Source organism: Doryrhamphus excisus, chromosome 23 (assembly GCF_030265055.1).
Source record: "Doryrhamphus excisus isolate RoL2022-K1 chromosome 23, RoL_Dexc_1.0, whole genome shotgun sequence".
NCBI lineage: Eukaryota > Metazoa > Chordata > Actinopteri > Syngnathiformes > Syngnathidae > Doryrhamphus > Doryrhamphus excisus.
Window position 1 is genome coordinate 11,731,164 of NC_080488.1, and position 229,843 is coordinate 11,961,006.

At 42.9% G+C, this 229,843-nt stretch overlaps 10 protein-coding genes across 20 annotated transcripts; 3 read left to right on the top strand and 7 right to left on the bottom strand.

Moving 5' to 3' along the window:
• Window positions 1-4,499: 4,499 nt before the first annotated feature.
• On the top strand, window positions 4,500-15,427 carry LOC131110488 (progesterone receptor-like). The gene is made up of 9 exons (XM_058063662.1): window positions 4,500-5,659; window positions 6,674-6,810; window positions 8,946-9,062; window positions 9,391-9,534; window positions 9,651-9,857; window positions 11,145-11,289; window positions 11,736-11,866; window positions 11,958-12,109; window positions 14,532-15,427. The coding sequence occupies exons 1-9, from the start codon at window positions 4,755-4,757 to the stop codon at window positions 14,694-14,696; spliced, it is 2,103 nt and encodes a 700-aa protein (XP_057919645.1). The 5' UTR covers window positions 4,500-4,754; the 3' UTR covers window positions 14,697-15,427.
• Window positions 15,428-60,486: 45,059 nt separating this feature from the next.
• efnb1 (ephrin-B1) lies at window positions 60,487-124,098 on the bottom strand. Its single transcript, XM_058063106.1, has 5 exons — window positions 123,252-124,098; window positions 97,097-97,374; window positions 73,458-73,550; window positions 67,798-67,905; window positions 60,487-63,760 (listed from the first exon to the last, which is right to left on the bottom strand). The coding sequence occupies exons 1-5, from the start codon at window positions 123,365-123,367 to the stop codon at window positions 63,366-63,368; spliced, it is 990 nt and encodes a 329-aa protein (XP_057919089.1). The 5' UTR covers window positions 123,368-124,098; the 3' UTR covers window positions 60,487-63,365.
• Window positions 124,099-142,939: 18,841 nt separating this feature from the next.
• stag2b (STAG2 cohesin complex component b) lies at window positions 142,940-163,911 on the bottom strand. Of its 4 annotated transcripts, none has more exons than XM_058063437.1 (34): window positions 163,810-163,911; window positions 161,844-161,970; window positions 161,672-161,753; window positions 160,014-160,157; window positions 159,805-159,901; window positions 159,338-159,414; window positions 159,012-159,216; window positions 158,387-158,538; window positions 157,355-157,428; window positions 157,153-157,276; window positions 156,751-156,849; window positions 156,545-156,624; window positions 156,274-156,381; window positions 155,828-155,939; window positions 155,618-155,735; window positions 155,418-155,521; window positions 154,650-154,742; window positions 154,474-154,563; window positions 154,102-154,305; window positions 152,992-153,062; window positions 152,785-152,872; window positions 151,665-151,745; window positions 151,503-151,595; window positions 151,210-151,384; window positions 149,530-149,669; window positions 149,288-149,389; window positions 149,030-149,178; window positions 148,639-148,767; window positions 148,337-148,563; window positions 147,616-147,835; window positions 146,851-146,958; window positions 146,649-146,775; window positions 145,789-145,866; window positions 142,940-144,526 (listed from the first exon to the last, which is right to left on the bottom strand). In XM_058063437.1, the coding sequence occupies exons 2-34, from the start codon at window positions 161,882-161,884 to the stop codon at window positions 144,503-144,505; spliced, it is 3,816 nt and encodes a 1,271-aa protein (XP_057919420.1). In that variant the 5' UTR covers window positions 161,885-161,970; window positions 163,810-163,911; the 3' UTR covers window positions 142,940-144,502. The 4 variants fall into 4 exon arrangements, with proteins under 4 accessions (XP_057919420.1, XP_057919419.1, XP_057919422.1 ...); XM_058063436.1 differs by having other exon boundaries at window positions 163,677-163,824; XM_058063439.1 differs by lacking the exon at window positions 163,810-163,911 and adding an exon at window positions 163,314-163,613.
• A 294-nt stretch (window positions 163,912-164,205) lies between these two features.
• xiap (X-linked inhibitor of apoptosis) lies at window positions 164,206-168,628 on the bottom strand. The gene is made up of 7 exons (XM_058063441.1): window positions 168,513-168,628; window positions 166,879-167,149; window positions 165,949-166,507; window positions 165,765-165,864; window positions 165,608-165,686; window positions 165,078-165,117; window positions 164,206-164,840 (listed from the first exon to the last, which is right to left on the bottom strand). Exons 2-7 carry the CDS (start codon window positions 167,116-167,118, stop codon window positions 164,647-164,649), a joined length of 1,212 nt encoding a protein of 403 aa, XP_057919424.1. The 5' UTR covers window positions 167,119-167,149; window positions 168,513-168,628; the 3' UTR covers window positions 164,206-164,646.
• A 608-nt stretch (window positions 168,629-169,236) lies between these two features.
• On the bottom strand, window positions 169,237-171,439 carry psmd10 (proteasome 26S subunit, non-ATPase 10). The gene is made up of 5 exons (XM_058063118.1): window positions 171,210-171,439; window positions 171,011-171,109; window positions 170,450-170,596; window positions 169,967-170,133; window positions 169,237-169,667 (listed from the first exon to the last, which is right to left on the bottom strand). The coding sequence occupies exons 1-5, from the start codon at window positions 171,321-171,323 to the stop codon at window positions 169,514-169,516; spliced, it is 681 nt and encodes a 226-aa protein (XP_057919101.1). The 5' UTR covers window positions 171,324-171,439; the 3' UTR covers window positions 169,237-169,513.
• Window positions 171,440-171,646: 207 nt separating this feature from the next.
• nxt2 (nuclear transport factor 2-like export factor 2) lies at window positions 171,647-173,332 on the top strand. The gene is made up of 4 exons (XM_058063121.1): window positions 171,647-171,813; window positions 171,941-172,027; window positions 172,457-172,601; window positions 172,742-173,332. The coding sequence occupies exons 1-4, from the start codon at window positions 171,799-171,801 to the stop codon at window positions 172,924-172,926; spliced, it is 432 nt and encodes a 143-aa protein (XP_057919104.1). The 5' UTR covers window positions 171,647-171,798; the 3' UTR covers window positions 172,927-173,332.
• acsl4a (acyl-CoA synthetase long chain family member 4a) lies at window positions 172,984-181,334 on the bottom strand. Of its 3 annotated transcripts, none has more exons than XM_058063116.1 (15): window positions 181,201-181,334; window positions 179,128-179,645; window positions 178,875-179,052; window positions 178,676-178,785; window positions 177,899-178,037; window positions 177,390-177,540; window positions 177,127-177,250; window positions 176,985-177,056; window positions 176,763-176,902; window positions 176,472-176,644; window positions 175,841-175,915; window positions 175,572-175,760; window positions 175,371-175,485; window positions 174,091-174,248; window positions 172,984-174,000 (listed from the first exon to the last, which is right to left on the bottom strand). In XM_058063116.1, the coding sequence occupies exons 2-15, from the start codon at window positions 179,479-179,481 to the stop codon at window positions 173,843-173,845; spliced, it is 2,136 nt and encodes a 711-aa protein (XP_057919099.1). In that variant the 5' UTR covers window positions 179,482-179,645; window positions 181,201-181,334; the 3' UTR covers window positions 172,984-173,842. The 3 variants fall into 3 exon arrangements, with proteins under 3 accessions (XP_057919099.1, XP_057919100.1, XP_057919098.1); XM_058063117.1 differs by lacking the exon at window positions 181,201-181,334 and adding an exon at window positions 180,534-180,871; XM_058063115.1 differs by lacking the exon at window positions 181,201-181,334 and adding an exon at window positions 180,359-180,472.
• Window positions 181,335-181,673: 339 nt separating this feature from the next.
• LOC131110227 (centrosome and spindle pole associated protein 1-like) lies at window positions 181,674-193,307 on the bottom strand. 3 transcript variants are annotated; one of them, XM_058063108.1, is made up of 27 exons: window positions 193,216-193,307; window positions 192,589-192,707; window positions 191,440-191,512; window positions 191,223-191,326; window positions 190,627-190,790; window positions 190,037-190,137; window positions 189,853-189,949; window positions 189,411-189,468; window positions 189,026-189,303; window positions 188,791-188,909; window positions 188,579-188,714; window positions 188,238-188,349; window positions 186,655-186,802; window positions 186,424-186,549; window positions 186,039-186,151; window positions 185,685-185,834; window positions 185,469-185,606; window positions 185,234-185,338; window positions 184,934-185,000; window positions 184,219-184,345; window positions 183,516-183,652; window positions 183,296-183,424; window positions 183,148-183,191; window positions 182,979-183,039; window positions 182,459-182,568; window positions 182,217-182,352; window positions 181,674-182,127 (listed from the first exon to the last, which is right to left on the bottom strand). In XM_058063108.1, exons 2-27 carry the CDS (start codon window positions 192,694-192,696, stop codon window positions 181,949-181,951), a joined length of 3,120 nt encoding a protein of 1,039 aa, XP_057919091.1. In that variant the 5' UTR covers window positions 192,697-192,707; window positions 193,216-193,307; the 3' UTR covers window positions 181,674-181,948. The 3 variants fall into 3 exon arrangements, with proteins under 3 accessions (XP_057919091.1, XP_057919090.1, XP_057919093.1); XM_058063107.1 differs by having other exon boundaries at window positions 186,376-186,549; XM_058063110.1 differs by lacking the exons at window positions 192,589-192,707; window positions 193,216-193,307 and adding an exon at window positions 191,751-191,912 and having other exon boundaries at window positions 186,376-186,549.
• Window positions 193,308-193,999: 692 nt separating this feature from the next.
• On the bottom strand, window positions 194,000-221,809 carry snx25 (sorting nexin 25). 4 transcript variants are annotated; one of them, XM_058063113.1, is made up of 27 exons: window positions 221,655-221,809; window positions 220,108-220,232; window positions 211,831-211,959; window positions 211,155-211,298; window positions 209,369-209,466; window positions 205,515-206,209; window positions 204,014-204,101; window positions 201,599-201,815; window positions 201,004-201,176; window positions 200,582-200,768; window positions 200,144-200,214; window positions 199,547-199,737; window positions 199,316-199,447; window positions 199,080-199,229; window positions 198,865-198,990; window positions 198,588-198,752; window positions 198,328-198,459; window positions 197,920-198,060; window positions 197,680-197,793; window positions 196,902-196,979; window positions 196,721-196,804; window positions 196,530-196,647; window positions 196,027-196,093; window positions 195,766-195,947; window positions 195,584-195,684; window positions 194,960-195,029; window positions 194,000-194,876 (listed from the first exon to the last, which is right to left on the bottom strand). In XM_058063113.1, exons 6-26 carry the CDS (start codon window positions 205,863-205,865, stop codon window positions 194,964-194,966), a joined length of 2,934 nt encoding a protein of 977 aa, XP_057919096.1. In that variant the 5' UTR covers window positions 205,866-206,209; window positions 209,369-209,466; window positions 211,155-211,298; window positions 211,831-211,959; window positions 220,108-220,232; window positions 221,655-221,809; the 3' UTR covers window positions 194,000-194,876; window positions 194,960-194,963. The 4 variants fall into 4 exon arrangements, with proteins under 4 accessions (XP_057919096.1, XP_057919097.1, XP_057919094.1 ...); XM_058063114.1 differs by lacking the exons at window positions 211,831-211,959; window positions 220,108-220,232; window positions 221,655-221,809 and having other exon boundaries at window positions 211,155-211,308; XM_058063111.1 differs by lacking the exons at window positions 209,369-209,466; window positions 211,155-211,298; window positions 211,831-211,959; window positions 220,108-220,232; window positions 221,655-221,809 and adding an exon at window positions 206,452-206,613.
• fgf20b (fibroblast growth factor 20b) lies at window positions 221,654-224,627 on the top strand. Its single transcript, XM_058063120.1, has 3 exons — window positions 221,654-222,244; window positions 222,344-222,447; window positions 223,526-224,627. The coding sequence occupies exons 1-3, from the start codon at window positions 221,959-221,961 to the stop codon at window positions 223,769-223,771; spliced, it is 636 nt and encodes a 211-aa protein (XP_057919103.1). The 5' UTR covers window positions 221,654-221,958; the 3' UTR covers window positions 223,772-224,627.
• Window positions 224,628-229,843: the final 5,216 nt, after the last annotated feature.

Consider the following 229,843-nt stretch of genomic DNA (forward strand, 5'->3'; position numbering starts at 1 on the left):
AAGGCTAAAAATAAGCAATAAAAATGTCATCCAATACTTCTCTACAAGAGAGGAGAAATATGATCTCAGGGAAGAAGTACATTTGAAACACTTCTATGCTAGGACTACTTTATGCTAGCCATAGCATTTCAGTATGTGGAATCAAACTATGGAATGGATTGAGTAAGGAAGTCTAACAATGCACAACGATGAGACAATTCAAGAAACAATACAAACATACTACTTCGGTACGTGACAAAAAAAAAAAATAATAATTTTAATAAAAAATTAAAATAAAAAATAAACTTTAAAGTATATGAGGAAAGCAGGAAGTGAACAAATGATGCATGTTCAAATGAAATCATTACCGTTACCATTGTTTATCTGTACTGATCTGTACTGTACTGACTAAACTTGGAGCGCTGGCATAAAAGCATGTTCACTCCCTGCCTCTAAGGCCCCACCCCTAAAAGTCCACAGCACCCACCCGTAAGGAATGGCATCACCCTGTTGCAGCTGAATGCAGAAGGCCTCACCTGAGCCAAGATCAGCCTAATTGCTGATGTGTTGCACCCGTTGCCGTCACACCAAGTCATCGCAGTCCTGCTGCAGGATAAACACACAAACTCTCATTCTGAGAGAAAGTCATAGAAGAGATGGAGATTTAAGTGTCGCTAAAACCATCACAACGGCTTTCCACCTCAGGGCCAGGCAAGCAGACCACCAGATCCCTGTCTTGGGTATCTTTCCCACACCTCCCTGTTGAGGAAGCTTGGTTGCAGACGGAGGGATTACGTGTCAGAGTTCTGGTGGAACTGGATGAGGTGGCCAGGGACCGGATGGACTTCTTTACTGAGACTGCTGCCAGTCCTGGATCAGCGAAAGAAAATGGAAGCTGTAAGTGGACCGAGCTTCTGATTGTGATTTGCTGGCTTTTGCATGATAGATAGATAGATAGATAGACTCCCTTTATTGTCATTGCACAAAAACACAGTAGTGAAATTGCCAACAAAATGTCGTTGCCTGGCTCCCATATAATAACAGACACAAAAGAAGATAAATAATAATAAATAATAATAATAATAATAATGTGGAGAATAAATAGATAGAATAGACACCAAATGTGAACAACATAATGTAAAGTGCATAATGTAAGGATATGTGTAAGCGTACAGTTTTCCCAAAATCTATTGATAAAATGAACAATTGAGACGAGAACGTAGTAAGTGTGAAAACGTTTGCCCAACGAATTCGCTCGGACTAAAATGTGTTTTCAGATAATGTGCAAGTATGTGCATGTGCGAGTAGGAAAACAAGGAATTTTATCGCAAAGTTAATTGCTTGTTACTGTTGTCATTGATGCAGAACAATAGAGGATTATCTGTGACTGCGGTGTCACCGAAATGGAGCCAATGAAATATTTAGCAAAGGTTAACCTTAAGTGACACCAAATAAAATCACAACCATGTGATCATGACACACAGTACACAATGAGACCGCTCTTCTTCCTGTGCTTCCGCTGCCAAAATGTGTAGTCATCCTCATTCCAACTTTTGCATTGGCTGATAATTTAAACGTGAAAATGCTGATTTGATTAATGAGGCCTGAGAGTGTGTCTTGTCTACACGCTAACTGCAGCACCGACCCATTGAGGCCAGCAGGTGTTCCTCCACAGGGGATCCATTTTTCAGTCCTCTTTTCAGGCAGGTGGGATTAAGTTTTCCTCTAGGTTTGTTTTTAGTTCCGTTATCCGTGAATTGTTTTTCCAACAATAGTTTTCCAGTCGATCGGATTTCCAAGAGGTCGGCACTCGAGCAGACAGCTTGCATTAGATCAACTCGTGTCAAGTCCAAGTGAAAGCGAAAAAACTAAAGGCCTGCCTGCAGTTCAAATATCACACCAGTGTACTTTGTGTGTACTTTGTGTGTGTGTGTGTGTGTTACACTAAATAAATGCATTTGATTTTCTACAGACTTCTCAATCCATAAGACCACACAAAACAGACGCAGCATGGCCCCAAACGCTTAAAAGACTAATGTGTAAATGTAACCACTTCCTAAATGTAACGTATTAAACATGTCTGAAACAAATCAACCAAACCAAACCCTTTTTTTAAAAAGCTTTTTCTGTGGCTTTTGTGGAGTCCCTAATTTCCTGGAGAAGGTCACTTTTGGAAGTTTAGCTCACTATGATGTTTATGTTTGTCTGTTTTAGTGAAATGTGTGCAATATATTCTCATATGTTCGCCGTCTCGAGTTTTCAAGTGAAGGTTAGTCAGGGTGAGGGTTCAAACGTAAAAATAAAAATGATGAATAGTAAAAATGTTCCCTGAGTTGTCCAAAGGCTGAAACCGACATTGGGCTTTTTATGATGAAACTAAATCTTCTCGCCGTTCCTCCAACACCTCGCCCAAAAACTGGTTGTAGCTACTTTATGATTGTATGAGACTTTAATAGACTTTAATATTTTATAGGGTACATGCGTGTATCTTTTAGTTGCTAACACGCTACATTAGAGCAGTGACATTTATTACAAAGCTTTGTTCCGGTCTGTCTTGCTTTCATGTAATTTGGTAACATCTGACAAATATGGACGTGTATGGACTTCTCCAACATGTATGGGTACCATCCATCGCGGGTATGCTGGAGCCTATCCCACATGTAAACAAACAACATTCATACCTATGGAATATTTGGAGTCGCCAATTAACCTAGCATGTTTTTGGAATGTGGGAGGAAACCGGAGTACCGTGTGGCCTAAAGTGGTACCAAATATTCATTCATTCATTTTCTGCTGCTTATCCTCACGAGGGTCGCGGGGGTGCTGGTGCCGATCCCAGCTGACTTCGGGCGAGATGCAGGTTACACCGCACAGAGCACATATAGATAAACAACCATGCACAATCATGTTTATCCACCTCTGCTGGGGCCCTCCAGCCGCATCCGCTGCCTTCTGAAGCGTAGATGCAGCCGACTCCCTCTTCTGTGCCCCAGAGAGGAGATCTAATATCAGTGTGTGTGTTCTGGATTGTTCGATCAAATCGGACCACCCATCATTACAATAGATGGCCGCACATTTTCGATTCTGCAAATTTGAGAATTTTTGCTAAAAAAATCTTATTTTTTCTTCCCACTGAAACCACATTCATTCATTCATTTTTACCACTTATCCTCACTTCATGCTCTGTCTCCGTTCTACTCATTGCGCTGTGGGGCGTTCAGGTGCCCATTTTATTCATGTACCCCACTTTGCCAGGACTGTACAGTGCTTTACCAGGACAGCTTCCACTCAGGGAAGGCCTGGCCCTGATCCACCATAGAAGCGTTCGGTACTCAGACCATAAAGACGACCACCATATCCACCAAACAAACATGACATGAACGTGCACGTCGCCATGGCAACGCCCGTATTGAGCTGACACTTGGTCCCGTATTGCCATGAGCATCAACACCAGTCTATTCCCCGTAGTAGTAGTTTCCCTTCGTGGTGTGTTTATTTACCTGTTACATGTTGTGCTGTCATTTTGATGTTGCCACCATGACTGTAGTGTTCCGTCTAGTGACCCCCCCCCACCCCCCCTCGTTCAGTTCACGTTTCAAGTTCAGTATTAGCCTGTCATGTCAAAAGTACAACAGTACCCCTTTACTGTATGTCTCCATGGTTGAGATTTCACACGGTGTTCAGGGGTCCTTGAAAGCACCATTGTTGTGTGCTTTGAATGGATTCAACCTGATACGTCTGTTCATGGATTTTATTAATAATATACAAGAAATAGACATTTTATGGTCAGATTTTCACCATTTGATTGTGGTCCCAGAAGGTAACTGCTATGAAAAGTGGGGACCTACTGTCAGATATGCTGCTTTTTTTGTGTTAAGCCAGGGGTGTCCAAAATGCGTCATGGGGTATTTATGGTAATGGTAATGGTAATGGTTTTATTTCATTTGAACATGCATCAGATTACAATTGAGTGCATCCCATAATCAGTTCCCAGTTCCACATGTCCGAAAGAAGTAGGACGAAGCAAAGTTTATTAAATCCTACCCCTCCATCTGGTACTTTTACAATCAGTAACGGTTACACTTGTTCACTTCCTGCTTTCCTATAGTTTAAGTTTTATTGCTTGTATTGTTTCTTCAATTTGCTCATCGTTGTGCGTTGTTTGAGGGTCTTTAATGAGATATATGTGTAATGTTACACTATTTTGGAGAAAAAAAATAACTTTTTGACATCCCTGCTTTAAACCAAGTGTGACTAAATGTAATCTAAAAAGTGCAATTCTTAAAATGCTACATGATTTAGGGTGAAATTTCAGATTTATCATAATTTACCATCCAGTTTCGCAGTATGTTTTTCGAGGTATGTTTTGTCCAAAGTACTTTTATCATAAATACGTGTTTCCTGCTTTGCCAGATGATGTGCAGCTCAGTTTGTTTGAAAGCGTCCGCTGCTGTTCGCAGGACTGTGCTTTCTCTGTTTGGCTTTTCTCTCGCGAGATCTGCGGGCATTTGTGGCTGCCAAATAACGGAATTGTTGTATAATTTCACCTTCTTGTTGAGACTTAACGCGTGCAAAGTTGAGCTTTTGATGTGACTTGTGTTCACATGTCGTGTGAAGCCGTGTCGCGCACAAGAGTTTGTTGGATTGAAAGAAGAGGAAGAGACGGAAAAAAGGAAAAAGTTGTCCAACCCGCGGATTAGATCTGCAGGACGTCCCTTCTTCCCCACAGACAGCTACGTCGACGGCTGGTCTGGACTTCCTTCCCCCTGACTGATATGACCACAAAGTCCTTAGGAGGCGTCTATTTCTTCACTTCTACAAGGAACACCTCGCCTGCGCGCAACATGGATTTCCGCTCCAGTTTGCCCAATTTAGAAGACAACTCCAGAAGAAGAAACGAGCCGGATCGCTTCGACACCTGTGCGTGTCCCAGCACAGCCGAGCTCAGCGAGGCAGTGTCCGTGTCTCTGGGCTTGGACGCGCTGTCCTCCCCGCTGCACAACCACCACGGCGCCGGTGCTGCCGCTTTTGCAGACTGCGAGCCCGCCGTGGGTCAGAGTTCCCGGGAAGTGGTGGCGGAGTTCGGCGCGGTCGGGAACATGGACCCGCAGGGCAACAACGACAACAGAGAGGACGAGTTCGGAGACGTGTGCCACGGCATGCAGCAGGTGAGCTGCATGGACCTGCTGAGGTCCGGCGAGGCTGACGGCGCTCAGACTGTGACGCGCGGTTCGGTCATATCCACGTTTGTCTGCAAGGAGTCCAACTTGTTTGCAAACTCGGAACCGCCCTCCCAAATGGACCAACTCTTACCACTCAAACAATATTCTCCTTACTCTGTCAGCCCCAACTTGTACCGAGACGTCCCGGGCGTATTGTGCGTAAATGAGTGCGCGTACGGCGGCCGAGCCGAGCCGGGGAGGACCGCATCGGATGGGCATCATTTGCAGTGTAAATATTGCAACTGTGGACAAGCAGGTGTTGCGTGTAGGCAGGAATGCCGCTGTGTCTGGCACAACAAGGGCGAGCAGAGCAAAGGAGGCGTGCGAGCGGCAGCGATGGTTCCGGGCTTCGGCCAAGTGGAAACTTACCAAAGTGAACACACGAACGGGCAGCCCGCTTACCCATCCATCAAGACCGAACCGCCGGCCTGGATGGACTGCACGGATAGGGGGTTCAGGTAAACAAACAACACTTTGCACGACTTGTGGGCTCTTTTTGCTGGGAGAATGCAATCCCAATCCCAATCCCAGCTTCTCTCCTGTTCATTCATCCTAATCAGACACATTTGTGAACAATGACTGCATCGGCCTGTTAAGATTCACGGTTCCATTGTTCCATTGTGTCCTTTTGAACTTCGTTTTATGCACTCATTGCTCTGTCATTGGTGGATTAGTAATATTAATGTGTTATGGGCTGCGCAGTGCCACATGGTAGACAGACAGACACACCATGACTTGTTTGGGCAGTGTCCAAACTGAGGCCTGGATACCATTAGCAGCCCACGGCTTGTATTTTCATTGGCCAAGAGCACATTTAGAAATAAAATTCTACAAAAATGGGGAAAATATAGTGCAAAGGTTATTGGATTTCAGGAGTTCAATTCCGACTAAGAGACATATTATAGTGTCAATAAATACATTATTTAACAATTTCAGTGTAGCGAATCTACACAATGTAAGAATTCCACTCTTTCAAATGAACTACTGATGTAATTTCATTTTAAAAAAATCTATAAATAAACATCCAAGCTGATTTACAGCCCTCGGTGGAAACCGTTTGGATACCCTTGGCATATAGCGTAGTGCAGCTGCATATCGGTATTACACAATTTGTGTCACAACACCATGTGTAGCTCCCAGCCTTGGCCCTGTTGTGTGCCTGCATGCAGCTCCACTTTGCAGTGCTCTTTGTACAAAACAGGTTAATATATCAGTGTCCCTGTAAACAGGAGATACAGCACCTGGTGCTCATCCTGCGGTCCGAGTGTTTTTAAAAAGGCTGCTGTGTAACACAACTTGTTGCCATACATGCAAACATAATAGAGGGGGGTCGTAATCAGATTAGAAGGCGTTAGTGGCTAGAATGTCACAACAAGCTGACTAATCTTTGTTAAGGTCAAGCATGTTCGCATAGATCCACTGTTAAAACTGTTTGTGTGTGTGTGTGTGTGTGTGTGTGTGTGTGTGTTCAGGCCCGAGGACCTGTTCCCTGGTGTGTACCTATCAGACAGGCGGGTATGTCAGGTGTGTGGGGATGATGCCTCAGGCTGTCACTATGGAGCAGTCACCTGTGGCAGCTGCAAAGTATTCTTCAAGAGAGCCGCCGCTGGTGGGTGTGACACACGCACACGCACACACACACACACACACACACACATTTCCTCGTGCACTTGTTTCATTTCTTACACCCACTAATTTGTCTGAGCAACCAGGGCAAAACGACCTGACTTTGCAAGTTGGAGCTACTTGTTATCAGCAAACATCCACGTAGTCATGCTTGGATGTGAGGTGTGGGCTTTGCATGTGGGCGATACTATTATTTTTGGTATCGATTATCGATTTGATACCCAGTAAATACAAGGCGAGTATTGCTGATACCAACACCAATACTTTTTACGTGGACGTTTTTCAAGCTCGTTGAATGATTTTGTGATGTTTGCCTTTTTAATTTTGTTTATTTATGATTATAATCAGAATAAAACACAAGGCAAAAATTTTTGGCAAATTTTACATATGTATGTTATTTATTTTAGTATAAAATAATTTTCCTTTTTTACATACAATTTGAGGAAAATGCCCTGCTGTGTTGTAAGGACTTATTCGCAGTATAACAATATATATTAGTCAAGAAATTTAAAAAAAAATGGAGATTAATTGTTCATAATCTGTAATTAATCGATGTTTAAGAGCCCTCTCTTTGAGGTATTTTGATTTAAATTCAGGACTTTATTGTGGCAGATCAAAAGATGAATGAATCACAGAAAAAGCGGCTTCATAAAGTGATGTATTGTTTTTAACAAACACGAACAGATGCGGTCCTGTATTTCAGACTCGGCCTTTAGTTTCAAACCCCGGAAGGGAAAATTGCTGTGTTCTTTTGTCCATCTTCAAATAATTAAAACAAAATTATGATAAGCATTGAACTTGCCCTTGCACTCCCAACTGAATCAGGGTTCACGGGCGTCATTGGGCATCACATTTTCTCAGACAAATTCAAGAAGTGACCGACTGTATGTATCACTTCAAGGTGTTGTCTTCGTCCTTTGTACCCATTCCAATGACGAGCTGACCTTGTGTAACTGACTTATTAACCTTTACAGTTTAGTGGAAAATTGGCTTATTTGTCATCAAAAGTCCTGCTCTTATGGAACTGCCTAACAATCTAAAATAATAACATTTATCACCAACAATAATCAGTCCACAGTTGGGTGAACCCTCCACCAAAATGTTTTGGCCGTCATACATCATCACAGTTTGCAACACCTCTGATAATCCCTCATCTTTCAGTTAATCGCTATCCACTTTGCAAGAAAAATCGAAAATTTAGTTTGGTAAAGAGCTTCGCTGTGGCTCACTTGCTAACGTCTTTGCTTAAGTTAACTGTGGGTGCAGACATGACTGGGTGCCTTGCATTGAAGTGGTACGCTAAACTCCTTCCAAAGAAGGCATATCACTCTACCTTTTATCAGTGGTGATGTTGGGGCGTTGCTCAAATGTCAATTTCCCAACTTTCCATTTTGCTCCTCCATTTTCACGTCTCTTCCCTACTCGCCGCTCCTCACCTTGCCCTGCCAACCACACTGCGAGCCTCTCAGGTGATGCTAAACAAGCCCAAACACAATGACAGCCAATCAGTGTTCACTTCAGGGTGTGGCTCCACCCCCAACAACTTGCATACAGAAGCTGTAAAGTCACAGAAAAAACTAAAAAAACTATTAACGTGATTGAAAAAGTAAGACTCAAAATATGACTGTACTTAATTTATAGCAATTAATGCTTTACTTCGACACCCCAAATATGAATACTGAGGTACCTTGCTTTTAATAATTGGCTCCAAAAGGTAAAAAAATAAACAAAACATGAAAATTTTTCCCATAGGAAAAAATTTAAACCAAATTCATTTGTTCTACACACTCAAAAATATGAAGAAAATTACATTTTATACAGAATAAATATAGTTCTACTTGCAGAAAAAGCAAAATAATCATAAATGACCGCTTATTTCTATCGTTTATCCTCACAAGGGCCGCGGGGGGGGCAATCACAGGGCACATATAGACAAACAACCATTCACACTCACATTCATACCTATGGACAATTTGCATACAGGCATACCCACGCATGCACAGGGAGAACATGCAAACTCCACACATGGATAATATTGATATTTTGATCAATCCCCCCCCCCTCCTCTAGAGGGCATTGTCGCTGTAGAGTGGCTACTTATCCGCTTCCTTTTTTCAGGTAAACAGAACCACCTGTGTGCCAGCCGCAATGACTGCACCATCGATAAGCTGAGGCGTAAAAACTGTGCTTCGTGTCGCTTGAAGCGCTGCTTCATGTCAGGAATGAGCCTCAAAGGTGAGTACCTTGTGAAGCGAGGGGGCGTGTGCAGTGCATTTGAAAAGCGGGGTTGTTTACCTTACGTGCATCAGAGCATGCTAATAAAATGTTCTAGATTGAGTAGAGTGGAACAAAGTTGTTGGGGTTTCCTTGTTGCCTGCAGCCAGGGATGAAGAACCTCCCCACATGGTTCTGATAAAGAGCAGGGCCGTGTGTCTAAAAGGTTTTAAACGTACTCCCATTGTCGTATTAATTGCAGTCAGAGGTTGACATTGAAAGCGTTTTATCGCCTTTTATCTGGATGCTTCTTCTCCGATGTGCCTCATCTATCTGTGGTGGTTTGTAGGCCGCAGGCTGAAGGGATCCGGCCAGACGAGGAGCGGGGAAGAGGAACAACCTCCCGCTGCCTTGAGGCCTGGAGAAATAGGAGAGAGGCCAGGGAGGAGAGACGCCATCTTAAAGCATGGGAGTACAGTTGCCAGGGCTCGAGGTGACCAGTGCCAAAAATGGCGCATCCAAACTAATAAGCGTACTTTCCTTGTCTAGTTCTCTTTTCTGCACTCGTTCTGTGACCCACTGCCATTTGTACCATTTTTGTTCCATCAGCATCCCAGGCTCTGGTGCTAAGCATCCCCCCCACTCTACGCTCCTGCCTATCCCTGCTCAGCGTGCTCCAGGCCATCGAGCCCGCCGTCGTCAACGCGGGGCACGACCCGGCGCTCCCGGATAGCTCGGCCTCCCTGCTAACCAGCCTCAACGAGCTTGGGGAGAGACAACTTGTAACGGTGGTGCGCTGGGCCAAAGCCATGCCAGGTAATTTACTGCCAGGCAGAAGAAGTATAAATCTATCAGGAAGAAAGTATGCACGTATATCATGGAACAATTGGCGAGGCCTGAACGCAAGCAGACAAGATCCACATAACTCATGGAAACCCTCACTGCTGCAAATGTTAGCCACTAGAGGGCGATATTTTCATATTTAAGACTTGCTGAGCGTATTCAAGTATATCCCTTATTGTTCAAAAGCCTTTGTTGTTTTAATGAACTTTTTCAATCCTATTTACGTAGGAAATGTAAATAGTAGGACAGATACACAGATGTAGTATACTGTGAAGACCAACTTATTAACAATTTATTCTTATTTTATCAAGCTTATTGCATTTTTTCCCATGCATACTGTTAAACATTTTAATCTCCTTTCATTCACATTGCATAAACTACATTTGAGTAAGTTTTACTCCTTTATTGTCTTTACACAGGAAGTGAACCTAATTTAAATAAGGTGTGAACCGTTACTAGCATTAGAGCCCTGCAGACATGCAATAACACCCCTATAGTTACCTAATAGTTACCTTTATGTTTATAATATTCATTGTTTACACCACATTGCAAGACCAGAGCTAACCAGTTAACCTCGCATTTATTTCTTATGAACTTGAGGAGCCAAAAATGTACCACTTCCACACGGAATGGGAGGATTTTTTTTCAACTCTTAAGGTGATGTAATGTCTCAATGTTTTGTGTAATTATCACATATATATATTTTTTTATTTAATATTTTAAGTAATATATCTCTGGGTTTTGTACATATTACTTATGTAAAACTGGCAAGGCTGGTCTCTGTGACATTATTCCACCTGAAGGGCTTCAAACTGATACAAACACATCTACAGACGTGCTCTACAGCCTCTTTGGAAGAATTTAGGAGTAGGCAAAGACACCCACCGTGTGGGCAGAAAGAACCAAAGAAAGGTGACCTAAGGAAGAGGAGGGATTACCCTACTTTCAGTACCCATAAGGTCTTTAATGGGGTCATTCTCAACTGTCTCCAGGAGGCTGTGGGACCAGCAAGCAATATTCAGGAAAGGTCACTTATGCACAGACGGCATAGCAATACTAGGAATCATCTGTTGAATGGAACACATGACTGTACATCATTGTCTTAGCACCTGCATGATCTTGAATTTGCAGATAAATTAGCAATAAATGAAACCCCATCTTTTTTTAACCTATTTATACAGTGATGCAGATACTATAAATAAATAAATGCATGTATTGGAATTGTATTGAAACCCTCCTGTAAGCTTCATGTCTTCACAGGCTTCCGTGACCTCCACGTGGATGACCAGATGACAGTGATTCAGCTGTCATGGATGGGGGTGATGGTGTTTGCTCTGGGCTGGAGGTCCTACACCCTCACCAACAGCTCCATGCTCTACTTCGCGCCAGACCTGGTTTTCAATGAGTAAGTCACCCCTGAATACTCCAGTATACTCATCCTGGGAGAGTACACACAAATACAAGCATATATTTTTCTTCTGTTTCACAATAATTCTTTGCATATTGTATACGTTCACGGCCTCAGTCTCCTTCATATTTCCATAACCGGCAAGCGTATGCCACGGGCAGCCTTCACTTGGCATCCTTGGCAAGAACGCATTGAGTGGTGCTGGTGGTCCTTCTCTATTGGGCCGTCTCTGACCTGCATAGTAATGGATACGCCTGCCCCCCTTCCTGACCTCCATTTTTCTCAGCCTGGCCGTCGCTCTCTTTTTTTTCCATTATCCATCTTGTTCATCTTTCCCACCTCAACCACTGCATTTTTCTTCTTGTTTCCGCCGCTCTTAAGTGTCCTCTTTTTGCTTCATGTATCTTCCTCGTGATGCTGCATTTCATTGTCTCCCCATGCAGCCAGCGTATGCAGGTATCCAGCATGTATGAACACTGCGTGCGGATGAAGGTGCTGTCCCAACGTTTCTGCATGCTGAAGGTCACCCAAGAGGAGTTCCTGTGCATGAAGGCGCTGGTCCTCTTCAGCATCTGTGAGTCCATGTCAGCTCCGCCACTGAAATGTGTTTTCTTTTAAAGAATTGATGCAATGGGAGTTATTGTATGATGGCTTTGTGGTCTCAGTGCCAGTGGAGGGCCTGAAGAACCAGCGTTGTTTTGACGATCTACGGACCTCCTACATCAAGGAGTTAGACCGCTTGGCCAGCCACCGCGGGGAGACCACCCGGACACAGAGGCTGTTTCAGCTCACGCAACTGCTGGACTACCTCCAACTAGTAATACACACACACACACACACACACCATAGTGTGACTTTGAACTGGTGCATAAATGTCACTGGCGTTAGTGTCACTTAAATGCTTTAGTGGGAAATTGTTTAGATCAAAGTGCATCCAAGTTTTGACATCCACCAGCAGCGACTTATCCCGAACTTTACGTCATCCCAGTTCCCTCTTCGCTCAGTTACAGTCAGATTGGGATTTCTCCGGATATTCCGAGGTTCATATCCCACCAAAAACCCAACAAAAGTGTATTCCCGGCACATTTACAGTTCAATAAATTCACACAAATGAATGTCAACCTTAATGTCAGGCTAGCAGGAGGGTAATGAGGATAGCGAGTCAGAAATAGATGTTTACATGGGAGTGTATGCATTGTGATGGTATGCAATGCAATGCAATGCAATGCCGGTCATATTAAAAGTGTTATTAGGTATATTAATCAAAATAGTAATACAGTAATCCCTCATTCATCGCAATTAAATGGTAGCAGATATCACCGTGATGAGTGACCTTATTTATAAATGGAATATATCCATAGTTGGGGTATAGAAAACGTGTATATACGACCTTCTAAATATGGGTTTTAACACTTTTAGAGCCCTCTAGATATGAAATAACACCCCTATAACTCTATATATGTTAAAAATACATTTCACATTTAACATGGGGTTGGAATACAGGTTGGTTTTATTATAAGGGTTCAAATGAAGTGACATAAATAGTACTTTGATTGCAAAACTGATTCCGTCGGAAGACAATTACATGGCTTTACAGCTACTGTATGTGTACAGTGGCTAAAATGTGCATTTTATGTTTCAAATGTAGGATTTCCGGTTTTAGCAACATAAAAGATGAATGTTGTTAGTTTATTCAACAAGTTGTCAACCTCAAATGTGTGGTTTCAGATTGAGATCAGATAACAGTGTGACTAATAATCCAAGCCTACCCAATTTTGAAGAAAACCGCACTAACAAATAAAAAAGATGATCCTTTTGAGCTTTTTTTTTGTCCGATAATTACACTTGTGGTCATGGAAGGATAAACATCTAGATATGATTTTATTTCGTGATGTCTTTATGGACAATTGTGAAACCACAAACTATGCTTCCGGCTTCTACAGTATGAAAAGTTTTGGTGTCTTTCCTGTTTGTTTTTAGGCAACCACTAGAGGGCGCAGGTGGACAATAATATACTGCATCTTACTTAGGGACCAGGAAATGATGGAGGAATTGTTGAAGTGGTTATTATGTCATTTGTACATAAAATGCTACTAATACTAATAGTAATAGTAGTATTTTGCCTCATTTTGGAGTATAAAAATATAAGCCAATAAGATATTTTCTTTATTTATTAAAAAAAAAATAGAAAAACATCAACCTTTTAAAAATACAGTAAAAATACTTTTGTAATTGTGATCATTTTTATGTGTAATAATTTGAGACAAAGATTTTTTTTCTCATATAAAAAAAATTATTTTCATACATTTTTGGTACCAAACAGTGGCTACAGTAAAACATTTCATCGGATGTATAATATATAAAAGCTGAGACTATGAATAAAACACAAGAACATTGTAGTATTGAAGTAAGTCACAGTGCACACGTTCCTCCTGCCTTTCATCATGAGTTCAACCCTGAAGGCTCCACGATGTCAGTGTCTGCACATCTCGTCTAGTGAGTCTTATTAGCCGGCTTGTACACACTAGGATTGTGTGGCTGTGCCCCGAAGGCTCTTAAGCCTCGTTGATGAATACTTTACAGTTCAGAAAGTCACCCTAACCTGAATTTCCTCTAATCTGCATCACAATACCGTGCTGTGTCCTGATTTCTTCGTTGTGTTTTTTTTTGTCACACTTAAATGTTTCAGATGTTTGTATTAGTCAGTGACGACACAACTGAACAGAAATGCTGTAGCATGGCATTAAAAAGGCGATTGATGCTGGAAAACCCTCTAATGTGACTGAATGGCAACAATTCTGCAAAGATGCACCCATTGCAAGTTATATCAAACACTTGATTGCAGTTGTTGCTGCTAAGGGTGGCCCAACCGGTTATTAATCACCTTTTCACACAGGGCCGTGTCCGTTTGCTGGGGTTTTTTTCCTCATTTTATGTTCAGTTATGTTGTCATTGACTAATATTTGAATTAGTTTCATGATCTGGAACATTTAAGTGTGACAAAGATGTAAAAAAAAAAATAATAAATCAGGAATGGGGCATAATAATTACCTAAATGCTATGTACACCATGGGATAAGGGTTGCTAAGTTGGCAGCACTGATTATTCTAAGGTGCAAATGAGGTGTGGTAAGAAGCGACAGTCCCATTATAATGTGTTTTTTAGCATGGGCGAACAGGACAGCGAAATGTATAAGCAACACCGAGAGGAATCTCTGACTGTTGCCTTTACGTTCGCAGGTTGTGCGGAAGTTACATCAATTCACCTACGATCTGTTCATCGAAGCTCAGTCCCTGCAGACTCGCGTCAACTTCCCGGAGATGATCTCGGAGATTGTCAGCGTCCATGTGCCCAAAATCCTCTCAGGAATGGTCAAGCCCATCCTGTTCCATAATTCGGCTTAGAGAGAGCAGCCTTTATGTCACTTGAGCTCCCACATTCACTCCTTTTGAGCACTTGTGGTAAAAATATCAAGAGTGACGAGCCCGTCCTCGGGATGATGGATAGGCACAGAGGTACGCATCTGGATACAAACGGAGAACTGAGCTCATTCTTCCTGTCTAATGTAATCTAATCGCATCTACTATGTTCTTCACGGTGCCTGTTCTGTGTCATGCGCATCCAATGTTTCTGAGGCCTACCATAGCACCACAACCTAACTCATCTGTGTGCACAGCTTTGATTTTTTTTGTTTTTTTGCTTATCTTCCCCCCACAGTGAATGTAACTGTATGCACCTGAAGCCAAAGACATTTTAACACGCGTCTGAAATCGTCAACTCAAAGCAAATGTTGACAAGATTATTGCACTTTTCATGTTCCGGCCATTTATATTTGTACGATTTTAACGTTGACAAAAAAAAAATAAGATCCCACATTGACTTTGTAGTTGATTAACACTACCTGTAACTATTTGACTTTATATCGGCCTTGTTTTTTTTAATGTCATTTCGTGTTTTTTCCACTGTTGTGACTTTTCTACAAGTGAGCTTTCTTAAAGTGTTCTTTGCAGGTGCTTGTGTCGTGAATCATGTATTCATTGTACCTTCTGATGGTCTGAAAGGTCTGTGTTGAACCATAAAGGACCGGCCAAGAACCTGCTCTTTTGTGGCAACATGTAATAAAACTGGAGCATGAGAGCATGGATTTGTTTGGAAGACACAATGCAAGAAATGTCACAGCACAATGGAAATGGTTTGTTATGAATATTTATCATAGCATATTGTAAGACTTCTTTTGTTTTAATCACCTTTTTAGCAGCTCTCATTTTCAAATGGTAAAGTGGTTAGCGCGCAGGCCTCACAGCTAGGAGACCCGAGTTCAATTCCACCCTCGGCCATCTCTTTGTCGAATTTGTTTCTCCGCTTCCTCCCACATTCCAGAAACATGCTAGGTTAATTGGCGACTCCAAGTTGTCCATAGGTATGAATGTGAGTGTGAATGGTTGTTTGTCTATACGTATGTGCCCTGTGATTGGCTGGCAACCAGTCCAGGGTGTACCCCGCCTCTCGCCCGAAGACAGCTGGGATAGGCTCCAGCACCCCCGCGGCCCTCTTGAGGATAAGAGGTAGAAAATGAATGAATGATATAGAAGTGAAATACCAATAACGATCAAATAGATTAACTGTGATTAACCTGGTGCCGTCCAAAGGGGAAAAGACAATTTTAAGGTGCCCTGACTGCCAGATACCCCAACAAAAATTCATGGGTCCCATAATTCCTAGTTGCACCCCTGCTATTGGCTATATGATATGAAAAATTGAACCATAAAATCACCTTCATTTACACAGAAATACGTATATTTAGACAGAACATGTATCACTTGTGAAACTTACAGAGGATGAGACTCCGCCTTAAAGAGTTTGGATGTGAGAGTACGTCATGTGATGGAGCTCTAGCAGGACTTCCAGGAGCACAAAGCAAACCTGCTGACTTCCATGGCTGAGAGAGGCTGGTTCATCTTGTCTAATTTATCTGGTTATTTGCTTCGACTGAAAAAAACTCACCGATCGATCACAGCATCCCTAATTTTTACAAGTTTATGTTCTTGCTTCACTGATAAGATTTCACACCAGTCTTTGAATGCACCAGAGTATAGATTTTATACTTTAAATGTGATTAATATGAGCATGTGCAAAATTTGGAATGACAGCTCTACAGCTGAATCCTATCTAATAATTACAATAGTCAGATTTATTGGAAATGTTGATCCCAAATCGGAGGAGAACCTCCACATCCACTAGCCTGTAGGGTGTATGTTCATGCTATATAATATAACTAGTATGTGGAAAATAAAAGTGTACTATAAGATCCTGACTGAGTGGTTAGGTTGTAGGCCACGCAGTCAGGAGATCGGGAATACTTGGGTTCGATTCTCCCTCGGGCATCTCTGTGTGGAGTTTGCATGTTTTCCCCGTGCGTGTGTGGGTGTAGTCCGGTTTCCTCCCACATTCCAAAAATCGGCCACTCCAAATTGTCTACTAAAAGCCCTGAATTGTTGAAACGCAACCGTTTATTCAAATTACAAGACATTTTAGTGACTTTTGTGTAAACATTTTACAAAAAGCCCTGAATCTTAACCCCACCCAGCACATTTTGGGATATATTGTGACCTCTGACCTCACAGACACTCCATACAGTAGTAAGCCTTCCCAGAAGAGTGTTATCCCAATTACTTAGTTTCTTTCATTTTCAGTTCATGCATTGCACAGCATACAAAGAATGGCTCATGTGGGACTCATCCATGTCTTGTATGTACCGCCATCTAGTGGCGGGCTGCTGAAACTGCAGCAGTTCCAGTAAATGCTTTGGAAGGCTTTGGACATCTGTTGAATCCATTTCCATTTCCTTGAGCCGGAATAGACTGATTCCCTTAATGTTTGGAGGAGGCTGCCATGACATCCTCAGCAATTATTAATAATACTATTAAAAGTCAGGATTCATTTGCTTCAGAAGTATAATGAATGACCGTTGTTTTATAATACACATATGTATTTTGTTTTGTTTTAGGTTGCCCATGAGTTTCCGTAGCCACATTGTCAATTTCAGCATTTTAAAAACAATTTTCTCTCATCAAGTATTAGTCACAAGACCTTTGCTTATTTGTGAATATATTCCTCGCTACTCACGCCCCTGCGGCTTTCTCCAAAATGGAATAGTGTCTCCTCGGTTTGCAATAATCAAAAATGTATGTGTTGATGTCGACATTTGAACTCAGTTTAGATCCCATCTCATTTTGCTGTTTTTTCCGAGTCTGCTCTGCATCAATATTACATGCGTACTCGAGCAGAAGAGGGATTTTTCCTGTTGGCCAACATCAACCGCAGAGAACACAAACACAATGGCCGCAAACAAAAGTTAAAACGACTTCCTTATGTTGGAAAATCGACAAAAGGAAAGAGAGTTTACTGAGGGGGGGGGGGGAATGCAGCGTAATTAGGAATGAACTGCAAAAATCAGTGAACAAATATTAATCTCATAAGAACGTGCAGATTATGCAGATTAAGGTTAGATGAGCTTGTTGTAAAATAAACTCAAATCTGCCTTTTGAACTTAAAATCTGATAATTCACATATTGAACTACTCACAAAGTGTATTGGCCCATCTCAGGCAACTTTACTTCATTCATGTGTACTTTTTCCAAGCCGACATGATTCCAAAGTAACAGGAGTGAGTTTGTCACATAGAATTAGTAAATATATGAAACATTTAACAAAGCATTTAACAACGACAATAAGAACTACAATCGTAGGAGCTAATGCTACCTCCATCAGCAAACAATGATGATACTTACAATGCATGGTTGTGTCTTCCAGCACGTGGCTTGTGTTCCAGTCCTCAGGTAAAAAAAAAACGAGACTCCTGTTCCGTCTTCATAGCGAAATTGACGCTTGAAATTGACTAGCTAGGCGTTGTGTTTGTCCGCTAACATAAAATATAGTTTTTTGTGTTAGCTGCTACAATTAGCTTGGTTAATATACAGACCAGTTTTGTAAATGGAACAATTATGGTGTTTTTTAAGTATTTTTTTCGGTCTTTATCGTCATAATAGGTGCCTACCTTGACGCGCAATGTTAGCTGGTTCATGCTAACTTGTTTTCTGGTGTTAGAACACACAGAAAAGGGAAAGAAATATGTGTTCATGTTCAACATAAGGATTACAAGGAACAATATAAAAAGTTTTCTTAAAGAAAGTAACAAAAATACATAAAAAATATTTTTTTAATTGTAAGAATGGGCAACAAATAGGCAAGAAATGCTATTTTTCCAGTGATCAATGTAGTTGAAAATGCGCACGACACTTTGCTTAATCCAAAAAAATTATTTAACAGTTGTTTTATTGTCCATTCATACATTTTATTTCCTGGGGCACCGCTTGGGCGGAATGACCCGGACAACAATTAGACGGTAAGATGACACCATTGAATGGCTTGTTTCTGCGGCCCGTCTAATGGAAGGTGATTCCTACCCAAGTAGCAGTCCATTAACAACCAATTAAGTTCCTATTAATATTTTACCAGACAGGGCCTCTCATCCTGATGTGTTTTAAGGAGCTTTTTCCCAGGAGTGCTTGAACATGAGCAGCTTTTAGCGCAGCATAAAGAGGCCTGTGTAATGGGCCGGAGGAGGAGGAGTGGCAACCCGATAGCGCTGAGAGGACGGGAGACAGGCTCCTGCAGCTGGCCCGGCCTGGCTGCTCCCAGCCAAGCCGAGCAGCGTTAGGAAATCCTTGACTTTTACAGCTCGGTCACAGGATCAGACATGAATAATGGCCTGATGTCACCAGTTGAACATAAATATGTTTTGATATTTAAACATGTGACTAATGGCTTTCATCTCGTTTACATACAGCAGACCAGCGCTTGTGCCTGTGGGATTTTCCAAAGTAACGATCCGAAGCATAATATCCACTTTTCTGGTGATGTGCGTCGGACCCGCTGTGTGCTTTAGGCTTTAGGCTTGTGTGGCAGGATGTTCCGGCCCAGTGTGGGGAAACTCCCTGCCTTGAGAGAAAAAGTGAAAAGGAGAGCGAGGGAGGCCATTATGTGCCTGCAGCCTCAGGCTACTCCCAACGGATAAGGCATTTGTCTTCGCTTGAAAGTATGATTTATTTTTCCACCAGTCAGATGGGTTATGTTTGTCACCGCACACTGAAAGGACTTTTGGAAATAGCAGCAGAAAGGGAGAGCCAGGAATGTCGACTGGTTTTGCAATGCGGCGTTTGTGTCAGGAAGTTCTATGGCTTCCTTGTTGAAGTCCTCTCCTAGTCTTCATTAAGTCCAGTTAATCATACATTGCTTGAACCTTGCTTGTAATTTATCAGCATCTGTGCGCCGATGATTAAGGGGATGGGGGGAATGCGGGAAGGAAGGGGGGGTGCAGGGTTGTGGTTGTATCAGGTTCCTTCCACTGGGTGTAGATGTAGTCTTAGATTTTTCTCCGGGCTGCTGATTAAGTGTGCGTGTGCATGTGTGTGCATGTGTGTGTGCATGTGTGTGTGTATGTGTGTGTGTGTGTGTGTGCATGTGTGTGTGTGTGTGTGTGCAGGGAGCGCACCGAGGAGGAGAGGAACTTCAGCTTTAATTTCCCCCAGCTCCAGATATTACACCCCCGCGCTCCCTCTTTTTATTGGACCCGAGACCAAAAACACCAAAGTGTTTATGATGCATTAAAAGACGCTTGGCAAGTGGAGAGCGGAATTGTAAATCTATACATTTGGCTCTCTCAGAGAAGCCGTGCGTCTTTTTCTGAGCATTTTGTGTGTTTTACCAAGAGTGATGATTGTACGCTTGCTCGAAATCACATTCATCACAGCGACGTGGAATAAGGAGGCAGGGCGTCGGGAGAGAAACAATCGCAGGGCAGTGCATGGGAACGTGGAGGCCTGCTGGGTTTTGGGTGAGAGCACAGAAGGAATGAATTATTCTGCATTTCCTCTAATGACCATTTGAACAACAGGACGTGTTACATTCTATTAACTTTGTTTGGGCTGTCCGTGAAGTGTTAATGGCGTACGAGGCTGCGCTCTAATGGACAATGCATGCTCTGTGCTTCATCTTACTGTCAAGAAACAGCCTTCATACCTGGAGACACATTAGTAGGATCTAATTAGTGTCAATATTTCTCTCCAGTATTTCCCCCCCAACCCGGCAGCAATGAGCCATATGTTTTTCCACAGACTCCACGCTATTTCTACCTCGCCTTGGTGTTTACGCTGTCATGCCTGGGCACTCAATTCGCCTCCTCCGTCGCTTCCCTTCCTCCTCCTTTGTCCGTGTGCTTTTTTAGTGTCGCACCGTCTTCCCGTGCTGCAGCCATCTTGTGCTTCATTATTTGTGTACACAGCGTCCGTGCCCTCCGCCCCTCGTCGCTCCCGTGTCCCAGCCAAACGCAATGTGACAGCGCCGCCACGGCGCTCATTTGAAGCCATCACAGGACAGATTTCCCCTTCCAAGGCTCCGGCGTGCCGCCTGATAGATGGCACCCCTGCTTTTTTGTCGCAGGCTTTGGAGCGACTTGTTGTTTTCTGTCTGGAGTACGTGCAGCTGCCTGGGCCTTTTTCTCCTGCCTCATTCATCTATGTTTGCCTCAATGTGTGTGTGTGTGTGGGGGGGGGGGGGGGGGGGGGTGCTTGCTAACCTGGAAGGGTAATGCTTCCTCTGTCAGTAATGCTCCCTAAAATAATGAATTATGATATTACTGGGCTTTGCTTCCATTCCCTCAGCCTGTTTTTGACATTTAAGGCACCCTTCACACGTTCTGCTTTTTGGACTGCTGCTTCGGTTTGTAAGTGCATGGTGTGTGTGATGCCTTTCATTCCTGTGGTTTGCTTCATTGCAGCGCAACGTCTTTACTTTGACAAACTAACTTCAATGACAGGACACGCTTTCTTATGCCGTGGAACACCCATCCGAGCTGGAACACAATCCGGTGCCGTACACCGCTTGACCTTGAAATGACGGCACAGTATCCCCAGAAGTACTCTTGGAATTACATTTAACGTAGCAGTCATACAAGTGTAAAAAGAAGCCAGCCTCTCAATCTCGGGAACAACTGCATGGAAGGCAGGTCGCCTCGTATTAAAAGTTTATGGACGTTCTAACATGCTTAGGGTCAAAATAAGTTAAGCCATATGAAAGTAAAAGCGAACAGCAAAAAATGTAAAGGGACTTCCTGAGGACAAGCTAATATTCCTAAAATTCTCATTTATTTATTATGTTTAGCTTGTTTCTAATAATATTAAAATTGAAAAAACATACCCTTTTCTTTCATTTTTCAATGCCATGCCACTAAAGTTATTATTATTATTATTATTATTATTACATTATCTTTCCTCATAATATTATGAGTTATAATACAACATTTTGTATCTTAACATTTTGATGGTATTCTTGTAAAATGACAGCTGTTTCTAACATTTCTATTAATTTTTTTAAATTCAACTATTAACTACACTTCATCTTGTAATTTTTATCTCAGAATGATGACTTTATTCCCATAATATTTGGACTCTATTGTCATATTTTCACTTTTTTCTCACTTTGACATTTTCTTGTAAAATTACTACAGATTTTTCCATAGTTTTTTAAAAATTATATTACTTTTTTTTTTCGAATGTGTTAAAATAAAAGTGTCTGTGGCCCGTAAATCGCCACAGGGTCACACTTTGGACACCCTTGATGTACAGCATACATGAATCATTGCACGCTAGAAAGGCCACAATTTTTACTTGTTTTTATGCTTCACTGATTATGTTTTTTTGTCAAGCATTGAGATTTCCCACCCTGTTTGGCTGTCCTTGAACATAGTTGATGTATAGGAGATGCGAATATTTGGCTTCAACAGTCAATGTGTAATATATTATCATAAGATGTTGGGTCATGTATTATTTTTAGCCTGCTAGCGTGTAGCGCTAGCTTGACAACCAAGCTCAAGTCTACATCACATACGTTCATTAATGGTGACTACCTATACGTTTCATACTTTAAATGAGTTTAATGTGTGTGAAGCATATTTGGGGTTTAACCTGGATTGGGTTATGAGTGAACAATGGCAATAGAAGAGAGAAGAGGTTCAATGTAATTTTCTAATTACAACAGTCAGTACTGTTATTGGACACGTTGGAGTAGAACATCAATGCCAAGCCAGCAGGAGGGTTTGGACCAGTAACATTGTTACTGAGATCTATTGTAGTGTTAATATTATTATAAACAAATCCATATTGTACTGAGCATCAGGGAGTCTGTGTTCTTTTTTTTTGCCACCAAAAAAGGTACATTCTTTAGATTCCTGTGTCCCATTTAACTTGTCTCCCTGTGTCCTTTCCTTGTCTTAAATTTTGCAATTGAGGTTGCTGCCTCAGGCACGGATATGTGTCATGCTCGGAAGGTCAAAAGAAATGCACACACTTATAGATTTCAAATATTTCTATCAGCCCTCAGAGGATGGGATTGTTTTGCGGGAAAGCATGTCATGGGTCAAATGATTGAATTATTAATGCAAGAGCGCTGCAATAACAAGCAGGCTCGTCTATTGTGATTCTAACATGATATTCTCTCAGCCCAACTGAATTCTACCATGTTACAATCCAAATCCAATAATGCAGACTGTGCAAAAATATCATCCCACACACACACACACACACACACCCTCTATTGTTTCGCCAGTGGAAGCAACTTCAGTCAGTTTCCCTCTCAGTGGAGAGGATTATTGAGTCTGCAGAATGATATCGACTGCTGTGCATCGTTTCCAAGGACAAAGCAATACATTTTCATCAGAACAGTTAGCGTCGTAGAGTAATTCATAATCATGGGACCCTTTCACAAACACACTGCGCCGTGCAAGATGTGTGTGTCTTTCCACACAGGCTGTGTTTGTGCGCAATCTGGCATTGGTCTCAAAGCTCCAATCTTGGTTCTTTTTCCCGGTGCCAGATATGGATTTTGTTTCTGGGCATACTTGGAAATCAACCAAGCTAGTCTAATTCACATTCATGACTCACATTATGGAAATGTAAGCAGACAATACAGCACGGCCACATTTGCATTTGTAAAGAAGAACTACACTGCGAGAGGTGCAAGCATTTTAACCTTCGTTAACACTCTGGAGATGAAACTGAAAGTAATACGTATAAGTTGCATCTTGATGTTTTTAAAAGAAGTTCACTGCTCTCATCTGTTCCCACAGGCCCTTTCTCACAGAGCTGCTATGGAAATGCGTGTTATTGCAAAAACCCCGGTGATGGATTCTTGACCTCGGCTCAGGAGGATTTCTTGGTCTGTTTTGAGAATGGCGGTAGAGCAACATCAGGGAGAGAGACGTAAGGTCACCGCTTCAGCATTTATTATGTGGCGCTGCCAGAAAACACAACTCTTTTAGCCCTCCTAAACATAGCGCGCCGGACACTCGGGCTGACAACTTCACTTAGGAGACGCAACTCAAACAGATTTGTTCATGCAGCTGCTGAAAACGCTTCCATTTGTAGCCGTCGTCCAAGGCGGTGCTTCCCAAACTTTTCACCATCCCCGACACCTTCAGACGTTTGACCCGAGGCCATGTACCCGCGACTCCTGCACACTCTGTCAGCACATAATAAAACATATTACTCTGAATTATAGGTCATGAAATAAATAAATTCATGTATTGATAAATGGTATACTATATGGTAAATGTGCCCTCTCGCCCAAAGACAGCTGGGATAGGCTCCAGCATACCCGTGACCCTAGTGAGGATAGACGAGTGTGTAAAAATGTAGCTTCTTTAAAAATATTCTCCGCCATGAGAAACAGTGATGTTTAACGAAGGTATAATCTCTATGGCTTTTCTGGCAATAATCATTGCTTGAAAAATGGCTTATTTTTCTTTTTTTATATATCGTATGAAAATGCACGACAGTCATCCCTCATTTAGCGCAGTTAATAGGTTCCAGCTCCGACTGAAATAGGAATTCTTATTCATAAATCAAATATTTTTGTAGTTAGAGCGTATAAAAATGTGTTTACGGCCTTCTAAATACAACATTAGAGCCCCGTAGACATGAAATAACACCCCTATAGTAGCCATCCTTCATTTAGCGCAGTTAATAGGTTCCAGCTCCGACTGAAGTAGGATGTCTTATTCATAAATCAAACATTTTTGTAGCTAGAGCATATAAAACATGTTTACGACCTTCTGAATACAACATTAGAGCCCCGTAGATATGAAATAACACCCCTATAGTTTACTTTACACTCATATTACCCGATATAGATGACATAATCAGAGAAAATAAGACATAATTTTGACTCATGTTAGCATTGGGAGAGTTCCTTTGTCATTATGTTTTACTTTGTGTTTCTGTACAGTACTTCCTGCAGTGGCTGTTGGCTCATCAATGTAACATTACTGTAGTAACCTTGAATTATATTTCAGTTCATTTGGCCATTTTATAAAACCACAAAACGGTGATGAGGGCGAGCGATGACTGGAATTAGTCACAATGCTGGTGCTGTTTACAAAATGAGATGTTCAAGCACACTGCGTAACACACTGTAACACAGTAAGACACCTCCCTTCCAGGTCCACTTTCAAATGGATGTTTATGTCGAGAATAAAGAAAGGAAGAGAAATTGAGGGTTTATATTCTAAACAGGAGCATTTGTCAAGCCGGCTTGCATCATCTTGTAATGTTTACAGTCCTCTCTTCCTCTCAAAGCCCTCAGATGTCCTTTGAGGCCTAAATGAGACTGAAGAAAAGTATTTTGTTGCAACGTGCCCCCCCCCGCCCCCCACCATCTTCCCAACTTTATGGAGAAATAGAAAACAAAAGACGACATATGTAATTACAGCGTGACTGAAGAGTAAACATGCCTCGTGCGGATGGGGCTATGCTTTCGGCAGCGAGCTAATTGCAATGTTCCCCTTCTACTGCAACGCCTGGGTTATTTGATAGCTGGCAGGCTGAGAAATGAACATGCATGAGTCCTTCCATGCACGCTGACGCACTCGTGCTGCGTGCACGCTGCTCTCTTTCACTCCCTCTTTAAAAAGGATGTTGCTCTTTATTGCTTTTAGAGATGGAGCATTTATGAGTGATATTGCCGCCACTCTCCCAAGCACATGACATCACTCGTATACTTCAGTTCTCTGCACTTTGTTTGAGATGCATAAAAAAGACACGGAAGCAAATTACTGTGACTACACAAACCAAATAGCGTTGCACATTGCCACTACTCCTACCAGGAGTAGAATAGCATTTGCCTCCTTCAGCCTTCAATGTGCTGGCAGTTAAAACGCCAAGCACACAGCCATGAATGGCATCCCGACCTTGGTCTATACATGCACATCATTCCACACATTACTCCCCTTGCCTCCCCTTTTGATGTGACAGAACGAGACACTTTTTTTTTACCGCTCACACACACACAGCGATGTGCGAGTATGGAAACTGCACATTTGTGTGTAAGTGTTTGCTCTTCAAAAAGGCAACAGTGAGGGCTTGCTACATAGGAAGCATCAAACCTGCAGCTCTGTTCATTGTAGCCGGCAGAGAGCAAATGCTGAGGCAGACAAAACACCCCAGCGTACCTTTGAACTGGAATCACGTGGGAGCGTGCTTTTTCACAAGTGCTGCAGAACTGAAAACAATGTTTTGGTGAGTCCCTCGATATGTTTTCGCTGCCATGGGCCAACTAACGGAGCGTCTGTTCGGGCTCTGCCCTGACGGTGTGATGTTACAAGCCCACAGTACATAATCCAACATACGACCAGTTATTAAAATATGACCATAGCAGCTCCCGAGGGCTGTATAACTCTCACATACACTGTCACATACACTCTGCTACGCATTCCTGTGGCACACATGCAAGCAGACGCTGCCTCTTTAAAGCACACACCCAGACAATTATTTTTTACCCGAGACAGATCGAGGTAAAAAAAAAAAAGGATAAAAACCGTGTCGATGACTGACGAGGCCAACATTTTGAAAACGGAGTACGTCATTTTGATTCATGAATGGCGGAACATAGGACTGCTGCTGTGGAAGCTCAAGATATTGGCTTTAAAGTCATTCTACAGTGAAGTGTACATTTAGACCATACCCACACAAATACGGATATTTTAGAAATGCATGTTTTTCCGTGGGTTTTAGCCTCTCGTCCACACACAAATGTAGATTCTGTTCTTTAAAAATTGAGTGTGACGTTATCTTGTTATTTAACACAACATGAAGTTGTTGACCGAGGTGTGTTGTTTTTGTTTCGTGCAAGAGTAATGTAAAAAATAATTTCTGATTTTTCCCTCTGTGTAAGCAAGCGATGATTCTAAAGATAATGTCATTGCATATGTCCAGATATTGATGAATGCACACCCAAGTTATTTATGGGTGCCTTTTCTAGATTAGTAGCCAGTGAATGTGTTTTTATGTGGACAGACGTTTTTTTCCCTCGTGTGGATGGACCTATTTTTAGCACCCGAGTGGGGGAAACTTCGGTTTTTGAAAAGATTGGTTTGTGTGGACATGACCTGTGTGTGACCACTGGAGACATATTACTCCTGTTGCGGCCTCCCATAACTCAAATGGCCAAGTCATATACAAATAGTCATATACAAATAGTCATATAAAAATAGTCATATACAAAAAGTCATATACAAATAGTCATATACAAAAAGTCATATACAAATAGTCCTCAGGTTGTCATGAAGTTAAGTTTTAGTGTAAGTTGGAACTTCTGCTTAAATTATACCTTAATTAGTCCTAGGTCACTCACTCTGTACATAGATAACAAGTCATTATTTTTATGAGTGGTTGTTTTTCTATACCTTTTCAAAATATTGCCCTAGGCTAGTCTGGAAGGATAAGCTCCTCTTCTCCTCCTAGATTTCCTTAACATTGCATAGAATCCATGATCCCTCCAGCATTTATTAGCAATCAATAATCTTCATCCTTAATGATGGTTCACAGTCGAGCGTTATGTGTTTTAATAATCCCGAACACTCAATCAACGTCTTTTTTACGTTTTGTTTTGATGATTTTGATGATGATGAAGAGATGATGATACAACTCTCAACTAATGCATTTCCCTTCAGAGCACATTTTAGCCATAAAAACGGCCACAAGGTGGCAGAAGTGCAGTTGATAACCTGACAGGAAGTTTTAACATTATTTTTTAAGAAAACTACAATGACAAAACATAATTTAACTGAGTCACAAAACAATGTTGATACATTTTGCATACTTTGCATGCATGACCAAATATGATGCTTTTAACTGTTGATTTTTTTCCATGACTTAAAACCAAAACAAATTGATTGTGATTGTAGTAGATTCTGATCAGAATGTAGGAAATTTCTGTTTTGATGTAGCGATCATGTTTTGATCTGACAAAACTTAAGTAACTTTCATCGAATATCTGGAAGGTGTTGAATTAGTACCGGTTGCGCGACGAGTGAGGCTTTTGTCTAATTTTTTACTCATAATTTGTATTGATTTTCAGTGTATTTATATAGTAGATTCAAACATAAGACTATCTGATACTGCAATCCTTTATCCAAAGGCATTTTACAAGACAAAATGACTACATTTAATCAGGCACAGATGATAAGCGCTCTCTCCAGAATGAGAACAGAAGGAAGCAAGAAAGATGCACTAAATCAGATCGATACCACACACGCAATTACAGTTTATGTACTGAGAATCTGAGAAAAGAAATGATCATAACCTGCAGGGTAGTTTGTGCAAAGCAGAGTGTGACGGGATTGATTTGCAAACCGGGTCCAAATAAAAAGAGGCAACCGAGAGCAAGTCCCGTGGTAATAATACATATGCCAGCATCAGATGCATGTATATAGAGCACCGGCACAACACCATTGTTGGCTCATAATTCACACAACCTGCTTCTTTCAACGATGTTGGATGAGTTCCTCAGAAGGAGAGAGGTTCTGCTCATCTCCATTAGGTGTGTACTTGCACAACACACACATTTTGCACATTCAGGCCGCCTATGGCACAGTTTTTGTCTTGGTGCAGTCCCCAGGGCGCAGACTAGGACAGGAGATTTATGTTCTCCGCTGTCCAGACACGGTTCCCCCAGCTAGTTCTCCACTCATTAGTTGCTCTTACACGGTCATACGTGTTACTCTAACAAGCTGTGCTGAGACGTCCTACAAAAGCCTGATGGATTTCAACATCGGAGGGGGGGACGTAGAGGAGACGTCACAATGCATCAAGGCTGGCAGAAACAACCTGGGAAAGAATATGAGTTCATTCGAGCATTCATCATGCTTAGCGATACATTTATTACGGCTGGCTTTAAAGATGCATTAAATGTGCTAATGTGTGCGTAGCGGAGACATCGTTATCAATGCTGCATTGGCAACGGAAGCGAGTCGACATATTTGCTGATCTCTATAGTTACCTGTTATGAAATGGGCGTCGTTGTGTTTTTTTGTGTCGCTTACAGTGACTTGAGCAAACAGCAAAGGCCAAATGAACAAACAGACAAGCTGTTTGTGTACGGCTCTGCTAACACGCTTTATCAGTTTTGCTCCTAAACCGCTTGCTAATGCATCCGCGGTGTGTTTTGCAACGCGTGCCTGAGTGATTACGGCCGGTGTACGTGCCTCGTGCACATTTGTGTGTCTTTATCTGCGTTGTTAGCAGCGTGGCTGTAGATGACAGCTTGATGTAAGATGCACACGCGTCATTGAAATGCACTGTGATGGAAAAAAGGAGCTTTGCGTTGACAAAGTAGCATTTCATGTGGAAGCACAGGCAGTAAATAGTAAGATGGCTGCCATTGCACCTCGTTTCATCTCAGGCTGCACCTTGGGATTTATTCAAAAATCCTCTCTACTACTTAGGGATACATTGTAATGATTTTAGTAATGAAGATGTATTGCGCAATCACAGACTAGACAACGAGCGGCTGCTGTAGCATATAAGAAAAATGACTTGAGATAACTATAGATAATGGCGTCCCACTGGCCTTGTTTACTCAGTTTATGGCAAAAGAATCACAATTTAAGGTTCACATGGGCAAAGGCTGCATAGACAGTGGACCGATTTATCACATGGTTTTACACCATTTCCTGGTGGTCCTGGAACGTAGTTCCTTCAAAAAATAACTAGAATCTGTTCCAGGTCAAACTGCCCCCCCCCCCCCCCCCCAAAAAAAAAAACATGATTAACTTGACAAGAAATGATATAATTGTCATACAAATGAAAGAATGATTACAGACTGCATAATTCAACTTGATGGTTTTGACTGATTTTTCAAGGCACACAGATTATTATGTTCTATGGATATATAATCAAGGTGCACACCAAAAGAAAGATTAGAGTCTCATCTTTCATCAGAAAACAAAAGATTGTTTCTACCTTTTCCCGTTCTTTAGTAATCAGCAGCGGAACATGGGTAGTTTTCGGCAAAATATCAGCTCCCAACAAAAAAGGGAGAAAAACATCTTTCACTTTGACACAAATTTCGCCATGTAAATTTAACTTAAATAAATAAACAACTACACCACAACATAGAAATGTTGATTTACATGAAAATAACATTTTTAAACAAACATAATTATGAACTATTTACAATTTTCACATTTAGTTCTGTGTGGAAACACTTTGTTTTTTTTGCATGCAGGGAGGTATTATAAATAAGTCGATCGCTATTTGTGGGATATGTAAAGGTCAAGTAAAATACCACGGCAACACAACAAATATCTCCACCCATCACCAAGTGCCGTGGGATTTCACCCAACGCTGACCAACGTGAACCAACGGTTAATTCACCCTGAAGAGATGTTGGTTGCACTTTATTTCCAGATTAATATTGTATGTTGAAAAAGGAAAGCAGAAGTTGGTTGCACTTTCTGTACTTTCATTGACTATTTATTGAATATTGAAAATGAGAGCAGAAAATGTTAACCTCCTGTTAATTCAACCTGAAGGTTGCAATTTATTCAAATAAAATGTGATACATTTGCCATTAATGGCTGTTTGTTTGGTTGTTGGTCCATAATTAATTCATACCTAATTCCCTTCCAAACCCGCTTCGGGTTGTATCATCCTCATCAGCAACCATGAATTATGACACCAATAGAATCATTATTAAAACCGATTGTTACACTCCTACACATTATCATTGGGAACATTCTTTGTTTTTGTTTTATTTTCAGGACTTCTAGAACACAGTTTGACGTTCTTTTTAAGTTTTATCATCAACAGGAATGCTCAACTCCAATTCTGTTCTTTGCAAACAAACACTCTTGGTAACATATGCTAGTCAGCACATAGAGAAGTGGAGGCGGAAGATGACTAGAGTCACCTTATAAAATTGTAAAAAGACGTTAAGCAATGTCAAAATGACAAGATCGAAGCACAAACACATATTCCTGTAAAGTTGTCTCCATAGCCATATTGTACTGAGCAGCCTTGACAGCAATGTCAGTTAATGAAGTTAAGCTAAGTCTTGAAACTCTAAAGGTTTAGTGGCATTTTTTTTCTTTTAGAGAGATTTTTGGTTGAATTCCAACTTGTGCGACCTCCGGGGCATTCAACTTTCACCATAGAAGTTAAAGCGGCTGCATTATTTACAAGCCAACGTGGAAGATAAGCTTACAGTGAAGAACAAGATGGATGTCCCCAGATGATCCACGCAGGCCGTATTTCAAACACAGCTGTCAAGAAATGGCAAATAAAATGCCTGCAGTCAAAGTTTACAGAGCACTAAAGTGTAACTTAATAAAAGGCAGCGAAAATGGCTGCATTGATGCTGCAACATCTCCATTCCACAATGATGGAAGATGCCATTAACAATGTTATTAATGAGCCGATGTGGTTCCTGTAATCAAATGTTGGTGTTCATCAGAGTCCTCACCAACAGCGGGGAATAAAAACGGTGACTGCACAGGTACATCCAGCCGCATGCATTACCCCCAGGCCTTTTGCCGGGTAATCATACTGCAATTTCTTCCGTTCTAGGTCATTCACCCTCGCGGATCTGGCAACAGCATGGAGTTGGATGATTCTCGGAAAGTGGCGTTTTATCATCCCAGCAAGTGCAGCCTTTATAGGACAGGTCAATTCATCCAGTCAAAAGTTGTTTGAGTTGGCAGGCTGTTGAGGTTTTTAAAAAACATATTTGGGCAACGGGGAGAAGGGCTCGCTTTACCGTGACCGTTAGCGGCATCCAAAGTAAACCTTTTCATTTCAAATGATACAGAACCGGTGAGGCACAGAGAGCGAGGGAGGGAGAGCGCTCGGTGCCATTGTGAATTAATCAGCCTTTTGGAGGAGGAACAGGAAACAGCACTCCTCAAATTGTACAAACCCCAGCCCCAGCGTGATGAAGGCGAGGCCTGGCTGTGATATGGCCGCCGTCCACGTCTCATACGGAGCCAAGGCAAATTTAGAGCTGATCGAATTGGCCAGGTCTGTTAGAGGTTAATCTCTCCCGCAGCCAAATTGTTTCTCAGATACCTCCACGAGTGCACCGCACACACGAGAGACGCTGCAGGGCATCACAAAATGTTGCTGTTTTAGGATAGTCACAACAAAGTGCTGGCTTCTTTGGCTTTTTGTCCAGATACATTCTGACTGCTGAGTCGCTGTCGGACTCCTGGACTTTCCCTCTGATCCGGGAACTCCGTGGGGAGGGGGCGCATCCAAGCTGCTCCGGCTGGGCCTTACCGGGTCGGCTCGGCTGTCCAGCTCCTTCATGGAGACGGTGCTGGGTTTAATTATTCCCAGCTGTGCTCCATCCCTCCCGAGCTGGGCTCCGTGTCCCGGTGTCCTCTGCCAGCATGCCGCATTCACACGCCAGTCAAGGTGAGACACACACACACACACACACACACACACATGACACACAGTATATGCAGGACAAATGAATATAGGCAGATACAATAACATGAACAGCTGTAGAAAAACTTAATTCAATCATCCTTCAGCATCCATTAACATTAATGTGCTTGTAATGCACAGTTGTGTCTGTCAAAGAGCTGCTAATCTAATCGACACTGGGAGGTTGGCTGCTGGATTTCAGGGAGTTTTGGTGTCTTATTGTCATCGTTTGCATTTAAAAGCAAGGAAACATTTCCAGAAAATAAAGAAAATTCCTTATCATAATTATCGTATATTTTTACATTTTTAAAAACAAGCAAAGCTTTCAATGAGATTTCAGTCCATTAACTTTACAGGAACCAGAGGTCGACAAAAAAGAAGGTAATTTCTCAGGGAAAACAGGAATGTTGGCCAGTATGCCTGAGCTGTTGTTGCAGTCGAAGTACATACATAGGCATTCTCCTAGGAAATGAATGTATATTGTACATATAATATATACCGGTACATTTCATGAATATGATTATGCAAGGCATACTGGCCTGGGTTTCCCCCGAGAACTACGGTACCTCCCACATGCCAAATACCTGCATGTTAGGTTAATTACCCTGAACGGTAGACCACTGCACGATACAGTAGCCCCTCACAAATACTGTTCAAGCGCGATGCCGCATCTGTCGAGATGCCTCTGAGGATGAAAGTGGCAAGTCCATCATTACTAACAATCTCAATATTAAAGTGCTATCAATAAAAATGAAAAAGACAGTGGAAACACCCAAAAAAATGAACCAATTTTTCCCATATTGAATAATGTAAATCCAATCCATCACTTCCAGACACACAAAAATATAAACACAAAACATCCATCTCCTGACTGTGTGGCCCACATGCTAACCATTTCTCCACCGTCCTCACTGTTGAACATTTTGAACAAGTCAAAATACTAATACTAATGGCTACTACTTGATGTGTACATGTCAACACACATGTCAAATATGTAGATGGCAGTATAGGAGATCAATTTTCGGTTCACACTAAAACGCAGCAATCTAGTGACTTTTTCTGGCGTCGTTGGAGAATTTTCTGGTATTTGAGGACTTAACAGTGAAAGCACACATAGTTTTGCTGTCTCTGTTCTCACTGAGCAGTGAGAACTATATCTCTCTAGCTCTCTACCTACGTACCTACCCATCCATCCATCTATCCATATATCTTTCTTTCTAGCTACTGTATCTATCTGGCTAGCTCCCTAGCTAGCAAGTTTGATCAAATGTAGAAACACTAGCGTCCGAGTCTAGAGTCATGACAACGCCACAGTCTGTTACAAACTTAACGTATAGTTAATGTATACTTGCTCGCTTGAACTTCATTAAGCAGCAGGTACAATCGTCATTACACACACTGGTAGGGCTCAATTTCCGTTATGTGTCTCACTTAAACCAGTCCCCTTGCACCTGTGTTAAAGGTTCCTACATTTCATTACAGGCCCTTTGGAACAAAAGTTTATACTTTGCTGCAATTTCTTTCTTGAATTCAAGAAGTTTCTCAACTTTTTTAATATAAGAAAAAGTACAGATTAGCCTAACACTAAGAAATACACAGTGCGCTTGAACGCCTCATCAGTACACTGTGCTTGTAGGAGGAAGGACAGAAAGCAATATGAGTTGTTCCATGAAAAAATAAACCATAATAATAAAAATGAATTTAAGGATTCCCCGGAGAGAATCCGTCTATAGTGTCCCAACACTAAAAGACGGCATATTTTTATCAATCCTCCAAATAACGTTGTTTCCAAAAGCAAGGTTCTGCTGTATGTTCATAGAAAGAAGTCATTCCAACGCCCCACGAAAGCATTGAAAGGTGCGGCTAATGAAGTAGCTAGCGGGTGCATTACAACATGAATAGCTTCATTGTCTCTTTGAAGGCAAAGTCGCATACACTCGCATAAAACAGATGTGATATCCAACATTTGCCCCATGCGGTGCCGAGAATGAAACAAATGCTTATGAAAGGTGTTCCCGCGTGAGGCGGAGCACGACCGCTGGGCAAGCAGGATTGATTGAACCCCAGTCTGAGCAGGCCTGACTTGGTCCATCTGTGCGAGTGTCCTTGGCCTGGCTTCCAGATTTGTGCTGGAGGGGCGTGTGGCGTTATCACACAGAGAGGCTGTTAGGGTCATTATAACCCTCTGCTTCAATATTTCCACTTTTTTAGTGCTGGAATCCCCGAGTCGGTTTCTCGGTCTGTCTGTCCTACCGTCCTGCCGGGTCCGGCCGGGTCCGGCCGGGTCCACACCAAGCACAGCTGTGAGCAGCAGCGTGTAATAAAAGTCTAATGCGAGCAGCTGCTGGGGGTTTAAACTGTAATGAGATGGTGTGTGAGATTACCACACTTCACTAGTCGCTGAGAGAAAGCTTGGCACCCCAACAATGGCGTCCCCCCTGCCCCGATGGTACAATTACTCTTTAGATATGGCTAATAGAATACCCGCACAACGCCAGCCAGCAAAAAGCGTAATGAGCGTTGGTTGCGCTTCGTCTTCTGTCTCCCTCAAATCCACAGCTGCATGAAGCGTTCACCCTAAGGAGCCGCCGCTAACGTCGAGGGCTTGATGCAGGAAACAGACATTTCAGAAATCAAAGTCCCGCCTCGTCAGAGGATTCCCACAGAGGAGGGGAATGGCTTTTCTTTTCTTTTTTTTCAGAGCTTGATGGCCTAAAACACTATTTGCCTGCTCCCATCAAGCCAACAAATAATTCAGGCCTGAAGTCATGAATAGTTGAAAGCTCTGTGTCAACTTCATTAGTCACCAAAGGGGGAGCTTGTGGTACAGGAAATATGCATACCCACATGGTGCCCATCCACTCAATAGGGGCGTCACAAAGGAGAGGGGGGCTCCAATGAAGTTGCTTTAGGCCCGCTGTGGAGCTTTTGTTAACTGCTATTTTATCATGCAAAATCTTCCCATCTTTGTTCTGTCTCATTGTTTTGCTAATTTTCCCTTATCAACTCTTACTGTGATCCTCTCATTTATTTCATGCTTTCTTTGACTTTCCTTTCTTTCCCCTCCCAGCTTATTACTGGAGAAGCTGTAGCCCAAGCTTGATGGGATGGATGTAGGAACATTAAAAGTCCTTGTTATGATTCTGGCGCCTCCTCAAAGGTTCCTTATAATGAAAGTTCAGGGTGTCTCGGTGTGAACCGTCTGTACCTGTCATAGCTGTGCCGCGATAATGGGCCCAAAGGTGCCACTGCCTCATCGGGGTGGAGGAGGAGCTCCTCTGAATGCATATAGGACTTCATTACCTCATGCAGAAGGCTGGAGTGGAGATTCACAGCCCTGTGGAGCTGGATATTGTAAATGTGACCCCGGGGAGCGGAGCAGTGGAATTTCAATACGCCGCCCGGTCAGTATTATTCCACACCTGAATGCAGAGCCTTCCAGACAATTAGTGGAGAATTATAGAAGGCGAGGTGTTGGGTAATTTAAGGAGTCCGTCTCGCCTCAACCCGAGCATCGGGCTTGCTTGACAGTGGGGGTATTTTGCATTCTCACAGCAGGGGACGGGGCCCGCGATGGCGCCTGTAGGCAGACGACTCCCAGAGTACTTAAACGGGTGCAAACTCAATTTGTGCATATATTTAAAGGATGTCCACTGAGACAGCTCTGCCTATTACATCTCAAAACGTTATTATGTCAAACTTAATGTCGGCCTGTGTCACCGCAGCTGCGGCAGTCCATCAGGCGCTGCAGGTGAGGTTTCCGCCGCTGTCACACACTAAACCTTTTATCAAGCCGGCCGGGGAAGACATTCTGAATGCAAAGGACGATGAAAGTCATTAAAGAAATTCTGGCGTCTGGAGCTGTGGCTCTGCAGCTTTATCAGCGCATCAGCCTCCTCCACCACCGCTTTCATTGCATCGCTTCATCTTGTTAGGATCATCAGGAGCTGATAGAGTCACGATGGAGGTAACTGTCATGCAGCTACACCGCAACCCTTGATTAAAGTGCCCCATTAGGTGACACGCTGTTGTTGTTTGGCCATGAATCAAGCTCGCCTTCTTCAGCGAATTCCCTTGATTATGGGTCGGCGTGAAAGTAATCAAAAGTTCGGCAGAATTTATGACAAGCAGACAATTGGTTGAAGACATCAATAACGAGAATAGGAGCGAGCAGACCTCCACCAAGGTTGAACTGCGGACCGCTTATTCTCATCTAGATTTTGCAATCGACAGCGTGCGCTCAGACAAGAACGAGGCAGTTGATGACAGTGAATGCCATAAAAGCTGGCTTTTTGTTGTGTTTTTTTCTTCCATGTCGGAATTTTTTTTTTTTCAGGTTCCGAGTTATTATAGAGGCAATTGTGACTGCACTGCAAGTATTTTACACGGGGATGTCCTTGTGCAGCTAATTCTTAGAATGCTAACATGCACTCCATGACCCGCTTCACTTTGTTCTGCGTCGAACGCATGGACGAATAAATGCGGTATATCTACAGATGCTGTGATGCGTCACTTTTGTGGAATTTCTGTGTGAGAGGTCGTTGTGAAGCCGCACACAAATGACAGACAGTGAACTCCTGGTGTAACGCAAAATCTTGTGATGTGTAAACATAAGTCAACATAAAGGCAAACCCGACACAAATCATAATGTGTGGTATAGTACAGATGATGTAAGATGTTGGGATGGGAAGACGTCAAAAACAGATGTCAAAAACAGAAACCAGATTTGTCTAAGGGTGTGCTCACACTACGCTAGGGTTTGGCTTGGGCTTGATTCCGCTATACTGCGCTAACACTGAGCGTATGTGCTGTATGTACGCTGCTGTATTATTGCAGTTTTCCTGACTTTGTGGTTTAATAATAATTTTTAAAAAGTATTAATTTCTATTATGGTGACCAAGCAGATCTCTCCTTAACTCTTTAGCTTGTTAGCATCTTTCGTGAGAATTTGAGAACTTGATGTATTGCAACATTGACTTTGATTACAAATGTTGATCCAAAATTGGAAATGAAGGTCTTTTCCGCTAAACAAAATAAATAATCCAATCACAGTCGCAATGTTAGACATTTTGGAGGAGCAGGGATGTTTGGAAATGAAATTGTGAGCTGGCGTACTGTGCGCTGGCACCTCAACGGCGCAGCATAATCCAGGCTTAACGGTTATCTATGACTTGGCTATGTTGCGTGCATACATGTGCGTGTCCATGGTAAACGTGGCGGGCCCTGGCCAACCTCGTGCTGGAGTTGGGACATGCATGCAAATCAGAGCACTCACAATGCTACGTATATGTCTGTGTCTTAGTTAGCAGGCTATTTCCTGGTTCACAGGATAAGAAATAAGATGGTAAAATTAAACAGATGTGGTTTTACCATTTGCATTCTGTGGTGGGGAAAACTGTTTTTTTGTGACTCAAAAGGCAACAAAAGAACTGAATGCCCCAGATGTTTTTATCCAGTTTAACAACATCATTTAATCCTCAATTGGACTATTCAGGTAGCCTCAAAAGTGTTTGATTGTGCAGTGACAAATTAACTGACTTTTTCATCGGGGAAACCACGTCCCAACACAGATACCACCCATCTACCACATGCAATGCGTCCTTTCATCCCTTCCTAAAAGATTCAATATTACAGCCTCTGACAAAGAACAAAACACGACACAGCTCCAGAATTTCCAGGCGTAGCCAAGGCGTTAAAGGGGTCAAATTTGAGGGCCTTAGGATCTCATCTCTGCTATTTGCAGGCAATGTGGTCTTGATGTCTTCATCAGGCTCTGACCTTCCAAGATTACTGGGGCAGACTGCAGCTGAATGAGACTCGGCATCTTCGAATCTGAGGAAAAGTGGGGATTGCACCTCATGGGTTTGGAATGAGGTCTTGCCCCAGGTGGAGTAGTTCAAGTATCTGGGGGTCTTGTTCACCAATGAGATTGGCAGACAGAACAGCAACGCATGTGCAGAAATGCAGTCGCTGTATTGGACCGTCGTGGTGAAGAGAAGCTGAGCTGGAAGGCAAAGATCTTGATTTACTTGTCGGACTGCAGTATGATTGCAGATGACGTGGCCTCAGCATTTAGTCTGGATGTCACCTGGATACCTCCCTGGTGGGGAGGGATTATGTCCCACAGTGGAGCCGGAAGAGGTGGCTGTAGATTGGGAAGTCTGGACCTGGATAAGCGGAAGACAATAGATGGATGGATGGACATTTTGTAATGGTAATGGTAATGGTAATGGTAATGGTTTAATTTCATTTGAACATGCATCAGATTCCAATTGAGTGCATCCCATAATCAGTTCCCAGTTCCACATGTCTAAAAGGAGTAGGAAGAAGCAAAGCTTATTAAATCCTACCCCTCCATCTGGTACTTTTATAATCACTAACTGTTACATTTGTTCACTTCCTGCTTTCCTAATATAGTTTATTTTTATTTTTATTTTTATTTTTATTTTTATTTTTATTTTTATTTTTATTTTTATTTTTATTTTTATTTTTATTTTTATTTTTATTTTTATTTTTTATTTTTATTTTTATTTTTATTTTTATTTTTATTTTTATTTTTATTTTTATTTTTATTTTTGTATTTATTTATTTATTTATTTTTCAACTGCTTGTATTGTTTCTTGAATTCTCTCATCATTGTGCATTGTTTGATGGTCATATTCAATCCATTCCATAGTTTGATTCCACATACTGAAATGCTATGGCTTCTGTAACCCAAAAGAGAAACCATTCTTGGACTTGGGTGTGTCTCTACCTTAAGAAATTAATAATTTGGGTCCTATACCATCCCCTCAGCGTGAGCTAATGAAGCCCGCTCAGAGGAGGCAAATTGTCTTCCAAGACAAACCTGACCAGTCCAGTCGCCATCGAGTCCAATGACCTGGATGAATGAGACTCTTCACAGGCACAGTATAATTGGTTCTTGCTCGGCATACTGTATATGCCACCTCTGCAAGTTATTTTTAATAGGTCTGTGTGTAACTTTTGTGCAGTTCTTCCTAGTAAAAACCAAACCTAACCAGACCGGAAATTAATTGGCTCCTAATGAGTAAGTGCCAAGGCTCTTTAAAATCTGTGTGTAGTTTGTAATCCTGCTAATTTACAAACACATGTCCAAACCTCCCACTACCTCACTTTAAAGAGGTAAAAAAAAAAATCTAACAAATGACTCTGTTAATGCATAAGTCAGTTCACCCAAATTCCGCTTGTCATCTGCTGCAGCTCGCAGTGGAATGTTTATTCCCACATGAGATCTCGGTCCAATCCAAGTCTCTCACTCCGAAACGTGTGCTCCAGCTGTTCCTACTCTATGGAGTTGTGAGGTTATAATGAGCATGGAAGCAGCTGCTTCCTCCTACAGTAGAGGCCCCAGCCTCTCTAATCCTGATCATTAAGAAAGGGAAGGGTGTCGAGGAGAACCAGAACACACAGACTTGCAGGCCTCAGCACCCCACGACACGCCGCGGACACTCGGGTTACCAGACCGTTTAATGCAAACGTATATGGGCTTCTATTGATCTGTTTGAAGTGTTAAAAAGTATTAATAAATTCAAGACAGCTGGACTTTAAGGCTCCAAAGAAGTGAAGCCATCGCAAGCCAAACATTTGTCTGAGTTGATGTACAACATCAACAGTGTGACTGCGCCCAGCTGCGATAAAAACACAGTAGCCTGATATTTCTCTTTTCGCACACCCTTAACATCACCGAGCATAAACTCAATCTTAGCTAGAAAATATCACATGATGAAATATTTATGTTCTGACCTTTCTGCGGTAATGATTTCATGATTTAATTTTATCCGCTTTACCGTTAAAGCGCCGCAAGAATACAAAACAGAAGCAAGCGACAGGCACAATGAGACCAAAGATGATCTATAGAGACAATGGTATCCGTATTCTGCTTGTAAATAAATATCAACACCAGTCAGGAAGATTATTCATTGGCCTGGCGGTGTCTTTTCCATCACTATCTCTCAGTGAGCCCTCAGACTTTGGCAAAGATGTCGCTCTGTGCCTTTCAATTTCACCTTAATAGCCGACTTGAGTGAGTGAAGTTCCAAAAAAAGAAGACAGATATCAATGAAAGAGTTGTAAATCACACGCACGTCACCTTTTAGGCAAAATATAGCACGCCATAAAGATGAAATGTACTTATATCAAATTCATAGAGTTACATTTATAACAACAGGCCCACTCAACCTTGTCACTGGCAAGCGGACTCTAAAGAGACGACCGTGTGTCTTTGTTGCACTTTTATGTAAATGAGTGGTATGTTAATTTGAAGCATGACCTCGCTGTTTGCCAGGGAAAATCACTTTCTTCTTTTGATCTGCATATTAATGCTTAAAGAACAGATAGAAGTTAGGACATGGGAGGTTTAATAAAATCAGCAGGTAAAAGGCAGCTGCATAATTAATCCTGCAAAGAGGAAGTCTTGCACAGACAATGGTCGCGCCTCCAATTCATAATTGCTCCCGTTATTGATATTCTCAGTGCACCTCCTGAAAGAGTGATTAATCTTGCACTGATGGGAAAAGAAAAGAAATGGCGAGACGTGCTGAACTGCCTCCTTTACCTCACTGAACTGAGAATTATCTCAAGCCGAACCATAAAAACCGTGTTGATAAATAGACAAACCTGCAAAATGACTAACCAAACTCATTTTTCAACATGGAAGCCAAATGTGCTTGCACTTGAGGGGACCGGCGGTGGCGGCATGGGTGATAGTCTGTCATTGCGTTTGCTCTACCTAACCTCTCTTGACACCTGGAGTCGGGGACCCCCCTCTAAATGTGTAATATTCAATCTTCCTGACAGCTCCGCTAATGACCAGGAGGAACCAAAACAGAGGTAATAGGTGAGCCTCAAAATTGCGTTCAAATTATTCCTGATAATGATTCCCTTCCATGTACCCCCCCAAAAAGTGCGGTGCGTGTGAGTGGCAGCGTGTTTACGTCAGGAGAATGTCCAATGGCAGAGCTAATTATCAGCACTATTAAAGCTAAGTATAGCCAGCTGCATCCCAGACACGTTCTAATGAAGGACAGCACACAGCAGGCTGGACTCTTTCATGTGTCATGAGTGCTTGGTCAACCTCCACGCAACCACCGCGCCGCAATGCCACTCCACTTGTAGTCCGAACATCCCACAGCTGGAACGCGACTACTCCACACTGGGAGTAGTCGCGCTGGGAAACAATCCACCGTGTCCCTAACCTTTTCCAGCCTCGTCCTGTCCTGTCTATGGGAATATTGGAATTGAAGAGGATGGGAGCACTTTAGGAGGAATACGTCGTTGCATTTATGTGCTACTTTTTGCTTTAGTTGATGCCTCAAAGCACAAGCTTCCACGGTCAATCAGGGCTCAGTGAACACAACTTAATGTACGGTTTTACCATAAGTTGGTACTAGCATGACAACAGGTAAACAGTGTAGATTATTTAGACGTGGCTTGGAGGAACAGGACGACCAGGCTAAAGGCTATACCGTGACTACAATTCAATTTAATCAAGTGATCACTTTCATAGCAAATGTTGATCTGAAATCAGAGGAGAACAAGCTAGCAGTAGGGTTTGCAGTATCTATCTGTCTGTCTGTCTGTCTGTATATATATATATATATATATATATATATATATATATATATATATATATATATATATATATATACATATATATATTTTATAGCAAATGTTGATCTGAAATCAGAGGAGAATCTATATATATATATATATATATATATATATATAATTTTTTTGTAATTTTTTTATAGCAAATGTTGATCTGAAATCAGAGGAGAACTTCAACGTCAAGCTAGCAGCAGTAGGGTTTGCAGTATCTATCTGTCTGTCTGTCTGTATATATATATATATATATATATAGTTTTTTGTAATTTTTTTATGGCAAATGTTGATCTGAAATCAGAGGAGAACTTCAACGTCAAGCTTGCAGCAGTAGGGTTTGCAGTATCTATCTGTCTGTCTGTCTGTATATATATATATATATATATATATATATATATATATATATATATATATATATATATATACACACATATATATTTTATAGCAAATGTTGATCTGAAATCAGAGGAGAATCTATATATATATATATATATATATATATATATATATATATATAATTTTTTTGTAATTTTTTTATAGCAAATGTTGATCTGAAATCAGAGGAGAACTTCAACGTCAAGCTTGCAGCAGTAGGGTTTGCAGTATCTATCTGTCTGTCTGTCTGTATATATATATATATATATATATATATATATATATATACACACATATATATTTTATAGCAAATGTTGATCTGAAATCAGAGGAGAATCTATATATATATATATATATATATATATATATATATATATATATATATATATATATATATATATATACATGTGTGTGTATAAATACAGTGCATATGGTTCTACTGCCATAATGAGTCATCCATTTCTGCGGTAGATGATCAAATATAGCTCCTTGCATGAACATATGGCAAAACCTCATCCATATTGATATATTAGCCAACTTATCTAACCACATTGTTTTTTGTTTTGTTTATAACATTTCAACAAATACTGCAGTTTGTTAGCTGTTATCTCACTGGTCACTTGTAATGCTGCAAGTTGTTGCCTTGTTATTTGCAAACGGCTGCGGTTCACACAAGAGTTGGCTTGTTTGTGTTATCAGAATGGATTTCTGCCGCGCATATTGCTTCATTCGTCATTTCTAACCTCAAACATTTCCCACATGGAGTCAATATGGCGTGTCTGTCGAGCGCTCCGTCGACAGCACATACTTTAGTACACAGCTGCAGAAAGACGCCATGCTTTCCGAACATTTATTTCCAAATACTGAATAATGTGACTGGTTTGATAAAGGCCGCGCTCCTTAATGAATTACACATCAATGTGTTCCGACTCTCTGGTGAACCTTGTTGTACAGCAACACATCATACATCTGCGTCCATTTATCCTTCAATGCATTTGTACATTTCTAATCAGCACCGCTTAAATACGTCACTGACGCCACGCAGCCACTTGTTTCTTTTCTCAAATGGAAGCCTTTTGTAAGTGCTCCTAACTTTCCGGCCCTGGTGAATTATAAATGATATGAAATATTTAAAAAGCAGCACAAAGCCACCGCAAGCGGCCCCCGTAATCAGGGGGAAGATGAGGTGGTCTGTACTTAACCAACGCGACCCAAAGCTGTGTACTGCATAGCTGCTTGACCTTTTCGTAGCACATTCATTTTCCAAACATATGTTGGCCATTTCGGTGAAAGCCAGACCCGACGGGAGGGGTCGGTCCTGCATGTGAGCGGGATCTGAAGTGACTGTGAAACACTGGGATGGCGGTTTGGAGGGGAAAAGTTAGCAAACCCATTGACATGTTTGTGTGATCCGATGCAGATTTGTCTTTGACCTTTTGATGGAGCGAGAAACCCGAGGCCTCGGGGCTTTGAATCTGAAATTATTTCCAAATCTAGTCGAGCACACACACACACACAAGGACAAAATGATGCCTCTTTAATCCCCAACACGCATTCGGTGCACCTCTTGTGATAGTAAAATTCAAGGTGACTTGGCCTGATGTTAGGCCACCTCCATGCTGGAAAACAACTATTCTTCTCACTACTGTGAGGAACCTACTCAAGCAGAGCAGCAGTTATTTCCCACTCTCGTTTGTGCTTCCGATCCTTCCGTGTTTGCTTTCAAGTCACTCCCAGTTAGGACTTTCTCCGATGTGTGCGTGCAAATGTGTGTCAGCAGTACCACCGAAAGGCTAATTTCCCCCACCACGCACTGCAGTGTGCTACCAGTGTTCTCTTCGATATTGATGTGCTGCAGATTAGACAGTAGAGTGAACCAGCAATGTGTGCCATAAATATTCTATTGTCACTTTAATGCCTCTGTCAATGGCTTTGGCTGGCGTAATTCAGCCCGCTGGTGTTTCTGTCCCCTCCAGCTTCCACCAGCGAGTGGTGTGTGCACACACTTCATGCACACACATGCACACACACAGAGACTGAAATAGAGAAAATGAGGGAAGTGGAGTGAGATAGTGGACATCACACACACTCACATTCTGCCTCGGGGTTTTTTTTTTCCCTTTTTTTTCCGTCACAGATGATCAGGCCCAGTTTTGGCTCCAGCGCAGCTCTGGCCAACCCCTGGTCCTGGAGCCAAACTGTTAAAAGACATTAAGTCAGCAGAGAGACGCACCGCTGCTTCCTCTCACTGCTAACCACAGGACACTAGAATGTGTGTGTGTGTGTGTGTGTGTGTGTGTGTGTGCACTGTACTGTGCAGATGTCTTTGACCATTATTGTATTGTTTATTTTAGCAATACCATAATGACTATATATAATTATTCTCAGTGTCAGAGGAAAATTACACTCCACTTTTTACTGCCATGCATGCAGCGGTTAGAAAGTGAAACCTCTGAGGTTGCTGCTGGACTTCTGATAACAGTTTTTCCCATCATGGAAATTCAAGTCATGTGCTGCAATGTCGCCATCATAAAATCATTATTGAAATTTGAAGTAACAGCAAAACAGTCATAGAAATGTAAAAAAATGAAATGTTCAAACAATAAAAAATGTTATTAATATTACACAAGTAAAGTGAAACATTGTTTTTTGTTCGCAATTTGTTCCAAAAAGCCTGACAAAAATGAAAATGTATGAAACTATTATACATTATTTTACATTAACATCACTTTTACCATGAGTTGGTTGGCAAGGATGCTACACAGGAAAAAGTATGTTATGTGTTTGGATGTATGACAACCATACGAGAACCAAATAGGCAGATACGACAAAAAGTAGAGCGTACAAAAAACGGTATTTCACTGAAAATGTGGAATAGGAACGTGTAGATTAGAGCTTAGAAGGTGTAACATTTAAACATAGCTTTTTAACATTCTTAACTATTACATACGACTACTTTATTTCTGTTTCTGTGGAAGCTTTATTCCTCTTTGGCATGACTGATACCCTTCTATGGTATAACAAGAAAGAAAAAGCAAAACACATTTGTGGAGTTAATTCTTTTGATCAGTGCTTCTCCACGGGTGTCACCCTTGGACCCCCAGTTTCCCATAATCATTAAGTCCTGACCCACTTTTAATGTATATTTTACTTTTGAAGTCAAACTAAGTATAAAAACACATAATTCATCATACACTACGACTCATATGAAATAATGTGTCAAGTGAAGGTAATTATGAAAAATTCTACACACACAGATGGAGGAATATATTTCTCCATTTAAAAAACAGCTGTATGTTTTAATATCATTTCCACTCACTTTTATGTCCAGAAACACCAGCTGCAAACCACTGCTTGAACTCCGGGAGTACAACCTCATGATTGATGTGCAAATGTTGACATTTTTTTTCTGGACAATTTTCATTGAATTCTAAATGAGAACAACCTCAGAGGGATTCAACTTCAGACATTCCTCCGTACGGCCTCCGTATGATGAAAATCCACGAGTAATTGATACATCCATACAAATGGCCACTTTTGCACCCAAACTCTCCTGTTAGCTCGATGTTGACATTCTCCTCAGATTTCAGACCAACTTTTGCAATAACAGTGACTGTTAGATCAGATTCACGCCTTCTCCTTTCAATATGCCTCACACTTATTAAACACATTTCAAGTATAAAGTATATGTAGAAGTACTCAACACTAATGAATGATAATGTAGGACGACTTGCACTCGATGTTGGATCAGTGAAGGATCAGTGAAAAAAGCGTCAGATCTCAATGCTTAGTGAAACATAAAGACATAAATACGTCTTTTTAAGCATTGGTGTATGTATTTTGTACATTTTACCAATACTATCACATATTTATAAAGTGTTACCAAACTAAGGTGAGATTTGTTTTATGTGGGAAAAATAACTATTTTCAGAAAAAATAAAAAAAAATAAAGAAATGATTTTTTGCGGAGCTGTGAATGTTCAATCATAAATGACCAGCGGCCCACTGTATATGTATACATAGTTAGTATGTACTGCATGTATACTGTACATTATTGATGCAGTGTGCAAAGTGTACTGTTATACAAAAAATATATGTCAATGATGTCAAAACCTCAAATTATTATTTATATTATACTATTATTAATGTGTTATGTCCCAACTGAATAAAGAAAAAAATCAAGCTGTTAAAGAGAAATTAAAATAATAACTTTTCCAAAAAAAATCTATCATTATAAATCTTGAATATTCATGATAAAATAAGGATATGTTGTCCTTACTTTCTTACATTTATATACCTTTAACATTTGTTTTGCTGGTTGGCTGGTTGGAGTCACATGGTTGTAATCGTGTGTCCATTTTGACTGATTTAAGTGACCAACTGTGGATCCTTTCCCGATATAAAGCGCTCCAACGGGAAGCCTTCTTGGTAGCATTTGTACTACAGTACATGTATGGAAGCGATGGAAGCCTGGTGAGACATGCACGTGTACCCTAATGAGTCCTTGCATGTTCTGCAGCATGCACAGCCGTCTCCTTGATGAGGTCAGTGGTAGAATATTTGGAACAGCCTTCCGGTCTCTCTGGGCGCACCACATGCCTGTCGCAGCTCACTGAGCAGACTGTGAAGGCTTATGTAAATGACGAGCCGCTCAGATGTGAAATCAGCCCTGTATTAAATTGTTTTGTTCCACCTGTCAGAGCTGATTAGTCCAAAGGCTCTCCATAAGCTGCACAGGTATTGTGTTGATTGTATTCACATAGGAGTACTTGAAAAAAAAAAAAACACAGATCATCTCAGCAAAGAGCATATGTGTAGGTAGCAGGGTGCAATTGCTTTGTGAAGTGTGATCACTATAGTCATAGTTATCCCTTGACAGATTAGTGTGGACCTTTTTGAGGATGCCGGGCAGCCCTCCACAGATGCAAGCTGATTGCAATCCACCCACATCGCTATCCAGGAACACTCCACCCGTCTCTTCAAACGAAGATGTTCTCACTCTATTACAAAGAACCAATCACAGGTTTCAGTTTGCATCGTTCCTTTACCCTCTTTTCTTGGAAAAACACACACACGCAGGTGGCAGCCTCTTCAGATGGAATAGGGAGGAAATTAGAGTGTGTGTGTGTGTGTGTGGGGGGGGGGGTGTAATGGCAAGTTTGTGCAGAGAGAAAGCGATATGGAGTGAAGGAAGGAGAGTGGAGCGGCGGGAACGCCAACATAAAGCAGTCTTTGAAAAGGCCGGACAAAAAGAAAAGGTCTCAGCCAAATACCTGAAAGAATGTTGAGAGGAAAGAGGAGCACGGCCATGGCGAGATAAGGCAGTTAGCCGCACACCGAGGCAGCTCCTGTGTCATCGGATCAAGTTTCCTAACCTCGTGTGTGTGTGTGTGTGCGTGTGTGTGTGTGTGTGTGCAGCTACGTCCATTTGAGCGCCAAGTCAATACTGACCCCGCTGACATTCCAGAGTGCTCTGTCTGCGTTCATGGTCCAGTGAGGTCGCTGACAAAGCCATGATGGCCGATGGCTATGTGTATGTGTGTGTGTGTGTGTGTGTGTGGCGCCTCCGGGGCGAGCCCAGGTTGCTGTCGCTCGATTAAGAGATGGAAGTTCAGAATCAGACGGATAAGTCTTAATATTTCTGTTCAACCCCAGAGACGTCTGGAGCCCATGTGCTGCCTTTTTTTTCTCCACGCTCTTCTTCTGGGCTTCAAAGCATCCGGAGAGGAGCGCCTGCTTTGAAAGTGATTTCAAGTGTGGGCTTTATCTATGTGTGGGAAATCACCCCGCAGCTATTTTGTAAGCTTAGCCACCTTTGAATAGATTAACACAGCCTCGGGATGAAGGGATCCGCAGCGCCAAGGTAGCAGCGAGCTGCATCCCAGCTTCCCCCGTGTTGCCTTGGAAGCCACAGCAAATCTGTCAGGATATGAGAAGAGGATGATAGAAGTGGAAGAAACGTAAGAAGTTATTAGTTGCCAATGAGGTCTGATAGCAATTAGTCTCACGCCGGCACACAGAGCGACTCCTGTCTAATGATGTCATTGACCTTGTCACCTCCCGGAGGTCAAAGTGTCCGTGTTAAACCATGCGTAATGGTTCCGTGTTTAGACTACACAGGCCTGTCCGGCTAAATGGTGATGGATCGCTTCTTTTTGCTGCCTCCAGTGTGTGTTGCATCAAATGATACGGCCCACAACATGATACGCTGTTGATTCAATCAATACTCCAAGGAAATGAATGGTGGGCTCCATTTCAATCCAATAACACAGTGGCTTTAGGTGTGTGCGCGTGCCGGCACATGTATGAGCGGGCGTGCGTGTACCCTTGAGGAGCTTTGCAACGGAACACCAAATCCGGGCGCAAGGACATTGTGTTTGTTTGCAATATGCTTTTGAAATTAGGCCGTAAACGCACGCCTCTCAGGGGGAAGCCGTGATCATCAGAAAGTAGAAATCTCATCAGCGATGACAGGCTCAATGATCCCGGTCATTTACTGCCTCTGGTTTTTAAATCACGGGACTGAAGGAGAGATGGAAAATGACAGAGGGCTCAGCAGGGTCCTGCAAACTACTCCAGCTTTTTCTATTTTCCCTGACTTGTTTATGAGATTGATTTGATCAAGAATGGGCCAGCTGCTACGGAGGCAGAAAAACTCATGGCGGACGCCGGTGGAAAAAGATGAAGTAGGGCAAATAGGGATGTGCTGGATATGAAAGAATATCCATTCCTCAAACCGCCGTGTCGGGGATAGTTAGCGGGACAGGTGCAGCTCCGAGGCGGCCCGTGCACATGGACGAGTCCTGCCACACCGTCCGTCACACTGCAGCCACACCAGCATACAGCAGTGCAGCTCGGGACCAGGGTTGGGTATCACTTACACATTATCCCGTACCCATGCCAAATCAGTACTTTTGAAATGGAGCCCGAACCGGTACTTGGGGAGACTGTTTGCAACTGGTTCCCCAGCTGCCTGGAGGGCACCGACATTTCAGTGATATCCCGCCCTCTTCCTGTTTTTGTTACGTAAAGCGCTACGACATGTCGGTGAATACCAGCAATGACCAGTATCCAGTTGAATTTGTACTTGTAAAAAGTATAGACATTTTTTGTACAGTGTGGTACCTTAACTGTGATTGGCTGGCGAGTTTTTCCCCACTCTATGGTGGAATCTTGATTTTACAGTTGAAAAAAAAAAACAGAAAAAAACGACATACTAACCCCTTACGTTTTTTGTCAAAATTCACCAAATTCAAACATTGGCATTTTATGCTGTTTTTGGGTGTTTCTGGGGCCCCTGTTGAGTGTGTGTGAGGTTCCCCCTGTTTTTTGACCAGAAAAGTGCATTAGAAGCAAGTTGAAAAAAACGGAAAAAAACGACATACTAACCCCTTACGTTTTTTGTCAAAATTCACCAAATTTAAACACTTGCATTTTATGCCGTTTTTGGGTTCTTCTGGGGCCCCTGATAGGTGTGTGTGAGGTTCCCCCCTGTTTTTTGACCAGAAAAGTGCATTAGAAGCAAGTTGAAAAAAACTGAAAAAAAACGACATACTAACCCCTTACGTTTTTTGTCAAAATTCACCAAATTCAAACATTGGCATTTTATGCTGTTTTTGGGTGCTTCTGGGGCCCCTGTTGAGTGTGTGTGAGGTTCCCCCTGTTTTTTGACCAGAAAAGTGCATTAGAAGCAAGTTGAAAAAAATGAAAAAAACGACATACTAACCCCTTACGATTTTTGTCAAAATTCACCAAATTCAAACACTGGCATTTTATGCCGTTTTTGGGTTCTTCTGGGGCCCCTGATAGGTGTGTGTGAGGTTCCCCCTGGTTTTTTGACCAGAAAAGTGCATTAGAAGCAAGTTGAAAAAAACAGAAAAAAACGACATACTAAACCCTTACGATTTTTGTCAAAATTCACCAAATTCAAACACTGGCATTTTATGCCATTTTGGGTGCTTCTGGGGCCCCTGTTGAGTGCATGTGAGTTTACCCTGTGTTTTTGACCAGAAAAGTGCATTAGAAGCAAGTTGAAAAAATCAGAAAAAAACGACATACTAACCCCTTACGTTTTTTGTCAAAATTCACCAAATTCAAACACTGGCATTTTATGCCGTTTTTCTGTGCTTCTGGGGCCCTCGTTGAGTGTGTGAGAGGTTTCCCCCTGTTTTCTGACCAGAAAAGTACATTAGAAGCAAGTTGAAAAAAAATGAAAAAAACGACATACTAACCCCTTACGTTTTTTGTCAAAATTCACCAAATTTAAACACTTGCATTTTATGCCGTTTTTGGGTACTTCTGGGGCCCCTGATAGGTGTGTGTGAGGTTCCCCCTGGTTTTTTGACCAGAAAAGTGCATTAGAAGCAAGTTGAAAAAAACTGAGAAAAAAACGACCTACTAACCCCTTACGTTTTTTGTCAAAATTCACCAAATTCTAACACTGGCATTTTATGCCGTTTTTGGGTGCTTCTGGGGCTCCTGTTGAGTGTGTGTGAGGTTCCCCCTGTGTTTTGACCAGAAAAGTGCATTAGAAGCAAGTTGAAAAAAACAGAAAAAAACGACATACTAACACCTTACGTTTTTTGTCAAAATTCACCAAATTCAAACACTGGCATTTTATGCCGTTTTTGGGTGTTTCTGGGGCTCCTGTTGAGTGTGTGTGAGGTTCCCCCTGTTTTTTGACCATAAAAGTGCATTAGAAGCAAGTTGAAAAAAACAGAAAAAAACGACATACTAACCCTTACGATTTTTGTCAAAATTCACCAAATTCAAACACTTGCATTTTATGCCGTTTTTGGGTTCTTCTAGGGCCCCTGATAGGTGTGTGTGAGGTTCCCCCTGTTTTTTTGACCAGAAAAGTGCATTAGAAGCAAGTTGAAAAAAACTGAAAAAAAAACGACATACTAACCCCTTACGTTTTTTTGTCAAAATTCACCAAATTCTAACACTGGCATTTTATGCCGTTTTTGGGTGCTTCTGGGGCTCCTGTTGAGTGTGTGTGAGGTTCCCCCTGTTTTTGACCAGAAAAGTGCATTAGAAGCAAGTTGAAAAAAAATGAAAAAAAACGACATACTAACCCCTTACGTTTTTTGTCAAAATTCACCAAATTGAAACACTTGCATTTTATGCCGTTTTTGGGTACTTCTGGGGCCCCTGATAGGTGTGTGTGAGGTTCCCCCTGGTTTTTTGACCAGAAAAGTACATTAGAAGCAAGTTGAAAAAAAATGAAAAAAACGACATACTAACCCCTTACGTTTTTTGTCAAAATTCACCAAATTCAAACACTGGCATTTTATGCCATTTTTGGGTGCTTCTGGGGCCCCCGTTGAGTGTGTGTGAGGTTTCCCCCTGTTTTCTGACCAGAAAAGTACATTAGAAGCAAGTTGAAAAAAAACAGAAAAAACTACATACTACGTATGTACTACTACATACATATTCTGAGGTTTGTTGTCGGGGGTGTCATCCAAGATGAATAAATGTAGGAGTCGTCCATCCACATCTTTATTAATGTCACAAGATTATTCGAAATACAAGTTTGTTATGGGCAATATAATGTGTACAAGAACTGAGGCAAACATTTTTATCAAAATCAGAATCGTATGAAAACCGGGGCGTTCAAAAACCACAAGATCCTACTGTATTAACGTAGCGCCATAGCTAATATCCACATTTTTTTGCTTACGGTCCGATCCGGTACCAATCCTTTTTTGTTTTTATATCTTAAGCTTTGTTACAAATGAGTGTAATCGAATATGGTTATGAAAAAGGCTCTTCACAGCATCAAAAATCATGAAACCAATATATTGCTGAATTGAATGAAACAGCCATGACCAACAATATTGTTTGTTTTGTAACAAACGTCCCTAATCAAATAAAAGATCCAATAAAAGTGCATTCAATAAAAGTGGAAAAAAATTACTTGCAAAAATACTTTTCGGTTCGGACTAATCATTTGACATGGTTATAGTTCAATTTCTGAAGGGATTTAAAACATGACTTTTTTAACGCAATTGTTGAATATAAATAGCGACTGTCCATCGAATCAATCACAGAGCAGCACTTGGCACAGTGAGGGGGAACTACCGCTGTAGCTAGGAGCTATATGGGAAACTAACTTCATCATGGTACACCACAGACATGTTTGTATCTTCTTGGTCTTGCAGGTGGCGGGCGTGGAGTGGAAACCAGCGTTGAGGATCAATACCGCACCTATACCACGTTGGAGTGTGTGGTTCACTTACCAACGTTATACGGTCCCAAGCCGATATTATCCGATCTTCAAAATATAGTGGATCGGCAGCTAATTGTGAAGATCAACTCAGGACATCCCTAATTATGATACTTTCCTTCCTTCCATCTCACCCCAGCAGTGACCCACAGCAGCCCCCGGTCTAATGACCTCCACAGTTTGACACTCGTTAAAGGTGTTCAATTAACCAGACAGCCCCGAGTCACTTTCATTATATGACTTGTATAGATCTATTTCAGTGGCTTGAAACAGACATGACGAGGGGGGGTGGGGGGGGGGGGGTACCTTCAACGCTTGAAGTTCTACATAAGAACGGAGGAGGTTTAGAACCTAAGAGAAGAACAGCCTTGGAGAGTAATTAGTTTTGTTTGTTATTTGTTTTGTTGAACTGGATTGTGCTGGTGTTTTATAGAAACAAACTCAAATGGTGGAAAAAAAAAAAAAAAAAAACGAGTGAAATTGCTGAACGGAGCTCGGAAAATGAGATCTCATGAGAGAAAAGATGAAAAACAGAGCCATCTGCGCCGAGGGTTGGCTCTCTAAAGACAATCTGCTCCCTTTTCAATCCTTTGTATCGCTCCTTTACAGTAAATTATCACTCTTTTTTCTGACATGGTTCATTCTATCTCACAAATGTTTTTCCCATCCGTGCCATTGCGACGTATCTGGTTTGAGCTAAAAAGCCCAATCCCGTGGCGTCTGGACGGGTCAGCCTGTGAAGGTCAAGTCCGATTCATACAGCGACAAGGCAGATTGGCATGGAAATGGAATCCGCTGTCTCGGTGCCAAACGTCCAGACTGACTGGCTGCCCTCATCCCCTCCAAGTTCACCCTCTCATCACGCCGTCCACTCGTCCTCCTGCTCTGCAGCCACGTCAGCCTCCTCGCTAGCTCAACTATGCTAAATTCCCTCAAATGGGCCTGCTTAATAATTACACTGCAGAACAATGTCGAGATGAACACGGATCCAGCTGTCAGTGCATCTAGGAACCATCTGGGGTTTTTTTTGCCGTTGCTTGGTTTGCATATGGCAGATTTAGCCGGCAGACATTTTTATTTCATAACGAAACAAGAGAGGCACTAATTGAGCTTATGGAGGCAGAAACGACCGCCACTGGAGTGTTCGCCCAAATGTTTATCACATGTCATCTTTACCAGAGAAGTTAAGTGAGATGGTGTGAGCGTGGCCTACAATCATGTGTGTGTGTGTGTGTGTGTGTGTGTGTGTTCAGATGTTGTATGTTACGAGCACGCGCGTTTGATATGAATGAGTGCAGTGAGGTGTGAGATGAATATGTGCCTGCTGAAATGGAAAAAGTCCTTGTACTTCTTGTGTGCTTCTTCTGAGTTTGTGTGTGTGTGTGTGTGATTATTGGACTGAAATGAGTCCCTGCCCTTCATGAATATTCAGTCGCCCCCCCCCCCTCCCTCCACCCGCTCCCCACCGCCGTGTTCGACTTATGTCAGCTTCTTGCGTGTGTGAAAACGAGTCGCCCTGGCAACCGTGCGCCCCCAAAGCTGTTATTACTGCTGCAAAAATGTGCACGGTAGTTGATTCCCAAAGCATAAACAGCAACGGAACCGCAGCCAATCTCACGTGGCAGCCTTTAAACTAGGGCAGCCCCGAGGTCACATGTTTAGGTCAGTCACCCAAGTGAGGCGTCGGCTAATGCAACCTGACAAGTGGCCGTGCCGCCGCTCCCGACTGCTCTACCCCAAACTTCTTCACTTCGGCACATAAAGTGGACAATATGCGCCGTCACGTGCACAAACGTGCACGCGCGCCCACGTTCCCTCGGCATCCGCCATTTCTGCACCCACAGATGTTACAGGCAGTATTTAGGTCAGTTATTTTGCAGATGGGTGGTCAGCCGTGCTTGTGTGGAGGCTTGGATTTCCAGGAATTGATACAATAGGCCACTCAGCTCTCGGGCCACCCTGGAGCGCTGATCTTTACAATCCAAACAGACGGCATCAACTTACTGATACCAAACAGTATTCATGCAAAGCTCGTGGGTTTTAGGCCGCTATGAAAATATGGGTGGAGGTGAATGATGCAACTGCGGAGTAAAGACTGTGGCCTACTTACTGCGTACAGTACAATTTGATGGTACTTTTGTAGTTATTTTATTAAATTGTTGAATATTTTGAAATATTATTTTCAATCATGTCTAAGTATACCAAAACAATACAGTGGAACCTTGGTTAGTGTCATTAATTTGTCCAAAATAGCCTTTAACTAAATCAATGTACCCATAAAAAATAACGTAGAAAGCCAAAATGTTGACGTATAAAACATAAACATGTCAAAATTGTGGGTTTACTTAACCATGGTACATGTACTGTATGCAGTACATTTTACCTGTATTACCCCTAATTCACTAAATTTGGGTGAATGAGATGTGGGTATCTACTGTACTGTATTATGTATATAAACAACTAACTAAGAAGGATTTACTAATTCTAAATTTAATATTTATATAGCTAGAGCATGGAAAACCTTTATTAGAGCCCCCTAGACATAAACTAACACCCCTATAGTAAGCTTTACACTCATATTAATACCAATATCATAGACATATACGACATAATATAGACTCAGACATGTTAGCATGTTCTATTTGCCATTTAGTCTCGACTATATGTCCTACGGCAGTTATTTTCTCATCAATGAAACATTGACATTTCACTGCTGTGTTATTGTGCAATGACAATAAAGGAAGTCTAGCTATCTATTTATCTATTACTGCCCCATAAATTTTGTTTTTTTATAAAGTGAAAATGATGATGTGATTATTAACATTCAAACTGGAATAGAAACTAATATAAACCATGTTTTCTTCCACATAAAAAGTCATTTTCATGACTAATTAACGAACCTGGACCAAACTAAATGCTGACCAAAACCACAACAATGCAAAGATGGCAAACTCCCATCGTCAGCGTGTGACTTTATTGGCAAGGTGACTCTTTGCCGGTGTCAAACATGAAGAGCGGTTTGAGTGAGAGGCTGGAAATGAGAGAGTCACCAGGAAGGAAAGCTTCAAGGCATAATACCGTAATTGGAAAATTGTGCAAATGCGTTTTGGAGTCATATTATATAAATGGGCAGCAGAGATAATGTCTGCCATTGGAAGCATTGGCCTAATTGAGAGAAGGCGATGGAGGAGGAGAGGGGTGGTGATGCTGGTGGCTGATGTAGACTCGAAAATTGGGTGCGGTGTTGGGCGGCGGGGGGGCGGAGGGGGGGTGGATGTAAATGGGATGTGAGAGGGAGGAAGTCTGAGAACAAGCTGCTCCATTTTAAAGGGGCGGGGTGGAAGAATGCAAGGGAATAATTCTTACTTTCATCTGCGGTTGCCACACCTGTATTCCTACAGCGTGTGTGTGGTGTTCTTCCAGTTCTGTCACTCGGTGTATGATTGATGGCCGGGCATGATCTGGCACGTTCGGGTCATAACAGTGACTTCAATTTGTGGCCGACGTGTTCGTGTGTGTAATAAAACCCAAAAAAAGCTTGAGCGTAACCTCAGGAAATCTATCAGATGTTGAAATGTCCTCACTTCCTGCCATCCAAGATGATCTTTTACAGATTGAGTTTTCTCCATTGATTGCATAATGGATGACAATAACTGGTCTGTACACCAGTCACCATATGTTACTCTTGGACTAATCAAGTCTGCTTTCATGGATTCCTCTCAGCTTCACCCTGTCGTCTCCTCTTTCCTGCCACGCTGAAGAATTGAGCAAAAATCTTCTTGATATTTGATGAGCAACATTTGATGAAAGGCATTAGTGTGTGTGCATTATTTACGAACGGTGAGTGATGCATTAACTCATGAAATATGCATATGTACATTACATGGCAAAGAACAATTCCCATGGCATGTCATATTGATTCCGGTGTGAGTTACGGCTTTCCTGCACGATCCATATGGAAAAACATTAGGAAAAGGCCCACCAAATGGCTTAAGAGCTAAATATTGACGCCGCCTCCCTTTTGGGTGTGCGGTCAAAGTGGAGAAGTTGGCGCGTTTGAACTTGCTGGCAGTAACAGATCGGGGGGTGGGGATGGGGGGTGGACTTGTGTGCACACGTGGCAGATTTTGCGCGGGAAGTGGACTGTGTAAAAAAACCCAAAAAACCAACATGAAGAGAAACTAAGATGCAGCCAACAAACCTCGTCAAAGGAATTGTAGCAGTTATTGAATTCTTTCCCGCCTCTGCTTCGCTATCATGTGACATCCTCAACTGACGACTTTATTTTCCATTTGTGGCGTCCCTGCAGGCTTCGTTGGCAGCATCTCACAACAAGACTAAACAACTTGCCTTCAAGGCACTCCTGAAGAACCCAACACAGTAATGATGGCTAAACGATACGCCGCGGCCCCGCTGCATGGTCACTGTGTTTACGTTCCAATTCCTACCCGCCACACAATGAACCAAATATCCCCTAAATATAAAATGTATTCAACTGTAATAAACGTAAAATGAGTGATGGGACAGATGGAATTGGAATTACGGTGTAGCCTCTAGCCTGGTCGTTAAGATATAGTTCATGTTTGGTCACTTTCCCAGACAGCCAATTGAGATGCCCATAAAAAGATCTCCAAATATTGTGTGTCCTTCAAATTGTCAGGTATAAAAATTAAAAGTGGTTTAATTAATTTCTATTAATTATATAACTACGGTTTCCTCCCACATTCCAAAAACATGCTAGGTTAATTGGCCACTCCAAATTGTCCATAGGTATGAATGTGAGTGTGAATGGTTGTTTGTCTATATGTGCCCTGTGATTGGCTGGCCACCAGTCCAGGGTGTACCCCGCCTCTCGCCCGAAGACAGCTGGGATAGGCTCCAGCACCCCCGCGACCCTTGTGAGGATAAGTGGTAGAAAATGAATGAATGAATGAATATGTCACCATTGACGGCAGACCATTGAATATATTGGAATTATATATTTTTTAAAGTATAAAAACTACAATTATATTTTATATATTTTTTAAAGTATAAAAACTACAATTATATTTTATATATTTTTAAGCATAAAAACTACAATTATATTTTATATTTTTTTAAGTACAAAAACTACAATTATATTTTATATATTTTTTTAAGTACAAAAACTACAATTATATTTTATATATTTTTTAAGTATAAAAACTACAATTATGTTTCATATATTTATAAAAACTATAATTATATTTTATGTATTTTCAAAGTATAAAAACTACAATTATATGTTATATATTTTTTAAGTATAAAAACTACAATTATATTTTTTAAGTATAAAAACTACAATTATATTTTACTTGCATCAAAATATACACATTTTAAAAAAAAACACATTAAAAATGCAAAGTAAGCTTCTATCATAATTAGTATTCAAAGTCACGGGTGGGAGGGAAAAAACTGAAATGGTTCCCCAGCCACTTCAAACTGCTGGCAGCTGTTGCTCTCCCAGGTGACTTGTTCCATCTATAAAGACGCGTGAACCTCCGTGTTACACGACAAAGACAAAAAAGTGCTCTGGGAATTACACATGCTCAGAGAGAGAGAGAGAGAATTGACATGCGGCGGTGTAAAAAATATATCAGTGTTTAAATATGCACGTTTTTGGAGTCGGTGCCCCCCACACTCCCCCTCATAGTACATGCAAAAGAAAACGGAGAAACGGCAACATTTGTTAATGATTAAAATATCTGAATGATGTAATACTATTTCAATACCAAAAGAGTCCAACTCCTGTATGGTTTAAACATAGCCGACAAGTCAATATGGACCAAGTTAATTCAAAAATGATCTAATGCTTCGTCGTTCCAAAAAATGTTGAAAAAAAACCCGACTCCAGTGTATACTTTTGCAGTTAAAATTCCTACTTTATGTGATGTTGTCGGCGAGTGAAACAACAGGAAGCCTGTGGCGACTACACACACACACACACACACACACAGTGCAGCACACAGTAGCCGGGTGTGGGGAAGGTTTTAATAAACACACTAATGTGGATCTATGGGGGCGTCTTACGACCAAGCGAGGAAGCCAGATAAATGTAGCTGCCCTGGGGCACCATGAGAACAGCAACAATGTGTGTGTGTGTGTGTGTGTGTGTGTGTGTAGGGGCACTACAGCCACAGGCATGGTACAGTACATCCACTCCGCCTGATTCTTTCTCTCTCCAGCCATCAGTTTCTTCTTCTTCACCCCACCAATGGCGCACCAATGGCGCACCAACGCTAATGTGTTTGTCAGGGAAAAATGCCCAATGGCTTTAATAACGTTACACGCCATCTCCCCTTTCACACAGGACTGACGACTTGCTCGTCAGTCAGATAAACACAGATTGTAATTCCAGACAAAAGTCAATGCAATGGCAGAGTGCAGCCAATCAGATGTAATCATGTATGAAGAAATGTAATTTGGGAGGACACCGGGGCAGAGTGGCTTGATATGGATATTAGTTACTATGCTAAAAGGCGTGACCAAACCCACCCAATATGAATTTATGAAGCCTGGTTGTGATTTCAATCTGACTAATGTATCAGAACAAACCCATCTGTGTCTCGCTGACCCCTAAGGTGAGATGGGGGGGGGGGGGGGGGGGGGTGAGCAGGAAGCACTGTGCGTGAGTAGGCGGGCTTGGTTCCTGTTGTCAGCAAGATGAGAAAAAAATATTGCATTTTTACAACATGATGGGGAAAAACGACAAACAAAGCCTAAGTTTGATGGGGAAAAAAGTTTATCGGTCAAATTTGATGCAGCAAAAAATGCTAAATTCTGATTTGAATATGAAGATGCTGATGTAACCCATTTCATAACCTCAATACGAATACACTCCTGATCAAAAGTCCAGTAGAAAATTAGCAAGAATTTGCATTGTGGATCTTAAGAAGTTCTAAGTAGAGCTTATGAAATAAATAAATAAGCAATTTAGTGCAAACAACCATTAAAGTGAAATAAAAATCCAAAATGTGGATTGAATGTCTTTTTCTTTCACACTGTCATGATCTTTTGATGGCAAAGGCCAAATAACTTTCTCTCTTTGAATGCGGTCAGACTGTTGAGCTGCATAAGCAAGGCCCCTCGCAGTGCGGCATTAAAACTTCTGTCAAGTTTTGTCAAGTGGTAGAACCAAAAATTTAAAAAAAACTTACTAGATCCATTGACTGTCCATCACGGCACGGGACGATCCTGATGCTGATATCAAGTTCAGTCAACTAACCATCAGATGATCTAAGAGAAAAAGACGTCCTGTTTGGAATTGGCACAGGAGAGACAAACCTGGGGAATTGAAAGGTGGAAGATGGCATCCAACGTTATTAGCATGACAAGGAGATCCCACCTGAGATGTGCTCCACACGGCCGGCAGATCACGGTCTGGGGTGCTTCATCATTTCAACTGAACCATGGAGCTTCAGGTTGTGCAGGGGCGTCAAATGGCAGCTGGTTATATGGAGTTGCCGAGGGCATCCGTCACGACTGAAGGTCCTCGTCTGTGTGGTGATGACTGAGAAGCACTGACATAACCTGACAAACTCCCATAAATAGTTGAGGTATAAAATCAATAGTTGTGCAATAATTATCATATTTGTAAGATAAAGTCACTTTATAGGATCTATCATTCCAAAAATGGCAAGGTGTACAATAACTAGACTACTAGCATACATATTACTAGCAAACCCGTGCCCACACACAACAATATGCACATGGTGTATTCATGATTCAATTATTAAAGATATCATGCAGGCAAACAATGCATATGTTTACATTTAATATAAAACTTGGTATAAATATTTTACTGTGAAATGAGTATACTATTAAACGAAGAAGAAGACTATATTCCATGTTTTACTGTCTAAAATGGATCCCATATCCAATTTTGGGTCCGGAGCCACCAGTTGAGAACCCCTGATTTATGCTAGACCGCAGCAACATGAAATCATGAACGTACGTATGAAAATAAAGTGAGTTAATAAAACATCTTCTATCATCTCCTCAGCTTCTTCAAGTTCACACTAAAGTTGAAAAGAACTGGCTTGCACTAAGAAGGGTCAGCAAGATGAGACTCTTGCATTTTTAAAGCTTTCTGCAAATAAAATAAAAAAAAACAACAACAAGAGAAAGGCCAAGTTCCATGGGAAAAAAGTTTTTATTTATCAATATGTGGTATTTTCCAAACTGTCGGAACGTTGTATTTCCATTGTAGCTGGTGCCGATAGGTTACGCTGAGAAGCGGCGAGGAGGAAAATAAAACAAAATCAAAATAACAAAAAGGTGACAGTTATGATTCAAACACAGGGAAACAATTTCAACAGGTTTTGCGTACACATGCACATTGAAAAAAAAAAATCATAATAATACTGTGGCTTTGAACAATAGCAGAAATCAGCCAATAGCCAGGCTCGTGGCGAGCAACATCCGTGTGCTAAAGTTAAAGGATGACAGCAAGTAAAACAAAGGAGATAATGAGTGGTGGAAACCGATGATGAATTGGTGTCATACATGGCACCCGTGTGTGTGTGTGTGTGTGTGTGTGTGCACTTATTAAAACTGACAAAAGATGAATTTTTTCCCCGTTCCAACTCATAATGGAGGCGAGAGCGTCGGTAACTCATATTTCAAACTTCATTTGCAGGCTCTAAGTGCCGTTTCCAACACGGGGATGAATGACGTCTCCTTTTCGATCTCCACGTACGCACGTTGAACGGCTACGTCAAAACTCTCAACCCCAGTTTTTGCAACACTTGCGGTAAGAAAAAGAATACTGGACGCTGCAAAGAAAAGACAGCTCTGTTGCAAGAATAGCTTTGATTTGAAAAGAAACAAAGATAGAAAGATATTGCAAACAGAGACGGGAAGGATTCATACAAAACACTTGAAAAAGACAGCTATTTACAAATATCCTCCATTACAAAATCCTAATTTTATTTCTTTTTTTTTGTACTTATAAGCAGTGTTGGGGTGACGTTACATCTTAAACTGGGCTCTATGCATATATTTACATTTCTCTTTTACGGTTTCTCCCAAATTTGAATAAGTGGTCAGAAGAATGGATGAAAATGAGATATGGTTTTGTGGTAACGTGGTAATGGCTCCCTTGGCTGGTGAAGGTGGGGGCACGCTGATCCCAAAGCAAAATATTTGATGCGGATGTGTTTCGCAGAGCAACGCTGAGGGCTGCATGCTGAGTTAAAACACAGGACCACAAAAAGCCCAAGCAGCTGCTTAGGTTGTTAACTCCGAGGTTAACGACACAGAAGAGTCTTTCCCGAGCTCCTCCGGCCCGGGCTGCCTTTTAACTCAGCAGCTAACATCCATGGATGTGTCTGCAGATGATAGGTGAGTAAACACCAAGCGGCAGTCTGACCCGGAGATCAACCTGGACCTGTCAGTCTTAATGTGTGCGCGTGTGCACGTGTGTGCGCGCGTCAGCTTGCACGCTGAGGAATGGCCGTCCTCTTCTCTCACACATCATTAGGCAAGACTCCTCCTTACCTTGGCAGCACCGATTTCCTGTTCCGAAACAGGTCTGCCGGACCACGAAAGCATTCACACACGTTGAAATAAAAGCAATTAAAACGTGCACCACCTCAACCTCGACACCTTCTGCGGTGCACGAACGCATCCGAGCTCCTGGTGCTGCTGATAAGTGAGCTGTAGCGTCCTCGCAGGCTCGACGCCTTCACTGTTTTTTTCTTCCCGATTCACACCACAACTGGGAAAACCAAACTACCTAAAGCGTAACCGTCTCCCTCACGACTCACAGGAACATTTTCTCCTCCCGGCTGGTGAATGTGGGCACGAAGATGGCACATAATAGTGTGAACTCCGCTGACTCATCAACAGATGGCAGCCAATTGGCATCGAACAATACTGTATCCCATCTGTGCTTTGCCATTCAATATAGGATATAGGATAGCCCGACGATGTGGGCCCACCTTCGCTGCTACCCAAAACTCCATTTCTCTCCAAAACACATTTCAACATGTCTGCAGCCTTTTAAAGCCGCTGAATCACAAATAATGACATCGTCAAATAGAAGCAGGAATGCCAGAGGGGATTTTGTCTGTCAGTTTGTTTTTGAAGCTACCAATACAGTAACTCACTGTTCTCAACCCCCCCCCGAGCAAATAAGTCCTACGCGGTGCAAGGTCTGGGCACGCACGCACACGCACACACATTCACCTAACGTACACATAAGTCGGTCATAAATACCACAGTAATGGCAAAGTTCATCACCGAGTATTACGGGAAAACACGCTTTCATATTAATAACAGTCCAGGTTTCCACAGTAATGGATGACATGAGTGGAGAGATGAGTAATAATAATAATAATAATAATAATAATAATGATCATCTATTCAACTCTATACATTGTGCACTTGTAAGAAAGGTCTAACAAAATACAACTGCTTTGTGAACTGAATCAGGGTGGAGGAAGTCCTCCATCAAAAATAGTAAGGCAAATATCCGAGGTGCGAAGGGAGAGGAACACAATATGTCACACACTGTGTCTGATACCTGAGCTATCTGGAGAGTCCCCGGCCCGGCATGAAGCTGACACCCCACTGACACACAAGTGCACGAGCGTGCGCACGCACACACACACACGTGTTACATACGTGCAGCACAGACAGTTCTTGGCTAGTGTGCAGGGTTTGAGAGCCAGTTAGGGTTACCGTGGATCTGGTCCGAAAAGGGCACAGCAAACCAGGAAGTTCCGTCTTTTGGTTTGCGCCAACCCTGACCCCCGACCCCCGACCCCCCTTCATCAGAGCACAGCGGGGAGACATACTGGGAGGCGAAGGGAGGAGGAAGGAAGGGTGGGATTTCCAAACAAGCCAGAATAAATCTTTCTCATCGGTTTCTGATCTGTGCGCGTCTCTCCAGATTTGTGCAGCAGGTGGTAGAAATAAGACGAGCTCGAAGGAACCATCGAGTCCCCAAAAGCGAAGCAAAGAGTTCCTCCCAAGAACATAAATCAGGCTCTCCTGCGGGCGGCTGAGTGTCAGACTTTGTAGTAGATGTTGGCGGGGCTCTGCGGGGGCATCTCCTGGACTATGTAGACCGGGTGGCCATAGTCGCCGCTCACCTTCTCATAGTGAGGGCAGTAGTTGTTCTCTGTCCGCAGCGGAATGATGATGTCACTGGGCTCCGTGCCAGCAGTGCCCCCGGGCAGCTTGGGATTGGACAACGTGCTGAGTGACAGTGCCGAGGGGCGGGGCTGCGAGTGGCTGTTTTTCCTGGCCCGCTTACGCATCTTGATGAGCAGAATGACCAGGAGGAGGATGAGCAACAGGAAGATGATGCAGCCCGCTCCGATGGCGGAGAACACGGCCACCTTGGAGCCCAGGATGCCGTCCGAGTTCGCAGAAGAACCGGACTGGTCCTGGTTTATGGTGTCTGAAGAAAGAAGTTATGAACAGTCAGTAAATATAAATCAATAAATGAAGAAATACGGGTTCTAAACTGGCTGCAAGGAGTGGTTAGCACGCAGGCCTCGCAGCTAGGAGACCTGAGTTCAATTCCACCCTCTGCCATCTCTGGGTGGAGTTTGCATGCGTGGGTTTTCTCCGGGTACTCCGGTTTCCTCCCACATTCCAAAAACATGCTAAATGTTAATTGGCCACTCCAAATTGTCCATAGGTATGAATGTGAGTGTGAATGGTTGTTTGTCTATATGTGCCCTGTGATTGGCTGGCGATTGGGAATGAATCCAGCACCCCCGTGAGGATGAGCGGTACAAAATGAATGAATGAATGAAGGATTAAACTGCCACAAAAAGATGATTTTTAAGACCAAGATGATTTTTTTTGCCCCAAAATCCCAACAGTCCTTAGACACTCATTCCGGGCTCTAAGTACGGTTATTTTCCACGCTCTCACATCTGACATGGGTGGATACTTCCCCCTGGAATGGCATGTGTATTGTCAGGGAATGTGGTGTCAGCGGTTTGGCAAAGGATTCTGGAAGAATGAACATCTATTGGCTAGTCCATTCTTTTCTTTTAAATGTTCACTTTTTACAAAAAGTTTCTTACGTTTGAGTCAGTCATGGTTCTCTCATTCACTTCTCGACAAGTAAGGAAAAATTTCCATTTTAAGTCACGTCACCGTGTTTGCTGTCGCGTAACCGTAATAGCTGAAGTAATTACACCCGCAAACTGCAGCTGCGATCAGACGGCGAGGATAATTAGATGTTATTATTATATTTCCCATTCACTTGAATTTGTCACAGGTCTGTAAACCACCATCACTGGGTCCGGATCTGGACCGCGGTCAGGATGGCTGATCTACAAGTTGTACAATGCAGGTCAGCAATTTTGGCAGATATTCAAAAAAGGGCCAAATAAAGTATTAATGTCCAATAATAGTTTACTATATCTAGAAAAAAAGGATTTGGGGGATAAAAAAATACATATTTTTTGGTGGTTAAAAAAATAGTAAATAGTAGTAAATATTCAAAAATTCACTGAACGCTATCCGTTTCCATAATAATAAACAATAACTCAACTCTCACTTGATAAGAGTTCAAGAAACGTTATTTTGGATTTTTTTATTTTTTATTTGTAGGAAAGTTGTGCTTATAATTTCTATTATTAGGCCATTTATTGGTAAACAGCACATCTCATTTGTGCAACATTGATAAAGCGGCTCACACATCAAAAACTATCAACCCAAATGCCGACCTCACTGCTGATGTGCAACCAAAAATAACAAACGAGGAACAAATAACACAACGCAACCTGCTGATAGTAGAGCTGCTACCTCAGTAGAAATGTTCAAGTCCTGACCCACTTCTGCGGGCCATTCTAAAGGTTTCTTTTTTTGAAAAAAAAAACATGAAAAATAATTGTATTTTATACAAATTTATAACCCGCAAGGCATTCTGAGAAGCTCACACACACACTTCCCCAAAAGGAAGTTAACCAGCATGCCTTGCGGGTTATAAATTAATATAAAATAGCATTTATTAATGTTACATTGTTGTGATTTTTTAAGTAAGTCAGACATTGTTGATTGTCAAAATAGATTTGGAATTGATTTTTGGTCTTCGATGGACAGAAACAATCGGGACAAATCGGAAAGGACATGGAAACATCCGATGTGTATCAAGTAGTTATTCTAACAGGTGTGTTTGCGGCGGGGAGGAAGAAAGGAGCAAATGGAGGGGTTGTTACCGGACAGTAGAAAGAATGATTGGCTCCTCCGGTGACTGAAATCTGAGAAGCAAATCTCTTTTCCATGCATGCATGCAGCTGCTGCCAAAGCCCCCCCCCAACCCCCCCAGCCCATTACCATTAGCACCACCTCTTTACTGTCCACGAGCCGCCGCTCCACAACATGCACAGAGGAGCCTCTCCAGAGATAACCCCGCAGATTGCCATCCTACATAATGACTCTGTCTGCACACTCCACTGACCGCTCTGCACTTAACCGTTGGAGGAGAAGCCGATTGCTGTGCCTTAAAGCTAATGACAAGTAAATGACATGACTGAAAGCTACCATCCCTCGCCTTATCTGTGCAATCAGAGGCATGAGGAATTTCATACATTCTGCACACGGCAACGCTGGAAAGAGGCTGTCAGAAATTTCATTCCAGAAATATCAACTCCTCAAGCTGCAGTGACACTTCCTTCATTCCACCTTTCACCTGTTCACTTGACATAATCACTGATCTAACAGTGGTAGACAGGTAAAAGCCCGGGTATATGGAAAAGGGGATATTAGCAAATCTTTTTATAGAGCAGCTAATGTCAAATAAGCAATTATTGAATGGAGGTGGCTTATCACGTTAGGCCAGACGGAACAGTCTGTACTTGGAATACTCTTTTCGCTATTCAAAGTGGCGGAATAAGTCGCCAAGTTAGTCGGGGAAGTGATCTTGAAAGGGAAACATCCGATGAAAAGGGTTGGTGAAAACAGCCAACAAGAAGGGCTTGAGGGGAATGGAGGAGACACAAACAACTGCTTTAACTAACCCACAGTCTGGTTTTAATTACACTTCTAATTAGTTTAAAGATGTATAGAATAATTACAGGACATTTTAGACAGCTCTTGTTTCTGTTGTAAAGATAATGAGATATCCAAATATGATATACTGTCATCCTTCACTACTTTGCTGGTCCAATGTTGCGGCTTCAATCAATTGTGGTTGTTCAAAATTATATTCATTCATAAATCATAACTGTTTTGTGGTTTAATACGAGTAATACAATTTTTTTTATTACACATTTAAGCAAATTATACATGCTTTTTACGTAAAGTAAGCATTTTCATGCACAGAATGAACTAAATGACAAATATATGGCATTCGGAAGGTCAACTGTGATATGCGGTATTCTCCACTGGTCACTAGGTGTCAGTAATTTTCAGTGAGACACACAAGCACCAGACTTGGTCACCGAAAAAACAGGCTTTTATTGCAGGTTTATATTATCTCATAACAGGCACAATAATAATCCCTAACGTGGGCTGTAACCCACACCGAGGTAAAACTCAATTCTGAACCCCCAACATCACTTCCTGTCCGCTTCTAGCGCCAGAACCCATTTACAGCAACCCACACAAGCATGAGTTTTATTTATCTCTTAAATAGCTTATTTTCTATTATTATGTATTCTATATTGGGTAATACCAGATGACTATAGGGGTGTTATTTCATGTGTGGAGGGCTCTAAAAATGTTAAAGCCATTTAAGAAGGTTGTTAACAGGTTTTCTATCCTACTTGGCGGAAGTTCACTTATCACGGTTGGGTCTTGAACTAATTAACCGTGATAAACAAGGGACTACTCTAACAATGATTTCCAAAGGAGTGCAATCCATTTGTGGCAGTGGTTCATTGGTCGGGTGGGGGGTTGATAATCGGGGGGAATTTGGACAAAGTGAGTTAAAAAGCAAAACTTTTTTTGTTAGAACGAAAGATACACTTTTTTCTGCAAACAGGTAAACAGGTAGCGCCAAATGTATTTGTGGCGGTCCAATTGTATGTGTGGTGGGCTGCAATGAATATACATATAATCAATCAGTAGATACAGCACTCAGTCAGATGCAGTGCAGTTCTAAACAACGGCAATAAAAATATAGTTGGGAGGTGTCAAACAAAACTCAGCACTGATATCCATCTTAGGGTAGAATATGAAAAACAATTATTATTATTAGATTATGCGATGTAGCAAAAAGACCTCTTCTCTGTGTAGATTAAAGCTTTTAGATTTTAGCTGCAAAAATAATGACATCAGTGACCTCAAACTGCCAACGGCATCGGAAATGCATATGAGCGAATATGTTCATATTCAGACTACATACAGTATTTTTGTGTCTTTTGAATAAAATGTGATTTATTAAAAAGTACCCTGAAGGCTGTGATTCCATTTTAATCTTAATGATATATTTGTATAATTTAACAGTATTTAATATATAAAGGAGCGTGTGCTTACCAGGGTTTCCAGGCATCTCAGGTCCCACTCGATCCTGGTCTGGCGGATTAGGACTTGACTCTGGTATGGCATTATCCTCTGGATCCTCTGGCACCGCCGCATTTGGGACTGGGAGAAACAAAAGAAACAGTCAGAAAGTCAGTCTGTGGCAAGGCACATATGCTGAATAACAATGACGCGGTCGTCTGCAACAGAATAAAATAGTTTTTGTTATCTTTTGATATATCTTTCATGCCCAGACAAGGTTATCTTTGCAGATGTTTTGAGCGCGTCTTAGAAGTGACGATGAAAGAACAAAAAGGAGGAAGGATGAGTTAGCGAGCGTCTGTGAAACACAGCAGAATGGCTGTCCTGTCGTAAAAGATGAGCTCACATCCGCCACGACAGGCTTTTCTAACACAGAGACATTCAGGACGCGCACACACGGGTAAACACACGTAAGCACGAAGCTAGGTTCTACTTACAATACACTTAGGCATGGCAGAATGAGGGTGAAGTCGTTATATATTAACTTTTTATTGCTTTACATTATTCATCATACTTTCAGTCTGACTCAGTTTGACCTACAAAGGCTAATGACTAGTGTGTGGGAAGCGGAAAAAAAAGAGGAATAACAGCAGCTTGCATTCTTTTTTCTTGAGCATCCATTAAACACAATCACACTATTAACACGTTTGTCTTCCTAATGCCCAGGCCGCTACTTCACTACGAGTGCAGCACTCGTGCGCACAGCCGTGAGCTGTGCAGCGGTGTCAATAATTGAAGAGAAAAGACAGCGGTAAGAGGTGGAAACATTTGCACATCACGTCGGATACGAGGAGGACACAGTGATCTGATTTACTGTTTGTCGCCCACTGAGCATGTGCAGCCCGCGTTCTAACGTTGTGACCCATTTTTCTGTGTGTATCGTTGACATTTCCCTTCGCTCTGAAGAAAGCGACTACCTCAGAAGTGCCAAGCCGCCAGAAGGAGAGGAGACGGCGCTGAGGGGGTGAGGGAGACAATGATGGAGCTGCAGAGGCGACGCAAGGAGGGTGAAAGCGATAGGGGATGAGTTGCACCTACGGAGGTGAGTCAACATATTCCTAACGAGAATAGCGTATGAAGGCATGCGCCTGGCAACAATGGATGTACCAAATCCTGGCAACTCCCTCTTCCTCAAAACACAACAGTCACACAAAACATTTCAGGAGAAATGACGTGAGAGGGTAAATCATTCCCGGCTTCACGGTCATTTGGCCCACATGAAAACAATACCCACATCGGACAACGTGACGGGTCGCCGCCATGCAGGTCACCCATACGGCAAAGTGCAACACGAAGAGGGGAGGACATATGCGAGAGTTGGGGGATTTGGCTCCAGGAAGTGTTGGCATTGGACCGCGGAGACAGAGGGAATGTGGATTAAACGCAATGACATCTGGGGTCGCAGCCAAGCACGGCCCACCATTTTGGAGGCTGACTTCTATTGGATTATATAACAAAATACAAACGACAGATGACACAAAGGTCATAAATTCACCGTGAACCGGTGGAACCAGATGCCGGCCCCGCCTCAAGTCAGCCAGCTTCTTACTTCCAGTGAAGTAAGGGTTGACTTTCTTTAAAAATAGAAGTGTGGTTCAAACCCCGACTCATATCAAAAGTGCTGACGTTGCTCTTGTTATGATTTGGTGGAGCCTAATCTCTGCTGAATAAAGTAGGATTTTGTAAAAGTAGGAGATGCTTTGTAATTACAAGGAAATAGCAGTATTTTGGGTTCTTTTATTAAAATAAGATGCTTTAACCCGAACCACAACCAAAATTCTGTCAAAAATAGCATTTCCATGACAGTATGTTGGGGGAGTTTGCTGCAGTAGCGTTTTTCCTTTTTCTTTACCATCCAGCATTGATAACACTGCATAATAATAGGCATACATTGTATTACATTTAATACAAAATACTCATGGGAACACATTGTTTACTACTACACAACTTTATTCACTTTATGTATGCGTGGGTGTGCTTTTATTGATGTGTTTTTATGGCAAACATTTCAGTCCATATCTATTTTTATACTGTAATAATGTGTTTGTTGCCATTTGGCTCCATATATTATTGAGCTTATTGCTATGCTATATGATCGTTAAATGATACTCCCCATTGGATTAGTGATATATAAACAAATGTACAGATGTTCTCTGCTTTTCGTGGAGGTCTCCCAACTCTTTTTTTTACGACTTAAATCATGTATTAATGAATTATTACCGACTTATGGTGAATGAGATCAAGAGAAAGAGAAATTATTTTTACCCCAAATCTTCAAACATGCGTGCCCGTGAATGCTAAATTGCAAATGAGCCACTGTAATAATGGTCTTAATTAAAGATTTGCATAGGATGTGCAAAGACGGCTGGCATATTCCCAATTGTTCCTTTACATGCGTATCTGTGACATTTCAGAGTGTGTGTTTATGAATGTGAAACATTGTCACGCCACATCCAAACGCACGGCGGAGGAAGTGGGTTAGACTTACAGTCTGACATCTCCAGTAAAGAAGACGACCCAGACTGAAAGTACATTATCCCAGTGCTTAATGAGCATGTCAGACCACACAGCAGGAATTGGCTGCAGGGCAACCAAGTTTATTGAAGCCACGGGGAGGGGGGGGGGGGGGGGGGGGGGATGCCTGCTTAACTTTCCTTCTGTATTAAACAATTAAAGGTTACAGAGCTGCAAAATTATCCACATGGCTATTCCAAATGGGTACTGGCATATTAAAGTGGGTGTCCAATGCAAAGCCCACCAAGGGTTTTTTTTATAATTTAACAAAGAATCAGTGGCGCATTTCAGCATTTGCCATCCTTTACGTCCTTTTCATACAAACCCAAATAGAGGCGGGCTGAAGAAAACCTAATAAGGTGGAGTCAGTGTCACCAACGCAACACCAGCCGGATGCTGAAGCATGATGCTGAGCTGCGTTGTGTGTTGCGTGTTTCTGGCCAATCACAGAGCGTGAAGAGTGAATACATAATGAGCATGGTCTTTAAACACAGATACGGATGTTGATTCGTTTTACAACGAGTATCCGGCTTGATCCTAATTAACACCTAACCTAAGTGGATCATATCAACTGTAATTGATAAGCAATATTTAATATAGTACTAATACTAATACTCCTAAGTATCTTTATAATGAAAAGCCTCACCCTCTGAATCGTCCCCAAAATCAGCCGATTCTACCTTCAGTAGTTTAGATTAAAAAAAAAAAAAAAAAAAAAAAACTTCTACACTTCCTCACTCCACTCTGCGTCAACTTTGTTTCACTCCCATCTTTTGGAATCATCTGCCGTGAAATGGAATAGTCCATTGCATAGGAGCGGATGCTCATGATCCATTATGCAGTACTTTGAGGCATGTGAATTAAGACTAAAAATCAAAAATCTGTTCCTTTGAGATGTTTGGGGACCCTGCACAACTGTACAATATATCACGTCTAGTTCTAATTCATCATATACACGCGCAACTCAAAGTAGAATACCGTGGAAGTAGTATCTAGGTTGCATCGACGTACTGTATAAAGAAAAATAAAAGTTGTGGCAGCTCGACCGACTGCATCTTTTCTAATGAGGTTTTTAGGGCACAGTGATCGTGAGTGACAGAGCGCTTCAGACCATTTTGGGAAATAAGCGCAGACTCTTGTCGAAGTTGAGGAACAGCCGGGAGCGATATGAGCCCACTTGTGCCGCGAAGAAGTTTCCTAGAACTTTGCTTGAGTCAGATGTTTGCATTCAACTTCCATTAAGTTCAAGGATTTGTTTTCCCCCTCGCCTTAAAGCCTTAAAAGCTGAAGCTGGCCTGCACTCTTGCAGCTGTGTTGTCATTTGCTGGTGAGATCTCAGGCTGCGGGATGGCTTCAAGTGACCTACATGGAAGAATAATGCAACGGCTGCTTGTTTGTGAAATTATTTTTTCACTGTATCGGCTGAATTTGCTCCCACTCCGACCTTGCTAAGATCAGCAGCTCGTTAGTTTCTATTTTCCAATCGACTGCCAGGATACGCTGCTCTCATCCTGCGAGCCAGCATTCAAATATCAATTTGCAAACACACACGTACACACAAATACACACAAATACACACTCCGGCTTCTTCTGTCAGTTGATGTTTTACATGAAAGTCACATTTTCGAAAGGCTGGATCAGATCATCATGGCGGGCAGATGTTCCCATCGGACGAGGGTTATAAAGATGGCGGCTGTTTATGCGTGAGTTTCACATCTGTGTACTGCACCCTGTCAAGATCAGGCCACTTACGAAGCCAAATATGCGGCAACGCAAATGTTGTGTCCAAACATATCTAAACAAAGTCCCTTCCTGACTTGCAGCATCTTTAGCGTTCTTATAGTGGCCACTTCCACATAAACACAGCTTAACTTTCAGACCACTTTATACAAATCCAGCTTAGCTCCATCGCTGCGGTTGTGGCCATTTGGTTTTTTCGGCATCTCTACAAGTCATGTCTAATTTGGTACCGATGCTAAATCATTAAAATAATTTCTACAATCTTTGCACAAGCTACACGTCAACATTAGTAAATTACTAATTAGTGGAAAATGTTCTGTTGCGTTATTCATCATGCTGATGCACGTACTGGTGGAAAGGCGACATTCCCATTTAGATATTTTGGTTACTTGCACACAATCATAAATCTTAATTTGTATCAACAAGTGTGTTCATTCGTGTAATGAAGTCTAATTACATACAAATGCAACGTTTGTCTGCTTGATAAACAGGTTTCTGATTTTCTGTTTGACAAACACGATACATGGATGGTATTATGCTTCAGAAGGACAGCAAAATGTTTAGAAACGCTAATAAAATGAGCAGCAGGGAATGGCCAGGGACTTTTTGAAGCTGTGGTGGTGGGCTGCATGTGGCTACATCAATTAATTGTAGTCAATATGTAAATAATAGGAGCCGCACGGTGTACAAGTGGTTAGCATGTCGGGAAAACCTGGGTTTGACCTGCCATTTGACGCCCCTGCACGATCTGAAGCGCCATTGTTCCATAAAAACGATGGTTATAGGACTGTTCTCGGAACCAGTAACGACCATTTTGGTGGAGAATCGTCCCATGTCTTGACGGACAGCCATCAGGATATCACGATGGTGTGAATACCAAAGAGAAAATCCACATTTTTGCCAAGATTTTGGCTTTTAAAAAATGTGGTCTTCAACTTTTGAGCCTATTTAACAACCGACTCACATTTCTTTTTTTTAACATTTTGAAGTTCTACTTAGATCCAACAGTGTAAAATGGGCATTTTTGTAAATGTATTAATGTAATTTGTTCATTAAATAATGTATTTCTTTATATACTGTATGTCTAGCTGTCCTCATGATGGTGGAATTCATATCCTGGCTGTGGTATTATACTTTATTAGTAGTACCCCGTTGTGCCTGATAAATCAGCTATTGAGCGTGTGTCACAGCAGGACAAGTGTGTGTAAAATGACATAAATAAAAAGGATAAAATATAAGAGTCTTGTTGGAGGCCGGCGACAGGCAAAGTCACGCTTGACACACACGAGGATAAATGAAAATGTCACAGCAAAGTGAAACATGGCTGGAAGGCAGCAGCCCTGCATTGTGTTCTACATTGGAGGTGAGCACACGCTTACCTTGCCCGACTTTCATGATGACTTTCATGGCTCGGCTCTTGCACACCCCCCCCTCCCGGTTCTCCAGGCCCTCCACTGTGCCGTTGGAGGTTGCTGACGGGGAGAAAGACGGGGAGACGAGGAGCAGCGAGGAATAGCGGGGCAAGGGTAAAGAAAAGGAGGAGAAAGGGGAGAGAAGATGACACTGGTTAATGAGCATGTCCATAACACACAGAGCTAATCAATATTTACGACGAGCACTGATTAGCTGTTCCAGTGATTAGCTGTTCTCACCCTCAATCAAGCACCGGCCCCCTCTCTACGGTATCTCTCATTAACACGGTAAGGTGGAGTCAAATGAATGGAACAACATTAGAGCCTGTGGAATGGGTGGCGTGGGGGGGGGGGCGAGTTGAATGGTACGGTCCGACTGCTGTGTTGGGAAACAGCAGCCGGCCTGTCCTGCCTCCTCAATCGGAGTCATGCACCATGACTGGCTGGGAAGCACGGACGGCTAAATGCATCCAATAATATTTGCATATGGGACGCGTGTGTGTGTGTGTGTGTGTGTGTGTGTCCAGTGGTGTTGATTATGAGTGTCAGCTTCTTGGTTTGTTTTGAAAGTGTCTGTTCTGCTCTGACATGAGTGAGGGGCTGCGGGTGTAGGCTTGTTTATTTAATGTCGTACTCACTTCACACACCGTGACACAATTGGCTGTCTATTTTAGGGCCCGTGATAATGACCAAGCGAGACAGACTGTGGCGCTGACCTTAACACCGAGAGGCTACGCACAATGTAGCTTGTGTGCCGGAGTGTGCGTATGTGTGTGTATGTGTATGTGTGTGTGTGTGATGTGCGATGGCAGCTCCGAGTTTGGAATTCCCCAAATGATCTCCATCTCCGTTAAGTCTGCTGTTTCAACATACTCCCTTCCCCTCGAATGCTTTTGTTTCTCTTCCTCTTCCGTCGCTACATTTTTATTTTGCCCACCTCGTTTATTTTTTTTTTTTTACCCTTTCGCTTCCCTCCTTCCTACCTCACTGGCCATCTTCCTGATGACTTCAGATGGTAGAATGTCAACAGAAAAAAAGGAATTCTTCTTTACCCACCAATTACATGAAGTGCATACACAAATACATCATGACACTAATTATTTTGCACAATTAAAACACGACTTTGACAGTAATTGTGTCTAAATTATGTATTTCTACTCTACTATGCATAATCCTGTACTGTACTGCTAGTGGAAATGTAGCGTCCATACATATGGCAACGCTCCTCCACTGGCATTTTAACTAGCGTTCACATAAGGTTGAAATGGATCCTCTGCTGCGTTCCAAAAAAAAAACTAATCTGGTTGATTCATGCCTCGTCATGCCGAAGTATAATTAATGTCGGCATTTTGTTGCCCCGAGCAGTTTCTGCTTTGTACTCTGGCAAAATGGAGGACCATTAAAAAAATACATTGCACTAATATTATGTTACATTATCAGATCTTAACTGAGGCTTTAAATTATGAGGAGAGCCATAACATTTAGTTAATGTGGCCAGAGTATGTGGTAATTTGGGAGATAAGATCACTTAAGGAGTAAATTCGGCCTTGTAAACAACAGAACGGAGGGAGGCAGACACGTAGACGTGGGCAAGGGAGATAGATGTAAGATTGCCAGCATGTTATGGTGCGGCATACTTCACTTTGGGACGTTTCAGTTGGTAAAAAGATTGAAAAAAATAAAACGAAAACACACAAATTTTATTGATGCCTGTGAATATTGAAATTTATATTTATATATGCAATACTTCACTAATATAAATTAAATCTGTACTTAATTTAGACTCACTTAAATTAATTAATTGCAGATAATTTACAAGTAAATATCACAGTAATAAATATATCACAACATACATGTATTACTGATGAATCATTCTAGTGTAAGTTTACGTTTCGGACCTTAACACCACTGTTAGTGTTAAGGTAGGCAATAAAGTTTAAAATGAGGATGGGGCTGTGAGAATTGCATGACGTTACTTGAACAACATCGCTTCCAAGCACTTGTTTGCATTCATTTAGCAGAGTTTTTTTGGTCGTGCAATAACGATAATGAGTTTGAGTACGCCTTCATAACTAATAATAGTGTTATTGTATTGAAAGCCATAAGCCATGTTTAATTAGGTCGAGCCATCAAGCAAAAATAATGGCAGCGTGACCCTAACATGAACATGTGACCCAAGGTAAGTGTTTTTACCTTTCCAGGGTCTAAAATGCCAAAGGTAGCATATGTAAAGGCAAAGGAACAATGATGTACGTACGTGCTGAGTATGCTAGTCTTCTAAGACCATGCCAAGCGCATGTCAGGAGAACATTCAAAAGACTATTAGGTCTCCACACCGTCTCAAAGTCCTAGACGATCCCCCAGCCGCCAACCTTAGTCATCCATTTTCCAACCAATTTCTCGTCTTTACCGTTTTTACATTTCCGGGGCCGAGTTACCCGAAAATGAGTTCTTTGAAGAATGAGCTCAGAGGCACTTGAATAATCTGACTAAGAGTTGAGCGTCATGCTCTGAATTTTATATCCACTCAGGGAGAGCAAATCTTCCCAGTGTTAACTTGCGTCTGTCATCTAAATTAACTATTCCTTCAGGCCGCCGGAGCGGGCTCCAGCCTTACTGATGTGGCACGATGATAGCTTTGCCCTTTGAGGCGTCTGTTTGGGCCAACAGCCGGAGGCGGCCCGGATTTATAGAGAGATGATCACTTTATATGTTGTTTGTGTTCGGGCCGTTTCAAACGTCAAATAATTCAAGGCTTTAGCTCCGCTGCTGGAAATAATCTGATTAAGCGTGTCCAAATGTAACCATATTTCCGTATATGTTATTCCGTGTGAAACACTCTTTTGAGTACTATTCAAGACGGAAGCAGGCTGCAGAGACAACTGTTGAGCGCGCACACAAAAACAGCCGTGGCTGACTGTTAAACACAGCGTTGTCATTACAACCTGTCAGATATCGGAGTATTTACATCGATCATGTCAGGAGTTCACCCAGGAGAAGATGATTGCCAGCCACGGCTCTCAAACACCCCAACCCGACTCCACAACAAGGACACGCTGTCAGCTTTTCATTTCATCTGAAAGCCTCTCACTCACTCCATCTACTCGTCCTCTCACTCCATTTTTTCCTCCCTGTCTAACCCTCGCCCACTCTTTCATTTCATCCCGGCATGCTGATGTTAATCCAAATCGGGATTTCCAGATATTAACAGGCCGTTGGTCATGTCGTGTTTTGGAAAGAGGAAAGTAGGGAATTGGGTCTTCCTGTGCGTCTCCACGGAGATGAAAACACAAGGGGATGAAGCCATGAACAAAGAAAGTCGTAGCCCGCTAGTGCTAATGATTTATTGGAAAGAGAACTTTTAGCGGCAGCGCCGGAAATGGTCATCGCGTGGAGAAATGCAAGGCTTTTTATAATAAAGCGGTGCTGTTTTTGTAAGTATGATTTAAGGCCTTCTTTGTGGGTGTGGATGCTTGGCTGCAGAGCGACTTGTGGGAGAACAAAAGATCTACAGCTGCTGAAGTCATAAGAGAAACCAGGTGCCAAATGTTGATGATGGGAAATATCTGCAGTGTACACGTTGGAGCCAAGAGACAGCTTTACGGGGCAAAACGCTGCCATTGAACAAAGCCTTCCGTTCTGATACGCACAACATGTTTTCTCATACATTGGTTCGTTTCTGCGTGCCACAAAAAGAAATCGGACGACCTGTTAACCCGCACTCATAAACACATTAGAACACATCTGGTCTGCCAGAGAATAAGAGGACGGAGTACGATGGATCAGTTTTGTGGAATATAGCGGTGAATAATCACACTCCCTGAGATACTCTTTGTCAAAAAGGCTATAAATCTAGTGAAGAGGCTGTGGGAGGCCGGCGTGGAAGCACGTAACACTCTTCTCAACGAGCAGTGACTGCTGCTGTGGGGCCCTTCCCCCGATTTTGACATTTTTGAAAAATGACAAAAACTTTTCATGTTTTTTTTTACTCACTTTTTGCAAATTTGACGATTTTATCATTGCATGATCCAACTCGGGTTTGCGTAATGTTACAAATATGGGGGAATCATTCACAACACGCATTTCTTTCCCTTTTACGTGCATTATAGCACTAGAAAACTCGTTAATATCAGCTAGCTAACAATGGACATCATGGGAAATACAGTACATATTTTGATGCTAATGCCCTAAAAAAAAAAAAACAACCTCAAAAAACATAATTTGCATAACGGACTTCTATATTAACCAAGCTACAACGATATTATTATTGTAGCAGCTGACAAGAAAAACTATTTTTACTGGGCTGATGTTTCTTTGCTCGCAGCATTTTTTTTTACCAGAGGACTGGAGCACACTGGAGTCTTGTGCTGGAAGATACAGCCATCCCAAGGAAAGCGGACATTATGTGTGTTGTCGCTGTATCTATGATGCTGTTATTGACAGAAGTGAAATCAATCGGTAATGTTTTAAATCATCAAAATACGGCAAGATACTGTAACTACATATTAGTACATATTATTAATTACATATTAGTGTTGAGAAATTAACATGGTAAATGGTCTATATTGTATATATTATATGAAAAACATGATTAGAAAATAATAAAAAATAATAATAATAGATAATGAATAAAATAAAAAATTGTGCAATAATTAGTAGGACAGTTATCGTCCAGCAAAAGCTTTATTTATGACAGAACTAACTATTCTGTGTGTATAAAAATAAGTGTAGTGATCACACAATCGTGTCCAATACTACCAGTCCAGCCTGTCATCATTTTCTATGTGTTCTCTGAAAGTCTATTAATTAAATACCCAGAGAATTAGTTACACATTGCCACCATAGCATAGACATAACAGCAACTCTTATCATGCATATATATCCATATACCACCAAGACATTTGGAGTGGGTGTGGGGAGATTGCACCCTAGGGTACTCCGAGCACAAGTGTGGGAGATGTGTGAGAAATGCTGTGCTGACCGGCCCAAAACGCCACCCGCTAAGGCCAGAGTGTGATGCGCTGCTCTATATTTATTCTCAGGTCTGCTAAATGAGGTCACTCAGGTGGTCCTGCTGAATACATTCCCTATCTCCATCATGAATCATCTGCTGCTTATTATTCCTGTCCAGCCCATGGGGCTCGCTTCCATACCGCAGTAGGCAGATATGTCTGTGTGGGTATACGTGTGTGTGTGTGTGTGTGCGTGTGCGTGTGTGTGTGCGGTATCTGCCCAAAGCACGGAACAGGAGGAAACATACAGCCCATGTGACAGACAGAGAACAGGTTGTTTAATGAGAAAGTGGATGAGAGGTGACATTCATTGGCTACCTTTCACACACCGCCCCCCCCCCATCACCCACTACTCTGCACGGCATTCAGACTTCCACTCGGATGAGCCAAGCAAGCACCACATCATCAGGGTAGCCAACAGTTATGTCGTATTTTTTGGTGGGTGTAAAAAAAAAAAAAAAAAACAGGTAAAGCCACAATCTGATCATTCACACTTAGCATAAAAGCAAAACAGCCATTTTCAGGCAAAGCAGGCGGCACTCTCAGGAGTGTGGCTGGGCATTAAACAACACACCGCAACACAAATGGCCACTTCTCATACCTGCAATATTTCCATCTCATTTTGTTTATGCTCACAAAGCAGAGAAGGAGCGGGGGTGGAGGGAATGAGAGGCTATTTGCGCAAAATATTTCACTCATGAATGAGCACAGAGAGGGTTAGATTAGGTTTATGGGCACGATTCCAGAGATAACCCTCCCCTGTAGCCCTGACATGCATGCAAGCATGTACGTGCACGCACACACACACACACACACACACACAAGATGTTGAGAGTGGGGTTGACAGACTGGAATAATACTAAGGATCTGGATGTTTGCACTTTGAACCTTTTCTAATCCTGAGTATTAGGGCAGGGCCAAAGCCTGATTATGCCTGAATGAAATGGATCTAAATAGATGTCCCAGCCTATCAGACCTCCATTTCTTTGTCCTAGAAATAGAAATGGAGATCAGCAATCAACCTCCAGCCTCCTCTTCATAGCTTCCTCCGTAAGGTTTAGCACAGAAAGGAAAATTCATTCAGACTTTTCATATCAGCTCAGATGAATTAAGAATGCACAGCCGAGCCGATACTTCATTATCGTGTTTCTTTACCATAATGAAAGCTGGCAGGGGAGAGAAAAAAACATCACATATTCAATACCAGGACATGCAACACATCAGAAACGTTCCCAGGAAGCTTGCAGCATTCGTGTGGATGTGGATCCCCACGCTTTCACGATTCAGCATTCATGGCCCCGCAAATTCACACGTTATTAGTCCAAAAAATTATTTTTCTAAGAAAACAGGCCCCTAAGTCTGTAAAAAATTATAAATACAAGTAAAATAAACATCATACATGTACTGCTGTTTAAAAAAAAGCCTACTTTTTTAAACATTTTATACATCACTTTGAGATGTCACACTTTTTCGGCGGTCCTTGAATGTACCATCGTTGCTATGAGACGTAAAAATGACTCCAATCATTATAGAGTATCGTTCATTAGTGGCGAGTACCAAAACATTTTATACTTTAAATGTGTTTCATACGTGTGTGAGGTATATTGAAACAAAAAGGGGAAGTTTCTGTGATTTTTATTGCAAATATTGATCCAAAATCAGACAATGTAAAACATTTTTATAGGCGTCTCCGTTCCATGCTGCATACTACTGTTGCTTTGACACACACCATGAGGGGGTGCAACTGTCTTGTATCATGATTGGATAAAATAGAGACATATTGGTAAATACACACACCGGAACAAGAGCATTGAGACCCCATTGAGACCCCATTGAGACCCCATTGAGACCCCAAGTCCCCATGCATGCACACACAAGTAGCCAAAAGATGAGGAAGAACTTAAAAGGGCTCCTCCGCTACCAAAATGACAGGGTACCTCTAAATCCTCCCAGCAGAGAGCACTATGGGATAGCATGGGGTGGGAGGAGGTGCACTGGAAGGGTGCGGGAGGGGGGGGTGTGTGGTGATGGGGGCGTTAGGAGAGGAGATGGATAGAAAGAGGAGAGCTGGGTGAAAATCAGCGGAGGGGAGGAAGGTGGCGATTCCTTTTTTTTTTGTTGAGCAAGAGTGTATGCAAGCCGGGGACGAGTGAGACTTGATCTGTCTGAAGTGTGCTTGTCTGCGAGTGTGTGTTTGTGTGCGTACGTGTGTGTGTGTGTGTGTGCAGGGCGGAGGAGGGCTGACTGTGTGCGTGCTTGCATATGGCGATGAAGGAAATTTGAAAGGAGGTGATGAAGTGAGGAGTTCAGGGGAGGCGAGCTTAGTTTGGAACGAAAACGAAGTGGGAGGTGAGCTCTCTCTCTGTGAGGCAGAGGGAGCATACGTGCAGGGTTGGATAGTGTGTGTGTGGGGGGGGCATGGGGGGGGGGGCTGCCAGCTTGATTCTCTCACACTCACCAATTTTCTTGCTCCCTTCCCCAAGTTGTGTGCCACAGTGTGTGTATTTGTGCATTCCTATATTTATTAGTAATATGCTTGGGCTGGGCTGTTCACATTATGCATGAACACATTTTCTATAAATATATTTCTTAGTAATGGTTGCGTGTGTTCGTGTGTATTGTCAGTAAGGACTTCCAGGACCCGCCCCATCAACTTGGTGCTTCTAGATTGCCTACAAAAGCTTTTTAACCTCCGCAGAGGAGCTGTCAGCACCTCCAAAGTGTCATTCTGTGAGTGTGTGAGTGTGTGTGTGTGTGTGAGTGTGTGTGTGTGTGAGTGTGTGTGTGTGTGACACACAGGACTCAGCCTGCAGACAGCGAGACTCTGCATCATTTAGCTGCGGGTGTCTTTGTGTCACCTTGTGCTGAATCCAGCAGGGAAGAGCTTTAGCACCATTGCACTCTCCACTCTCCATTTCCCCACTCAGCATGCCGCAAAAGCCCCCTCGCTCTCATTCGCAGCACAAAGCGCCGGCGTCACGGACACACCTGAAGACGCCATTGTCCTGCATGTCTGAGCACGAGGGCATGGAAAATGTGACATTTGGAGTTTTTCACCGGCGTGGCTACAGAAGACTGAAATATGTGCGCACGGCACAGGTCACCTGGCGGATCAGCGGGGGATGAAGAATGCAGAATAAGAGGAGCACCCCAGGGAGCAGAATAAGTCATCTGTCTCAAACAGGAGCAGACTGAGCACACTCCAATATGACAGATGTGGACACACTCGTCTTAGAGCACATCACATCCCAAAGCTTCCCCCGCTTGCCTGCTCCCTTCGCACACAATATGAGACCTGTTCAAAATGTGCATGCATGCCTCTGAGCTGATACCCCTATAATCTGACAGGAATGCACCGAGGGGAGTGAAGATGGTGGAATTCTGATTGTGGTCGATTGGCACAATAAAATAGAAAATCCTGCAGGAGGCTGTAATGCTTTTGCATAATATTAAAAAGGTAGGAGAACGACAGCTGCTGGAATATTCACCATTAATACCCTAATCACCCTGAATGTAAAATGGAAGCCCATCATGGTCGTGTTTTGCAATTCACCTTTACCAGCTATTTCAGAAATAATATGATCTATTGGCATGAGCCCACACAAGCCTCCCTAATGACAGACTCGCTAATTGTCTGTAATGGCACTTTCGGTTTTACTGAGCTCCAGCTGCAAAAAAAACCTCAGCAGTTAATGAACATTATGCGTCACATCGGGCGAAACCATGAAAAAATGGCTGCCGGAAAACATTTAGATTCATATTTAGCACATTACAAGTTAAACACGTTCATAAAAACGAAAAAAAGACGGCAAACAGCACTGTTAAATCGATTTGTATTCACACAGACCTGCAATAATGACTGTAATATGCATGTCTGGCCTGTAATTGCCGGTGGCATTTTGTGGAGAAACACGATCTGTATTCACTCCCACTGCTTATTCTTTCTGCACTCGTGTCTTTTCAAAAGACTTGGTACAATTGGAGAATTTGATACATGTAAGTCATGTAATGCACTCGCAGGATAATAAGTGAACACTTCATGGAGAAATGTTATACGCAACTTCTTCGCCAGTTTTTTAATCATTTGAGAACATCATAGACCGAAGACGTAGCTGAATCCGGTTCTGAGTTGAGGCATGTTTGTATTACAGACACAAAACCAGTACAGTTGGACTCATGTAGACCGAGTCAATAACGTCTGAGGTTCTTAGTTTTGACATTCGAGAACTTTAAACTTTCAGGATACCGAAGTATTATGTAAATTAAGTATCGCAAAATGCGATGTTGGCACCGAATACTGGGAAAGATTCAATATGCCAAAGGGTAAAAAAACAACGGTTTGCTACACGCGATATTGTACAATAACCCAGACGACGTACGTTGAACCAAAATTTCAGTTGAAAACCGAATCATCCAGAAACTAAACCATTCAAAAAGCGAGCTTCCACCGTAGAATTCGTATGCCAACTGTAAAATCGCCCTGTATTGATCAGAATCGGATTTCAGCCGTAGCAGAGAGTTTTTATTGTTGTTGTTGTTGTCGCTCAGCCTCCCACCATCGTCAACATCACGTTGTCCTCCTTGAGGACGCAAACTGCACTCCCTCCACTGCTTCAAGACACGATTAATCAACAATTCCGCCCAATCAGTGAACCGATGAGTCAGTTATCATGCCCGTCCCTGTTATGCTTTCAATTGTGATTGTAACTTTCTGTCTTGAATACACAAAAAGAGCAGGTGAACAAACCCACCCCGAGTGCAGCACACACACAAACAAAAATAACAGCCAGTGCACACACTTGCCTGTTAACTCCCCCCCTCTCAGACGGGGACATGGTTTCGCTAATGGTGGTAGAAATGTTGCGTGTTCAGAGAAATAAGCAGAGCAAAAAGTGGGTCACAGAGAGAGAGAGGGAAAAAATGTCATTTTACCTTCCAATTGGTTGGAGCCGACGCTAAGAAGCATGTTGATCTACACACACACACACACACACACACACGCACTTGCACACACACTCACTCGAGACCAAAAGGTTAATATTGTTCATGCGGGAGTTGCCGAGTTAGTGTTTATCTCGCTCTCAACTAGTGTGTGCACTGGGTTTATTTGTGCGCTTGTATGTGCAGCAAACAAAGTCTAAACGCTCTTTCATTCCAAGTTAGGGAAGTTCCGTTTCACTTTAGATGGAAAAGAAGCGTGGAAACGTTTGACATCCACTCCTGCCGACTTCCATATGCAGACAGTAGCATCGCCGGCTTGCCATCACCACTGGCGCCGTAACCAGACCATCTGATAACTTCCCAAAGTGTCGTGCTTCAAAGAAAGTGGCAAAAACTGTTAAACTAACATATAATTATATTTTTATTCTCTCCTAACCATAAAAATATACTTGTGGGGAGAAAGATGAGAGCCAGAAGAAAGTATCACAGAGGGAAAACTAAGAATGCGACTCCAGTATTTATTTCCAAAACAATAAAAACGGAAAACCTCGATGCAGCAAATGCAACACGCGGGATTACTGAGGACTTCCAAGTCAGGAACGGGATGCAGTCCCTTCACACGTCCATGTTTTGCTTTTTTTACTGGCTGAATGAAAGGGACATGGCGGCACGGTGGGGGAGTGGTTAGCACGCAGGCCTCACAGCTAGTTCAATTCCACCCTCGGCCATCTCTGCGCGGAGTTTGCATGTTCTACTCGTTAATTGGTGACCCCAAATTGTCCATAGGTATGAATGTGAGTGTGAATGGTTGTTTGTCTATATGTGCCCTGTGATTGGCTGGCGCCTCTCACCCAAAGACAGCTAGGACCCTCGTGAAGATAAGCGGTAGAAAATGAATGAATGAAGGAACAAAAGGGACATACCGTCAAGAGCTCAACATATGCCGTCCTTTCATTATGAAGGCGCTAAAACGCCGTGCTCCTTTTTTACGTGGCGATATTAGAAGCCGTGGTAAAATAAATCCAAAATGACCCCTCGCCACATATTATGAGTCTGCAGTTACACCAAAGAATGATTTTTCCTCTTCTGATTATCTGACTTTAAGAAGGTGAAAGCACTCAGCTCAGGTCTTAAGTACGAAGAAAAAGAAAGGTGCTGTGGAATTTAACTATTCCTTCTAGGACACTGGAGACGCTTCAGATAATTGGGACAACGTGCTCAGTGAGGAATTACTGATTTATACGGTGATACAGATGTTTATCGGCTTTTTTAGGGTGCAGATCAGTGGGAGGAGGATGAGATGACAGGCTGCAGGCGACAGGTTCTTATTGCAGCGTGAATAAATCCAAGCCTTCGTCTTTTTTAATGACTTCCTGTCCGATGGAAAACCCTTATTTTCCTTATGACACCCTTTCATTACAGGCGCTTATGGCGTGACGCTAACATTTCAACTGTGTCCACTCTGTGGCATGTGTCGTATGATCAACTATTACGTACTTCTCCACCATTTGAGGAGACGTATAGATCATATATTTGTCCTCATAGGTGCCTTTATTCACTTTGAACCAGTAGTTTATGTTCATGTTATATATACAGGGTCACGCAAAATGATCCGACACATTTGTAGGTTAAATAAAAGGCAAATAAAGTAAAGATACTTGACTATTTTGCTACTATTTTTGAACTATAATGTCATATAATGCCATTTTGCTTTGTTTCTTTATAATGCCATGGTTTTTCGTTTCTTTTTCAGTTGCTGCCATGAATTGGACTGGTGAACATCGTGCTTTCATTGCGGAAACGTTTATCAAAACAAACAAATCTGTAACTGTAACACAACAAACGTTCCGTTTGCACTTCAATCTTAGTAGACATGATCCCGTACCGTACGCTCGAAACACCATCTTGTTATGAGTTACCAACTTCAGAGCTACTGGATCAAACCAAAATCAACCAAAAATCAAAACACTTTACTTTATTTGCCTTTTATTTAACCTACACTGAAAGAACACTGTCTACAATCTCGGTAAAACAACAGGTACAGGAAGTAAACACACAAAGGTCAACGACTAAGACTATGAGGAGTAATAGACAACAAATATGTTAACTCTAAACACTTAGCTTGATCAGGTTTTTACAAAACAAGTGCCGCAAAGCATGCTGGAAAGCCGCAAGCGCTACCAGGAGAAGCATTCACACTCCTAACTCAGGACCAGAGTCCTCTAGCAGATGGACCCGTCTCTCTGGTGGTCTCAGCCACCCCAAGCAAACGTAGTCCATTTGGATCAGACCCATTATTACCCTTATTGTAGTGTTCTGCCAAATCATGCAGATTAGTAGTTAGCAGCTCTATTGTCTACTTATGTAATCAGCAGATATATGCAGACAAAGGGTCTCCTGGTGAGCTCGTTCCCAGCAGGAGGCTAACTGGAGTTTTGCTCTTTGTGCCTCATTTGCACTGATAATCACATGAGGTGAACGCTGGTTCACTCGGTAAATCCCACCACATGATAAAACTGATCCTCTTTGTCTCTTTCTACCTTTGTTGTCATTAAAAAAAAAACAGTTTGGGACTCTGAACTCCAGAAACGAGTCGCCCTCCTCCAATCTAAAAGGTCCGGGAGCCACAAATCAGCCAATTCGGCTGATAAAAGCAGCACTGGGATGGATCAGAATGTGATGGGAGATACTAGCGACGTGTCAAAGGCCGCAAGGCTCCAAAAATCTATCGCTCTAAGGAGCTCATCTGTGAGCAAACCTCCATGCCCCCCCCCCCCCCCCCCCCCGAATAAAACAAGAACTGAGGAGGTAGAACACATTAACAAAGAGATGAGGACAAAACATCCATACTCACCACAAGTGCTTATGCATGTTTTAAAAAATGCACTTGTGTGTGCATTTATGCAAATGTGTTTGGATGTTAGTGTGTGTGTCTGTGTGTGTGTGTGTGTGTCTGTGTGTGAATCATCAGTGTGCACAGCTCCCACACTGCACCCATTCATGCACCGAGAAGAGGGATGTTTCATCGCCACTGACCTTTTCAGGCTGGCCTCTGGAGGAGAATTATGACAACCGAGCCGGGCCATCCTCGGCATAACAACACACGTCAAGGATGGAACACAAACAAGTAAACAACAAGCCTATAAGGCCGTGCCAAGCTAACCCAGGGAGTTAAACCGTGCGGATGTTAGCGTTCAAGCACTTTGACACCTCCAGGGAGCCAGAAGAAGACACGGGAAGTTGATGGTGCAACCCCTGATTGATGAATTAATTGATTGATTAAGTGGGGTGCCCCAAGACAGAGTGTATTCTAAGCTACTGCCGTGAAGTGAGATGGACTTGTTGTCAATATCAATCTATGCTTGTTGGATGCCTTCACTGTATATTAACATATACTTTATTTACAACGACAAAAATGGAATTGGTGATATTTGAAAGGCGGAAACTAAGTAAATATTTGCCTCATTACCTCCACCCCGAGTTTGATTCTGACAGGCGCTTTTGTCATATTCTGGGGAGTCTTTCCTTCACACAGTGCTCACTCGAGGGGGATTTGCTGGGTCTTTTTAATTATATGAGGTGCGCCTAAACCTGCTCTATATGATGAGAGATAATTGCTATTCTCACTTGGTGTTTTAAAAATAAAATCCAATGAAACCGACTGGTACTGACAGCACGAGAAGGATCACCCGTAGACTGCACCGCTTTACGTAAAACTACAAGAGGCAGAACAAAGAGAATTGCACAGGTGTGGGGGCGTGCACGTGTCCCTGTCACTGTGCACACGCTTGTGTCAACCTTTGTGCCGAAACCCCGGGGGACGCTCATGTATCTGCTAACTTGCAGGAGGCTGAACAAAGCCGACGCAGCCGACATAAGAGGCCAGAATGTAATGCTGCAGTAAACAAGTGGTCCTCGTTGACGGCGCACTCGGAAGTTGAATAAAAACGCAATTTAGCCGTGTGTGCCTGCACAGGATAACATCACATCACAGTTTACTTTTTCATTGTTGATCCCAAGCAGTGGTGCGCCAAGGAAAAGGAAAGCCATCACCCTGGCGGTGAACTCTAATGAATTCTAATGAATGCTCAAGGGGTCATGGATTCTGTGTGCTCTTACAGCGTCATCTGGGAGGAGAATGCAAATGAGGCCTAACCCCTGTATCCAAAAATGTCGTCTCTCCCTTCTTTGCAACGCCCCTTTCCAGTGTGCAGAAAACCAGAAAAGCAGAGAGATAAAAGTTTTATAACCCGCGGCCCATCAGTAATACACAATAGATATGCAGTACTTGTGAGGTACTTATAATGTTGGGGCCGCAGTTCCCAAACTACAGCGAGGCTCCGAGGCCAGGCAGCAACACAGGAAGCAGAAGAAAAATACTTTTCTTCCCTCGGCTTGTTATTTGACAAAAGCCCAATCAGAGAGCCCAGCAGAGCACAGAGAAAATGCTGCTGATTGCATCCTAATACACACAAAGCCAGTAGCTGGTGCACAAACACACACAAACACACACAAACACACACAAACACACACAAACACACACTGATTACGTCCTCCCTGGTGCTCCTCTCTCCTCATCCCCGGTATCAGTTACACGGTAAAGCCGTGCTGTTGGAGGATCAGCGTTTTTTGGCACAGGGCAGTTAGAGTTTGGGAGCTTAACCTCTAGTCCGACACAGAAGGGAGGGAGTTGGAGGCCCAGCGAGACCCCGAGCCCCCCCCCCCCAAACCACCCAGCACAAATAAACAGCTACATCACAAAAATGTCTGGCAGATTTGAAACAATTTCCTGAAGGATCTGTCAGTGTGCGGCAGGAGAGGAGAGGTGGGGAGGATCTAAGGCAGGGAGCGGATGGAGAACGATTACGTTTGGGGGGGGGGGGAGAAAAGGAAGAGAAGGAGTGAAAGAAAGAAATAAGAGCTGCGGGTTTGGATGTTAATCAAAGCATCATGTGAGAGGCTGACTTATAGCACATACTTATTTGATGACACTTTATTTTCAGCATCCATCCATCAGCGTCGACTAGCTGTGGTCACCAGCATTCACACCCAAAGTCAGCCCCAAAGGATCTGGTCTTAGCCACACGTGATGTACATACGTGTGCAGTCTATTTGCATACGACGGAGACTTTCTAAGTAACGAGATTTGAATTTGCTTATGTGGCTTTGAGGCTATTTATTCTCGTGTTTGCATGCTCACGTTCGTCTGCTCCTGTTGCTGCATTTGTGTCCCTGCGGTCACGCTGGAATGGAACATGGACATTTTGCCACTGAGCTGAATTCACAGAAACGGGCTCGGTCCTGGCCTGCAGAGCAGTATTTATACTCCCTATTTATCCGCTGGACAACCACAGCAATCTCTATCACCGCCTTATGATTCATGTTTGTTTGCTTTGCTCGGAGCAGATTCAATTTCATCAGCGAGATTCTTTTCTCCCCCCCCCACACACAAAATTGGCTTTCTGGAGAAATGTTCACACCACCCCTTGTCTACCAGCCTACAGAGCACGTAGCGGTTTCCCTTAGAACGGATAAGACATTAAAACTAATAACCTCCATAATTATACATCCATATTTCTCCGATGAGATTGTGCAAACAAGCTCAGGTTCCAGCAGCTCCAGCAGGAGATCTTCTTGGCAGGAACCGTCTGAGGGTGCAACTGAGCGGCTGTTGGAAAACAAAGTCATTTCAGAGTGCGCCTTGGAAAACAGAAACCGCTGTTCTTTCGCCGCTTGGAGGAGGGTGTGTGGGGGGGGTAGTGAGGCCCATCTGACGGAGGGCTGTGATTTCAGCTTAGCCATTGGCCCAAGAAGAAAGAATATGTCTTGTTGGCAAAGCACAGCGCAAACAACCCCAGACTGGAAGAGGAAATATGCATTTGCATGTGTTAAAAAGAACTATAAGCCGCCATTACTTTATCTTGGGCTGATTTTTTCTTATCCAGAAACACACCGCAACATTTCAGCATCAGGACAATGACGCTCATCTGTTACATTTGCTCTTCCCGAACATTAATCTTTCCAGCAGTCTTAAAATGTCTCCTCTCTTTTTGCCTGCAGCTATTTTGAGGTTTTAAAAGCACTAAGATGGCTTTGACATTGCGGATGGAAATAAATGAAACCAAGAAGCTTAGTTTCAACTATTGAGACATGCTCACACAGAAAAGGAACACCGTGAGAGAGGTTGGAAAATCAAATGGAGCTGTACGTGAAAACAAAAAAATATGGATAGTGGTAGAAGTATCAATATTAATTAATACTTGAAAAAGACGCATGTGTCAGACTTTTGAGCTGCAACCTCCCCCCCCCTCCCCACCAGCATAAAACTGAAGTGATCAACATGTGTTAAAGACATTAAACTACTGATACCTATAGCACAAATCTAATATTACTCTATTTTTACACTCTGAAAACTACTTTTGATCATAAATACCCGATATTCAATTGATTTGAACTATAAAAAATATTTCTCCTGTTATGCAAAATACAATTTAAGTTGTTGAAAGGACAGGATTTGTTTTTTATTTAAAAAAAAAATCAGTATTTGAAAAATATAGTAGCTACCGTTGCCTCAGTGATGGTCTGTGTTGCTCTCCACACACACACACACACAAACACACACACACACAAACACTTCCTCAATATCCACCAATCACAGCCAGGTGCATTGACGAATACCATTTGCTCAATTCACTAGCAATCACCATTGTGAGGGCAGGCTATCATTGCCATAATTTAGGTATCAGTGTGTCACAATTTCTGCTCTAGTTTTGCAGAATGTATGTACTTTAATTATGGTGAATTATTATTATTTTTTAATCACATTTTCTTGCAGATTTTATTTTATATTGGTGAATTTATTGCTTACGTTATTTGACATTGTTGATGCATTTAGGTTACGAATCTTTTCAACTTCAAAAAAACTTTCAAAACTCAAAAAAAAAATTTTTTAACAACTTTTTGATGTACCGGTTCGGTATCAATATGGTGCCAATATTGGATCATATGTAAACGATAGCCAACCCTCATCTTAGCCAGGCACACAAACATAGTTAGAGACTTTAAAGACTGAATAATGACGGGTGGGATGATTAGAGGAAGGAGAGACACCAAGGAGGGGGGTAAAATATTCTAATAAGGTAAGTGTGTGTGTGTGTGTGTGTGTGTGTGTGTGTGGGTGGGGGGGGGGGGGGGGGTGTTAGGTGATGCACGAAGCTGACTAATTGAGATGAATACATGAATATATCATCTAGGAGAGAAAGGTTCTGTCGTAACCAATGACGACCATTCACTTGTAAAGCCACGTGAGCAGCCCTCCCTTTCCAACAAAGTCTCCGTGTACCCCCCGCACCCCCCAACCCCACTCTAAACAAACCCCTCTCTAATAAACGAAAGGCAATAACGCCATGCCTGCTAACCCCCAAGGAATGAAATATCCAAAAGAGAAGTAGCAGAGGCAGCCTGGCTAGATTTGCAAAGCAAGCAGAAAGTCGCATATTACACCAGCAGCTCCATAAACACTCAGACGGGGGGGTTAAATCTCCTTATCCAAGGCCGTGCTGCTCCACCGGGGCTAACCTGAGCTGTTAGCGGGGTTTACTTTGAAAAGGAAATCCGTTAAGTATTACTGATTAGCTGCTTAGAACTCTAATCGGTAACATCAATGACAGCAACGCCAAGACAATGTGCAACTTTGATTTCCATCAGAACAATTCAATTATAAAATTACAACGTGATCATTTAACCCCAAAACAACATGGCTTCTAGGAAGTAGGGTGCACCGTTCCGAGTTAACTGTAACGTTGACGGCATCCTGCAGGCTTTCAGAAGTAAGGAAAGCTGTGAGTGATTTTAAATGTCGACTATCTGATAAATGTGCAATAACACAATGCGTGCTTTGTTCTGCATTGATAAAAAGCATGCGTGAGCCTCGACCATTTCGACAAAAACAAAATGTGCTGCAGAGTCTCTTTCCTGTAATTCAAATCTTTGCGTGATTTTACCGAGGGAGGTTACCAGATGTTAAAAAGCCATTTAATTGCAAGTTGGAAAACGTGTGAGTCATTTGCATCTCTATAATCTGACATTCAAAATGCCTTTGTCTTCTCAAGAGCGCAGCTGACAAACGCGAGTCTTCTGAATGGGGGGCTGTGATTTGATTATGGTAATTTTATGTTAACTCTAAAAGATGACATTTAACATTTTTTAGGAACAAATGACTTTTATTGCAGTACACCGGATCGCTCTGAGACTTGACGTATTGTATGAGAGCGAATGCGAGGTGGCGTCACGCGCGCATGCATGTGCACAGACGGCGTGTTGTTGTGTTTACGTCCCTGCAAATGTAGGGTAAGGGGGGATCTGGTGATCTGCTGTAACCCCGGCCAGGGATTTTCAAACTCGACCTTCAACTCTCCCAATGGCAGGCCAGTTTGTAAAATAAGATTGTGTAGGGTGTATGTGATCCAAGTGGGGGCCGGGGAAGGCATGGCAGGAGTGTGTGTGGAGGTTGTTAAGCAAAAATAAATACTGAAAAATAGAAATAACTGTTGGTGACATGCAACATGGCTTCTAACCTTAATCCTGTCAGGTGTGAGATCATCCCGCTGTGTCAAATACAGCTGTCAAATGTTTTCCTGTGTCTAAAGCCGGCTCCAGCAGCCATGCCGATGTCGTAGACAGAACAAATCATAATTCTAAATAGAAACGTCCATGGCATGTTCATCCTTAGGCAAAGATTATCTGTCCCTAGCGAGTAGTTGAGTTACTTTCCCAGGATTTAGCGACAAAACCCGGAGTGACAACACAAAAAAACATCCTTGCTGTTTGCTGCGAGCCGTCAGCGGGAAGTCCTCTGAGGTTGTGGGAGCATGTCACCCCCCCTTTGCGACAGTTTTTCCAGGGTGGAAGTCTGCGAATGTCAGGGTCCGTGGCGGCGCACCGAGATGGAGAGTGACAGCTGTCAGGAAGGATCAGGCTTACCCTGCCGACTACACAAGGAATCAAGGGAGAGGACTAGAGGAGGCATGAGGACTGACTGCTTCTGTTTACTGCCTCATGGCCCCGGCGGCCTTATATAGAACACACAGTCACAGCCTGGGGAACCGCAGCCATTTGGTCCTCAACACATCAGAAAAAGAGTCAAAGCCGATAGGTTGTGGCTAAAACGCAAACATAACAGGTCTGCTTTCATGGATGACTACAGAATTTAAAAATATTCACATTTCAGAAGCTCAAATCAGGAATATATATTCTGAAATATACACTCAGTGGGCTTAAAACATCAATGTTTCCCATAAATCCCGTTCACCCTCACTCATAAACACATTATAACACACCTGGTCTGTCAGAGAGTAAGACAATGTAGTAGGAGGGATGAGTGTTGACAACTTAGCAATTTTGTTGCTCTTTTTTTTTCCAAAAACTCACAAGTGAAGTGACTTTTGGCAACTGTGACCAGACAGCTCTGCTGTGGCCCCCTCCCCCATCTAAAAGCACTCACTTTTTGCAAATGTGTCATATGTAAATTTGACTATTGCGTCATTACGTCAACCCACCACTGCCGCAAAGAAATTGCAGTCCCGTGGGAAGAATTGTACTTTATAGACGTAACATTTGGATATAGATGACATAGATTACATTAACAAAAGTCTAAAAACCCTAGGTTCACATATTTATTATTAAAAGAACAATCCCTTATTGTTATCTTTTTATATTAATAAAAAACCTATTCATATGGTTATATGAATTTTAACATAGAATACTGAATGTCAGTTTCAGTGCCAGCGTTGCATTGATCAGAATAATGCGGCCCCGAGGCGTTGTGTCAATGTGGAGTCTCTTGGATCTAACCCAACTTCCCATAGCCGACGTCATGTTCTTCCTTGGACCAGACCACAAAATACACTCTTTCAGCCTCAATCAACAGCAACTCCCCACATCAACAATCAGTTTCACAGAATAAACACAATAGAAAGATGGATTAATTGCTTATTATGCCTCCGCCTAATCCACATAAACCAATATTTAATGTGTGCTTCCCTTGTCGTGTCCCAAATGTTTTTTTAATTACATTGTTAATTAAACTAGGGCAAAGTATTAGGGCACACTTAGCAGAAATAAATAGAAAAATAAAAATGGGAAAATGTTTAAAAAAAATATGCAGGCAAAAAGAGTCATAAAGTGTAAAAAAAAAAAATACATAAACAAAGTAATCCTTTTAACAAATAAGTGTCAATGTACTCATGTAAATGTTGTAAATTCTGGACTTTTAGTGCGTCTGACTAGAAGCCCCACCCACCAAATTTAAAGAGATTTTTTTTGTACCTTTATAGGGCACACAAAGGAAGCCACACTATAAACCTTGCAATCCTACCTCCACTCTGTGTTCCCGGTGTCATTTGTTACCTTGGAACGTGAGACCTTATATGTTGCTTTAAAATGAGAACTGCAGGACTATAATTAGACTTTTATTTTCTTAAGATTACAAGTTCAAGGCAAAAAAGGCAATAAAACCAGAAGCGGTAATGATCAGTTTGAAGTGACAATGTCCATTTAACAATGTGTATTATGGTGGGTGTAGTTTACGGTGCGGTAGAACTATACTTTATCATACTGCATCCGTCTTGTGTGGCTTAATAAGGAAACTGGGTGCACCCAATGTGTGTGTGTGTGTGTGTGTGTGTGTGTACAGTATGTGACATCCTTCCTGTCTTTTGCTCATTATAATTCTTTTACTTGAAAATCCTGCCGACTTAAGTCTGAGGAATTCTGAGCTTTCAAGCTTCTAAACACAGCACAGCTATTTTCCACACAAACATCTCATTCTAAATCCCATGTTTAGACAACACAATGAAATGCAGTCAGTTTGTTTAGTTATGCATGTGTGTGTGTGTGTGTGTGTGTGTGTGTAGGGGCGGGTGAGGGGTGATGATGGACGGCACAGGCTGGAGCTGGTCTGGAGTTTAGATCAGTGCAGGGTTATCATTACTGACCCCTGCTGTGTTGCTGTGACCGTTTGTCCAAGGGTTCCGACTTCCAGCCCCCACATACATACACACAAACACACACACACACACACACACACACGCCTGTCAAAGCTTGCCTGGGATGCACGGAACCCAGCGGTGGACGTCCCCTGCGGTGACAGAAGGGCAGAGGAGAGCCACACAAACACCACCATTTGTTGCTTACTTTACCCCACACCATCTCCTGCTTGTTCAGCCTCCGTCATGGTGGAGTTGATCAAGGAAAACATACGGAGCCCACGGGGTCAGAGTGCGGGGCGGCCTTTGGAATGTCCACTCCCACGGCATCTTCCTCTGATCTCAAACAGCGTCTACCATGTTTGACCGTTAATCGGCCCAGATAAGCTGGGCCTTTGATTTCGACCACATTGTCAGCAAACACAGCAGACTCCACCGTACAAGGAAAACTAGAAAACCGACGTTGGCTTCTCACCGTCTGTCTCGAGGGCATTGGAGAAGTAGCACATACTGTATAGCCGCACACGGCTGGCATGGCCATTTTATATATATGATAGATGAAGAGCGTCACGGTGTATGCCCAGGCTGCGGCATAATAAATAAAGAAAGCATGTCCTGTTCCAAAGGACAACAACATTAACACGCTACAAAGACAAATACAAGCGCTGATTATTGCTGACGCGGGAGACTTACAGTATATGAGGCTAATAATGATGCACCATCACAGGGATGGAGCCTGTATGTCTGAAACACCGCAGGCAAGCATTCCGCCAGTCGGTATTACAAAGACACTTTTACACAGCACAGATATCCCAGAACGCCCAAGTGTCCACTGATAAGGTTGCTACCTTGGATCCAATGAAGATGCATGACCACAAATAAGTAAAACTACTTTAAACACAAACACTTATATCGTACAGTGAAATTGTTACTATAGTAATATAAGGTAGCTAAGTATGGATATCAACCACAAGGTTTCTTGGGTTCCATGCGAGTGCACGCTAATTTTAAAAATAATGTACATCTAATATCTCGCTATATCGATGAACAGATCCATTACGATGTGTTACGATGCCATCTACTGTACGGAGTTGTTATGACAAGATGCAAAGTCCCATTATAATGTGTTGTGACTGAGGTAGTGCCAAATCTACCAGTCCAAATTTAACACATACTAGTATCGTATACACTGCATGGCGGATGAGTGTTTAGCACGCAGGCCTCACAGCTAGGAGACCCGCGTTCAATTCCATGCACAGGTTTTCTCCGGATACTCCGGTTTCCTCCCACATTCCAAAAAAAAACATGCTAGGTTAATTAGCGACTCCAAATTGTCCATAGGTATGAATGTGAGTGTGAATGGTTGTTTGTCTATATGTGCCCTGTGATTGGCTGGCCACCAGTCCAGGGTGTACCCCGCCTCTCGCCCGAAGACAGCCGGGATAGGCTCCAGCACCCCCGTGACCCTCGTGAGGAAAAGCGGTAGAAAATAAATGAACATTATCGTATGGACCAGTGGTTTTACCACAAACCTTCCCCAGTCACGTACCCCATTGGGCATTTGACTTGAAGCCATGTACCACCTACTCCTACACATGAAAAAAAACATGAACTTTAACGCCTCATCTACACAATACAGCACATTTAGCCAGTGTTATCATACAACATAAGCTACAGTGCCAAAACATATACAACACTGATGCTCCACTGCCTGTGATGTGATGCTATAGTAAACCAGAAGAAAAGAACAGAGTTTGAGCAGAGGCACTAATGCCAAAGTGTTCCCTGAAGACATTTGGGTGTCATAAAACTTAAAGAAATGATTTTCCGAGCCCACAAGATACGTGGAGCCGCTTGGTAACGTCATCATGCATCCTTACATTCTGACTTTGAGTTCCCAAATATCGATTGAACTGCAAAAGCAAAACATATGTGCCGTTTCATTTGGCTGTGGTATGAATTTGGACTTCAGAGGGTGCTGAACATCTGTATCAACGTTATTTATGAAGAATACAACAATGAAAGTGGTTCATGGCGCTCTACACCATAAAGTGCACGCTATAATCCAGTTTATGTTGTAAAAGAATATTACTGGACATTTCTTGCACCGGTAAGTACAGCTGAGACACGAACGAGATGGTTGATATTAAAAACCATTCATTAGTTTTAACAGTTGATCGCTTTGTCTAAACCTGGGAGTTTGTATGATAGCAATGCAGATAAATGTAGCATTTCATTACTCTGTATAAGATCCCACTGCTTTTATTACACGTGAGTTATAATGTACCCAATAATAAAATACCGGCTAAGGCTGGAATGCGTGTTTTCCTTTAAAACACTACAATGTTTCCTCCATCTGCATATTTAAGTGTAAGCATTATGAAAGAGATTTTGAAGCCAATCTTCTCATATTAGTTCCAAAATATGAGTCCCTCACTGAAAAAGTCCATTTTGACCTTAAACATTAGCCAAGTACATCACTTTGGGCCGTTGCCATGGTGATGCTGCAGTCACCACTAAAGGACAGTTTAACTAAGGAGCCCCTGGCCACACACGTCAGTGTTCAACAGCGTGTGAAGCAGAGTGTATTACTTGTTCCGTCAGGCTTCCCTGGTTAAATGAATGTTAAAGCATGTCAACAATACATCATCTTTCATGGGAAACTTACAGGTGATGTAGTAGTTGACGTTCCTTTTGAATTCCAGGCCCATGTAGTTGGGGCTGAATTCCTGGAATTTGATGGTGAACTTGATGTCCTTCTCCGGCTTATTGCAATTGACCAGGACGTTCGGATCAAGGACCGTGCTGCAGGTCTCCGCCTGCTCCTTCTTGACCAAGTACAGCTTGTAGTACTCGTACTCTCGGCCTTGGTCCGCTCTGGGACAGATGATATCCAGCTTGTCCCCGATGTCTGGGTAGATAATCAGGCCTTTGCCAGTCACAAACCTGTGAGGCACGAAAAAAAAGACAGACTGTTAAGTAAGACATTACAAAGAAAGTCTGGAAAAGCGTCCGTATAATTGTAAAACAGTTTATACGGTCCTAATACTTTAGGCTTTTATGTGTTTTAAGTCCGGCGACGTTGGGCTTTTAGGCAGAGCTGTTAATTTGGGCCTACAAAAACACAGCGACTTCCAGCTCGACAATGTTCAATGTGCACAAATCCTCAGCGGTTCCTTCACATACTTGGGTCGGATTCAAAGCATACCAAATGTTTGAAGGAAGCAAACAAGGCCACACACAAAATGGCGGCCATAAAAAGGACGAGGTCCGGAGTGTGGCAGGATATAGTACATACGGTGTACTGTAACGCCACATATACATATAAGGCCTGTGTGTCAACATGGAATCTATTTAACATGAGAGGTCCGAGCATGTGGAGGCAAACAGAGCACGGGGTCAGGCTTCCTGGTTCATCTTCCCACCGGCTGATCATCTGCTAGGGGATTAAGATAATCCATCTGGCCTTACTGTACCGCTCCACCTCGCTCGCCGCTGCCAACTCAATCAGATCAGCTCCTATTCTCTTTTATTCACAAAAGGTTGAGGACAGGAGGCGAGTGTGTGGATGCGTGTAAGTGTGTGTGATGAGTGGGGGCGGGGGGCGGGGGGCGGGGGGTGCACCGAGGACCGGCAGTGTATTTGGCCAGTGGTGTGTATGTTTATGCGGGTCAGCATGTGTGTGTATGTGAGATAGTTGTTCAGCAAAATGGGCTGAGGTTGCGGTCTGATGAGAAGAAGTGGGGGCGGGTCAGACGGGCTGAATCATTGTTCTGGACTTGTTTGAGGCTTAAAATGTCAACATGGTTCAGCTCTGCTGTCCCAGTTAGCCAAGCATTAACCCAGACAGCCGGACTGACCACGGGTGTGTTTATGTGCGTGTGTGTGTGTGTGTGTGTGTGTGTGTGTGTGTGATGGTCGCAGACAGTGAGCACAGCAGCGGGCCTATCTGCGAGATCTGCCCATGCCAGCGGATTTAAGCAGGATTTAGCTGCGTGCAATGTATTTGTTGTTCTTTGTGATCCCTCACATTTTAACAAGACATCAGGGGCCGGCGGCCTCGCCGTCTCGCTGTGAGAGCATTATCTCACCTTATCTGCACCCCCTTATTTCATCGTAGTCCACATCATTTCACCACTAAACAACTGACACTTCAGACGGGCCCAGGGAGACGACTTTCAAAGAGAATAGCGAGCGTGTTAATGCATCGCGGTGACTCCTGCTCTTTTTCTGGCAGAATGTCAGCCATTGTAAGAAACAATCTTTTAAAAAGTCAGATTTTAGACCGACCCCCACATGAAAATGAACATGATCGGATTAAGGCCTTTCACCATTCATGAGCATCTTTCTTAGACGGACATTACTCAATAAGCGCCTTCAATCACATAAAAGGATAGAGTTTATCTCCGCTTCGCCGGGGTTACTTTGCAGGACCACCAGCGAATGGTGAAAAAAACACAAGTATGAGATACAATCGAGATCCAAATAGAAATGTGCAGAAAATATCAAACACACATGAGCAATTATGATATCATACCGATCCGACAACATCGGAAAATAGCATATAATAACAAAAACACTCCAAATCATGCAAATCAAGCGCTTCTTTTCTCCTGAGATGACCCTATAATCAATATAATCCATTTTTTATGCTGCTTATCCTCACAATTGTCGCTGGGGTAGGCTGGAGCCTATCCCAGCTGACTTCAGGAGCGAGGCGGAGTACACCCGATATTCATAAGTTATTGGTTATCTGTATTGGTATTGGTCATGAGAAGCAGGAAGCTAGCTTGAAAATATATATATCATGCATCCCTAAAAAATGTCTATTTTGGACACAAGACCCCCCCCCCAGCCCCATACCCTCATGCTCACTTGACATTGATACGCTTCCCCGATTTCAGATCAACATTTGCAATAAAAGTGAAAGTCTTCAATTAAGTCAGGTTTAAGCCCGGAATACGCCTCACACAAACTGAAAGTATAAAACGTATTAGTAATCAACACTAATGAATGATACATGTAATATCATTGAATTGGAGTCACAGTACACAACAATGGTGCATTCAAGGACCGGCAAACAAAGTGGGAAATCTCAACACTTGATGAACACATAAACATGTAAACATTGAGGACTTTTTAACCATGTACATTTAGCTGTATTATTAAATATTTGTCAATATTACTGACTTCTGGTGAATTAAAATACATATATTTTGACCATAAATCATCAATGAATCTTCAATGTGCGAGGATCCAAAGTAAATGCACATTGGTCGGACATCAAACCTCAGCTTTTTGGGGGTGTTTTTGTTGCTGTTGATGATGTCATGAGGGCAAGTTCATGTCCAAGCTCGGAAGAGTGTAAGGCGCTATTGTCCGATGCTCATGAGACCGACGGGAGGGGTCGCGCTAATTCAAGGGCCTGTGAGAGAGAGAACGCAGGGAACCCTTTGTCCGACATCTTTGAACAATTTGCTGCGTTTCACCAGCAACACCCCGCTTTTCAGGGTGTGTGTGTGTGTGTGTGTGTGTGTGCATGCCCAGGCTCACGTGCACGAGTCTATGAAGACATGGACACAATCAGTCTCTAATTGGATCTACAAGATGCATCATTGAGGCATAAACATGTTGCCATGGCAACGTGCCTTTGTTGCTGACCATCCCGTCTCCTCCCCGCCGGTCCTCTATCTCTCATACGCCCTCTTCTATTTCTTTTACACAATCTCAACCCCTCTTGCTTTATCTTTCACTCTTCATTCACCTCCTCAACATTTCTCATTTTGCCCCCCCCCCGCCCTCCTCAATTGCCCTTTCTATAGGCACACAAAAAACACATACCAGACAAACAAGTGTGAAGGCAGAGAGGAGAATAGAAAGACTATCACAATTAGACCTAGAATTGTTTCACCCGACGACTCGGCGCTCTCTAATTCTTTTTGCGGAAATTGCTTTTGTTAAGTGTTCTTGTTCAAAAGCCCCCCCCCCCCCCCCCCAATCTCAATCACAGCTCTCAAATACACGCCCAAATTCTCAGTTTTACATACCATTTGTTCCCCTATCAAAGATAACCAAGACCATTTAGATGAATCATTAAGATTTCCAAAATCGGAGTATCTTAATATCCCTGAAGGATTTAATCACAAGCCGGCCCCCCTGTCATTGATTCAATTTTCCGAGCATGCCTCCTAGTTGGCGGTTAGATTGCTATCCCGCTTCTGTTTCCCAGCCTTTGTCAACTGTCTGCTATAATGAGGCTCTGGCTGCTGTGGAGGTCTGGAAGCAGCATCGCAGATGGGAAAGAAGCAACATAAAAGAAATAGGGCAGCAATTAGTGTTTAGCCCAGTTTAAAAGCCTTCCACTTGGCAAGCTGCGGGCCAACTCCCGTCCAGGATGTGAAACTAAACTGGTGGGGCTGTGACTTTGTCTCCCGTTTGTCTCTCTGCTGGCTTAATCAGCAGCACTCCATTGCTACAAACAACCACGCAATAGAGAGGAGGGGACGGGGCCCTGAAGATTATTGTACTTTTGAGGAGGTCGAAAGGGAGAGCGGGTTGAAAAGGGAGCTTGAATTGCATCTTTCATTCATGTTGTCTGGAGATTTTCTAAGAGCTGTTGATGAAAGGAGAGAGGAAGAGTCGTGCAGATACAAACTGAGGTTTGTGGGGAAAAAAATCCCTAAATGTGAGCCGGGCCTTATCCCCTCGTGTCAAATGAGGTGGATCCGCTCGCACCAAACAAAATAGAGAGAATTATTTTCATAACAACCCGACGAGGATGGTTTTGTTTCATCTGGACGGCCGCAGTGTGCGCTCAATCCTGTAAAGGGCTTACACAAACAGCACACTACAGAGAACAAAAAACAACCAAGCAAAGGGAAAGAGCGGCCCCCTGCCTCCAAAAAGCCCCCAATACACATATTTTTGGACATTCCGCTGGTGAATATGAGCACATGATCTCACATATGCTTCACCCTCCCACCTTCCCATACGCACACACGGATGTGGGAGAACACAAAAGCACCGTGGGGTGCATCCTGGACCTTCCCAAGCCGCCCCTATTCATGCGCCCTGCCCTCGCCGACTTTCATATAAAAACACCGCCTACACCGAGGCCCTCTCAGAGCCCCTCACAGAGCCTCAAACCGGCCCTCATCCCTCCGCCCCCGCCATCCACCCCCGTCCAGTCAACTCGGGCCTGTGCCCCGAGCGCCACACTGGCAGGCAGCCTTGGACGCTTGAATGGACGGACCCAAAAAACAGGAACTGGGCTGGGAAGAGCCCGAGCCAACCATATGAGGAGAATGGCGTCTAATTGATTTGTTCCTCCTGAGCAGCAGCGTGAATATGCCAGACATATCAATTCAAATCCATTATCCGCAACTACATGCAGAAGGTTACCAGCCAGCAGCTCGGATGCGGAGACAAAAAAACATCACTCCCTCTCCGACGCGGCTTGAGGAGTTCTGCTTGACCTTTAAAATGAACACAAGAGTGCGAAAACAAACACACACACTCGCAATCAACACCACAACAGGTACTCCATTCCCCTCCCTATCGGCGCGCTAATTATCATGCCGGGGAAACTCTTCCCTCCCCCATTATCATTTCTCTTTCACATCATCCAGAAAATCAGTGTGGCTTCTGACTCCCGCCCCGCACATTATCACTGATGACACCTTGCATGCCGCCACGTTTACTGTCGCTTCAATCAATACACCCGAGCATCACACTCGGGTTTATTTTACGGCAGATCATGAAACACGATTCAGTCTGTAAAGAACATAAACCCCCGTGCTGCAAAGTGTATCTTGAGTGCTGTGTAATACATAAATGTGCAGACACTCGGATTAAAGGCTGGTTGGCGGGCCTGCGGCTGTTTACGTTTCGTTTAATCATGAAGTACGCAGGGTTCGGCCTGTTCTCCGCGATCAATGCCAAATAATTGTCTGCTGGTAGAGGCTGTTTCACCCTCAAACTGTTTAGAGATCCAGTGAAGATAGAAGTACGCACACGGACAATGGAGACATTCACACCGCAGCCTCCGCGCTTCGGATGCGCCGAGTGTTGTCGACACGTGGTGATCGTTTCACATTAAGGAAAAAGGACACGCGTGGCGAAGTTGACAGGAAACGTGAGCGAACACTGGGGTCTCGCTGCTCGTCGTCAGGCTTCCGGGCAATCCATGACTGGATTGTGTCAAGCCGGTTCTGGGGAAGATGTTCCCATGCACGACACATATAATAAACATGCAGCCTGGAGTATACACACGCTGATTTCCTCCCGTTAAACACGGTAAACAAGTCACCTCCATGGGAGTGCATGAGCAGGCCACGTATACAAGCATCCTCAAATTAAAGAAAACAAAACCCCATCTGGCTTTGCAGTTGTTTAGCTGAGCGGGAGGGGGTTGATCCCTATTGTAGACTCAACTCAGCGGCAGAATTGGATGAACTATAAGCTATCCAAAACTGCATTATGGGTAAAATATGGCCGCAGAGACTGAAAGGCGTAAATGAATTGAAAAGGAAGAAAAAATGCTAAATCCTTTTCCACCCTGCAGAGAGATGCTTTTGTACGTGTGAAGGCAGACACCCTCACTCTCACACACACACACACACACACACACACACACACACACACACGCACACACACACACACTTGAGTTAGTCAACAGGCTGGCACGCAGAGCAAATCGCATTCGCCGTGACTCATAACAGTTGCACACAGACAAGTTCCAACACACACACACACATCCCGACACACACCTCCCATGTTCACCAAACAAGCCTTGTACACGCTCACTCTCCATCACTGTCACATGGGGGGGGGGGGCTAGCATGGCGCCATAATGAGCTAACAAGATGACACCCAGATGGCCTTGCCACAAGGAGGAAACAAGTGGACGTGGTTACACGCCAACAGGCTGAAGAGGACTGCTGAGCGAGACGAGTGTCAGGAGTCATTAGAAAGTCCGAGGAGTATAATCTGGTTCTTCTCATGGCCGCCGTGGTTTTCCCTCCCAGCCCAGCCCGTCCCTCTTTAAGAGCAGGCCAGTTAGACGCTGGCTGCATGCGGTCGTGATTGAACGTCATCCTCTGTATCGGTGACAGCGAGGGGGGGGCCCAGACGCTCAGTCACCGCGTCTCCGCTTAGCATCCATCAGCCCGATGAGGAGAGGTGACCTTTGACCTCCGATACGTGCATTTTTGAACTATTACAGAGTAACTATTCCCATTTGTTCTAAATGACTCATTAAAACCGAGACAGTTTTGAGTTACAAAGCACAAAAACCTGTCTTGCAGATTTTGGCACTCTTTGGTATTATGAAAACACAATTTTCAAACAAGCTGTTATCAATTTCTGAGCGTGAATAGAAGATACTTTGGATTTTGTCTTTCTTGTAAGTTTATTTTGGCTCGACAGGTATAGCATGAAGCACAGATGTCTGCTATTTGCATTACTGCTTTTAGAAAAGCACAGGAAAGATGCAAAAAATCTACTTCAATTTGAGTGTAAAACACTTATATATTCATATAAGGATAATTTTCCCTTATATTTTTATACACTGAAATTGAAAAAATTGTAAAACCTTCCCAGAAAACAAAGCATTCTTGAAGATTTTTTTAATGATTTGCAGTCAACCTTTGACCTTTATGGAGGTAACCATAAGGAATTAAAGTCTGTGCTCATTCTTTCCGAATAAGGAAGCTCTGTTCAAGTGTTTGGTTCAGTTTCAGCCCAAGTTTCCAAGTTTGGCCTCATTCTGGGGTTCCTCTGTGACCCGCACACACATAAGCTTGGTCATCACACACACACACACACACACACACACACACACACACACACAGCCAGCTGCCTTCCATCCCTGAGGAGCAGCCACAGATGGGCTCTGCTTGCTTCGTAAAGATCTCTCCACAGGCCCAGTCTACAGCGGCTGCCAAAACCCGCCTGGCTAGAACCCACTGAATGTGTGACTGTGTTTGTAGATATATGTGTGCCCGTACATGTCTCAGCAGCTCTATGCCGGCCTGCCCGACACCCAAGAAGTGGCAGAGCTGGTGTGTGTGTGTGTGGAACTTTTACAGAAGGCTTGACAGCCCCAGAGCGATGGACCCCCAAGGACCGAGAGCTTCAGAGCCTGAGTCAAGAGCTGGACGTGCATGTAAGGTTGTAATCAGCACTGAGCAGAGCAGCAGAGCATGATGGGAACAAGGAGGACCTCCCAGACCAACAATAGCATCTCACACTCCAAAAGATTGAATTTCACTCGCACTTGAGGGAAGAAAGTAGCGAGGAAAAGAATCATAACCATGATTAAACCTACACAGGCTGCAGAGATTTTTAACCAGCAGCCATTTTCTCTTCCCTTTATCTTCGTTCTAAGCAAAGCATCTCCCAGCAACCGTCCCTTTAATGATGCAACCTCATCAGCACATCACTGTACTAATAAAAACACACACGCAGCTTCCTGTTAGCTATTTTAATTGTCTTTGGCTTTCATAGAGGCAGTCGTGGTTCAATTCAATTTTTAACAATTGCCCTCCTATCTGAGCGTGGCTGATTTACACGCATGGGGTCTCAGCTTTTACACGGAATAATGAGGCCGAGTTCAGAGAGGATGAGGCAAGCTAAGTTGAAATTTTACGTAATGAAACTCACAAAAGGAGTTGGTGCCAGTTCACTGCCGTCGCTAACCGAGTAATACAAACACGTCGCCTAATCGAGCCAAACCCTCCCATCTCGACGCCGTTTGGACTGGATGACTGATGACAACATAAGCGGTTGTCGACATCAAAACTGCAACTAAAAATGTGACAAACTAAAAATTAGGAGAATAGCCAATAAAGGATTTTTGGTGTTCCCATCAGGATTTTATCCTGGTGATATTGATCCTGATAATACATGAGTGAAATCGTCCGATACCAATACCGATCACGTACATGCAGTGTAAATGTTTAAATGTACTGCAGGCTATATTTATTTTCATATGCACAAAATGCAGAGCTGATCATCATTTTAAAGCAAGTATCGGTCGATATCGATGCCATGCTTTTTCCACTGATATCGACCGATACCAACCAGTGACCGATCGATCGGAGCCCTTAATTTTTTATATAATATTTTAACGAGAGAGGGCTGCGCGGCGGTCAAGTGGTTAGCACGCAGACCTCACAGCTAGGAACTCGAGTTCAATCCCACATTCCAAAAACATGCTCGGTTAATTGGCCACTCCAAATTGTCCATAGGTATGAATGTGAGTGTGAATGGTTGTTTGCCTATATGTGCCCTGTGATTGGCTGGCCACCAGTCCAGGGTGTAACCCCGCCTCTTGCCTGAAGACAGCTGGGATAGGCTCCAGCACCCCCGCGACCCTCGTGAGGATAAGCGATAGAAAATGAATGAATGAACGAATGAGTATTGTCCATGGTCCTGAACGGTGATTGAAGTGCTGAGCTATAGGTGGCAGTGGCGTTTGCCTGCTCGTTATACAGTGTTGTTTTGTAGAATATGTTAGTACAATACTGAAATGCTGTTATTTTGAAGCTTATTTTTCATTGAACAGGAAGTTACTGGGTGCACATTTTGCTGCTTTTTTTACAGAAACGACCCACTTGGGTGTCAAATTTTAGGTTGACGTCGACATAAGCTGGCCCTTCTTAGTAACAATAACACGATGGGACAGGTTGTTGGGGCCGGCTTAAGCGGGTACATTAGTAAATTAAGCCCAAATACGACTAAGCACAATGAGACTTCTAAAACATTCCCACTGCTGACACAATCAAGCGGTTTAGCTTAAGCCGAGTTATCTTTTTTACGTGACTTTCTACGAGTACATCACCACAAATAGGCCTAGCCTGGCCGCCCTTGTCGTTACGCTAGTTTAAATAAAGATAATTCTGCGCCTCCTCACCTGCAGTTGTGAAATGTGCATCATTTAAAAATACCCAATGCTGTGATAATTTACTTTCATACATGGCACAGTCAGTCACAATGTCAATATGATAAAAGCAGAGGCAGTCGGGAAGACTAAAGACAAAGCAAGTTTGCTTTTAAACAACAAAAGGAAGACAAGTTGCACAAAATCAATCAGTTTGGCTGTGCTGAAGATAGAAGTAAAATAGCACAGAACAAAGTTCAAAATACTTTCATTATTCTCCTGTCAGTGTGAGAGACAACTGCGAGAGGGAGGAAGAGGCAATATTTATCTTGTACGCCCCCCCCCCCTCTTGTGACGAAGACTATTTTTAATGTATTCCGGCTATTGTGAGGAGCAGTGGGAGATGGATGGCTGGAGGAGTCGGCTCACTGATATGTGTCTGCTACAAGTACAGCCCAGTCACTCACACGTTTCCCTTGCCTCCAATCTCAAGCGACGGCAATAATTCAAGTGGACGACAAAAAAGTGTTTTTTTTTGTTGTTTTTTTTGGTGGCATTTCAATTGTGGCTTGTTGGTGTTTCTTTTTCCGTCAGCATTCTTCTTAAAAGTGCTTCCCTGGGAAACTGGGAAAGTCAAACAGCTGACAAGATGTCACCTCATGAACTCTCCTCGGTTTCACACACTCGCAAAGCCGACACGTTTGCGATCCGCCGCATAATTTCTCATTCCCTTTTTCTTCCTTTTTCTCCTCGGTGAACACATACACACAGAAATCTGTAAGAGTCGCTCTTTGACTGCTTGTCAGGCTCGGCGGCACAAAACAGGCCACAAGCTACAAAAGCTCAGCTACTGTTGTGTGTCAAGGCTGCTGATTCTTGATCATATTATGTCAAACACGCGAGTCTTATGACGGAGCCACTGTAAATGTGTGTTATTCTTATGCCGTGTGAACATATTCACCTTAACTTGCCTACAGCAGCAAGAGTGCAATAAAGCGGACATAAAAGCGTCACATCTCTGCCCCCTTTGCATGCCGGTACCTGGGCCTCTCCACGCCTGCCGGGTCTGGTCATGCGGAGCTATATGAGGAGCATGTATGACCCGAGGACTTGTGCTGTGCTCGGCCAGGGTCATGCACGTGTTCTCGCATGAGCATTGTACAGCACACTATACAGGTGGTCCTCGGGTTACCAAAGAGTTCCGTTCCTAGACTGGGATCCAAGTCCAATTTTAGTAGAAGTCTGAACTTGTACCGAAATTAACTCACACGGGACACGAAATGCAGTCATAAACACAAGAATGAAATGAAACTGTAATAAAAAGGGTGTAACCTCTTTATGCGTCTTTGTAGCAGCGCATTGAGTCCATGACCCCACCTAGCATTTATTAACACTTAATGATCTTTATCCTTAATGATGGTCGCAACAGTATTGATAACAATTAGTGTATTAGCACCGTATTGTATTATTCACACTTTAGCCTAATTTTCTGTTCATAGCTGTTCTTCAGTAAAAGATTACTAAACTTATTCTTTTGTTTTCACTGCTTTACATTGAAGTAACAGTCAAGTAACGATTCATCGGTTGATTATTTTTTCGATTAATTAATCGGAATTTCCACCTCTTTATTCATAAATAGAAGACATGAACTGACAGAGCAAATAAGAGCAAAAACATTTTGTTGCCGCTTGAATATTCTGTTAAAATAATGTGAAATCATAAAAAACCTGTACACAAAAATAAAATCATGATCTAATTTAATATGAAGCAAACACCAACAGTTGGCGGTTGGGTTCGCATTAGTTTTCCCCGAGTCAAAGCTGATTTGTACATAATATGTCTGCTTTCGGCACGATGGAGGAGTGGGGAGTGCCCTGTGATTGGCTGGCGACCAGTCCAGGGTGTACCCCGCCTCTCGCCCGAAGACAGCTGGGATAGGCTCCAGCATCTTCGTGAGGAAAAGCAGTAAAAATGAATGAATGTCTGCTTTCATGGATGAATAAGGAAATTGTAAATATTCACATTTGAGAGGCTGAAATCAAAGGATATTTCTATATAATGATTAATCGATTACCAAAATAGTTAATTGGGACAACGTGTAAGAAATATAGCTTCCTGCAAGTTTCCTATCTGGATGGATTCTCTTCCCAGAAGACACATGGACTCCTCTAGCATTCATCAACATTTTTATGATGATGATGGCTTTTTCTTTTTCTGGTGCACTTCCGCATGGGTGACAAAATAAAATACAAAAAGTTCATTTAAGGCAGCAAAGTGTCAACCAAAGACGACTGGTACATCCGCACATTCTTTCCAAGTGTAGAAGCAGTAGGAAGACGAGAGAGGAGAGGCCTTTAAATGCGCAACCGACAGCGTCAATTAGAGCTTCAGCAGAAACGGCAGCTTCCTGACGGGCACAAGAACACTGGATGGCTTTTTCAGATGGATTTGGTTGAATCTTGTACAAACACGAGTCAATAATGAGGTAATGGCCAATCGCTGAGGAAGAACCATTCACAAGTGATTCGCTCGGGGGCACATTGCACCGCAGCCCGTCACCCAGCATAACAAGGGCACCCTGCCAATAGGATCCATTTGCAGAACCGCATGCAGGTGTCCTGAGCCCTTAATACCGGCGCTCCATTTGCCTTAATACAAGCGCTGATGAAAAGCTGATAATTACAACTGTAATGATTCCGGAAGCGATGAAATCAATGACAAATTTGTGTTCTGAGCAAATGTACAAGACATTAAACTCCTTCAGCACATTGCCGCTGATATTTATGTCTATTGCCGGCGTTTTCATTATCATAAAACGTGTTTAATATTTCCCAGCCGTGTGAGAGGGCGGCCACGCCACGACTGATTGAGCATGTGAGATTTAGTGGCTCTTTCCACGTCTCCGAGACTTTCTCCAGCTGTGTCCCCGTACTTCAGAACCGGCACACACGACCCGGTTGATGGAGCGGAGAGGAGAGGAGGGTGAAGGAGGGCGGGGGCGGGGGCGGCGGTGGTGGTGGGGGGCCAGCAGTGAGGACACGGTGCCAACCAGAGAGGCCCACCGTGCCTCAGTCCCATCTCTCCAGCTGAGGGCTTTGATTCGCCTGATTGTCTCCAATATTGAGACACACAATAAACACAACACTTGGCGGACATTTGCAATTCTAATCAGTCCCTCTCAACCGGCCTGGACAACCCAGCTCCAGCCCTCTGGGATATCACTCATCTGACTGCAAAATAATGACACAATCATCGCCATGGCTACGCTCCTTCTGCATCCCACGAGTAGCCGCACAGAAAGGATATTAATACACAGGAGTGTTCTGAGGACTAAATGAATGGGCTAAGAGATTAGCTAGCTCCCAGGTTAATGAATGTGCCACGCAGGCGAGCACCCCCCCCCACGCTTCCCACAAGTTCACTTGCAGGTCCCCACCTGCCCGCGCAAGGCATGCTGCAACATGATTTCAATAAACCATTTCCTTTCAACATCAGATCCCCAGTAAGTGTTTAGATTTCGATTGTGAGGAGGCAACTTGTCAGCTTCCGTGTATCTCATTTGAACGTGGTGATAAACACGCGTTGGGGCTGTGAGTGATATGATCATTATTCGCCATACAGGTCGGATTTGACCTTTGTGAGATTGTTTGTTTGCCGGCGTCCAAATCGATGCAAAGCGAGAAGCTGTTATCTTATGCAAACCGGACCCTAGAAATCATAAAAGCCCATCTGCCGGATTTTTAGCTATGTTTTCATTGACTTGCCAACATGGCGGTAATAGATGTTCGCGTGTACAAGTGACATGCAATCATCCCTGTTTTAGTAGCCTGGACATATTTGCCTTAACTGTCACCCAGAAGATGGGAAATTTACATTTATTTAAAAAAAAAATAACTGGCACGTCTTATGAAACTCATTATTTGACTTGCAAATCATTCCGATGATTCATAACGGCGAATGTCTGCCCTCGTTTTCACGCAAATACCTGCGTGTGAATGACAGGCTGTCAGTGAAACAAACGTCATTATCTGCGATGCGTGTGTGAGTGGCGAGCGGGTGCGGGGTCACATCACTCGTGGGGGGGCGGGGCGACATTGCGGACAGGAAACATTACTTTCTGATTTCCCTCTAGAGGGGAAACACTCTTGTCACAATGTGCAACGCTGCCTTCCAAAAGGTTATTCCAATATGTGCGATGGATAAGTGTGTTTATGTGTATGTGTGAGCGCCCCCCATGACAGATACGCATCTAAAAGCCCCTTTAACTGAGCCCATTTCTTGAAAACGACGTTTTTTTTGCTTTGTTCTGGCTTTGAAGAGCAGACTTCTGGTAAACCTCACCCTTCCCCGTCCTTAGCCTTTGACTTGTTCTGTGTAACAACAATACGTGGGGTTTAGTTCAGTGTCCTGCGGTCGATCTGTGAGTACACTGATAAGAGAAGCTGATGGATAGGTTTAATCAGGCGAGCCCAGGGATCAAGACCACGGGACAGATCAATCAAATGCTGGGTGCTTTATAATAGAAGCAGCTTTTATCACACTCGCAGGGGTATTTGCTCACTATTTGTTATTGCGGGAAGGGGCCTACGTTGGGGTGGGGGGGGGCTAAATATACAAAGGTAGATATGAGGATCCAAAGGCACTGAAGAATTAAGCTAAACGTTGCTACTTTCAAGCAAACTTCTTGACACCCAGCAAAATAAAAGCCCCTTTTGAATTGAAAAAAAGATTAATTACACAAACGACACGAAGCAAGCGAATCTGCATATGAGAGCAAGCCGGGCGGTGTTCTAACTAGGACACTGTTTTTAATACACAGCCGCCTCGCATGTCTTAAAAGAAGCCTCTTATCAGACAATTTGAGTGACAAGTCTATTTTCTGTTTACTCTCAAGTCGTGATAGTAAAAGACAGCTACACATGTCCGACCCAATGCAAGACAAATGACTTGGTTTTTTTCCCTCCCTCGGATGCCAGATCCTATCCAGGCAGACATGCAGAAGTTGTCAGTGGCCTTATTGAACACCATATTGACTGATGCAATCACACACACGCACATCATTAGGCTCGTTAACAGCGAATGCAAAAGGGAGACTGCTGTAGTCTGATAACGCTCAAGCAGGCAAGATGCAGGCTGTCGGTATTAAAATGAAATGTGCGCGTGTTAATAAATAGCTTGTTTGACACGACGCTATTCTCATTCACACCATTCGTTTGCGCCGGGATCGTCGGGCGGATTGTGGCCTCGTAAAGACGCTCCATGTGTTGTTTTAGGAAGCCATTACAAACTGGGCCGTCTCCATTACAAGGGCTATCTGATGGTTATTACCGCCATCTGTAGCACACACTCAAACGTTAATCTCCGTGAGCCAACCACAGCTGACTCCTGAGCTGGTCCTCGCATCCACGCCACCTTCCGCTGTGATATAAGCGCTTGTGTACATCCAAACGTGACACGGCAGCTGTTGTGTTGTGACACGGCGGCTTTGGGGTCAACGCATTTTGGATTTCTTTTTTTGAGTGTTGGAACATCGCCCGCGGAAATGCTCGGTCCCCTTCAAAGGCTCATCACGGGACGCACGTCTAATGCGGAGGGAAGGTCGCTTAAAGGCTCAGCCAGACGAGCCGCTTTGAAACGACGGCAGTCGCCTCAATAGGAGGGAAATCATTTCCCTTCCCGCTGCCATCTTATTGTGCAGGGGCGCACCAGGCGGGTCTACGCGGTGGCCACATGTGGCCTGTCTCCAAGAATCATGCCACTCCATTCCAAAGCAGGGCAGCAGCAGGAAATGAGACTCCCCCGGATGCACCGGGGCTCCTACACAATAAATACAAAGATATAAAGTCATCCCTCTTTTTCGCCGGTTAATTGGTTCCAGACCTGGTTTTATAAATACACTTTTGGACATTATTAGAGTCCTGCGGACATGAACTAACACCCCTGTAGCCACCATTACGCTCCTATTAGTCATTGTTAATACCAGATTTCACTATTATTATTTTTTTTTTACTATTATGTTACAAGACGCAAGATGGCTGATAGCTAGCAAGTTAGAGAGGCAATAAGATAACGTGATAACCATTCATTCATTCATTTTCTACCGCTTTTCCTCACAAGGGTCGCGGGGGTGCTGGAGCCTATCCCAGCTGTCTTCGGGCGAGAGGCAGGGTACACTCTGGACTGGTGGCCAACCAATCCCAGGGCACATATAGACAAACAACCATTCACACTCACATTCATACCTATGGACAATTTGGAGTCGCTAATTAACCTAGCATGTTTCAAATTTCCATCCATACATTTTCTATACCGCTTATCCTCTGCTGGAGCCTATCCCAGCTGTCTCTGGTACACCCTGGACTGGTGGCCAGCCAATCGCAGGGCATATATAGACAAACAACCATTCAAACTCCACACAGAGATTCAAACCCAGGTCTTCCCGATCTCCTGACTGTGTGGCCTACATACAAACCAATCCCTCACCGTGCGGCTAATTTCTTATAAAATTAAGAAAGAGTTTCAAGAAAAAAGTAAGAAAAACGGACAATGTAAAAAGCGACAAATGTACCACTTCCACACTGAATGAGAGGAGAACCTTTTTTCACTCGACATGGATGGCTGGCCACATGGAGTGCAAGGTGGATGTCTCATCCATGAAGCATTACTGCCGCCTAGTGGCCAGAATACCACATATCACTTGCATTTCATATGTTTTGACTAATAACAGACCACAAAATTAATAATAATATATATAATAATTTAACCACAATATTGCAAGGGACAGACCTGTTAATTATCTCATTCATCCGAGCAGGCTAGCATGCTAAAAGACTAGGTGGGACACACCAGTCCGACTAGATCGGGCAGGTCTAGTCTGGTGGTTTCTCTTCATCGATGGCTTTCCTCACTCCCCTTTCCAACCATTGTTCTCTGTCCTTGTCGTCAGAAGAGTGAACTTTATGTGCAGCAGTGACTTCCATGTGACGTCCATGTAGAGGTTGGCCACTATAGGGGACACGGGTGACCCCATCGCACAACCGTGCTTTTGTCTGTAAAAAGTTCCCATGAACTGAAGAATATGTGGCATTCAGGCAAAGCTCCAGCAAACGACATATTTGTTCTGGATTGAGTGCGGATCTGTCTTGGAGGGCGGGGTTAAGGTGGAATGTTCCCTCGCGGTTTCCACTGCATCTCGGGTTGGAATACAGGTGTCCAGTTTTAAACGTAACACAAACGTCTTCAGTGCAGTAGCGATTGATTGAATGCTCTTCAAGGGTTATAAGTCAAGTTCTATAGCATATTTCAAAGAGCATCTTCATGCACGCACACAGGCCTGACATGCGTGAGACGCTGCGATTGGACGTGCATAAATAAATGAGAAAATGCAGCAAAGGGAGCTCCAAAAAGCACCAGCACGGGCCGGGGCCCAGCGTGCATGAAGGGACCGTCTGCAGGGAGAGGCTTTCATCTCGGAGACAGAGGAGGAGAGGAGAGAAGTGATGCGGCGGTTCAGCCTGTCATGTTTCACAGCGGGAGACAGATGAGCAGAACAGCTAAAATAGTCAAAGTTTTCAATGAGACAGCAGGTAGGACGCCACATAATGGGACCACCAATTTCAAATGTGTTCCCATCACAGTCGATTCCAAGCAACAACTTTGAACCCAAATGCTCCTCCGAGTTTAGAAAACGGGTGCACCGATTTAAGACACCGTGTTTGCTTTAGCAGACATTCTGTGCCATTTCCAACATAGCAGAGATGAGAGGCTTCCATGATGGCCGTGCACATCGTGGGGGAGAAGAAACACCCCTCTAATGGGAAGCAGATTCTGCTCCTATGAACGGGATGAAATATAGACATGTGCCCCGCTGCGTGGCAATCACCGCCATAAGAACGTGGTGTGGGAGGTGGTGATGGTATGGGGGGTGGGGGGGGCGGGCGTCAGACCCCTGACAAGCTCTCTCACTCAACACACACAGCTGCCAATATGGCCATTCTGAAGCAAATTCATGAGGAGGCCAGTGTCTGACAGTGACATCTCTATTCACCCGGAATTCTTCTTTGCGCCTCCCAACATGGGTGGACACACACACTCACACACACACACACACACACACACACAGAGCCCAAGGCCATGAGAGGAGGCACGGCGCTGGGCATAAGAAAAATACTTTTCCCTGCCGCAAGTCTCTGTGGGGTTTAGCGTGGCATTATGCTAAGATTAGACTTAAGAGTGCTTCGCTATCTGATGTCATTGTTGGTTTTACGTAGTCTGGATAGCTTATGGAAGTCAGACCTCATGGCAGGACCATTTCTCCATAAACAAAACGCTCCGGGTTGCCGTCGTGATTGATTGCAGGTTCCTATTGTATCTGTCTGGTATGGCTCTATTGGGAGTAGAATTAGTGGGACAAAAACTCACGGAAAACGTTCCGCATCTGACTCCATCAATCAAGTTGGCAATCAAAATAATTCAATTAAGAGACTTCAATCCCGCTGGCTTGCAAGTCCCTGCTCCTACAGGCCAGAGACAAACTCAATTTGCCGACAATCCATACATGATAGTATTAGCTCCACTTTAAGGCTCAAATGTTTTTCCATTACTTCCATTTTCTAAATATCCAGGGAGATGCAAAGGACGTCGCCGAGTTATACTGTTTACTTAGAGACGAGACAATTCCAGGGAAAAAGTAAACAAGAATGACTTCCAACGCATAATGAAATTGCAGACAGGCAGCCTGGACAACTAAACTGATTTGCAACTTCTTTAGAAGCCTTATTTGCAAAACACTAGAACTTTAGAAATGTTCCTCATAGATCTGCTAAACGGGCGTACGTCGGAGATGCTTGCTTGTCGGAGGAGGTTGCTGAATATGTGTGTAATTGTCTTTCTCCGCCGTTTCCGAGGTGTGAAAGGGAATGCGGGGTTGCGCTGGGGCGTCCCGGGGAGAGTCGATTGAAGCGTCAGTCACAGCTGCCACACAGATCCCCGGCCCGTAGCAAATCCCAGGACCGGCCCACGCGGGCAGAGGGGCCGGGCCCGGGCCTGGGAGCGGCAGGAGTCCTATAGGGCTTTTCTTCCAGCCCCTCACCAACACAAGGGGGAGCGGCTTCATGCTGGGAGTTTGCTTAGAAAAGCTTGAGCTGAGACTTGGCAGAATGGGTTAACGGAGGCATGCACACACACACACACACACACACACACAGCAACACATTCTCAAAAGGGGTTTTGGGCTGTTGCCTGTGGGCATGGTTGAGGGTAAGAACTAATACCGACTCATCTAAAAATTTGGGACACATTCCTCGCCACACGCTCTAAAGAGAGGTAGAGAAAGCGGGCGCTCCAACCAGATTACTGGAGGAATGATTGTTTTTTTTTTTGCTGGAGGCCTGGGCAGCCTAATGGTGGTAAAGTCCCGAGGATTATACTCTGTGCCATTTCCATGCTCCCCCTAATAGTCTCCATGTCCTGCCTCTGTATGCCATAGATGGATTATGATGCTTTATAATTAACATGGGCGTGTGTGTTCGGGAGTGGGGGGGGGGTGCTGTCACAGACCACCCATCTGCCGCGATGACACACTTACTTGAGGATCCCTGGGGAAATGTGGGCTCCTACACCGCACGATTCCATTACTTTATCATTCTATCATTCTATTATCTTACCACTCCATTCAATTACACTGTCACTCCATTAGTGTACTCATAACAGCGAACAAAGAGCTCCGTGATGATCATTGATGAGATGTACAGAGCTCGTTTGGTGCGGCCATGATTCATACAGTCTTCCACTCCGTAAAGTCATATCTGGAGTAAGTAAGTACTCGGAGGATAATTACTCCTTTCACTTTCTCTTCGGGAGAGAAAAGGTACATTGAAAAGTTCAGTTATTATGTTGTGTTATGTATTGCATGTTATGTTATGTGATATAATGTTATGCTATGCAATTCTATGCTTTGTTATTTACCGGAGATGCTCGGTACTAATGTAATTTCCCGTGACAATGAAAGCCACGCTTTAATGACATCTTAATGAGAACCTTTTCACGCAGTACTTTTTACTTTTTCCTCGGTGTACCATGTGGTTCCCCTTCCTCCACCCCCCCCAAGTCCAAGCACAGTAAATTCCCCCGTCCCCACAAAAGACTTTGCGGCACCACAAACTGCATGCATGGCTATATGACAAGTCATGACGTCTTAAAGGTTGCCGGCCCTGCCCTGCCGTTTGGACCCGCTTCTGATGAGGTCCAGCCTCGGCTGCACAGAGGGGGCTCTGTGAGAAAGTGGATGAAGTCAGTCCGAACAAAAAGGTTACGAGTTCCCCCGTCGGAGTCGCGGGGGTAATGGTTTTAGAGATGGCTGTCACACAGATCCGTTCCACTGTCCAACACCAACGCTGATCTCCCGCAATCCAAAGCTGCTCGCTTTTCAATCGCTCAACTTCTCTCCCCGTGTCCCCCTTCTTCTTTATTCCCTCGCCTTCCACCTCGCACTGACACATGGAAGTAATCTGGGAGCTGTACGCGGGACTGAAAGGATGTGCGGTTGAGCCCAGGGCTGTGTTTCAACGCTCTATATTAGCTTGCTTCCCTCTCCTGCTTAATCCCTTCATTTTCATCTGCTCTGAAGTAAAAGAAGTAAAATGGCAAACAAAAGGCCGACTTTGCCCATTCAACTTTCTCCTTATTTCCTGTAACTCTGCATACCAACATTTGCAATTAATTCAGCCGCGGTGCAGGCGAGGAGACAAGCAGGAAGATTTTCCCGGGGCCATGCCGGTGCTTGGCATAGCCGAGGCTGATGGGAACTTCCTCCCGGTTGCTGCCAGCCAGACTTCTGTCTAATGAAGGCCGCTCGCTAACAGCCTGGAAGGCAGCCGCTGTGGAGCCACTCCATGCTCTTCCTCGACACTTTCACAGGGGCGCACTGGCACGCTCCTCGCACTTCCTTAATGTTCCACTGTGGCTGCACAAAGAACAATAGCGCGGCGACAATCCGCAGCCCTCATTTGCGGCCATAAGCTTACACTTGCCCCTTTCACATGCAGCCTTCCTGTGCTTTCACACCAGTGTGAACAGTAGCACAAACCGGAGCGCTTTTACTCGTTCCAAGTGTCCCATCGCAGCGCAATTAAATGAAATTGCCAGTTTTTTATGGTAATTATACCTTCTCAATAATGTGCTGGATTGTAAAGAGCTGAGGTGTAGTTTTATGTGTGAAATTCGACAGCTAGCCGAGAAGTGCCTTGGCTTTCTATAATGGTCGCTGTGGTAACTAAATTGTCATAATGCTCCTGGCTGGAATAAAGTGCACGGAATATGATGCCCATCTGTTTATTTCCATTTAACAGCGCCACAAATCACCACCATCACCAAACTATTAATATTAGCGTAAATAAATAATATTTAGGTGCAGAAATAGGATTAATTTGCTAGCCTGTTCATGTACACCTTTACTTAATCAAGAGATTTGCTAGGGATGGTCCGATAATTATTGGTACCGATGCCGTTATGTATTTACTACATAATCAAACACAAGCGGTCGGTATTCACCACCGTAGGGGCGATGGAGACACGTAGGGTATACCTCCATAAGTCCGGTGAGAGTGCATTAGCACCCCCATGTAGGGTGACCAACCAAAAGGAGTCATGACTAGTGAAAGTGCTAAGAAGACATTGGGTGATATCATCAACCAGGGGGGTCCAAAGTGCTGATTTTTTTTTTTTTGGACCCTTGGAATATCCATCAGTATGTGACTGTGACGTTACAAAACAAACAAAGTTGGATATTGTCTTGATATTTTTGCTAAAGAGTACATATCCCAGGTATCAGTCCCTCCAAAATGTACAAATGAAAAAAAAATATGGAAAAAAAAGAGCAAAAAGGCATAATATAAGAAGAAAAAGCTGCAATCTTGAAACTAATTAAGACGACAAAGATTCATCTGTAAATATTTATATATAAAAATGACATGCATCAGCGTCATGACCAATTAGCCAACCCCCCCTCCGATCCCAAATAGATTGCAGTCTTTAACAGTCGGGTGTATAAAGCTCAGTTCCCATAAAGTGGAGTGCTGCATCCGGGAAGTACTGTTTGTTCACAGGATCATTCAAAAGGCAAACAAGGCAACCCCGTCTGGTTAGGTACAAAAAAAATAACTGCTATCTAATTCATGGCATCAATTTTGCCAATTAACATTCTGTCCATCAAATCATTCATTCCATTATTACATTCAGCTGTTCCAGTTGTGAATCAGTCCTGTAATATGTCTTCAAAGGAAAGAAACTGTAGCTCAAGTCACGTCGACCGGGCAGGAACACATGGAGTATAAACAGAGAACGGTTTTTGAGGAGGGGAGTGGTTGGTGGCTGGGGGGGGGGGGCGAAAATGAGTTGCAAATGCAGCTCGTTTCACAGAACAGAGCTGAGCCGGGAATGTGCAACTGCTTGGATAAACACAAATGATTCATCAATCGCACAGAAAAGCAGTATGATCAGTTTTCAGTGATGCGGCGGCCAAAACCACGGGCGGATAAAGTGACTCCATCTGAATTGAAGCCATGAGGGAAAAGAAAACATTTTTCCCCAAAATAACCCGAGAAGCTGCTACTCTTTTCTGGGCCCAGGTGTCTGTGTCGTTACGCGGCCCTGAAACAACAGACATGTCGACACAGAAGTGCACGCTACATAAAAGCAAACGCAGCTGTCGTCATGCTGAGACACAGGGTGCCTTTACAGCGGCGAGCGCCAGTTGCTTTGCTGAAGTATTTCTCGTTGGCCGGAGCCACTCTCCGGCTCTCGGAATGAGGCTCAGGCTCTAAGTCCTCTCTGCATGTAATAAGATCTCTATCAGAGGGAAACACAATCAGAGTCTAAAGAGGGAGGTGGGGGGGCCAAGGTGCATATCGCGGGGATAAAGGGGCCAAGCAGCGAGCAGGCCTCTGACCCACACTGCGGTGAGCGCTCGGTGCGAGGAACCAAACCCTGTTCCTTGTGCTGCACTCGCTTCCACCTCTTGTTTAACAGGTTGTGGCAGTTTCTGGTTTTACCGTGCGAGTCCCCCCCGCCCCACCACACCCCACCCCTCCCCTTCTGAATTCTCGCTGTATTTTAAATGTCAGCACGGACGAGCGTTTCGAACAGCGATTAACTCCAGTCAAAGGTTTTCCATTGTGCCGTGAAACATTTTGCTTTGATAAGAGACGTTTATAAAAGCATAGATAAGACAGTCAGTTCTTTAAAACTAATTACCTCATTGTAAAAACATTTCCCCTTTACCTTATCGTGCTAATTATGGAAGCTTAACCCAAACTTTAATCAGGACTAAATGCGTTTTGCTCAAACTGGTTGAATAAACGTATAAAAGGTGCAACAGTTTCAATCCGAGTGCGTGTTGTTTTCTCTTTAATAAGACGTTAAAGAGCGGCGCTAATCAAATCCAGAGTAATCATCAAACCTAGTGAAGCGTTAAAGCATGCGCGATACCAAAGCAGCCAAGTGTTAAACTGCGAGTCAGCCAGCTAAGGTCAATAACAGCAGCGCCACGCCAGAAGACAGCCGCTGCAAGAGAGGCTATTGCTGACCTTTATCAGCACAAAAACCTCTCTTATGCTCCTTTCGTGTTTTGTGGCCTTCAAAGAGGAGTCGGGGGGCCAAAAATCACGTTTCCAAGCCTCGGCAAAATGCGAGTTCGACATCAGAGCACCAGACTGTTGGCCGGCCCGGCTGCACTTGTCTTGCTTTATTATTTCAGAGGTGTGCAAGAATGTTTCCCAGCCTCTCCCTTTGTGGTGTTTGTCTCTTGAGCTGCTGCAAACATGGCCGCCATGGCTGCCGGGTCATGAGGTAAATATTAGCTAGGGAGGGTTAGCCTGGAGGACGTGCGGGAGCCACTCGAAGCAACCTTGTCTGATTATCATTAAATTGTCATCACTGCAGCATTCCTATGTGTGTGTGGCGTGTGTGTGTGTGGCGTGTGTGTGTGGCGTGTGTGTGTGTGTGTGTGTGCGTGTGTGTGCGTGCTTTGCTATAAGCGCTTCAGCGACAGGACGTGATCAGTCATAACAAAGTGACATTTTGTAGCATAATTGCACTCAGCTAAATGAGAACTAAATCCTATTTACTCTGATGACATGTTAGAATGTTGGCTTTTTTTTTTAATCCTGAAGTACTAGGAACTGCTAGGAAGTACTAGGAAGTACTAGGAACTGCAATTCCTTGCTAAACTGTGTGGGAAATTAACAACAAACTTTATGTAGAATTGTAATGGTGATTGAAGAATTTCTGAATGTTCTGAACTCCTGTTTCCATGAGCATGAATTCAGTTTCCCACGTGACGGCAATATATTTGTGGTGGTGGTTTGCCGGGTCGGGGGTTCAATGACATCATTGCGTAACGTATGTATGACAAAAGCGCTTTTATATCTCCAAATGTGTCCAATAAGACCAGAAAAAGTCGCTAAATTTGTCGCTGGAATAAATGTCGCTGAATAAATCGCCAAACACTGCAACACCGATCCCTCCTGCTACGTATTCTTCCTCTTCCGCAGGCCAACTGTGCTTGACGTTTACTAAAGGAGACCTATTATGCTCATTTCCGGTTCTTTGTATTGACTTGTGGACTCCTGTAGAGCAGCTAAACACAATAACCCACACAGAACGCTTGTTAGATCTTCCAGATCTCTAGGTACATCCTCTCCGCCGTGATTGGTTACACATACATCAAGCGCTCCCGAGGACTTCCAGGTACACAGGTCCGCATTTACCAAGTGCAGGTGATCTGCAGCCCATATAAGGAAGGCATCGTTTAACATGGGAATACAACACCGTAACAACATTTATACGTTAGAACTGTGTGACGTTAGAACGACAAGCCACAGTACATTCACACAGTCCCATTATAATGTGTTTATGAGTGCAAACAGGTAGCGCCAAATTTGTGGTGATACAAAATACAATGAATCAACAATGAAATCCCACACCACGTTAATCACTTACCCGTTCCTATCACGGAGCAAAGCTTTGGTCGACCCTTTCCCACAGTGCACTTTTGTCGTGATGCATCCTCGCAGTTCAAATCAATTGAGTCAACTCCAGTTATTGACAAGACCGGTGCCAGAATTATAACACCCCCACATTTAAATCTATAAGTAACGCAGCACCCGCCAGGATTTGAACATAAATACAAACCTAAATGAAAAAAAAACCACACAGTAGTGTGCCAACACTGCTGCTTTCCTACACTTGTGCTCATAACTCATAGCCTGTGGGGGGGGTGCTGCTATTGTTATATTTGGTGTCTATGGGCCACAGTCACAGTGTGCAAGCAGAGGGCTATGTTAATTTATCAGCTGAGGCAGCAGTTCTCCCCAAACTGTGGAACAGGAAGTAAGACATCATAAATCCAGATAAGTCACTAGATAGTGTACTGTATTGCGTTATCGCCGCAGAGCAATACAGGCCCAAATACATCGGTGGATTGATAAAAAAACAAACAATGCTGATTGCAGTACGAGTGCTGTCATCAGACAGCGGTGCTGACGGATCGGTTTCAGGAGAAAAACAGGTTTGTCTCTTGTTATTGCCGAGCCTGCAAACGGTGAGATAATTGTCTTTTGTTTTCAAAGCGCACAGCGGCGACATAATTTGATTGGGAGAGAACACTTTTGCCGAGCGCCTTATTGTTCCACCGTGAACTTTATGAAATATTCGGCCAACGCGGGGAATTGACACGGAGCAGAGTAGAGAAAACAGATGGAGGAATAATCTTCCGCTCCCTAAAGCAGCGTGGCAACTTCTGAACATATTCCCTTCAGGTGACATCAACAATAAATCAATAAAAGCAATAAATGTCACGCTGTTTTTTATTAGTCTACAAGCAGCTGAGGGTTTTTTAATGTGTTTGTGTGTGTTTCTCGATGTGTTGATGCTTATTCCACCGTTTTTGAGCGCATGGGCGAATAAAAGCCGATGGGCCGTAGTGCGGCCATTAGTGTCTGACCACACATTGTGTACTTATACTGCATATATATAAATATGAACATGGCGGCAGTATTCCTGCCCACTGACTGCACAACAAGCTCCTATGACATGTGACATTTGGGGGATAAATCAATTCTAGTTCTAAGCATGTCTGGCCTCGCTGGCTGCTGAAGGTCAGCTCCGTAGCTCCAAGCAAACACAGGAGGCTATTTTTGCTTTTTTTTTTCCTTTACTTAATTTCCTTGCTTATGTGTGTGAGATCCAACACTACACAAATGCAGGAGTCTGAGAGGGTGATAATTGCTACCAGAATGTATTTTATTATAAGCAGCCTGGGCTCGCACTGCTTGTTTTGATGGGAATAATAGGATCTTTTCCCAGCAGCTTGCTTCTGAGAACCTAACCCCTGATTTGATGACCAGAATGTCAACCTGGATCCAAGCGCAAAATCAGCCCCTCCAACACTTATTCCCCTGCTATCTGAAACCACAGCTTCACACATTTCTGTGGGTAAATGTTGGAAAGGTGAAAAGCGGCCTTCCCGGGGGCCAGGTCGCCTGTGCAGAGCACCTGGGCCAGGGCTTGATCCACACTGCATTCCTTTGAATCTACTTGCACTCAACAGTTGGGATAAATGATGGGGAATGAGTGGAAAACGACTAAATAGTCTTGATTATAACCAAAACGTCCTTAATGCGGCGTGTAAAAGGTGCATGTTATAAATGGCTGTCATGGTGCCACCAGTGAGGCCTTGTTTATAGTCTGGAAGCATGTACCTCATGTGGGGAAAAAAATCATCAAAACACACAGAAAGTACATTTTAGTTTAGCTGTGAATAATTGCCACATTTAATGGAACATTTAAAAGCAGCTTACGCACAGGCTGCTGGGTTTCTGCTAATGTTAGTGCGCCATTACGCACATACTCGATCCAATTTTGGCAAATGAAACAAGACACTTACTTGGGATTTTGCGAGCTCCAAATGATGGTCTCCAGGGATTTGGCTGAAAGTAGCACCGTTCTACACATCATGATAAAAATCCAGAAGTAATACTTCCAACAAGCGAGTCCCGCCATGCTGCTGAATGTACACACGCAAGCACGCACACACAAGTGGGGAACCGAGGACTCGGAGGTTGGGATACTTTTATGTGCGCTTCGGCCGCTGGAAAGGTGAGCGTCGGTCAGTCTGGAGCATGTGAGCTCGGTATCACGTACATGTCCTTGTGGACTACTTAAGTCGGGTCTAGTCCGGGCCCAGTGTCCTTGACTGAACCCTCGGTTTCGGTGGGATGTGGCTCACAAGTGTCCTGGGTGACCTGTGGCTGACGCACAACCAGCGAGCTTTTAATCGAGATAATCAAACTATAAAGACAGTTTTTATGGGATGGGGAGGCTCGCAATCGGATGGCTCTGCTGGTACCTGTCGCTGCATCCACATTCATCCATCAAGTCCAGGTGAGCGTCCAAAAGGTCCGAATCATTTCCGGCTGGGAGTTCTTCCACCAAGATGCTCCTCTTATGGGAGAAGAACAGAGTTTTTGTTGTAAATATCCCTATGGGATCCAGGGGCTGCTCGGCGTGCGCTCCCGCGGGGATGTATGCTCCAACTCGGACACGCTGAGTGGTCAGTGTTTCAAATAAAACATAAAAAGACTTAAACACTCGTCTCTGCGGTTTGGTAGGTGGAGAGAAGAACCTGCCGAGGTGAGGTGAGCTCGCTCAGTGCCTCACAATCCAGCTGCTTCCTTCCATGCCGGTGTGTTTCTTCCGCCGTGTCCACAAAGCTCTCACTACCTCGGCTCCTGCCTGACTGCAACCAGAGCTGAGGGGAGCTGCGCCGGAAGACCGCCCACCACGCAGACGCCAGCCAATCACGGCGCTCTGTCGTAGCACGAAAGCAGGAAGTGAAGGCATTCTTGGGTTGGGAGCAGGGGGAGGGGCCATGTGATTGGGCTCACTCGGCTTCCACACTGGGATTGGGCGATACTACAATTTATCGGTGTCGATTCGATACCAGGTTAATTTGTTGATTATAATCACAATAAAACACAGGACAAAGATGCAAGAGATGGAAATGCATCAACAAACTTATTTATGAACAATTTAATGGAATTAAGTCTTTTTAAGTGAATTAAAAGAAGATAACCTGAAGGAAAGAAGGAAAGAAAAGTAAGGATTCTTTCAGAGAAGACAAGGAAGGAAAAGTGAACCAAATAATTGCTCTTGAAATCATCAATTCATTGATGAAATCATGTTGTCACCGAAGGAGGGGCTGTGCTCTACTATTTTTACATCTTAGTGACAAAATAACTCAACAAAAACTACTACTGCCATTCATTTAAATCCTTGTTTTTGTCCCATAAGCCCCTTTTCCCTGTCCAAGAACGTAATCCCTGTTTGTAAACACAAGAGTATAAGGAAGCTAACAGTAACAGCAACAGGGAAATATTTGCGAGAGAAGGGAAAACTCTAGCCACCATCCCTCTGGTATCGATCCGATATCTTATCTACTATCGATATTTGTCTCGATCCGTCCACCCCTACTCCACACCAGCTCGCCGACCCAAATTAAAAAGGACTTTGGAGTTTTGGACGTAGCGAAAGCATTTAGAGTTGGTGTGACAGCCTGTTGGACTTTAAACTTTTAACCTGCTTGAATCGTAACTTGTCTCAACATGCCTTTTAACGTGGCACGAAAACACATCTCCGGTGTTGTGCATCTATGATTTCCGTGTAAACAAAACTAAATTAGTATCCGTTTGGAGTGTTTGAAATGCTTCGACTTGACTGTCTAGCGTTACAGTGACAGTTATTCTGGTCCCGTCTTTCTTCTCTTTGAAGGGAATGATGATTAATGGTCTCTTTGGATCTCTTTCGGGTTGTCCTCTTTCGGGATAATGAAGTGCATGAGAACTTCTCCTCCTGTGTTTCAAGACAATGGCGGCCGGTAGCCTATAGTCACTGCGGCCCATTCATCCACCGAGGAAGAAATGCTTGACACATAATTGATCATGTCCATGTCTGTGCCCCTTTTGTGCGTGCGTGTGTGTGTGTTTGTGTGTTTGTGTGTGTTGGGTCCTTATTTTGGCCTCATTTGTTCAATCAATGCTGCCCCCTATCGGTTGTGATGGCATCAACTCACAGCCTGACATTTATTGATGCCATATATTATTGGCCCTTTTTGCCCCTATTCACAACGTCTTGAAAAAATACACCATATATATATATAACCACGATATATTGTTTATTTAATTGCTAAAATATTGATTTAAGGAAATATGACATTACACACAATCCTAGTACTACACTAACTTTTGTCGTTTAAAAGCCATCATACTTCCTGGTTGATGCCCCTCAGGGGTCCAACAGGGCAACCTCTAGTGATCTGGAGCTAACGATATTTTAGAAAACAAATAAACATGCTAACGTTTGTTTCCAATCTACTTGTGTGCCATAAAAGTACCTCTAGATTCAAGTGCTATGTTACGGCTAATAAGAGATTGTTGTGCTAATGGAGGAACTGACCATTAATTATTATTATTATGATTTGACCTTTAAACACCACATGAGATTAGAAATGTCATTCAAGTGTAGATTTCAAGCTTAAAGTTCTAAAGTATTTGGCATAGTTGTAAGTATCACAATATCCATACTTGGATGACGAAGGAAGGCGTTCCATTGGTTCCATTGGTTCCATTGGTTCTATTGGTTCCAATGGTTCCATTGGTTCTATCGGTTCCATTGGTTCTATCGGTTCCATTGTTTACATTGTTTACATTAATCTGTGTGTTTCCTGTGGGCTTACTCCAGCATGACGCATCACTTCCGTGATAAAGAGGAAACTTGTGTTGTTAGTATTAAGACACGCTTGGTTTACGTTTATCTTATCGGGACTCACAGGTATTTGTCTCTGTTAACTCATTCACTGCCTCAACCCTGCTACCGCTAGCTAACGGCTAAAGCACAGACGCACGGATGCTTGACAAAAATTTGAGTTTCAGTGACTCACAGGTGCAATTTGTTGTGAATGTGTGATTTTCTGTACATTCGTTTTGTGGGTGACGGGGACTTGTTGACAAAATGAACAATAAACTCGTTCAGCCTGCAGGTTTCGATGTCTCACAAGGTGCTCGAGTTGAGTTTCACTGTCTAACGGGTGCTTGATGAAGACTCGAGTTTCACTGACTCATGGTTGCTCAATGAAGACTCAGTTTTGCTCGATGAAGACTCAAGTTTCACTGACTCATGGTTGCTTGACAAAGACCCGAGTTTCAGTGATTCAGAGTTGCTTGATGAAGACTCGAGTTTCACTGACTCATGGTTGCTCAATGAAGACTCAGTTGCACTCTCGAAGACTCAAGTTTCACTGACTCATGATTGCTCAACAAAGACTCAGTTTTGCTCGATGAAGACTCGAGTTTCACTGACTCATGGTTGCTTGACAAAGACTCGAGTTTCAGTGATTCAGAGTTGCTTGATGAAGACTCGAGTTTCACTGACTCATGGTTGCTCAATGAAGACTCAGTTGCACTCTCGAAGACTCAAGTTTCACTGACTCATGATTGCTCAACAAAGACTCAGTTTTGCTCGATGAAGACTCGAGTTTCACTGACTCATGGTTGCTTGACAAAGACTCGAGTTTCAGTGATTCAGAGTTGCTTGATGAAGACTCGAGTTTCACTGACTCATGGTTGCTCAATGAAGACTCAGTTGCACTCGAAGACTCAAGTTTCACTGACCCATGATTGCTCAACAAAGACTCAAGTTTTACTGACTCATGATTGCTCAACAAAGACTCAGTTTTGCTCGATGAAGACTCAAGTTTCAGTGACTTATGGTTGCTCTACAAAAACTTGAGTTTTACTGACTCATTGTTGCTCAACGATGACTCAAGTTTCACTGACTCAGAGTTTTACTGACTCACGAATGCTGGACAAAGACTTGGGATTTATTGATCACGGGTGCTTGTCGAAGATTGACTTTCACTGGTGCAATTTGTTGTGCTTGTGCGAGTTTCTGCACATGCCCAGAAGGGAAACAAGTACCGGACGACTTGTTGGACGGGTGACGACCCAAATCCCATCAGTGAGTCACTCATAAGAACTGGAGTCAGTAAAAGGAATTGAGTTTCCCACCACGGATACAGTATACTATACTTTGTGCTCGCAGTCAGCCAAGTGCTACAAAAGCTGATGGTGATACTTGATAGTACGCACATGAATAATGATTGTAAACATACCATGTAAGCAAGATATTTTAAAAGGCAAAGAAACAGAAACTCTGTCAATGTCTAAACCCTTAACTGACTCACTGCATCAGCCATTAAAGACTTAGACTCACGGGCTTTACCTGATATCCCGGCAGCCAATCACCGTGCTTGAGACTGACACCTGATCTTCCAGAAACCAATTAGAAAGCGCCTGTGTAGAACATTGAGGGCTACCACAGCCAACGCTAGCGTTCCAAAAGGGATATGACTCCGAGGTGTTAATAGTCGACATCTCACGCCGCTGTGATCAAGCCGTAACTCGGGATCAGCGCAATCAAAAGCACTTTATTAGCCAAGCGCAATATTACAGCAAGATTTGCAGTGGGAAGCAATCAAAATGAACGTCGGAGCAGCAACGTTTAGCACGACGTGTGGCACGGGAACAAGAACAACACGTCGCCGTATTCCATTTCTACAGGATTATGGAAAGAATGTGAAAGAGCTACAGAAAAACAAAACGGCTTAACTTAACGCGGAGTGTGTGCATATAAGGGAAAGTATAGCGTGTTGAATGATGCTTTCAGGGCACACACACACACACACACAGACACACACACACCTATGAAATGGTGGCATTTCCCTGAAATGAGGTCATCATGTTAATGTGTGTACTTGGCGGTTCTATTAATATCCAGAAAGTACTTTGAAGGTGCCTAACGACCAGACATGATTTTAATCATGTGTTAATGTGTTGAAAATATGTTTCCATGATTTTAATGCGTTTAATAAAACAACATAGAGGCGGTTGAAATTGAAAGCAGAGTAGCTTTCTTTTTGGGAGTCTTTTGTTTCCTCCGAGATGAACCCTGCTACCAAGGACATAGTCCCTCTCCAATCTGATATTTGCACTAAGCAAACACAGAAACCATGACATCATTTCTGGATAAGGCGACTTGCAGTCAGGCCAGCAACCTCACAGTGAAAATAAATCAGGCTTTAAGTAGCCTCCTCTTGCTTTTAATCTGCCCTTAATGAAGTCTGGCACATTTCCCCCCGGTGTGGCGCCGTGACACCGCCGTGACACCGCCGTGACACGGCCGTGATCTACGGAGCGGGCTGGGAGCTGGTCGGGCCGTAGCCTCGGCGTCAGCGCGGGCCTTTTAACAGGCGCTATGCATCCAGGTATGAGCCGAGCCCCTCGGCATGCACGGGGTCAAGTGGTTAACCCTCGTTATCTGGGAGAGGACAAGGAACATGTGACTCCCAACGTTCCAGCTGTAATCAATATCGAACGGCCATTAACCACTGAGACAACACATCCTTAAGCACACACTTTGCACGAATACTCCGTCTGTCTGCAGTGCTAATTACTTTCAAATACTTATAGTTACTAGTTACTTCTTCATACCTGTAAGTCATTTCCATGGAAAGTAATGATTGACATAATAACATAATTATTGACATAATGTTAGTGTTAAATGTGTTGTACATCTTGTCCAGTTATTAATGATACACTGTCTAAGTCCAACTGTGTTATTAATGCAGTTTTATCATATAAAGTCTTTGTTAGCAACCTATTAGCTTGTTAATAAACCATAACAGGAAGTCAGCTCCATTGCCCAGACTCTATAGTTGCAAACTAACACCGTTACACCACAAATATAATATATATATATATATATATATATTATATAATATAGACAAACAACCATTCACACTCACATTCATACCTATGGACAATTTGGAGTGGCTAATTAACCTAGCATGTTTTTGGAATGTGGGAGGAAACCGGAGTACCCGGAGAAAACCCACGCATGCACGGGGAGAACATGCAAACTCCACACAGAGATGGCCGAGGGTGGAATTGAACTCGGGTCTCCTAGCTGTGAGGCCTGCGTGCTAACCAGTCATCCCAAAATTTTTCATGTAAACCAAAAAAGGTAGAACATTTGATTGAACAAAAAAAAAATGCAACCTTGGCGGTCCTGATGGATTCCGTTACATCGCACACGGCACAGTGGAGGTGGAAGAATGAAGCTTAAGGTTGTGCAGGGGAGTCAAACGACAGGGGGCATATGTCATGACTGAAGGCCTGACTAAGGCCTTCATCCAGAGGAATAATCTCACCCTTTGGGACCCATCCTGCGTGTTCCCTGATGGAAATCCAGTTGGGAAGATTTGGGCATGGATGGCAAGGGAAGTTTACAAAATGGACATCAGTTCAATACTCAATTTTAGGAGGTTTTATGAGTTATGGTTTATCAGTTTATCAGCCGCTTAAAACATCCAACAGGTTGGCGAATGTCTCATCTCTATGAACATGACATAACAATGGACGCCCACGGTCGTAAACAACATGGATTCTCTCCAAACACAGAGCCGTGGAATGGTGGGAAAAGCCTGTTAACATAAACCGACTATTCTGGGAATTGTCGTACGAGTTCTTTCATTCCGCTTTGATTCAAGAGGAACAGCAGCCAGGCCAAACATAACAAGTCGGGCCATCCGCGGATGTACACTTCCTGTTTGTGCCACGCTTGATTTCTGTCCAGACGTCTTCCGCTGCCTCAATCGTCTCATATGACGCAAAGCAAAATAACTCCGTGCGCTTCTCTTGCGTCGTGTCAGTAATCAGATGTGATAAGAAGCTCAGACAATAGCTGATTTCTGTGGAACCATCTTCGTCTGCACGTAAACATCTTGATAGCATCCTAATTACTGGCTGCCTGGGATCCTTTAATCTTAACTCGCCGCGGCTCCCGGTTCGATCTACCTTCCTAGCAGCTCAGATGAGACTCCAAGAAGAAGGAAGTAACGCTTTGAAGCCTCCACGTCACAAAAGCAACAGAGACTAAAAAAAAAAGCACATTTTATGAACTAGCTGGGATTATTTGTTAGCGTAAACTACATTTTGTATCCGTGTGGCCTGCAGGGTTTAGACAAGAGTTCAATTGATGGGGGGGGGGGGGGGGGGGGGGGGTATGCCAAACGCTTGCCCGCAGGTTCTTCTGTCCATTCTAATAGAATTACAAGCTTCTGATAGATGAAGCTTTTCTCCAGGGCTCCTTGTCTGTCAAACATTAGGTCACACTCAGCGCCACGACGGCCCACGGAGGAGGGGGGCTGGGGGGCTGGGGGGCTGGGGAATGGGGGGTTCAAGGCAGCAGGAAAAAAAAATATCTGGAGAGGTATCTCGCTCCCTGCCAAGCAAAGAAGGGCAACAAAAGTGAGAAAAGGGGGTTAGGGAGGAGTGGGAGCCGCTGAAGGAGAGTGAAGTGAGTGGAGGATGGGGGGGGTGTGGGGGGGTGAAAGAAAGAGAGAGTGAGAAGGGTACAAAAGGCTGCATTTGAATCCACTCTAATTACGGCCTGCGTGATGGACAGGACCTGCAGACATGCCTGCCTTTTCTTTTGGAGTGTGTGTGAGTGTGTGTGTGTGAGTGTGTGTGTGTGAGTGTGTGTGTGAGAGTGTGTGTGTGTGTGTGTGAGTGTGTGTGTGTGTGTGTGTGTGTGTGTAGGGACGGTGTGACGATGGGCGGGGCCGTCCTCTAGTAGAGATGTCTGCTGCCAGCAGCCTGAATGGGACAAAGACCTGAATAGAAACTTCAAAGTGACCTCTGGGAGCCCCCCCTCGTGCCCCCCTTCCCTCTTCATCACAGTCCCTCGGCTGTGTGATGGTCAACAAGGTCCCGTTCGAGTCCTCGTGTGTCTCGCCGCTACATGCAGTTTTGTTATTTCATTTTCTTTCACATATGAAGTTAAACGTCGCCAGCCGCCATCCACCATCCACCTATCCACCGCGTCGTTATGATTATGACTAAAAAGTGCAACGGTTAGTTTCCGTTTCAATTCCAGCTACGTGGAGCAGCCATCCACTGATCTGAACTTTAGGGGTGCTCAGCCCCCAATTACAAGGTTAAACAATCTTTGCCTTGCAATTAGTACTTTAATTAACATCTCTAATTAATTTAGGAATATCCTGCTTGTAAACACGCTCAACCTTTTCCACCTCAATTCAGCAAAGCAGACATTAGAGTGCGCTTTTCAAAATCTACCTAATTAGTCGGAATGTCTGCTAATGTAACGTCAGACGTAATAATCACAGACTTCGTTATAATAAATCAGGACGGATTATTTCGTGGATAAAACCGGAGCGGAAGAAATCCGATGTTAAAACACGCATCCTGTTAGCCGTAACTCGCACATCAACACCTTTGACGTGAACAGAAGAACACGTTGGTGATTGACATGTGGACCTCACTGGGGAATATGTAGGTACCTCTAACAGGATGATCTCAACCTGAGCCATGTGTGCATCTGTGACCCACTTTGGGGTCCCAACCCACCAGTTGGAACTAGAACTTAGACACGGTGGACGAGTGGTTAGCGCGCAGACCTCACAGCGAGGAGACCAGAGTTCAATTCCACCCTCTGTGTGGAGTTTGCATGTTCTCCCCGTGCATGCGTGGGTTTTCTCCGGGTACTCCGGTTTCCTCCCACATTCCAAAAACATGCTAGGTTAATTAGCCACTCCAAATTGTCCATAGGTATGAATGTGAGTGTGAATGGTTGTTTGTCTATATGTGCCCTGTGATTGGCTGGCCACCAGTCCAGGGTGTACCTCGCCTCTCGCCTGAAGACAGCTGGGATAGGCTCCAGCACCCCCGCGAACCTCATGAGGATAAGCAGTAGAAAATGAATGAATGAACACAATCATAAAAGTACCTCTAGGGTAAAAAAAAATCATACTAAGACAAAAAAAATACATAAAAAGTTGTAATATTAGTAGAATTAAGTTGTATTTTTAAATAAATAAAGGTCTAAAATGCACAAAAAAAATCCATCCATCCATTTTCTGTACCACATCCTCATGAGGGTATGCTGGAGCCTATCCCAGCTGACTTTGGGCAAGAGGCGGGTCCACCCTGGACTGCTGGCCAGCCAATCACAATCATTCCCATTCATACCTATGGACACTTTGGAGTCGCCAATTAACCTAGCATGTTTTGGAATGTGGGTAAAAAAAAAACACCCACGCACACACGCATGCAACGGAGGTTCAAACCCTGGTTCTTTTTGGCAGAAACGGAGGAGAATGAAGAAGCCCACAGAGCTAAATGCTAAATGACACAAGAGGGATTTAGCATCTAATTTCATCCTCCTGGTCTTACTGCTTTTGGCTCATGTTAACATCTCGTGGTGTGCGTCATCTAATTCCTTCTAGCGTGGGCTTCTGATCATCATCCACTTATCTCCACTTCCTCCTCTTCAAAACCTTTCTCCCTGCAGCAGGAAAACAGGAAGACCTGAGGGCGAGGGCCCGGCCAAGAGGGGAGATAAGATTGTGTGTGGATGCCAAAGGAGTCTATGTGTCCGGTTCGAGTCCACTTGCACCAGTCAAGAGCCGGGTCAGGATCCAAAGCGCGTGGGATTAGCATGTCATTGTTGCTGCCTGGAGTCAGCGACACGTCCTCGGTGACATCAGCACTCCCATGATTCATCTCACTTGGCTGCTTAACTCAATTCAAGGACCACTGAGGTCCAGCTCTAATCTGAAGACAGAATGAAGTAGCTTTATCTCTGGTCTATTTTATACCCGGGGGCGGGGCGGGGGGGCGGCCGAGACGCATTGACCCAGTGGAGCTTTGATGCTTTTATTTATATACACCGCACAGATATAATATTTCCCCAAAACATTCCTGTCATTGTGTTTCTATTTCAAATATTGGTAGTCTGGAGCAGCCGCCATCTGCTTGTGGGAAAATACTGGAGCCATAGAAAACCCCGGTGGAGATACCTTATCGTGAGATATGTTATCTGTCACTCAGATGATGTCATGTTTTCAGTGCGGCTATAAATACGGTGGCCATAAAGACTCCTGCCCACTGACATGCTTTTAAAACGCCAGACGCAAGAAACAACACAGATAATGTGTGGCGCTGGAGTTAAAACCAATCGCTGTAGGACGAGATAAAATACATAAATTATTGTGTAACGTCCTTTTGAATTATGTGAGGCCATAACTTTCTCAGGTGAGCAGAATGCCAAGTACAGCAAGGTGATGGTTTTCTACATTTCCATTCACATCCACCCCTCCTTGTTTGGATGCTAGCCTGTTTATCTGCATTAGCAGCATCCTGCTAGTCTTTCTCACAGGACCGCAATCTATTGGTGGCACTGGTAGGGAGGGGGACTTAAAGATCAGGTCATTGTCAATGCGCCGATATGTTCATTGTAATTAAAAACAACATGAAAAGCACAACAAATATTAGTTTCATTGATAGACAAAGTTGGCCAATTGACATTGATTGTTTTGACTGATGTTTTTCCACAAATAAAATGCAGGAAATATGGTGTTTTTTTTTAAACTTCTAGCCTTTAGAGAATAGATTCATCAATGATTGTTTTGTCATTGACTATGGTCTAGTATTAGTTAGAAAATATACACATTTAACCAAATTGTACATATTTTTTGCCCAAATTAAGCATTATCAAGCAAAAAAAATGGCTACACTAGAAAAGCAAAATGTATATAGCACCTTACGACATGGGTTGAGAAGGTCCAAAGGGTTTTACCTTATGAGTCAGTTGCTAAAGTGAATCGGGTACTAATATACGATGTAGCTTAAAAAACAGATTGTGGATATCAATTTTGGAAATATGGACCAGAATTTTTTTACAAAATTGTTGAATTTGTACACAACCTCATGTTAATTCATTCTTATAATCTCCCTGAAAAACAAACTCCAGGCTCATACTGGATTTTTTTTTTTTACCTTTGCCAGGTTGGAAAAAAACTAGCTCTGACCCCAGAACTAACTTGCTTATCAACTTTATGATTATTGTCAAATAACACCAAGATTTTTCTGGCACCAAACAACCATTGTTTGGTGCCAGGCTACGGAGGAGATCTAGTGCCTTCTTGTCTGTATACATCATCTACATAAAAATGAAAATACGTAGATCCTAGATGAAAAGATCCTAACGGTATAGTGAAAAAAAGTATGGGTCAAAGGATGGAACCTTGGGGCACGCCACAGGAGAGGGGAGTGGTTTTGGAAGAAAAGCCATTGATTACTACTATTAGTGAGATATGAGTCATTTGAGTACAGACCCACATAGGCCGACGCAGTGTCAAAGTGGACTGAGTGGTCCACAGAATCTAAAATCACCAAAACAAGGGACTTCTTAGCAAGGACTGTGAAAAAGGTCATTGTGTAATTTCAATAATGCTGATTCTGTGCTGCGGTACGAGGACAAGTTCCCCATGACCTTGGACAGGAAGGGCAGATGTGAAATTGGACAGAAGTTGGACAAAGTTGATGGATCTAGGTTTGGCTTTTTGAGGAGTGGCCTAACTACAGCTTGCTTAAGGGCACTGGGGACAATAGCCAGCCTGGAGCAGCATGAAAAGAACAAGGCCGGGGCCGATGGTATCTGTAACCTCCTTCATCATCCTTCATCATCCTCGCAGGGAGAACGTCTGGAGGGCAGTTGGTGGGGTTTGACTGTTGGACTGATTTCTTTTTTAAAAATTAGCTCAAAGTTCTCAAAAGTGATGCTGCATGCTGGAGCCTATCCCAGCTGTCTTTGGAATGATGGCCAGCCAATCGCAGGCCACGTATAGACAAACAACCATTACCGATGGACAATTTGGAGTCGCTACACATTCCAAGAAAAAACCCACACAAACATGCTAACCACTCATCCACCGCGCGGCTCCATTTGAAAACCATTCTGGGAAGACATTCCACAAAATGTTGTTCATTTTTGTCCATTCCGCCAGAAGAACATTGTGAGGTCAGAGGTCACCCTGGAGAGGGTTTGTTGACTCGCCATCTTTGTTCTACTGTGATTCATTTACAGAAAGCATTCGTACGTCTGCAAGTCCCAGAATGCACTGGTGTGTTTTCACCTTGCGATGTGATAGCATCAGTGGCTTGTGAAGGTGGGAGGGACTAGAAGACGAGAAGATGTGGAATCGATTCAATACCAAGCAAGTACATGGTCGGTATCACTGATACTTTAGATGTCATAGAAGTCGTTTTTAGATATTATCTCAACATTTTAGACCAGGGGTGGGCAAACTACGGCCCGGGGGCCACATCCGGCCCGCCAAGTGTTTGAATACGGCCCGCCCAATCTTTCAAAAGTATTTAATTTAAACTCAACATACAACCTGGCATCATGGCCTGAGCCAACCTTTTGATGGTTGTATCAATTTCGTTGTTTGACATGGTCTGTTGTTTACAAAGTGCTCCTGAAAAAAGAGACACAAGCACATAATAATAATAAAAATTAAAATAATTATTATATTATTATTATAACTATTATGATTATTATATTTATTATATTAATGCTAATTATTATATTAATTATATATAATAATATTGTTATATTTGAATATTTTACATAATAATAATATAATAATTATTATTTTAATTTTATTGTAATTATTATAATATTTTATTATTTTTTAAAATATTTAAATATAAATATAAAATAAATAATAATAGCAGATTGCATGACAATTTTACAGATACAATAATACCAGGTGGACTGTTACGTGTAAAATATATAGTCTGCCCCCCCCCCCGGACATTTTGTTATATCAATGCGGCCCACGAGTCAAAAAGTTTGCCCACCCCTGACTCATGACTAATTAGTGTTTGATTGGACCTCAAGTCCTCCAAGTAGGTCTTCATACACGTTGAGTTTGGTACCAGGATGTTGCATTGTCTAAAATGTCTTTTCAGCCAAAAGAAAAATGATTTCTAGGAGGTCTAGCCCGACTCTTATTGTTTGATTCCTAGCTTGTGGACCATTGTGTCTATTTTCCGGACAATTGAGTTAATAGTAGAAAATTGGGTCTGTGAACACACCGTGGGCAAATAAAGGTAGGGTAGTTGAAACTCCTAAATGTGAAGATGTCCTTGTTAGTAAGCATGCGAGGACACTCTCAGCCTCGCCATCAAAGCCTTAGCAATTACTCCCATGCTCCTTCACTCTGGCATAAATCTGCTCTTATCTGCGCTCTGTGCAGGATCTGGGAATATCAGCCTCAGCATCTGCTCCAACTACAAACTCAGCCTGTAAGAGCACAACAAAGTGGATCTGCAGGCATAAATAAGGAAGGAGGGGCACCGGAAAGAAGAGAAGCCGGTCTAGGAAGAAAGATAGGCAGATGGAGTCGCTGGGGTGCGTTCATGGCTTGTTTTGTTTGCCGCAAGCATTTGGTCGCATTTATTTTGCAGTCTGTCAATCAGCAAAAAGAAAAGCTTAAAAGCTGGTTTTCTCACCAACGGAGGAATAAAGTCTTTGCGACGTTGGCAGGGTTGAAAGGTCAGAGTTGAAGTGGGGGGGATTGGGGCATCCATTCTTTTCTTTTCAGCTGTGATGCTCAGATTTTTGCAGCATCATAAGAAGGAATCTTCCTTTTGGTCGATTGGAACAGTCGAGATGTGCCAATCACTCCACTGAATCAAGACTCACGGGTACTTGTCGCTTATGCTAGGAGTCCACTGGGCCGGCGCCAGTTGGAGCCGGTTCGCGCCAATGCAATTTGCTGTGGCACCGAGTGTCACCAATAAGGTGCCTAGTGGCATGCAGTGGCTCAAACTGCCTCCCAACTGGCTGGTGGTGGCCCGTAACGGCGGCAAAAATTTTGTTTGGCAGCAAGAAAATCTTTGTCGCTCAAGTGTCCACCAAGTGGAACCAAAAATCCGCCTATTGGAATCCATCGGAATGTAATGGTGCGAGCCAAGTTGCGCCAATGATGCTAGGAGTCCACTGGGTCCGGCTCCAGTTGGTGCCAGTTTGCGCCAAAGACTATATGATTGTCGCGTAGTGGCTAACTGTGGCGGCGAATAACGGCAACATGCCGAACGAATATTAATTCGGCACCAAAGCGAGCCACTACGCGCCAATCACATAATCTTTGTATGGTCCATATTTCCAAAATCTGTTTTTACGCTACATCGTATCTCGATGCGCATCGAATCAGTGGCTCGAGTCACCAAAGTACCCGATTCACTTTAGCGAGTGACTCATAAGAATTGGATTCAGTCAAAAGAATGCAGTTTCCCGTCACTCTCGACCACGGATTGTTGTCTCGATGTGTAAATTGAAGTAGACGCTACACCCGCTGTTGTGTAACGCAACACAGACCCCCCCACTCCCCCCCCGTGGACTCACGTTTGACGCCGTTAAGGAGATGTTCGCCGTGATGAAGCGCTACACGGGTGACGGATGAACATGTCTCCCAACTATTCCAGGAGGATGTTATTCCTCACGCTCGCCGTCAAGCTCCATCTTTCCCACTGAGCCACCGTGTCGTATCGCACCGTGGAACCTCACTTCCACTTCAAAGCTCAACATCAGCTCCGAAAAAAAGACGAAATGTTACAAGTAAACGTTATGAGCAAATACCTCAGCTCCAGGTGCTGGCTCCGGCCGGGGGTTGCGGGTTAGAGGTGAGGGGGGGTCACACACCGGCCCCTTAGGGCTGCGTGAACTCTGACCTCTCAAGACTGATGAATTGTGTGCTAACAAGGACCAGCTCTGCCTTTATACTGTGCCTGCACTCCCTCGTCTGTGACCCCCCCCCCACGCCAACCCGCTTCGTGCGAGGTCCCGCGGCGTAGCTCTACCTGCTCAACCTTTAAAGTACCTCGCCATCTGTCCTTTCACTTGGATTTATAATTCTCATCATATCGTAGTCTTACATAACCTAACCTCCATATCTGCTACACCAGCCTATGCGATACGCAGATTGAATGAATTCTTATTGGGGGGGGGGGTTCAATCCCAGCCAGCCATGGAAGTGCTCTCTTTCTAATGAGCCCGGCTGGCATTCACACACAAGTGGGAAAGCTAATCACACACACACACATCTGCACATTGGGCCATTAGACTCTCATACCGTGGAGCCAATTAAAGAGATGAGTCTTATTAGCGAAGGTGTCCTGGTTCTCGTTAATCACCGGGGTTTCCTGGCACGGGCGAGTGACACGCCGAGCTCTTTGTCATCTTTACGAGGCCTGTCTCATCACTCCTTATAAAGACACTCATCCAAACTTTAGTGAGACTTATGATTTAGGCCGCCATCTTGGCCCGCCGGTGCGTTCGCTCATGTGTGGGTCACCTTTGAATAAGCTCGGAGGGGTTGGAGAAGAAGCGTGGAAGTGGAGGCCTCACACACACACAATAGTAAAATGATTATGGTGTTTCTTCTGTCTGCAGGAGAAGCCATTATAATCCCCGCTGCTCAAACTGGGGCCCACTGGGACCAGTGAAAGTGGCCCCGACAACAGTAATGTGACGCGAGGCGAGAAGCTGCAGAGAATTGGATTCCAGGGTAAATATCAGACTAGTCCCGGCTGAAAAGTGCTCTTGTTTTCTCGCCTGGCGGGGTTGAATGGCCTGCGTGGACCCCTGGACCACCTGCAGCTCGGCTGATGACAGATTCCCTCCACACGCTCCGACCATCTCAGAGCCTCTAATCCGTGCTGCTGGTGTCTTCTACCTTCAACGGTCCTGTCACTCGTGCACATCTTGAGCCGCGTTGACGCCTGCGTGTCAATGTGTGGCAAATTCCCACGCCGCTCTTATTCATAATCCCTAACCTGTTGCGGCCCGTCCCATGAAACCTGCTCCTCCGTCATGGAGAACCTTTTCTCTTTTTACCTTCAGTCGTTCCTCCTCCTAATCCAAACACATTCCTTCTCTTATTTGCACAGCACATTTCTTTTATTAGGATTGTTTAGGTCAACGGCTTCCAGTGTGCGAGACGCTGTGCAAATTGGAACTGGAGATGCTATTCTTCTTATTCTTCTTATTCTGCTTCCTGAGCACCTTCAACGTGTGCTTACACGGCAAGAACTCCCATCTCAGCGAGATGAAATATCTGATAGCAAGATATGCTTTCTTATTATGTTGGGCCAACATCATGTGTCAGTGTTTCCCACAGGACCGCAGTCTATTCGTGGCAGTGGTGGGTTGGCGTTTGGGGGTGGGGGGGTGAATTTGAATAGCTGGCCATGACACAAGTCACAGAGAAAACTGAGTCCCAGACGGACTTCAAATAAACTGGAAATAGTCCACAAAGTCAGAGAAATTGCGGGAATATAGCAGACTAGAAGACATCATTTATTCAATGTGCTCCTCTCACAAGTAATGAATGACATAAGTAACCTTCCGCAAAATAAATAATCAGAATAACTCCAAATAAGACTGGAAATATTCCACCAAATCATAGAAACTGCAACAAAACAAAAAGAATGCGTCATTTTATGATTGCTATCGTTCATCTTGCCAGTAATTAATAATAGCAGCAAGCAGGAGGACTTTGAATAAACCTGAAATAGTCCACAAAGTCAGAGAAATTGCAGGAATATAGCAGACTAGAAGACATCAATCACATCATTTATTCAATCTGCTCCTCTCACACGTAATCAATGGCAGAGGTAACCTTCCGCAAAATAAATAATCAGAATAACTCCAAATAAGACTGGAAATATTCCACCAAATCATAGAAACTGCAGCAAAACAAAAAGAATACGTCATTTTATGACCGCTATCGTCCATCTTGCAAGTCATTAAAGACCACAAGGACTTCAAATAAACTGGAAATAGTCCACAAAGTCAGAGAAATTGAGGAAATATGGCAGTCAATGTAGTAGCGGCAACCTTCCTCAAGATAGATAATCACAACAATTTCAAATAAGACTGGAAATATTCCACCAAATCATAGAAATTGCAGCAAAACAAAAAGAATTAATCCTTTTATGATCGCTATCGTTCATCTTGCAAGTAATTAATCATATCAGCAACCAGGAGGACTTTGAATAAACTGGAAATAGTCCACAAAGTCAGAGAAACTGCGGGAATATAGCAGACTAGAAGACATCAATCACATCGTTTATTCAATGCGCTCCTCTCACACGTAATGAATGGCAGCGGTAACCTTCTGGAAAATAAATAAGACTGGAAATATTCCACCAAGTCATAGAAATTGTAGTAATTCGCCAGCATAGAATATGACACTTAATGGATGTGATGGGGGGGGGGGGGGGGTGATAGAGACTAGTGTGAATACTGCTGTTGTCTTACATGTGATGACAATCTCCATATATTCCATATACTTGGTCCTTTTAGTGTAATCCTGCTCCCAAACAAATACCCAAGTACCCAGAGTGCTTCTAAAGAGTACACATATAATAATACACATGATAATACACGTTATATGTTCCTCCACTGTGACATTTTCAAAGAGCAATCTGGGAAGTTGTCGTGCATGCGTGTGTGTTGTGATGGTGTGTAAAAACACGGTGAATGATTTTCCAGGATCAGCTGCTCCGTTGGCCTCGCAAGCCCAGAAGATTACAAGCTGGGCTCTCATTAATGATTCATCCCCTGAATGCAACATCTCGTGGCTTTTTATCACCGAGGCTTCCAGACTCCTGGAAGCTCCTGTGAGGCTTGCCATCCAAACATGATTTCATCCACACCGTGTACATAAAGTACTGCTTCAGTAAGCACTACTTTTCTCGACGTATGCGTGAAACATGATTTCCAGTCCTCTTGACCCTCTTATGTTCTTAACATGGCCTGCACTGATAGGCCTGTGGGGCTTTAGGGGTTATCGCCAGTAAATAGAAGCCCTGTTTCAAACCCGGCTCAACTAACAGCATACATCAAATATTTATCAAATTTGAGAATTTTTGGGCGGGAGAGCCGTCTAAGATGTGAAAGACTAATACTATACTTGATACTGCATCAGTACAGTATCAAGCCACACTTCTACTACCATAAAACTGCTTTGACAGTGCCAGATGATTGCAGAAGTTGTCTGACTATTACAAAGAGGGCCTGACGATCACACAGATAACACGGATAAGTGATAAAACGCACCCCTGCATGCAGAACGCGTGGGCCGACTTGACTAATCATGCAGTGGCAGCCTCCTGGCTGCCATTAATATTGCAGCAAAGCCACACATGTTGGATCTGCACGGCTAAACTACTTGGCGGGGTTTCAATCAGTGCAGTTACGTGCATAGTGAGATTCAATTAAAAAATTTTCAAAAAGCTTGATTGTGATTGTAGAGGTTTGCAGGTTTCCACTCATGTGTTAAAAAAACATTAATACATAATTCAATAAATACCTGTGTTTATAAAAGAGCATTACTATTGAGTTTTTATACATGAACTTAACACTGTAGTGCCAATGGTTGACGCGTGTGGGCTACACTGCCCCCTTGCGTTTACAAAGTGAACTACAAAGGCATCTGATTAGAATCAGATTGTTTGTTGCCAGTTAGGGAAACGTTTCACAAACTGGGAACTGCAGTGGTGCAACATAAAGCAGATTTATGATACCAAATAATCAAACTATAAGGGCAAACTAAGATAATAAGATTGTAATAGATAGATAATAATGGATCTCTTCACAGCAAAAAACAAACTGCCTTTCATGGCGCACCATAGCTGCCGAGGATGCATTTAGGAAGATTTTTAACATCCTAAAAGATCCTGGGGTTACGGAACAAAAACAGAAATCAAGGGGTAAACCCCCCAAAAATTCAGAGGATCCGATTGGCTGTCCGTCAAGACACAAATGAAACTTGTTACTGGTGCCAAGTGTGTTCTAATAACCATCACATGGCATCAGGAAGAGAAGGCTTTTAAGAAGAAAAAAGTTCTTCAAAGGTCTCGTCTCCTATAAAGACCCCAAAATTAGACGTTTGGAGTTTTATTCTCAGATGAAGAAAAAAGGAATCTTAGCCATCCTGTTGGCTTCCAATGATACTGGCATGATAAGGAAATCGTGAGATTTTTCCACAAGGTGGAGGAGGCGCCATCACGATCTGGGGTGCTTTTTACTAAAAAGGTACGGGTTGTGCAGGGGTGTCAAACGGCAATGTTTCAGGGGGCATCCCTCATGACTGAAGGCCCTCGTCTAAAGGTCTACTTAGAACCTCCTTATGACCAAACAGTGCAATGGAAATTCTTGCAATTTGTCAACTGCTCCAAAATGGTCATCAGGAGTATCTATGTGTCATATATCTATCTATCTATATCTATATGTATATACACATATTTTAAAACAACAGCGGTCATTTGATTGGTTAAGATTACACTCGGCTGTGTTAAACCCTCTCATGCCTTCTTCCTCCCTCTTTGCCAATTGCGCTAGTGGGTGGGATGGAGGCGTGGGTGCGCCGCGCAGCGCCAGACTGCGTGAATTACAAAATTTGCAAAGTGTGCTGGCCACACCCAATTGGCGCGGTGCAAGGTCTATGAAATTAGAGCCATACTTTAGACACCCCAGATTAATATCATGAATATGAACACCACCAGAAGATATACATTCAACATAGAAAAGCACATGTTCACTCCAAATGAATTGTAATGGCTACTAAATTATTGAGTTGCACAGTTGAAATGTGTTGATTTTTATTCAAAAGTTACTGTCTCCAGACAAGTACAAATCAGAAAACAGAGTGGGAGAATAGACAACTTAGGGTGTAGGCAAGAGTGCAGAAACAAAAGCACAAAATAAAATGGCCAAAAAGGAAAGAAATTAAAATTTGAATATATACACATGATCTAATAAGGATTTATACCATATGTAGTGGTACGCAACAAACAATAAACAGTTCTTTGTCCTTAAAAGAATTGAGTTTTTACTTACATAAAATAATTAGGCAAAACACAGATAGGCTGCTCATCTACGTAATCACATGACATTTGACCACCTCATGTCTTGTTCTAAGAAGCCGACGATGCACCTTTAAACATGGCCACTCTGCTGACATGGAAGATTTAGCGCGACAGGAGAAGCATGTTTAAGGCTCAAGCATGGAATGACTACAAAAGAAGACAAAACAGTCCATTCAAACGAGTGGGTGTCAAAATCTAAGCTGTCGTCTAGCTGCCACGGCGCTGCTCAATTACTTGTCTTTAATCATTTCACAGATTAGATTTCTTTGTGTGTGTGTGTGTGTGTGTGTGTGTGTGAGACACGAGTCAAGTTGAGAAAATCTTTAAAGCTGAATTTCATTCGTTTTATCCAAACTAATTTACACATTAGGAAAGAAGGTAGAAACCCCAATACATTAAAAGGGGAGGGAAGAAAAAAGCAAAAAAAGGTAAAAATACAAATCTAAAAATCTTCCTGGCCGCATGGTTTTTGACATGCTTTCATTTTTTCTTACATTGGTGTGACTGAAGGTTGAAAAGAAGCAAAGCACATATATAAAAATCAGCACCGATTCATATAGATTTTTTTATTTAAAATGTACGATACCCATTTTGACATGATGCTGCTAGATTGTAAGAGAAGAATGAATTGGACTTTGAACGTTCCTCTTAGCGGATGATGGTTAAGGAGTGGTCCAGATCTTGGGGTAAGCTCTAAGACGTACTACTTGTCGAGCGTGGAGCGTTGAGACTGGGATTGTTTCTACATCATCTGAACCACCAGTGGTTATGAGGACCTCAACTTAAAGACAACAAACAGAAAGACCTCCGTCCACGTGGCTAACACAGTACAGGCAAGCTACTACAGTCCGTTTATAAATTACTACATCACACCTGGTAACTTACTACGTTGGAAAAAGGGTTAGACAGAAAACAAATGAATATTTCTTAAATTAAAAACACACCAATCCATCCACTGTTGGGAGTGGGGGGGGAAAGGCAAAGAAAGTCAAATTGGGGAAGATGCTATTGTGGATTTCAAAATAGGGTTGGAAGTGGCCCAACAGGAAGAGCTTACCCAAGATTAGAAAAGTATAGATTTCAAGTCCTCTCTGAGCAAAGCAACACTGAGTGTGGCTCATCATTGGTCCACGTGGAGTACAAGCCCAAACTTCTTGGTTTTTTTTTGTCATTTTTGCTTTTTCTTACAGAAAACACACTTGTTTTCGCATCTAAAATTCTCTTTAAATACAAAGCTCCTCTTCTCGTATCCCAGCTTGAAAATCATCTGGATAGGAGTTTAAAACATGGACACTCCAAGGACCTGCAAGAAGGAACACAAAAATGATGCTTTTCACCGCTTTAAAAGAAAAACCATCACGTTGGGAGGGAAAAGGCTGCCATGTTGGGATTCAAAATATCAAAAAATGCTTTCCAGAGAAGATTAGAATAGTAATAGCACATTTTAAAACATGGAAAAACTAGATCAACTTTTTAGTTTGCTTATCTTAAATAATATGCACTCCACTTCAAATCATCTGCCGACGTGGCAAGACAAATACAGAGTCTAACATAGAAAGTGATTTCACCCTTGTAGAATTTTAATTAGTTAAAAAAAATGACACTTATAAAATTTGTATGAACATGCATTGTGTTCTACGTCCTTGTGGTGTATTACTGGTGTGTCATTCGTCACTCTGTTTAATGTGTGCTGTTGTATTTGCTACTGGGTGTTGTGCACTCTGTACTCTTCAGGGTCGCGGGTATGCTGGAGCCTATCCCAGCTGTCTTTGGACTGATCGCCAGCCATTTACAGTAGACAAGCCACCATTCCATGGACAATTTGGAGTCCATGAAAACTCCACATAGAGATGTCCAAGCGGAGAATCAAACCCATACCAGTACATGGACAATACATTCTTAAAATGTGTGTGAAGCATATAGAAGAGAGATTGGAGGCATCTGAAGCGGAATCTAAACTAATAAATTTCAACACTCACTTTTATTGCAAATGTTGATCCAAAATGAGAGGAGAAAGTCAACTGTGAAATGTCATGGGCGCATGAATACCTGACAAATATTTGCTATTCGCTGGTGGTCCTGGAGTGCAACCCCTCCTAAAAGCAGGCATCTACTGTATTCTATTGTACTGACATGCACCAGCATTCAAACCTATAAACACGCATGTTTTTTAACTGATGCAAACCCAGCCAGCTGGCTGGCTGCGAGGCAGACATGCAACCCACATGCTCCACCGTGCTGCTCTGTTCGTCGTTGAACAAATGGCCAACCAAATAAGACACGAGTCGGTACGATATAGAGAAATGTTTTTCACTTTTGTTATGTCTAGCAGTGAATAACTGGACACACAACTTCAACATGTCGGCTGGTATCTGACCTGAACATCAAGGCCGAGTGTAAGAACAAACCCCACAAGGAATTTGGAGCGCTCGGATAGCTGAACTGGTACAAAGACCTTCCATACAAGTCATGTAGTCACCACCGGGCCAAGTGTTGGACCAGTCACAACAGCCCATACTGCTTTGCAGCATGTGTGACATTTAACATGTAGGAAGTATTACATACCGACTCATCCATGATCGAAGCGGGGTCAAAGTAGTCCGGCTTGAGCTCAGACCTCTCACGCCGATTTTTAGATGGTGGCTAGAAGAGAAGATGATACGCATGTTAAAAAAGAAATACATTCCATTGAGAAGTTCCTTGAGCTACGAGACATAGAGAAATCAACTTGACATTTGGCATGCGTGTTCCGCATATGTTTGACATTACATTTAGTTCTGCTTTTACACTCATCACGCATGCTTTTGTGGAGTGGCTGTAAACTGTCAAATAAATTGGTCATGACACCGTAATGCTCTGTCAACACAATGTTTCATTAAACAAAGCACACACACAGGCCCTTTTACACTCGGCCAAAAAATCTTTTTGATGATCAGTTTTACTTCTCTCACATTAAATGACATTCAAAAACGGACACAAGACGCTCCGTAATAACTGGTGCAGGCCGAACAAATCAACCATCTGACTGACTGAAACCTTTTGTCTGGCTCATTAAAAACATGAAATGAACCGAAACCGTCGCCAAAGGCCAATGGGAAGCTGCACCATGCAGTTGTGATGCTCACTCAACCCCACTTCACTCTCTACACTCCACTCCGCTATCCTCCTTTAACTCCAGCTACCTTCTGTCCCTCTATATTAACCAATTGGTCGAGGCAGACGGCTGCCTCAAGGAGCCTGGGCTGTGTTTGAGGTGCCTTCCTTAGAGTCAGTCGGCAAGTATTTGCTCATGCGGTGTTCAAAAAAGGTTTATGAATTATATCTAGCACTTTATAGTATCAGCCTTCCTGGCGACCTCCAGGCACAAGACAAAAAAACCTTGAAAAATGAATTGGAATGCGGCAGTTCAGGTTGGAGGTTCTCACCAGGTCAATGTCCATGGTATCAAAGTCCATGCCTTCGTTCAGGTCATCCATGCGACCCTCAGACGACATCATCACATCTTCCACAATTGGCTCTTCATCTTCCTCCATAAGGCCGGTGCCACGACGTCTGCACACGGGCAACAGTGTGTGGTTATTGACGACAAGTGTACAAACAGGATGTGCCACGGGGTGCACGTCTTACATAGCATGCTGCAGATTGGTCCTGAGCTTGGCGTAGTTCATGGCTCTTTCCTGCTGCTGACGAGCCTCTTCCTGCTGTCTCTGGGCCAGCATCCACGTCACCTGGGAACTAGAATAATGACATCAATCAGCCGTTAGTGTGCAACAATTATCTACAAATACAGTTTGGATGCCTCACTGGCAACATCAATATCAATAAAACGTGAAGGTTTAAAACACATCAGTCACTGTTTCTAGAAGACCACTTGGCAGGCAGCTGAGATTCACACTTAAATTGTAATCCCAGTCTTAGAATAAGCTCTACATGGAATTGAAGAATGGGTCTGGAGCCGGACCAATATGCACTTAAGAAATGAGAACGGGGGTATGAGCATTCAAGGAAATTCACAGGAATTATTGAAAAGAGAAAATATAAATCAAAGATGCTACTGTGGTTTTAAATGCAAGACAGCTCAAAATGAATAAATGAAGTAACATAAAATGCCCTCTGGAAAATGTTTGTAGATTCTATGTTTTATTAAGATTTTAAATGGTAAAATTTAAAAGAGGCGGGGAAAAAGGGCTAATCCTGCCCACTGTTTTTAAAGGGGATTTGAAAAGTAAGCTTTACAACGATGTATAAGACTCCTTGGTACACAAAACCCCAGTTTCATGGAAATCGTAGCAAGCCATCAGAATAGTAAAGGGCTAATGTGCCAAGCCATTCTTTTTGAATTCCAATCCCTGTGACATTTGGTTCCAGTCAGCCACATATAGATACACATACTTGTAATCCATTGGTGTCTGGTGGTGCTGAGGTGCCTGTTGATGGTGTTGTGGGTGTTGGTGGGGCTGTTGCTGCTCGTGAGGAAGGGGGTAGACACCCATGTAGCTGTCATCGCGACCCCTTTTAGGCTCTCGCATGGCGGTGGAGGTAAGGTGGGGGGACGGCATCATGACTGGTGTCTGAATCCCCTGCTGCCACACCTCACTGCTACTGCTCTCCTCTGGAAGGGAGGAGACGTATTGTCAGGAATAAAGTACATACAGGAAACATGGGCACCAGTTTTAGGCTAGCTTCGCATATTCTACTTCAAGCAGATGGCTCACAATTTGGATTTTGGTGAATACAGAGGGGGGGGGGGGAATCTGTGGTGATACCAATTTGTTCCAAATGTGACTAATACCACAGCCTGAGGTGAAGTAGCTCTGAATTAGATTTTGCTGGGTTGTTGATGAAATGAAGTGGAAATTGTGATAATTAGAAGGCTCCCACCATCTGTTGTTTTATGTTTTTGCCCATCAGCTTGATTGGTTGAGCCAAGATGCTTGGAACACATTGGAACAGTTGGAAGACACTTTTGTTTTTCTGGGCTTTAACTGTACCATCATACCAGTATCTGTGGTCCACTACATTGAAATGTTGTGACGCAGCTTTTTCTTGGTGTTAAGAGATGCACAGAAATCATTTCTTCTTTAGTTTCTATTGACTTCCAAATGTTTTGTACCTTCTGGTAGCTTCCTCTTGGCTGCAGAAGTTCCAGCTGTCGCAGCAGGAGCCTTGGTCTTCTTGGAACGAACAGAGGAGCCTCTGCTGGAGTAGCCACTCATCACTGACATTGTGTCGTCATCACCGCCAGCCTGCAGGGAATTCCTGTATGAAATGAGGGGGAGCCAGCAGTCCTCTCGCTGCAGTGCCATCTGGAACGTCATGAAACGCTCCAAGTACATGTGGCTGTGGAGACATAGGATTGTAACCGTTAGTTAGCAGTTAGTCAATAAGCAGTATAAAAAACGTCATCAAACTTACACAGTCCTCTTGTCTTGTCTCATCAGCTTGGAGGAGAACTCGCTGAGGATGTCTAAGAAAGCCAGGTTGAGGGGAGGGCCTCCTTCTCCCTGGGGACTTGGGTCCTTAAAAGCAAACTCAATTCCATCCCTATGAAAGGAACAGACATGCAGAAGAGGAAAATGTGAGCTGGAAAAAAGGATGGTGTGATGGACTTGAATGAAGCAATTGATGCTGCAAATTGTATTGTGGAATATACAGCGTCAAGAAAACACAACTCAATGTCAAATCCACACTAAAATCAAGTCGCAACCCGATGCAAGTCATCTACTTTGTATAGCCAGCTGCATTTACATTACATCTTATTACTTGCAAGTCCAGAAGCGTAAGGGGAACAATGAGAAGGTCTCACTTGTGCAGCATGGCGATGGCATCTCTGGTTTTGACTTGGTCCAGGCCAAACGTGAGAGAGAACCGACGGGCTAACTCTTTGATTCCACAGAAAGCAGATGATGAGCGATCAAAGCCGTGGCCCAGCTCTGACAGCATTTCATTGAAAAGCTAACCGGACAAAACAGACACATTAACAATTTTAATGCTGTGGTCCAAGTGGCCAATGGAGCGCTGCTGAATGACCATGTGACATTGAGCACAACTCTTGAGCACTGACCTGCTGAAGACTGAGGATGAGGGTTTTGGCACATTGAATCTTGTCGATTTGCCGGGTCTTACTCATCGTTTCCTTGATGATGTCGCCATAATCATTATAATACTGTAAAAACAACATATATACATTTCAAGCTGCTATAATGACCACACTGTTGTTTTTGTCAGCTTAGTTGTATAACTGCAAGTAGCAAAGCAGACCGGGGAGAAGAAAATGATAATGTCCAAGAGGAAAAACAAACTAACCCTCATGTACTGTTTGAAAATGTCAGCGCCGGTTTTCATTTCTACCACACAGTAGATGATGAGTTTACAATAGGCAGCAAGGAGGTTTCTCCTCTTGTGTAAAGCTTCAATCTTCACAGCCTCATCGTCCTGTTGGCCATCTGATACAAAAACCAAAAACAAATATTAGTTTTCATTACACTATCACGTCTGTTTCCATCATATCTACAGTCACACATGACGAGCAAACCTACTAGGAGTTAAGAGTTTACGCTCACAAGAGCCGTTCCTCCTCTCAGTCCCCAGGGTTAGAACCGAATCAAGAAAAAAGGTCTTTCAGTTCACTGGCCCCTCAGAATGGAATCAGTTCCAAACTATGCTGTCTGTTAGTGAGCTGGTCTCTCTGAACACTTAAATCCTGGTTAGAAAGTTTGGAGAAAAGCTGTGGTGGTTGTAAATGTTTTATTTAACTTTATGATCCACTGTTTTAATGTATGTACATGTAAACTCTGTCTGTCATATGTTTGGATGTTAATTGTTGTATGTTGTGCTGCTGCAACTTGGCCTAGGTCACTCTTTTAAAGATTTTTTTCCTTGGAAAAAACAAAAACAAACAAAAGAGTTTTTCCAAAGATCATTTACCAATGGAAACGTTTCATAAAGTATTTTTAGGGGTGAATCTATCATAAAACCTTTAGACATATGTCATGAATTAACATTTTTCTTTCAGCGGAAATAATGTGCACATGCATTAATTTGTTTCTTATTTGCGGCCAAATAGTTGTTATTTTGCCCTGTTCCAGATGTCAGAAAATTTCCTTCAGGTGTTCCAGAAATTAATAGGTTAGAGACGGAATTAAGAGAGGTCACAGTGACTTTGATCTCCCCAAAATCTAATCAGGTCTTCTCCCGACTCTTTGGAGAAACTGCTTTAAGGCAGTAGGACATATCACTTTCACAAGAATAGGCTGTATCGGTGTTTGGAAAAACAAAACGCCTCTGGCCATGTCTGTTGCCATCCAGACCAAAGATAATAAAAATTGAACCGCTGGTGAGAGTGACCAAACTAACTTTTAAAAGTGGTCTCACTTGTGATCTTGAGGTCACCTCCACTAGTAACATAATGCAAACATGTTTTGTGCAGCTGTGTTGTATATGAAACAGTGCTCTTGACGTATCTGCCAAATTTAAATAAAGTGCATCCAGACAGTATTCATTGCGCTTCACTTCTTCCACATTTTGTTATGTTGCTACCTCATTCCAAAATGGAACTTAATTTTTCTCAATATGAATACATGTGACTTCTTAGTTGTTTTTTTTATACTAAATTAGAAAACAAAAAAAATAAATTCTACACATTTGGGACATGTGTAGAATTTTGACAATTACACATTCATTTTGGAATAAGGCTGTTACATAGAAGGTAGAAAACGTGAAGTGCTGTGAATACAATTAGATTAGCTAATTCCAAAGGTGGCTGTGTTTTGAACTGAAAGGAACGTTCATGTAATTCTTTCGCGGGACGGAATGGCTCAGGTGGTAGTATGCTTGTCTCTAAATACGAGTGTGAGCTGTGAAGCATAATTACCATCAAAGCCCAAGTGGCAAAACTAAAATCTTTCCTGCTGACAGCAACATTGAAAAATGCCAGTAGTTGGACAGCAGTAGTTATCACAGCAAGGACAAAGTAAGTACATTCACCTGTACTATTGGTATCATCATCCTGGTCTATGAAGACATGATTCAGGATGAAGGAGAGCAGTTCAGACTGAAGCGAATCCTCTGGGGAATAGACTAAAGGCTCCAGGTGTTCCCTGCCTCCAGACACCATCTGGTGGCTGAAGATGAGCAGGAGGTCACAAAGGATGGTGAATGCCTGCAGTGAATGAGAAAAAAACACATGCTTAACTCGACAAAAGGAGCCCTTGAAAAATAAACAATTAACGGCATAATTTGGTAGCACATGCTATGACAGATATTTGACGAAATGTCACCTGTTCTTTGACGGCGGTGTTGACATTGGTGAGGTACCGCTGACACATCATACAGAAGGCCCTCATCTGTTTCCTCAAGGTCACCATGTCATCCTGAAAAGTTCAAACAGGTGTTTAGCATTACAGCCGTGCTTCAAAGAAGTACGGTGCGGCCGGACTCACCTTTCGAGAGCTGCCTTCAGATGACTTGGCCAAGTGCCACAGGATGACATAGTGCGTGCACTGCAGTGAATGGATGACTATCTGCTCCACAAAATAAACCACATACCATTGTAAACCCCCCGCACATTGAAATGATTGATTTACAGTTGTGTGCAAGTGTATGTATCTACTATATTCATATTCAGAGTCTCTCTGGTATATGGGGAACAGTCTAGGTTCGTCTTGCATGTGCCCAGAGATTTTCAATGATGTTTAAGTCTGGAGACTGTGTGGACAGCTTGCGTTTCTTGAGGTATGTTTAGGATCATTATCCTGTTGTAGAACCCATACTTCTTTTCAGCTTCAGCTTTTTTACAGATGCTGAAGGTATTTAATGGAACCATTGTTCCCTCCGCCGGGGCAAAGCTTCCTGTCCCAGTGGTTGCAACACAACCCCAAAACATGATGGATGCACCCTCATATTTTGTTCTTTTCATGAAAATGCTTTTTTTCTCCAAACATACTTTTGCTTATTGTGGCCAAAGAGTTCTATTTTAACTTCATCAGTCCACAGCACTTGTTTCCAAAAGTAGGTGCTTTTTCAAAAGTTGTATTTTATGATGAGTACGCAGGTAACGTTTTCTTCTGCAGACTCTTCCTTGAAGGTCTTGTTTGTGCAAGTATCACCACACAGTGGAAGGGCGCACCACCACTCCTCAGTTTGTTTTGAAGTCAAATGTGGGTTTTGATTTTTACCTTTCTGACCAGTCTCTCCCTGGTCTTCTAGATCTCATCTTGACCTGCACAGTTCCCCCTCACGAGGTGTAGGTGAGTTGTTGCCCACCCTGACATTGTGGGCATCAATAACTTTCTTTTTTACTGTAACCTATGTTTGTGTTTGAGTGTTTGCACAAGGTTTGTGGAGTCACCAAGCTCAAATTGGCCCTTACTGGCCAATGACAATCGCTTCAGGACTCGTGAGCTGGTAGAGGTCTGAGGTTGAAGGTCTGAGAGTGCCCAGAGTTTCATTTTTGTAATTTTGTAAATGATGCATTAATGTTTCCTGATCGTTTTTTCCCCGCCAGATACCAGAGAGACTATAAATATCACACCACTGTATATTAAAGTGTTTTGAATTCACCTGTTCGGGCATGTCTCCATTCTCTATGCCTGTGTTGAGCAACTTAAAGTTGCTTGTAAAGAGATCCCAACCAGATAGATCATGTGCACTGCAAGACACATAAAACAGACAAACTCAACCAAATACGCTTGAACACATCATTCATGGGATAGACGAGAATACAAACAGGAGCAATCAAGTCGCTTGGGGAAGAAAAATATTCCGTACTTGTGAAAAGCTGTGATCCTCTTTAGAGTTGACAAAACCTGATAAGCATCATCTTCATCAGAATCTTCACCCTGGAAAGGGAAATGCCATTTCCTTTAGTCAATCATACACAACAAAACATGCTTGACACCTGTTATATATTACGTATGCGTCACACTTAATTAGGACAACAAATGGCTTCAGAAATAGCACTGTTGTATTTGCGTTTGCATTATAGTCATTACACTGTCTTACATGAAAAATACCGCTGCCATGCAAGGTTCGCTGTAATTTGGCATTCAGAGTGTAAAATATGGTAATGATTATTAATAACCTTTACACAAATAACCCTCAAGATAAATGTGCCAATTATAATGACACGAAGCCTTACATAAACAATATTAAGACATTCTTTGTGAGCTTAAGAATACAGTGGAACCTCGGTTTTCGACTAATTTCCCCATAAATGCCTCAGTATTCATACATCCAAACAGCACACTGTTTGTGTGCACACTGTTTGAACAAAGCATCCGCACATTAGTGACTACTGGTCCTTTTAGAGTTGCGCCACTATAACCAGGGAATCCCTTAATGATCTTTATTATGTCTGTTGCGGCTGTTTTTTCTTCACAGAACAATGAACACATTGTTCAACTCATCAGTCTCCTTCCTTCCTCCTTCCAAGCATCGCGCCATGCGCTAATGAGGCATTCAATCACATTGTGTATTTCTGAGTGGAGTTGAAAGTACCAGAACTTTGATTAAGAAGGCGACAAAAATTGAAATAACTCGCAGCAAAGTATGATGGCAGCATCTGTTGCAATAGGATCGTAATGCAAAGGTTCCTGAGTTAACACAGATTGCAGGGGAAATGGTTCAACGGAGACGCATAACTGAAAGTGTGTGTAATGCTGACTATAACTGCTGCTGAAGACCACAATAGAGTTCAAGTCAGCAAGTATACAGCTCTAACCAGCCACACTTTCAAGTTACGTTTGTCACAAACTAGAATGAAACGGCTTCCACATGGCTCTTCCCCTCATCATCCAGTTCAAGTAGGACTGGCATGATAATCAAATCGAGTCATCGCATAATAAATAACGACAAATTTGTCACCCCTGTCACTCCTACCTCTTGTAGAAAATCCTCCAGCAGCGTGTTGAACTTGTCCACCAGCTCATCCAGCAGCTGCGAGCGGGCAATGTCGACCCGGTTAAATATTGGGAACTCCTCGCTGCAGAGGGCATGGTAGGTCTTGGAACATGTCTCCAAGACTTCAGTGTCTGTGTGCTTCTCCACTATTTCTCTGATTTGGCGGAGTAGGGCTTCAAGGTGCTGTGATCAACAGTAAAAGGCAAACAGAAAAGATGAGGTAAAAAATCCAATTCAATCCAACAAAAATACAAATATAAGTCATTCAAAAGATGTCATATAAATATAATACACTGTTCACTTCTAATGTTGTGCAACTGTAAAATCAAAGTACAAGAAAGTGTGGCTGACCTTCTCCAGACGTCCTGTGGTATAAATTTCCAGGTCAAAAAACTGAGGAAGCTGTAACAAGTTGGTCACCTTCTCGGCATCCACAGCATACTATAAGATAAACATTCAACATAATGATATTTTCAGAAGAATTAATGCTGTATAAGCTAACAGGATGAAGAAAAGAAATGACATGCCTTGGCCAGCAGAGGGGGCAAAGCCACAGCAAATAGCTCTGTCATTCTGGTTCTGTCATCAAGCTGAGTCTTCCTTTCCTTTGCTGTCATCACCTGAACATGCAAATGCAAATCAGTACATGATTAAATTATAATATGTATGTACATTTACACACCCACACAGTAAATCATCTGCATTCAAATGAGCTCAGCAGTCAACTTTTTAATGTCTGCGTGTGACTATTATTAATGTAATTGCAGTTTTTAGAGGTGGTTAATTTACTGTAAGTGGACGACTTTGGAAGAATATTAAAGTTTGTGTCATAAAAAATTGTCCAATCTCCTGTTTAGAAATCTTATTTAACAACAGAACACAAATGGATGGTTTTATTTCATGCTACTGTAGACATGCATGTGCAAATGTGAGCGTTGTGTGCTTCTTAATGCACACAGGTTGTTAAAACATTCAAAATGTTTCCTCCTGGTCTCCATGTAAGCAAGAACTGGTTTTAAATAATATACAACATAGTACATCTAATATCGCTCTATATTTATTAACGGATGCATTGTGACGTGGAAACAAAGTCAGCTGTGGTTGCTTTTTCAAGCTTCAGATTGAACAAAAATGTGCATGACAGCTGATGAATGTGTTATATGTGGACAGATTTTTTTTTGCTCCATTCGTGTAGATGGAGATTTCTTTAATGGCAGAGTGGGGAAATGCGCATTTTTGAAAATACCCGTGTTCGTGCGGCCATTGCGTTAAGAGTTCTATAATGTGACCCTTACCCGTTTCCCGGTGCCTCTTCCAACAGGCGGGTGGCATTCAGCAGCCTGGCGTACAGTGCACAGCATGATTTCAATCAAAGCTGTCTCTTGTCTGTCAGTCAGAGCTACAAAAGCCACACAAAAACAATTCATCAATGACTACATTTGCTCCATACCGCTTCTTGGTAATACAAGAGGTTGGCAAGAGGTTTGTGTCATACCTTCCTCTCCTGGCATTGGATCGTCTAAGAGTAAACTGGTCATACAGTCCCAGTCCTTCAGTAGCTCAGCACCACACTCCCAGAGAGAATCCACCAAGTAGGCTGCATGTTCATGGAGCTAAAGACATGTAAATACACATTATGGGTGAGTAACTTTATAGTTTGGAGTCAATCAAAAAGAGAGATAAGAGAACCAAAACTCAACTGTACCTCGCTCTCCAGGAAGAAGAAGACAGTGGTCTTGATGAGGTTGGCATTGGGACTTTGTCGGCCTCTCCTCTTGGGTGCACCTTCCTCCTCTGGTTCCCGCTGGCTGAACAATCTTTAATTTGATAAAATTCAGTGTTTTAGGAACACACACAAAAAAAACAACACAAATCCATCAATTAGTCCTCTAGAAGACTCATGAAATGATCACAGAACTTAGCTTTTTGCTGTAATCAAAATAACGCCAGCATGTGATTTGTAACACCACTAACATCTGTTACAACTTTTATAAAACATGATTAAAAGCTTTAAGACTGTTTTTCTACACTGATGTGGTTGTCCAACACAGTGGACCAAAATAATATGAATTATGTAACCTGGGTGATACAATAGAACTGAATCTCGAACATGATCTGGCCAGTGTAAAGTTCAATTCACGTCTGACATACTTTTTGTAGAGGAATTCTCCTGCTGCAATAGCGACAGGCCTGTGTGCTGAGTAGACCAGATGATAGACGCTCTCGCAGTCCTCCGGAGTCAATACCTCATCTGTACTACTGCAGAAACACACAACGCCAGCCAGTCAAGTAAGGGCACAATGTTGCAGCAAGTGACTTTTATGTGTTGTATGTAATACTTTGTAACAAGGTCCAAGGAGTTGTCCTTGAGTTATATTTGATTTATCACTGACAAAGTGCTGAAAAACTGGGACAAACTTACTTCAAAACTAAAGTGAGCAACTTAATTGCTTGAACTGCAACATCATACTCCTTATCAAGGGTCATGGAGACAATACGATCCTGAGGAGGGGGAAAGAAACAAATTCAAAAGGCAAATTTATGTCAGCTCCATCAGACATGTCATCACAGCCTTCAATAAATATGTTTGAGGTGTTGTATTTAAGATGTCCAGCAGGTGGCGCTGACCTTGAAGCGACTGGTGAAGAGTTCCAGCCTTGCATTGAGCTCTCTGTTGTAGTACAGACCCTGCAGAGCTGTCAGACACTTCAGACGTACCTCACCTTGCTACAAAAAAATTACATAACAGCACAACAAAATATTGATGTTACTGCAGCCATTTTTATCAATACAAGTCAAACACCAACACAGGAAGCATCTGGTCAAGACAAAACAAAAATTGCATTTCCCTCTTTTAAGAGGTGGTTTGATTTGATTGCATTGTAAATATGGTTACCACTAGTGGCACAAATGTATAAAAACAAACAAACATCAAGAGGTCAATGTTTCCTTTCATGCAACGTAAATCCAACAAAAGAAATTGATTGTGCTGGAGTAAATTGAAAAAGGTAAGTTGGCTTCCTAACCCACCTTATCGTGCATTGTCCATCCAACATACTTAAGATAACTGTCGTTAAGGAAGGCGTCACTATAGAGTTTCATCCACACTCCAATCTCTTCTATACAGATGGCTCTGATTTCTGCTATCGAGTCACTGTTGAAACAACGTAATTATTCATTAAACTACAACACAAGCAGCAAAACAAAAGATGCTGATTATGTGGTGTAATACCGATAACGATGTACAAAGACTCCTTTAAATATTGCATTCATCATGTTTTCAATCTCATCCTGGTTTTCTTGGAGCTGAAAATAAAAGAACACACAAATTACCTGAAATCGTCTAGGGGGGAAAAAAGAAAAGCAAGCATTAACAGGCATGAGTGCTGCAGCATAACGTGAATAAAAATGACACATATGTAGCAGCCAATATGCCAACGATCTGTGGTCAGGCTTCACAGTGAAAAAGCAGATGGATGCCAGGTGGAACCTGCTGGGATATAACCCAGTTACCAGAAGCTGCTAGTTGAATAACACTAGCCACTAACGTGGTGCATGTGCTTCCACCGCCTACCTTATTGCTGCAGCTCAAAAAGTTTCTGTTACAAACCAAAATGATTCACACTGATTTCGTCTTATGTGTGGCAGCCTAATCACACATACCTAAAGTGACTGTGCCAAACAAACATTCCTCCTACTTAAATTGGTTTCATTAACTAAAAAAAGAAAGAGGGGGGGGGGGGGGGTAATTTCATTTCGAGCACTAAGGTGCCAGAATGTGCTACGTGGTGAAAGCTGCTTCAGACGATGTGGCAACAGCAATATGTATGAGAGCCTTAGGACAAAAAAAGCAGCAGCAACATTCTTTCCTATGCCTGTCTGTCTTTTTCATAAACAAACACATGAGGGCACTGCAGAGAAAAAAAAATACAAATTCTTTGGCAAAGAATATAAAACCAAGAATATGCAAAAATCCTCCTTTTGTGTAAAGCAACTCTGTATTTCTTAAGGAAGAATAATCCTTATGACGTAGTTATAGAATAGTTTCTATGTATCCACATCCATTTTGTGAATGTAGTCTTTACAGTGAAAGTGTACTACAAAGCAATTTAAAGTAACAGCTTTTTCTCTTTTAATAATGATCTGCATATTTTAACTTAAAACTACTTATTGTTTGACTAGTCAGATTTGTTTTAAACTGCTTACATGCTGATTACTGAAAATCAGTTCCAACTTCATCTATCATCAAATATTGTTGTCTTACCTCTTTTCGCTTCTGCAATAGGAGCTCCAGCCTGTCATTGGCCCTTTTGGCCACCATTTTATTCCTCTCTGCCTCATATTGGCGCTGGGTGTTGTCCATGTTGATGCTCAAGTTGAGAGCTACATTCACCAGGGCTGTCATCAGCTTCATGGCTGCTCAAGAGACAGACGATACCAGCTCACATCAGAACGTGACGCATAAAAGCTCTCTGAAATGCTTCCCAACTTGGGTTGGTCTATGACAGGGGTCGGCAAACCGCGGCTCCGGAGCCGCATGTGGCTCTTCAGTTCATGTTGTGGCTCACGTCACAGGCGCTGACATTTATTTTGACAGCTGAGTGGGGAAATGCGCATATGTGAAGAGTTTTAAATATCTGACTGTCTGAATTATGAGTGGGGAGAAAAAAAGGGAGGGGAAGGGCAATGTGTGCCTGGCTGCGTGTGGTAAACTACTGGCGAGACATTTGTTTTCCTCCACATTAAGATAATCATGAATGCCAAAAAATAAATATCTCAAAATTCAGCGTGTTTAAAGTCATGCACTTTCCAAAAGTCGCGGCTTTGGCAAGTCGGCGATCTTACAGCAATGATACATCTAGTACTGGGATAAACACGAATAATCTTACCTGCCAGTGTTGAGGTGTGTCTGAAGGCTCTGACTTGAGAGTCGGACAGTCCGGTGAGAAGCGAGATGACCGTGTCCATCATATATTCATCATAGATGATACTGTATTGACACTGCCGCACCAGGACCGATATGAATTCACAAAAACTTGATTTGAACTTCTTCCACATAGGCCCTGCTATAGTAAGAGGGTAGTCTCCGCTGTCCTACAGAGGCCACAAAGCAAAAGACACCAGTTATGTAAAATCAGTTATTGTCAATGTATTTTTCTTATTAGTAACTGAATTATTAACTTGGTCTACGTTATACAATCAAAAGTGAAATTACCTCATCAAATTCCTCTGTCATTCGCCTGATTATTTCTGAGTTCTGCATGTTGCGGAACATCTCTCCACTGACAACACCTGTTGCGGGAAAAGTCAAGTTATCCAGGTGACCTTTAAACTGCACATGCTAATATAGAGTGTAGCCGCAATGTATGCCAATTTGTAAGACGATGAAAGCCATTAGCTCTTTTTGTTGAGGAGTTGAAAAAACTGTAGTCACCAACACCACAACATTAAACAAATGTTGAAATGACAAGGATTGTTATGAGCACACAATACAGGATGTTCCAAATAAAACCGAGTGGTATTCAGCACGCAAAAACTGCAGAGTGACAAACTACTCCACGGTAGACTATTTTCATATACTAATTCACTATGCATGGTAGTCCGCAGAGTGAACCACTACACGATGAGTGAGCACTTGCTTCACTCAGAGTTGTAGTGCAGTAAGCCCGCTGATTTACCCACCTTTACACCCTGAGCACTGGATGAAGAAGTTGATGAGATCAAGTAGTGCCACATCTCTGTCGTGTTTGTAAGACTCAATCCAGTCGTCAACGACAGACTGCGGGAGAATGACAAACATTTGTCAAAAAAAGGGGGGGTAGATACAATGGTTTTCTACCTAATCAAAACGTTTTTTCCCAACAGATTGTATGATATATGCAAAATCCCACCTGCATTGCACTCCTGCCCAGCTTGACCACCTCAAACAGCATCATGTTTTCCATGCCATTCTCCTGGTGGTGGCCATTTATCCGGCCTGCCCCCTTTACTCCTTTGCCTTTGTCTCCTGCTGCCTTCTTCCCCTTCTTTCCACCCTACAAGGAAAACAATATTACAAAAATAGGCGCCACTTTTTCCCTCTAATAATCCTCACACAAAAACCTTCCTTATTTTCAACTCTGTCATGTTTTAGATTTACATGTCCAATTTAATTAGTTTTTGCTCACTTCATGCTCTCATTTTTTTCATTATTTCAACTGCAGGTATATTACTACAGTCATTATGCAATTTGTAAACAATCTGGAAGGATGTACTGGTAGCATTATAATGTTGTGGTAAAGTACATATCAATGCATTAAAATAGCAACACGTGCCATAAGATTTGCTATCACCAACACATTTTGATCAAGCTCGGCTCACAACCCCAGAGATTCCATCGTTGTGTCCTATTGAAGAGTAGAACGGTTGGAAGACAGCCAGGTAAAAGCACACTTGGTTCACTTAAGTTCAGTGTCTCCATTGTTGTTGGATTTATTATTATACATTATAGTTATTTAATTTTATACTTTCGGGTCAAAAATGCGTATTTTGCATGGTGATGTTTTGCTATGGTTCCACATGAGTATTAATAAATAGATAAGTAATCATACTACATATATTTTATTCCAGTTTGTTGTTGGCAACCTTCCATTTGAATGGCTTGAATTTGAGTCCACTCAAAGGCTGTGGTTTAAATCTGAATACTAATTTAATAACAAATTGATGGGGAAAGTTTAACAATCAAGATAAAGCAGTATCTGAAGTAGAAAAATACATACAGCCTATAATAAAGTCTCATTTTCGGGGGAATCCCCACTCAGTGACAGGTTTTCACCAGTGCACTGTGCAGGGATTGCAACACCAATATAAATGAAATTGCAAAGATTAAACTGTTAATGTACTCAATAATTAGTTTACTTATTTCTGAGCTACTTCATGCACCGTCTCCTTTCTGCCCCATTCTCCTTGGGCCAAGAGGCATTCAGGTGCACTTTTAATTTTTGAGTGTTAGCTGGCAATTGTTTTATTCACATACTCCCTATCACAATTGGTGTACCCCTGGGGGCACCTTTGAGAGCAACAATGATAACGTTTAAGCAGCACAATCACGTGCAAAATCTGACCGACACTGATCCAGCCTTGTTGAGACCACTTCAGCTCCAAATGACACTTTTTTTTAACCAAAAAAATAATACAAAAACACCACCACCAGCCGACATGTTACCAAGAGTGAAATCATGTCTATATATGTCACAATTGAAAGTAAAACTAAGTTAACGCATGCATGAGTCATTGTGTGGTTATGCTCAATGATAGCCAATGTCAGTATCAAAATCATTGCCTGACAAAAACTAACGTGCATTTATGTGTGTTCTGTGCCGCCTCGCTTGCAAAGTCGGAGCAAGAAGACATGGAATATAACGCCTGCAGCAAATTGGAAAGTTAGCACCCCCCATGCAATTCTTACCCATGGCAGACAGGCAGCACCTGTAATCAACTGGCTCCTTTGGCATCTAAAATACTCAAGAACATTCCAGCAGAGTACCAAAGAGTTGATTGCTTTATTTACCTTTCCTTTCGATGAAATTGAACTCCTTCCATCTAGATCTTCAGAAAAGTCTGTGTCTGAAGAGAACTGTGTGTCTGTATCACTGGTGTGGGGATTAAAAAAAACAACAGAAATTTAAATGAACAATTTGATGTAGCTTTAGCATTGCAACAGTTGAACAGATTGCACTTACTGAGCATAGGGAAAGTCTGCTGGTATTTCTGGTGCTATCATTTCTGTAACATCTTCTGGATAACTTCCAACTTATGACTGGCTTGTAATCCTCAGAAAAAAACTGGACAGGTCAGGTTGCATGAAACCTGAAATATTTAATTAGAGAAATTACAGTAAATAATGATGCAGGTAAAAACACATTTTCCCATAGTAACCAAATTTGACTTTAATACTCCTAGAAAGAAAAGCTTGCCTCACATGGTAACAGTGGGCGGTACAGATGCTCTTGTGGCACTGAGCACTCTCACCATTGGCTCCCTCTTTCTCAGCCCCTTTGCTTTACAATTATGGCTCATGACAGATTGGACCGTCTTCCTCTATGACCAAATATGGAACTTCACTGCCCGCCCCTTTCAACCCCCGACCAATCAAAACAGGTTACCAACATCAACAAGATACTGCAGGCCACATCTATTGCATGTAGCTACTGTATGAAAAAGTGGCATATACATGCAAGGACGCAGAGAAACTTTTGAATTACCGTCATATACAGGACTTGACAGTTGTTTTTTTTAAACTGAATTGCGCCAAAACACCCCTTATGTACCACTTTGAGCGGCGTTGACAACATGCAGTGCAGACAGACATAGTAAGAGGCGATTGAAATGAATTAATGCATTAATCAAGACGACCCACAGCGGCTGTTATGCATTTATGGTGGCATTAATGGTGTAAGATAACAGGAATACAATATCTAAACATGTGGCAATGTTGCAATGTGCTGACAGCTAAAACTTTACATTAACAAAATACAGACGAGGTTGTTGCGCGTTTCCTTCGTTTGCTGCGTGTATATTACATGACAAGATGACGGGATTCAATGGGTGTTGACGGAAAAAAGTGGCGCCAAATCGGTCAGTGAATCTCATAAACTTGCTACCATGAAGCTACAGACGAGGGTCTTGTCTTCACGGCGCTGCAAAGCCCCACATTGAGGATTTCCACGTCAACGGTGCAGCAAACTACCGCCCGCTTTCCCTACAACAGTGCCGACAACACCGCGCTCTTCGTCGGCTCCTGTCAAAATTGACACCGGTGCGCGGCTGGTGCTAGCGCCGCTAGCAACCGTGGGTTTTGGCGTCGCTGTGGGAGGCTCTGATAGAGTAGAATGTGCTCACCGGAGCGATGTACCGGAGAGTAAAACTCTGCATTGAATCCCCGTGTAAGCTGTTTCGACAACGAGTCAGCGTTTGCTGCCCTTATCATAGGAAGACCATAATAACAAAACAACGCAAGCTCGACGGTGCAATCGCATGCTAATATTAGCTAGAATACACTAGTGTTAAAAACAAACGTATCCAATGGTTGTCTTTCGGCATACAAGTCATCTAAAAGCCCACTCTTTAATGCAATAACCGTCAATAATTGTGAATTTCACGAACAACAACTCCTATTGGTTAGCCATGCTAACAGTATGTGCTAGCGTTACCTAAAAAAAACATCACGTCCTTGCGTCCTCCATCTTGCCTCGGGAGTTCCAGTACCGTATTGCATAAGCAACAAACACTGTTTACAATAATTAGGAAGTGCAACCAAGTCATTCGAAACAACAAAACATTTCTTTGTGTTCCGACTTTTATATTTCGCGTTATTGTGCTAAGAATCTAGTACGCTAGCTTGCTAACAACCAGAGCAACGCTAGTCCCCCTCACCGCGAGCTAACGAGGCGACTCGGCTCAGGCAGACATCCGCGCTCTAGGCTCAACGAGCGCTAGCCTGGTTAGCATACGGCTAGCAAAATACAAATCAACTAAGTTCCAGATAGCTTTCCGCCATTTTACAGCTAACTTACCTTGCTGAAAAATAATAGTCCCGGCAGATTCCTAACTTTAACTCAATCGACAAGCCTTCGCCTGAAACTCGCTATAATTGTGTAAAAACAGTTTAAAAGTCGCGGTCAGAGGCGGTTTCGGACGTTCTCTCACCCGCTTGCTCCGTAGTTCAATTTGTTGTTTCGACGACCTGGGAGGAGGAAATCCTGGTACAGAGCTGCCACCTAGCGGCCACCACACACCGTCGAGGATGCGATACCTAGTGGCCACCGACTGGTATTACACCCAAGGTCTGCTGCTGCTCCCCCCACAACTGGAACGATACAGGAAACGCGAAATAAAACTCACATTTTTAATATGAAATGATGCTGCTTTCTTATTTGTGCTCTTCAATCAATCAAATGTGACATTTAAATAGTTGAAATATTTTTTCAGAAATATGTAAGAAAAATTGAGACTAATCAATGTCGCATAAAAATACATGCATGTTTGAACATTTACTAGTAATTTGTGTGCACATGTAGAAATAATCCAAAACATTGATAATCAAATAATACATTTTATTGCTGAAACAAATTTCACTTCACACAAGTTGATAAAATATTTGTGGAACTTTTTAAACACGACATAGCTGATTTGAGTACAAATAAAATGTTAAATATATCAAGTATTAAGTACCTGACAAAATTGAGCATATTATGTGATTATTACTGTATATTATTTCCCATGACCAGATCATTTGAGCACCTCAAATAAAAAGCAAACCTATAGTGAAAGGCACCTCAGGAATGACAATGGGAATAGACATTAGTGTTTCTGCACTGTTGACCTACCTATGTACAATAATAATAATAATCATCATGACGATAAGTCATAGCTTTGTTGTCTTACATACAGTATGCTCTTACAGCCTATCTACACTTATTAAAATACAATTTCAGGAAGAGAGGAAAAGCAGCGCAGAAAGTTGGATTGTGAAGTGAGCCTTCCTTAAGCGATGTATGTCTTGACCCTTTGTGTGATGGACCCACAACAGATTGGACACTTGACGAGGGCCTGTGAACACTCCTCACATGTGGCCAGATGACCACACGGGATGAAGACAATGCAAGTATCTCTGTCCATACACACTTTGCACTGTTTCTCCCTCTGCAGTTTCCGTAGTGTCTCCAGTGGGTCTTCATCTAAAAGACAGCACAAGGAAGTTATATAAAATACGTATCATTACAGAGGATAGTATCAGTATGATAATTCTTACATTTTTTAAAAAATATATTAATTATTGCACATTGTGCTGTCATACGACTATAACGTATGTTAGCACAATATTGTGATATTGGTACCAGGAGGGACTCTGGCATTCCTGTGATCATCATCTTGTCTAACAGAGGTTTTAAATGTAGGCAATGAAATGCATTTACCATTTGTGTCTGCTGTGAATCCATTCTGGTGACTTGTTGTCTGAAAGCACATGTATTCAGGGTTAAAACAGAAACAAAGCCTGATGTGGATCAACTGTAGCGTAACAAGTCCCTGATCTAATGGTAATGGTTTACTTTTAGTTGAACATGAACACAGTACAGTGGAATACGTCACATAGTACAATTCACAGTTTTGCGTGTCCAAAAGGAGTAGGAAGAAGCATCTCTTATTTAATCCAATACATTTATTCCCTTCCTGTATTTCATCTGTTCCTCCAACGTGTTATTTTAAATAGCTTCTCAATTATAATAAAAAGGTAATTTGTGAAATGTTTGTCTGTGTTTTTGGAAACTGGAACGATTTGTTTTCATTTTGTGAGGAAATTAAGGAATGATAAATTCCTGATAGAGGTCAGCGGTTTGATAATCCCACTAATAACCCTTTTTATTGTTTCCATTTCAATTCAAGCGTTTGCTTTACAATTGTTGATAATATTGTTGAAGTGCCAATGAGAGTACTGTTGTCTTACAGCTTTGTTTCGCTGAGGGTCTTGCAGCTGGATGTTGTTGACAAATTCCTGTCCTTTTTCTGCTAACAAGAAGCTGCATCTGCATTCAAAAGCATGAATGTTAACTCCAGGGAAAGGATAGATGCTTACGTGTTAAGTTTCTTAATGTTGCTCTTACCCAGGGTAGTTTTTGGCATGTTCTTCCCATGGGTCTTCATCAGGCTGCCAGCCTTTTAACCCTCCACCACATCGAAAACACAACACACTGTCTCCTGTCCCTACACACACACCACATATTAAAAATTCAGGCACTCATTCAGAGTACTATGACTATGATGTGAAAATGTAAAAGATTGATCTACCTGTGCTGTAGAAACCAGCTCTTGCCAGCCTTGCATGATCTATTGGGTGCTGGATCTCTGCAAAGCTAGAAAGCCTCAATTCAAAACTCCCCATGGGTACATGACTGATCCTTTGTGGTCTACCACTGCTGCTGCTGTCCTCTGCCATGCCCCCCTCAGAAGGGACGTTGCCCACGTCATGGCCAAGGATGAAGAAACAGTAAGGAAAATGTTTGGTGTGTTCTCCCCAGGCTGTGTCCCCCGTTTCCCAGCCCCCGAGCATGCCACCACAGCAAAAACACTGCACCCGGTCGCCCTGGCCCAAGTAGTAGAGGCCTGCTTCAGCCAGGTCTCTGGGTGTCACGGGAGAAGTCGACGGCCAAGATGAGAAGGTCTGACGCCTGGCGTCCTCCCTCCTCATGTGAGGCACCATTGGGTAGGTGGACTCGTCAACCACCTCTCCTGTCCTCAGACGATATTCCATGTCTTCTGCTTCTTCATTGTACCTGGACGTGCTATCACAGGTCCGGTTGAAATCGGTGCGATGAGTACAGCTGAGGAACTTGCATGATGGAGAAACCTATAAGACAGAAAATACAATGAATAGTGAAAAGGAATCTGCAGTGTTTGCCACATGAATGCAATCTATCTGGTGGGGGCCTGAGGACTGTATGAAACGTTTTATTACATTGTTGGTTATTGGAGCTATTTTTTTATGTTTAGGATTTATTTGTATGATGTCATCATTCCTCATATCACCCCACTATTTATTGTGCATACCTAATTCGTACTGTGAGTAAGACATTCTGAAGTGTGTTAAAAAGCAGACACTACATGCTTCCTTTATAACGTGAGTGAGGGCAACGGTTCTAAAAAAACAAAAAAATAAAAGGGAGGGGGGGGGGGCACCAAAGGAAACACTGCTGTTTGTCACAATTCTGTTACGTGTACCTCCTTATGCCTCTCCACGGGTGTATCTCCCATGCACCAGTTTTCCACAGTGGTCCTACAGCTGAAACAGCGGACACGGTCGGCATGGCCGGTGAAGTAGAAGCCGGCTCGGGCCAGCCGCTCTGCTGGCACCTGCTTGGCCACACTGGACCCGTGGAATGAGTCAAGGCGGTTGCTCATCAGGGAGAAGTCCGTGGCGTAATCTGTGTCTAATTTGCCGTCTTCTCTGAGGTCTGCCATGATAGCACCAAGAAGGGGACTGCGATGTCAACTGTGGGAATATCAACAGGAAAACGTTAGAAAACACAGTCACCGCATCTCTGTGTGAAATGGGCATAGGGTAGATGCACCTCCGTTATTAACAGTATTTGGACAGTACACATAATTGTATATATAACCACCACTTTCAACAAAATTTGATGCTACCCATGGTCCTCATTGACGGCAAAGACCTCTATCCAAGTATTAAAAATGACGGTCATACTTACTGCACACGTTCTCATTGAAAAGAATGAACAACTGTAAATAAATTTCACAAGATAAAAATGACCAAGTTTTCTGTGTGTGTTCCATAGAGTGTTATTGCTAAGATGTTGCCAGGTGCAGCCACACTATGACATGGAGGTGTTGGAACATGATGTACGTGGGCCATGCTGTATGTGGGTTGGGCATGGGTGGGGCAGGACTGTCTAGTACACGGGCTCAGTACAGCCTCCTTCAGTACTGAACTGGGTGTATCCCTTTGCCACACAGTAAGACATACCATGCCAATAAAGAACAAGTGTAATGATAGTAATACATACAATGAGAGTAAAGGTTCTTGGTGTACAACTGCTCTAATGCATACCAAGAAGAATTTCAAATATTTTACCCCGGCCATATCATTACATTTCAAGCAAAAACATTGCCTCAGTTCAGTTGTAGACTACTAGGCTTTTGCATCATTGAGAGCTGCAAGTCACGAGCTCAGCCCTCAGCCCATGAAACATCTCAACATATACATACGTTAACATATTTAAAGGATTGTCAAAGGAAAGTCAAAAGTTACACAATAACTACTTTATCTGGTGACTAATTACATTAATTAAGTTACTGAGATATAGATAAGGGTTGCCGTTTCTTCCTATTCCTTTTCCAACATAAATGGGCAAACGTGATATTTCTCAAGCATGTTTGAAAGCAATAATAAACAGTAAGCTAGAGTTCAAAAAGAAGAATCAATAAGGAACCTGTGATCTTTGTACTCTCATTGTATGAGCAACGAATGACTGGCAAAGTTGAAGTGAGTTTTAAACAACAACAGGGTTAAAGTTGACGTGCCTTTGTTGTTGTACTCGAAGTGACATTTGAGTCTATAGTCACAACTTGACGACTCCTGCTGCTTTTTTTTTGAGCCAGCCAGCAGACACTCTTGGGTGGATGAGGAGTTAACTGCTTCTGCTCATCAGTAATGAGATAAACGTTAAACGTTTATCTCCATATCGTTATGTACACGGAAAAACGAATGACATTCGCCTTAATGGCTTCGTGCTAGCTGCAAACATTTAGCTAGCTTGGCTATCTTAGCTATTCTACGTAGATGTACAAAGGTGTCATTGCGAGAGTTGAAATATGTTTATATATTTGTGCTTTACCTGTAATTGTCCAGTTCCTAAATCCACAACTTAACTGCGAGAAAGTCAGCCAGCGATGACTCCCTTGATCAGGAAGTGGATCATTGTGCGCAGTAGGTTTGCGCATACCACGTGACCACATTAAAGGCCTGAATAAAGACTCGAGAGCTCGCACTTTTGACGGTTGTTAAACGAACGTTTTGGAAACTATGCTAAATAGCTTTATATTTTTTTAACTCTTAAAATGAAAGCTGTTGTCAAAGACATGCTGTTTCACATGGGGTGGCCTTATATATATATATATATATATATATAGTATCAATATCAAGGACCCGTATGTATATGACAGGTACAATCAGATGAGTTGGATATTAAAAGGGGACCCACTATAGTTTTTCCACTTTTGTGACCTATAAATGTAGGTTAGAATGTTGTATTTTCGTGTTAAATAATGCCAAAGTTTCAAATAATGAGATTTTCGCATTTGGAAAGGGGCGGACTTCCTTATATGGTTCATAGTCAGGAAGTCCTTTGGGTATGTGACCAATCACAGCGGAGTGGGCGTGCAGTACCTACAAAATGCAGAATGTTCAAATGTTGCTTACATTTCCTGTATAATTAATAATTGTTTAATGATAACAGATTGTAACAAAAGATTTTACATTATATTACATTACATATTTCCAGTGAAAATAAGCCAGCGAGGACTTAACCTCAAAGGTAAAAAAATGACAAGCACACACACTTAACACACCGAGCACTGATTTTATTGGACTTTGTGCAACGCATCAAACTTCTCAGAAAACGGGCTGGAATTTTGTTGTCCAAACATGTCCATATTTTTGGTCAGACACATCAACAGTGGTGCAACTGGTGAGGAAGCAGGACACTTCCACTTCTCCTGCACAATGTCACATCTCCCACTCGTCACCGGTCTTGTGACCAAACACACTGGAGCAGGAAAGCGGGTGACGAATGGCGTGTGTTCCAATGTGAACCGCACCTGTGGTTCGGGTAAGGATTCATCCTTCCACAATTCGACGAAGCATGTTGCCCAGGCAACCCTTGGCTATCTGGAGAGGGGTTTTCTCCTCCTTGTTCTCGATGTAGATGCTGGCCCCGTGTTCCACCAAGAGCTTGGCCGCTTCGACGCGCTCCTCATCGCACGCCAGGTGACTGGTGTCAAAAATACAAAAATAGTTGTAAACAAGAATACTTGTAATTTTGACTTTAAAAGGGCCGTTTTATGGAAAACTTGTATAGTCAAGTATCGTTTGTGTAGCTTATTATTTTTATTTATGATTGTTAACACTGAGCCGTCTGAACCGAGCTGTCTCAAAGGGCTCTAAATTCTTTGGATATTTGGATGGCAGCGTGTTATAAACACGTTATGGAGACATTTTGTAATTGTTTTGCAAAAATGCATCTCACGCCTTTTTGCACTGCGCCGTGTCTGCACGTTGCTCCATACGTACAGTGCCGTGTTGCCCTGCGAGTCCTGGATGTTGGTTGAGGCACACTGCTTGAGGAGCAGCTGAATGAGGCGATAGTTGCCCTTTGCCGACGCTCTGTGAAGGGGAGTGGAATCCAGTTTGTCTGTGGCATTAGGGTCGGCCCCGTTTTCAAGCAACAGCAAGGCTATCTGGAAGGAAATAGTCATAAATAAAACAGTCTTCTGGTAGTTAACACATTTTCTGATCTGTGTGTTACTTTAATACTGCAAAACCAGTTTTGCTAGACTCTCTAGTCACACAAATGCTATAAAACAGATACTCTTCACAGTGACCAGAGACATACCGTGTTAAAGCCATGAAGTTCTATTCTTAAAGCTAAGAATGTTTGTCACTGGCCAAATCAGTGGCACGACCTCAACCCAATATAGCAAGACACAAACAAAATACACAGAGTACTTTTTGAAACAATGGGGGTACTAAAATGTGGTTATGTGGTTACGTTACCTCGTATCTGTCCTTGGAGGCAGCGTAATGTAGGGGAGTGCATCCATTTTGATTGACAGAGTTCAGCTGAGCCCCTTTGGATATGAGTGCTCGGACAATGTCCTCTCTGCCTGCAGACGCTGCAATGTGAAGAGGGGTCCATGCAGCCTGGAAATAATATGTAATATGTGGCAATTAAAGTAGCGTATAATAGCTCCCGTTGTGTTTGGATATTCCCATTGGCATTTCGGCACTTGATATTAGCGGCATTACTTTTCCACAATGGGGCCAGATGGATAGATAAATACTTTATTGATCTTTGAGAGAAACTAATAAAAGGATGTGGGGGCTATTTTGATATTTTCATGTGAGAAACTACCAACTAGTACTTCTGTTCGTTTAGCCATTTGTAAATATGTCATAACCAAACCTGACTATGGCTCCAATGCCTCAATAAATACAGTCGTTGGTATGCTTTAGTGTAATGTAAATGTGTAGCTTAATGCACCATGTTACCATGACTGGCAAAACAGTAGACTAGCAGAACAATAATGTTCCTTTTTACTGCGTTTTGATCCATACATCATCTTGGAGGTTGACTTCAACTCCCACATCAAGCAGAAAGGAAACAATGTCGGTATGGCCAGCCGAACATGCCCAATGCAGGGCAGTTCTGTGATCCTGAAATAGGAGAAAAGTCAAATATGACAACATGCAGCACCTGGTTTAGTGGTGCCATTGTCACGTCAACAAAACATCTTGCTGTGTCGTGCATTCTTACCTGGTCTGTTTTGCAAGCAAGAGTTTTATCTGACAAAATGCACTCTTTTAATTTTTCAAAGTGCCCCATATAAGCTAAATTACACACGTCTACGTTTGACACGGAGCCCTCCATTCGCAAATAAACTTAAATTGGTGTCAAATAATGTTCTGAACAATAGAGTAACAGCATATGCGCGATGTGGTAGATTTGAAACGTAAGAGCAATGACTCAGGAAATTATGATTTCAACTTCCGCCTCGTGTGAGTTTGAAGTCTTCACAATAAAACACCAAGCGTGACATCTCGAAGATGTGACATTGAAATTTTCAATATTTTAATCCTTTTTTATATTCATTTACAATAAAATTTCAGTAAGTAACATTTCAATGTATTAAACGGCATGTAACCACTACAGCGGCCAGTGACATTGCATTATATTGAACAATTATTTTAATTTGGTAGGTTGAGTTACTCTTGGAGGAAGTAAAACGGGCATCCATGATACTCACCACCAAGAAACCGATGGCAATAAACAACTGTAGATAATATAAATAATATACAGTATTACAGTACTCCAAACTGACTTTCCTTGACTGACGTCATTGCTAATGGCGGCCACCCTGGTAAGCTACAATTTAAACCGTTTTATGGGTACAAGCCACACGATGCCGTTAGCTTGTGGCTAGTTTTGAACCAGCGTGTTTTAATGGAGGACGGCGTACATATTTCTCCTGTTGTTTACTATCTCAGGATTTTCGAACCCATGTTGACCAGTCGTGCAGATATTCGGAGGAATTTGTCAACATTTACTATGACTGTGTGGATAAGAAGAGAAGGGTGAGTAGTACATTTAAAGGAGCATCTTCCTGTTTCACTGTCATTACGATTAACACGTTCAGCAAATACTTCCCATTGTGACCCTTTTAGATTAAAATGCATACTATAATGTGGCCAGGAGATTTAACTTGGTTACATGTCAGTTACAACGTTTATCCAGTTTTTAACTTTTATTTTGAAAAAGAGGCAAAATGGGATGCACTTTTTGCTGTGACCAGCGTTGGCGCTGGTGGTTCTGTGAGTTTGTGTTCTGGAGAACAATGCCATAATAGGATGATCATTACAATTAATTATTGAAGAAAAATACAGAACATAAAGAATGATGTATAACATAAATAATGATGGAATTAAGTATAATTCCTAGTGCTATTGTACCAGCCACAATCTCAGCATTGCTATTTAATGTTTGTGTTGTATTTGTTGTTTCAGAACCTGACCCGACTGTACTTGGACAAGGCAACCTTGGTGTGGAATGGAAACACCGTGTCAGGACTAGACGCCCTGGGCGAGTTCTTTGAGGCACTACCTTCAAGCGAGTTCCAAGTTCACACGCTGGATTGCCAACCAGTTCACGGTATGTCAACTGGCCATTTGGAGCCAATAAAGGAACAAGGCATTTGTGTTGTGGTATTGCCACATTGTGTCTTTGGGAACGGTGACATCTTTGATTGTTTTATGTAAAATCTAAACTGAGCAAAGTCTCATCTCGTACAGAACAAGCAACCCAAGGCCAGATGACCCTGCTCGTAGTGACTGGCGGTACCGTGAAGTTTGAGGGGAACAAGCTGCGTTTCTTCAACCAGAACTTCCTTTTAACGGCTCAGGCTTCACCCAACAACGAGCAGCCAGTGTGGAAGATTGCGAGTGACTGTTTTCGTTTTCAAGACTGGAACAGCTGATGCTTTCTTCAGCGTAACTGTCCAATGGTTGTATTTTTGTAATAAAAGAATTCCAAGTTTGAATATGAAAAAGGTATTTATTCTCAGGAAAAAGCTTGAACAAGGCCTGTGATCCTAACAGCACTATGTGCATTATACAAACAAGTCCATAAATTGGTGTTTCCACACATAGAAATACATATAAAACACTCCTATATTGACATGGTCATTTTCCCCTTTACACCAACTTGTTCATAATCCTGTAAACTCAAGAAAAAACATGATCTATATTACTGTCAGCTGAAAAACTTTGCTACTGCCGTAAAGCACATCCACGGTTCATCCTGCTCTTAAAACAAGATGCTGATGAGACGAGCGTGTCTCCAAGTGCAACAACCCACTTTTGGCAGTTTGATTAAATAAAACATTTGCTGATCTTCCTGAGTCGTTTGTGTTCCACATTGGGTCTTATTTTCAGCATGACTACACAAATGGCATGAATAAAACCACTTTAGCCAGAATAAATTAAGTTATCAAGCATATCTCTGGATAGGGGTTGTTGCTGACCTCTTGTAAACTTTTCACAAGGCAGTTTTGAACGCTGGACTATTATCAAAACGCCACAAGTGCTGCAGACTGAAGGCACAGTAACATTAGTACTCCAACTACAAAAGAGCGTTGCAATCATTAAGATTTCCATGAAGGTAACATAGCATTAGCAACACATGGAGTGACTTTTTCTTTTAAAACAGCAACAAAGTACCAACAGACATTTTCAGACAACCGTATTCTACGCACCAGCGGCACAGATGGATCAGCAGCTCCAACCATTTACAACTTCCCTGTTGTGCCCATTTCCATTGGTGTGACAGCACAGAAATCCCACAGTTGACAGGAAAACTATTTACAGGTAACGAGTGGTCAAGGCTGGGAGAGGTTATTTGCCCCCGTACATTCTCTCAATGTGGTGGAGATAGTGGTTCTTCAGCTCTTTCCGCTTCAGCTTAAACGCGTCCGTGACAAGACCCGTCTCGGGCGTCCATGGCTCGGCGCTCAGGTGGACCTTGGCGGGAATCTCAAAGCGCTGGAGTTTAACTACAGTGGTGAAAAGAAGACAACTTAATTCCCCTCGGCTACGTTCACGGCCTGGGAAACTAGAAAGAGGCGGGGATGTAATGGTCTTACTGTTGGCGGCCACTTGCTTGATCTCCCCCAGGACCTCTTTCTCCATATCGGGGTGTGTGCACAGCTCTTCCCAGGAAGCGGCTATTCCTCTCTGCTTGGCCAGTTCCATCAGACGCTTCTGGTTGGGGACCACAAAGCTTATCACGTAGTTCTGGTCACTGCAACAAAGGAAAGACATGACATGACTACTGCAGCCGAGACGCATTACTAGATGGGAATGTCAAGCTTATTGGAGGGAACGCTGGTGGATGCTACATTATTATTTTTGTGTGTGTTCCAGTGTCTCCCATACATTTATCTGTGGTGACCTGCCACACATACATTTGTCACCATGTTTGGTCTCGCTCAACAACATAAAACTGCTCTCTGAATGTAGCTTGTCATTCCAACTCCAGACAGTAGATGACACACGTCATCAACTGGTCTGGTCTGCCAGACTGCCGGAGGGATCAGCGTTGCCAACTCCGCAACTTTGTTGCTGTATTTTGCGAGTATTCAGACAACAATGTACAAGTCACTAGACTGATAAAAGCATCCATCACTCTTCTCAACAAGCAGCCTGTACTTTTGTATCCAAGTTGCATGCAAGCTTTACTTTTGCCTTCAAAAACCACCAAGTGGGAAATCTCAACGTTTTAACAGTGATACTACACATTTTACTTTGTTAAAATTAACGAATTATTACAGACTTAGGGTGACGTGTTTTCTGTGCAAAAAAAAAACTTTTCAGAGTAAACAAACATTTTGACTGAAAAAATGGTTGCTGCACGGCTAACAAGTGGTTACTATGCAGGCCTCACAGCTAGGAGACCCGAGTTCAATTCCACCCTCGTCCATCTCTGTGTGGAGTTTGCATGCGTGGGTTTTCTCCAGTTTCCTCCCACATTCCAAAAACATGCTAGGTTAATTAGCCACTCCAAATTGTCCATAGGTATGAATGTGAGTGTGAATGGTTGTTTGTCTATATGTGCCCTGTGATTGGCTGGCCACCAGTCCAGGGTGTACCCCACCTCTCGCCCGAAGACAGCTGGGATAGGCTCCAGCACCCCCTGCGACCCTTGTGAGGATAAGTGGTAGAAAATGAATGAATGAGTGTAAATTGTTGAGGATCCACTGTATTAAGAAAATAAAAGATGATAAACTGCATACAGTACTGCCATAGTACATCTACAACATTCATAGAGTGTCTCTGCCTTGATTGAACCATCCAAACGTCACACATCAGTCCGACCTTCCCCCCTCCCTTTGCATGTATTACCCAAAGATGCCATGTGACTCACCTGTTTGCGTAAACACAGATATTGTCTATGAGCGAGCTGTTCTTCAGAGCAGACTCCACCTTCCCAAGGGACACGTACTCCCCCGCCTGCAGTTTGACCAAGTCTTTCTTCCGGTCTAAAGGAAAAAGATCCAATCCGTGTTTGAATACACATTATTTTTCCGTGATGACTTGCCATCGCTGTCATCAGCGATCAACACACCAACTATTTGGAGACAGCCGTCTGGGTGAACCTCGCCGACATCGCCCGTGCAAAACCACCTCTGACCGCTGTCATCCACAAAGAAGTCCTCCTCCTTGCTCTCGTACTTGAAGTAGCCCATGGTCACGTTGGGGCCACCAATCAGGACTTCCCCTCTTGGGTTGGGCTTATCTCTGCTGGTGTAGCCGCCTGATCACAGCAGCAAAAGGCAAACCAGGTCCATTTGGATGGAATGTGCAACAAGTGGCAACAAGTCATGCAAGACGTACCTTCAGCCCAGTCACGCAGTCTGATCTCGCAGCAGATGAGCGGGGCTCCGACACGACCCGTGCTGTTGTCTAGGACTGTGATGACGCAATAAATGAATTCAATACCTCAAGTTAGCCGTATGCTATGTTCACATATGCATTTTTTACATTTTTTAAAAAGGGAAAAAATTTGTCAACGAAACTCAATTGTAGCTCTGAAGAGTTTTTCCAGCCAATCAGAACCCTGATCCAGCAATGACAACTTATTTGGTTGCACAATCAGGAGCTGCATTCCTCATAAGTCACTGTCTGTATGCTTTTTGCTGGCCATGACATATTCATAGGAGCAGCTTCTGTATTAAGATTTCTCCAAGCTGTACAATACACTTAAATATGCTAGAATCAGCACTTTTGTATCTGGAAGGGCATTGTTGGGCATCTTCTGCTGTTGTGAGATTCCTACAGCCTTGACAATACAATTATGCTGCAATATCGTCAGTCACCCCTTCCAATGCAATTCAATGATACTTATGTTTACTAATTGTAATATTTTCATCATAACTAACCACTTTCTGTGCTGATTATGACCACATGTGAACAAACAGTAAAGAAAATAAAAAAGAACAGCAGTGTTGTGAGGACACGGCCTCACCCTCGGTGATGGTGCCAGCTCCACAGGTTTCCGTGAGGCCGTAGCCTTGTCCCACAGGGCAGCAGAAGCAAACATTCATGAACCTCTGCGTGGCCGGGGACAGCGGAGCGCCCCCTGACAGCATGAAGCGCACTCGCCCTCCCAGGATCTTGTTCACTTTCTTGAACAACAGGCTGCGCAAACAAAGATGCAACTCCGTGAGAACCGATGGCACCCTGTGAGCAAACCTAAGCAGCGGTAGAACCTGCTGCTCTGCTTTTATTTTACGATGCTGTAAAAGAGGCTCCTTACATGTTACACAGCGGCGCGTCGTAGCCTCTCTTGATCTGCTTCATTTTGTATTGGTAGCCCAGGTTGAAGAGCATCTTCTGGACATAACCCATCTCCTGCACTTTGCTCATCACATTCTTCTTGATGCGATCCAAAATTTCCTTTACGGCGGAGAAGAAGAAAACCGCAATGAAATCCTGCAGAGTGCTGTTTGGTTTGAAAGTACAGCAATAGGGTTGTTACCGGCACAGCCGCCATCAGCGTTGGTTGAAGCACAGTGGCATCACCTTTACTTCCTCTCTTTATTTTGGACGACTGGAAGGAAGAGGGAAAAATAAACGGTTAGAGCAGATGACGATTTGAGTCCACATTGCAGGGTGTTTACCTGATCAGACAGCGTGTGGGCGGAAGAGTAGCCGATCCGACATCCATAGGTGACGCAGGAGATCTCTGCTGTCATTTCCAGAACATGAGCCAGAGGCAGGTAGGCTATGTAGCTGTCATTGGGGCTGCCAGCACAAAGAGGAAGGACAGGTTGAGATCCTTCGGGCTATTTAAATGCTTATAAAACATTATTTGCCACGTTAGCATGAAGTAACCTTTTAGATCTCCATCACAACTTTCAAAAGCTCAATATGATAAACATACCCAAGATTTGGGATGCGTTCACACTGGCCAGTCATTCCTGCGATCAGATTGCTGTGGACAATCATGACCCCTTTGGGTCGGCCGGTGGAACCGCTCGTGTACATGACCACCGCCAGGTCGGGCGGCTGCGGCTTCACAATCTCAGGCTCCACTGCAAAACAGCAGCACCAGTTATTATTGTGCCAATGACCTTCCCTCTAAAAAGTCATCACACTCGGTGGAAAAACCTTGGTCACCTTGTAAACTCTTCAAATTAAAATAGCCGGGCTGGGAAAGGCATTAGTCTGCGTTTCCCTGCTTTGGCTGCTCAGTTTTGGACACTTTCCTGAGTCTATGGGTACAGCTGCATTGTTAGCTAATGCATCTGATTCCATTATCCAATTGTTTGCCAAAATATCACATGTTATGACACTAGTGATGAAGGATTAAATCCAACATGTCACATTTAGTACAATTTCACCTCTAGGCACTGCGTGCACAGACAAGGTGTGACAAACGCAAACGCTCACCGTTTTCAGGAAGCGCACCCAGATCTTGCACAGCTTGCATGCTGTGGATAGAGAGTCCGGCTGGGTAACCCTCTGTGGTCACCGTCTTCTGGTCCACGTAGATGATATGTTTCAGTTTTGGGATCTGCGGAAGCACGTTCTAGACAAAACAAGAGCACAACACAATGCTTTCATAAGCGTTCTGGCTCTTTATAAAGAGAAAAGCTACTTTACTGGAATAACTAATACTTTACAGGCAGTGATCACTAGAAATACTCAATTCCCCTGGAATTAATGACCCCATTGCCAGCCCCAAATCAGACAGTCAAGACTATAATGATAAATCACAGCCATGAGGAGCTCAGATGAAAGTCGTCACATTGCTTTCCTGACAAAAGGCCAACACCAAAGAACTGAAAAAATAAGCTCACTCATCTGAACTTTGTCACGCACATTCGGTCCTTGGACAGGCTTTGCGCTTCATCCATTTCACTATGATAAACGGCCTTTCACTTGTTTAGCGCTTTGACACGGTTAGCCCATTTCTATACTGATGACACATCAGGACCAATAGTACCAGTATCGCTTGACTTATCCAAAAACCTCTGGATTTTTGGGCAGAGGAGGATTTAGACATTTGTGTTTCCCTTTTACAGAAAAGAGTATTTGATTCCTTCTACGAGTGAATGGAAAGAGACATGCTGTTCTCCTGCTGTGATCTCTACTATGCCCACAAAAGGAGGAGAAACTGTGAGCAATGCCAATGGTAGCGTGTGTTCCCAAGGTGTAAAAACTCACTTTCAGCTTAGACTCCAGCAGTTCCACACTGGTAACAAGATGTGAAACTCCAGATTCATTGAGTCCGAAAGCAATGGCATCCTCCCCCAAGGTGGCGTAGAAGGTCACCACTGTTGTGAAAACACAATTCAGTGAATACAATACATATACAGATGAGTGAAATGTAGTATTTCTGCTCAATACACTATGAAATACATACATGGGAAATTGTGCCTAAAGCATGTTTGGGCTGTTATCATCCACTCTGGTCTGGTCTCACAGAAGATAGCAATGTTGCTTTTGGGCTTCTGGCCGAGAGCTGCCAATCCTCTTCCGAACTGACTGACAAGAGTGTTCACTTGGTTGTAGGAGAGCCATTTATAATCACCCAGGATCAGCTGGCAGGAGCAAACCACCCATGTTAGTCTTCACATGCATGCTTGGCCTCCAATATGCACACTCTTTCTTCTTACCTTTTTAAAAACTTTCCCGCTGGGCTGTATCTCATTCTCCTGACTCAACACATCTCTGACGCCGAGACACGGAGAGTTTCCAAAGCGCTCCACGGAGAAATCAAACAACTTATCCAGTGTGTCCTTGCCGGGCAAGTCTACCTTGGCCAGCGTGTCAAAGTGGTCCACCGAGCGGTATGGTCCTTCTGCAAGGCCTGACTTGGACCGGGCCTTGACCCGCTTGGCGAGTGTCTTCTTCATGCTGGCACCAGTGATATAGTACCACGGTAAGAAGGAGATAACCGAGTACAGCCACACCAGAAGGTGGATGGGAAAGAGGAGGACAGTTTGCACAGTATTTGACTGAAAACCCATGCCGTTACAGGAAGTAAAACGACAGGGGTGGAGTGTGAGTGATGAGGCCCGCTTCAGTGCGCTACACCTCAAAAAGGTTTCAAAAACTATCAGACCAGGAGCCTTCAAAGTCCAGGAATGTACTGAAATACGAGGTCCGCTGTCCTCCAGATGTAAAGCCTTAACTGCAATAAAGCAGAAAACAGCATCAACCAATGTCAACACATACACTTGCCAACTACTGACTTCTAATACAGGGTTGCCTTGCTACAAGTGCAATTTTAGTGCAGTAATAGTAAACAGTACATGAACGCAGCACCAGCGTGATGCTAAATCAGCAAAAATGTTCAGTAACCGGAGTGACGGCTTTTGAAAAATGGCTGGGATCAAGTTATTCATCTTTTATGAACAACCGTTGCTTCAACATCGACTATGACCTTACAATCTGAAATTATCCAAATTATAAAATCTGGAAAACAAGAGCTCACACCGTTTGCATAAACCCAAAATAGCAACATGCATTTGAATAAAGAGCTTTGAATTCAACAAGAATAACCAGATATAAATAAAACATTTTAATAAATTCTCATATTTGAATAAATCACTATGAAACATTCATGGCAACTTCAAATGATATCAGCCCTGCTATTTAATTACCTACACTGTCTGTAACCTAAGGTACAACGTCTTATCACCACTTATTACATTGTTTCAAGATAAGATGTATACTTGAGCTTCCCAGGATAGCTTGACTGTTTAAATTGTTTCCTTTTCCAAAAAATGGCCCATGGGCCGCATGTTGAAGAGCTCTGGTGGACACAATCAACAATCCAGTCACTTGAAAGTGGTAGTTGTCGCCGCAAGTTTAAGTACTAGAACGACTACTACAAATACTCACCAAAGAAGGATTTCCATGTAGTATTTAAGAAGAAACACCGAACAATCCGAGGTTACATGTCACCTTAAAAAGGCCACGTTCGGTTAGTATGGTTTCATCAGCTACTTCATCCTTAAATAATCACAGCACAAGGATCTTCCAGCAGACAACCAATGGCAGCACACTACACACTCACCCCACCCTGTGAAGGTCGAGCTTTCCTCCCTGATGACCTTTTAGGTGAACACCTTGCTGAGGCTAATTCTCTATTCACTCTTTGACTTGTTATGACTGACCCACGAAGCGGCATCTCCCCCAACATGGCATATGATAACCGTGATGTCGTAAAGCACAGAGATGCGTAAATGGCCGCTTCCAACGCAACGTGACGGCTTGTGATTAAAGAAAAGGGCCGTGTTGTGAAACAAGAGGCTGACTCATTTTCCGAGCATTAAAGTACGGAGTGAATCGCTGAATAACGACATGAGATGACGCCATGCCGTATTTGTGTAACAATATTCAACACGTTCCCGTAAATTACAATCACGTGCGTCGGAAATATCACGACCGTGCCATTTTGTGTGATAAGGCATTTTTTCAGATTTTATAGGACAAATTGAAGCAGGACGGTTGGTGGGGAAAATGACAAAAGCCGCCAGCTCTTCAGCGTGCCAGCTTGTGCGACCGTTAATGCCCGCCGACAACGTTGAATAGTAACAGTAAGTCTACCAAAGCAAATGAACGCTGCCCTGCCTCAATTAACCCCCATATAAATCTACAAAAGGATCAAGTCTGTAATAAGATTACAGTGGCCGGCAAGAGAGTGATACCCAGCTTAATTGGCAGGCTAGCGGCATTCTTACCTTGAGCAGTGTACACCCGGCCAGTCGTGCCTCCATTCGGATGACCGACAGTTACCTCTTGTAAGGACGCAGAAACCCGGAACTGTTACGTCATCTGATTCCATTTCTCTTGACCAATGAGAACGAGAACTTCTCAATGCCTCCTCCCCCCCAGACCCAGCCCCTCCAAGCGTCGTCCCGTGTACGCATGCGCACGAAACTAAGACAGCGTCTTCCTGTTTTTGAGTTGTTTCATAATAAAACGCTTGAGTCATAGTACAGCGTTACGTACAGTCTTTTAAATGAATGTCGGAAGAGTTTGAGGTTAAACTATAAATAGTGTGTACGATATGATACAATATTAAAGATGGACCATCCTCACTGAAAACTAGAGGCCATGTGTTTAAAAGAAATTAGATCATACTGCTTATGTCCAAATGTCATCCTTGTGACGGCACCATTTATTGGAAGACAAAGAAAAAAGCACACAGTAATCCTAAAACAAAGATCATTTATTAAAAATATATCTGGTCATTGCATTCTGAAATAAATTATTAAATATAAAGCTGCCCGTATAAAACAATAAATTCACGAAAAATTTACACTGAAATTCTCTCCAATGGCAAATAAAGTAGGCACATGGCTCCCACTGACACATTCGTCCGTCATGTATTACAGAGGAAAATCAACTATAATTTAATATCTCAGACAGAGGCGTGGTATTCTGGATTAAAAATGAAGTGTGAAGTTAGAAAAGCCCTGTAATGTTTTAACGGATTGTCTCGTGCGTTGTTAATCGCTCCCTCCTCAACGGGCCCTCTAAACATTTGAGAGTTTCCGATGTTCCTGGCCGCATCCAGGGATCTGTTGAGAATGATTCCACTGAACTTTGACGGTGGTGAGTGAGGTGAGGCGGTAATGACTCGTCATCGGACAAATCCACAGTTCCTGAAGAAAGGGGTGGAGAGAGGGAGAAAATTGTAATCACAGGAAACTGTACGTGTTAAACAGGACAAAGGAATTTGTACAAGCTGTACCGGCTGTGTTGCCACGGCGACTGGGGCCCATCAAGTTGTATGTCCTGTCCTGGCTCTTTTCTTCACTGCTGGACTCCGCTTCTCTCGGATTTCTCCTACTTATGTGGGCTGGGTAGTCATGACTTGACGCTCGCTCCTGACCCGGTCAGAGGATATGACACAGAAGGAATGCGTAAACCGGTTAGTTGTGAGTAATTCCCTACTTTAGCCAAATGATGTAAGCATTGTGTAAAGCTACACACCTGGGGGTGCGGGCACTGTCTGATCTGCCTCCTCCTTTCCCGGGCTGAGAGTTGGTGCGTCCTTTCGACGTCTGGGGAGCTTGGCACTGGAAAAGCCTCTCCTAAAGGGGCTGAACACATACAGTACGTCCAAAAGAAGGATTAATCCCTGAATGACGAGGACCACTGTGCAATCTATACTACTACAGAACAATAGTGAAGTTACATCATTGCTAAATGACATAATTTTATTACATTAATACGATCTTATACTGTATTACATGTTTTATGTATTCTAATAATATACATATATTAACTCAAGATGTTTTTATCAATGAGACGCAATCAAACTCATGGCATGGAGGGCTGAGACTGCAGTTTTCCTTCCAGCCGGTCACTAAAGCACGTGACTTTAATGACCAACACGTCTTTCAATTTGAGGCAAGGAGCACATCCATGACATCACCTGCTGGGAAAAAAACCTGAAGTGTCTCAGCCCTCCGTGTGCTTCTTACATCATCAGTCCCATCAGCACTCTTACCCAAAAAAGCACTCTCTGACTCCAACAGAGGTCCTCTTGCATGTTGCCCCGTCACACTTCCCTTCAAACACAGACAACTCCTTTCATACTCCACTCTTGAGTTCCCAGTACGTTGATATTGGGAACGTTGGCGATGACAAAGTAACCCTTATTTCTGATTATAGCTCACCAGATAGTCATTTTGATGCAGAGGGGATATCATGTCAAGAAAATCTGCAACATAAGTTATGTTATATCTTCCAACCTCATTGGTCACACTGATGCATCTACAGATGGCAATTGTCAGGTATATTCCTGAAATGTGAATGTTTTCTAACCATCCTGGTGTGTTGACCTCTGGTTGCCGTGTTGCTGATGTGCATCCATGTAGTTCCGCCTCCTCCTACCAGCTCCATCCAGTCTCCGCATCCTCTGGGCCTCAGTGGAGTTGAGCCTGGAGTCACCATCTGAGTCACACATACAAACACGGTCACATGGCAGTTATTTTAAAGCTTCCGGTGGTTTGCAGTTAACAGTTGAACAGTTGCTGGTCCTCACCAGCATAATCCAGCTGAAGCGAATCGTGAATTCGCAGCAAATTACTGGGTTCCAGGTTCCTGGAGTTGGGCCTTCTAACCGGAGCCTGGCGCCTCAGCCTGGCCATGTCAAACACATCCACGTGCTGACGTGCTTGTCTGTGTAATCAGAAATTAGATTTTTTTTTAGGAAACTCAAATCGTGGATAAGAAGATGTTGATGGAAAAAAAGCCTTTAGGCCTAGAAATAAGAGAACATGGCTTTGATTCTTTGATTCCGGCATAAAAACTAAGCCAAAACCATTCATGTAATTGACTCGCTATAGTGACCCATGACAGGGAAAAGCCGACACTGGAAGAAAAAATAGAATCAGTCGTTCACAACATCCATACAGTAGCAGCTGTATGCATTCAGGGCCGTATTCTCCCATGATTAGGACTGACATGATTATGGCAGCGTGGGTTTCTCCCCCTCTACATCAGGTTTTTTCACATTTTTTCCAGGAAAATATTATAAACCTACAACATTTTTCTTGTCTTTCCACTCCAATGATTCAATGACGGCTATCAATGACAGTATGCCGATCGCTTCAATTGCTAGGTATAGGATGCGGGAGCAAGGAAGCTACTTTCTGCCAAATTTTCACTTTCAAAACTCCATGTACAAAAATTGACATCAGGGCAAAGGCCGCTTCTTTCAAGAAAAAGTTTGTCCATGTCTGTACCTTCCAGCCAGAGAGGAGCCTATTCCATCCCAACCCTCCTGCTGCAGATGAACCTCAAGTCGTTTTTGCTCACTACGAAGCTGCCGACGCAATGCTGACAGTTCACTGTACACGTCTCGTTGCTCACCTGAAAACATACATAGTAAATACATCACAGCGCATTTCCCCCCTCATGCAGCACTGTTGGGTTCCAGTGTTGTACCATTCAGACTCAACATCTACGGACTTGTTGGCTCATATTGGCTTCTAAAAAATCATCCAGACTGTGGACGCACAACTTGTGCCAGCAGCTTCTTACATATCACACGACATCAACCAAAGAGGCGCATCGTTTAAAACAGATAAGGCTGTGGATTTGAATGAGGTTTGGCAAGTTATTGTTTTCCAGGCCATGTTATTCCTGTTATGTGTGCACTTTGCTGATGTCTGATTATGCCCACTTGCAGCCAGGGACCGGTTTTATTTTGCCACTAAATTAATAAACGTTGCACATCTACCATGTTGTACCACATACGGCCAATAAAGCTGATTCTGATTGGCCTTTTTATTTGTGGTGAAAAAAGTTGCAAATGAGATCTGTTTGTCTGCATCGTCGTTAGCTCTGGTCTTGAAAAAAAAAAACAAGAGAAAAAGACATTCAACTATGGACAAAGCTAATAATGAGATTCGACTATGACGCTCTTTAGTCCTAGTCCTTCAGTCCTAGTACACACACCTTCAGCTCGGAGTCGATTCCTGCAAGCAGGGACAGGCGGGGACAGGGGGCAGGACGAAGATTGTTCCTAAATAGGATAAAAAGAAAAGTGGCAGGGTAAGGACACATTTCCATCAGGAGGGAGGAAAAACAAAGAGGCTTTTCTTTTTTATATATTTAAAAAAGACAAGGCAAGCAACTCCCTAACAAGTATTCCTTCCTTGTGCAGAATGTAGGCTGGCAAGAATCATGGCTGCAGGCTTTTACAAGCTGTGGTGAATGAGTGTGTTTTAGTGCGAGTATAAAGTTAGCGCGACTCACAGAAAGGCGAGCAGTAGAATGACGGCTCTCAAGAGTGGGAGGCCTGGGGCTATACTCTTGGTTCCTCTGTGGGGTGGGAACTGGAGGGGACGGTTCCTTGTTAACCTACATGAAAGACAACATGACATGGAGAAAAACCATGTGTTGACATGCGTTAAGATTGCAATCTTTTCAAAGGCTCACAGCTTTAGTGATCTAATCACATGCTATCGTACGGCATCCTGAGTGTACGCACCGATTTCATGCGGGCCTGCATCTCTTGGTCATATTGCCTCTTCTGTGCCGCTTTCGCCTTTTCCTCCACCTTCTTTCTTTCTGCTTCTTTCTTTCTTTTTTCTGCCAACTGTAGTAGTTCCTCTACTTTGGCCTTTTGCTGAGATTACCCCCGCCACACACACACACACACAAATTACCTTAATTTATTTGTGTTGTGCTTTTGTGAGTTCCTCACCTCCATCTCCTTCTGTCTTTTCTTCTCTTGTTCTTCTTTGTACTCCCTCTGGATGGAAGCATTCTGCTCCAACACCTTCCTCTCTAGCTTTTCTTCCTCCAGCCTGATCCGTTCCCTGTCCTCTGCCCGTTTCCGCTGCTTCTCCTCAATCTGCAAACACGTACCAGCTTTTAGGAGGTCAAATAACTGGAGCTTGGAGAAAAGAAGCACATTTTAATGGAGGAGGATTCTAAAAGCTGCCATGAGAATTTCTGTGTAAGCAGTCTCTATTGGCTAAGGACAACACTTTTTTGCATTAGTCTTATTTGGCACCAAAGGCGGGTCAATAAACTCTTATTTGGCTGTCCGAGGTACCTGCAGCTTGAGGTCAGCCTTGTACTGGTCTTGCTCATGGACCTGCTGCGGTGTGGTCAGGTTGGGAAAAACGGTGCCCCGAGCAAACTGGGGCGTTTGGACATGGGTGAAGCCTATTAAAAAAAAAAAAACTATTTATCTGCACAGAGCAGTAGCATGCTGTAAAACGTTATGATCAGTACTAACAACTTAAAAGACCATCAGCAATATTTTCTGTATGCATTAAAAGTACACAATGTCCAAAACACCAATAATCTTAATTTCTGTCACATAAAAGAGTTCCTATCAGTTTGTTTGTGAGGCTGTTTAAAGAACATGAAAAAGAGTGTTACAGTACCAGGGAGCCGGTCATTAGTGTCAGGGTTACTGCACTCTGCTACAGTACCAGAGACCCTGTCTTTGGGGTCAGGGTGCTCAGCTGGGCGGGGTGTCATCACAACCACGGCTCTCCTCTGCCCCTCTGGGTTGCTGTATGCCTCCTCATTCAGCTTGTGCATCTGTTTAAGGTCAGCTGGCCGGTGGTACCATATTTGCAAAAAAACAAAAACAGAGCATGTGACCATCATGGAAGTGTATTAATACAAAAACTTAGGAGGAGGGTAATTGCAGGACACACCGATGAGATTTCCCGTATGGTCTCTGAGTGGGGCTCCGCCTCCACCTCGACCCCAAGGCTGATGGTTCTTCATGTCGACCTCCAGCTGGGCCTCGAAACGCTCGCGCTCCTCCCTCTCTATACGCTTCCTTTCCTGCTGCTCCTGAATCTATAACATAACATAACATAACTTCTGTCACACAATTATCTCTGCTGTCGCTTCTTAACACACTGGTTCGTAGCTAGTTTCCTCCTTGTGATGTATCAAAATGGTTTCCATGCTACAAATACTAACATTATAGTCTATCTCCATTGTCTGTTTATTGTCTACTCAACTGGCCCATAGGCCAAATGCGTCCCCATCAGTTACATCAGACCAGCCCGGGACAGGTCAATAAACAGCAAGAGGATCTTTGGCTATTGTTTTTTAGTAGGTTTTAAAACAGTTGAGGACTCTTGTCATATTGAGGATTTGACAAGCTTTTTTGCAGTATGTCTTAAAAAAAAAAAAAAAAGCAGTACTCCTATCATAGTGCATCTTTCACCAGCAAAGCTCCCGTTGTATAGGGCAGTGGTGCTCAAAGGCTTTGGATGCGGGCCACAACAACATCACCATCCAATGACAAAAGGCGAACCAAACAGAGGATACGTTTGTAGGAAAACTTCTAAAATATCTTATTTAATAAATAAGATATTTGGCGGGAGAAGCTAGGGAGACTATTGGGCATGACAAAAGATAATTGAGGACCACTGTACTGGTGTTTAACAACCTTGCAGGAAAAAGCATTATATATAAATAAATATCCCATAGAATCCTGCCTGTGGTCTAAGGTCTGAACAGGGTCCTACAACACAAACAATGACAAAAACGACTGCCAAGATGAAGGCGAGGTAGAGGGATAGCAAGCAGATTGGTGCAGCATGGGATATTCTATACCCTAAATGACCGGATAACTGGGGATCCAGGGATCGGGTGAGGTTTCCACTATTTGGGGAGCAGCAGATTTGATCTCTCTATTTTACCTTGTTGAAAAGATGGCTGCTCCCATCACCGACATTGTCCTGCCAACATGTGACAAACTTTTAAATGTGTTGAATGGATCACAATGTCGTCATTGCCAGAATCATTTGGTGTGGATTTCTCTTGGAGATGAATGAAGTATCCATCTACAATCCTTCCTGTGTTATCACTACAACAGACGTCTGTCCCATCCGAATCAAATCAGGATGGAAAAAGGTTTTGCCCAAATGAAACGAAACTTTGACGACATTCAGCCTGATGATAGTCAATTCATTCATTCAACAACGAGGCCGCTGTGTTTGAAAAAGAGCCTTAGTGGAATGATCAGGGTGATTCCGGTTTAATCACGCCGAGTTATCTTGGTCTTGGAATATTCTCATGGTCCATATTCATTTAGGGTTGGTTAATTACTCTAAATGACTCATAGGTGTGAATGTGTATGTTTGCCTGTCTGTGATCTGTCCATGGTGTATTCTGCCCTAATGCCCCCCGTCCCTCTCTGAAGCCGGAATAGGAAAAGCTGCATAAGAATAAATAATATGAATAAGAATAAATGAATGAGTCAATGTGGACGCCATCTTGCCTGTTTTTTCAGGGCATCTCCGTAGTTTAAATTCACTCCTTTGCTTGATTTGGGCCTCTCTGGCGGGAAAAGCCCACTATGGGGGGCCGGAGTAACAGGTTCAGTGTTGGTCCTGTCGGGGAACACAACAGCATTGCTAAAACCTTTTCTGCTTGTACTAGTTTGTGTTTTATTGCACTATTATTTAAACTATGCAGTCTTAGACATTTCAATTCTTACTGTTATTATCCCTTATCTGGAATTATACACTTGACATTTTTTAAAAAGTTAATAAGTAATAAGATATTCCTTTGCTTCTCATTTTAGCTACATTTAATGAAACAAAAGAAAAGTATAGTTACTGCGGTGGGGGCTCAGGAAAACTGCTTCTTCCACTGTGGGGGCTGGTGTCACCAAACTGACTGGGCACAGCGCCTCCTGGTGGTATGGCATAGTAAGACATGGGAAGAGCCACAGCAGGGTAAGGCAACTGGCCATCTAGGCAAGGATGGAAAAGGAAATAGTTAAATAAGTTTGACTGAGGCTGGAAAGAATGGAAGAGATGGGTGCTTACAGTAGGCAATGTTTGGGTCAAGCATGTTTCTGTTGCTGTAGTAGTGATGGGGCGCCATGTAGTGGCCTCTGTAGGGGTCTGCGACGGGTAGAGGAGGGTGTGGAGGGATCATGGGAAATCTGAAGAGTATAAAAAGATTTTTGGGGGGTGATTACTAAGCTGTGTTAATAATGTAGCCAACTTTTTTTTTACCAAAGGCTTGATGTCAGATCATATTTCAGCAACCAGTGTATACCTGGGAGTGTCCATGGCTCTGGGGAGGAGGGGAGCCGCGTGATTATTGGGACACAGTCCACCTCCCATCAGGTCCATGGTGGAGCTGCACTCCATCACTGGGGACTGAAAGGCCAAACGGGGCGGATGAGGCGGAGGTGTCCGCCTGCCTTCAGCACCAGTTTTGCCATTATGAGGTAAAACTCTGGATGAAGGCTCGCTTTCTCCCAACGCTGAAGGCCCCGGGAGGTTATGTTCCTCCTTTCCCTTGCTCGGTCCCAACGGCCTGATTTGATGGCGCTAGTTTGTGCAAACAGATGGACAGACAGCACCACACAATCGTTGATTTGAGCTAGCAAACAAAGTGAATGATACAGAGCATTCGTGACGTTAAAACATATGCTCACCTGTTTCTCTGGATCACTTGCCCTTGTTAGAGCAACTTCCAGCTCAAAATGTTTCTCCCTGAAGCAAAAACACATCATACATGTTTTCTGTTATATATACAGTCATGGAAAAAAATCTATTAGAGACAATCATTCACACTCACATTCATGCATATGGATAATTTAGAGTTGCCAGATAACCTAGCATGGAATGTGGGAGGGAGACCCCCCCCCCCGCTTGACTGTGTGTGATATGCCTTTCGGAGCAGCTTTCTTGGGCAGAACCACACCTTAGATAAGCACATGCCCTACGAGTTCATCTCAGGTGTTGTTACTGGTGCATACTGTACATAGTGTATTACAGTGACTGCAGTTTGAACAGCTGTATGTTACAAGGCTGCAGAACAGGTCATAAAACCATGAAAACATACGTATAGTATAACCAAGATTCATGAAGGCTTGCCTCATCTTGTTTCGGTGCTGCTCAGCTATCTGTTCCTGTAGCTCCTGCCTGTAGCGCTCCTTCCTCTTCTGCAAGGCTTCGCCGCTTTCAATTGCTCCTGCAAAATTCATTCATTCATAACATACTGCAGATCATAAGACGCCATGGTTCATTTTGGCGCATGATTAAAAAAAAGTTATATCACCGATTAAAAGGCCAGTCACACATTCAGAGTCATCAGATTTGTTCAGGGCTCTTGATCTCCTGCCGTGTCTGGCAAAACCTGGAAACATCTCTTTCTGCTCCCTGGAAAAGACCAAAAAATGGTGAGCAACAAAACTTTTGTGTGTATCCAACAGTGGTTGTAAAGAGTAGAATGAAAAAAAAAATGTATATATTTGTCCCCATGGCGGGTTATTCAGGAGTTGCACTCAATAAATACTACAGACTGCAGATACAGTACAGGGCAAAATGACGACTGTAGCATTGTATAAGAACTGAAAGTGTCAGATTATGGAAAAAACGGGTGCGTAGAAAGGTACCACTGTATTGTTACACGCTGTTCCTTTAGGGGCTACGCAGGGACAACGAAAATGTGCACATTGTGGGCATTTAACAAAGTTGTGAGACTGCACATAACTTGTGGGGATCAGTTGAATTTGCACAATCCCAACATGGCTAAATCCTAGAAGGTCTGCGTAGACGTCTGCTACTCCTGGCTTCTGTTAGCTTGTCCTTGATATACACGACTCCACTGACTGTTGACCAACTGGCTCATCACGTCTGTTCTGGTACCTGGCAGGTTCTGAGGACGGCTCTTCAGGGGAGAAGGGGGTCTTCCCCTCAGGGGGGGCAGGTGCGCTGTGAGAGTCCCTTCTGGCTTCTGTCAAAGTGGCCGCATCCCTCCGTGAAGGAGATCGCTGTTTAAGATCACTTGCCTTCTTTTCAAGCAGGTTTTGCTAAGGAAACGGACATGGAAGGAATAATTAGCAGTTACCTTTTCATGACTTCTCATATGGGGTAATACTGTAGATTAACAACCAGTTCCATAGAGAACTCCACTTCCACTGAGCCCTGCATGACATCTGGTGTGTGATATTAACCGGGCAAGAGAAAGATGTCATAGGAGGGTTCCATGACTTTTATGTAGTCACCTAATATTTGGTCTTTAATGCTGATACTATGTGAGAATGCATCAAGGTACATTTTGACATTATTTAGTGCTTATGTGCATATTTGCCAATGCATATTAAATAAGATATAACCCTGGATTTAGGATTGTATTGTGTATGTTTTGTAAAAACCGTTTCTATACATATCTTGATAGACCAAAGGCAAATTAACAATGACACGCAGGACGAACTTTAGACAACACCAGGCTTTTTCATCACCTGTGCCATGTAGCGTCTGTAGTCCATACGAAGCTCATGCTGAAGTCGCTTCTTCTTCTTCTCGTATTCCACACCGAGGGGCAGACCCACAAAGGTGATCTCCTCTGATAAAACGCACCAGTCAGTATTTAAAGACATCTGGCACCACAAAATACTAGAAACAACGTGAATAGTTCACAGTAAACCCATAGGTAGTGGATTTAATGTGGTCATGAACCTTTCTTTTGGGCAGTCAACTTGGGAGGAATGTTCTCCTTCAGAGTGGACCCATAGCTTCTGTGAGGTTTTGCCTGTCAGAGGAAAATAATTTGAATGTATTTAATGTTCTCAGTATAGATGACTGCAGTGCCACTGCAACCTGACAAAAGGAAATATTACTACCTATCCTTTTGAAGAGGTCAAATTTTCTTTATGTCTCTGGTCTCATTCTAACGCTAACATTAGCTCTGTGAATCGGTTGCTCTATAATAGTGTCAAATATTACAAAGAAACCTTGCCTCCTTATACCTTACTTCCATGTAAACATACCGACACCGGATACAAACACTTTGGACCAAGTGTAGGCTACACCAGCTGGAGTGGAGTATACAGAGCTGCCCCCCTGCCCACACCTCAGCCTTTGGGATCACGTCTCTATCGTGTGTATCATGCGACTTCAAGAAGCAGGGGATAATCAGCAAAATGGTGAACCAAGTACTTGTTGTCAAAGACATCAAAGAACCGGACAAATACTGACGATGACATCATCTCGTCAAGGAAAACAAAACGCACAACTCACAAAGACTTGATACGGTCATTAAATCATCAATGGACAAAAACAACTAGTGCCTGGTAAAGGAGGCCTTGTGAAGCCTGACCCAAACTGTAATCATACCGTGTTACTCAATGCTGACACCCGCTGGATCATAAACGTCATTACAGGGTCAATGACTAGTACAGGGTGGGAAACCTTTTTGGCTAAGAGGGCCAACAAAAGCCACATATTTTATTTACAATGTATTTCTGTTGCCTGTGACATAAAGTTACACGTTTTTAGTCAACTCAATCCTCATAAATGTACGACTTTATTCTCAAAATATCTGATTATTTTAATACTCCATCGTAACAGGAGTTGCCTGAGACAGCTATGGAAAAAGAGGGTCTTATGTGACCTTTAACCTTGAGTATGTGGAGGGGGGATAAGGAAGGGTTATGTTGTGTTGCCACATCATAAATAAAAGCTTCCTTCCTGAAGAGCTATGCTCTATTTTCCATGTATTTTACTCCTATGACATGTAATATTATGACAGTTTTCCTCAGAAATCTACAACTTCATTCTTAAACAGGGCTATAAACAATGCTGTCACTACAAATCACTCCAACACACCTTCATTTCCATGTAGGGAGGATCTTGCTCTAAACTGGCTCTATCTTGGGCCACTTTTGCCTTATGCTCCCTGATGAAGTCCTCCAGTTCATCTTCCATCTCCGTCATTTACTTCCCACCTGGAAAAGCAAAAATATCATATACATTCTTGAATGAGAACCCAATGCAGAAAGTGTATCCCGTGATTGCAGTCCAACAAATGCAAGGTTTAACATAATAGTTTGCTCTGTTACGAATGAACCAATTAATAAAACCTGGAACACAACAACAAAAAGTGTTACTGTCTCTTTAATTTTCGTTGTCAGGCAACCACAATGCACCCCCAAGTGTCAAATAATGCACTCCGAATGGCGTTAAAGTGCTTTGTAAATAACATTTCACCAATATATATCATTGTGCTAGTAACGATACGCTGTAAATAGCAAAGCATAGCTTAGCGCACGTTTAGCTAATTAATACAATCCATCATAGCTTAGGTAAGCTAGCTTGTTTTTGCTTCAAGAAAAGTGTCGAAACTAATATTACAACAAAACGCGGGAAGCTAAATAAGCCATGACATACAATGAAGTGTCAAGATATTAACATCCCACACTCTAAAATATATGATGTTGCTTGATATAGCATTACCTCATAGGAGAACGATTGCTTCCTGGCAACTGTTTTAGTGGCGCCTAGTTCGCAATTGCTAGTTATATTTCGTTACCGAGGTCAATGTTACAGTTCCGGTGCAAAATGTCAAAATAAAAGCCCGTGTAAAGTCACAAACTGACTCAGACAATATGGACGACACCTCGTGGCTGGCACCCATTGTTGAATTTTGTATAAATGTTAGTACATTAGTTAATCATGTATATGAACGTTCAACACAAACACAATACGGTGCGCTTTTCTAGGCCAATGTTTTATTTTGAAAGGAAAAATGCTACACATTCTGTAGTTTTACATTTTCTGTAGCTTCAAATGCAGCAGTTGCTGGGAGACAGGTGAAGCTCTTGGGTGAAGCCAAGGTTTCCACACTAAACACTATCACTTTCCATTAGTAGTTGTTAGTGGGTTTCAATACTTTATTAAAATACATTATTTAATCCGTGCCAATGCCGCCATCTGTACGTGTTTCTATTTAAACACACCACTTTGGGAAATTTCCTAATACAGCGTATGACAAAATAATTTAATGGTAAGATCATGTATGACCTGTGGTTCATTGAGGGAAACATGAATTCCAACATGTACTTCATTGTAAAGCACTGTACATTGTACTTGTTTTGCCAGCTAATTAGACAATAAAGACTGTCCCAAGCTGCACAATGTCTACTCTAAAGTTAAATTTGGGGGCCAAGTCACATCTGTAAGGCACTGTATTTCTAAAGACCATTTGGAAAAATGAAATACAACTTTTTTTTTTTATAATTTTATTGCTTATATAAACATTCTAAACAATTTCTGGTAAAAATAAAATCTATCAATAATTATCATAAATAAAATAATCACAATGACTTTTACATGGCATTATATTGCACAATTAAAAGCCTTAACAAGAATCACAGAACACAAGTTTTGTTGCTCAGATTTTGTGTAGCAGGAATGTTGAGGTTCGAGTATCACACATTTGTCACCTGGGAAGGGCAACACTCAATCTGAACCTTGCTTGTCTTTGCTGAATTTAATCAAGGTCTACAGATAATCCGTTTGAACGTGACGACTCAACAAACACATTGTTTACTTTCATGACCTGTTACTGTCGCTAGACCAACATGATTCATACAAAACACTCAAAACCTCCACTGGTTGTGGTACTGAACTGCTGCTTCACGGCTACTAACAATCAAATAAAAGAAGAAATGAATTAAATGAGGAAGTGACTCAATGAAAATAAGGTTTGTTCTTGCGGGAATGTGAGCCTGTTGGAATAAATGTGGCGCTTTCCGGTCCAGCATGTTTTAGCAGATCAACATGACTTCTCCGTCTTCATCTATGTCGACAAGTCAGGACTGCTTGACAGCAGAAAAGCTGATTCTGTGCCCACAGAGCACACCATTCGGAACAAAAATCTATTCAAACTTCATAACAACGCCACTGTTGTCATTTTAAATCATGTGCAAAGACTAGAAGGAAAAGGACAAGAATTCATCGCATTGTTGTTAAGTTTATCATGACATCCTGCTTCCAGGCTGTAAGAATTGATGTTCATGATGCAAGAGAAAATAATCCCGAATGAATAAAGTGGCAATGCTTGAAAGTTGCCAAGACTGAGGATCCTTCCATCGCAGCATCCTGGCAGCACTTTCCTGCAAATAAAAACACGGAATGTGGACAAAGCCTACAAAAAAAAGAAAACATTACATCCCAGGATGGAGTGTGTAAAATGTACTTGATCACATGTTGTCAACTTCGACGCTGAGTTCAGAACTCAGCTCTTTGAGTAACATTTCCATCAAGACCTACAGAAGAAGACAAAGAAAGTCAGATATAAAGTATATTCGTAACTACAGAAACATTCTACATACAGTAAGGGTGTCCAAATTGCATGATGGGGCTATTTGCGGCCCACATTTTTTTATTAATATACTGCAACGTACTGTAAAAATCAAATTAATTATAATTAATGGAATATCCATAAAGACATAAATATGTAAAAATGTTGGGCTTTACATTTTACCTGCATTACCACGTATTTATAAATTATTCTGACTTAGTGTGAAGTCTGTGGGGGGGGGGAAATAAGAAAATAAATGCATGAATTATGAACAAAACTCCATGAATGCTAAAACACGCACGTGCAGAAATACACCCACTGCATTATTAAATACATTTCTGATTAAAACTTCAAGACCAGGTGAAAAATTGCAAGAACTTTTGGATCTTAACAAGGTTCTAAATAGAGCTTCAAAATGCAAAGAAAGCACTGTTGTGGACACTGAATCCACAGGCTATTATTTCACTGTTGAAAAAGTGTGAACACCCCTGCTGTCCAGTAGGTGTGACATGTTCTTACATAGAGAAGATGTTTGTTGGCACTAGCTTCCTGCAGGGCATTGAAAACCTTGATGACTCCAGAGCGGGCATTCTGCTGGCCGACTAGATTTGCCAATGCATCTGACGCACAGAGAGACATATAATTTATCTGTTTCGTCATAGATTTCCCTTTATTGATCGAAGCGATCTTTTAGTAGCTACCTGGAATGTTGTCAAGTAGTTTTTGTTGAGCTCGTTCCTTGGTTTCAGTGCGTTCAGCGTCAGTCTGGACTTTGACATGTGGCGCGAGAATCCCGTTGGGCCAGAAAGTGTCCTTGAAGATGTTGATGTAACAGACCAACATCTGTTCAGAAAAGATCCAGTTTACTGTGTCCCTGATCTGTCTGGAATAGAGGAGAAATACACTTTATTACTAATAATTCATCATTCATACATCAATTGGGAAAAGTGACTTGTACTCACTTGTTAATAGTTCGTCCAAATGTCACCTGGACTAGTGCAATAAGTGTTTTCCTCACCCATTTAAACACTGAGTACAAGGACAGAAGGACAGATTTTGATTCAATAATATGAAATAAAATGTATATTTTGAAACATGAAATGATCCTCTGAAGGAGTTGTATTCACACAGGCAATAATGTGCTCCAAGCTGACCCACCACAGCCTTTACAGCCTTCGCCACACTAGGCAAGTTTGCAACGGAGCATCAAGCTGATGCTGGTGGCTCAACACAGGAGCATTTTCCAGGTTTCAGAGACTGAACTCAAAGCTAAAACTGGCAAAATGCAACAAAGTGCGTACATGGAAAGTACCAAAGTGAATTCAAGGGTCAACATGCATGCCAAGTATGAAAAATGTGTAAATGTTGGCAGGTCTGAATTGATATTGGCTCTCACAAAAAACAACTGTTCCATCAAGACAGAGTCTTCAAATTGGAAGAAGAAGAAGAAGAGTGCTGCACTGACTTCCTCTGAGTTCAAAGATCTCCCCAATGAGCATGAAGCAGGGTTCAGCCAGGGCATCTCTCTTCCCATCTGTCTCATCACCATAGTCTGACATGTCGCTGTCGTCATCTGCCTCCTCCTGTACACAGCAATGACAGCGCACGTCAAACGAGGAGCAAAGTCGGCTTGACAGCTGGGAAAGAGCTGCGTACCTCCGTATGAGAGAAGAAATCTCCGGGAAGCTTCTCCAGGAAGGACGCCAGAGAGAAAGAAGACTTCTTCTGAATGGACATCACCTTCAAATATCAGACAGCAGCACAAGATGACATCAATACACTGAATTGCTACGCTCATATTTCCACACTAAATGAATGAACACATCAGGTTGGTGACCTTTAGATGCTCTGGGGACGGGCTGAGGAAAGCGTAGAGAGCCTCTGACTGACAGAGTCGCTCATCTGTCAGCAAACGCTGCAAAAACACATACAATGCAAGCTACTGAATTCACATATTACATATATGTCATATCATTCTCACACTCATTTAGGGTACAGCTTGTTATTTGTGTGTTGTTTTATGGTCAGGCTAAGCTTGAGGGCCTTAGGATTTCATCTTAATGGAATGGTTTGCAGCTGAGTGTGAAGCTTCTGGAAAAGATTCAGTTGGAAAAGGGTGGATTGGCCTCCCGGGCATGCTCAGTCGGGAGGAGGCCACAGGGCAGACCCAGGGCATGCTGGAGGGATTATGTCTCACAGCTGGCCGGGGAACACCTCGGTGTCCCTCCCGGTGGAACACCTCGGTGTCCCTCCCGGTGGAACACCTCGGTGTCCCTCCCGGTGGAACACCTCGGTGTCCCTCCCGGTGGAACACCTCGGTGTCCCTCCCGGTGGAACACCTCGGTGTCCCTCCCGGTGGAACACCTCGGTGTCCCTCCCGGTGGAACACCTCGGTGTCCTCCCGGTGGAACACCTCGGTGTCCTCCCGGTGGAACTGGAGGCGGCCAGAGGCTGAGAAGACTGGGCTTCCTGACTGAGACCGCTGCCCCCGTTAGCCGGACGCGGATAAGCGGAATAAAACGGATGGATGGAGAAATAAAGAAAGTACTACTCTGTAAAAAATAAAAGGCCAACTATTATTGAAACATAAGCATCATTTGACATATTGTTCTTACCTGTAGAAAGATATTGAGCTGGGTTTTGCTCTTGTCTAAGAACTTTTGGTCAATGGATTTGAAGGGAAGTTTGCTGAGTGATGGTAACTGGAGTTTCTTCAAAGATGGAAAGCACTTAAGGGAGAAGATTGAAATGAATCAGAATGATAATGTATGTGACGTAAAAGCCAAAAGTAATGAAATGTTTTGCAATACATTTCCACGTGGTAACTGGAATTAGTAGGCTTAATGTCGTGGTACCTCGGTCAGTTTGCGGTGTAACATTTGGAATTCAGTGAGTTTCCTTTGAACACTCCAGCAACTTTTACCCATTTCCTCACCCTCCAGGAGGCTCACACACACATTGTAACACGCTACAGTCTCCCCACCTTCCTCTGCAGCCTGAAACAAACAAACACAAATTTAAGTTGGAAAGAATTTCAATTTTCATCATATAATACGTAAAAAATATGCAACATTGGTTTAAATGTGGATTTTTTTTTTACCAATAGGCCGTATTGAAGCCCACCACAGCATGATTTATTAATTTATATATTTGTATATGAAACCGCAAAATTCAAAGTGCAAAGTGGCGAGGTATGTATAGGACGAAGGAGGGTTCTACGTCTTAAACCCCACAGTAAATGTACCACACATAACAAACATTACTTCAGCTGTAGTAATGGTAGCCCTCCAGTGGCCCAGGTTTTCACACCACCAGTCAGTCCTGATGATATGTTGCTGCAGTTCACTGTATTCTCTTTCCATGGCTCCGATTTCTTCCTTGAGTTTGCTCACAATCTACAAACACAGAGACAGCAGGAGGGAAATTCACAACCATTTATTAACTAATAATTATTCATCATTATTGATGCTGTTCAATACCCTCCGATGCAAAGAAAATCGTAGCAAAATCCTCGTTTCCTTACCCTTTTATCTGGTTTGGGTGCATTCTGAATCGAGCCCAGGGCCTGTCTCTTGTACTCCAATTTGTCATACAGCTGGCGGAGTTTAGTGGCAGCATAGCTGGCCTGTTCATTGATTCCTTTGCTGCCCTCGTCACACGCCTTCTCGCCAGCATCGAGGCCCTGACACTGCAGCACAACAGTTAGGAATTGATATACAAGACATGAACAAATAATATCAACAATACTGGAGCAGGGATAATGCTGCATGCATGGTATAAAAAGTACTACTGTATCTGACCCCTTCATCCTTTTCCTCAGTGCTACACTGTGATTGGCTGTGCTGCTCCTCTCGCCTGATCAGCCTCTCATACAGATCGGAAACCAGGAAGGACGGATAGTAACGCTCTCTCATCGTCTCAGCCACCTAAACAATGACAAGCAGCGGCAATATAGAACACCGTGACTGCGACTGGTACTTGGGCTTTAGTTCTTTTGGAGAATACTCTTAGTAACCTGGTCCTGTAGTCTCACAAAAACTTGGGTTCCCCTGTTCCCCACCAAACTTTGTTGGATCTCCTTTAGCAAGAACTTCTCCACCGGAATCTCTCTGCTCTCTACAAAGAACTTCTGGTAGATTTCCCCGACAATTTGGGGCACCTCATTCTGTTGAAACGGAATATATAAGATGCATTATACTGTATTCATCATTTCACAGAGTTGGTATACGCGTACAAAAGCACACAAGTGACCTTGTTGGCAGTTTTCAGGGTTTCCACCAATTCCCAGAAGCTTATCAGTGCTCTCTTATCAACTCTCTCCATGTAGTCTCTGAAATGTTCCCTGTAACCTGGATTGCACATGATGTCATCAAACAGGAGAATCTGGATGTAAAGTGAAACGATACAGAGACACATGGAGTTTATCTGAAGCAAAAAACATACTGATCAATATTAGGCATTAGAGTCTGTCAGAAAGTATACCCTCTGGCTTTGAGGATCATCACTGTCATCAGTTCCTCCATCTTCATTGTTCTCGTAGTTTGGTCCACCGAGCAGACGGATGCGTTTCTCACATTGTTTCTTAGCAACAGTCAGCTGATTGATGTATCGTTTCATGTCTCGGGCTCTAAGCAGGTCTGCCTTCATAGCTGCTGATTCTTTGCCTTTTCGCTCTGAGACAGAGATAGGGAGAGACGGGAGAGACAGACAGCAGTTACTTGGTGTGGAGGCACCAAGTCACGGCTCATTTGAAGAGATTCATATGCATATGGTTTTAATCAACTAGACTGGACTAATTGGATATTGTTTATGTCTTTATGCTTCACCAATAATGTTTTATCATTAAGCGATGAGATCTCACAGCGGTCCTTGAACACCCCATAGTTGCTGTGAGACGCAAAATTTAAAAAAATGCAGCGAGGTGAAAACAAGTTAATATACGATGGTAAATCGTTACTGAAATTACAGCAGGTAATTTTAGATTTTTGCCATTCGCTGGTAGGCAAGGAAGACAACCCCGGCATAAAGTGAGGATCTACTGTAATATGAATGAGTAAGCATGAGAATATTTCCAGGTACCTTTCTGTTTCTTGAGCTGTGGCAGGCTGCTGATGGTGGTGGCATGAATAATTTCTACCACTATCTGATACCTACAGGGAGGAAAAGATGAAAGCGGAAAGGTCTGTCTTGATATGTAACAAAAAATACAGTATTACCATATGGCAAATATACAATAATATATGAAAAGCATGGTATGGGTTATGCTATAAAAAAATACAGCATTGCGACGTCTGAAGCTAGCAAATACCTGGTAATAACGAGACATAGAAGTATAATGCGATTCTGCCTCGAGGTGTCTGATACTGCCACAATGGCACTGTCTGCTCCCATGGTAACCCCCACAGCAGAAAAATGAAGCGCCATTAACACTGTTTGCTAAACATGTTTGCGTACACGGCACCCAGCACGACGGACACCACACGTTCCACGTTAGTGTCAAAGCAGAAGTTGTGAAACCTGAGTTGTTTGAGGAAAATGACATCTGTGGAGGTTGATATCAGTTTGATAAAGTCTTCATAAGAGGCAGCGTAGGTGTAGCCTTTCTTCTGCTGCTCAGCCTGCTGCTCCCGCTGCTCCAGTTGAGACAGCAACATCCTGTTTATGGAGTCGGGGTCGCTGAGCACTTCCACCAAAGGCTTCATCACTGCAATACATTCACAACACACAGCATAAAGCAATTCCCAAATACACAGGTCACTATCCCATAGCACAATTGTTGTTTGGGAGAGGTCCCTCTATGAACTACACAAAAGATTATTATTATTATCAATTAAAAAAAAAAACACATTATTTTATATTATTTTTGACATGGATGTGTATACATTGACAGCTCCAGTTGCGACGGTACAGCTATAGAAGGTCATCGTTCTTTTAAGTACCTTTAGTTGTGATGACTTCTGTGAGGCAGCAGCGTAGTGTGTGAGACTTGGCATCCTTTTGTGGTAGTAGACATAGCAGCAGTATTCTGGCTACACAGCGCAGGAAGGCCAGCTCTGACTCTGGACTGACCAAACAGGGATGCAGGGGAAACGGCCGAGCTCCCTCGTCCGGTCTGTCGCATTATAAAAGACACACAATGGAGAGGGTGCAGCGCAGGTATGCTGTCAACTTAACTGGCAATGCTAAAAGTCTTGTTGATATTAATACAAAGCACCCTAATATATTGTATTTGTTTTTAAACAACATACACAAAAGGGGAGACCGATTTCGTTAAATAGGTCTCGCTTGGTTTGCCAAGATAATGAAGTGTTTCTGTGAGAGAGAATGTGTGTGCAAGCAGAAAGGGAGTGAATATTATGTAAATATTTCCTTGCATTCACACAAGCTAAACTAAACCGCAGGGGGTGGACATAGCGAGTCAGAGCTCTCTGCAAAAGTCACAGAGGTTACATCATTATATGACTGGACTACATCACAACATTAACAATCACTCTTCCAAAGCTTTTCATGGGTGTTCAAACTGTGTGTGCGTACCTTGCAGATGCAGCCTTGAGGGCAGTGAAGTGTCGATGCAAAATCCGGATGGTGTCATAACACACCACGTTGACGAGATCTATATCGGCAAGTCGGAATCTCAACTGCCCGATCATCTGCCACCAGTCCTCTGACAACATGGAGTACAACTGGCCCTCGTCACGACTCAAAGGAATGTACCAAGATAGGATGTAGTCTCTGTAGGCATAGTCCAACACTGCAGGGAGAGCAGATGTGTGAGTGGAATATCTTTGTGGAGGAAAACAAATTAACATGAACAAATTAAGAAGAGGTTGCACGGTTAGACGAGTGGTTAGCGCGCAGGCCTCACAGCTAGGAGACCTGAGTTCAATTCCACCCTTGGCAGAGTTTGCATGTTCTCTCAGTGCATGCATGGGTTTTCTCCGGGTACTCCGGTTTCTTCCCACATGGTTGAATGGTTGTTTGTCTATATGTGCCCTGTGATTGGCTGGCCACCAGTCCAGGTGTATCCCGCCTCTCCCCCAAAGACAGCTGGGATAAGCGACCCTCGTGAGGATAAGCGGTAGATGAATGAATGAAATTAATAAGAAAAAACGAGGTACATTGTTTATGAATTTATGTCAATTCCAGTGTTTCTCAGTAGGGGGCAAGATTCCTTGTTTTTTTCTCTTTTAAGTTGGCACTACCATTTAGCAGACAAAACTTTGGTGTTGCAAGAACCTAAACTCATTTTAGAGACATACAATTACATTACCATGGTGACAAGTCCGCTGTATCGGAAACTAACAAGGAACGTCAGTGAAAAATCGTTCACTCCAACAATTGTTTTCCTATAAAAGGGGGCCCTGAGAACCGCCCTAAACTATACCGTGTATTGTAGGTCTTCAACAAAGATCCCACCAGTGTCATGTTGGATTAACAATCAAACGTAACATTTTTCTAAACGACATCCAGCATGTGCAAATATACAACCTCTGTGTCAATCAGGGAGCCATCTGTTTCTCAGTTCCTCTAATCATCGTGTGTGCATGTTGCATGGCCCAAAGAGTTAAAAGATCTGTCTGTCTCGAAAGACAAGGAGGAAGAAAGACCCATCAATCAGCAGTTTTTTAAGAAACTGAGGTTTTCTGACATGGTGACAGCAAACACGGTGACACATGTGACATTTGCCCACAGTAAAATGTGAGTCATAATAGGACAGAAAGTTATCACAGTTTACCACTTATGTACTGTGAAGATTGACATTTCTGACAACAAATGGATGTTTGTTTTGCATTTCCATTATCACACATAATATCGCATTGTATATTCTGTGCATGTTCTCATAACGCCTGCTTGGATTTTTTTATGGTTTCCCCTACAGCCCAAACACATGCATGTAGATTCTAAAATGTCTGTATGTGTGAATGTGGAATGCTTGTCCAGACTTCATCAGTCCAGGGTATACCTGGCCTCAAAACTCAGCTGGGATAGGCTCCAGCTCACTCGTGACCTTGGACAGGATCAGCAGTATAAAATTAATCAATAACTATTAAGGGTGTCAGGAAATATCACAACGTGACAATATTTCTCGTTTATGAGAACGGCCGTAATGTAGGCTCAGGGAAGCCAGAAGCCAATCAGACTGAACTATGGCATTGCTACTATGAATGATAATACACGCACCGCACATTAAGTACTTTTTTTTTATTGCAATGAATTTACATGAATAGCATATTATTAGCACATATTAATAGCATTATGGTATATCGTTTGCATTTGTTTAATATTCCTTAAGGCTGTCAAAAACATCACATTAACGGCGGTAACTAATTAGTTTAATTAATTCTGTATATATTTTTAGCTTAATTACTGCATGTGCACCATGTCAAAACACCCCATGTTGTGTCCCCACAGAATCAAATCTTTTAGAACTTTATTTATTCTGACCTAAATACATCAGGAACAGTGCAATTCCAACATCATGTGTGTATCTTCAACTGCCAAACACATCTCTAGTCCTCCTTGGAGCAACACTTTCTCATTGTCACAAGACAACAGGGTGCATTCAGGGGCACTCGGAACATCACAACAATGTCTTTATTATACATGTATGTGTATGTTTGATTACAATTTTTAATCATTTGACAGCACTAATGTTTAGGGATAATGTACAGTATGTTTCGTGTCAATATCCCAACTGAACACTTAGATGTGGAGCCAAAGCACACTCATCTGCCCACATGAATCAATGTACTGTCACATACTCTATTTTATCTCCAAGAGAAAAGTCATGTGTCATAAATCCGTTTTGCATCATTTTCTTCAAGTCGTGATAATCAGCAATCAATTACAGACAATCCCCAATCATAAACGATCACGTAATCTATTACTACTGTATGCCTTTCCCTAGTTATAATGTAGCATAACAGTGTCAAAACATGACTTGGTTACCTTCCTTCAGGGCTTTGTCCACATTGTGTGACATCACCACCCTCCGACTCTGGCTCTGTGATTCTTGTGCCGGTGCCACAAACCGTGTCTGAAAAACAAGCATTACATTATTCAGCAGGAAATGTAGGATGGCGCTGCAACTGTTGGTCTCATGAGCCTGATAGGGGCCCTGTCCCAGTGGGGCTACAGTAAGGTTCTTTCATTAAAATAAATTCCACAAATCTCAAATTGTGTACACGGTACACAAACCTCTTGGCTGAAACGTTCAGATTTGACAGCCTCCATTCGCAACCATGCCTGTTCTGTCAAGGTTCCGGCAACAAGGCCACGCTCACTTTTGTCACACACAACGTCCATAAAAATGTTGTGCATATGCATCATGACAAATTATGCAAATTAGATAATTACATCATCAAGCGCCCCACCCCATGCAACCCATCACCACAAATAAATTCATACAAAATAAAAAGCGAAAAAACTGCACTGAGCAGGTGGCCGATGACTGCTGTGTAAGCAGCACGTTGCCAGATGGACTTTCTAAAATTGTGGCATGAGAAATTTAATTAATTCATCTTGTGGAAATCTTGCGACATTCTTTACCTGACGGTTCAGAAGATTAAGGTGTGGCATAAAAACGTAAATCTGCAAAGTCACAAATGTAGGATAGCGCCCCTTTAAATGCAGCTATTATGCTGACCAAAGAAATGCTTGCAACATTTGTTTCTCCAGTCAACATGAATAAGTTATCACAACACAAGGGTGAACAAACATAGCTGCAGATCTGCTTGTTAAAGACAGCCAAGATAGCATCCTTTCCTTTAAGGAAGAATCAGACAAGGTCCATGTACTGTACGTGTGTGTGTGTTTGTGTTTTGTGACATGACTTGTCTGTTATGAAACAACAGTGAGGGTGTGAGAGAAAGGAAATAGTATTAAAGAGGGAAGAAAGATCATGATGGGAGAGCACACGTAGGGGGAAATCATGACTCAGAATAAAAGTAAAAAATACTTGAAGAGGAAAAGAGGAAATGCTTTTATACCATGGCTTGTTTTTGTTCCTCTACTCATTCTAGGTTGCTTCTTTTATACTTAAATCACATCCCAATGCAATAGTTCCAGTATACACTCCAGTAGAGTTAGTCCAGATCTCTTCTATGTTTACTTCACAAATATACTATATCTTTTGGTGTAGTGTTCATCTTGTTACATTGTACACTTACACTTTGTTTACTTACACTTACATTGTACATTTACACTTCATTATGTGCCACAAGCAGCAGTGTACTAAAGAAAAGGAAAGTCACATCAGTGAAAATAAACATCATAACATGTCCACCAATATTGGCTGTTCTTTTGGTCTCAAGCAAAATGGCCGTGACCATCATTAAGAATAAAGATGACTAAAGATGCTTTTAATAATGGTGACACACAAAACCTCATGAGATGGTACAGGTGTGCTTAATTTTGTGGTGAAAGGGTTTAGACGGTACCAACACCTTACCATGAGTTTCTTGAAGAAGTCCAGCTGTTGGACAGAACGTCTTCTGTGTCTGTCAAAGGAGCTGACTTTGAGAGGACTCTTGCGGACCAGCAGAACAAAGCTCCCAGCCAGGAAACACAGTAGGGCGAAGGACACGTAGATGAAGAGCTTCAGGAAGAAAGAGGTCAGGGACAGGCCTCCCCATGCCAGCTGGAACACTACTGCTGCCACCACACCCAGAAGAAAAGCTGGGACAAACCGGACAGATGAGGTAAGAGAAGAGGAAGAGCTGACAAGCCTGGGCCCCTCGCCCTCTTCCGTACTGCTGCTCCTGCCAGCCTGGTGTGTTGTGGTTGATGAGGGGGTGGGCATGCTGCGACCCCACCATCCATATATGTGCCACTGCTGGTTGGGCAGAAAAGTTGACTCCCTTGTTCGGATGTGGCGTTAGAGAGGTAGGCACACTCTTCTATACCCTCAACTACAACACTGCCTCCAAGCAGCGGCATCCCCACTCTGACATCTCCTGACAGACCTACTCCTCTGTGTCCACCGCTCCTAGCATCGGCCCGCCCGGCGGCGACAGGCATGCAGTCCCGCCACTTTCGTCATCTACGGTACGGTTTTCCAGGCAGCACCTGTGTTGACCTTGAGTGCTCGACTTGAAAGCAGCCGGGAAGAAAGGTACCCGGCTGAATGAGATGAAGCAGCGTCACCTTGGAGACAAATGGATAGTGGTAGCTTAGTGACTGGCATGCGATGTTAATTCAAGTTAGTCTGCTATAACCAACATGTCACACACATTCACCAAACGGTAGTTTACGACTTAGCCGTGTAGCTAACTGCACCATACGGCAACGCTAGCTAACTAGCCTCCCTTCTTAACAACCAATTCAACACCAGCTAACATTAGCTTACTTCAAAATCCTTTGAAAGGAGCGGGCGGTAGAAACCTTACATTCCGACGCAGCGTCCTTCAACAAAAACGAGTCGAGGGAATACAATCGCGCTTTTGGAAAAGTAGTTCAGACCCAACGGGAAACTGGCCGTCACAGTCAGTTATAAACAAGCTGTTCTTTTTTTCATCGCGCTCCAGCTGACTGACAATCTATCTTGAACGTAAAACAGTGTCAGCCAATCAGCGTTGGCGTTAGCACCAGATGGTGTGTCTGTTTTAAACACCGGGACACTCCGAGAGGTCGGGCCATATTGGGAGTGTTGGCTGTGGTTAGGGAAGAAACATCTCACGGCAAAGTGATCGATAATAATCAAGTGCACACAAATGTAAACTGTTGTACGATTAGTGTATCCAATAGAGATGGGCAATACTGCACAGTACTTGACATCGACCTGGTATCGACCAAAACAAAGTAGATACAATGTCAGTATTGTCGATCCTGACACTGATACCGATACTTTTACTAAGACTTCAAGCTTATTACGGAGGCTCAAACGGGACAACATGAATAAATGAATGCATCTTGAAATATATAAATGTGTAATTAACATGAATGAAACTCAATTTGGAATTTAATGCATATGTGTGTTATTAAATGTACAATACTTTCATTAAATACATAAACGCACCATTAAATAATTACTTGAATGTGTCATTGCATAGGTTATTGACTGATTTTAGCCTTAAATTGCTTTTAAAAACGTATTTGTATTTAGGCCTGTTGTCTCCCGGGACTACTCGATACCTTACATGCTGTAAGGAGGAAGTTGTCCAAAGTTTGCCTATGCAGAGGGTTGCTGAGCCAACAGCAGGATGTGGATTAAAAAAAAACAAACCTTGAAGCTATGCTGAATCAAGCTTTGTACAAATACGGAATGACATGATAGAAGATAAACTGGTCAAGCGTAATCATGCAGTCATGCATTGGATGACTCTGGATGAAATAAAATAGCTGAATATCCATTCATTGCAGACATGCCATTGTAAAAACTTTATTAACCACACAGACAATGTTTTAAGTCACATTTTAACATTCCTAACAGTCACCCAAGTGTAAAAATACGTTGATGTACCACTAGTATCCCTATGGATACCCCTGACTGACAAATAACTGAGAGGGACGAGGGAGACATTTGCAGAGTAATACCGCCATCTAGTGGTGTCTATGCATTATTGCCAGCATTGTTGATTGGTGTGTTTTATAGGAGTTATAATCAATTGGACTGCTTACATTTCCTTTTCTATTATCTCTGGTTATCTTGACTGTCCTCTTTGTCATTACCGATGCCCTTATCTGGTGTAATCAATAAAAGAGACAGCACATTTGTGGGGTTAATCTTTTAGATCTGGCGTTTCCAAAGAAATGCACATGTTTTTATTGTGTGTTGTTAACAATTAACTTTGCCTGAGGGGTCAAGCTTTTCTGACAGCACTGATGATCAATTGTTGAGTGAGGAGAATACCTCTTACCTATTATATACCATGTGAGGGACCAGTTTATTTTTTTCCTCGCCATTTCTTCTTTAGGCCGCTAGATGGTAGTGTCATTTTAGAAGTCTCAGTAAACACTGGGCCTCATAAAGTTTGGTTCTAATGAATTCCAGTATCATCAATTATTACACATACTTGTTCTGTACTAAAAGATATGTAAAGTAGACCATTTACATTTTTTATTTTGTTTCAGGGCCTTTTACTCCACAAGTTAATGTCATCAGTCCCCTGACATTAAAATAATTACCACCACTGCTGTGGTAATTTCATTCTATGTCTTGTCTACAATGACAATATAGTTTTTGGTTAACAAGCAAATCCTGAATATTTTCATCAAGCATAGAACACCTATTTATGACCCAAGTACGGTTTAACATTATTAGAGCCCTCTAGACATGGAATAACACCCCTATAGTCACCTGTACACTCATATTGCCCAACATAGTAGACATAAGTAGACATATTAGATGTAAACAAGACATAACGTAGACTCACGCTTTCCTTGTGTTTTTTTCTGGACGGTGTAAAATACTACATATTAACGTCTTCCAATGCATCTTTTGAATGCCTTATATCTCTAGTTTGTTAATTCAGCCATTTTTATGCTTGAAAATGCCTATAGGCCAACAATAAGTGACATTTTATTAAATATGCATACTGTATGTTTCGACTAATAATGGGCTGTAGTCAACCACAATTCAGCACGATTATCTATTAACTCATTTTTCCTACTAACTGGAACCACGAATTGTTGAGGGATAACTAATCGTCGGAGATGAACACAAGGATACAGTAGCTCCATTCCATGCTGCTCCCCAACCCCCAACACATTCTGCTCCCATTCTCTCTTCAATTGCCATTGTTTACTCATGACACAATCTAGGTTTAAGTCCTAAATATGCCTCACACACTTTAATTAAAAACATTTAAATGAATGATAATATTAAAGGATCAATGAACAGATCAAACTGGAGTCACGGTGTAGCCTTCAGCCTGGTCGTCAGGCTAACGCTAAAGGCTAGCAGGCTAGAGGTTTCTCCAAACCATGTCTACATAATCCTCACTGCTAGCTTGTTGTAATTCCAGTAATGACTTAACATCACATATTAACTTGTGTTTTGAGACCGGATTAACTGTCCAAGATAGTGCTTCAACTTTGGCGTCTCACAGCACACAACTACGGTGCCTTCAAGGACCAGTGTGAACTCTTCAGTCAAGCATAAAGACTTTCTAACAGTGGTATGCTGTACATTTAATCTGCATTATTCATAAATTATAAAAAGGAAAATATACAAAATGTGAATACTGAATTGCAAATGTGCGGGGATGCACCGTATACTCTAAACCTTCATTTATATTCCTGTGGCCTTCCCACACAAGCAGATATTGTTGGAGACAGGATGTCAAATAAAGCGTTTGACCTCACCTTGACCAGAGTAGTGGTTGGCAAATGTGTACGTCTGGCAACGATAAAATCCTCCAGAAATTGGTATAAGAGGGCCTGAACTCGTCAAAGAGAATTCCCTACACGGAGATAAAAAAGAGCATTGTGAAATGCAAGTCATCAATTTATAAGTGCCACATAAAGCAAACAGCTACAAGTGTCAACAAAGGACATAATCTGCTTCTTTTCATCCCTGGAGTGAATCCTTTGGTCCTTGAAGGCATCACATAGATAACACATCCAAAGAGATAAAGCATACATTGCTGGATTTTCCCTGCGCAGTATGGACACGCTGAGCTGTCAACAGCGGAGAAGGCTGGGGGGGGGGGGGGGGGGGGGGGGGGGGGGGTCGGTTTGTAGCTTTTGGGAAGAGGTCAGGCCTCTTGCAGACTTTTCTAAAGCAGATTAACCTGATACTTGAATAAACAAAAACAAAAGTGATGAATCCCCAAACATCTCAGGCTTGGCTGATGACTCAAACATGGGGCCTATTGATCTCCACTCAAGCGTCCCGGGGGACTAGTTCCTTCTCTCACCGGGGGCCCCTCGGAACAGGCAACATGTAGAGCCTAACAAACGGAGTAATGACTTTGCTTTGCTGTTTTAACAAGGTGTGGGCCATAAAATATCTCGTTTCTAATGATGAAGGCCACTTGATTATCAATGGGGATCTAGCAACATGCTAGTCCAGGTCGCTGAAGGGCTGATGGTGTCTTCTTGTGCAGGTGGGGGCATTTAGCCACTTTGAGGGGGTGTCACTCCACAGCTACTTTCTGAATAATGGACGTCAAGTACACACTAACACATGATGCTTCTTTAATGTCATCATATGAAAGGAAAAATACATTCAATGATATGATTATATTTACTGTAAGTATAATTCATTCTTATATCTGCTTGTACTGTAAGACAAATACAGAAATGTAGTCCTAGTACTTTTGTTTCTCCATGACCAAAATGCCATCTCACAATATTGTTTTTCTACCAGGCACTTTCTATGTTAGGCCCATTTGTATAACATAAATGAATAAAGTATTTTTTTTTATCAAAAATTCTCATATTTAATCCTGCTTAAATAGGTACAGCATACAGTAGGTTAGATTCTGGGACCACCAGTAAATAATGGAGTCATTAAAATGTCTACTTTTGACAGTAGTATCCCTATCCTCCTCTAATTTCAGATAAACATTTGCAATAAAAGTGACTGTTGTATTTGAGTCATACGCTGGACAAAAAAACATTATCAGTGAAGCATAAACATAAACATGTAAAAGTTGTGGCCTTTTTTTAACAGGATGAATGAGATGTGTTTTCTTCAGAAAAAACAATTCAAGGAAAACTGACAAAACATTTAAGAAAAGTTTTTTTTTTAAGTCGCAAATGTGCAAATATCAACTATATTTTTAGTAGGGATGTCCGATATGCCGATATTGTCCAACTCACAATTTGCAATATCGATATCAGCTGATACAATATCAATATGTGTAACATGAATACAGTATTTTTTAAATATTGGTTTTCATGGTCTGGAAAAAAAAATGATATCAATATTAACCGATATCAATTTTTTATGCTGATAATTATCATTACCGGTAATTGTCCTTTCTGCAAAATACAAAAATTATACAAAAATATCAAAGTGCTTAGTTTTTTCACAATGCGGTCTGATCACACTAGTACATATATACAGTATACAGTACTGTAGGAATTCCCTATTACTGTACGCCAGATGAATGTAAAAAGACAAACAGTAAGACTGTGAGATCACCTTTTCATCAGGCGTGTTGTGGCGCACACGGCCCAGGTATCCACTGACATCATGCACGTTGGTGCATTTGGCAAAGAAGGATCCTCCTCGAAGTTGGAGAAGAACTCCACCTCAAGTTGTTCTGTCTGCAAGTCGTCCATGAACCTGTGTGAGAGAGCCAGGCGGCAGCTGTTGACAGGAAATGCCACCACCGGCGTTGCATGCGTAAAGCCACACTTAACTTGGTCACTGACAAAACCGCAAATGTAGCAGCAGAAGCAGAATTATCCTTTTTTCTCAGGTTCTATCACAAGAACGGATAATTCACTTTTCTAACATTTTGTCAAGAATTCAGCAAACGCTCTCGCTCGGCTGCACACTGCACCTTTTGCAAGCGGATCACGGTAAACATTAACGCTGACATTTACTTAACTATGCACAAAGCTGTAAAAATGTTAGTTAATAGCTGTACAGAGATTCGGCTATTGAATAATTAGTCAGAGTTAATGGTTAATTTCTCACTGTGCCTCAAACTAAACAGAGGCCAGTACAAACCCGGCCATGTAACAGAGCCACATTCTACTCTTTGCTCCGTGAACATCAGAGATTTGTACGTAAAACAAAAAAAAGAGCTAAACTCTTGGATGTCATGTATTGAATTCCCATATGAGAAAATAAATAAACAAGGCATAGCTACCTTGGTGAGATCAGAAAACAGAACATGACTGGTGCCACACTTGAGAACATCCCACATGCTCCGGGCCTCCGCATGCTGGCTGTCTTTATTGAAGGAAGCTGTACCTGCCATTCAATCTCTTAGAAGCTCCTAGAAGACAAAATACATCTGGAAAATGGGATCTAGATTAGGGAAAAACAAAAAAAGTTTGTGAAAATAATCTAATAATAGGTCTGGGTCAGTATGGAATGATTTCTGGCCTTTTTATCTTCTACATGAAACACTGACTGAACCAATCCTGGACCAAAGTCAGCCGAGTCAACCACTACACTCATCATGATGATCATTGACCAGATAACCAGGAATTGTGTTCAACCCCAGAGGTTCCACTGTATGTCCACACATGTAGAAACACAGCAGGCATGATGTCCTCCGTCTGAGAGGCCCATCACGTCTGACATGAGGCTGGCTGCAGCCATGCATGCAGTCTCTTGACAGGACATCGAACCAATGAATCACACACGCAGGGTGCAGGGTGCAGGGTGCAGCATGCAGGATGGAAGCCTGACAGCAGATTCATGCAAGGTTGGCAATGGAACTGAAGCCAAATACCTCATCGTTTTCATACCGGGTTGCAAAGGAAATCAGCTCAATGCGGACGGGACAACTGATTTAATAATTCATGTTAAATATTTACCAGTGCTGATTAAATGTTGGTTAAAAAGGAGTAAGATGGAGGCCAACACAACATGCAAACACTAGCTAGCTTATTGTATTGTGATTCATTTGTACGACATACACACTGGATGGGATATAAAAAATACGGGGTTCAAAATAGGGGGTCACTCTCATATATTATTGTACTAGGCACTGGTAGCAAAGTTGCACAGCAGTCGAGTGGTTAGCGCTAGGTTAATTGCTAGGTTAATTGGCCACTCCAAATTGTCCATAGGTATGAATGTGAGTGTGAATGGTTGTTTGACTATATGTGCCCTGTGATTGGCTGGCCACCAGTCCAGGGTGTACCCCGCCTCTCGCCCGAAGACAGCTGGGATAGGCTCCAGCACCCCCGACCCTCGTGAGGAAAAAGCGGTAGAAAATGAATGAATGAATGGTAGCAAAGTTGCACAGCAGTCGAGTGGTTAGCGCTAGGTTAATTGGCCACTCCAAATTGTCCATAGGTATGAATGTGAGTGTGAATGGTTGTTTGTCTATATGTGCCCTGTGATTGGCTGGCCACCAGTCGAGGGTGTACCCCGCCTCTCCCCCGAAGACAGCTGGGATAGGCTCCAGCATCCCAGTGAAAATTCATTCATAGATTAATGAATGAATGAATGATAGCAAAGTTTCACTCATGTCTGCCCTGACTACTGACTGACAGGTGCAGCTCCAAAAGTGTGTTTTTAATTTAGGACTTTCTTAAAAGTGATAATGTTTTATCCAAGTACAAAAATAATCAATTTCTAAAGAAGAAATCCCACGATGCAGATATTTACTTACTACTATCTAGGGACTACTGTATTCCTCCAATACCTTAGTGTTTGTTGATGACCATTAGCACGGAAGCCCTCGAGGGGGGCGTGTCTCTCTACAGCGTAGTGGCAGCCTCTGACCAATCACAAAAGAGTAGCAAAGACTCAAATAAACCTCGTATTGTTCCCGACTGGAATCCAGTATCATTTTATGAGCAGGTTTGGGCCCCTTTAAATATGGTTTGCAACAGTCCCAAATGTTTATCATCCCGTCATTGTCAGTTTTTACATGTTACTGGGCTGCGGGAGGATGTAAGACAGCTGATAAAACAGCTCTTCCTCCAGGCCTCGCTGCTTTTCACCAGGAGAGGAGATTTACAACATGATCCCACAGCTAATTACGGAACAAGACTTTAATGCACCTCGCTGTTGCCATCTCATGCCATGAAAAGATCCTGATACACTTGTAATTAGAACACAGTGGGGAAAGCCCAACCGCAGGCCTGAAGACATGTCTGTTTTTGCAACCAGTTCACTTTTGAACTTTTGCTGGAAGGAAACCAACAGTAATGCAGATGGAATCAAAACAAAACAGACACACCTCAAGTTGAAGACACACCAGGCAACACTGTATACAGTATGTACTAATATGCGTGCATGTGTGTGTGTGTGTGTGCGTGTGTGTGTGCTGAGTGCTCTCCGCAGTGACGCGTTGCTTTTTCTGGCTGGTATCGTCATGGTCAAAGCCATTACAAAAGGTAACCGGAGCCCAAATACCACTTCGCAAGAAACTGTAAAAATAAAACATGGGGGTCTGGACAGAAACGTTGTCAATCTTCAGTTAAGAGGTTTTTGAAGTACTACCTCTCGGTCCGGTGCTGACAAGTACATCAATCACGTGCACCGCTGTACCACACACACTGACATGCACACAGGCAACGAAAGCAGCGTATAAAATAAAATTGTACGAGGAAATGATGAGGATTTTGAGGAGCTTTATGAGAGTCTGGGTTGTGTCAGACCTTAAAACACCAGCATTTTTCTCCTCAATAGCCAAAGCCGACGCGGCGCTGCAAGGACTGACAGTCCAGCTGCAGCCTATAATGGAAAAACGGAAGGGTGCATGTATGCGTGAAAGAAATAGAGCATTAAGAGAAATTCCATACATAATTCATTTCGTATTTTAGAAGTGGAAGAGCGTTAGAAGAAGCTTTCAATTGATTTTGGAGTCATCAGGTTTATACGAGCCATGTTGGAAGATCCTGCATCCTATTTTCAAGCTTTATGAAAGCACAAACAGCGTCTTTGTTATATTTCCAAATCTGGAGTACCCATTTTAATGATCTTTTTGATGCTTATGTGGGCTTCAGATTAATGCAAGGCCTTCCAGAGATGCTAACTTGTGGCCCGGCGAGCTCCTCTATGCAGCGTGTGAGTGATAAAACCTCAAAGGGCAGCTCTTATCTCGCTATACAACTCTGCATGTTTACATCCACCTGCATGGAGCACAGCAGATGAAAGCCTCAGGCATGTTCTACCCTGCATGGAGAGGTTCCTACTGCAAGGAGGGCGAGCATGGATGCAGACGCTTGAAGCAGCATTGACCGATGCGACGGCTAGCTTGCTCATCTTCAATATTGGAGGCAGGATTATGTAATAGGTTAGCTAACAGCTGATCAAATTGATGGTCAGAATTGTTTTAAATCAGGCACGCTGGAGGCTGCGGTTATTTGGATGTTGTCGTGGGGTCTTTTGTGACCTCTTGGATGAGTTGTTGCTGCTCTCTTGGGGTCGTGTTGGTTGGCCCGGCCACTCCTGGGAAGTTTCGCCACTCGTTCGTGTTTTTGCCATGTGGAGATAATGACTCTCGCTGTGGTTTGCTGGAGTCCCAAAGCTTTAGAAATGGATTTATAACATTTTCTACACTGATCGATCTCAATTAATCTTTTTCACACAGAGCCATGTGGGTTTGGATTGTTTTTCTCTCTTAATAATAAAAAAAATTAATTAAACTGCATTTCTTGTATAATATAATTGTATGATATTCTCATTTAGTGAGATGCACCGTGGTTATAAATTAATTCCCGTGCATATTTTTCAACTTGATTCACAAAATTTTGCAATCCTTTTTGATTCGAATTGATCATGCAGAAGGAAATGCTGAATTAGAAAGAAACACAAAAAGAAATTGTCACATTTCTCTTTGTAGGGACTTGCCTGCAGGAAGCAGCACTTGACTTGCTGATGACACCTGGATAGGAGAGAAGAATTAGTCCAGAAACAAACAAAAAAAAAACCCAAGATGTTCCTTTTCTCCCGTAATGTGGCGTCAAATAGCGTCACTTAGTTTGCTCAAGGTGTTTACAGATGTTCAAAGTCGTGCATCCCAGATGAATAAGCCAACCAAAGAAAGAGTGCACGCCTTCAGACAAGAGTAATCTTCTCACGCTGACTGATAGCATCTTAAAAGGTGCCTTTTGACTTCATGCTTGGTGTTCCCCTCACACAAACACAGGCTTTACAACCGAGCTGACCTATCTGGACACAAACCCAAACAAATTTAAGGCCTACGGCTTCTGATCGTGTTTGGGTAACAAGGTGTAATACATTCTCAAGTGATGTGTCACTGATTGAGAATGGCCGATTCAGCTTTTGTGTCGCGTCCTTCAGCTCCCTTTGTTGTGTGACACGGAGATGGGAAGAGTAAGTGTCAGGAGCCATCTCGGGAGGATCCTCTCCTGTGCCTCTGAAAGCATTCCCAAGCTTTTGTTTGCTCGGGGAGATAGAGAATCGTGCAAAGATAGTTCTGGGTGACTGGCTCAGGGTGTTATGGGAAAAGCATTCGGGTTGGAGGTTTGCTGCAGGATGACTTCCAGGTAAAAGAACACTTGAAGGTAACCGATTTTTGGTTATGTTTGTTTATGTGAAAATGCAGATGCCAAAGTTCACGTGAAATCGGGCACGCCGAAGAGCTCCATCTTCTCCCCACTGTGGCAGCTACGGCTTTATAATGACAACAGATCTTTGCCTTCAAAGCCTAAACGGGTTCAAGAAAGGGAAAAAAAAAACTTTTAAGATTCCAGCCATGTCTCACCAATACCACACACCTTCACTCCTGGAAGCCGCCCCCCCATCTCCTCCACCACCTTCCCTCCCACCAGCTCAGCCTCTGAGCTCAAGTAGATGTTGTTAGACAATACAAAGAATTCCACAGAAACACTTCATACAGAGTGGCAGTCCCGGAGATGTAATCCAATGCCATTCTTAGGCTTCATAATGTCCGTAGTGATCGGGGGGTGGCCAGCGGGACAAGTCTCGACATAGCTGGGTTCAAACAGCTCCCTCATTCTGGAAAGCAACGCTTTGTTCACAGATCAATCCGGTCCTTTTTTCCCCTGACAAAGCCGCAACGTTTAACAGCAGGATTAAAAGCCCCCAATCCCAACACTGGCACTTAGCTAAAGCAACACATGGAGAGCACAGGAGGGAGATCTGATGCTCCACTGGCTCGCCTCACCCACGGTGGGATGGGGGGGGAATGAAACCCGTTTTTGGTCCTCTTTTTTTTATGTAACCTCACTCTGGTTTGCACTTAAGGTGGCCAACAGGTCGGCTTCGGTTTTGTTCTGTGTTTGTGTGTTTTTGGTTTTGGTTCTGTTGGATGTTTCAGCAGTCTGACAGCCTGATAGGTCTGCCCAGGTCTGCCCTGGTCTGCCCTGGTCTGCCCTGGTCTGCCCTGGTCTGCCCTGGCTGGCAGTATTTGTGATCAAGACAGCAAAACATGTTTTATTGAGTACATTAATCTTGTTCATTTTTTAAAACTTTTTCTGGTGTCACTTGGAATCATGTGATCAGGTATGGACTCGTCACCCTGGCAGAGTGACTGGGCGGGTCATTGTTTTGCCATTGCCTTTACCAGCATGAGCCATCAAGTAAATGGGCAAGACAACAAAAACAGAAAAAGCCATGACAAATTGGAACAGGGCACATTTTGACAAACAACCATTCACACTCACATTCATACCTATGGACAATTTGGATTAACCTTTTTGGAATGTGGGAGGAAACCGGAGTACCCGGACAAAACCCACACACGCATGGGAAGAACATGTGGATCTCCTGACCATGCACCCCCTTACAAAGACAAATATTTTTTTTTTCGCTTTTGTTAATATATTTAACGCTAAAATATAATACTAAAAAATGTACATTTGTTTGGAAAAAATAAAAATTGCTTTAGGGTTTTATTGATTTGTCCGTACTTTGCATAGCTTCTAACAACATGAAGACATCACATCTAAAACAGGTTAATGACATCAACTAAAGTCTTGCTAGAACACACCAAAAACACCAAGTCCAGTTGTAGCTTACCTTTTCTGTGACGAAACCGACAAAAAAGTTGCAAGTTAGTTTCCAATGTTTGTTTTGATTTCTAAAAATACATTTCAGGGGCGGATTCGATTTGATGTGAATACAGAACCAGGAAACAAAAAGTGAAATCCGTGTTCACGTGGTCACCAATGCACCCTGCGTATCGCTGCCAGTGCATTCCAACGGCCAATAAAGCAGCAGATAAGGCCGAGGCGTCGTAAAACACATGGCAAGCATAATGACGTTGATAACACTGGTAATAACCGGGAATTGACACATTTTAGAGCCTGCATGGAAATCTGGAATGATGATTGCTATGTGAGTGCTGTCCGCCACCAAGGTGAACGACACGGCTCAGTGCTGCGTATATTAATAATAATAATAACATTTCTAACTCATTTCATTCAGCCATCAGTTAACTGTTATTTATTATTACCTGATATTGCAGAAAAATGCTGAGTAATTGCATTTGGGCTTCCCAGCATGCCCTGCAAGTTAAAAACGAGTGTAAAATAATATTGTTTTGCGTGTAATTTACTGTTTTGATACACATGTAGTTTGTGTGGTACAGTTACTGTACATTGTGGTTGCACTGTGAGTAAGTTAGGCATTTGGGTTGATTAGCTTCTGTCGGTTTGTGATGTGTGAGTAAAAATGCAACTGATTTTTCACATGAAATGTTGCATTTAAGGAACCTGCTCAAGCATGTTTGCCTCTGATTCCTTTGATTCCAACTAAGTCTTTACCAATATGGGGCAAATATGATGTTTTTTCTATCAATGAAAAATAAATAAATTGTATTTTTGTGGGGTCGCAAATGCTGAATATGCAAATATACAGGCAAAACAAACACTAAATACATTTTGTGTCTGTATTCCAACAACAGACTACAGACTGCAGGTCAGGAACCAATCACGGTACTCAAAATGGCTCCTGATTACATTTATGACAATACTGCTGCATCATTTTGTCGTTGAGGATGTCAGGTTTGTTGCCACATAAATGAGCCATAAACGCGGGGTTGCTGGTAAAGATGTCTATCTTTATGCAGGTGTTATGACTGAAGCCTCGACATATCGTCTCATGATACTTAACATGCACTTCGCACTTCCCCGACACAGCGACATAACCTCTTTTGTTTCATGTAAGCATCTGTGGGAGACACGTTATAAAATGTGTGGAAAAGGGCCGGGATAACAGCACGTGGAAGATGATTGGCTGAATGCTCTGTCTGTCAGGCCCATGAGATCAACAAAAGATGAAGCTGCCAGCACATCAAAGCCCGACTGGGGTAAAATTGATAACATGAAACAGAACATTCTGTATTTTTCTTTGAACGTCGTGATTCAAAACCGAAGCTTCAAATCTTCTTCCAGAATCTTCTTTAAAAGGTTAAGTGTCATCGGGACAGTAAATCTTTGCAACTGGAAGTTGAAGTTGAAGGTATTTATCTGATAACTGGACTGAGGTGTGATTAGACAAATTGCTACTGAGCCGCCTGGTCAAATTATCAACAGGGAAACAAAGATAGCAGCACTCGTGCGCGTCCCACAATGACAACATGAGAAGTCCGAGTGGAAATGTGCCTACTTAGCATATAGTCAGGAGTGCAAAGACATAGTGAACAATCTAAGGTTATTGACATTTTTATTTATTTTTGTTTTATTTTGTAAAAAGGCTAAAAAATATATTTTCAAAAACAATGCATTGTGTTATTTATTAGTATAAATATTTAAGCTTGTTGACATTTTTGCAGGGTTTTTTTTGGATTCTTGGGTATTCCAAACATGTTTATGTTGAAGAGCCATATGTGGCCGTAGGTGTGAATGTGGTAGTTCTTGCATAAATGTGTGAAAGGTAACAGGTATTCTCGTGCAGTGGTTCTCAGCTTGTTTGGCTGCCCCCCCCCCTCCCCCCTCAGTGACATGCAGTGGCCCAAATTGCAGAAATGTTTCAACCCAAGCTTCTCAAATATCTTATTTTTCAAGGCACTGTTTATAACGATTATGTGGCTGCCTGCGCATTGACCCCCGCGACCCACTGAAAACAGTTCCTCGAGCCACTTTTGGGTCATGACCCACCAGTTGAGAAAATATCATTACATATATCCACAAACAACCATGCATGATTTTGGGCTGTGTTTGTATTCCTACATTGTATCTGCGTATTTGTAGTGGTCCAATAATAAAGGCTGGGATTATTTGGACTACTTCATTCACTCAGAGGTATGCTGGAGCCTATCCCAGCTGGACCCTGGACTGGTTGCCAGTCAATCACAGGGCACATACACTCATACATATGGACAATGAACCTAACACGCATATTTTCACTACTTTCTTTCAAGTCATTGTTCCCGGTCACAAGTGAGCTCGTCCAAAGTATGAAAATCACAACAAAATGTCATTTGGTAGATTGATTAATGGAGTAAATGTCTTGGCGTTGGATTCATACTCACTGAGTGGAGTCAGCAAGGCTGATGTGATGAAGTGGAGAGGAGTCAAGTACATCTGACCGGGCAGAATGTATTTTTTTGTATGAAGACATGTAAACATCTCCATCATCCAATCCATATGTGTTAGCCTGCAAACAAACACAAACACAAGACAAATCAAAACAGGAACAAAAACTCTCAGAGAGATGTTTTTTGCTAAAATGCATGGAAGCCCCTCCTGTCACGAACAAACAAAGGAGCCCTTGCTGGAATTGGACAGGGTGCATGTTGTGTCGGCTCTATTTTTCATCCCTTTGCACCAGATAATGTACCTACAAATGTTCAATCCCAATCAGATCAGAGGACTGGCCTGGTGAGGACAGAATGGATCTGTCTGTCCCGTGGCACAGTGCCAGGTCCAGTGGGCGCAGAGAATGCGTACCCCCTCCACTTAACCATTAATCTCCCCCTAACTAACTTCCCCCAGCAGTCATCACATGTCAGCACTGTGTACCAGGACCAGGACTCCTGCCTGTGCAGAGGATTTTAAATATATAATGTAAACTTGAATTTTAATTAATAAAAAAAGAGTACCAATGTTTTGGGAAATGAGTTCAATTAGCAAAAACATTTTTTATGTAATCAGTTTATCTTCAGTGACAGTGATGTGAATCAAATACTGTGCACAAAGTGATAGTAGTTTTACAATGTGTCATTTACTTAATTAATGGGATGAATGACTATAATAATTTTGTGCAAAATAAATCATCAAAACAACACAAAAGATAGAAATTTCTGAAATACAAAAAGGAACCAGCAAGGCACAGCTGAGGGGTTGCAGGCTCCAATTGCCTTTTGTGATACTTGTACTAAAAACTAGTACTAAAAACTAGTACTTGTACTAAAAACCTACTTACAGCTAAAACAAGGCTTAAAGCAAAAACTAATGAATTATGAACAAAAACATTTGGTTTGAGAAGCTATTAGGTCACGTGAGTGAGCTGTATCAGCACCAAAGATGGCGGACAGCTCCTGATAATGACGACATTCAAGTACAGTACTTTCACGTGCAACATATGACGTCATGGTCAGCCTGGCAGCCTGCTTGGCGCGTCGCCTGTGAGGCTGAGCCGCAGTGGAGCGTCGGCGTGACTTTATACCCACGAACGAGGAAGCAACTTGGAACGCTTGGAAGGACGTTTTTTGGTGCCCACGTCCATCTCCAGGGCTGTGGGCCAGCGACTGGCGGCCATGCTTGTTTACGCTCACGCGCCGGAACCCTTGACACGCGAGGCAAGCGGTGGGTAGTTCAGGTCCAACTGGGATTTATGGCTACCGCAGCTAACATCGCTTAAATAAACACTTTTAAACAAGACGCTTGTATACTTTTTTTTAAAAACACTTTTAACTCTGCAGCTTTACGACTCTTGTGGGAGTTCTTAGTAAGACGAGCCCTGCCGGGGCTTGCCTCAAAAGTGTGACAGCCCCGCCCCTTCCTACGTCTCTGCCTTTGCACCTGCCTGCTTACCTTGACTGCCACTTTGAGCTCAAACCTCCCGGGAGCGACTTACCTGCCTGCCCGCACTGCAGCTTTTACGCATCCTTTCGCCTCCCCACGGACCCACGCGGGCATCAACCTCCGTCACGACCAGGTATGCAGCGTGAAGCGTGGTAGGAAGAGACAGACAGAGAGAGAGAGAGAGAGAGAGAGAGAGAGAGAGGAAGAAGCGTGAATTTGCAGAGTGTGGAGCGCCAGTGGAGAGAAAGGCATTGCACAACGTGGACATGTTTATAACGGAGAACATGCAATAAGTCATCGCGGCTTTCCACGCAAGAGTGCTCACTCTGTGAACTTCGCCCACTGTGGGCTCGACGATGGCTGCTGCTTCTCTCGGGGAAGTTGGAGGCGTCCTGAACGGCATTGGTGATGGGATCGCTCACGTCGGATCCCATTTCGTCCTGACCCCACTCGTGGACGGTCCCACCCTGCTGGGGGAGCACCTCATACCCGGAGACAGACTGTCCCGCAGCACCACCGCGGATTTAACGCACCTCAAAGGGATCCTGAGAAGGAGGCAACTGTACTGCAGGACCGGCTTCCATCTGGAGATACTTCCGGATGGCACCGTGCAAGGAACCAGAAAGGACCACAGTCGTTTCGGTATTAATAACAACAACAATACAACATTTATCTTTTATCATTTAGACATGATAGTGGCATTTCTAACTGTAATTTATCATACATTATCTTCTCTTCCAGGTATTTTGGAATTCATAAGCCTTGCTGTTGGCTTAATAAGCATTCGTGGGGTGGACAGTGGACTTTATCTGGGGATGAACGATAAAGGAGAGCTCTATGGCTCTGTGAGTACCTTCTTTTGCTTCTTTTTAGATGCTATCAGCTGGTATAGGCTGTTCAAGTAGCATTTAGCATTTCACTCCATGTCATAACACTGTGAAGATAAAAGCATAGAAATCATATATAGTGTACACAAAGGGTTGTCCAGACATTTGATATTTTTTTTAATAAATATTTGTAATAAAAAGGCTAGAAAACACAGCTTTGTGTATAGATGCCAAAGTATAACAAGATTCCAACTTGTGCTTGTTATATTAGACTTCTTGCTCTTCTTTAAAAATGGAATTCTACTTAAAAAGAAACAAGTTGCGTGCAGCAAATGGCCCCCGGGCTGCATTTCGCCCACCCCTGCTGCACTCTGTATCCAAAAACATACAAACGCCATCAAAGAAAGATGCAAATGGAGGGAAGAAAAAGTTCCAAATGTTTAGCAGGCTACCTGAGGGATGTCCCTTTTTAAAAACATACATGATTCTTATAATGATATAATATGATATAATGATGTTCAGGGTGGTGTGAAGATGATGCTCCAGCTAAACAGTAACGATGATTACTAATGAGACACAGGGAACCACCAGCAAAAGTGCAAAGAAGTGTCACGCCATGCCAAACAGAAATAGAAAACTTAAATAACAATAAACAAGGTCAGGTAAAACCAAACTAAAGACAACCTGAAGATGAGATAAAGCAGCGAAAGACTGCTGCATATTTACATCCATGCGTCTTGTTTAATGTGCTGGACAATATTGGGAGCTGATTTCAAGCCAATGTCCAGCATCTCCAGTCCTTGGTCTTTAAAGAGGGACATCCCTCAGGTCTGGCACCCTGGTATCCTGGCAAACTTACGTTTTTTTTGTGTGAAATCGTAGCATTTTTCTTATGCGGTCGTTTTCCTAGTTTGGCATTTGCAGCAATTTCCTGCTATTTGTGTTTTCTGGTGTTTGTGGTTTTGGATTATTTCTGCGTTTGGGAAGTTTGGGCGTTGCTGCGCATTTGTCCTCGTCAGGCTACCGTACAAATGCTATTTTAATACCACTGTGATCACAGGACAGCGAGTCTTAAATGGTTTCTCTTTGTTGTCAGGAGAAGCTGACAGCCGAATGCGTCTTCAGGGAGCAGTTTGAGGAGAACTGGTACAACACATACTCGTCCAACCTCTACAAACACGGAGACAAAGGGACTCGTTACTTTGTGGCTTTAAACAAAGACGGGACACCGAGAGATGGGACTAAATCCAGGCGGCATCAGAAATTCACACACTTCCTGCCCAGGCCCGTCGACCCCGATCGCGTGCCAGAGCTGTACAGGGACATCCTGGGCCACAGCTGAGACCCGCCAAGGTCCGGGGTGCGGATCGCTGCTGCCACCCTCACAGGATGGACACAGGCGGTGCAGGCTGCCCAACCGGCAGGGATAAAGGCACCGGGGCCCCTTCTAGGAATGCACGGGCATCTCTCAGCGGCCGCAGACAGGCTAGACTGTTTGACTCTGTCAGTCTGCACGCTCGCCATGAGGGGTTCGTTTGTCTGAGTGGACGGAAGAGTCTCAAAGTACCTGCGTGGAATAGGAGACCAAAGGGAAGCGGCCTTCTTTTTCCGATGAGTCCGTGGGAACGTGTTTGTTGGGGTGTTTATTTGGTCTCTTCCAAACGACTTTGAAGGAAGTCACTGACTTTTTTTTCTTCAAGAAGAGCAAAAGTGTAACGCTTTATTTATTCCTTTTAGATACATATATTTATGTTATATATTTATTTATTTCAGAATATATTTTTACATTTAGATACATGCAATATAGGGAAACCACTAGAAACTGTATGAATGATGTAAAGCGGTGGTGTCCAAAGTGTCACAAAGAACTAAAATGCCACAAAAAATTGAAAAAACAGAGAAAAAAACACAATGTTGACACTAATAAGTCATAACACAAAGCTTTGTCTTCATATCTAAATACATCAAAGTGGGCCTCACATCCTTTAATTGGCTCTAAAAGGCTTGGACACCACTGATGTAAAGACTGAAACACTGTACTATTCTGTCGTTTATTCCGAGGAAAGCTCGCCACTACTGTACCGCCACCGATACTGTACATCGGCGACATTTGTAACTCCCGTTTTTCATCACGCGTTCCGGCCAGGTGTCATAAACCGGAAGAGAAATTATTCATGTCAAACAATAAATGACGATATCATCACTGTATGTTCTTTTAAGTGTCGGAATCTGAGCTAACGAGGTTCCAAAGTCGACCGGATGGCGTTATCTTCCGCAACATATAAACCTGCTCGCAAGATCAATGTTGTGTTTCTTCATGGGTAGCGCCATGCTTGTATAAGAACTGCATAAAAAAAACCTCAAAGTCCACAATGGGCTGAAGGGGACAGTTAGGGAATAATTGACCTCTAGCACGGCTTAGTGGGCGAATAAACGTGGAGGTCAGAGTGATAAAGATTAGGTGACAGCTTTAGGACTGGATTGCTATCCAACACAATAATGCTCACTTTTGATTGGCTGTCATCATTTGTGTGTATTATTATGGTTGCGGTGGTGTCGCATCCTCATTTCTAATATTTCTCTCTCATGAAGTACGTCTCATGTATATTTTTAGGATGCCACATTCTCATATCTGCACACGGTTTTCTCCACAGTCGGCAGCAGATGTGTGCTGAAGCATGAAAGCTCAGCCTGTGATGTTTGCGTGCGTGTGATGGTGAGCCAGGGGGGACGTCTCCATGCACGGAGCCAAACCCTGCTGCCAGCTCTCTCTTTTTTTTTTTTTTTTTAAAGTGTGTGTGTGTGTGTGTCATACTTTGGGACTTTCCCACTTGCACACCTTAAACATTAACATGCCTCTGTCATCGATTCATGTCAACAGCATCCAGGGGGAATTATGCATGCATGCCTATCATGATATGAAACTCTTCATGTGATAATGTCACTAAACGCCCCGCTTCGCTTCACAGCAGTGATGGATGGGTGTGTTCGTCTACACCTGTCCACTAAATCTAGCATATCATAGACATATATATATATTCACAGAAATAATCCACTAAACTTTGTAGATGGGTGGCATATGGAGTAAGATAAAGGAATGTGGAGTCACTATGAAATCAAAGGAACCACCAACCCCAGGAATCCTAATGGCAACGCCTCCTCCGTCATCCTCCGTGAACACGGAAGTTCTAATAAACAACCCAGAAGATATTCAGTATCCTTGCATGGCTTTTTACACATTCCGGAACAATCTGGCCTTGGCAGAGGTCTGCACTCAACATTCATTCATTCATTTTCTACCGCTTATCCACACGAGGGTCAAGGTGGGTGCTGGAGCCTATCCCAGTCTTGCCCTGTCTTCGGGCAAGACTGGACTGGTGGCCAGCCAATCACAGGGGCACATATAGACAAACAACCATTCACACTCACATTCATACCTATGGACAATTTGGAGTCGCCAATTAACCTAGCATGTTTTTGGAATGTGGGAGGAAACCGGGTAGAACACGCAAACTCCATACAGAGATGGCCGAAGGTGGAATTGAACTCGGGCCTCCTAGCTGTGAGGTCTGTGCGCTAACCACTCGTCCACCGTGCAGCCCATGCACTCAACATGTCAGCCTCTATTCTTTACACTGTGTTTAATGACCAGTCCAAAGTTGGCTGGGATAGGCTCCAGCTCCTCGTGAAGAGCATAAGCAGTAGATGTTTGCTACTCGTGTCTCGTACCTCATCCTTGTCTCGCATCAGATTCTCCAGACAAGAACCTCCTGAAGACACTTAACTCCCCTCTCACAAGCTTAATGGACGCTCCCTGACTTTCATCACCTCCTCAGCGGTGGCCTTGAAGGGCTCTCGGAAACTCAATCAAGTGTGTGTGTGTGGGGGGGGGACGTCGACAAGCAGGTGTGGAAATCGGTAATTGCCCACCCACCCCGCTACCCACGGACAGGTGTTCCCTCAACACGCTGATGTCAGATCTGCTGGTGGGGCTTAGCAAGAGGAGGGCGGGAATATTATAGCCTTCTTTGTTGTCACAGAGCATCATTTCTGTATTTAGACCGCCATGTTTGGGGTGGCAGCGCCAAAAACCCTCGCAGAGCCCTGCAATTATCGATTTGGGGCCCTTACAAGTTTATTTATTTCTTTTTCAAATTGTTATGTGGGCCTGCATGTGTGTTTATGTATAAGGATTATAGTTTAAGTGTAATATTATATAGTCGACATCAGCGTCACCCATTCATCTCCCATTCATCTCCCATTCATCTCCCATTCATCTCCCATTCATCTCCCATTCATCTTCCATCCATCTCCCATTCATCTTCCATCCATCTCCCATTCATCTCCCATTCATCTCCCATTCATCTCTACCTTAACTGAACAACAATGGTGAGCCGGAACTAATTGATTTTATTTTGACTGACTTTTTGATGTTGTTGCTGGAGGAAAAAAGCTACCAATCACAGATTTGAGGTCTGCGTCACTGTGACGCAAGGTTCAATTTTTTTGTCTCTGTTAGAGGGATTGGAGGGGGAGGAGCCAGCTGGCGACATGAAGCCTTTTGTGAATTAGATAGCATCTCCAGTAGGTCCTCATCTTGAAACATTTTAGGTCATATATTGCTGTACTGAAGAACAGCATCACCACTTTTGTCCCTTTTAGTTAACCTTCAGAATCTCTCCCAAGTGGGATGTATGCTCTCCTGCAGAAAACGAAAGTGAAAGTGAAAAGTGAAATTAGAAAATTGCAAAAAACTTATGCAAAAAATGAAAAAACGCCAATCAACTTTGGCTGCTTGCTCTAAGCCAGTGGTTGTCAATCATTTCCTCTCATGCCCCCAAATGGGACAGATAAGTTTTCACGCCCCCTTGCTTTAAAAAAACTAGAAAAAGTGATGATATCTATTCATTCATATCTATTCATCATCTATTCATTTAATTCATCCGGACTGTGCAGCATGAACCTGAAACTGAAACCAGGAAAATGCAACAAAATGGAGAACATACACGCGTATTCAAGAGTCAAATTGCGGGTTGAGTACTATAAATTTGTACATGTTGACAGATTTGCACTAACATTGAACGCCTCACCCTAAGCCATTGAAACACCGCAACCATCATGAAGGATTAAGATGGTATCCTTGATGGTACCCATGAAACAAAACAATTCTATATTCTTATTCTATTGTACTTCATGTGTTTATCACCGTGTTTTATGCCATGTTACATACATACGTAGGTACAGTATACAATTTAGGCTTAAGGTCCGACTAAAACTTGTCTTACTCATGCATAGACCGAGCACCTCCTACACAATTGAAGCTGTCAGCTCCAGGGGGAAATATGTTGCTCTGTTTGCATCTCCAGCTCCATGGAGACATTACTACAATATACAGTAGATATGGTGGCAACAAACATTAAAAAATGACAAGGATTTGCAGAAGCTGCCAGTGGCGGTTTCTATTGGAGCGTTTCAAGTGACAGCCCACGGGCACGGAGGGAATGGACGTAATTAGGATGTGGTTTGGTTACATAATAAAAGTACAATGCATGTGTACTCGCCTCCATCGCTTCTACTCAATGACATCATTGTGTCTGCTAAGGACTAACAACAGTAATTAACCCTCAGGAGGAATATTTGGGGATTGATGATAAAAGAAAGATTAACTTCCATGTCATCCATCCAGGTGACTTTTATGCAGGAACAATCCAATGGTGACATCAACCAAATGACTCCCACACGTTATATATATTTATATATATATATGCTGTAATGAGTGCACACACGGTGGCACCGCAGATGGGACTTCAACCCACAACCCCTGATTTAGGCTTATCCATGAGGCCAATAGGGCAACAGAATATAACCTACTCACACAAAGATCATTTTAAGTGCAGAAAAAATGAAATAGCATAAAATTAAATTTTAAAGAAATTAATTAATCCCAGCTCGAGGTGCTATGATCGATCAATATCGGCCGATACCAGTGAAAAATTATGGTTGCGATATGCCATGAAAGCAACGGAATATAACTTACTCACACAAAGATCATTTTAAGTGCAGAAAAAATGAAATAGCATAAAATTAAATTTTAAAGAAATTAATTAATCCCAGCTCGAGGTGCTATGATCGATCAATATTGGCCGATACCAGTGAAAAATTATGGTTGCGATATGCCATGAAAGCAACGGAATATAACTTACTCACACAAAGATCATTTTAAGTGCAGGAAAAATTAAATAGCATAAAATTAAATTTTAAAGAAATTAATTAATCCCAGCTCAGGGTGCTATGATCGATCGTATCGGCCGATACCAGTGAAAAATGATAGTTGCGATATTGGCCGAGGGTATGAATGTGAGTGTGAATGGTTGTTTGTCTATATGTGCCCTGTGATTGGCTGGCCACCAGTCCAGGGTGTAACCCCTTCTCGCCCGAAGACAGCTGGGATAGGCTCCAGCAACCCTCGTGAGGATAAGCGTTAGCAAATGAATGAATGAATTTTACCTCTAATGTCAGGCTAAATGTTAGCCACATTAGCATCAAAACACATGAGACGTCAGCAAAGGTGTGTTTTGCTTTTTCTTGTCTTTTATACGTCCGTCTGCATGTCAATATTTAGGACTAACTTGTTGACTTTTTTATATGGAAGAGCCAACTCCTAGCCGTGACGTCAAGGTGCGGTGCGCCTGTTTTTTAACACTTCACCTCCGTAAACAAAGATGTGTGCTGGGCTGCCGCTGTTCAGTGGAGATGCCAACAGGACTACACTTAAAGCTACACCTCAGGTAAGTACAAACGTGTACTGTAGTACTGTACAACGCTGTAAACCAGGAGTGTCCATAGGGCCACCCACTGCGTCTGTACCCGAGTGGAACTGTGGGTTGAAGTGTTTGCGGTTGCTATCAGCTGGGTTCACGTAGCGATCCGTGGGGTTTGGATAGTCCAGCGGAGTCGTTGTGACTACACTGGTTCATTGTTTCACTCATCCGTATCTCCTCATTTCGTCTTACCTGTTGCTACTTCCCAGGGTTTGTTTTGTGGAGCTTTTTCTCTTTTTGCCTTTTGCCTGCACAACCGTGCATTCCTGCACCGGCTTGTGTTTAATTAAACGTTTTTATTTCTAAGTATTGTAACTGTTTCTCTGTTTATCTGTCCAGGATTCGACAACTCCGCAAAGAATCATAACAGTAAGTTCATAACAGTATCCCTTTCAGCTTCTCCCTATCATAAAATATTACCTTGAGCTTCTAACCGGGTATTAAATCAAACATTGGTACAGTTTTATGTCGTTTAGTGCGTTTATGACCTCAAATCATCAGCTGCTGTTTAGACCAACAGAATAAAAAACAGCACAGTTTGCCAGTGTGTACTGTGGTCACAAGTACAAGTAATTGGTAGTATTCCCCAGTTT

Excerpts from the sequence above, each read along its gene's own strand:
- LOC131110488 (XM_058063662.1), top strand. The coding sequence starts at position 4,755 with ATGACCACAAAGTCCTTAGGAGGCGTCTATTTCTTCACTTCTACAAGG. Across the intron at positions 6,811-8,945 it reads CTTCAAGAGAGCCGCCGCTG|GTAAACAGAACCACCTGTGT; the intron begins GTGGGTGTGACA and ends TCCTTTTTTCAG. Across the intron at positions 12,110-14,531 it reads TGCTGGACTACCTCCAACTA|GTTGTGCGGAAGTTACATCA; the intron begins GTAATACACACA and ends TTACGTTCGCAG.
- efnb1 (XM_058063106.1), bottom strand. The coding sequence starts at position 123,367 with ATGGCGGGACTCGCTTGTTGGAAGTATTACTTCTGGATTTTTATCATG. Across the intron at positions 73,551-97,096 it reads CGTCAACTACTACATCACCT|CAACCTCCAACGGCACAGTG; the intron begins GTAAGTTTCCCA and ends TCTCCCCGTCAG. Across the intron at positions 63,761-67,797 it reads TGAGATGCCTGGAAACCCTG|ACACCATAAACCAGGACCAG; the intron begins GTAAGCACACGC and ends TTCTTTCTTCAG.
- stag2b (XM_058063437.1), bottom strand. The coding sequence starts at position 161,884 with ATGATAGCACCAGAAATACCAGCAGACTTTCCCTATGCTCA. Across the intron at positions 159,415-159,804 it reads CCAGTGCTCAGGGTGTAAAG|GTGTTGTCAGTGGAGAGATG; the intron begins GTGGGTAAATCA and ends TTCCCGCAACAG. Across the intron at positions 151,385-151,502 it reads ACACCGCCGTCAAAGAACAG|GCATTCACCATCCTTTGTGA; the intron begins GTGACATTTCGT and ends CATTCACTGCAG.
- xiap (XM_058063441.1), bottom strand. The coding sequence starts at position 167,118 with ATGGCAGACCTCAGAGAAGACGGCAAATTAGACACAGATTACGCCACG. Across the intron at positions 165,865-165,948 it reads AGCTGGTTTCTACAGCACAG|GGACAGGAGACAGTGTGTTG; the intron begins GTAGATCAATCT and ends GTGTGTGTGTAG. Across the intron at positions 164,841-165,077 it reads ATTCACAGCAGACACAAATG|ATGAAGACCCACTGGAGACA; the intron begins GTAAATGCATTT and ends GCTGTCTTTTAG.
- psmd10 (XM_058063118.1), bottom strand. The coding sequence starts at position 171,323 with ATGGAGGGCTCCGTGTCAAACGTAGACGTGTGTAATTTAGCTTATATG. Across the intron at positions 171,110-171,209 it reads TTGCTTGCAAAACAGACCAG|GATCACAGAACTGCCCTGCA; the intron begins GTAAGAATGCAC and ends CTCCTATTTCAG. Across the intron at positions 170,134-170,449 it reads CCTCCAAGGACAGATACGAG|ATAGCCTTGCTGTTGCTTGA; the intron begins GTAACGTAACCA and ends ATTTCCTTCCAG.
- nxt2 (XM_058063121.1), top strand. Across the intron at positions 172,028-172,456 it reads GTGTGGATAAGAAGAGAAGG|AACCTGACCCGACTGTACTT; the intron begins GTGAGTAGTACA and ends TTGTTGTTTCAG. Across the intron at positions 172,602-172,741 it reads GGATTGCCAACCAGTTCACG|AACAAGCAACCCAAGGCCAG; the intron begins GTATGTCAACTG and ends CATCTCGTACAG.
- acsl4a (XM_058063116.1), bottom strand. The coding sequence starts at position 179,481 with ATGGGTTTTCAGTCAAATACTGTGCAAACTGTCCTCCTCTTTCCCATC. Across the intron at positions 176,903-176,984 it reads CGCTGATGGCGGCTGTGCCG|GAAATTTTGGATCGCATCAA; the intron begins GTAACAACCCTA and ends TCCGCCGTAAAG. Across the intron at positions 174,249-175,370 it reads ATCTGTGTTTACGCAAACAG|TGACCAGAACTACGTGATAA; the intron begins GTGAGTCACATG and ends CCTTTGTTGCAG.
- LOC131110227 (XM_058063107.1), bottom strand. The coding sequence starts at position 192,696 with ATGACGGAGATGGAAGATGAACTGGAGGACTTCATCAGGGAGCATAAG. Across the intron at positions 189,304-189,410 it reads CAAGTGATCCAGAGAAACAG|CGCCATCAAATCAGGCCGTT; the intron begins GTGAGCATATGT and ends TGCACAAACTAG. Across the intron at positions 183,425-183,515 it reads GCTTCAGCTGGATTATGCTG|ATGGTGACTCCAGGCTCAAC; the intron begins GTGAGGACCAGC and ends TGTGTGACTCAG.
- snx25 (XM_058063113.1), bottom strand. The coding sequence starts at position 205,865 with ATGCCCACCCCCTCATCAACCACAACACACCAGGCTGGCAGGAGCAGC. Across the intron at positions 199,738-200,143 it reads ACAGCTCAAGAAACAGAAAG|AGCGAAAAGGCAAAGAATCA; the intron begins GTACCTGGAAAT and ends TCTCTGTCTCAG. Across the intron at positions 199,448-199,546 it reads ATGATCCTCAAAGCCAGAGG|ATTCTCCTGTTTGATGACAT; the intron begins GTATACTTTCTG and ends CTTTACATCCAG.
- fgf20b (XM_058063120.1), top strand. The coding sequence starts at position 221,959 with ATGGCTGCTGCTTCTCTCGGGGAAGTTGGAGGCGTCCTGAACGGCATT. Across the intron at positions 222,245-222,343 it reads AAAGGACCACAGTCGTTTCG|GTATTTTGGAATTCATAAGC; the intron begins GTATTAATAACA and ends CTTCTCTTCCAG. Across the intron at positions 222,448-223,525 it reads AAGGAGAGCTCTATGGCTCT|GAGAAGCTGACAGCCGAATG; the intron begins GTGAGTACCTTC and ends CTTTGTTGTCAG.